At 37.0% G+C, this 288,358-nt stretch overlaps 1 long non-coding RNA gene across 3 annotated transcripts; it reads right to left on the reverse strand.

The window, feature by feature from the left end:
- Positions 5,138-185,591, reverse strand: LOC110257824. Of its 3 annotated transcripts, none has more exons than XR_002340831.1 (4): positions 184,626-185,591; positions 77,717-77,809; positions 35,106-35,175; positions 5,138-5,905 (listed from the first exon to the last, which is right to left on the reverse strand). It is a non-coding gene; the product is annotated as an uncharacterized LOC110257824 (long non-coding RNA). The 3 variants fall into 3 exon arrangements; XR_002340832.1 differs by lacking the exon at positions 5,138-5,905 and adding an exon at positions 15,006-16,461; XR_002340833.1 differs by lacking the exon at positions 5,138-5,905 and adding an exon at positions 18,306-18,864.

Below are 288,358 nucleotides of genomic sequence, written 5' to 3' on the forward strand. Positions count from 1 at the left end.
TGACCAGAGGTGATGCAAATTTATGCTGCATAATTTAGAAGTCCTTTCTATAATATTTCAAAGCATTTCTGCTACAGTTTTGAAAAATTTCTTTCCATAGAATACATTTTAATGTATTTGAAAAGTAGGTTGGGGTCCTTTCCTATACCTTAATTCTGGGTCCACTGAATATCATTAACTGAGGAAAGTGTTTTAACAAAAGTGTTGTTTGTAAGCCAGGGAGAGAAAGGACAAGTGAATGCAAATGTGAAGACACTGGCCCTGGTAGAACTTCAGTGGCTCTCTCTAGCTGCCCTGAGCATCTTGGGTCAGGAGTCTCCTGGAGGCTCTCATGAAAGCCATCCAGGCAACCACTAGTTCATGGACTAAAATTTTCATATGATTTCAGAGATCACAGAACATTGATATGCAAACGTTGTTGTGAAAAAGTCGGGCAGAGAGATTTTGGCATTGATAAGGAAGCCAAGCTCCAGGACCAGAATCCATCAGAGGACTCTCTCTGCTAACTTGTAATCAATGGAAGAAGCCCACAGGGCATTTGCCTACAGGTGAGAGTGTATGAGCTGAACACAGGTTCTTTTTTTTTTTTTTTTTTTTTTTTTTTTTTGTGTGTGAATATCTTTTTCTTTTTTTTTTTTTTTTTTTTTTTTTTCTTTTCCCACTGTACAGCAAGGGGGTCAGGTTATCCTTACATGTATACATTACAATTACAGTTTTTCCCCCACCATTTCTTCTGTTGCAACATGAGTATCTAGACATAGTTCTCAATGCTATTCAGCAGGATCTCCTTGTAAATCTATTCTAGGTTGTGTCTGATAAGCCCAAGCTCCCGATCCCTCCCACTCCCTCCCCCTCCCATCAGGCAACCACAAGTCTCTTCTCCAAGTCCATGATTTTCTCTTCTGAGGAGATGTTCATTTGTGCTGGATATTAGATTCCAGTTATAAGTGATATCATATGGTATTTGTCTTTGTCTTTCTGGCTCATTTCACTCAGGATGAGATTCTCTAGTTCCATCCATGTTGCTGCAAATGGCATTATGTCATCCTTTTTTATGGCTGAGGAGTATTCCATTGTGTCTATATACCACCTCTTCCGAATCCAATCCTCTGTCGATGGACATTTGGGTTGTTTCCATGTCCTGGCTATTGTGAATAGTGCTGCAATGAACATGCGGGTGCATGTGTCTCTTTTAAGTAGAGCTTTGTCCGGATAGATGCCCAAGAGTGGGATTGCAGGGTCATATGGAAGTTCTATGTATAGATTTCTGAGGTATCTCCAAACTGTTTTCCATAGTGGCTGTACCAGTTGACATTCCCACCAGCAGTGCAGGAGGGTTCCCTTTTCTCCACAGCCCCTCCAGCACTTGTTATTTGTGGATTTATTAATGATGGCCATTCTGACTGGTGTGAGGTGGTATCTCATGGTGGTTTTGATTTGCATTTCTCTTATAATCAGCGATGTTGAGCATTTTCTCATGTGTTTGCTGGCCATCTGTATATCTTCTTTGGAGAAATGTCTCTTCAGGTCTTTTGCCCATTTTTCCATTGATTGATTGGTTTTTTTGCTGTTGAGTTGTATAAGTTGCTTATATTTCTAGAGACTAAGCCCTTGTCAGTTGCATCATTTGAAACTATTTTCTCCCATTCTGTAAGTTGTCTCTTTGTTTTCTTTTTGGTTTCCTTTGCTGTGCAAAAGCTTTTCAGTTTGATGAGGCCCCATGGGTTTATTTTTGCTCTAATTTCTATTGCTTTGGGAGACTGACCTGAGAAAATATTCATGATGTTGATGTCCGAGAGTGTTTTGCCTATGTTTTCTTCTAGGAGTTTGATGGTGTCCTGTCTTATATTTAAGTCTTTCAGCCATTTGGAGTTTATTTTTGTGCATGGTGTGAGGGTGTGTTCTAGTTTCATTGCTTTGCATGCAGCTGTCCAGGTTTCCCAGCAATGCTTGCTGAATAGACTGTTTTTTTCCCATTTTATGTTTTTGTCTCCCTTGTCAAAGATTAATTGACCATAGGTGTCAGGGTTTATTTCTGGATTCTCTGTTCTGTTCCATTGGTCTGTCTGTCTGTTTTGGTACCAATACCACACTGTTTTGATGACTGTGGCTTTGTAGTATTTCTTGAAGTCTGGGAGAATTATGCCTCCTGCTTGGTTTTTGTTTCTCAGGATTGCTTTGGTGATTCTGGGTCTTTTATAGTTCCATATAAATGTTTGGATTGTTTGTTCTAGTTCTGTGAAACATGTCATGGGTAATTTGATAGGGATTGCATTGAATCTGTAGATTGCTTTGGGTAGTATGGCCATTTTTACAATATTGATTTTCCCAATCCAGGAACATGGAATAGCTTTCCATTTCTTTACATCTTCTTTGATTTCTTTGATTAAAGTTTTATAGTTCTCGGCATATAGGTCCTTTACCTCTTTGGTCAGGTGTATTCCGAGGTATTTGATTTTGTGAGGTACAATTTTAAAGGGTATCGTATTTTTGTATTCCTTTTCTAATGTTTCATTGCTGGTATACAGAAATGCAACTGACTTCTGAATGTTAATCTTATATCCTGCTACTTTGCTGAATTTGTTGATCAGTTCAAGTAGTTTTGGGGTTGAGTCCTTAGGGTTTTCTAGGTATAATATCATGTCATCTGCATACAGTGACAGTTTGATCTCTTCTCTTCCTATATGGATGCCTTTGATTTCTTTTGTTTGTCTAATTGCTGTGGCTAAGACTTCCAAAACTATGTTGAAGAGCAGTGGTGAGAGTGGGCATCCCTGTCTTGTTCCAGATTTGAGTGAGAAGGCTTTCAGTTTTTCCCCATTGAGGATTATATTTGCTGTGGGTTTATCATAAATGGCTTTGATTATATTCAGGAATGTTCCCTCTATACCCACTTTGGCGAGGGTCTTGATCATGAATGGATGTTGGATTTTGTCAAATGCTTTTTCTGCATCTATTGAGATGATCATATGATTTTTGACTTTTTTTTTGTTAATGTGGTGTATGATGCTGATTGATTTGCGTATGTTGAACCATCCTTGTGAACCTGGGATGAACCCAACCTGGTCATGGTGTATAATTTTTTTGGTATGTTGTTGGATTCGGTTGGCTAAGATTTTGTTGAGAATTTTTGCATCTATATTCATCAATGATATTGGGTGATAGTTTTCTTTTTGGTGGTATCTCTGTCTGGTTTTGGAATGAGGGTGATGGTGGCCTCATAGAATGTCTTTGGGAGTATTCCTTCTTCTTCAACCTTTTGAAAGAGTTTAAGGAGGATGGGCACCAATTCCTCTTTATATGTTTGATAAAATTCACCTGTGAAGCCATCTGGTCCTGGACTTTTATTTGTAGGGAGTGATTTTATGACCTCTTCAATTTCATTTCTAGTGATCGGTCTGTTCAGTTGGTCTGTTTCTGCTTGATTCAGTTTTGGCAGGCTGTAAGATTCTAGAAAATTGTCCATTTCTTCCAGATTGTCAAACTTGTTGCCATACAGTTGTTCATAGTATGCTCTTATGGTTTTTTGTATTTCTGCTGTATCCGTTGTGATTTCTCCTTTTTCATTTATAATTTTGGTGATTTGGGTTCTTTCTCTCCTCTTTTTAGTGAGTCTGGCCAGGGGTTTGTCAATTTTGTTCACCTTTTCAAAGAACCAGCTCTTGGTTTTATTAATTTTCTCTATTGTTTTTTGAGTCTCTATTTTATTGATTTCTTCTTTGATCTTTATAATTTCCTTCCTTCTGCTGACTTTAGGACTTTTTTGTTCTTCTTTTTCTAATTCGTTTAGGTGGAGAGTTAAGTTGTCAATTTGGGATCTTTCTTCTTTTTTGAGAAAGGCCTCTATTGCTATAAATTTCCCTCTGAGCACTGCTTTCGCAGCATCCCATAGATTTGGAGAGGTTGTGTCTTCATTATCATTTGTTTCAAGGTAGTTTTTAATTTCCTTCTTGATTTCCTCATTGACCCATTGGTTTTTTAGTAGCATGTTGTTTAGTCTCCATGTAGTAGGTTTTTTCTCTTTCCTTTTCCCATGGTTGATTTTTAATTTCATGGCATTGTGGTCAGAGAAGATACTTGAGATAATTTCTACGCTCCTAAATTTATTGAGATTCGCTTTGTGTCCCAATATGTGGTTGATTCTTGAGAATGTTCCATGAGCATTTGAGAAGAATGTGTATTCTGATTTTTTTGGATGTAGTGTCCTGAAGATATCAATGAAGTCTAACTTTTCTATTGTTTCCTTTAGGATCTCTGTTGCTTTATTGGTTTTCTGTCTAGAGGATCTGTCCATTGATGTGAGGGGGTATTTAGGTCTCCTACTATGATTGTATTCTCATCCATATCTCCCTTTATGTCTGTTAATATCTGTTGTATGTATCTGGGTGCTCCTATGTTTGGGGCATATATGTTGATGATAGTAACATCCTCTCCTTGGTTGGATCCCGTAATCATTAAATAGTGTCCTTCCTTGTCTTTCTTTATGTCTTTTGTTTTAAAGTCTATTTTGTCTGATATGAGCATTGCGACTCCTGCTTTTCTGTCATGTCTGTTGGCGTGAAATATTTTTCCCCACCCTTTCACTTTCAATCTATATGTATCTTTTGTCCTAAGGTGAGTTTCTTGTAGGCAGCATATTGAAGGTTTTTGCCTTTTTATCCACTCAGCCACTCTGTGTCTTTTGATTGGGGCATTCAGCCCATTGACATTTAAGGTGATAATTGATAGATGATTATTTATTGCCATTTGAACCTCGTGTTCCAGTTGATTCTATGGTTCTCCAGTCTTCCTTTTTTTTTTGGTTGGATGGTCTCCTGTTATTATCTGCTTGAGTGTACTTTTTTTTTCATTTTTTGCAAATGCAATATTTGGTTTTGGCTTGTGGTTGCCCTGTTTTTTAAGTATGCTAACCCCTTCCCATAATTGTGTGTTTTAGCCTGATGGTCCTGTAAGTTCAAACACTTCATTACTATATTAAAATTAAGAAGAGAGACATACAAACAAACAAAAAGGGTTATTTACTTCCTAACATCCCTTGCCCACATTTTATGGTTTTGATGACTCTTTTATTTTTTTCTTTTTAATTTTAGATGTGCTTTTTTTGTTGTGTTTGTGGGAGAGGGCGAGCGTGTCCCCCTACTCCTCCGCCATCTTGTCCTCTCTCCAGGTTTTTTTTATTGTAGATTATCTTTAGAGTTCCATCCCAGGTTCCAGAAGAATTGGGCCATTCCAACTCTCCACACATCTATCCAGCTTCCACATAGCCACCTCTGCTTCCCATTACCATCTACTTGTCTCCCTTCATGGCCTATATTAGGGGCTCAGTATATATTTAGAACTCCAAGGAAAAGCAGTTCGCATTCCCAAGAGTAGCTCTTTGGACATGAAAAATGGGTCCACAGTCCCAGTGATAATGCTTACCATTCTACCTGAAAGAGAGACAATCTAGTCACCCTCATGGCTTTAAGTATGCATAAGTAATTACATTAAAATCATATTCCAATTCAGGAATTCAAGGCCAGAGAAGAAGCTGTATGTTAAATGCACACCCCCCTTACATCTGAGCCAGTGGTGATCAGTGGAGCTGTTACCAAACTCAGGTTCGGCTGCTCACTGTTCAAAAGCCAATAGTTAAAAGGCAAGTGTTGGTAGAAAGGAAAGTTGCTTTAATCAGAAAAGCTGGCAACCTGGGGAGAAGACTCAGGTCCCAAAACCAACTCTCAAGATTCTGCTCAGCCATGAGTTTTTAAAGGGAAAGGGGAAAGTAATCTCAGTTAATCATTGAGGCAGGAGGTCACACTTGTAACAATCTTTCACCATCTGCAGGCTTGTCAATGCCTTGTAATCTTTTCCTTCAATGCTGTCTTTTTCACACAGTTTGTTCACAAGATGACTGAAGGTGAAGCTAGGGAAGAGATATGGTCATCTGTTAATGACTTATTCTGCATTTCGACTTCTTTGACCTATGTAAAGAACCAACAGATTAGGCAAAGTCTTGTGTGATCAAAAGATCTGAAAGATATTCTTGGGCCGAAGATGAATAGAGCACGGGGTTGCCTGGCTTAAGGTTAGTGACAATATAACTTTGCTAAAGGGACAAGACAAGAAGGGCCTCCTGCATGCAGAGAGCTCTTTCCTGCCAACAGCTGCTTACAGAGCAACATTTGAGAACCACTGCTCTGGCCTAAGTAATAATGAAATTAATAGAACCAAGACTTAAGCATAATCCGCTAAACAAATATAATAGGTAGGTACTTTAATGACAGTGCCATCTGTTAAACACTGAAGGAAAATGAGGTAAAGAGAGGTTAAATTGAAGTCAAGATAAGTTGTCCAACTTCACACAGGGAGAGGAAGAGCCAGGACTGCCAGCCAGGTCTGTCTGAATAGAGAGTTCCGGGCTTCTCACTCTTTTCTACTTCATGTAGTATAGAAATACTTGTTGGGGGGTCTCTTAAAGCCTCTGGACTCCTCCTTAGGATAAGTACTTAAAAAGGAAACTGAGGATGCTGAAGTTTGTTATCAATCTATTAAAAGTGAATACAGAGTATAGTAACGTACCATTTTTGCGATGCTTTAGGTAGCAATATATAGGGACAAGTCTAACAACTACTACAGTTACAAAGTAATGATGAATGTAAAGGGTATTTTGAGATAACTTATATCTCAAAAGGTGATGTGAAAATATCTATGATATCTACTGATAACAAAGTCACATGTACTGCTAATACAACTGTGCTTTGTTGCCTACATTCATTATGAAAGGAAATTCTGGCTTTCAGCTTACTGAAAAATATCTATATCTGTTCTATCATCTATCTGTCTATCTAGTTAAATAGATATATCTTTTCCTTCATCCAAGTTTATGGACTCTTAGAATCCCATCCACAGACCCCAGGATAAGGAGTTCTGTAGAATTCGTTCTCTTTACTAGCATGATACACAGGCTTTCGTTAAAATGATTAAAGATAAGTATCTGTTTCCTTATAGCTCCGATAGTCAGTGACTCTAATACATGGTGAAAATAACGTGACTTAGTCAAAACATAATTTAAAAACCAGACTATAAAGTCAATGATACATTTCCAGTGCATTGTTCTTGAAACAGTGTACATTCACTCAAATGAGGCTTCTTTATTTGGTTGGTTTTTGTGTTGAAAACTTTTTAGACCTCCTAATATCAAGTATGAATTGACTCTGTACTGTCACTTGGGTGGTCTTTAGTTTGATCTCTTTGCTATTTCTCCTCTGTCCTCAGCTGTGGTTGAAGACACACATTCTTCTGAAAGTCCCTCTCAGATTCTAGTCATCAGGTCCCCACTCCCTTTCTTCTCCTCTAATTCCTCTTGTCTCACTTTCGAAGTTTAAGTCCTGTATATGATTTTGTCCCATTCTTTTTTTAAAAAAAATTTTGGCCATGCCCATGGCATGCAGAAGTTCCTGGGCCAGGGATTGAACTCACACCACAGCTGTAACCAATCCCACAGCAGTGACAATGCAGGATCCTTAACCAGCTGAGCCACCTGGGAGCTCCTGATTTTGTCCCATTCCTTTCTCATTGTTCCCTCTCCCTGTACTCCCATTCTTCTTCTCTTCAGTTTTTCTCATGTCACTAGCTTTTTCCTCCCTTCCAAAGATAGTGTTCACCTATCTCTTTTTCAAAATAATACAAAATATCCTCTAACTCATCCACACTCCCAGGGTCAAACTCATGACAAGTAAATTGTGCTTTCTTTTCTCTAGTTTCTCAGTACAGACATCCTCAGTATCCTTAGGAAATCTGACTAATATCCACATCTCTCTACTTAAATGTCCCTATTGACATCAACAAAGATGTTCAAGTTGCCAAATCCAGCATCCTTACTCTCTTTTCATTTGCTTGGAATTTTCTGGGGTATTTTGCATTGTTTTCCTCAGCTATTTACAGTCCTCTCTCTCTGTCCTTTCTCTACTCTTTAATGACCCCTTTTCTTTCTCCCTTTCCTATTTATGAATCTTATAATGCAAACCTATATATATGTAAATTATATCATATTATATATGTATATATATAGTCTGTGAATACTACATATCTTATAAAATATATGACTCAGAGGTTTTATATGAGGATAAAATGTTTTTGCATAATTAATATGTGGCATTTGTTATATACAAAGTTAATATTTAATGGATTGCATATACTGTGTATCTTATAGATATGATTTATACATATGTATGCATATTGTGTGGATACATTTAACCCTCACAATAACTACTGAGATATATACAATTATTTTCTCAATTTTACAGAGACAGAAATGAAGGCACAGAGAGGCTGGTTCACTTGTCCAACATCATAGAGCTGGTAAGTGCCTGAACTAGTATTCAAACTGGTATCTTTTAGGTAAAGGGCCAGGGCTCATTGCTATTTTACTATGCACTTCGGGTTCAGTTTCCAAAGAGAGAACACAGCAAATATGTTCTTCAATTTTATTAGAGACATTGAACCCCAAACTGCAACCTTCTTCTCCTTGAATAACATACGCCTTCACTACAGCCCTGTTCATGCTGAGACTTCCATGATTATACAGGTTGAAATCTCATTTGACTCCAGCTTTGAGAGTTTCCTTCCCTTCCTTCTGATTTGATTGTCAGTGGCTATGATACCTTTTGCCACTTCTGCATCCCTCCCTTTCCAGCTCACGCCACACTAGTTCAGGCCCATGCTTCCTCTTGCCTCAACTATAACATCAGCTTCCTAGGGCTCTCCTTGCTTTAAGCAATTTTATGCCACTGCCATGTGTATCTTTCCAAGCAGCATTCCAATTATTCCATCCTCTTACTCAAAAGCATTCCATGATTTCTTATTGCCTAAGAAACTATAAACAGACTATTTGACATAATATTGAAGGTTCTTCAAGTATGTCACACAACTATCTTATCAACTGCATTTCTTTTCTCTATCATTATAATTTGGCCACTGAAACTATTCTTTATCCTTTATGCCAATCTTTGTGCACTTCCCACTTTTCTCTTCCAAAGTTCTGCCTTCCCTTAAAGACTTGTTTCATCAAAGAACCTTTCCTGATCCCCCCTCTACTCGAAAAGTCCTGATTTCTTTCCCTTCAGAAAATTTCTAGCTGCTGATACCTCCCTTACAGGACTTGGGTTCTGATCCATACTTTTGTGCCTTATGTATCTTCTTTACCATAATGTATAATAGCACACTGTCTGTCACTTAGACAAATCTAGTTACTATTTGTCAAAGTGACTTTAGTTGGACATTTCTGCTAGAGTTGCCTACAACAGTCACACTAAAAACTCTTCCCCTTGTTTTAATGCAAAACACATTTATCCACCAAATGATACTATCTAAGGGGTTAGCCAACTTTATTCAGCAATCTTAATCAGAAAATGAAATTCACCCTCAAAGTACACATTTTTGTTTTTTTACCATTGGAAATACTATTATGAGTGTGATGCAAGATCTGAAAGCAATCCCAAATGAGGAATTCAAAATAGAATTCTGGTTCATTTCCCCTTCCAAGGGTCTCTGGTGGCCTCTTGTCAAATGAGAATATAATGCAAACCCCTTCTCTGCCTCCCAAGCCCCTGCTAGTTCTGGCTCTTGCTCACCTCCTGAATCCTTTCCTCCCACTCCCTCTCTCCTGCTTGCTCTTCTAGTCATACAAGACTTTTTGCAGCTCCTTGAACTTGTCAAGCCTGTTCCTGCCTCAGATCTTGTGTCCTTGCTGTTGTCTCTGCCCCAAATGCTCTTCTTCCACACTTGCAATAGCTCTTTCCCTACTCATTCAAGTCTCTGCTCAGAGTCACTCTACCTAAAAGAGTCCTCAGCCTCACTCCATCACCCTCTACCTACTTACCTTGGTTTTCGTCATAATACTTACAACTCTCTGAAATTATCTGGCTTGTACATTAATTGTATCACTCCCCTTTATAATATATAGCCCAAGGGCTAAGTTGTTTTTTTTTTTTTTTCCCACTGCTTTGTCCTGGGCACCCAGAACAGAACCTGGCACATAGTAGGTTCTTAACACATAACTCCTAAAAAAAAAAGTATGACTAATAAATGAATACATGCTTAGTAGCTACTATAACAGGGGATGTATTAATTTAAAAGAATTCACTCTAGTGAGAGAATTATCCATGTGGAGTGACAGTTACACTTCATGTATCCAAATATTTGAGCTTTCTCAGGGAAGCTTATCTGCTAGTCTGGATATGTCTTGGTAATATTATGTAAGAGAAAAAGGAACAAAAGCAGTAAAGTCTGTTGTTGTCAGAAAATGTAAAAATGCATGCAGCTTCTTTTCTTCTTAGAGAACCCATATTCACAGCTGAGGTGGAGTCTCTGATGCTCTTCCAGCAAAGGAAGGTTCAGGCTTGTCTTAGGCTGAAAAACATTATTTTATGTAACTCCAGCAATCAATTGTTTGCTTAGATCCACACGGGACTATCAGTAAAGGTCACAGGAAAGCTCTTTTTTTTTTCTTGCTCATTTTTTTGACTTCCGATTGAAATGAGGGAAATCTCTTATGTAAGTTACTTTCTCATATAATCAACAATCATTAAAACCCCATTTATACAAGCAATCCATTTTATGTTTTAATAAATGTATTTTTATTTACATATATAATTTTCATAAATGCATTATCTGCAGGCATATGCACATGCACTGTGTGCAAACATTTTTGTTCTTTGTCATTTGACTTCCTTCTCCCAATTCAGTTATTCCCTGCCAGGTAACGTACGTTAGCAAATGTGTATGTATTTATTTGTAAGATATATGCACATATGCTGTGGAAGCCCTTGTTAAAAATATAACATATATTCTTGCATATTTTATTCATGTTCACACACACATACACAGAGATAGATCTACATATCTATGACTATGTATATATATTTATATCTACACACAAACCTATATACATTCACACATAAATTTGGAGTGGTAGAGTTTTTTGGGGGGTTACTTTAAAAATCTAAACAGTATTCTATACATTTTCTTGTATTCATAGTTTCTCAAGTTAGAATACACTGTGGAAATTCTTTCCAGTCACTTGTACAGCTCTACTTCATTATTTTTGATGCCTGCATAATATTTCATGGTGTAGTTTCATGCAGCTCTTATGACCACTTCAAAATGGATGAGCATTCACTTTGTGTTTTTAAACACTTTTTTTTTTTTGCAAAATAAACATTAAAGGGCAACCTAGCAAATCCTAAATGTTTACATCTATAAGTTTGATTCCAAGGAACTAGTTTGCTAAATGAAGGATGTTTTATTTTTTTTTTTAATTTTATTTTTTTGTCTTTTTGCCTTTTCTTGAGCAGCTCCTGTGGCACATGGAGGTTCCCAGGCTAGGGGTCGAATTGGAGCTGTAGCCACCAGCCTACACCACAGCTACAGCAACGCAGGATCCGAGCCGCGTCTGCAACCTACACCACAGCTCACGGCAACGCCAGATCCTTAACCCACTGAGCAAGGCCAGGGATCGAACCTGCAACCTCATGGTTCCCAGTCGGATTCGTTCACCACTGCCCCACACAGGAACTCCAGGATGTATTTTTTTATATTAATAAGTATGATCAGATAGCTTTGCAAAAAAATACTTTATTGTATTACATTTCCTCTATATTAAGAGAGCATCCTTTTTAATCTGTATTTCCAGAAAGGACAGGCATTACTGATTATTTAATTTTTGGCAGTTTGATGAGTGTAAAGTGAGATTTGTTTTGCTTTAATTTGCATTTCCCTGACTACTAATGAATGTGAACATGTTTGCAGACTATTTACATTTGATATTGTGTAAATAGCCTGTACACACCCATTGATTACATTTCTTTCTATTAGATTGTTTTTAATCTTAACAGGAGGAAGTCCTGTTAAGTAGGAAGTCATGGACATTATAGATATTAATCCTTTTGTCATCTATATTAAAAATATATCCCAGAACACTTCTGACCCCAACAAAATGGAATAGCCCCATTTTTTCTTAGATCTTCCACCTTATGTTTTAAAAACCCTAAACATAACTCACCAAACAAGCATAGGAAGACTCTGAAAGGTGGAAAGAAGATGGCACAATGTTGTAAATCAGTATGCTTTACATCCCCTTTCTGGGAGAAGCAGGCAATAATTACCCTGCAGAGTGGTGTAGGTGGTCCCAGCAGAGAGCAGATCTTCCATCCCTTAGCCTGCAGAAGTAAGAAGTGCTCTGATTCCCCTCCCAGGGTAGTGTCAGCAGGGTCCAGTGGCAAGGTGAACCTCTTCCACCATAGCAATGACACTGTTCTAAGTGATCAAAGCAAGACTAGCTGTTACTCTGCTTCCCCGCACAAAATAAATGGGAAAATATCCTATGCTCATGAATGTAAAATGGGGTAGCCCCTACGGAATACAGTATGATGTTTCCCCAGAAAGTTAAACATAGAATTACCATATCATCCAATAATTCCACTTTGGGTATATACTCATTTATTGTGTCTAACTGGTGGATGTTGTCAAATTTTTATCTATTTATTTTTAACTTTATTTTATTAGGGCCACACCTGTGGCATATGGAAGTTCCCAGGCTAGGGATCGAGTTGGAGCTGCAGCTGCCAGCCTATACCACAGCCACGGGAACACCATATCTGAGCTGCATCTGTGACCTACACCACAGCTCACAGGAATGCAGTTCCTTAACCTACCGAACAAGGCCAGTGATCTAACCTGCATCCTCATGGATCCTAATTGGGTTCATTACTGCCAAGCCACAGTGGGAACTCCCACTGTCAAATTATTAGAATTGAGACTTCTGATTCCAGTGGAAGACTTCGCAAGAAATTTGATCCATGAACATGAGGAAGGCAAAGCAGTCCAACTGAAGTGGGGACTGTAAGCCCAGAGTCCTACAACTCAGCACCTTTCTTCCCCTTACTCCCAGGGCAGTGGGCACTCACACTCAACTGCACAACTCTAGGCTTCCCCTGAACACAGCTGCTAGAAAAATCCTCCCTCAGACATGGATTTCATCAAGCTCCGGCACAGGCATCTCTTTTGCTGCCTGGTATTCTGGCACTGCCAAGAAATTGAGTATATTATGTGTTATCATCTTTACACTTCTGAAAGCTCTTGCTTAGTATGTCCCTTCCTCTCTATATAGAATTTCTTATACTTTTAACTATGTCCTAACCCTTGCTTCTTTTTTTATCTTTATTTTTAAATTAATTTTTTAATTATAGTTGATTTACAACGTTGTGCCAATCCCCACTGAACAGCAAAGTCACCCAGGGAAAAAAAATACATACACACACACACACACACATATTCTTTTTCTCATATCATCCCCCATCATGTTCTATACAGTAGAACCTCACTGCTTATCCATTCTATTTTTTTAATAATGATTTTTATTTTTCCTGGATAGCTGGTTTATAGTGTTCTCTCAATTTTCTACTGTACAGCAAGGTGACCCAGTCACACATACCCATATACATTCTTTTTTCTCCCATTATCATGCTCCGTCATAAGTGAGTAGACATAGTTCCCAGTGCTACACAGCAGGATCTCATTGGTTATCCATTCCAAAGGCAATAATCTGCATCTATTAACCCCAAATTTCCAGTCCATCCCACTCCCTCCCCCTTCCCCTCTAACCCTTACTTCTTAACAACCTCTTTTTGTTTTAATTTCTCAGAATGACAGTAGCTATTTTAGCTTCTTGATCTTTTAGAAGAACCCACTATATTTCCATTGATGCCATTGGTTTTCTAAATTCAGTTTCATTTATTTCTGTTCTTATCAATATTATTTCCATCCTTCTGCATGATTTGGGCTGAATTAATTTTTCTTTTATACTTTCTTAGGTGAAAGATTAGAATACTGATTTGAGTCTTTTTATTGATTTTCTCTATCTTTTTTTCCTGGCCGGTCTAACTAAAGGTTTGCATATTTTGTTATTCTTTTCAAATAACCAGTGTCTACTGTCACTGATGCTTTCTTTGTTCTTGAAAAATATAATTTATCTGTTAGACGTTTTGTAAATGCCAATTGGATCAATTTGGTTGATACTTGTTTTTTTCAGGTTTTATTTTCTAATTTTCTATTTGTTCAGAGAGGAACCTTGATGTGTTCAAATGTAATTGTAGCTTTGACTATTTCTCCTTTCCCATTCTCTCAGTTTTTGCTTAATGAGTTTTGAAGCTCTGCATTTAGGTACATACATATTAAGGACTGTTACATTGTCTTGGTTAAATTGAGTTTTTTTTTATCATTATGTAATTAATATCCCCTATTTATTCTTGGCAACTTTCCTTCTACTGGAGTCAATTTTTCTGACATTATTATGATTATCCAGTTACCCGTTTTCCCATTTTCATTTTTTCTAAATAGCATATAATTACACTTTTTTGGTTTGTTTTTGGTATACTGTACTATGATGTTAATCCATGTATACTTTTGTGTAATCACCAGTTAGGATACTGAACAGTTCCATAACTGCCTCTCTAAAACAAACAAAAATCCCTTCCCATGTGCTTTTTATACTCATATTCTCCTCCACATTGAACCCTGACAACTACTCATTTTTCCTCCACATCCATAGTTATATGTTTCAAAGAATGTCAGAAAATTCAAGTAATAACTTGTGAACACTGAATTCTTTCACTCAGCAGTCTTTGAGATTTTTCTGGCACTCAGTGTCTGTCAATAGTTTATCCCTTTTTGTTGCTAAGTAGTATTCCCTTGAATATACATAAGTTGGTTTATCCATTCACACATGCAAGATTAGACTGTTTACAGCTTTTGTCAAATATGATTAAATATATAACAATCACGTATAGATTTTTGAGTGAACCGGTTTTTATTCCTCCCAGTCATGAGATTGTTGAGTCAAAAGATAACTGTATATGTATATAAAAAATTATGGGAGTTTCTTGGGGGCTCAGTGGGTTAAGGATCTGGCACTGTCACTGCTGTGGTGTGGGTTCCATCCCTAGACCAGGAACATCTGCATGCTGCGGGCACTGCCCAAAAAAAAAGAAAAAAATTTATGAAGTCATTTCCCACAGGGGCAATTCATGAGAGTTCAAGTTGTTCTTCATCCTTTCTAGCAATTGGTAATGTCAGTGTTATTTTTTAATCTGGTCACAAAAGTAAGTTGCATGTTATGGTGCTTTTAATTGGCTTGTCTCTAATGTTTAACGAAGTAGAAAATTTTTTCATGAGTTTATGTAACATACGTATGCTAATTTTAGTGAGGTATATTCATCCCACTTTTAAAAACTGAGTTTTTCCCTTTCTTTTTAAATCTTGAGATTCCTTTATATATCCTTAGTTGATTTGTAAAGATTTTTTCCAGTCTGTAGCTTGCCTTTTTCTGCTCTTAAGCATGTCTTTTTCAGATAAATACTTCTTGTTTTTAAACATTGGAGATGTTCAATTTATTTTTCTTTTTCCAGAATTTTGGGTGTCCTTTTTTCAGACCTCTTTGCCTAATTCCAGGTCATTAAATTTTGCCCTATGTTTTTGTATTTGAGATTTATACTTTTCAATTTGCAAGTCATCAAGGGGAGGACATTGAGGAAGGAGTGAAGGAGCAACCCCCTGCCCCTGATGTTAGCACACAGAAGCTTTGGGCAAGGTCCCTGATGAAGTTTCCTGACTCCATCAGAGTCTGAGGGAATCTTGGGATCATCTGAGAAGACTTGACTCAGGTCAGGAAAGAGAGGTTTCCATATGGGGCCTCTGAGGAAGAACAGAAGGACCCTCTCCCTACATATACAGAGAACCTCAGTCCCACCCGACCCTTGAGGCCAAACTCCAGAAGCTCCAAGCATCCCCAAATGTGTTGTTTCTAGACTTCCATCCTGGAGAGCTTTAGGAATTGGATGTGAGGCTTCCTCTGTGGGCTGTGGCTTCAGGTCAGAAGATGTGAGATCTCACCCAGTCAGACTTCAAGCTGAGGACCCTAAAGAAGGACTGAGGAGACCTCTCACCACTAATAGAGGAGGCTCCAGGCCTGCCCTGCCCCTGCTGTCTTCCATGAGAAGTTTGAAGCACTTTGCCCCAGATGTGCTGTATCTGAACTTCCATCTTGGGAGCTAGGGGAAGGCTTTTTCTGAGGGATTCAGCCTCAGATGAGATGAGGGAAGAGTCTCAGAGCCTGCCACATACTGATGTGAGGACCTAGAGGGAGAACAGAGGGGACCTCTCACTGCGTACAGACAGAGCCTCACAGAAGCCCTCCTCTAGTATTAGTCCTGAGAGGTCCCATGCATGGATGTCATGTAAAGACAAACCTCTGCATCCCCTTGACTTTTTAATTTGGCTTGGCAAGGAGATGGTGGCTTTGACCCAAGGCACCAACCTCAGGTAAATAAATGAGAGGGGTGCAGGCCCTGCAAGTGTAAACATGAGGATCTTGAGGAGGACTGAGGGGACGTCACAGAATCCAGACTTTCTCTGCTGTCAGCCCTAGGAAAGAAATACTTCTTAATTTTGATGAAGTCCAACATATCACTTCTTTTTCTGTTTGAATCATTAATTTAATTTGTATTCCTCTCATGGTTAATGATGTAAAGGAAATTTTTATGTGCTTATTTAACATCCATATGTCAACTCTCCTAAAGTTTATGTGATGTATTTTGCAGATTTAAAAATTAAGTTGTTTATTCTCAAAATTTTCAATTTTGAGGCTTCTTTACATTCTATATAGATCCTTTGTTAACTATTTGATTTGCAAATATTTTCTCCCAGATTGTAGCTTTGACACACATTTGTGAAGACATTCAGCATCATATGTCATTTAGGGAATTGCAATTTAAAAAAATATTGTTTTATAAAATACACCTATTCAAGTGGCTAAAATCCAAAACAGCAAATGTTGACAATGATGTAGAGCAAAGAGAACTCTCAGTAATTGCTGGTGGGAAAGCAAATTAGTACAGGTACTTTGAAAGACAGTTCAGTTCCTTACAAAGCTAGGCATAATCAAAAACTGGTTTGTGATTTTAACAAATACAAAAAATAGAATAAGTGTAATCTTAACACTGAGATGAGAATCTTTAACCTGAACAGTAGCTTATGTATGAAAATGTCCATTATCTGTGTGTTATATTTTAATTTGGGGATAAAAGTGAGTTTAAGGCTATTTTAAAGGGTATGTAGAAGGAAGATTTCACCTAAGTTTTATGGCTCCCAAGTCACTCTCAGAATATTAAGAATGTTGTTGCTTATCTGACTTTCATATGATAGAGGAAAAACAGAGCTAGTGATTTACACCGGTTTTTCTAAGCCAATAACGCCATAACAAGAACCTCAAAGCCCCTGGCAATCATTCTTATGAACAACACCTCCTTGAATAAACAAAACATACATCACACTAGGCCTACAGGTGCCTTTTAGGTGAATACAACATTCAAAAAAATAAAGAACCTCCTGAGTTTCAGCATTGAGGATGCAAGAAAGAAAATAACTGAGATTTTCAATAAACTGTAGGTTCAGCAAAAATAAACTTGATAAAATGATGCATTGCTGTTTCTGTAGCAGAAATAACTAATAGAGTTGAGACTGCACAGAAGTACACTGTTCATCTTACATTAAACATTTTTTTCAAATAAAATATATGCAAATCAGTTCTGTGCAGTTTAAAACTATGATTAAATGTATAATTTAGATGCTTAATTGAACTTTTTATTGGATTTTTAACAACAATTCTCTCTGATATATATGTGTAATTAACTTATTGAAACCATCTTTCCAAAATAGATTTATACATTTTATAAAGATTGTTTATGTTGCTAACAGTGTATTTCATATAGTGATAATAAAATTATATTTACTTAGGCTTTTTAAATGGAAGTTTCAGAAGAGTTGAGTTTTCCAGTATTTTCATATATATACGAAAAAATATATATAGCTTTAGTTCCTGTTCTGGTAATGACAGAGTAGTTTGCTTCAGAATAATCCTCCCACAGGTAATATTTATAAACTAGCCCACATTTTTAAAAATATAACTAGGAGTTCCCGTCGTGGCGCAGTGGTTAACGAATCCGACTAGGAACCATGAGGTTGCGGGTTCGATCCCTGCCCTTGCTCAGTGGGTTAACGATCCGGCGTTGCCGTGAGCTGTGGTGTAGGTTGCAGACGCGGCTCGGATCCCGCGTTGCTGTGGCTCTGGCGTAGGCCGGTGGCTACAGCTCCGATTCAACCCCTAGCCTGGGAACCTCCATATGCCGCGAGAGCGGCCCAAGAAATAGCAACAATAACAACAACAACAACAACAAAAGACAAAAGACAAAAAAAAAAAATATATAACTATTTGAAAGCACTAGAGTGAGACTGAGAGTAGACAGAAACTTGAAGGGATTGAACCTTTGAAAGAAGGAGCCTGCACTGGGTGAGAGTCATGATTATAGGACGTTTCCCCTATGGCATGCCTCTGTCTTCATAGAAGAGGGATCCACGCAGTTAGGCAGAAAATCGGCATCCTATTGGCTTAAAGTGTCAGAAAAGGGAGCATGTAATAGCCAAATTTTGTAGAACATGAGGAGGAATATCCCAGAAAGGAGGAAGTCAAAGTAAGGGTTGCCCCAAAATATGCATATGAACTCCCTTCAAATGTTTAGTTGAACTATGAACTATGTTTACATAGGAAAAAAGTCCCAAAAGCCCAAGTGCAAAACTAAAGTTGGAAGGCTGAAAGACACAAGCAGAAATTTCAGTGGTTGCTTGCTTCAGGGGTGACCAAGTTAGCAGTGCGAGTCCAAAAAGGTTAAAATGGCTTGGTAAAAACCTTGAGGTTCCACCATCCAACCCAAAGAACGTATAAAACGAAGCTTCCAGAAGGTGAAGGTGATCAATCAGTAACTTATCTGCCTGAAAGAACAAAGAGCAATGATCTTCAAAGGACAACAGAATTGAGTGTCTGTATTGTGTAAACCAAAATGCCTAGTATACAGTAACAATTAAGCATGCAGTGAAGCAGGAATATGTGACCCATGGCAATATTGCAGATTTGGGAATTAGTGGACACATTGTTTTCAGGTGTTAATACAGACAAAATGTTAACACAGTTATATAAGAATCCATAAATTAAGTAAAAAAAAATGCCAAAAGATATAATTCCTATAGACTATGTCCTCTAAGCAAAATATAATTATATTGAAAAATAATAATAAAAACAAATTATGAAAGAAATTCTAGAATTTTGAATTGTGTGAAATGAAAACATAGCATATCAACTTGGGGGGATGCAGTGTGAAGTAGTTTGCAGAGAAAAAAATCTTGTTTTAAATTCCTATATTACAAAAGAGGAAAGTTCTCAAATCAATAATTGATATTTTTACCTCAAGAAACTAGAAAAAAGAGCAAAATAAACCCTAGAAGAAGTAATAAGTATAAGAACAAAAATCAATGATGTAACAAAAATAGTGGAGTAAATTAACAAAACTATAAAGTTGGTTCTTTAAAAACATTAACACACTTGATTAACATCTTGATGCTAGATAATAAAAGTGATAGAAATACAGATGATAGCGCCAGAGAGTGACAGAGACAGACAGACAGTGAGAGAGTGGGAAGAGAGAACAAACAAATGTCAGTATCAGAAATGAAAGCAGGATATCATGACAGATCCTGCAGATGTTAAAAACATAGTAAGGAAACATTATGAAAAATACGTCAGTAAATTTGACATCTTATAACAAATTGAAAATAACTTGAAGAAAATTTACAACTGTCTCAAAAAAATAAAATAGCAGAGTTCTCTTGTGACACAATGGTTTAAGGATCCAGCATTTTCACTCTAGTGGCTCAGGTCACTGCTTTGGCACAGGAACTTCCACATCCCATGGATGTGGCCAAAAAGAAAAAAATAAAATAAAATAGAAAATATATAGTACCCTGTATTTATTAAGGAAGTTAAGTTCATTATCAAAAACTTTTGCCACACTATCACAAAAAAAATTCCAGATGCAGACAATTGAACTGGTGGTGATTTTTATCAAACATTTAATGAAGTAGGGATAATGATATGTAACACAATATTTCAGAAAATTGTGGAGCGAGCACTTCCCAACTAATTTTATAAAGCATGTACAAACATGCCAAAAGTTGACCCTTAATAAAACTGAAACTCACAACTTTTATGTTGTATGTTTTTTCTTTACCAGCAAGTACAAACTTATGCCATAAATTTAGAAATATTTTATAAGAAACTATTGCCCAATATCCCTGTTAAATGTAGAGATATAAAACCTTAATAAAATATTACCAAATTAAAGTTAGTGATATGTTAAATAGGTTCAATATAATCAAGTGGGAATGTGAGGACACAATTTGTTTTAAAATTTTAAAACCTCTTACTATAATTAGCCATATTAATTGAAAAATGGAAAAAAATCATCTCAATAATTAAAATATTTTGACACATCATTATGCATTTATGGCTTTAAAAAGTACTCTCAATTAACTAGAACTAAAGGGACATTTCCTCAGTCTGGAAAATGGGCCTCTATTAAAACACTTGCATCTAACACTGTCAACTATGTCCACTTTGCTCCTAAGTTCAGAAACAAAGAGAGTATGCCCACTTTCACATTTATTCAATAGCCAATGGGCCAAAGGAGAAATTACAAGAGCAATTAGAAAATAACTTGAGGTGAAAGAAAATAAAACACAACATAGCAAATTTATAGATACAGCAAAAACCACACTCAAGGAAACTTTATTTAATGTGGTAAACACCTACATTAAAGAAGAAAGATCTCAAAAAGTAACCAAGCTGTACATTCTAAGGAACTAAGAAATGAAGAACAAGGTAATCCCAAAGATAATAAATGAAATAATAAAAATTAGAGTGGAGATAACGACATAGAGAATAGAAGAACAAAGAAAGCATCAGTGACAGTAGACACTGGTTATTTGAAAAGAACAAAATATGCAAACCTTTAGTTAGACTGGCCAGGAAAAAAAGATAGAAAAAATCAATAAAATCAGAAATAAAAGTGAGGAACTCACTAGCAATCCTGCAGAAATAAGAATTCTAAGAATGTACACAAAGAAATTAAGTAATGTAGATAACAATGGAAAAAAAAAACATGCTTAAGAGCAGAAAAAGGTTCATCAACAAATTAGATAATGTAGATGAAGTAGAAAATACCTAGAAATACAAAAACGTCCAAAACTAACCAAAGAAGAAATGGAAAATATTTACAAACTTAAATCAAGAGATAGAAGTAATCTAAAAACTCCCAACACAAGTAAGCCCAATATCGGATAGTTTGAATGATGATTTCCATCAAATATTTAAGGAAGAATGAACACAAACCCTTCTCAAACTCTTATAAAACACAGAAGAGTGAACTCTCATGGCAACACTGCCCTGACACCAAAACCAAAGACATCACAAGGAAACAAAGTTACATACCAGTTACCTCTAATGAATATAATGCAAAAATCCTCAATAAAATCTTGGGAAACACAATCTGGGGGCATATTTAAAGGATTATACACTGTGACCAAGCAGAAATTAGCCCAGATGTAAGAGTGGTTCAACATAAAAAATGAATGAATGTAATACATGACATTTATAAAATGAATGCTCCACATAACCAACTCAATTGATTCATCATTAAAAATAAACTTAACACACAAAACTCTCAGAATAGAAGGGACAGTCTTAAACCTTATAAAGGCTATGTCTTAGTTTGACTACTAAAAAAAAAAATCATAGGCTGGCTTTAACAACAAATTTTACTTGTCACAGTTCTGGAGGCTGTGAAATCTAAGATCAAGGGGCTGGCAGATTTGGTTTCTGGTAAAAGCCAACTTCCTCGTTTATATACAGACACGGATAGGCATCTCGTGTCTTCACAAGGTGCAAAACAAGGCTAGAGAGCTTTCTAGGTTCTTTTTAATAATGGCACTAATCCCACCATTATGACCAATTTCTCTCAAATGCCCCGTTTCCCACACCATAACATTGGAAATTAGGACTCTTTCACAATTGAGTATGTTACCTATGGGTTTTGCATAAATACCTTATCATGAACTGGATACTTGTGGACTGAATTCATATGTTGAGGGCACAAACATTCAGTGCATTAATAAGATATTTGTGGAAAAATCCATAGATAATATCATACACTGTTGTAAAAAACTAAGAGTTTTCCTTCTAAAATCAGGAACAAGACAAGAATGCCTGCTATTGCCATTTCTATTCAACACTGTACTGGAAATTCCAGGCAGAGCAATTGGGAAAGAAAAAGAAATAGTAGACATCCAAACTGGAAAGCAAGAAGTAAAATTATGTCCACTCACAGATGGCATTGTCTTATATGGAGAAAACCCTGAAGAATCTACCAAAATAGAGCTAATAAACAAATCAGCAAACTTGAATGATGTAGGTTAACACATAAAAATCAGTTGTCTATCTATACTCTAACAATGAGAAATCCCAGAAAGTTTTTTTTTTTTTTTCTCTCTCTCCTGGTAATACTATTTTTTTTAATTTATAATGATTTTTATTTTTTTCCATTATAGCTGGTTTACAGTGTTCTGTCACTTTTCTACTGTACAGCATGGTGACCCAGTTACACACACATGTATACATTCTTTTTCCTCACATCATCATGCTCCATCATAAGTGACTAGACATAGAATTTTTTAAATGTCATTTAAAATAGCATCAAAAAATAAAATATCGAGGAATAAATTTAACCAAAGAAATAAAGACTCGCATACTGAAAACTACTAACATTGCTTAAAGACATTAAAGAAGGCATGTTCATGGATTAGAATACTTAATGTTTAGTATGGAAATACTCCTCAAAGTGACCCACAGAATCAATGCAATCCTTATCAAAATTGCAACTGCCAAAGTTTGCAGAAATTGAAAAATTCATGCGGAATTGCAAGGAATCTCAAGTAGCCAAGATAATCTTGAGAACAAAAGTGGAGGACACACAATTTCGTATTTCAGAACTGCCTATGGCACTACAGTAATCAAAACAGTGTGGCAACGACGTAAGGATAGGCATATAAATCAATGGAATAGAGTTGAAGGTCAGAAGTAAATCCATAGACCTAGAGTCATTTAAATTTTTTAGTGTTTTATTTACTTAATGTCTCACTAGAAGCTGACAGAAAAACAGAACTTATCATCTTTCTTTTTCTTCCAGTTTGATTGAGATAATTGACATACAGCACTGTATAAGTTTAAGGTGTACAACATAATAATTTGACTTGCATACATCAAGTGGTTATCACAATATGTTTAGTGAACATCCATCATTTCATATATATACAAAATTAAAGAAATAGAAAAAAATGTTGTGAAGAGAACTCTTAGGATTTACTCTCTTAACAGCTTTCATGTATAACATACAGCAGTATTAATTATATTGATCATGTTGTATATTACATCCATAGTACTTATTATCTTATAACTGGAAGTTTGTACCTTTTGACTGCCTTCATCCAATTTTCCTTCCCCCCAATCCCTGCCTCTGGTAACCACAAGACTAATCTCCTTTTCTATAAATTTGTTCATTTGTTTGTTTATGAAGTATAATTGACCTACGATTCTATGTTAGTTCCTGTTACACAGTATAGTATTTTGGTATTCCTATACAGTTTTAAATGATTACAATGATATGTCTAGTTGTGATATACAAATATATTATGTAATTATTGACTATACTAACCAAGCTGTACATTTCTTACACATGACTCACTTATTTTGTAACTGAAGTTTATACCTCTTAATCTCACTCACCTCTTTCCTTCCCCACACCCTCCCATCTGGCAACCACCTGTTTGTTCTCTGTATCTATAATTCTTTGTTTTGTTAAGTTTATTCATTTGTTTTCTTTTTTAGATTTCACATATAAATGAAATCATACAGTCTTTCTCTGAGTTATTTCATTTAGCACAGTTCCCTCTAGGTCTACCCATGCAGTCACAAATGGCAAGATCACATTCTTTGTAATATATATATAAAATGTATAATATATATAAAATGCATCATGATAAACTGTATCATTTTATCACTTAACATGATAAATAGTAAATGTATCATTTTATATATATTTACATATATGATGGAATATATGCCATATTTTCTTCATCCATTCATCTATTGATGAGCACTTGGATTGCTTCCATATCTTGGCTTTATAAATAATGCTGCAATGAACATAAGGGTGCCTATGTCTTTTCTAATCAGTGTTTTCATTTTCCTTGGATAATATCCAGGAGTCAAACTGCTGAATCATATGGTACTTCTATTTTTAATTTTTTGAGGAATCTCCATATTGTTTTCCATAGTGGCTGCACCAATTTACTTTCCCCTCAACAGTGCATGAGAGTTATCTTTTCTCCATATCATCACCAACACTTGTTATTTGTTGTCTTTTTTTCTTTTTTTTAGGGCCACACCTGGGGCATATGGAAGTTCCCAGGCTAGGGGTTGAATTGGAGCTTCAGCTGCCAGCCTAAGCTACAGTTACAGCATTGCAGGATCCACACCATGTCTATGACCTATACCACAGCTCACAGCAATGCAGGATTATTAACCCACTGAACAGGGACAGGGATGGAACCTGCATCCTCATGGATGCTAGTTGGGCACATAATCCAATGAGCCACAATGGGAACTCTTATTTGTTGTATTTTTGATAATAGCCATTATGACAGGTGTGAAGTGATATCTTACGGTATGGTCATTTAATTTTTATCAAGGAGGAAATAGCAGGTTTTCAACAGATGGTTCTGAAAAAATGTATATCTGCATGCAAAGGAATAAAATTAGATTTTTACATCATACCACACACAAAAAAATTTAAATATAGCAAAGACCTAAATATAAGAGGTAAAACTCTAAGACTCTTAGAACAAACATAGTAATATATCTTCATAACTTTGGGTTTGGCAATAGATTTTTAGATATGACACAAAAAGTAAGAACAACAAAAAGAATAGATAAATTGGACTTCGGGAAAATTAAAACTTGTGCATCAAGCAAAATGGGAAATGAGAGAAAATATTTGAAAATTACATATGAAATAAGGTTCTAGTGTCCAGAATATATAATGAGCTCTTACAACTCAACAACAAAAGACAAACAGCCCAATTAAAAAGTGGGCAGAAGGTTTAAATAGACATTTTACCAAAGAATGTATACAGATGGACAACAAGCACATGAAAAGATGCTCAACATCATTAGGCATTAGGGAAATGCAAATCAAAACCACAATGAGATACCACTTCACAATAGACCATAACAAGTGTTAGCAATGATGTAGCATAATTAGAAGTTTCATGTGATGTTGGTGGAGATACAAAATGGTACAGCTGCTTTGGAAAATGTTCTCCATGATTAAATACAGCATTGTCATATAACTTAGCAATTTTACTTTTAGGTACATACCCAAGAGAAATAAACCATATGCCCACACTAAAACTTGGACACAAATCTTCACTGCATCATTATTCATAATGGCCAAATAATGAAAACAACCCACAGGTCCATGAACTGATGAATAGATAAAATGTGTCACAGACACATTATGGAATATTTTTCAGCCGTAAAAAGGAATAAAAAACTAATAAATTATACCATATGAATGAATCTTGAAAACGCTGTTCTAAATAAGCAAAGACACACAAAGGATTATCATATTGAGACATAAAGACAAATATCATATGATGATTTATATATGGAATCTAAAAAATTATACAAAAGAATTTACTTACAAATCAGAAATAGACTCACAAACATAGAAAACAAATTTATGGTTACCAAAGTGTATAGCGATGGGGGTGGGGAAGATAAATTGGGAGTTTGGGTTAACATACACACTACTATGTATAAAATAGGTAAACAACAAGGCCCTACTGTTTAGCACAAGAAAGTATATTTAATATCTTGTAATAACCTACGATTGAAAAGAATCTGAAAAAGAATACATATATGTGTATATGTAAAACTAACTCACTTTGCTATACACTTGAAACTAACACAACATTATAAATTAACTATACTTCAATTTAAAAACTTGAAAGGAATAAAACACTGACACTTTCTACCATATGGGTGAACCTTGAAAAGATTGTGCTAAATAAGCAAAGGCACACCACAAAGGACACACATTGTATGATTCAAACGAAAAATAATATGCAGAACTGGCAAAGCCGTAGAGACCAAAAATAGATTATTTGTTGCCGAGGTGGGGTTGGAGGGCAGGGGGAGTGGGAATGACAATGGACAGATAATGTTTCAGTATTTCTTTTTAGTGTGTTGAAAATGTTAAAAAAAAATAGATTGTGGTAGTAGTTGCACAATTCTATGAATATACTATATACTACTGAACTGTACTCTTAAATTGGGTGGGTGAATGTAATGGCATATAAAATATATCTCAATAAAGCCATAAAAGATTGGAAATCTCTTAAAATTTAATAGAGTATTAAATCATAACTAAGAGAAAAAGGAAAAATAAGCAACTCCATTAGTCATATATGTATATAAACTTTGTAATTAAAAATCTTCCAAGAAGGGGAGTTCCCATTGTGGCTCAGTGGTAATGAACCTGACTAGTATCCTTGAGGATGCAGGTTCAATCTCTGGCCTTGCTCAGTGGGTTAAGGATCTGGCATTGCCATGAGCTGTGGTGTAGGTCATACACATGGCTTGGATCCAGTGTTGCTGTGGCTGTGATATATGCTGGCATGTGCAGCCCCAACTCAACCCCTAGCCTGGGAACTTCCATATGATGTAGGTATGGCCATAAAAAAAAAAAAAAAAAAAAAACTCCCAAGAAGGAAAATTCCTATTCCAAAAAAATTTGTTGGCAAATTACATTAAATATTTAAAGGATAATTACTGTTATATAGAAACCCATTCAAAAAGCAGAAGAGGAGGGAACACTTCCCAAGTTATTTATGATATTAATTCCAATTTTTAAAAGGCAGAAAAATAGATAAGAACAACAACAAAAGACAAAGAATTCATAAATATCAATATAGTTAACAAGATATTAGCAAATAATTAATAATGTATAAAATGTATACTACATCATGACCTATTGGTGTTGACCAAACTGGGAATAGATGAGAACTACTGCCAATTAGTAAAAGAGCATATATGAGCAACACAGCTAATAAACAGTGAGCCATATGTTCCTCCTAAAATCAAAAAAGCAAGGTTGAGATGGCTACTAGAACCACTTCTATTATTTTTTAATTTTTATTGAATTGAAAGTCTCCTTCTAAAATTCATATTGAAATTCAATGTACTTAAAAGTACCCAAAGTATACTTTTTAAAAACATTAATGTGTTCACTTCAGCAGCACATATACTGAAAAAAAATTAACAAAGCAGAAGGATTACACTATTCATATGTAAGTCTTATTCTAAATCTACAGTGATCAAAACAATGTGGAATAACATAAATGCAATACAACCAAATGAAGAGCCTAGAAATAGACTCATACAAATGTGGCCAATTCCACTCAAATCTGGAACAAGACAGGGATGCCCACTCTCACCACTGCTCTTCAACATAGTTTTGGAAGTCTTAGCCACAGCAATTAGACAAACAAAAGAAATAAAAGGCATCCATATAGGAAGAGAAGAGATCAAACTGTCACTGTATGCAGATGACATGATACTATACCTAGAAAACCCGAAGGACTCAACCCCAAAACTCCTTGAACTGATTAATAAATTCAGCAAAGTAGCGGGATATAAGATTAACATTCAGAAGTCAGTTGCATTTCTGTATACCAGCAATGAAACATTAGAAAAGGAATACAAAAATATGATACCTTTTAAAATTGCACCTCACAAAATCAAATACCTCGGAATAAACCTGACCAAGGAGGTAAAGGACCTATATGCCGAGAACTATAAAACTTTAATCAAAGAAATCAAAGAAGATGTAAAGAAATGGAAAGCTATTCCATGTTCCTGGATTGGGAAAATCAATATTGTAAAAATGGCCATACTACCCAAAGCAATCTACAGATTCAATGCAATCCCTATCAAATTACCCATGACATTTTTCACAGAACTAGAACAAACAATCCAAACACTTATATGGAACTACAAAAGACCCAGAATCGCCAAAGCAATCCTGAGAAACAAAAACCAAGCAGGAGGCATAATTCTCCCAGACTTCAAGAAATACTACAAAGCCACAGTCATCAAAACAGTGTGGTATTGGTACCAAAACAGACAGACAGACCAATGGAACAGAACAGAGAATCCAGAAATAAACCCTGACACCTATGGTCAATTAATCTTTGACAAGGGAGACAAAAACATAAAATGGGAAAAAAACAGTCTATTCAGCAAGCATTGCTGGGAAACCTGGACAGCTGCATGCAAAGCAATGAAACTAGAACACACCCTCACACCATGCACAAAAATAAACTCCAAATGGCTGAAAGACTTAAATATAAGACAGGACACCATCAAACTCCTAGAAGAAAACATAGGCAAAACACTCTCGGACATCAACATCATGAATATTTTCTCAGGTCAGTCTCCCAAAGCAATAGAAATTAGAGCAAAAATAAACCCATGGGACCTCATCAAACTGAAAAGCTTTTGCACAGCAAAGGAAACCAAAAAGAAAACAAAGAGACAACTTACAGAATGGGAGAAAATAGTTTCAAATGATGCAACTGACAAGGGCTTAGTCTCTAGAATATATAAGCAACTTATACAACTCAACAGCAAAAAAACCAATCAATCAATGGAAAAATGGGCAAAAGACCTGAAGAGACATTTCTCCAAAGAAGATATACAGATGGCCAGCAAACACATGAGAAAATGCTCAACATCGCTGATTATAAGAGAAATGCAAATCAAAACCACCATGAGATACCACCTCACACCAGTCAGAATGGCCATCATTAATAAATCCACAAATAACAAGTGCTGGAGGGGCTGTGGAGAAAAGGGAACCCTCCTGCACTGCTGGTGGGAATGTCAACTGGTACAGCCACTATGGAAAACAGTTTGGAGATACCTCAGAAATCTATACATAGAACTTCCATATGACCCTGCAATCCCACTCTTGGGCATCTATCCGGACAAAACTCTACTTAAAAGAGACACATGCACCCGCATGTTCATTGCAGCACTATTCACAATAGCCAGGACATGGAAACAACCCAAATGTCCATCGACAGAGGATTGGATTCGGAAGAGGTGGTATATAGACACAATGGAATACTCCTCAGCCATAAAAAAGGATGACATAATGCCATTTGCAGCAACATGGATGGAACTAGAGAATCTCATCCTGAGTGAAATGAGCCAGAAAGACAAAGACTAATACCATATGATATCACTTATAACTGGAATCTAATATCCAGCACAAATGAACATCTCCTCAGAAGAGAAAATCATGGACTTGGAGAAGAGACTTGTGGCTGCCTGATGGGAAGGGGAGGGAGTGGGAGGGATCGGGAGCTTGGGCTTATCAGACACAACCTAGAATAGATTTACAAGGAGATCCTGCTGAATAGCATTGAGAACTATGTCTAGGTACTCATGTTGCAACAGAAGAAAGGATGGGAGAAAAACTGTAATTGTAATGTATACATGTAAGGATAACCTGACCCCCTTGCTGTACAGTGGGAAAATAAAAAAAAAAATGTGGCCAATTGATTTTTGGCAGTGGCACCAAGGCAATTTGATATAGAAAAGAAAATCATGGACTTGGAGAATAGACTTGTGGTTGCCGAGGGGGAGGGGGAGGTAGTGAGTTGGATTGGGAGCTTGGGCTTAATAGATGGAAACTATTGCCTTTGGAATGGATTAGCAATGAGATCCTGCTGTGTAGCCCTGGGAACTATATCTAGTCACTTATGATGGAGCATGATAATGAGAGAAAAAAGAATGTATACATGTATGTGTGACTGGGTCACCATGCTCTACAGAAGAAAAAAAATTGTATTGGGGAAATAATTAAATAAATAAGTAAATAAAATTTAAAAAAGAAAGTATTTTTAGCAAATGCCTCTGAAATAACTGTATATATCCATATAAAAAATTGAACCTTGATCCCCATCTCCTACCACACACAAAAATTAGTTCTAAATGGTTCCTATCTAAATGTAATAGCTAAAATTACAAGGCATTTAGGACAAAAGATAGAAAAAAATATTTATGACCTAGGGTTGACAAAGACTTATTAGACAGGATAAAGAAATCAATTAGCATAGGAAACAAAAAGATCAATTAGCCTTTTCAAACTCAGAAACTTTTGTTCATCAAAATATACTGTTTAAAAAATGAAAAGTCAGGGCACAGACTACGAGAAAATAATTACAAGTCATGTTTGACCAAGGGTTTGTTTTCAGAATATATAAACAAATCTTACAACTCAATAATAAAAGCCAATAAATTATAAAATCGATAAAATATTTGAAGTGGTATTTCACAAAGTATGATATATGAATGTCTAATAAGCACATGAAAAATGCCCAACTTCATTATCATCATAGAAGTGCAAATTGAAACTACAATGAACTGCAATTATATACTCAATAAAATGGCATGACTCCAAAAGATGACAACAGCAATGTGAAATTATCTTACATTGTTAGTGAGAATGTAAAATCATAAACAGGTTTTGGAAGAGTTTTGGCAATTTCTTATAATTGCAAAGTTACATGTATCCTTCAACCCAGAAATTTCACTTTATCAAGGAGGAATTAGAATAATCAAGAAAAATTCAGTAAAAAAAAAAAGTATATGAGCTTTATTAACAATAGCCTAAAACTAGAAACAGTTTAAATGTGTATCAACAGAAAATGGATAAACAATGTAATATATTTATACAATAGTTTCATACTTAGCAATAAAGAGAAATAGACTACTCTTTCAGTCAACACCATGGACAAACATCACATTCATAACCCTCAGTGGGAAAAGCTAAATTCAAAAGCATAATATTATCAATGGATTTATGCAAAATTTTAGAACATGCTACACTAGTCTAAGGTGAAAACTTTCAGAACTGTTTTTTCTTGTGGCTGGAAGGATTGACTGGAAAAGAACAGGAGATATTTTGGGGAAGGTGGACATTATCTATAAACTGAGAGAGGTGTGTTGTATGCATGTAACCACTTGAAACAAATTTTCACTTAAATTTTATAAAATTCAATATATGTAAATTTCACATATACAATTACTGTTAAAAATAAGCAAATGGAGGAGTTCCCTTGTGGTGCAGCATGTTAAGGATCCAGCATTATCACTGCAGCAGCTTGGGTCGCTGTTGTGGCATGGGTTTGCTCCCTGGCCTGGAAACTTCCATATGCTGCAGATGCAGCCAAAAAAAAAACAAAAAAAAAAGGAAATGGAGGTGTGGAGTGGAGTCCATGGGGTTATAGACCAAATGAGAAAAGGCAGTAGAGGTATTATGTAATTATTGAAGTGGAGTAATGAATTTATGGAGTTATGTTCTTTATGATGGTTGACTCTCTATACTTTGTATAGGTTTGAAAATTTACATAATCAACAGTTTAAAATATTTTAAAACAGTAGAATAGACATTATTTTTAAGTGCATATGGAACATTCACCAAGATACACTTTATCTTGTGTCACCAAAAACTCAACTAATCTAAAAGAGTTAACTTTACGCAAAATCTATTATCTGACCAGAATAGGATAAGACTAGAGATCAATAACAGAAAAATAACAGGAAAAACGTCAAACAACTTGAAAGTAACATATTTCTAAATAGTACATGGGAAAAAGTCTTAAGATTTTAGAAAATATTAAGTGCTAAATGAAAGTTAAAATATAACATATAAATATTAGTGAGGTAAGGCTAAGAAAAGCTTTAAAAAAGATCTAAAGCATTATATCCTGTATTAGAAAATAAGGAAGGGCTCAAACCAACAGTTTAAATTTCTACCTTAAGAAACTAGAAAAAGAGCAAAATAATCTCAAGCAAGCAAAGAAAGAAAATTATATAGATCAAAGCAGATGTGTCAATAAAACTGAATACAAAAATAAGGAAAATCAATAAAACCAAAGGCTAGTTCTATGAAAAGATTAAGAAAAATTGATAAACCTCTAGGAAGAATGACAAAGGAAAAAAAATACAAGACTTACCAATATGAAGAATAAATGTGGAAGTACAACTACAGACACTGCAGACACTAGTAAGACTAAAAGAAAATACTCGATACAATGCCACACAGACAAATCCAACAAATTTGATGAGATGAATGAAATCCTTGGAAAACCACTAGTGACCCAAAATCACTCAATTCGAATGTAATATATAAAACCATAAAACTTTTAGAGAAAAAACAGGTTTTTATGACCTGGGTTTTGGAAAAATTCATTAGATATTACACCAAACGGACAATCCAATAAAAATTATGATAAAATAGACCTAATCCAAATTTTAAATTTCATTATTTGAATGACACTAGTGAAAGAGAGGATGAGATGCAGACTAGGAGAAAATATTTGAAAGTCATGTATCCAACAACAACAACAGAAAACTTGTATCTAGAAATTATAAAGAATTCTCAATTGTAGGAGCCAGGGAAGGCAAAAAAGCCTTCTGTGGTCAGGTCTATACCCTGCCTACACATGGAAGTGTGGTCCAGTTCTGTTTCTTGTGGAGTTTTATGCCCTCCATCAGCTTTGTGGCTTTCGACATTCAGGCACTTAGTAGCATCTGTTTTTTTTCTTTCATGATAATTGAGATTCTCTATCTGTGCTTGAGATCTCAAGCCAAGGGACTGAGTCAAAAAGGAGCCCACCAGCCTTGATTGCTGCACTCTATTCACTGGGTTCACTCTCTGTGTATGTGCAGGGGCTAGAGACATAGCCCCAAACTTTGGACAGAGAATTGGTATCCCAGGGCACTAGTTCATCAGCAGGACTTCTGTGTAAAGCTGAATCGTTGTTTCAATAGGAAGAGTTCTCATTTACCTGTACAATGTGTGTGGCTCTCTAATACACATCAGATGTTAGAACTGAAGGACAGCCCTATTCTATTTATACAGTAGTTAAACAAGTGATTGTACTTAGAATTTTCTCATCATGGTGACTAATGAAATAGCTTCATCCCCAATCCCAATGTCTATGTGTTTATAATGCAAATATATATATGGTCTATATAATATATATGTGTATATGTGTGTATACATATATATATACACACACATATATATGATTCAAAGCTCAGAGTCCCACATTCACTAGCTGTGTAAAACTATGCGCAACAAACATTGCTCCCTTGCTATGTAGCCAACACGCTAATCTAGGAAAGCTAGGTATGAGTTCTGGTTCTGGCAATATTTAGCACCATAAACCCTTTCAGACAGAGTTTACCCATTATTCATTCGAGTTTGGCTTGTTTCCTTGACCTCCCAAATATTTTTTTGACTGTGCCCACAGCATATGAAAATCCGTGGGCCAGGAATTGAACCTGTGCCACAGCAGTAACCAGAGCCACAGCAGTGACAAGGCTGGATCCTTAACCCATTCAGCCACCAGAGAACACTTTAAATATATATATTTTTAAATCTTCTCCTATTTATCATGCACTGAGGTGAGTGCTGATCGCCAAAACCTCTCTTGGCACCAATCCCACTCTCAGTATAATTGAATATCCACTCTTACACTCATATCATGCAATTCTCATCCTAACTCCGTAAAGTGACTTTCAGTGTTTTTTGTTTTTTGTTTTTTTGTTTTTTTGTTTTTTTGTCTTTTCTAGGGCCGTTCCCGCAGCATATGGAGGTACCCAGGCTAGGGGTGTAATCGGAGCTGTAGCCACCGGCCTACGCCAGAGCCACAGCAACTTGGGATCCGAGCCTCATCTGCGACCTACACCACAGCTCATGGCAACGCTGGATCCTTAACCCTCTGTGCAAGGCCAGGGATCAAACCCGCAAACTCATGGTTCCTAGTCAGATTCATTAACTACTGAGCCACGACAGGAACTTCGACTTTTGCTATTCTTTATGGATGTGGGCGAAAGATGTTAAGTGACCTTCCCAAGATAGTAGCCGGTATTCAAAAGCAGGGCTGAAACTACAGCTGTGTTGTTCTCCATGCCGAGTTGGGGGCATATTTTCCATTTTGAATGTTATGAGAGTTTATCTGGCTTTGCTTTTATGCCATATATTCTCTTTACTATCATGACTTATTTTGCTCTGCATCCTTGGTGAGGCATTTCTTTTTCCCACCATCTCTAGGAAATTGCAGTATTAAAATGGCTGCCTATATTCAAGCATTATATCTTAGTAGCAATTCAAAAACAAAACAAAACTTATGAACCTCAAATCCACTACAGGATTCCAAAGTACCTTGGGGATAGGAAACATACTCCCAAACTATGATTTGTCAAGTGCTGTGTATCTTTTCCTAATTTTGTTCTTTTCAGTTACATGCTGAGTATTATGAACACAAGCTCTGTGATTCTTTAAGACTCAGAGTAGTAAGTTAAAAAATAAGCGGTTTTAATAAAACAATGTCTTTGGGATTATATTTCATAATATTCCCAGTAGTGCTGTATCAAGCACTAGTCCATCAGTTTTATGAAAACCATGATTAAACAAGATGTTTTCCAATTCCCACAGTGTTCATGATGTTATAAAATGGCTCAATATAGGTTAGCGTATTGTTTGGTAACATATTTTCCGACTGCATGAAAATGAAAATTGAACCACAATTTAAAATATTTTTAACACATGATGTTATGTATAAATTTTTTGTCTCTTTCTCAAGTTGCATTTTTCTCCTATTCTCTCTGTACACACCATTGCTTTGTTTTCTAATAATGGTGCTTAAGTAATAATGATATAGATTGAACCTGATTTTCTATATTAGCTCTACCATATAGTTACATACCTGATCAAGGATCTAATACCCACAATTATTTTTAAAGAATCACAAAATTGTATTTAATAATCTGTTACACAATTTTTGTGCTAGAAGAATGAAATAGGGAAAAATTAACTGAAGGATATGAAATAAATTACTGTAGTATTGAACACATTTATTAATTATAATTTTCTCTGATAGCTTCCTATTTTATACCTTTTTTAAACATGAAAATGAAGAAATACCTTTGCTGAAATCATAAGATCCAGAAGGTTTTCTTTAGAATAGTCTTTGACAGATATTTTCGAGGTAGTTCTAGAAAGAAAAAAAAAAAGCATGAGCAATGATGTTTTGAGAACCAAGTCAGAAATATCTGCCCTAGGGGTCTTTTTCTATTGTTGCAATTTTTGTCTAGAAGCAGGTCATTCTCTTACTTTTAAGTGATATGGCTTTCTTGGGATTTTTTTCTTTAGAACTAGTTGTGCAAAACTTAGCTTGGTGTAGTTGATGGTATAATATTTGGTACAGAGGTAAGAGGATGTCTACAAATAAGATTTCAGTAATAGGCAAAGTCTAGACTAAGAAGATTTCCGTGTTAGACAACTGTTCCCAGACAACTGGGAACAGGTGAAAGCTCTTAAACCATGGCTTAAACTAGAAAAACAATAGTTCCTATGAAGACTGATAATTCATGATTCATGAGATATTGAGAAATTAAAATCTAAAGGCGGTAAAAGAAAATGGAGAAATAAGAGTCAGGTTGTTATCTCATCTGACCCAAGCATCTTTGGACATGATAGTGACATTCACTAAGATAAAGCATAAACAGAAGAGGGGTTTTATAGCGTGATAATGGCTTGATTTTGGAAGTTTTTTCATAATGATCTGCCTATGGGACATACACAAACAATTGTCTAGTAGACACTCAAATTTCTGGGTTTCGGGTTGTTTCTTCCCGAACTGAGAAGCAACATAGAATAAGGAAAAAATAAAAAGGAGATAAAGGAAAATGCATCTGAACTTAGAAGAAGCAGGTCAGAACCCTGTATTCACATAGTCCTTTCTTGCTTGGAAGACCTATTTATCTTTATTATATAAATAATTGACCTTTTTGAAAGAGCTCAAGCCCTAACCACAACTTTCCATCTAGATTGTTCTGTGCAGCACATTCAGCAAAACTCCAACTTGGCACTAAAGCTAATTTTTTTTTTTTTTAAGGCCAGATCACTGCCAGATACAGAACAGAACATGCAGAATTTCTGGCTCCAGATGCAGAAGTTTGCAAACTCACTCTCCTGCCTGCCTCATATTCACTCTTCCATCACTAAAGAAACTTAAAATTGTGTAAACACAAATTACAAATTACAAATGTGCATCTAGAATTACAAATGTGCATCTTAGTGCCTAAAGGAAACAGAGACTGCTGCAGTACCAGGAACCAGGGAAAACCTCTGCCCCACAAACTAAGGGACTGAAATTGTGCCATCATCCTCCTTAGTGATGGAAGAGTGATTACAGGAATCACAGGTCTAGAAACAGGTGTGATATTTGCAGTTCAAGGGTCCCATCCTGCATGAAGCGACCACAACGCTATAAGACACAGGGGAAGAGGTGAAGAAAGGATGCATTTCAACCAGATGAAAGGCGTATGATATGAGAGACACAATGCACAAATAAAATAGCTAAATACATAGTTAACAATTACTACTGATTATGGAATATAATAGCTGATTTTTGTGCAGAAACAAAACGAACTGAAACCCAGACAAAAATAATAAGGAAGATGACTAAGAAGGGCATGCAGGAATGGAATTCAATGAATGGTTTAAGTGTGTTATTTGCCTTATTCTTTATTCTTTTTTCTTTATAATGTGTCTTATAAAGTCATAACTGACTTTAGTAGATAAGTTGCAATCACATGTATTTAATATGATATATATATCATATTTTTTAGTAAAAGTATTTACAAAAAGATCTTCATGGCAGTGTTTGCTTCTGGAAAATGAGGACAAGAAATGATAATACTAAGGGGAACATTTAGTTTTATCTACACTGTTTTATTTCTCTAAGAACAAAGATTTGAAGCTGATATAAAAACAAAGAAATGAAAGAAAAAACAAAATAAAAGATAGGCCTTGAAAGTAAAAGAAAAGAACCAGGAAAAGAAAAAAAGGAGTTCCCATCCTGGCTCAGTGGTAACAAATATGACTAGCATCCATGACTAGCAGTTTTGATCCCTGGCCTCGCTCAGTGGGTTAAGGATCCAGTGTTGCAGGGAGCTGTGGTGTAGGTTGCAGACGCTGCTCAGATCTGGCATTGCTGTGGCTATGGTGTAGGCTGGTGGCTACAGCTCTGATTCAACCCCTAGCCTGGGAACTTCCACATGCCATGGGTGCGGCCCTAAAAAGACAAATAAATAAATAATTTTTTTTAAAAAGTCGCCAACCACCATAATGCCAACAAAATTCCTTTAAGTAATCAGAATTGCATGTGAAACATGGAATCCATCATTTTCTTCCAGTATAAGAGCAGCCTCGCCCTACAGCACAAAGGTAATGCAGTGTCATCAGTTCTGATTAAGAGTGAGAGCTCTGGGAAATACAGTCATGACCTAACCAACTTAAACCATGCAGAAGATAATAGGCCACAAACCAATGTCTGGAGAAAAGCACCAGCAGATTCCTGTGATTAACCAAAAGTGAGGAAAATCCAAGAAGGACTTTGAAAATTTAAGGAGAGCATTAGATTTGACCATGAGCAGTATATAATCTAAAATTTGAACTATTAAACAACAGGAAAAAATTGCATCTCTTGGATCCCACTAGGTTTGAAAACTTCAATACTATTAAAATGCCAAGAAGTCAAATATAATAACAGTATTGAAGTAACACAAGGTCTTTTCTTCTCTCCACAATCCCTGTGCTACTATTATTTACAAGCTATTATTTAAACCTAAGAATATGTAGTACCACAAGAGTTGGAAATAGGAACTATATCTGAAAGAGCTTGAACCATCCTGAGCTGTTATTAGTCACAACCCCTGGATATAAGGTTTGGGGGTAAAAGAACCACTTTAAATGCCCTAGGTAAAAAAAAAAAAGTGATTTCTTGATTGATATAACAGCTACTTTCTCTCTAACTCTTTCCCTCCTTCCTTCCTCCAACTGTTAGCTCAGCTTTCATCTCCATTGCCAACATACTCTGCTCATCTTGGGGCTTCCCAGTAGAACCAGTCTTGCAAATTTATAGCTCCACATATATTTGAAAATGTAAGTTTATCCAGTTTCCTTCATCAGTTGCCCTATTAGCACTGATTAGATAACTGGACCACATTTGAATTAGTCATTATAGTTGGGTTATATAATGATCTTATTGTCTAGGCTTCGTAGCCACCTCATCCCTGGGATTTCCAATCCAAACCAAATGGACTAAGCATGAGGGATTAATTCTATGAAGGAAATTGGGATCATTTACCAGAAGAATGGTGAGCAGTTGATGGGCTGATAAATCATGGCCCAATGTGCTAATACTGGACTAGTGCAGATGGACTGTGACATATTTTACCTTTGAATAATCATTTACATAATTTGGCAGAGACTGGCATAAAGCCCATGATTGACACTATTTCATGGTTTTCATTAAATGAGAAATAGAGGTCAAGTTTAGAGGGATCATGTAGTAAAGTCATGAACATAAATTAAAATTGACCAAGATCAATTGCTTCAGCTTCTGTGGGCTCCAGGTAACGTAGTTAAAAATATTTGTCTTAAAGCATTTGGCACAAATCAAGATGGTTAACATCATAGTGTGGTCAGAACATTGATTTGATCAGAATTAGGGTCCCTAGACACTACCATCAGATTGTTATAAACCTTAATAAATAGCAGAGAGTTTTGGTAAATTCCTCTGAATCTTTAAGTATTTTATCTGATTTTGAGAGTTTTTCAAGCTTGTTTAAATGTTGATTTTAAAAATTTTAATCCATAGTCATTAAATTATCCTTATTTGTCTAAGTTGTAAGCTTGCAAAGCTAAAACATCTAAATATCTAATAACAAGGGATTAGTTGGGACTAATTAAATTCCCCTCACCAAAATGTATACATACATAAATATCTTTAAAAATATATGCCAAGGCCAGTGAGATTGCAAAATTTTTATGATATTTTGCTTTTTATATTTTCTATACTGAGCATGGATTTTTTTGGTGATAAAAAAGAAATGAAACATGAAAAAATGTAATGCTTGGATATAAATCTTAAAAAATATGTACAAGATCTATATGAGGGAAACTAAAAAACTGATGAAAGAAATCAAAGATCTAAATAAATGGAAAAATACATCATGCACATGAACAGGAAGACTCAATACTGTCAAGATACCAGTTCTTCTCAACTTGATCTATAGATTCAATGCAATCTAACCAAAATCCAAAAATTATTTAGTTGATAGAAAAACTGATTTTAAGGGTATATGGAAGGGTAAAAGTCTCAGAATAGCCAACAGAATGTTGAAGTTAGAATAACATCAAAGGACTGATATTACCCAACTTTGAGACTTATTATAAAGCTACAGCGTTTAAGATGGTGTTATACTGGTAGAAATAATAGGCAAATAGATTAATGGACTAGACAAGTGAGCTCAGAAATCGACCCACAAAAAAAAAAGAAAGAAAGAAAAAATTGTCAACTGATCTTTGACAAAAGAGCAAAGGCAATTTAATTGATAAGAGATAGTCTTTTTAACAAATGGTGCTGGAAGTACTAGAGATCCACATCTAAAAATATATGAGCTAAGATACAGGCTATACAAAAAACAACTTACAATGAATCATAGGCCTGAATGTAAAACAAAAGAAAAACTACAACACTCCTAGAAGATAACATAAGAGAAAATCTAGATGACTTTCAGTTAGGTAATGACACTAAAAGCACAATCCAGAAAACAAAATATTTGACAAAGTGAACTTACTTAAAACTTTCATTCTGTGAAAGATACTATTAAGAAAATGTAAAGAGAAGTCACAGAATGGGAGAAAAATCTTTGCTAAAACAAATATCTGATAAGGACTGATATCTAAAATATACCAAGAACACTTAAAATTCAACACTAAGAAAATAGGCAAAAGATCTAGACACTTCACCACAGATATGCAGATGGTAAAATATCATATAAACTATTCAACATCATACGCCATTAGAGAAATGCAAATTAAAACAATGAGACCACTACACATCTATTTGAATGGCCAAAATCCCAAACACAGACAACACTATATGCTGGTGAGGATGTGGAGCAACAGGAACTCTCATTCATTACTGGTGGAGATGCAAATGGTACGGCCACTTTGGAAGGCAGTTGGTAATTTCTTGTAAAACCAAACATATTCCAGACATATGGCCCAGCAATTGCACTCCTACTTAAATGAATTAAAAACTTATATCCATGTAAAGATTTGCACATGAATCTTTATGGCATCTTTCTTCATAATTGCCTAAACTTGGAAACAACCAAGTTGTCTTTCAATAGATAGATGGATAAACAAACTGGTGTATTCATGCAATGGCACATTATTCATCACTAAAATAAATAAATGCTCAAGGGCACCAAAAGACATGCAACAACTTTAAAGTGCATTGCTAAGTGAAGGAAACCAATCTGATAAGGCTATATGCTTTATGATTCTAGCTATATGACATCCTGTAAAAGGTGAAACTTTGGAGACAGGGAAAAGATAAGTAGTTCTTAGTGCTTCAGGCAGATAGGGTCGGGGGAAATGGACCACTATGTAGAACACAAAGGATTTTTTAAGGCAGTGGAACTGTTCTCTATAATACTGTAATTGTGAATTCATGTAATTACACATTCGTCAAAACCCACTGAATGTACTGTGGACTTTTGCTAAAAGTATATAAGGCTGGGTCACTGCGTGATACAGAAGAAATTGACAGAACATTGTAAATCATCAATTATAATAAAAAGAATTTTTAATTAAAAATAAAGACCTATCACAAACCAAAAATAAATAAATAAATAAAAGTAGTGTACCAATATCAGTCATTTGAAGCAAAAGTAGCATATTAAAACACAGTGTTTATAATAGGGGAAACAGTGGGGAGGGCTGTGAGGGGATGTATAGGAACTCTGTACTTTCCACTCAATCATTATATAAACCTAAACCTGCTCAAAAAAATAGCCAATTAAATTTTAAAAATAAATTACATCACTAACTTATATGTTAATTCACCTAATAAATATTTTTGAGCAAGTACTATGTTCCAGACACTATACCTGGCCTTGGGAACTATACAGGGAAAAAATATGGTTCCTTATTGACGTATCAGATATTGTCAAGTAAGCCGGCACTCACACTACAATATGGTAAGTACTACATAGGAATGAGTACAGAGCACTATGAGACCGCATAGAAGAGGCAGCTGATTGATTGTTTGAGAATAAGGAAAGGCTTCCTGGAAGGAGTAACTTCGGGAACCAACCATTTCTAAAATAAATCAATATATTTCTTTCTCCATCTGCATCCCCTAAAGAGCTAACCTGTTTCTTTGCAGTTCATGGACTTAGTCTAATCTAATGTAGGAGGTGCATGTGAATGTCTTGCCTCTTATCTGAAGCTGCAAGAGAGTAGGTCCAGTGCCTGTACTTTCCACTGTATCTAACAGTGCCTAAAACCAAAGCTCATTCAAACAGAGCCTCAAAACAGGTACTGGGAGAGCTACTGGAAGTCAAATACAAAGACAGAGATCAGAGGTCAAGGGAAAACAAAAGTGAGAAAGGGCAGTGGGCAATTGGGGCAAATACTACGGACATAACATTACTGGTTCCTACGGCTGATCTTTATGGATTTCCTAATGAGGGACTTGTGCTGGGGGGTGGCAGATACCTTTAAAGAGCCTCATAGAGAATAGACAGCATTATAAACATATCAAAACTAGCCCTGAACTTCACCCCAAATCTGTGTCATTTCCACAGCAGTAATACCTTACTGTGCAAGATCCAGTGCAAAATGAAAATGTGAGGCTCCTTGTTCAAAAGTGATAACAAATTTCAAGATGGGGACAGAAGAACATTAAACAGAGTGCACGTCTTTCTAATTTGGGGGCCCAGTACAACTGTACCAGTTACACACACGTGAAGCTGACCCTGTCCTACCTCTCTTTGCACAAACACCTTGAAAATGCTTCAACTCTGCAAAGGAACACCTTGAAATCTGTAATGAGTGAGTTTCAAAACCAAGATTCAAACCCAGGTCGAAAGTTTACATTGCATGGTGGTGAGCAGAGCATAAGATACAGAGTATAAAACTTTGGAGCATATATTGGTTCCACTACTCCCATCTGTGTGACCTTGTTTCCAATCTGTAAAATGGGGATAGCAGCTCCCCCATAAAATGAAAATGTAAAAATAAAATGTGATCATATTCTGAATATACCTGGTGCACACTAAATAGTTAAATCACATTGCTTCTTCCATTTCCCAGATGTTCTGATTCAATGCCCCGACCTAATGGGGTTTCAGTACTTCTCAAAGCAAGATTGTGAGCAGTCAACTGGAGACCTTGATGAAATCTCCCTGCTCCTATTTCAGTCTTCCTGAATGAGAACTTCTAGGGGCGAGGGCCTGGAATCTGAATTTTATTATGCTTCTTAAATGGTTCATAGGCAGAGTAAAGCTTGAGAACTATTGCAATTCCTCGTAATAATTAATGATAAAGCATACAGCTAGGTTTTGGAAGATTTACCTCACTGAGAAATAACTTTTGTCAAATTCATCTCTTGTGACTCTCTTTCTTGCTATATGGAGACATTTATATACTAGAGCTTATCTTTGGTAAATACTCATTTATACTTATTAAATATTCAGAAAAAAATTTTAGCAGATGAAATCTCTAACCAAACACTGAAATCCAAGTCTATTACATGAGTGCAAGGGAGAATTGTCCTCCATTGGTTTCTCTTTTAAGGTTGAGAGGAGACTGAAATATGACACGTGTATTTTGTTGGGCACCCCAACATCCAAAGCTCACTTCCTGGGTCCATAGCTTCATCCAGGCAAGTAGAATAATTTTGGATTTTAACTTTCTTTCAAAGTGAATTGAACAAGGTGAGATCAACCCCAAGCACAGTGCTCAAAAAGCTCACAGATATTCAAATAAGTCCTTAGAGCAGTAAGAAGAAATATGCATACAGCATTAATCATTTTGTAGAGAATCTTAATGACATGAAGTCTTTCTTTCTGTAAAAGTGTTTCTCAAGTTTTAATGTGCAGAGAATTGACCTAGGGATCCAGTAAAATGTAGATTCTGATTCAGAGGATCTGGGGTGGGCCCCAGGATGCTGTATAATCTCCTAAGAGATACCAATGCTGGTCCATAGATCACACTTTGAGCAGAGGCCCTACGTACCCTACTTCTTCATTTTCCCACTATTCTTCAATGTACTTTCTTAATTTTTGCTCCCTAACCATGTTACTTGCATGGTTATTTTAGTTCATTTTGGCTTAATAAGAATAATTGTTCATATGTATAATTCTACAGTCCTTGGTACCCTTGGGGACAAAACCCATGACTGTATGGTTTAAATCAATGTTTACTAAAAATTTATTATGTACTAGGAACTGTAATAGATGTTTTCACTTAAATTCTCTCATGTAATTATTATACCCTGTTTTAAATAGGTACTATTATCTCTATTTTGCAGCTAAGGAAACTGAGGCTCAGAGACATTAAATAATTTGGCCAAGATCACATAGCTGTTGAATGGAAGACACTGACTAAAAATAAATCATTTGACTCCAAATCCAGATACTTTAATCATAGCAAGGCTTAATTATCATTGTATAACCAGTGGCTCTCATCTCCTCTAGCACAGGTATAGAGATGAAAAAAAAGTAGGCATTTACTGAGTTTATTAAATAGATGTCGAATAAAAGGAAGACCCTATCATTTTGTTGTTTGGTTGAATTTTGTGTTAAAGACCTGTCTGTGGCACAGATGGTAAAATTCTGACAAAAACATGTTATTGGGGCTTTTTCATTTTTTGCCAAGCTTATCTCATTGAGTATATTTACATTGATTGCAGCATTCATACAAACAGGATTTATTGAAAACCTAGTCTACACAGGGAACAAGATGGAGTTACCAGCATCACTAAAGCAGAGTTTCTGTCTTCAAAAAGCTCATAACCTTGTGGGGAAAAGAGAGAATGAAGTGGAAAAAGACTATTGCGATAGGAGAAGACCAGTGATGGAAATGTACAGAATGCACTAAGAAGCACACAGGATGAAGGCTCTAAGTGGGAGGAGTTTAAAGAAGGCTTTTAGAAGGAATTGGCATTGGTATTACATCTCAAAGGATGATGAGATTGGTGATGATATTAACAAATGTGAATTTTTGATGTTTAATGAAATGTGCTAACATTTGAAAGATCTGCATGTTAGTGAACCAAAACTTAAAATGATCAGTGCTCAATGTGACAAAATTATGCATGGATAAAATATCTATTCAAAGTGCAAGATAGACCTGGTAATTTTAATGAAACAGAGTACAAAAAGTATAATGAAACAGATGTACATTGAGAGTCCATCTTGCAACTAGCCTTTAAGAAATGACCACTTTTTGTGTAGTATCAAAGACTAACCAAAAATATCTGAGGAAGCTAGTAAAATAATCCTCCCTTCTCCAACTACATATCTGTGGGAGGCTGGATTTTTTTTTTCTCTTATATACTTCACCCTAAACAATATATTACAACAGAATGAACACAAGAGTAGATATGAAAGAAAACCCAACTGCCTTCTATTAAGTCAGACATTACAGAAAATTGTAAAAAGTATAAAACATCACTCTTCCTGCTATTTTTCTGCTTGCTATGAAAAAGTTATTTTTAATAAAATATTTAACTTCTAATGGAGTTATTATAATTACTTTAATTTCTAATATGATAAATATCAATAGATACAAGCCACATAAACAAAAACTCTTCCTTGTCCTCAGTAATTGTTAACAAGAATGTAAAAGGACCCTAAAATGAAAAGGTTTGAAAGCTGTTGCACAGATGATAGACAGCTACTGAAGGATTTAAAGCAAAGGAAGGCCATGGTCAAATTTGAAGTTTAGATATATTACTCTGGCTGTGTTCTTCATTACCATTCACAAAGATTGAGTGTGCAGCTTATCTTACTGTTACAGTCTTAAACTTGGAAGAACACTCTTTTATATATTACAAACATTAAACATGTCTAGGTCACAGCAAGATTTGTCGGCAGGTCACCTTCCCAGTAGGAAACAATGGGACTCTGACTTACAAAGGCTAAGTAACTTACCTTTGGTCACTCAAACTATTCATACAAGGATTTGAACTCAGATGTGTCTGACTCCAAAATTTGTAATTTTTCTAGTACACTGTGCCATTTTTATCATCGAATTCATTACAAAATATAAGCGCCTATTTCACTTTGAGTATGAAAGAAGTCACTTTTAATGAAAAGAGCTTCAAAAATTCTTCCCTTGTCCTTATTTCACATTTGCATTCTGGGTGCTGTAGAGGCCAAAAGAACACCTTGCTTGCAAGGGGACCACACAATCAGTCATTGAAAAAAAAATTACTTGGAAAAGTGACATTTTCCTACAGCACAGGCCTTTTTCTCATTTTGAGAAAAAGAAGGTAAAGAGGCCCCCACATGTTCCCCCCAACACATATTTCCATGGGCAGGCATAGACCACACATAGCTACAAAGGGGCAATTGTATTCGTTTCCTATTGTGTTATTAGAAAATAACCACAAACATAGTGAGTTAAAACAGCAAAAATTAATTATCTTACAGTTCTGTAGGTTAGAAATGCAGGACAGTTCTCACAGAACTAAAATTAGTGTCAGTAGTCTGTGTTTCTTCTAGAAGCTCTAGGAGATGATGTTTCCTTGCCTTTTCCAGATTCTGGAGGTTGCCCCCATTCCTTTGCTAATGACCCCCTTACATCTGAGTAATCCAGGACAATCTCCCCATTTTAAGATCAACTGATTAGCAGCCATAATTCTACCTACAAACTTAAATCTTCCTTGCCATGTAATCTAGCATATTTCAGGGTCCAACTATTAGTATGAGGACATGATTAAGGCCATATCATGCCTACCACCATATTTTTTGTACTGCTTATGTTCAACTTAAGAGCACAGAAAAGCATAATACCACAATCACTTTACCAAATGTGCATGTCTGCGCATGCACGCCTGCACACACACACTCCATACTAAACAGTTTTCATTTACAGCATCTTTATTTTCAAGTACTATAATCAAATAATTCCAAATCATGTTGCTCTTTTTTTTTCTTCCTGATTTAGTACTACTCAGAAGTGCAGACGTGGATGACAAGAAATTGACCGTTTTAAATCCTACTGAGGATGAGTTACTGTTAATTGGTTATTTGAACAGAATAAATGAGATGAGATTCTTTCAGTTTGCAAATGATGGGAATAAATTTTTCCTCTTTTTTTTGCTATTTATTATGTCACCATTTATTTTTTATATAATTATTTTTTTCCATTATAGCTGGTTCACAGTGTCCCATCAATTTTATACTCTACAGCATGGTGACCCAGTTACACATACATGTACACATTCATTTTACTCACATTATCATGTTCCATCATAAGTGACCATACATAGTTCCCAGTGCTACACATCAGGATCTCATTGCTAATCCCCTATTCCAAAGGCAATAGTTTGTATCTATTAACTCCAAGCTCCCAATCCACCCCACTCCCTCCCCCTCCCCCACCACCTTGGCAACCACAAGTCTATTCTGTAAGTCCATGATTTTCTTTTATGTGGAAAGGTTCATTTGTGCCATATATTAGCTTCCAGATATAAGTGATATCATATGGTATTTGTCATTCTATTTCTGACTTACTTCACTCAGTATGAGAGTCTCTAATTCCATCCATGGTGCTGCAAATGGTATTATTTTGTTCTCTTTTATGGCTGAGGAGTACTCCATTGTGTATATATACCACATCTTCCTAATCCAATCATCTGTCAATGGACATTTGGGTTGTTTCCATGGCTTGGCTATTGTGAATAGTGCTGCAATGAACATGCAGGTGCATGTGTCTTTTTCAAGGAAAGTTTTGTCCAGATATATGCCCAAGAGTGGGATTGCTGGGTCACATGGTAGTTCTATGGATAGATTTCTAAGGTACCTCCATACTGTTCTACATAGTGGTTGTGCCAGCTTATATTCCCACCAACAGTGCAGGAGGGTTCCCTTTTCTCCATACCCCCTCCAGCACTTGTTCTTTGTGGACTTATGAATGATGGACATTCTGACTGGTGTGAGGTGGTATCTCGTGGTAGTTTTGACTTGCATTTCTCTAATAATCAGGGATGTTGTGCATTTTTTCATGTGCTCGTTGGCCATCTGTATATCTTCCTTGGAGAAATGTCTCTTCAGGTCTTTTGGCCATTTTTCAATTGTGTTGTTGGCTATTTTTCTGTTGAGTTGTATAAGTTGCTTGTATATTTTAGAGATTAAGCCCTTGTCAGTTGCATCATTGGAAAGTACTTTCTCCCATTCTGTAAGTTGTCTTTTTGGTTTCTTCTTGGCTTCTTTTGCTGTGCAAAAGCTTGTCAGTTTGATTAGGTCCCACTGGTTTATTTTTGCTTTTATTTCTGTTGCATTGGGAGACTGACCTAAGAAAACATTTGTAAGGTTGATGTCAGAGAATGTTTTGCCTATGTCTCTTCCTGTAGTTTGATGGTATCTTGTTTATGTTAAGCCTTTAAGCCATTTAGAGTTTATTTTTGTGCATGGTGTGAGGGTATATTCCAGTTTCATTGATGTGCATGCAGCTGTCCAGGTTTCCCAGCAGTACTTACTGAAAAGACTGTCTTTTTCCCATTTTATTGTCTTGCCTCTTTGTCAAAGAATAATTGACCATAGGTGTATGGGTTTATTTCTGGGTTCTCTAATATGTCTGTTTTGGTAGCAGTACCACACCGTCTTGATGCCTGTGGCTTTGTAATAGTGCCTGAAGTCTGGGAAAGTTATGCCTCCTGCTTGGTTTTTGTTCCTCAGGATTGCTTTGGCAATTCTAGGTCTTTTGTGGTTCCATATAAATTTTTGGATTGTTGTTCTAGTTCTGTGAAAAATGTCATGGGCAATTTGATAGGGATTGCATTGAATCTGTAGATCGCTTTGGGTAGTATGGCCATTTTTACAATATTAATTTTTCCAACATAGGAGCATGAAGTATTTCTCCATTTTTTATGTCTTTTTTAATTTCCTTGATTAATGTATAGTTCTTGGCACATAAGTCCTTTACCTCCTTGTTCAGGTGTATTCCCAGGTATTTGATTTTTTGGGGTGCAATTTTAAAAGGTATTGTATTTTTGTATTCCTTTTCTAATATTTCATTCTTAGTATATACAGAAATGTGACTGATTTCTGAATGTTAATCTTATATCCTGCTACTATGCTGAATTTGTTGATCAGTTCAAGTAGTTTTGGGTTGAGTCCTTAGGGTTTTCTGTGTATAGTATCATGTCATCTGCATACAGTGACAGTTTTACCTCTTTTCTTCCTATTTGGATGCCTTTTATTTCTTTCTTTTTTTTTTTTTTTTTGTCTGATTCCTGTGGTTAGGACTTCCAATACTCTGTTGAATAACAGTGCTAAGAGTGGGCATCCTTGTCTTGTTCCAGATTTTAGTGAGAAGGCTTTCAGCTGTTCTCCATTGAGTATTATATTTGTTGTGGGTTTATCATAAATGGCTTTTATTATGTTAAGGTATGTTCCCTCTATACCCACTTTGGTAAGAGTTTTGATCATGAATGGATGTTGGACTTTGTCAAATGCATTTTCTGCATCTATTGAGATAGTCATGTAGTTTTTGACTTTTTTTTTTGTTAATGTAGTATATGACATTGATTGATTTGCATATGTTGAACCATCCTTGTGAACCTGGGATGAATCCCACCTGGTCGTGGTGTACAATCTTTTTGATATGTTGTTGGATTCAGTTGACTAAAATTTTGTTAAGAATTTTTGCATCTATATTCATCAAAGATACTGGCCAATAGTTTTCTTTTTTGGTGGTATCTTTGTCTGGTTTTGGGATGAGGGTGATGGTGGCATCATAGAATGTCTTTGGGAGTGTTCCTTCTTCAACCTTTTGAAAAAGTTTAAGGAGAATGGGAATAATTTCCTCTTTGAATGTTTGGTAGAATTAGCCTGTGAAGCCATCTGGCCCTGGACTTTTATTTGTATGGATTGTTTTTATGACACATTCAATTTCATTTCTAGTGAGCGGTCTGTTCAGTTGATCTGTTTCTTGATAAGTTTTGGCAGGCTATAAGTTTCTAGAAAGTTGTACATTTCTTCTAAGTTGTCAAATTTGTTAGCATACAGTTGTTCATAATATTCTGCCATGGTTTTTTATATTTCTTTAGTATCCATTGTGACTTCTCCTTTTTCATTTCTTATTTTGTTTGTCTATTTTATTGATTTCCTCTCTGATCTTTATGATTTCCTTCCTTCTGCTCACTTTAGGTTTGTTTGTTCTTCTTTTTCTAATTCATTTAAGTAGTGGGTTAAGTTTTCAATTTGAGATTTTTCTTCTTTTTTGAGGAAGGCCTGTATTGCTATGAATTTCCTTCTGAGCACTGCTTTTGCGGCACCCATAAATTTTGAGTGGTTGTGTCTTCATTATCTTTTGTCTCAAGGTATTCTTTAGTTTAGTTCTTGATTTCCTCATTGATCCATTGGTTTTTTAGTAGCATGTTGTTTAGTCTCCATGTAGTGAGTTCTTTCTCATTTCTTTTCCTATGGTTGATTTCTAGTTTCATGCCATTGTGGTCAGAGAAGATACTTGAAATAATTTCTATACTCTTAAATTTGTTGAGGTTAGCTTTGTGCCCCAGTGTGTGACCAATTCTTGAGAATGTTCCATGTGCACTTGAAGAATGTATACTCTGATTTTTTTGGATGGAATGTCATTTGGGGGAATAAATTTCATGTCAGCAAAATCCATAAAGATTTTGGGGGTGTTTTCCTTGATTTGATGTGTTGCTTTTTTCCCTTAATCAGCAAGTTTTTTAGATAAGATATCATGAGAGAAAAGATGATCTTGATGTATTTGCCCTGAATAGGCAAGTCTCACCCCCTTGGGAGAGTTTATGATGTTATGCAAAAAGGAGACAATTATTTTCCTTTTTTTTTTATTTCTGGCTGCTCCTGTGACATGCAGTTCTTGGGCTAGGGATCAAACCCATGCCATAGCTGTAACCAGAGCCACAGCAGCGATGATGCCAGATCCTTAACCCACTGAGCCATTAGAGAACTCAAGACTGAAGTTTTTATTAAAGTATAATTGATATAGAACATTATATTAATTTAAAGCCTATAACATAATGATTCAACATGTGTGTACATTGTGAAATTATCACCACGATAAGTCTAGTTAGCATCTCTCATCATACAAATTCACAAATTTTTTTTCTTTTATGATTTAAGATTTACTTTTTTAGCAATGTGGTATTATTTACTATAGTCACCATGCTATACATTACATCATCATGACTTATTTATTTTATACCTGGAAGTTTGTACTTGATTCCCTTCATCTGTTTTTCCCAGGCTCCCAAAGCCTTTCCTTTCAACAATCATCAATCTGTTCTCAGTATCTATAATTTTGGTTTTGTTTTACTTTGTTTCTTCATTTGTTTGTCTTAGATTCCACAAATAAGTGAAATAATCTATTATTTGTTTTTCTCTAACTTACTTTACTTAAAATAATACCCTCAAAGTCCATATACATTGTTGCAAATGGCAAAATTTCATTCTTTTTATAGCTGAGTAGTATTCCATTGAATATATAGATGTGTGTGTATGTGTATGTATGTGTGCATGTGTATAAATGTGTATGTGTATATATATATAAATGTATATGTATATATGCCACATCTTCTTTATATAGTCATCTGTTGGTGGACACTTGGGTTGCTTCCATACCTTGGCTGTTGTAAATAATGCTTTGCTATTTTTTCTTAAGATTTCTTTGACTGCTAGGGGTCTTTTGCAATTACATACACATTTTGGGATTATTTGTTCTGTTTTCTTGAAAAATGCCACTGGTATTTTGATAGGGATTGCATTGAATCTGTACATTGCTTGGGGTAGTATTGACATAGCTACAATATTGTCTTCTAATCCATGAGTGTGGTATATCTTGCCATTTATATTGTATCTTATAATGCCACTTTCTACTTGCCTGCAAGGTTTCTGCTGATAGTTTTATAGGGATTTCCTTGTGCTAGTATGTTTTCTCTCTCTCTCTCTTAATGGCTGCATTGGCAGCATATTGAAATACCTGGGTGAGGGGGTCGAATTGGAGCTGCAGCTGCTGGCCTATGGCACAGCTGTGGCAACACCAGGCCCAAGCCACATCTGCAACCTACACCAAAGCTTGTGGCAATGCCAGATCCTTAACCCACTGAGCGAGGTCAGGGATAGAACCTGCATCCTCATGGGGCCTACGTCAGGTCCTTAACCTGCTGAGCCATGATGGGAACTCCTGTTATTTTTCTCAGATTCTCGCTTTAACTTTGAAATTTTAATTATGTGTCTTGGTGTGGATCTTTAAGGCTTTTCTTGTTTAGAATTCTCTGGGCTCCCTATATCTGGATGTCTGTTTCCTTCCCCAGTTTAGGGAAGTTTTCACTTTTTCTCTTTTCTTCTTTGGGGGCCCCTATAATGGGGATGTTAGTCCACCTGATGTTGTCCCATAGGTCCCTTATGTCATCTTCATTTTTTAAACTTCTTTTTTTATTTTTGTTTCTCTGGGTTAGTTCCACTGCCCTGTCTTGCAGATCACTTATTCTTTCTCCTGATTCATCTAGTCTATTGCTCTCCTATCCTTTTATCTTTTGTTGGGGAGGACCTCTTCAGCTAGTTTTCAGGTCTTCTCTTTTTATAGGGAATTATTATGTATGTAGCTGTAAATTTGTTATGTTTATGGGAAGAGGTGATTTTAGGATTTTCCTATGTTGACGTCTTGAACCACATCCCAAGAGACTGACATTTGTTCAACAATAACATTCGACAATGAACTCCTGTTAGTGACTAAATAATCCTCTCGTATTCCTCCTGATTGCCCTACATGTTTTGGTTCTGCTTTTGTTGCATTAATTTTTTTTTATTTAAAACATCCTAACATTTAAAATCTCTTCATAACACTGTATCAAGTGGATGGATGCACCTTGATATCCTAAACTTCTGTGTCTTTGTGGGGGGAGGGGAATCTAAGTTGTTTCCAGTATGTCACAAATTATACATAATTCTGAAATGAACACCTTAGAGCAAGGTTTCCAACTTTGGCACTAGTGATAATAATTTTCTGTAAGAGGCCATCCTGTGTACTGTAGGATTTCAAAAAAACATTCCTGGCCTCTATTAACTAGTTGCCAATAGTATTCTCACAGTTGTGACAATAAAACTAGCTCCAGACATCATCAGATGTCTCCTGGGGTGGGGGGCAAAATTGCCTTTGGTTGAGAATCACTGTCTTAGAATATATATTTTTCTTCAGTTAGATTATTTCTTTGTGATGGATCTCCAGAATCAGAATTTATGGATCAAATAAAGGTGTTTGTATGGTTCTTGATGTATTGCTAAATTACTTTCCAAACTGTGTACCCTTGTTCCCTGCCCACCAGTAAAATCAATCTGAGTGAGCCAATTCTGTGTTAACTGTTGGAGGCTCAGTTAATATTATTTGTTTTTGTTAATATGCTGATGAAAACTGTATTTTACTATTGTTGTTATTATTTATATTATATTTCAGTTTGTTTTTTCTTGAATACCAGTAAGAATAAAATGCTGCACATGTTTACTATTTGTTTGGTGTGTGAAATATTATTTTGAATCCTTATCCCATTTATGTTACAGGGTTTCTGGGAATAACAAAAGTAGTTAAAAAAAAAAACTGTGGCAGAAGAGAGCTTTAACAAAACTGAGGCAATGTTTTTTAAAATTAGGGCTAGTTCAATAATTTTTAAAAATTTTTTTGACTGTTTTTTCCAAGATTTTTCTTTTATTTAGAAAAATGAATCATTTGTTGTGATATTTAAGCCTTATTTTTACTATTTCTCAGTTAGTGGTGGTCTTCCTTTTGGGGGAAGGTACATCTAAATTTTTAGAAATTTCATATCTAGAATGCATCACAAGTCTGGTTGATAATGCTGCATGTTTAAATCTGCATGCACATTTTTGTAATTTAAAACCTTTTTGAACTCTGAGGTTCCTATAGTTGCTCCTTGAATGACTTTGTAAGCTACTCGCATACAAAATATTTCTTTTTAACAATGCCCATTAATACTGTATTCTTTAAAATAAGATATTTGCGTAGTTCCCTGGTGGGTTTTAAGGATCTGGTATTGTCACTGCTGTGATGTGGGTTCGATCCCTGGCCTGGAAACTTCTGCATGACATGGGCATGGCCAAAAAAATAATTTCAAATAAAAATAAGATATTTGTCCATTGTACATATGTGAGTCAGCTTTGTCCATTGTACACAGGATAATCAGAAATGTCTTTAGGACAAGAAATGTACTACCTTGCCCACTCACTTTGGAAAAATGCTCCTCTTCTCATCCTTGCCTTACCCTGTCACATCACCATGAGCTTTTTGCTTCCTGAAACAAGCTGGACATTAGTCAAAAACACCTGCTAGGAGAATATTATTGACTATTAGACTTGACCAAGAAAGATGGATGTATTCAATCTACACTGAGTTGCAAGTAAGAAAAGAGAGGTGCACTGAAATAATCTCTCTCTGGGCCTCAATTTCTTTATCTATAATTTGAATAAAGAAGGAAATAGGTATCAGATTCCAGACTTAATTACTTCAGTGGGGCAGTCATAGGCTTTGGAGTTACTTTCTGCTCTAGTCTGTTTATATTTGTTGAGCTAGAAAATTACTGTGAAGAAGCCAAGCCAAATGTTAACAATGCTATAAATGCCATGTATCCTTAAGAACAAACACACTTGCATAATTCAGAAATTCCTCCACACGTTAGATATCCACCACTCCAGAAGGCATTTATAAGGTTCTATAGGATGTAATTATTTTCCTCAATAACAATGAGAATTATAGTATACAGAATGGCTACATATTCAATCTATTTCATAATTTTCCTTTAGTAAGCTTTTTTCATTAGCTAATACTTTTGATGCTGTATTATACCGCATTTTTCAGTCTTTTAATTAAAAATCGGTCTCTGAAGACTGATTTAACTTAATATGAAATGTTTCCTTAACACAACTCCAAATTGCTGTTAAATAGTCTTTTAGAGTACAGTATTTCATTTTTAGAAAAAAAAGGACAATGTAATAACTAGGCAATCTTGTTGAATCTTCTGCTGTGATGTTATTTTTGCCCTGAAATGATCACTTGCCTTCATTTTACCACATTTATTGCCCCAAAAGGATACCAAAAAAGCACAAATTGCTACCTGCAACAAATGTTCTGGTAGATTTCATATCTCCACTAGACAGCTTCTAACACTAGTTTTGTGGTTGTTACTTTAAGGACAAGTATTATTTCATTTTGCTTGTCTATTATTTTTTAAAGCTGAGTCAAGCAATTGAATCACACAACTGTAGTCTTCCACTAACAAATACGAAGCTGAAACCCTGGGGCCAATGACCCAAGCTCTGTCCATTAACAATCAATGGAATGCTCTTGGCTATGTCTTGAGTCACACCACTGTACAGCAGAACATAAAGTCATTACAGGGCACAGATATTTATGCAAGTGCAAATGTGCATGAGAGGCAAGGGGCCCTATTACCCAGGGGAGTCTCTGCCTCTGGATGATATTAGGACAAAGGGAATACAGATTGTTCTCTGGGCTGGTTTGAATGCTGGCCTGGAGATAGAGGGAAATATGAGGTCATTTCCTAAGAGCTTTCATAGTCTCCTGATTTTATGTAGCACCAGGCTCTAGTAGATATGAACAGCATTTCCCTCTGTCTGCTGGAAGCTGCAAAAATATGGTAAAGGAAAATAAGGTATATGATACATGCCAGACAATCTCTTTGGAGGAATGGTTGGGCAACTTCAAAGTGCTAAACCTCAGCTTATTTTCTGTGAATAAATATCAACTGGGCTGATTGAACACTTCCACACTTTTAATCTCTCTTAAATTCCTCATCAAAGTCTATACCAAGGGAAACCTCTGTCTTGAAAAAGATGTAATCCACATGTTCAGCATCATTCGACTTTTTTTTTCTTGGTCTCACATTTTAAAAATTCATTTTCTTAATATTTGTACTATCTTGACAAGGCAATTGGCAGCAGGTGCATTGGGTTAGTTCATTTTAGGCATTCTGCATTTGCAAGTTAAACTGCTAGTGGGATTCCCATCTGCTTAATAACATTCAGTTTAAAATTAAACTGGGAACAAATTTTTAAATGTTTACAACCCTGGGCAAACTTTAACCAAATGCTTTTCTCCTATTCCATCTCCTAGAAGGAGCTCCAGGGGATTAGAAGAGCACTCTGGGCTTGTTGCTTTCTATAAAGTTTGAGAGTTTTATTTCCTATTCAGATTCCCAATTACAGCATTGTGGGTCCTTAAGATAGAGTCATGTCTCCAAGGTTCAGTCGACCATCACATTTCTGGGTAGCACTAACCAGAAATAAAGGCATGAGCTTTGAAGCAAACAGCAATGGATTTAAGTCCTGCATCTGCCATTTATTTGCCATGTGGTAGTAAACATTCCCAATTTGATAAGCATCAGTTTCCTTGTGTGTAGAATGGAAATAATATCTTTCTGTTTGTTTGTTTTGCTTTTTTAGGGCCATACCTGCTACATATGGAGGTTCCCAGGCTAGGGGTCTAATCAAAGCTGCAGCAGCTGGCGTACGCCACAGCCACAGCAACACCAGATCCGAGCCACATCTGCAACCTGCACCATAGCTCACGAAAATGCCAGATCCTTAAACCATTTAGTGAGGCCAGGGATCGAACCCGCAACCTCACGGTTCCTAGTCAGATTCATCTCTGCTGCGCCACGATGGGAACTCCTGGAAATAACATCTTTTAAATAAACTTCTAGAAACCTTGTAACAACTTAATATACAAAAATGTAAAGTAAAATCAAAATGCCTGAGATGTAACAGTCCTTTAACTGATATTAGTTAAGTATAAAATTCAGGAATGGCTATGGGATGTAGCTGCAATAATCCTCACTTTACAGATAAAGAAACAGATTCAGAGATATTAAGTTCCTTGTTCATATTCACAAATTTTCTCAGGTCATTAACCAAAGAGTTAACCTTGAATTATCCTTTCCCTCAATTCTACACCCTCCCAATATCTAATACATTAGTAAGTTTTACCTTACAATTTGATATCCAATTCTGCTATTTTTCATCCATCTTAGTCTAAGTCTCTCACTTTGTCTCTTACCTGGCTTATTTCAACAGCCTCTTAACTGGTCCCTCTACTTCAACTCTTACCTTTCCTACTATCAGTTCTCAACAAACTGGCAAGGCTAAACCACACATGAGACCACGACACTTTTCTGTTTAAAACTCAACGATGGCTCCCACCATACTTAGAATCAACTTCCAAACCCTTAGCAGAGCCTTCAGGACTCTGGGTTCCCTGATTTAGTCTCTCACCACTGGTCCCCAAGTTCACTGTTTCAGTCACACAAGCCTAATTGTAGCTCCTCACGCAGCCAAACTTCTTTTATGCTTTGGAGCTTTTACACATGTCAAACCTCTGCTTACCCAATGCTCCCACTAGATCCTCACAAAATTTCTCCTTATCACTCAGGTCTCCAATCAAATGTCATCTCAAGAGGACTTTCCAACTATCTTCTCTAGGATAACTTCGGGTTTCCATTCAGTCATTGACTCTTCATTTGCCCTTATTTTATTCCTAGCCCTTACCACTATCTAAAATTACTGTATGTATTTACTGAATTTTTACTTATTTTCAGCCCCACCTTACTCTCAAAGGCCATGCCTTTTATACCAAAAATGAAACAAAATAAAAATAAAACCAGGTTTAAAAAAAAAGTCATCCAAGTGGTAGGGAGAATCAGGTAACTGTGTTATCTTTTAAACTTATCTAGCAAATCTCTTTGATCCCAGCCAACTGATTAGTTTCCCATTGTAGACTTAGACTAATGCAGCCATTTTTACAAAGCATTGGAATCTTCAGGACACTATTTAGCAAAGAGGAAATCAGCCAGCCTTCTGCTCACTTGGGAATCAGGAGTTGGAATAGCATAGTCTTTTGCTAGAGCTGCTAATAAGAAGCCAGGCTGACTAATTTGATCTTCACCTTCTCTCTCTGTCCCTGAGCAGTGCATATTGGAAGTGCTAATGAGCAACAAAGTGACTCAATGCACAATCACAGGAGGCCAGAGGAGGAGCAGAGCAGAGATTCTTCAACTTGTTGGCTAATAAGATTTGTGTTTCTTATCTACTTCTTGGCCAGGACTGTGAAGATGTAAGGCCTGATAGATTTCCTCTGGAATATGTGCTGATACGGGGAGGTGACCAGCCCAATGGAAATCAGCAAAAAATGAAAAAGTGGCTCAGAGCCAGCCCAGCCACTTAGAAAAAGAAAGAAAGCAAAGTGTGGAAGTTTAGCATTAGCACATTTCACACGCAAGCCACTCAGGGCTTCGTCAGTGCATTAATGAGGGCACATGGAAGTTCACATCAATTTTATACTGCAGTAAGGTCTGTACACAATTGTCATATAATATGAACTGCTTAGTATATGCTACAATTTATTTTATAATGATTTTGTTTGCTTAAATCATTCTGAATATTTATATCCAGCCAGTGGGCCACCCCCCAGAGTACATATATGGTATTGGCAGAAGAGTCACTGAGAAGAAGCTTTTTGGAGGGACCACCTTCACTTCCTACAAGACATACCCTCAAGATTAAAGCCCTACCAAAGCTCACAGTAGCTTGAAAAATCTGGCTTTGGCTTATGGGACTGGAATTGGAATTTGTGCAGTAGCCAAGATTTTGAAATACTGTTTGACATAAACCCAAACATGCTAAAACACTGTCAAAGGGAACTTTCTCACTGATAAGGGTGCCCTCCCAGATATAAGGAAAAAAATATAATGCAGCTTCTTAATTTATGAATTGCATGGTACTTGACTCTACCTGGGCGGCAGTTCTGAAAAGTGGAATGAAAAGTTGGTGATCATCTAATTCATCTGGGGCTCTGAGTTTTCCAATTTAGTCACATACAATGAGCAAAGAAATTAATAGTAGGTCAGACTCAGTGCTGTGTTGGCAAGACAGCCTCCAAGCCCCAGATTTCTACCAATGTAAGATTTACACTGCTCAGCAGACACTGCAATACACCTCTTTTTGCATTTCTATTTAAACAAGTGTTTGGATAAATGCTCTGATGTCACTGCTCAAAATAAAGACTGCCGCAAGACTCAACTGCAAGGATTTGTTTATAATATTCTGTGCACAGATCCCTGCAAAGCCAGCACATTTCCAAAGTTATTTCACAGCACAAACCTTCATCACAAGAGAAAAGTTAGGTCCCCACACAAATTGGTTCTTTCTGGAGCATTTCCCCTTGGCCGCCAATTTGGCATGTTACAGAGTTAAAGCTTCATGTCTACGTTTTCTATCAGCCTGCTCAGCTCTTTCAAGTATGTCTGTCTTTCTAGTAATCATGGCTTTTGCTTTGTGAGAGAATACCCTTAGCCTTTCCCAAAGACGCCATGCCTCCTTAACCAAAAATGAAGTTTAGCTTTACAATAACTACACATTACAACACACAGTAATAAAAATAGCTATTCTTTTTGGACACCTAGTCTGTGCTAGGAGCCAGAACTGGCTATGTAATTCACCAGGCCCGTTGCAAAATGAAAATATGGAACCTATATAAAATTATTAAGAATCTCAAGATGGTGACAACAGAGCATTAAACTAAATCTAGGTCCCTTCTAATTGTAGGGCCCTGGGCGATGGCACAGATCACATGGCCATGAAACAATCCTGCTAAGAGCCAATTTATTCTTCTAATAGTCTTGAGTAAAACATACTTATTTCTAGTTTGCGAGAACAGAAATCAAAACTCAGAGAAATAAAGTAACATCAAAAATTAGACAGCTAAGAAGGGGTTGAGTTAGCTCTAACTGACCCAAAAACCTATCTTCTTTCCCCTACACTAGGGGTTGGCCAACTATGGCCCACAGGCCAATTCTGGCTCATAAGCTAGAAATTATTATTTTTTTTTTACATTTTAAGTGGTTGAATAAAAGCAAAACAAGAATAATACTTCATGGGAGTTGAAAATTACACAAAATTCAAGTTTGGTTGGAGCACAGCCACAACCACTTACTTACTGTGTGTCACCACTTCTGCACTCTAAGGGCAGAGTTGAGTAATTGTACCTGAGGCCTAGTGGCTCACAAATCTTGAAATATTAACTCTTTACAGAAAAACTTTCTCAACCCCTCTCCTATATCACACAGTGGATGAACACAGAATTGTTTGAAAGAAAAATAAATGTATATGGGTAGATTGAATTGGATATTTCCTCATTCTTAGAGTATTACTTTCCTAGAGCTGTCATAACAAAGTACCACTAACTGGGTGGCTTAAAACATCAGAAATGTATTTTTTTGGAGGGTAGAGGCCTGAAATCAAGGTGTTGTCAGAAGTTGGTTCCTTCTGAGAATTCTGAGGCAGAATCTGTTCCATGCCTTTCTCTTAGCCTCTACTAACAGCCAGCAATCCTTGGCATTCTTTGGCTTATAGATGTATCACTGCAACTCTGCTTCCATCTTCACCTGGAATACTTCCTGTCCCTCTGTATCTTCATGTGGCCATCCCCTTATAAGGACAAGCATCATATTGGATTAAGAGCCCACCCTATTCTGGTATGACCTCTTCATTTTTTTCTTTTTTTTCTTTTTGCCTTTTCTAGGGCCGCTCCCGCGGCATATGGAGGTTCCCAGGCTAGAGGTCTAATTGGAGCTGTAGCCACCAGCCTATGCCAGAGCCACAGCAATGCGGGATCTGAGCCACGTCTGGAACCCACACCACAGCTCACGGCAATGCCAGATCCTTAACCCACTGAGCAAGGGCAGAGATCGAACCCGCAACCTCATGGTTCCTAGTTGGATTCGTTAACCACTGCACCACTATAGGAACTCCCTTTTTTTTCTTTTTAGGGCTGCAGCTGAGGCATATGGAAGTTCCCACGCTAGGGGAACATGGGATCTAAGCCACGTCCTATACCATAGCTTATGGCAACAACAGGTCCTTAACTCACTGAGCAAGGCCAGGCATCAAACCTGCATCTTCGTGGGTACTAGCTGGGTTCATAACCTTCCGAGCCACAATAGGAATTCCCAGTAGCACCTCTTCTTAACTAACTACATCAGCAAAGGCTGTATTTCCAAATAAAGTCACATTCACAGGTACTGGGGTTAAGGACTTCAAAGTGTCTTTTGGGGAGAGGACACAATTTAACCCATAACAGTACCATAAATAAATAAACAATAAGCATGCAAATAAAGAGGAAATTAGTTCCAATCTCAGATCATCCCTCAGTCTGATTTCCCCATCCCTGACAGGACTAAACCCTGTAGCAAATATTTATAATCCCTTTGCTTTAGTAACTCAAGATCAAGTAATGTAGTGGAGGATTTTTACCTCACACACATTCTAAACATTAGAATGTGCACCATGATGCGGTTCCTTACCTCATTCATTCTGTCCAGTTAAATCCCTTTTTTGTTGTGAATTCTGTTTTTTTTTTTTTTTAGATGTCATATACTTGAAAATAGAATAATACTTTATTGGAACTCCAAGGCTATCAAGCACTTCATTGTATCACTTGAATTTTCAACAATGGCCTTTTGGAATTATAAAGCATTATGGTGTGACTCCAGCTCATGGCATGGTGTTACAGACTGCATGGGCCCCACAACTGCTGGATATTTCTTTAGCACTTTAATACTCAGCAAATACTTTCATCTTCAAAGCACTGCCTTCTGATTTAATTAGTCTTTCTAATTTTTTATGAAGTGTGCATTATTCCTACTTAACATTAAAGGAAAGTGAGGGAACAAGAGGAAATCACTTATAAAGCATTGCAGATCTTTCTTTTTTTTATTTACTTATTTATTTTTTTATTTTCCCACTGTACAGCAAGGGGGTCAGGTTATCCTTACATGTATACATTACAATTACAGTTTTTCCCCCACCCTTTCTTCTGTTGCAACATGAGTATCTAGACATAGTTCTCAATGCTTGATAAGTTGGGAGCTAGTTAAGGCAGCTTGAGTTTTGAGATCGAGAGTAGGGTATTTGTGTTAGGGGCAACCTCAGAGATGTCCTAATTTTTGTATATGGGTCCTTTACTCATCATATACCACAATCCAGCAGAGAGGGACTGCTTAGTAATATTGGGTGAATGAATGAATGAAAGGAAATAAAACACACTTTAATATCTGAGAAACATCAAGCACTAAGTCAGTTTGTTTTTTTTTTGTTTTGTTTTGTTTTATTGAAATGACAGTACACTTGTGCTAGTAATGTGTAAAATGACTTCCTCCTCTGCTGTTTCACTACTTCGGTCTCTGACACAACTATGCAGACATTTCAGCAAATGTATCCTATGTCCAAAGTGCTTTCAATGCTTTAGCTTGTAAGAGAAACCGCTCAACCCAATTTCTGCTGAAGTTACAATCCTAGGTAGTCACAATTCTTTATCCCTGGCCTGTCATCCCTTGTATGCCCTCTGGCTACAGTTGATCAGATCAGAAGCAGAAATATGACTAAAGGGTAAACTATGATGTGGCCTGCCACACACACACACACACACACACACACACACACACACACACACACACTCAATGACTACCCTAACAGGAATAGGCTGAACCAATCTGCTTCTTGTTCTTAGGAAGTTGAACTGAAAAGCAATGCAGGGGATGAGGCCGTTAACAAGAGCTAAATGTGGATGGTTATATGGAGAACCCATGAACAGGTCAGAGTTATGAGATTTATGAAAAAGCAGAAACTATAAGTAGATAAGAGTTACAAAGTAAGAGAAAATGCATGGGACCAAAGATTCCTCCTCTAATTCATTTAATGTTTTAAATTTTAGCAGCTGAATCCCTACATTGCTTTCTAGCCACATGCTTTTTATCAGCTTAACAATTGCAAAGTTGACATAGATGATATTTCTATACCCTGGCCTCTTAGTTCTTTTACCTTCTCATTTCCAATGGTCTTGGTCTCCATTTTACCTTGACCACTCATTACATAATGCTACCATTGATACCCCATAACTGTTCCACTGCAAAGACTGAACTAACACAAATTGCCCAGTTTGGGCTGTTACAATAGTTATGGCAAAATGCGATGATTATTCCAACACTAGAACTGCTTATAGGAGGGATAAATTTTGGATTAGTCTGTAATCTTGGGTAACATTATATGATTTGGGGTAAGTTTTATGGTAAAGCCAACAGGATTTGCTGATGCACTGGATGGAGGTAGAGGTAAGGAGAGGAATCAAGGATGACAACCTAATTCATTCTGCTCACTGAACTACAAGCCAAGAAATTGGGAGATGTGTTATTGGGGCAAAGAATAATGACTTTATTTGGAAGGACATCAGTTGGAGAAGATGGCAGACTAGTGTCCCAAAGAACCACCTTACCCGAGTTAGAATTCAAGCTTTTTTAATACTAAAAGGTGAGGTGGTGTGGTTGATTGTTGAAAATTTCTTAGTGTTAGAATCCTTTTGTTCTTATAACTGTCCATGTAGATCAGGTCATGATGTTCCTGTAAACCTCCAACAAGACAAATGTCATTCTCTGTTCTGCAACTTTTTGTCTCTATATGAATGGACTCTCAGAGCCCTAAGACTAAGTTATCCTGTGTATTTCAGATTATAGGCAACATTCTTTGACAGAAGTTGCAGAGCCAACATGACTAAGCACAGGCAACAGAGCACAAAGTTTAAAGTAAAAGAAACAGATCTAATATAGAGTCTGATCTGTCCTTTCCTATTACAAATTGTCCTGAGCAACTGGATGAATACCATTTACTGAGGTGAAGAAGTAATTCTTAGGGAGAAAATCAGAGTTCATTTTTGGAGAAGAGAAAATGTCATGGAGGCAGTTGCATACTGAGTGTTAAGTTCAAAAGGGATGTCAAACCCACAGATGCATATTTGAGAAACTGTGACATATAAAGGATAGTTAAATCTATAAATGTGAATTCATCAAGGTTGTTAGTGTAAAGAGCAAAAAGAAGAGAACAAAGCACTAAGCTCTCTAGCACTCTAACTTCTATCATGTAGGAAGAGGAGGAGGAACCAGGAAAGGATATTTAGGAGTATCTAATGAGTTAGGCTGAATATAAGGAAATGGGTCAAAATATATGGTCATAAAAACACAAGAAATAAAAGGGAAAAGTGTTTCTGTGAAAAGCATGTTTCCCTATGTTTTCTGACCTGAAGGTTATATGGGTCAGCTCACCAATCATTATATTAATCAAGATATATTAGTATATTAATATTATCATCATGATTAGGTGATTGAATGAGTTTCAGTCAACAGTGCCCCCCAAAACAAAAAATACACATATACTAAGCAATAACAGCAGCAATAAGACTCACTTGTCATCCTTGTTTGGCTTCATAAAGATAATATTTAACTAAGAGCAGCAGTAATAAAACTCATCTCCTCAGTTTCATTTTATAATGATTTTAAATCTTTACCAAAAGGAAGATTATTTATAACTAGATACTTTTCAAGAAAATGTAAACTTGTAATATACTTTAATGACCCCAAATACTTTAATTTTCCTAGCAACCCCTTTTCTCCCAAATCAAGATTCAAGTGCTCCTCCTCCTTGCTGCTGAAACATCCTCTCTATGTCTCTAACAAAGCATCATAGAATTTCATTACAAATATCAGCTTATGCGTCTCTCTCCCCACCATAATGCAAAGCTGTAAAAAAATAGTAATTTTGCTGTGTATACCTTTATAGTTACAGTTTTGAACCCAGTACCTAGACTAGAGCATTCATGTATCAAACAAACCCTTACTAAATCCATGTTTAAGAAACACCATTGCTCACAGGTTTTCCTTTATAATATGTTTGGGGTGGGGGTAGCCAATTATTTCTCGATGGAATGCTATACTAGCCCTTCCAGATAAGATAAATGTAAATTTAAAAGACAGCAGCACCATATAGTAAAAAGGAGGCTAGGCGTCCTTACTTCTATTTGTCCATGTCTCTAAAAATTGTTAAGACTCGAGGCCAAAAAACTCCTCTAAATTGAAGAGTTTTGACTCAAATGCTATGCTTACTTTAACAGTTAACTTATCCTGCATGCAGTTGTGACTTGCAATACTTCATGATTCTATTAAGGAAAAAAAAAATGAAAAGGATTTTCATTCTCAACCAACATGAAAATCTGAAGAAATGGTTATGGAGCAGCTGAGTTGCAACAATATGCAGGACACACATTCAGCCACTGCTTCTCTTTGGCGGACTGTGGGAGGCAGTGTTTGGCAGCCCACCTTCTGATGTCACAACTCCTCATTGATGGGTTAGCTTTTCAGAGTGTCAGACTCTTTCATCTTAACTTCTCCGGTTGCAATTTATTCTGTCACCATAGTAATATAAAAAGCAGGAGCAACAAGCCATTAATATTAGGGAAACCTCTTGATATTTCCTGCTTTAATGTTCAAATGGAAATTTTGCATATCAATCAGCTTCCCTCCACACATTTTGCTTTATTTCACACAATTAATTAGATTAAAATATTTCATACTAGGGCACATATTAATAAATTATTTAATCATTTTAATTTTTAAAAAAGTAGTTCTTAGATATAGGAGGTAGCAGGTTATCTAGCAGAGAAATTATTTTTTTCTTTAAATGAAATAAGACAATAGTTAACTAAAATCCACATACTGGACTTCAGTCAATTATTTTCAACGTCTTCTTCTGTCTGGGCTGATAAACACATCAACACTGACTGTTTCAGATTTTTCTCTACTTTTGGTTCAAGTGTTAGAGGGATGAAAAGAGGTGAAGGAGAGTATTTAGTGCGGTATTGCCCATTCCAAAAACACTGCAAAGAAAAAGTGAAGGGCGAGGTAGAAAACATGCCCTTTTCATCGTTTACAAAAAATAAAAATAATTTACTTACCATAAATAATTAAATAATATAAATTATTTATAAATAAATAATTAAATTATAAATTATTTATAAGTAAATAATTTACTTACTATGGTTCTTTTCCCCATAGACTACTTCTCTGATTTTATAATAGGGACCAATAAGAAAATCAGATTTGTTTTATACTCACTCTGAAAGTGTATTTCTTTATGGCTGAGTAATATTTCAATATATACACCACATTTTCTTTATCCATATCTCTGTCGATAGACATTTAGGTTGCTTCCAAGTCTTGGCTATTATAAATAGTACTGCTGTGAACATAGGAGTTCATGTATCTTTTTGAATTTGAGTTTTCTCCAGACATATGCCCGGGAGTAGGATTGCTATGTCATATGGTAGTTCTGTTTTTAGTTTTTTAAGGAAACTTCATACTGTTTTCCACAGTGGCTGCACCAATTTACATTTGCACCAACAGTGTAGGAGGGTTCCCTTTTCTCCACACCCTCTCCAGCATTTATTGTTTATAGACTTTTTGATGATGGCCATTCTGACTGCTGTGAGGTGATATCTCATTTTAGTTGAAATAATGCCATTTGCAACAACATGGATGGACCTAGAGATTATCATACTAAGTGAAGTCAGAGAAAAACAAATATTATATCATTTATAGGTGGACTCTAAAAAAATATAGTACAAATCAACTTATTTACAAAACAGAAAAGGATTCACAGACACAGAAAGCAAATTTCTGGTTACCAAAGGGGAAGAGAGGAAGGGATAAATTGGAGTTACAGGATTAACAGATATAAAATGGATGAAAAGGATTTACTGTATAGCAGAACTGTATTTAGTATCTTATAATAAACTACAATGGAAAATAATCAAAAAAGAATATATATATACATATTTATAACCAAATCATTTTGTTGTAAGCCTGAAACTAAGACAATATTGTAAATCAACTATACTTCAATAAAAAAGAAAACATATCTCTTAATATGCAGGTATTGCATGTCAAATATCTTGGTTACAGTTACTAGCTTCTTCTACCAGTTCTTTTTTTTTTTTTTCCAGCCAGAGAAAAAAGGCATTTATTCATCTAATGTCTACTGGACTTTTTTTTTTTTTAGCTATTAAATTCACCATTTTTTTTCTACCAGTTCTCAATGTCAAATATGTATCTTCCCTGTGTCTGTACATAGGTACAAAATTAGATCATTAAAACATAGTTTTGGACTTGAGATCTTATACGTCTTAAACCATGTAATAAAGATGGAACAGGAGGCCCAGATGTTTTCTCTGGAAATAAAGTTTATGTTCAATTTCTACATATATATTTATTCACCTACAGGAACTGCTAACAACTATGTTTTTCTGTATCCTCTGAAGTCACACATTGCTAGTGATTGTCATGCTACTTGTGTAACCAAGTAAATACATGAATTACATGTGCACTAACTTCTTCTGAGTTTGCTCTTAATTGAGTTCTTGTAAAAGTCACTTTAAATTTATAATGATGACTGACCTCCAGGGAATGCAACTGTCAAGACACAAAGAAGGCTGTCTAGGGACTGAGAGAAAGACAAGCCTTCATTATGCAAATATTGTGTTTTCTAGATATGGATGTTCAGTTATTCCTTTATTGCCCTAAAAATACATAAATATTCTAATTGCAGCTTTTATGCAGAAGACACCCAAGAGCTTGCATCCTGGCTGGTAAAAGGACCCTGAAGAATATTAAATAGAGAGATACGTGCAAAGAATAATACATAATTTTAAAACCTACTGTAATAGGCAAGGGCTTTCCAGACTTCTGTCCTCTGCTTCAATATTTTAATGAGAGTCTTAGGGTAGTTTTAAAGACCCAGAAAGCTGAGAATCTTATTTAAGGGCTTGAGGAAACTCAGAGCCAAAGCCCATTTCCTGTTTTTTGTTTTTGTTTTTGTTTTCCTTAGGCCTCTTACAGTTTTGTGCAGTTGGCAGCCTATTCCAAATCCCCTAAACAGACACAGGTCTTTTGCTTGCAATTGGGAATGTTCCACCAGAACCAATCTGAGCTCACCCAAGTCCTTGAAGTCATGCTAGAATGGAATTCACATTAAGCTATAATGGTAAAGTACATGGAAATACACACATCTGTTGAAAAACTCTCAGTAGTGACAAGGAGAATCAGGAACAGTAGAAGAATGAGAATAGCAGGGCAGGATTACGGTTCCCTCACTATACTCCCACCTCCTACTCATTAAGTTGCCATCTTCAGACTGCAAGCAATTATGCAAATATACAATGAGCAATGGCTCTGTGAGAAATACAGCACTGTCTTCCTTAGGTGAGCCTCATAGGTGAGTGATACTTAAGAAGAAGGCCCATAGAGCCAGACTGCGTTTGAATCCTAGCTTCAAAAATACTAATTTGGGCAAATTACTATGTTTCTTTGAGCCCCAGCCAATGAATATGTTACTTTACATGGCAGAAGGGGGGTTTCATATGTGATTAAGATAAAGATTTTAAGAAATGAGATTGTCCTGGATTATCTAGGTGGGCTTTCATGTAATGCTGTAGGTCCCTCATTGTTAAGTGTAACTGACACACAATATCATGTTAGTTTCAGATGCACATCATAGTTTACGTATATATATTTTATATACTTATATATGCATAATTTATATATATTTAAATATATAGTTTTATATATATATTTAATGGTCACCATGATAGGTCTCATTACCATCCATCACCATATAAAGTGATTACAATAGATTACATTCTATATCACCATGACTTATTTATTTTATAACTGGAAGTTTGTACTGCTTAATCCCTTTCACCTATTTCACCCACCCTCTACCCTCTGGCAACCACCAGTTTGCTCTCTATATCTATGAGTCTGTTTCAGGTTTGTTGTGTTTATTCCTTTGTTTTAATTTTTAAATATACATATGAGAACATTTGGTACTTGTCTTTATCTAACTTATTTCACTTTGCGTAATACCATCTAGGACCATCCATGTTGTCACAAATAGCAAGATTTCATTCTTTTTTATGGAAGAGAAATATTCCTTTCTATGTACATACATATCACATCTTCTTTATCCACTCATCTTTTAAAGGACCCTTGGTTGCTTCCATCTTGGCTACTGTAAAAAATGCTGCAATGAACCTAGAGGTGAAGGTATCTTTTTGAATTAGTGTTTTCATTTTCTTTGGGTAAAAAGAAGTGAAATTGCTGGATCATATGGTAGTTCTATTTTTAACTTTTTGTAGAACTCCCATACTGTTTTCCCTAGTAGCTATACCAATTTACATTTCCACCAACAGTGTAGGAGGGTTCCCTTTTTTCTACATCCTACATACTTGTTATTTATTATCTTTTTCATTCATTCTAACAAGTGTGAGGTGATATCCCACTGCAGTTTTAATTTGCATTTCCCTGACGATTATTGTTGCTGAACATTTTTTCATGTGTCTGTTGCCTATCCGTATGTCTCCATTGAAAAATTGTCTACTCAGGTCCTCAGCTCATTTTTTAATCAGATGGTTTCTTTTTTGTATTGATCATATGAGTTCATTATACATTTTTATATCAACTCCTTATTGGACTATCATTTGGAAGTTTATTATCTCATCCAGTAGGTTGCTTTTCACTTTATTGATGGTTTCCTTTACTATGCACAAGGTTTTTAAATTGAGTTAGTCACATTTGTTATTTTTGCTTTTGTTGCCCTTGCTAAAGGCGATAGGTCCAGGAAAATATTGATAAGGCTGATGTCAAAGAGTGTAATGTGTTTTCTTTTATGAATTTTATGTTTTCAGGTCTTACGTTCAAGTCTTTAATAAATTTTGAGTTTATTTTTGTTTATGGTGTGAAAAAGTCATCCAGTTTCATTCTTTTGCATATAGTTGTTCAGTTTTCCTAACACCATTTTTGAACAGCCTGTCTTTTCCCCACTGTATATTCTTGCCTCCTTTATCATAAATTAATTGAGCAATATAATTGTGGATTCATTTCTGGGTTCTCTGTTGTGTTCCATTGATCTATTTGTCTGTTTTTGTGCCAATACCGTACTGTTTTGATGACAGTAACTTTGTAATATAGTTGGAAGTCAGAGAACATGATTCCTCCAGCTCTGTTCTTCTTTCTCAAGATTCTTTTGGCTATTCAAGGTGTTTTTTGCATTTCATACAAATTTCAAAATAATTTGTTCCAGTTCTGTGAAAAATGCCATTGGTATTTTGATAGGCATTGCCTTGAACCTGTAGATTGTCTTGGGTGACTTTCTTGGCCATGACTGCTGCAGGTATGCTGGTGGGCAAGGCTGGTCCCATACATGACTGGCTGTGAGTCCCAGCTGCAACTGTTGTGAGGTGTCAGTGCAGGCCAAGGCCTCCCTCCAGGTGGAGTGTGATAGGAGCCACCTTGGAGGGGCTGGTAGGGGTTGGGAGGTTGGGGAGGGTGGATTCTCAGGTGAATGCTAGGGTGGGGCACATGGTCTTAGCTAGGTTGAGGAGAGTGACAGAAATGGCACTTGCCAGTGTCAGGCCAGCTAGTAGGAAGGCGAGTAAAAAAAGCAAACAGAGCTCAACAGTGCTTTTATCCCTGGAGAAAGTGCCAATAGATTTCTGCCCCTTCTAGCACATGCCCTAAAACGTGTCAATGAATATCTTCCTCCTATGATCTAGGTGCTTTTCAAGCTGTTGCATCTGCATTGAGACTCAGAGAAAATCAGTATGAACATGAGCCCTCCAAGAGCAGAGGTCCAGTTACCCACAGCCCTCTAGCTCTCTCTAAAGTAAGCCCCACTGTTTTTTATTTTATTTTGTTTGTCTTTTTAGGGCCACACCCTTGGCATATGGAGGTTCCCAGGCTAGGGGTCCAATTGGAGCAGTAGCTGCCAGCATACACCACAGCCACGGCAATGCCAGATCCGAGCTGTGTCTGTGACCTACACCACAGTTCATGGCAATGCTGGGTCCTTAACCTACTGAGCGAGGCCAGGGATCAAACCCACAACCTCATGGTTCCTAGTCGGATTTGTTTCCACTGTGCCATGACAGGAACTCTCCCGCTGTTTTTTAAATTCAGATGTTATGGGGGATTATCTTCCAGCTACAGGTCCCTTTGGATGGGGAGCCCAACTTGGGGCTCAGACTGCTCACTTCTCAGGGGCACCTCTGTAGTTGCTGCTGCACCATGGTTGTTGCTGTGCGTTATGACTAGACCTTGTCTCTGCCCTACTAACTGTCTCTATGTGGCCTTTACTTTACACCCTTGGTTGAAAAAAAATCTGTTCTGCTGGACTTTAGGTCATTCTCAGAGATAGTTGTTCTAAATGTAGTTATAGTTTGGGTGTTTACATTGGAGGAAGTGAGCCCAAGGGCTTCCTACTCTACCATCTTGATCTGGACCTCCCATAGGTCTCTGAAAAAGGGGACTCTTTCCCAGCTTTGCTCAGGAAAAGAACCAGAGATGGTATCATAAGAAGGACTTGGACCCACCTTTGCTGGCTTTGAAGATGAAGGAAGGTGCCTACAACCCAAGGGATGTGTGTGATCTCTAGAAAGTAGAAAAGGCAGAGATGAATTTTCTCTTAGAGCCTCTAGAAAGAAACATAGCCTTGATTTAAGCCCAGTGAGACCCATTTCAGACTCTGACCTCCAGAACTGTAAGCTAATAAATTTGTTTTTTAACTTGTGGTAACCTGTTACAGCAGCAATACGAAAAGGTACTTCATGAGTTCATTACGAGGGTTAAGTAAGTTATTACATGTGAAATACTTAGAACGGTACTTGGCACAGAGTATGTATCATTTAAGCATCAATTACATTATTATTATCCTAAAAAGAAAAAGGCAGTAATTACTAGGGAAAGTATGAGAAATGGATATGAGAACAACTAATGACAACATATCAAACAGAATTAAGACTTGCATCAAAATTCTGTGAAAGATCAGATTTAGGAATCACTAAGTTACAGAGATGTCATTGGAAGAAAACTTAAGACAAGGGAGGGAATTCACACTGAGGGAGCAGCAGAGTCAACACATGAATGTATAAATCATCCGGAGTGCCCTCTCATACCCCACAACTCCTTTCTCTAATTTTATCTCATCCTGTGCAGAATTAATGTGGAAAAGACAAATATACTCCACGGGCAAACTCATACTGCTGAAATTCAGTGCTATACCAGGGACAACTGAAAGCTTGTATTGAGTTTCTCCTGGACTCAGCCCCTGACACATTTTCCCTTTGCTAACCTGTGTCTTTTCACCGTAATAAACAGTAACTGTTAATATAACAACTTCTGACTTTTATGAGTCATTCTAGTAAGCTTCCTACTTAAACTTATAAGTGGGAAAGAAAAAAAGTTGGCCTGGTTATCAAGGTACATGTTGGAGTAAACTTTATACACTGAAATACACATGGGCTTCTTCAAGGCTAATCTGAGAACATTTCACAAAATCTGTTGCCCATTGACAAAAAGCCTAGATTCAGCAGATTGGGCTCAGGGGCTGTATTCCTTATCTTCCTTGCCATATACATTTCTGTATTCACAGCATAACTTTCTAGAGAGTGGGAGTTCATTCTTTAGTCCCTGGGATACAAGGAGCTGATCATTTTCCTGATGTTTTAATGGGGAACAGATGTGTAGAAGTAGACTAACTCCATAGAGGCTGGGACTGTGAAATATGTACTGACAACCACTTCACTTTTATTATATTTTTATTATATTTAGTCATACATATTATATGCCTCAATTTCTGCCAGTCTTCATGGCTATGCACTTGGCTCCTCAGGTTTGAGCACAGAGATGAATTGCCATGGCAAGTAGTGCTACATGGGCTAAAGTAAACCTCTAACCTCTAGCTTTTATACTATGCTTCGGTCATTATTCTGTGCGTTACTTAAATGCACATAAATGATTTCAACTATGGCCTTATTCCTTTTAAACTAAACTACAACCTAAAGATACTTAAAAGTGTCACATTAAAGAAACAAAAGAAAACAATAAATATATGTCTGTCACTACTGAGACTGTCGATGGAAATGATTCCATGAAACCTTTGAGAATACATTTAGATCTTGGACAAGTAATTATTATAGTCCACACTAACCTGAGACTGACTCTTCACTCTCCAAGCCAGTCAGTTTTTATCATGTTCCCCTGACTTGAAATCATTAATGGATCCTATTTCCCATCCTGTCATACTCAATTACCCATCCACAAATTCCAAGATACTCCCTTGTTAGACCTCATCCTATCCATGCCATAGTGTCTCTCTTCTCACTCTCTATGCTCCACATTTTTCACGCTAATTAGCTCAGGTTTCTTCCTGTCTTTTCAGGAAGTCATATCTATTTTGGCTTCTAGACCTTTCCTTGAGCTCCTTTTCAGTCAACTTGTACCACTTCTGTATACACACACTTCAGTGTTCTAAATCAAACCTGCCCTTCAAAGTTTAGCTCATGGTTTATACCATCCATGAAAACTCTCAATTTTCCATTCTGCGATGCTTTCCCTCTGCCTAGAACTAATCTCAACCCAATCTGTTCATTTCCACCTATTGGCTTTTGCTTTGCACATTCTATTTCCTCTATATTCCACTAATCCTCACACCTTCACCTTCTACTGTTGAAATCAGCAAACTCCTAAATAATCCCACCAATTTTATGAAGTCCTTTACTGCAAAGACCTACTGGCAACTTTAGTTAAGAATTTGGCCTCTATTATTGGGTTTCTGCAACTATAGACTCATGATCTTCCTGCCTTGCAAAGAGATAGTGCTACAATTTTGCTGCTTGTGCCTCCAGGATCTCAGAAAAGCTTTGATTCTTGCCAGTTCTGAGTCCCTCCCCAGAACATGCTGCATGCAAGGCTACATGTCCTCAGGTGGTCTTTATTCAGGTAGTTCAGGAGAAGCTTGACATTACTGCCCTTACCACCTCCACTATCTCCTCCTAAATTATGTATAACTGTGTCTTAAACTTTTTACGAGGTACTGTCAACCCTGTGTTTTTACTCTTCCGTAACACAGGACATGTTAATAAAGATATGACACCTTAAATGTAAATGCCCTGTGCTGAGCTTCCTATTCTGCCCTACAACATTCTGAGCCACCCATAACCCCATCCTCCTTAAATGGGTTCAACTGACAAACCACAACATAAAGGATCAAGCTCCTTGGATTGAGGACCTCGCTCTATAACTATTGGGGGTAGGGGGAAAAATACATAAACAAAGTCCCTTAGTTCCTTCCAGCTCAGTAATAGCCACCCGAGGGATTGCTTTCAAAACTACCTGGACCAGGCTTTTTGCTTGCTTCCAAGGGCAAGGTAGCTCACCACCTATGCAGAAAGGTCACCCAGCACTGCTCCTTGGTCACCTGACTGGCAATGGCACAGGCAGGAGGACCTCAACTTGGCCCTGGGAAGGAGGTGAAGGAAGTGTTCTTGGTTCCTGAAGAATCAAGGGAGAGGAAGGAGTGACATCAGAAACTCTGGAATGCAGCCCTCAGTGGAGTCACACAGGCTGATAAGAGCAATCTCAGGTCCCTGACACCAGACATCCACCACCTGTGGCTGTCAATTCTAAAGCATCAGGCCCATTTCAGCTGTCTGAGAAGAAGGGTCAGGGAACTCCAGGGACTATCCCAAGGCTGCACAGCTTGTGAGGCTTGGAGCTGGGATTTTCATGGGACTCCTGGGGCCATGCACATAACCCCTGCACTGTGCTCACTGAAGCCCCAAGTCATCTGTGGGTAAAATGAGGCAATGAGACTGCACATATTATAGGGTCCATCCACTTCTAAAGTGTCATAATTCTGATCAAAAGACAAAGTCTATGGGAATAGCCATTCTGCCATTCTTTTCTAACCTGCTTCAGATTACTTGAAAATGGTGTAAAGTGGAAAGGGTATTTCTTGGTATGTAGCGTTTCAAACCTGCCATCCAAAAGGCAGAAAGACGTCAGCTATGTTTATTTGTGCACCCCTCGCTACATGCTATCTAAAACCTCCTAGGCATACATTGAACTTTCCAACACAAATGCTTATACTTCCCAAGGCTGCTTACTGTCACTGGCTATCACTCCTTCCTGGGCTGTGCATGTCTGTACCCAGAAGCTGGAAGTCCAGCTTCCAAAAAGAAGTCTGAAATTGTCTGCTTTGTAATTAATCTATCTGATCTACAGTCCTCACAGGAGCAGCTCCTACAAAGAACATAATTGGAATACTCCTTCCAAGTTAATAGATCTGTCTACCACCAAAGGAAGCATGAGTCGCTCTTAAAATAACAAGCATTGGCTGTCAGGCATCCTCTCCAAGCCCTATGCATACCAGATATTTCAGATGCAAGCCTTTGTACAAGGCAGAAGCCTAGTGTTGGCTACTTTGTTTTTGGTTTACCCTATAAGCAACACACCTAGTGGTAACCTCATAGTAAGTACACATTTGAAAGGACTCGTTCCAATGTCTCCAAAATTTAACTCACAGGATGCTTTACATACTACAGAAGCTTCCATCAACTGCTTTTTTTCATATATGTATGTGCTCATCTGTCTGCCCCACCCTTGCTTACTCATCCTATGGATATTAGTTTTATTCCTCTTCTGCACTCTGTACATATACAGTGATTCAGCTAAGGCCCTGGCTTTCAACATTTTCTTGGTCCTGACATTGGTGTTAATCACCCTTCCCTATTTACTAAGCATTCGGAAGTTGCTTTTCTAAAGGAATTAGTGGCCTTTTCTAAAGGAACTAGTGCCCACTATGACAATGATTTACCTAGTCTTCATAGACATCTAAATGGAGATGCTCAAACCCAGAAACAAAGCCTCAGAGCCAGGCTTAGTCTTCTCTCACTTACTACCTCTGCCTTCCAGTGGCTCCAGTCAGCCTTTAACCTCTAAGACTAAGGATGCTCCAGATTCTTTCCTATAATTCTAAAATATCTCATATCGCAAACATATCTCAGACTAGCGGCATGCATAGCATGTATCTGCTAAATAAGATATTTGATCCATTCGACAACACAATCTGATACACAGCCCCCCCCACCTTACTTTCCATCTCCCTATTCAATACTTAGGCCATTAATCTCCTAACATTAGGTAATAATGGTAATTTCTCCATAAATGTTAGCTGTCATCATTATCATTGTCATTCATTGAGTTCAATAAGTTAACCTTCCTTGACTATAATATGGGGTAAGTAGATTCTTTAAAGATTCTATTTAATGAAGCACAGAGAATTTAAGTAACCTTCCTATGGACATTCCAGCTGTGGAGCTGAAATTTGAATCCAGGTCTTAGTGACTGCAAAATTCATATTCTCTATCACTATGCTAGTTTCTCTTCATAAATATCTGAATACAGAGCAAATGATCAAGTTTCAACCTGAGATGTGATCACATGGTTATGAGATTACACAACTAGTCAATATAAGACAACATTGGCTGTGTGTTGTATGAACACAACTGAGTTTGAAACAGCCACTTTTAGATGGAGTCATTCACTATTTTACCAAATACTCCTAGAAAGAAAAATAAGTATACTTCAGTTATGAAAAAAATTAAAAAGAAATACCAGTGCATGAAACAAAAATCTTAGTTTGTATTATAGAACTAAAGACTTTTGCACTTGCCTCCAGAAAAATCTACCATTGGAAAATGAAGGGATATATAGTTATAGCTCCTGAAGCCACTCTTCTCTGTCATGGGGACTGCTTTGGTTATTGGAAGAAAATCTCTAATAGAATAATCAAGAACAAATGTATCTTAAATTTGTACTAGCCATGAGGGGGGATGGGAAACTGATGTATGGGAGTAAATGAATATCAACACAACCTCTTTGGCTTATTGATATTCCATTAGAATATATCAAATTAAAATTTTGTAGTTTCCTTCTATTAGACTTCCTGAGAATTGTACTATTATGACCTTTGTCACTATATTTTTGTGTGTGAGTTGTACATAATGAGTACTCACTAAAAGTTTGTGGAGAGGATATAGCCATGGAGTTCCTGCTGTGGCACAATGGGATCAGCAGCATCTCTGCAGTGCCAGGATGCAGGTTTGATCCCCAGCCTGACACAATGGGTTAAAGGATCCAGCATTGCCACAGCTGTGGTGTAGGTTGCAACTGAGGCTTAGGTCTGATTCCTGGCCAGGGAATCCCATATGCCCTGGAGTGCTCCCCGCCCCCCAAAAAAGGTTGTAGCCATAACTGAGGGAATGAATGCATCTTGGGAAATATAAGAAAAAAAATCTTATACAAAAAAAAATGTATGACAAGCAGAAAGAGAATGGCTAGGTAGAAAGGATTCAGGAATGATGAGTCTCTCACAAACAATATAAATTAAAATATCTCCTCTGCAAAAAGAAAACATAAACAATTTTCTTCCTACTCAATCAAGAATCATTTTGTGTTTAGTATTAAGGCAGAGGAGCTAATGAATCAAACCTTATAGTCAAATTGTTTTTGAAGAGTCTCATTACATCCCATGTTGATGCAATTTGTCCAAGGTCATACCGTTAGCAATCAGCAACCTCTGAATGCATGGCCTACAACTGTGATTCCAAAGCCTACTCTCTTTTGATTATTTTCTGCAAGAAAAACTAGGCAGGTATTGTGCAAACACAGGAGAGGAAGAGTTTTATTTTGCCTGAAGAGGTTAGGGCAACCTCTGAAGAGAAGCTATCATTTGAGTTCACTCTTGAAGAATGAAGAGACATTTCCCAAGAGGACAGTGCAGGGAAGAATATTTAAATACATAAGTGCATGCCTTCTTGTGTATGAAAGCAAGGAGGACTGGCAGTCTGGTGTCTGTATTCAAAGAAATGCAAGTAACTGATATGGCTGAAGTTCATGTTGCAAATGGGGCTAGACATTGGTAGCAGTAACACCACAAAGAGTTTTTATTATGTGCTAGGCTAAGGAGTTTAAATTCCCTAGGCAATGGGATCCATTGAAGGGTTCTAGGCAGGGCAATGAAAAGATAATATTTGTATTTTGGCAATAGCTGTCTTCAGTCTAAAGAATGACAAGGAAAGGAACAAAAGCAGCTAGAAAGCTGTTGGAAAAGTTCAGAGAAGAGTAGAGAAAGGGTTCATTCCACTTAGCAGTAGAAGTAATAAGACTAATGGAGAGAATAAACAGACTAGGAATTTGGAAAATCTCAGTAGAATTAACAAGATCTGGTGACTGATTGAATTTGGGGCCAGGATGGAGGGGGTGGAGAAAATGAGGAGAATTAATATTTATACTCACTTGGTTGTTAAGCTGAATGTTGGCATCAGTTGTCCAAGTGAGTGTAAATATTACTTGTCCTCATTTTTTCCACCCTTCTACAGAGGTGGTGGGGTGCAATTTTGAGAGCAGAATGGAATCAGACTGAAAACCTGATTGAGTTTGAACCCCCATGTTGGCACTTAAACCTTAGTCAAGTTATTTAACCAACTTGAGCTCCTTTTGGTATGTATTTTTCATCTGTAACATGTCTCATTAGAGTACTCACTCCACAGCATTGCTCACCATTGCTGAAAAGTTTAAGTGACAAAATGTCTATGAAGTGTTTTGCAAAATGGCTGACTTATTTATTAGTAGCTAAAAAGAAATACATTGGACTTACCGAGAGTTAGAGGTTCCAATAATACACTCAGACAGAGAAATCTGTTAAAATCAGGATCACTCTGCTCCTGCATATGTGGCCTTCCTTGGGCCCCTGGAATAGCGTAAAAATAAAGTTACTTTGATCTGTTCCTAAATATTTTTTATTGGAGGTAAAATAAGTTTTCCTCACTAAACATAATATGAAATATTCACAGAAAATTGAAAACAAAGAAAAATACAAAAGAAAACCATCTAAATTACACAAATCCTTACCATATACATTTTGGTGTATTTCTTCCATTTTTTTTCTATTCTCTGATATTCTAGTCTATTGATATGTGTCTGTATTCTTGTGAAAACATATTTTTACAATAAACTTGAAGTATTAATATAGTAGAAGTTTCATTTATTATTTCTCAATTTCAAACATTTCCTGGTTAGCCTATTTTTCTTTTAGATGAACCGTGAAATTTTTGTCATGTTATAGAAATTCTACTTAGCTATTTCTCTGGAATAAGGTGAAATTTGTAAATTAACTTTTGGAGAATGGTCATTTTTACAATACTGGGTCCAGGGGTATGATATATCTTTATGTTAATGAAGACATTATGTATCTATATGACCCTAGTATGTTATTTATGTACTATGGCTATTGTTTGAAAGATAAATATGTCATTTCAAAGAATGATGAATTTTTAACTCTCCTTATTGTGTTTAATAAAAGCTTAATATCTTTTATTACTTATTGGTACAGTTATATTTCCTCCCTTGCCCTGGTTATTCATGATATTATATAAAATAATTTCTAATATTAAGCCAACTTTGTATTTCTAGATTATATAACTAGAACCATGGCACATAATTATGTTAATATACTCCTGAAATTTATTTCCTCATATTTTAATTAGGGCATTATTATCCCATATTTGAATTTTAAAAAATCATGGTTATTAGAATATAACTCTGGGCAAGCTACTCCATTTCTCAAAGGTTCAGTTTCAGTGTCTATCAGATGGGAAAAATAATAGCAGCTTCCTGAGAGAGTTACTGTCTTATTAATTTTTAAGGAAACATTTATACATGCTTACTATGAGCCAGACAGTTATAATCGTTTCATGGGATTAACTCCATTTTGTCATTTTAGTTCTTAGCCACGTTCATAACACAACAGCTATTAAATTATTTGAACTCAATAAAAAGAGTTAATATTATCATCAACATCATTGAGAAAAAGCGGCAGTTTGGGGACTGGGTTTACTGTCTATTAAAAGAAGCAAGTGTGAATCAAATAATCACACACCACCACCACCACACAAGTTACAGCTGACACAATTGCAGTAGTGCCAGGAGGGGCCCCTAAAGGGTGGTCAGAGCATCTGAACTCAGTGGAAGAATGAATACAATTAAATATGGGAGAGGTGTAGAATTCCAGGCAGAAGGAAGAGCAGGTACGAAGGTGCTGTGATTATGAATGAGTGCAAGAAGTTTAGGGTAATTCTAAGAGTAGGAAGGGTGCAAATCACCCGGAACCTTGTGGATTGTAGGAAAGACTGTTATGATTAGCTCTGTATTCCAAAAAGCCCCTTCTAGCTACGGCAGTGAACACAGCTTGACTTTGTAATATCAGTCATTTTAGTTCCAGCACTTCTTAGCTGTATCACTGTGACTACCTAATTTCTACAGGCTTCAGTTTTCTCATCTATAAACTTGGAATAATATTGACGGCATTCATTCAGCAAATACATGTTGAGCACCCACTATTTTCCAGACACTGACATTTCATAAATTTTTATAAGAATGACATGTCAATTCTCAGTGCCCTGCAAAGAGCAAGTGCTCAACAAACGTTCATCATTGCTGTTATTTCTTAGCTGCATCAAAATGAAATGGGAAACATTTTCTCTTTCCTCATACCCTGGAGGAATTTGCATATTAAAGAGCAGAATAGTATAATGGTTAAGGGTGTAACTCTTCCACCATACAATATAAGTTCTGTTTCTCCCTTTGCTACCTACGGGCTATGAGGCCTCAGTGTCTTCATCAGTAAAATGGGGATGAAACCGAAAGTACTTATCTCATATGATCATTATGAAAATTAAATAAATAACTGCACATAATTCATTTAGAAAAGTGTCTGGTATAAGGCCATATTCCTTTAAAATTATGCTTATAAATTGCCTATTGACTTATGTAAATGACATATTTTACTTTTGTTTTTACTTTAAAATGCCTTATTCCACAGAGAAACTAAGAAAAATTTAATGCCAGGTAAATATATATATTTCAAAGGTATGTATATATTTTAACTATTAGTTGATAAACATAAAAATTCAAAGTTACTAAAACCTATTTATATATAAATATATACTCAGTAATATATACTTATATAGAATTCTTTCCTTGCAAATGAAGCTTCCTATAATTGCCAGAGACAGGCACAAAGACTGCAATTATTTGAGCATATGTGTTAATTCTGTACATTCTGCAGATGAAGCAGTGGGCCTCCTCCCATTGCTTAATTCCTGCATTTAGTTTCTGCATAGTTTGTGCTGTTGCTATCTTCAGAAATTCCTTTGGCCTTCTTCTTATCCTTCCAGATGTCTTTGACTTTGGAATCAGACATCCTTGGTTAATCCCAAAGCCTCTCCCCCTCTTTTTTTTGCCTGCGTAAGATCAAATTGCTGACCATCCCTGTGGGCTGATGGAAATGAGAAGGATTCTGGAGGCAGCCTGTATGAGCTTTGGTTGATGTTGCAGAATCGGATATGGGCCAAAAGAGTAGAAGCAGACATGGGGGATGGGGGGAGAGAGAACAAGGGAGAACTTCCACATTTACATTTCTGATAGAAGAAGTGGGAAAAAACATTAAAATATTTTTCAAGGCAATCAGCAGAATGGAGTAGGGCTTAGTGAAGCTGGAAGACAGGGCTGTTATTGTTAGGGGTTTTTTTGGTTGTTGTTGTTTTGCTTTGTTTTGCTTTTACTCTTATACATGGGCTTTTTATTTCCACCTAAAACCCAAACCAATCTGAAAATTTTACTAGAGAAGAGTTTACCTTTGGATGAGTCAAATAAAAGAATAAGAATTATTTTTAAAAAGTATGAGCTATTTTTCTGTGACAGAAGGCTTACATCCCAATATATCTTACAACAATATCCTTGTGACTGAATTTACTCAGAGATACATCATAATTACAATGTTTTTCTGTTGCAGACACAGATAGCAGGTGTTAGTAAGGAATCTTCACCATATGAAAAAAACCCAATAAAACTAGCTTAATTTTTGTTGACAGCTCATAGTTAAAGCAACTGTGATACTTAGTGGACATAAATTATCTATCATCAGAATGTCTAATGAATCTTGTCTTCTTACACCAATGATTATCTTTTGTGACTGACTGCCTCATTGAATTTAAGTTTAAAAATATTACGTGTTCAGAAAGAATTAGATAATAATCTATAAGGATGTGCTGATATGAACCCACCTAAGAAAGATGCAAAAGATGGGAGAAAAGCTGAATTGCAAAGTGAACTTATTTCTGATAAGTCAGGGCTTTTGGTCTTTTTGTTATCATCTCCAAGGCTATCGATATGTTTCGTCATTTTATTTTTTATGATGCAGACATAATTTGATGAAATTGAAAAGAAAATCCTCCTCTACTCTGAGGGGGTCATTCAAAAATTTCTCCTTAAATACACATGCATTTTTTTAGTCCTGTTGTCAGTGAAGAAAAAAATGCATATTAATAATAAAAACACATGAGATTTCCATGATGGCTTAGAAAAGAACAAGTACATCCCAGAGGGTTTTATTAAAGGACAATGCACCTAGTTTGCCAGAGAAGCACAATTTACCTAACAGAAGGCCAACCAAGATCACATTTTGCCTATTTAAAAAAGGTTCCTCTATCACCTTACATTTCTGCCTACTCAGGAAGTCCAGTTAGCTTCACTTTGGATTACCTCCACCTTTTCCTCTCTATTTGACAACTCTCATTTTAATTACCCAGAGAAACTGCATTTTTCTCCTAGGAGACTTTTGAATAGTAATAATATAGCATTAGCCCTCTTTGGAGAAAAAGCAAGCACTGATTGAAAATCAGTCTTATTTCTGGTCCTCTGAGTTGCTGCTTTCTTCCTCAGTTTCCACTTAGGAGTTCAAGATACAGTTTTAAGATGCATAATAAGGTTTTTTTTGGAAACAAAACAGCCCAGAGGCTGGTAGTAAGAAGCAAAGTGTTCTCAAAACATTCTTAGAGAACATCAATAAACACCTCTACAACAATCACACATCACACTTTACAGGTGCATAATTCTTTGTAATTCATATGGTGGATCCATACAATAAAATTTTCAGGAAGTGAAGGTGGGTGTTGAGATGTCTATTTTTCATTAGAAGAACCCTAATTGCATGAGGAGGAGTCATTTTAGATTAGGAGAAAGGAGGAATTGCATATGCACCTTGTGCATGACAGATTCAGGACTGGAATCTAGGATTTGCTGTCCCCACCATGTCCTCTCCCTCCCTAAATCTGAAACTGCTTCCCCCGCCCCTTATTCCTTAAATGATGATGATTACCCAAATTAAGCTGGGTGTTTTATGACCTCTTTTTACAACTTAGCCTGTGTGTATATTCAAAACACATCCTTTCTGGGAGTTCCCATTATGGGAACATACCCGACTAGGATCCATGAGACGCAGGTTCAATCCCTAGCCTTGCTTAGTGGGTTAAGTATCCCAACTTTCTCCTGAGCTGTGACGTAGGTCTCAGACACTGCTCGGATCTCGCATTGCTGAGGCTGTGGTGTAGGCTGGCAGCTACAGCTCCGATTTGATCCCTAGCCTGGGAACTTCCATAGCCTACAGGTTTAGCCCTAAAGGGCAAAAACTGAAACAAAACATATGCACACAACCTTTCTGTAGCTGTGGGTACTGTCATGAAGAGACAAGAGAGTCTGAATACCGAAACAGATGGCATTTGAACATGAGAAAAGAGAAGTGTCAATTGGACAATGCTTTGGTTTAGCTGCTGCCACTAGAGAGACAATAGCATCACTTATGACACTGATGGCAGTAGTAAGAAGGATACAGTCAGATCCATAGGTAATTCAACACCTCAGGGAGGGAAGACACGTCTGGGAGGGGGCCATCCCAGGACTAAAGAAGGACAGCTAACAGCCACAAGGAGACTAGGGCAGACATTCCAAAAATGTTAGCAATCAGATGGCTGGGAGCAGGAAACAGTAAAACGACAGGAAAAATCTGAACACACACTTCCACTGATCTTCAGCTTACTTCTCTTATCTCTGGATAGCACCCTTTGGTGTTGTTAACATCAGGAAAAAGAATGATTTTAAGAACCATCAACCTCCTGTGAACTGAGAGGACAAGAGAGACAGAAAACACAGTGGAGTGTGTGGATCTTGAGTTTGGGTGTCAGATACAGTTTCAGAACCTACCTCTGCTATTTTCAAGCTGTGTGACTATGGGTAAATTAGTTACATCTCTGAGCTTTTCTTTGGCTGTCAAATGGATATAATTACTGAGCCACAATTTTATCTGTTCAGGTCACTTTTGTCACTTTTCCTAACCTACAATAATTATTAACATTTTAGAACAAGATACGCCAGAGACTAGGCGTGGGGTGGGGGGCAATATTGTGTGTATGTGTGTGTGTGGGGGGGATTATCTCCAGATTATTTGCCACATTCCAGGCACTATTCTAAGTGCTTTCTACGTATTAACTCATTTATTCCTGTAATAACTCTGCATAACCAAATTTCAGATGAGAAATTTGAGATAAGGAGAAGTTAAATGATTTGTCCCAGGTCACAGAGCTATTAAATGGCAGAAACAGACTTTGAACTCAGAAGTCCCATAGCCTAACCTCAATGCTAACTATATTGCTTTCCCCCAAATGTTACATTTGAAGAAATTTGTCACCTGTCTGCATGCAATAAACTACTAGCTCCTTTTCAGTTTAACCATTAAGGTCAGGCATCAGCACATCGTTCTCACACTCTACCTTATTCATTTTATTATCAGTCAAGCTTATTAGTGCCTAGAGGAAAACATCCCATCCTTGAAATTTAAAACTCACTCTGATCAATGGGTGTTTGATTCTTATTGTTTATTGTTTCTTTGAGAGAATATTGCTTAACATTGTTTTAATTTCCACATTATTATTATTTTGTATTAATCCAGATACTGAAGTCTCCATTGGCTCTCATTAAGTTCTCTCCTTAGGCATCTGACCTGGCTAAGTTTTTACAACAAACTCAAAAATCTCATTTCCTAAAAAGGATCTATTTCTCTAATCCACTTTCTCCACCCCCTTGCCTTTCCTGTCCTACCATTACAAGAAGAAAAGCACAATACCCTCTTTAACTCTCACTTTTGTTCTCCCATACTGGCAACTTCAAACAACAATCCTATGTCTTGTTTTATCTGGTTTCAAAACAAAAAATATAGACAAGTACATTTCTGTGTGTGAAATAAGTATTTAGAAAATATCATTTAAAGCTAATATTGTTTAGAATATATGATGCTAAAGGAGTAGCAACTCCGTATTTAGCACACTCAGTTGGGCTGTTTAAGTAACCTTAGGGGTCCAAGTGATATTTAGAGTGGTTTTAGCTTGTGATTTTTATAAAATAATATAGAATCTTCAAAACAGTAATGATATTCCTTGCTCATGTTTGTGAACCCATTTTAAATCCAAATTCCCTCATATATAGAATTGTATTACCTCCTATTTTAAGGTGCCTCTGAACTATTTTTTTTGTGAGCAAAAGTATACATATCCATTCAAACATAAGTATTTGAATGATATCCAAATATCTATTGAGCATATTCCAGATGCCATGAAATGGGCAAGGCACAATGTGCTGGACTTCTTAGTGTATAATCCAGCGATAATTATAATTCATATATTTTAAGGGATGTTGTTTTCATACTTGGGTAAATCTAATTCAAAAATGAAAAGTACATAACTTTTATCACACACACACACACACACTCGCACACACCTCTGACTGACATTGTTAATCAATTATGACTACCTTTTCCAATGAGACTTGACAATATTTCAGACTCCCTATCAATGCTCTGCAGTAAGCAAGTAATATTGATTTGTTGGAGTTTACAAAATAGGTGATACTTGTTTGCCACCCCTACTATTACTAAAAATGATCTTCTGTACTTTTTTAAAAACATCCATCTTTCTGGTCTATTATGAAAGACCACAATGAGAGGAATCTTAGAATTACAAAATCTCCTACCTGGTGACAATGGTTTACTCTACTTAAATATTTACAAGGTCCAGTAGATAATATTTTTAAGCCATAAAGCAACATAAAGGAATTCAGGATGGCAGGGTCACTGTGATTACATAAACCCTCTATAAGTTTTTCAAAAGCTCAATGAAGAATTATATCCAAATATCAGTGACCCACAAAGTTCAAGCAGTAATGGAATTCTGTGCAGCCCCCCCGCCAAAGTGTATACCTGGAAAGAACAAGTATACCTGAAAAGACAATTTTCACCAAGTCTTTGAAATTCAGGCAAGTTTCTGATGGAAGCATTAAAAATTGAAAGACTGTAAATCTGTAAATTTGAAAGACTTGTCAAATCAAACAAGGATATTAACTCTCTTTAGAAATATATTAATGCACAGGAAAATAAAGGAAAGAAAAATGATCAACTATAGCATAAATCATGGCATTTTTCAGTGACCTTTGAAATATGAGGATGTCCAGGAACCTACCCCAAGAAAAAACCAGAGGTGTAGACCCAGATCTAATAATTATAAAAAAAGTATACTCCATTTATAATAAAGGAATTCAAGTGAAAACAACAGTACGATGTGATTTTTCAGTAATAAAATTAAGAAGGATCACTTTGAGAATGATAGTAATTCTGATGAACATACAGGCTTAATTAACAGGTGAGACCATAAATTGGGAAAATATTTATGGGACATAGTATGACACTACATATCAAGAATATTGAAAATATTCTTACCATTTAATGTAATCTTGCTATACTTTAGGAGTATATTTAAGAGAAATAGAAATGAAGAGATTTACAAAGTTGGTTATTACACCATTACTTATTGAGCAAAAACATCAGGAAAACACTGAAATATAAAACATAGGAAACATAGTTTAATCTACATCATACAGTAGAATACTATTAAGTTTTAATATTATATTTCCGAAAAGATGGTAACAGCATGAAAAATGCTTATTATATTTTTAAAAATACATGACATGGAATTCCAGTTGTGGCTTACCAGGTTAAGAATTTGACTAGCATCCATCAGGCTGCACATTCGATCCCTGGCCTCACTCAGTGGGCTAAGGATCCAGTGTTGCTGCAAGCTGTGGTGTGTAGGTCACAGATGCAGCTCGGATCTAGCATTGCTGTGGCTGTGGTATAGGCCAGCAGCTGCAGCTTGGATTCTACCCCTAGCCTAGGAACTTCCATATGCCACACATGCGGCCCTAAAAAGAAAAAAAAAAAAATGCAAGGCACAATGGTATGTACAATATGATCTTGATTATGATATGATATAAAAAGTATGAAAATACTGCCAACATATTAAAAGAAGTTACCTCTGGGTGATGATTTTGTGTGTATTAGTGTTTTTATACTCGTTAATAACTTTCAGTATATAAAAAATTTAGAATGTTTTTTCAAGATGACAGAATAAGTGTACATGGAAAAAATATTAAAAGCTGGTAGAATCTTAAGAGGTTAAAAATAGATTGGTGCCAAAGAAATATTATTTAGACTGATAGCAGATTTTTCATTGGCAACAATAAATGTTAGAAGACAATCATATATTGTCTTCAAAGTGCTGAGGTAAAATAGCTCACAAAGTAGACTTCTATGTTCAACTAAACTCTCATTCAAGGGTAAGGGAGTCATGAAGGAAATTTCAGCAATATACAAAGAGCAAGAGAATTTCACCAGAAAAAAAATACAAAAACAAAAGAAATTGATGATAACATTTTTACTGCAAAATAAAGAAAAATTAGCTCCTTAAGAAGAAATGAGACATTAAAAACAGAAATGAAGAAATAAATTATAAACAACAAAAAAAACACCACTAATTAAAAATTGAGGGAGTTCCTGTGTGGCACAGTGGAAACGAATCCGACTAGGAACCATGAAGTTGCGGGTTAGATCCCTGGCCTCGCTCAGTGGGTTAAGAATCTGGCATTGCCATGAGCTGTGGTGTAGGTTGCAGACGTGGTTCAGGTCCTGCTTTGCTGTGGCTGAGGTGTAAGCTGGCAGCTGTAGCTTCAATTGGACCCCTAGCCTGGGAATCTCTGTATGCCACAGGTGCAGCCCTAAAAAAAAAAAAAAATTGACAATAAAATATAACAATTAAAACAATATAAATGTTCTCTTTTACTTATTCATGTCCTTATTTTAACTAATATTCTTCATCTCTGCCACAAAATCCTTCAGTTCTTGGTCGATGCCCACAGCTCGTATACACTTGTACATCTAGTGTTCTCATCTCTACCTTGCCCATATGCTTTAGCTCCTTACTATGCAGGTGCAAACTGCCAAGGTCAGTTGTGTTGATCCTACATCTGTGTAAATTGTTTTATTATTGTAATTACATAAATTAATAGATTATTGTATTTTTTATGAAAAGAAATGGGTTGTTTCTGGAGAAACTGAATAGAATGATTCAGAAAAACCTAATAAAAGGGAGTTATTTGAGGAAACTGTCAAATCAGATCTGTTTTATTTAGATAAGAGTAAAATCTCAGTGAAGGTGATGTCAACATCCAGAAGAATTGTACCTTCACATTGCTTAAATTCTCACTCCACCCAAAAAGAACAGACACAAACTCAAGGCAGTACACAATTAGTATGTTTTGTACAGATAAGAGAGGGTAAACCACACTCGAAGTAATTGTACAAAGAAAATGTTGGATTTTTCAATTTTTTTTTCTTACATATATTGCAATGATTTTCAATTTGTTAATATGATGAGTTTTATTGATTAGCTTTTAAATGGTAAACCAACTTTGTATTTTGGGGATAAACTCACTCAGTGATTTATTATCTTTCTCAAAGGATTATTTAATCATTTGAATAATTGCATTGGTATGTGGTTTGCTTTTTTTGTAACATCTTTGACTGGTTTTACATTAGGGTAATCATGGCTTCATAGAATGAACTGGGAAGTGTTTCCTCACTTCATTTTTCTGAAACACAATCACGTCTGAGTGTTGAATTTCTTTTTGGAAAGGTCTCTAACCATATACTTAATTTATTAGGGAGTTATACCATTTATCTGATTCTTGCGATGTAAGTTTTTTTTTTTTTTTTTTTTTGTCTTTTTGCTATTTCTTTGGGCCGCTCCCGCGGCATATGGAGGTTCCCAGGCTAGGGGTTGATTCGGAGCTGTAGCCACCGGCCTACGCCAGAGCCACAGCAATGCGGGATCCGAGCCGCATCTGCAACCTACACCGCAGCTCACGGCAATGCCGGATCCTTAACCCACTGAGCAAGGGCAGGGACCGAACCCGCAACCTCATGGCTCCTAGTCGGATTCGTTAACCACTGTGCCACGATGGGAACTCCTGATGTAAGTTTTGATAGTTGGTGTCTTTCAAAGAATTTCCCCTTTCCAGTCTAAGTTGTTGATTTTATAGGCATACAGTTCTTAAAAGTTCCTTTATTATTCTATTAATGTCTTTCGAATTTGTAGTTGTGCCACTTATTTCTTACATAGGTAATTTGTGTCTACTGCTTTTTTTTTTCTAATAAGTCTGGCTGTTGGTTAATCAATTTTATTGATCTTTAATATTCAGCTTCCAGATTGTTCATTTTATGTATTACTATTTCTATTTCATTATTATTTGCTCTGATCTTTATTAATTACACTCTGTTGCATAGGCATTTAGTGCTATCTATTTCCCTTTATGTACTGCTTTAGTGGTATCCTTCAAATTTTGGTACATTGTGTTTTAATTTTCAATCATTCAAAATAGTTTCTAATTTTCTTTAGAATTATTTTTGAAATATTATGTGTTTTATTGTCCAAATATTTGTGGATGTTATAGATATATTTCCATTACTCATTTTTAATTTAATTCCATTGTTTCAGGAAACATGCACTGCAAGACTTTTATCCTTTAATGTTTTTTTTTTTAAAAAACCATTTGCTGTAGCGTAGAATATGGCCTATCTTGATAATTTTTCTGTGTACTTTTGAAGAGTGTGTTTTCTGCTGTTGTTGGGTGTACTGTTCTATAAATGTCAATGAAGCAAATCTGGTTTTGCTTTTCCATCCAATCTGAGAATCTCTGTTCTATTTGGGTTGTTTAGGCCATTTATATTTAATGTGATTATTTATGTTTAGGTGTTTCTTTTCTCTATTCCCTTCCCACAGATATAAAGAGTTTTTAACAATGCCCTAATGAAAGTGGTGCTTGCTTCCCTTCCCCACAGATTAAGACTTTTATTCCATAATGGAGATGGGACAGAAGTGTTTGGGGGCAGTTTTTTTCTCCCTCTTGTACAACAGTTTCCTTGCCATCCTTTAGGTCTGTACCACAATAGCCATTTCATAGGTCTCTTTCCAATATTTTCTGTATGTTCTAGGTGTGGTTGGTGGTGAAAGAGGATGTAAGAAGATTTGAACTCCACCAATTTCTCTGCCTCCCTTAAGGATTTCATATTATCTCATGAGCCTGCTATTTGATCTTCATTAATTTGACAAATGTTCTAGCTGAATTCTTATCTTTGTCTGGTTGGAACTACTCTAGCTGTGAAGGAGTTCATGACTCTAGGCTCTGAAGTACCTTCTCTCCATAGATTTTTTGGGTCAGATGGTTGCTATGCAACCTAAGCTTTCTGGTGTGTTTGAAATTGATCATGAATTTGAAGTTAGCTTATCTTTCCTTGTAAAGTCAGGGGTTACGCTCCTTTTAGCTCTCAATGTTTCATGGCAGAAGTTGGAAATCATTTGCTGTACATGTTTAACTTATCACAAACTCCTCTCAAGTGATATACCATTTCACATGTCGTTTAATAACATTATGCTAATATACTATAATTTCTCCCCTCATATTTTCATTATATTATTGCCATTTATTTTACTTCTTCATATATTATAAACCCCATAAAAATTACCTTAAAGTTTAATACATGCTATGTTTAGGAAATATAAACAGCTATTGGAATAAGCATAAAGGGCATTTCTCCAAGATATAAGAGGGGGGTTATCAAAAAAGTATTCTTAAGAAGTGATATCAAAGTTGAGAAATGAAATATGAGTAAGTTTTATCTGGGTAAAGTGGTGTGGTCAGGGCAGAGGTAGTGCCAAGACAGTGGCTTGGGATGAGGCTGAAGAGATAGGCAGGAATCAGAATATGCTCTACCTGGTAGGTCACAAGGAGGATTTTAAACAATTCTAAGCACAGCATGAAGTCACAGAAAGATTTTAAATAGGGGAGACATACAATAAAGTTTTATTTTTAATAGATTATAGTGGCTACTGGGTGGGAAACAGGTTTTTGCATAGGTAGGGGTGGGGTAGAAATAGATAGAGGCAACCATTAGAAAGACATGAGTGAGAACAGCTTAATAAGAGGAAACAGCAAAAACAAAGACTCCAAGGCAAGGAGGAGGTTGGTTCTTTGAGGAACAGGAAAGTGCCAATGTGACTCAAGGGTAGTGAGTAAGAGGGAGTGTTATGTATGATAGATAAGGTTGGACAGAGAGTCAGCAATCAGATAATATAGGCCCTAGTAGAATAATTTTGTGTCTTGTTTTTATTTTAAAATCAATGAATTACTGAAAAGTATTACTCCAATAGTATAAATAAACTTTTAACTTTCATATATATTTCAACTTTTCAAAGAGTTGCAAATTAGAACAGAGTTTGCATATGTATTTTACCCAGCTTCCTCTAAAGTTAGCATTACATATAATCATAGTACATCCATAGTTTTTACCAAGAAACTAACTTTGGTAATAATACTACTACACTGAAATTATTTGAATTTCACCATTTGCACCACTAATGCCATTTTTTTATGTTCCAGAATCTCACACTGCACCTAGTTTGGATGTCTGCTTTAGTCTGCCTTCTGTGAGAGTTCCTCAGTGATTCTCTCTTTTGTGACCCTGACACTTTTCAAGAACACTGGTCAATTATTTTGTAGACCATTTCTCATTTTGTACTTGTCTGTTGTTTTCTTATGATTAGATTTGGTTATATATATTTTATTTATTTTTTATTTTTTATTTATTTATTGTCTTTTTAGGGCCACACCCGTGGCATGTGGAGGTTCCTAGGCTAGGGGTCTAATCGGAGCTGTAGCTGCCTGCCACAGCCACAGCCACAACAGTGCCAGATCCGAGCCGTGTCTGCGATCTACACCACAGCTCACAGCAACGCCAGATTCTTAACCCACTGAGCAAAGTCAGGGATCAAACCTGCAACCTCATGGTTCCTAGTCGGATTCATTTCTGCTGGGCCATGACAGGAACTACCAGTTATATATATTTTAAACAGACTATCACAGAATGATATTTTGTCCATCTCAGTGCATGATATCAGCAGGTTCATGATGTTGATCTGTCTTAGCACTGAGATAGTAACCTGGATCAGCTGGTTAAAGTGGTGAATGCTAGGTTTCTCCGTTGTAGAGTTCCTATTTTTCTCTTTGTAATTTGATTTACATTTTAAAAAGAGTATTCTGGACACTGGCTAGAGAAGAGCCAGACAGGAGTTAGGCAGAACAGAGAGGAGACTATTGTACTAGACCATGCAAGAGCTTATGTGGCTCAGACTAGGGACATAGTGATAGAAAAGAAAATAATACAAAAATTGCTATATATTTTAGAATAAAAATTCCTAATATCTGGTGATGAATTGACTATGGAAGGATGAGGAAGCATGAGGTATAAAGAGAGATCCCAGGGTTTCTGGCTTGTACAAATTGGTGAAAGTAGTGACATGCTTTCAGATTAGAAACACTGGATGAATTACATCTGTTATTTTTAAAATGAAATATGGATAATGAGTTGGAGAAGCGCAAGAGTGGAGGAAAGAGACTACTTCAGAGTCTCTTGCATTAGTCTGGATGAACAATGACGGTTGCTTCAACTAGAGAAGATGATGAAATTAGAGAGAAGCATCCTACTTGGAAGATAGTTTAGGAATTGCAGTCAGTAGATGTTATCTCTTAATTGATTAAGGAGAAGTGAGGGAGAGGGAGATGAAGAGGCTATCTTCTAGATTTCTTGCTTGCGCAATTGGACGAATGGTGGTTCTATTTATTGGGACAGAAAACAGTGGGGCAGAGAACTAGGTTTAGGAAAAATCTACTTTCCTTTTTGCTAAGAACACCACAGAGGGCAGGGGGCTGGGGGAGCGAGAGGAGAAGGGACTTCCCCTGACAGAGCCAGGTTACACATGTCCCCTTACAATATGACTTTCCAGCAATACGTTGTACAGTCTGGTAGGAGAACATTTTCTATCCGGATTTTAAAAGCAAGAGTCAAAGAATCATGCCAAGAGATATTGTTCCTGCTCAAATATGTCATTGATTCTTTTAACTTTCAATTGGATTTGTGATGTTGCTCTGGCTACAACTACTGAATCCCTGCTGTCTCTCTTTCCTTTGGAATGAGAAGCTCTCAAAAGAAAGCCACATCCCCATATGGCAAAATTTTAAAAATCAATCAACCTAACAAGTATCACGCCATCTGTATACCATCCAGAGGCAAAATCAGGCAAAGACAAAACTCCCTAGTGGATAGAACGCACTGTGCAACCACTGCAACCAACACAATCAGGAAAAGAATGCTAAAACTATAGCAATGTATTGCTACTAGAAATGGAGCAATGTTTACCTCTTTCTGAATATTCAGTGATCAACAAAATATACATCTTAATAAGTTAAAGATGGTAATCACATTCCAGAAGATAAATCCAGGGAGAAAGGACTTAGAAACTTAGAGCTCTGGAAAGACATGTTATAAAAGGCATCAAACTATATGAAGAACAAGCTAATAACTTTTACTTCTTGATAATGAAGATTACTATTCATTTTTTCTTGTCTCCGTCCGTCCCTCCTTGTTTTTTTTTCCTGTTGCTGTTATTGTTGTTCATTCAGTAAATGTATATAGGGCTCCTAATACATGTACTATGTTTTCTCAAATTTCTGTGGTTTGACAGATGGCAAATTGCATGATTGTCTATCTAAAATTATAGCATATGAATCAGTGAAAAGCTCTAGGACTCTCTTGTTGTCAATGTGAGATAATGTAAAAGGCACTGACAAAAAAAGAATAGAATGTACATTTTAGTTATCTCCTTTTTTAGCTTTTTAGAATACAGAGTACATTTTGTATTAAATCATTATGAAAAAATGACATAAGGCAATAATTATTAGTGGCATATCACAGAATTCTAAGTGGGGAAATGTTATGTTTCTATCCCAACATGCAGAGAGTACAACACCTTTTAGGATTCCTAGAATCTTCACTTAAAGCTATTTAAGCCAAAATGACTAGTTAGTTCCATAGGATTTACCAATCCTTTCATCAAATATCTGGTACAATGGACTGTTTATTTAGTCACAATTATTTTTAGCATTTGTTGAAATGTATAGTTTGAATGGGAGCTAAATTCCAACTCCAGCTAAGCCATCACCTTTGTTTTCAAAAGCCAGGATATCTCAAATATGTATGCCTTGAATTATCTAGATCAATATTTCTTTAACTTCTCATATGTAAATGCAAATTATTTAACTAATCCAAATAGTCTTGATAAACATCCCTAATGTTAACAACTCAGATATATAAATTATAAAATTAAAATCTTTTTTCCCAGATTTAACTAATGAAGTCTTAAGTTTTCTATTTATTTTCTTTTCCAGACACCTAGCATTTTGCTGAGATAAAATAGAGCTATTTCCCAGATGAAGCTAATCTCTATCTGCCTCATGGTACCAAAGAAATATCAAATATGAAAGACAAGAATGTGCTGGAAATGACAAGAGAAGTGGGTTTCTGCCTACCTGCCATACTAATAAAACCCAAATAGTCAAGATTATTTCCCCAGGTAGAGTCACTTGGTCTTTTGTGGCCAAGAGGAGAAGATTGACAAAGTAGCTAATTCCCTACTCGATTCTCAAATTCCATGAGCACTGCAAAGTCTTACAGTAGGATATTTCTCAAATAAAAGATGTCATTTGCAAAATCTAAGGTTAAATCCTCAGGAAACCCTACAAGATCTAGAAAAATGATCAATATAAAATACATGCACACTGATTTATAAATAGTATATATTGACAGATTGGATGATATTAAAGATATCATTAAAGATTGGCTGATATTTTCTTTTTTTTTTTTTGCATTTTTTTTTCCACTGTACAGCAAGGGGGTCAGGTTATCCTTAGATGTATACATTACAATTACAGTTTTTCCCCCATCCTTTCTTCTGTTGCAACATGAGTACCTAGACATAGTTCTCAATGCTATTCAGCAGGATCTCCTTGTAAATCTATTCTAGGTTGTGTCTGATAAGCCCAAGCTCTGTTTCACTAAAAAAAAAAGAGCATTGTAAAATGGTAAATAGTCACCCTTAGAAATAGCAAACATTTTTCTTTTTGTGACTAATTGTGCATTTTTCCTATCTTCTCCACAGGAGACCAGTTGCAGGAAAATTACTCTAGGCTATGTTGGTGTTAAAATGACCTGCTTCAAATGTGTACTGCTCTCAGTGCGTTTGAACTACTCAAAAAATAAAAGAAAGGCGTGACCCTTTCGTGAACAGTCCTTAAGAAGTAGACAAGTTATTAGCAGATCTGCCTAAGTACTTTGGCACATGCCAAAGTCGGAGAAAAGGAGCACGCGCAGCCTCAAAGGCGGCACAGCTGTGAAAAAGGTCTGATTTCTGATTGAGAGTCTGTGGACTCATGAAATGGGGCCCTCCACCTCCATTGTTTTTCTCTGTGAAGTTTCATTTTCGCTAAATGCAATCCCAAGAAGGGATAATGGTAAGATTTTCTGCTCCCTAGATGGAGCATAAGTATAGCTGCACTTGAGCAGAAAATGTAGAGGTAGGAATGGAAAATTAAGAGACAATTCACAGAAGAAGAAATGCAGATTGTTATTATGGATGGAAAAATGTCCAGGCTTCAGTGATAACCAAACAGGTGAAAATTGTAATTGCAATAATACATCACTTTTAATATAAAAGTTAGTAAAAAGTTAAAAATAAGAGGACTCTTTTGGCAAGAGAGAGCTGAGAAGGGCACTTTCATAGGTTGCTTTACAGGAATGTCAACTGATAGTTTCTGGGGAAAACATGATAGAATGCATCGGAAGCCTTTACAAGGCTCATGCTATTTGATTTCAGCACTTAGGATTAATAAAACTGTGAGACGAGGTAATTATTAGATATGCTATTTGCCTTACACATGTGCCTACCCCTAGCCAACCCACAGAGTAAAGCCCTTATTCTTGGGGGATGGCTGGATCACATTGCTACTGGGTGTTTGAAAGAGTTCAGTGCTATTTGTGATTGCACTTGGATCCTAAGGCATTTTTAGCTTTGAAAGATCATTTTAAAATCTAAAAACAAAAATAGATAAAGCCATGCACAGATGAACGGTCCCTTAAGTCAAAGTCCATGGAAAATGCTTAGATCTGCTGTTTATCTCACGGAAAGCAAATTCACTTAATTGAAGAAAATCTCCAAAGATCAGATCAGTAAGGGGTGCTTGATAACCAGTCAAAAAACCCATTTTCCCCACAAATAGCATAGGACATATTAGGATGAATTGAGTTCTTTTAATCAAGTAAGCAGCGTTGAAAGAATAGATTATTGGAGGCAGCGTTAGAAATATCAAATAACGTAAGAGCTTAGCATCCACACTTTTCCTGGCCTGGCACTTGGGGTTGTTGCGAAGGCTGTTCCCCTTGCTTCACTGAACACCTACAGTTGAGTTACACTTTTGAGGCCCGTATAGGTTATCACCTGGCTTTCTATGGGAACTGGATTTGAAAGGAATGGACCATAAATACACCTAGAATGGTCATGGTAGAGATGACAATAATCTTTTTAAAAATACACAAAATATATCATAGGTCTTAAGAAAGCAACAGATCACATACGTTTGGCTGATTGAAAAAAAAGAGAGAGAGAGCGAGCTGTGAAGCCACAATGTAAAAACTCTTAACCAGAGTCCTGCATCCTCATTTCTGCCTGAACACTAAATAATGGCATGGGAAGAATGACATGAGGATAAAAATGTCACACTGAATTGCTACAAGAAAAGATCAAGTAGCCCTGGTAATTAAGAGTCTGTCATTTTGACATGAGGAGAAAAAATCACAAGAGGTGCCAAGTATCTGGGAAAGACATGTGCTTGTCATTTCAATACAGAGGCAAGGGAAAATCAGCCTGATTAGAAGAGGGCACTTTGGGAAATAAGAGCACTTTGTGTTTTTTTGATACCCTGTACTCCTGCAAATGTTTTTTAACAGGAAAAAAGCAAAAGCTGCCCATGAACAATTCCTTTAAGTGTATTTTTAGACAGCAAACAACACTTAATAAGAGTCCTAGCTTAGGTCAGTCCATACATGTGTGGTGTGGGGCAGTGTCATTTTTGTCTATTATGTCTGACAGATGCAGCGTCTCACTTTGACTTAAATGTAACATGGCTCCTAAGACATGCAGTTACTTTTGATGCCACATTGTTGTATTTGGAGACTTCCTAGGATAAGGTGACCACAACAATGTGGACTGAGAACTACATGACAACCTTATCCTGCATTTCCTTTAAAGTTTTTAAAGCCCTTTTATATCCAGGCACTTTAGATATAGTGTCTAATTTCAGAGCACCCACTTTTGGGATATGAAAATTAACCACCAGAGAGGTCAAGCAATTTACCCAAGGTCACACAGCATAGAACAGGAGAATAGGAATTTGCCCTAAGGTTTGTCAGGTATTTACAAAGCCTATATCATTTTCCCTATAGTATGGTAACTCTGTAAGATCCCTATAGTATGATAACTCTGGAAGAATACTGGTGTAAAGGGAGGCCTGGGGTCTGGTGTGTTTTGTTACTGACTCAACATACGATCATGGGCAAATCAGCCTTTAACGTTTGCCTCCTTGTCTTCTTGTCCATTTGTTATTTTATAGGCCACTTTCTTTTTACCATGTCCCACAACGTTCATTGGTTTGTGTTTCTCTCATTTCACCAGCATGACCTTTTCATAAAGACTCTTGGAATCAGGATGAATGGGAAGTTGAGTTTGCCCCCTAGGCTACTAGGATAATGACACAAGGGTAGTCCCTCAGAGAGTTATGTCAAGCAAGGCTGGAGGAAAAGATGAGAATTTACCACCTCAGTCCCTCCTTATCACCCGGTGGCTGGATTCCCTGAGTCTGTCATCCTTACTGAGGTCTCTGGAACTTAGGCAATACAGTACAAATGCAGAAAGTCTTAAACAGACTATTAATTTAATCAATGGTGTTATCTCTGCTAATAGTCTCTCACATTAGTTGGAATGATTGCTGGCAGACTCCAATAACAATAAGGTTACTGCTAGAAATTGGTGGCTTCTGTCTCATAGAGCAAAAAGGGCAACATTACCAAAGACAGTGAATCCCTCTTCATCTGTTTCTTCCCATGGAAAAGGAGAAAGAATATAAGCTAGCTTGCTGAATACTAAGAAGAAAATTTTTTCTCTTTAAAAAGAGTTTGGATAATGTTAAGTGATACTTAATCTCTATTAATATTCATATAACTGAGAGGTGGTACTACCAACCACATCAATAATCATGAGGATGAAAAACCTGAGGTGCATTCTTAGGAGACTGGCAGGTAATATTAAGTGCAGAATAGAGGAGAAAAATAAATTTGTCAAGCATCCTCAGATGCCAGAGGAAACACCACAAGTTTCTTCAATACTTCACCTCATTATTATTCAGAAACAATCCAAGCATGGTGGGTATTTTTGTTTTCATTTGGCAGAGGAAATAGATGAGGACCATAGACGATAGTAACGCCCAGAATCCCACGGCTAATCAGGACAGAGCTGTCATGACTTCAGAAGGCTTTACTCTTTACACTACATGATGCTAAAGCATCTGGGCTGTCTCGGCTGGTCCTCCTTAGCCTTTGTGATTGAAGGGTCACATTTACCAGATGGGGAATGGTGCACTTGTAGCTTTATAGCAGAGTGCAGCATTCCCCTCTGTGCAGACAACTTGCCATGTCCCTCATTATCCCTAGGATCCAACCAACTGAACAAACTAGCCCAGATTTAGAATCAGAAAAAAATAAAACCTCTGCCTAGATCCTGGCACATGCTGGTTCAACATCTAATTAACTTTCTTAATGGCCCTTTGAAGAAGAGAGGTGACAATATCAGCCTCTTCACAGATGAAGAAACTGAGCCAAAGAAAGTTGAAGTGAGTTATCTACCATCACTTAGAAAGTAGTTACAGAGCTGGGAAGAGACCCCTGGCCTTTTCACCTTTTTTTCCACCTTACTGACAAGAATATTCCACATCAAACACAAGGTACTGTATTATAGAGCACCAGCTGCATAGGCCAATTATTCTTTGAAAATAAAATATTATAGAGACATATTTTTAACAAAATTAAAAATGATAGCGTAATTTCTTTTTTCTTTTTTCCCTTTTTTATTACTCAATGCATTTGTTACATTTATAGTTGTACAATGATTATCACAATCCAATTTTATAGGATTTCCATCCCACACCCCCACCGCATCCCCCCACCCCTCAACCTATCTCCTTTGGAAACCATAAGTTTTTCAAAGTCTGTGAGTCAGTATCTCTTCTGTAAAGAAGTTCATTTTGTCCTTTTTTCAGATTCCACATGTAGGTGATAGCATTTGATGTTGGTGTCTCATTGTCTGACTGACTTCACTTAGATAGCTTAATTTCTGATAGCCATCTAGGTTTGGAGAAAGAACTAACAGGTGGATATGAGCCTGAACTTCAAATTAACAAATTAATTCTCTTTTTCTACAAATGATTTTATTGAGCTGTTCTAAACTGGTGAGTTCTGCAGTTTGGAAGAGGCATGTCCCTAATAAATATTCTGTGTCTATTAGGGTCCCAAATGTGAACAGTAAGTAAAGTATCATTGTAGAAATCCAACCGTGAGACCAAATCCCATCGACTCCATTCCATTCAAAATAAGAGATTAAAAACCAATTAAATTTCATTTTATGCAGTCCAATTTTGTCCCTTCTCTCATCAGCTTAATTTTTCTGGTTTTCTATAAACACAGAAAGAATTCTAGTGCTGTCCATTTGGACAACACTCACTCAAAACTACTAATTGACTCAAGGAAGGAAGAGTAGTTTTGATCTAAGATACAATAATAATAATAATATAGCTATGTTTGTAAGCTCTTATTATGCTTTGGGTACTGTGGTACATTATGCTTGACACGCATTGTTTCCTTTAATCCTGACAGGAAACCTGAGAGATAGCTTTTGTTAATGTATTACCATTCATATTTTAAAGATATGGAAACTGAGGCACAGTATGTTGACATACTTCACACAGCTATAAGCAGTCAGCACAGGCATTCAAAGTCAACACTCTGATTCCAGTCCCTAAGATCTTAACTAATGTTCGGTGTAAATTCTTCTGCCAAGAAGTCTATACAGAGTCACAGAGCCAGCGTGTCTGCTGAATAAAACAGTCTGAATTCCCAAGGGAAGAGCATACTGGGCTGTTAGCCAGTGCACTGTATTATCCCTCATACTCTGCAATAAAGACCATGAGTCATTGATGATCAGTCACCAGTCGTGGATGCAGTATATACTATGTGTAGAGCTTGAGACAAAGGACTGCAAGGGTAGTAAGGAAAGCTGACAGAGGAAGCAAACATAACACAAACTCACAGAGATCTACAATTTGACTTGCAGAAAAGAAGAATTCGCTGCAGAAAGTATTGCTAATGTGATTTGAGACTACCTACACCAAGGATGGTTTGGAAAATATACATTCAGCCATTCACTTATTCTAAGGATGAACTGAATTCAAACACAGCAACTGTATAGCAGGTGTTTATGATAAGAAGTGAGTGGTTGGCCAAATTAATCATTTTACCCTGTACCCATGTTCATATGTGTGTGTTTGCATGTCTTTGAGTCAACACTATCAAAACCACAAAAACTGGTTGATCACTAATTAGTGTTTATATCTGTTGCTTAATGTCTTATATGTTATCATCGGAATGTATCCACACATTTGGATTAAAATCAAGTATGCAAATTTATTGAGACAGATGAAACATTTAGTGCATGAAGAGTTCAGCTTCCGTTTATGTCTCTTGGTTCTCAGGCCTTCGTTCTCAGACCAGGACTTATACCACTGGCCTCCAATCTCCTGATTCATGGGCCTTTGGTCTGACTTATAGCATCACTTTCCCCAGTTCTCAGGCCTTTGAACTCAGATTGAATTATACCACTGGCTTTCCTGGTTTTCCATCTTGCAGAAAGCAGACCCTGAGACTTGTCAGCCTCCGTAGTCACATTAGCCAATTCCTGCAATAAATCTCCTCTTATCTATATCTATACACATCAATACCTGTATCTATGTCTATCTATCCTATTGATTCTGTTTCTCTGGAGAAGTGTAATATTTTATGTAACAAAGCACTCCAAATTCAGTAATTTATACCTACATTCATTTCCTATTGCTCAGACAGCAGGTCTGTGCTTGGCTAGGACAGCTAGTGTCCATGCTGCAGCATATTAGTGCCTCCACAAGTTTTTCGTTCTTTCTTTGAGATCTGCAGGATAACTGGGGCATTTTCATCTGGAAATAGCAGAGGAGCCAAAGGGTGAGCACACAAAGACACTTAAGGTTGAGTGTTCAGATCGGCATGCTAGCACTTCCACATGTATTATCCACATGCCATGGGATAATACAAGTCACACATTCAAGCTTGAAATCGAGAAATGGAGAGATGAACTCCTCCCACAATGAGACCATGGCAAGGAAGCAGATGGAGAGGTGAAGAGTATATTCAATCTACCATGGCATGGTAAAGAATTAGGAGTTTACCCTGTTACAGTGGTATTGGAAGATTTTTTTTCAGAGGAGTGACATGATCTGACTTACATTTTAGAAAGAACTCACATGTTGCTGTGTAGAGACTATATAGTAAAGGTATATAGTAAAGGGCAGGAAGATCAGTCAGGAGTTCATTGCAATAGACCAGGTAAGATATGGGGTTAAAATATAGTAGTGATAAAAAAAATAAAAATTAAAAAAATATATAATAGTGATGCCTCATACACTGTTGGTGGGAATGTAAATTGGTGCGACCACTATGGAAAACAGTATGGAGGTAGCTTAGGAAACTAAATAGAGAACTACCATATGACCCAGCAATCCAACTCTTGAGCATATATCCGGACAAAACTTTCATTCATAAAGATACATGCACCCCTATGTTCACTGAAGCACTATTCACAATAGCCAAGACATGGGAACAATCTAAATGTCCACTGACAGATGAATTGATTAAGATGTGGTATATATACACAATGGAATACTACTCAACCATAAAAGATAACAAAATAATACCATTTGAGGCAACATGGATGGAACTAGAGACTCTCATACTAAGTGAGGTAAGTCAGAAAAAGAAAGACAAATACCATATGGTATCACTTACATCTGGAATCTAATATACAGCACAAATGAACCTCTCCACAGAAAAGAAAATCATGGACTTTGGAGAATAGACTTTTGGTTGCCGAGGGGGAGGGGGAGGGGGAGGGGGAGGGAGTCGGGTGGATTGGGAGCTTGGGGGTAATGGATGTAAACCATTGCCTTTGGAATGGATAAGCAATGAGATCCTGCTGTGTAGCACTGGGAACTATGTCTAGTCACTTATGATGGAGCATGATGGAGGATAATGTGAGAAAAAGAATGTGTATATGTATGTGTGACTGGGTCACTTTGCTGTACAGTAGAAAATTGACAGAACACGGTAAATCAGCTATAATGGAAAAAAATAAAAATCATTTAAAAAATATAATAGTGATGAATATGTTGGCCCATGATATAATATGAAAATTAATTTAGCAGAATTGCTGATGAATTACATGTGGGACATTAAAGCAAAAAGAGTGAAATCAACAACATCTAGGCGAATGTTGGTGCCATGGGAAGAGCTGGAAGAGGAGGATGTTTTAGGAGGCTGTTAAATCAGAATTCAGCTTTGGAACTGATCAATTTAAAATGTTTATTAGACATCCAAGAAGGGATATCAAGTAGGCAGCTGAATATAGGAGTATGGATTATAGCAAGGAAGTCTGGACCAGACATTTTTGGAAATGTATCAATTAGGGTGACTTTAGCTTCAATTAATGGAAGAACCAACTGAAAATATTTCCAAAAAGCAGTATAACTTATTCTCTCATATAAAAAGAAGTTCAGAGATAAATAAGATTTCATAAATATAACACTCAGTTACATCATAAAGGCTTGGGTTCGTTTTACTTTTCTCCTCTGTCAGATTCAGTGTGGTGATTAATAGTGTCATGGTTAAAAGATGGGTGCTATAGTTTAAAGTATTACATGTGGAATGAAAATATCAAAAGCAAAGAAAAAGAATATTTCAAGGAGGAGGGAGTGATAGACTGAAGTAAATATTAGTCATCGTTAGAGTATGATGGGGTCTGAGAATTAACTATCAGATTTAAATACATAGAAATCATTAGTGACCATGAAAAGAATAATTCTTGCGTATTGTGAGGAATAAGAACCTAATAGGAGTGGGCTGAAGAAAGAAGTGGTGAAAAGGAAGAACACAACTCTTTAGAGGTGTTTTGGGGAGGTGTAAAGTAGTCTGAAACTTAGAGGAAAAGGTTAGGCAATCATAGAAACCCTGAAAGTCGACATGAGAGCAGTTGTCTCAAAAATCAGAGTATTGGACAAAAAAGTGAACTCTATATCCTCACCTGGAAAATAAGTGGACTTCATGAAATGATCTCTAAGCCTCCCTCCAGTAGTAGTATTGATAAATCCTATACTCTAGCATGCATGACCTTGTGAGCTTTTGGAATCTTTTCCAACCATGTCATGATCCAGTAATTCTTGGTAGGGCATTAAGGGCTTAGTAGAAAATGTAGACGGATATATAGTAGAGGCTACCCACCTTTTTAATTGATTTCTTAATTTCAAATTAATATTTTTTCACCCTACCAAGTTAAACTATTCCTAGATAAAGAAAAAAACCTAATCCCACTCCCTGTCACTATCAATCAAAACTTATTTTATGATTATATACAGATATAGACAGATAAATATCTCTATGTTTTCTATCTTTCTGTCTGTCAATCCACCTATCTTCAATCTATCATTTATCTGTGTATAGGATATACAAAGGATATCCATATCTATCTGTGTATAGGAACTTCTCCCTTTTTCCTTACATGAAGTTTGCACTTTAAGTTATACCTCAAGGGCATTTCTTCCAATTAATAGCTACATATTTAACCATTTTTAAATACTTGCATGATACATAAAATTCCCCTACTTTTAAGTTTTTAGAAGTTGTTTCTATTTGTCTTCTTGTGTTGTGTGCACTTTTTTGTTTGTTTGTTTGGCCACTACAAAGGACACACCTAGATATGTGATGTTTTCTCATTTCTGCATGATAGATACCCAACAGAGGAAGTGTTAAGTCAAAACTTATGTACATTTTTGCATATTGATAGATCCTTATTATTTCTAAAAATGTTTATAGAAATTTACATTCTCTTTGGCAATGTAAGAGAGGCCTGCTTCCTTGGGATTTCCTAATAACTATACCACCTTCCATTCAAATGTATTACCTTGGGGGAAGCTATAGTCATTATTGACTTCTCAGCACTGTCATTACAAATTACTGTCCTAATGAATCATCTTTTGGGACAAGTATGTACCATATAGCTTGGATGATCTGAGACTCTCTAAAAATGGAGAATCATTGCTTTATTAGCTCTTCTTTCTCTAAAGGGGCCCAGGCTTCAAGTACTGGTTCAAAGGAAAGTCTTAAAGCGGGTCTTAGTGGTCAAATTTAACAAGAGTTCCCAGGATTTCCTGTCATGGTTCAGTGGAAACAAATCTTACTGGTATCCATGAGGACATAGGTTCAATCCCTGGCCTCGCTCAGTGGGTTAAGGATCTGGAGTTGGCCGGATCTGTGGTGTAGGTCGCAGACATGGCTCAGATCTGGCATTGCTATGGCTGGGGTGTAGGCCAGCAGCTATAGCTCTGATTCAACCCCTAGCCTGGGAACCTCCATATGCTGCAGGTACGGCACTAAAAAGAAAAAAAAAAAAAAAAAGAAGAAGAAGAAGAAGAAGACAATAACAAAAACAGAAAACCAAGAGTTCCCAGATTTGTACTTTGGGGATTAAATAATTTATTTGAAGAGAGCTAAGGAGCCACATAATACTACTACATCTAAATGAGAATGCAAGAGCTAAATTAGAGCATTTACAGCTTCAGAAAATAACATCCGGTAGAAAAGAAACAGAGTGATTTTACTCACTGAGCAATTTCAGGAAAAGGCATTTACTTGCTATTGTGTAGACACAATCCAACATAGAACTTTAAACTTTCCCCAGATTGCCTGCATTTGGAGATGAAGACATTGAGTAAATGTCTCCCCTCCCCCATGTTTTGTCAATGTCCTAATAACAATGTTGCCAATAAGACATGTAAAAAGAAATTTTATAGATGGACAATGACAATGCTTATTGAGGTGATATTTCCATTATTTATGTGTATCACAAATAGAAACTTAAATGCAACGGGAAATCAATGGAATCAAAAGGAATCATTGCTCAGTTCCTTCTTAAAGCTACCAAACTAAAGACTAATTTCAAAATATAGTTGTTCAATATGATTAGGAGAATTAAAAATTCTGAACATCTTGTATTCACACACCCACTGCAAATGCAACAGTTTTTTAAAAAAAGGCTTTAAGTTTGTGTGTGTGTGCATGTGTATATCTCCATACCATAAAAATCAAAAATAATTTTATCTCATTGCCAAGTCTGTGTTCTAGGTTTGAGTCAGCTACAATCTCTCTGTTGGTACACAACTTCTAAAGAGCAACTTCTAAATAATCTTTTATTATAATTGGTTTACAATGTTCTGTCAATTTCTGCTGTACAGCAAAATGACCCAGTTTTGTGTATATATATATATATATATACACACACACACACACACACACACACAATCTTTTTCTCATATTATCCTCCATCACATTTTTCTAATGGCTAGTGATGTTGACCATTTTTTCATGTGCTTACAAGCCACTTGTATATCTTCTTTGGAGAATAGTCTGTTTAATATTTTTCCCATTTTAAATTAGATTGTATTTTTCTTCTTAATACTAGGTCCTTACTAGACATATATTTTGCAAATATTTGCTCCCATTTCGTGACTTATCTTTTCACATTTTTGATGGTGTACTTCACAGAAATAAAGTAAATGAAATGAAGAATATAAATATAGTAGAGATAATCTACAAGCCAAAACCTGTTTTTTTTTTTAAAAAGATCAACACAATTGAGAAAACTGAACCAAGAGAAAAACAGAGTCAAGTTACTAAGATAGGAAATAAGGGAGGGACATCACTACTGACCTTATAGGAATAAATTTAAGGAAAGAAGTACAAGACAAGTACACTAAAAACTACAAAATATCATTGAAAGAAATTATGCAACATCAATATAAAGCCACTCCATCTTCATAGGTTGGAAGACATAGTATTATTAAGAAGGCAATCCTCCTCAATTTGATCATCAGATTCAATGCTGTCCAAATCGGCATCCTAGCTTCTTTTTTTCCCCCAAAATTGGCTAGTTCATTTTTATGATTTATATGGAAATTCAAGGGACCCAAATAGCAAAGTATATGTCTATTTAAAAAAACAAAATGAAACAAAACAAAACAGGAGTTCCCTTTGTGGCTCAGTGGTTAACGAACCTGACTAGGATCCATGAGCATGCAAGTTCTATCCCTGGCCTCACACAGTGGGTCAATGATCCAGTGTTGCCATGAGCTATGGTATAGGCTGGCAGCTGTAGCTCCGATTGGACACCTAGCCTGGGAACTTCCATGTGCAGCGGTGTGGCCCTAAAAAATTAAAACAAAACAAAACAAAGTTACCACTTCACACCCACTAGGATAGCTATAATAAACACCAGCAGAAAATAACAAGTGTTGGGGAGAAATTGGAAACCTCTTATATTGCTTATGAGAATAGAAAATAGTGTAGCCACTGTGAAAACAATTTGGCAATTCCTACAAAATTTAACATTGCGTTACCATATGACTCAGCAATTCCACTTCAAGGTATATACGCAAAAGAATTGAAAACATATGTCCACATGAAAACTTGTACACAAAAATTCATAGCAGCATTTTTCATATTTGACTCAAATGGAAGCAACCTAAATGTTCATCAACTGATGAATGGATAAAACCAAAAATGCACCATAGAAATACAAAGTGATATCAATCGGCCATAAAAAAAAGTACTCATTCATGGTACAACATGGATAAAGATGGAAAACATTATGCTAAGGAAAAGAAAGTAAAGAAGGCCACGTATTGTAGGGTTCCATTTATATGAGATTTCCTGAGTAGATAATTCCATAAAAACAGAGAGTAAAATAATCATTTCCTCATGTGTAGGGGGCAACTGGAAAATGAAGCTAGACTGCAATTGATAAAGAATTTGCTTTTGAAGGTAATGGAAATATCCCAAGATTATACAATGCTGATGCTTGTATAATTCTGTGACTATAATAAAAAACACTGAATTGTATATTTTAAAAGGGTAAATTTTATGGTAAATGGATCACATCTTACTAAAGGTGTTATCTTAAAGAATGTTTAAAGTTGCATGGAGTTCTTTGGGGAACATTGATTAAAATTATCTATTTCTACTTATTTGTCTTGTTATGTCTTTTTTAAAATTTTTGTTCTATAACATTTACATATATAAGATTTAGTATGACAGTGGAAAGAAGACAGGATTTGTAAACATAGACAAATGATTCAACCCCTAGATTAGGAAACTTCATATGCCTAAAAAGACTAAAAAATGAAAAAGTGAAGAAAAAGGTGGAGCAGGCAGTACCAAGTGCCCTTCCCTCTACAGAAATACTGAAAAATTGAGTAAAAACTCTAAGAATTACTTTGTTGCGACTCTGGAAAAGAGCCAAAGTTTCAAGCAACCAAGCACATGCTAAATGAAGAAACAAAGGCAATTTTCAAACAGTAGAAAAGACGTGTGGCATTTTTATTTGCCCCTACCCTACCCCTTTCTCCAGCTCATTGACAGCCTTGAGTTAGGAACCAGCACTCCCAGAATGGGACTCTAGTCTCTGCTTCCAGTGGAACAGAGGAGATGATGTTAAGAAATATTTTGTCTGTCTGTTGTAACCAGTCAAGGGGCTACCTGGAGGACAGGTGCAAGGTGTTTGACTTTGTCTCACCTAATTCGAAACTCCCTCAGGGCAGCAAAGCAGTAATCATTCTTCAAAACATTGTAAGGCAAATAAAAAACCTGCAGCTGCCTGAGGCAAAAATTGTGTTTGAGCACTAGAAGTCTGGGAGGAAAAGATGGGGAGACAGTTTCTTTGAAATATCGGGGACTTAAAAAATGCCCATTTAGAAGAGAGGATTTAGAAAGCCATACACATATCCAGGGCACAGTGTGTGCTCAGAATAGACCTGGGCAGACTCTGTGCTTGCATCTCCTGATGACCTTTAGGCTCGATGCCAAGGTTATTTTTCTTCTGTTTTTATTTTCTCTCTCATCTATGGCATCTCTCTCTGTCATTCTCATCTCTCTGTCTTTCTTCTCCCTCTTTTTCTCCTTTCTCTCTCTGCCTCTGTTTTTTTTTTCTCTGTCTCACACACACACACAAACACACACACTCCCTTATGACTGCCATTTTTCCAGAATCTTCCCTTTTCTCAAATTTCCCCTTGACATGGTCCATATAGGTTTTTTCTAGCTAAAGAAGATAGATTAGGCAACCAATTAAGGTACAACCTCAGTTTCTAGGGGCACTACTTTCTAAAGGAAAGTAATTCATCATCCATGCACATCTGCTAGAAACGAAGGCATTTGGAACTGTAAACTAGATCTTTCATTATTGGATATGCATCCCTTAAACAGTCACTTCTACTTTTTCCCTCCCTTAGTTTGGTGTAAATTTGCATAAATAGCTTTAAAGCAATGGCTAAACTTGGGAATGATATTGAAATCTCAGTTAGGCATACATTTGCAATTCGCTGAGATATCCCATTGGTAGCTTAATTCATGCCCCAATAGTTTATTTAACATTTTTTTGTTCTTGAAACACAGTGTCATCTGTTTGAAACTATTGTTTTAGTTGTTCACTGACTTTTTGCCTGAATAATTTGACATACTCAGCAGCTCTGTTTAAAGAAAGGACTCTGTTTAAGGTCTTTTCTTCTTTAGAGGCATAATGTGTGTCAGAGGGGAATTAGGAAGGAATTAACTTTGTTTAATGAATACCAAAGTTAAAAAAAAAGGATTAAACATCTCTACAAATAGCCAGATCCCATGGGCCTCTTGACTTTAAAGATTGTGGAAGGTAATTATACATTGTAATTAAATTATTTTAATTCAATTTCAAACTTTGTTTCATGAATAGAAAATATTTCCTGTTCTGAATAGGGAATTCTTTTCTTTCAGTTAAATCCTCCTTTAGGATAGAAGGGAATTTGTCATTTAAATGTAAGTGACAAGGGACAAAGTAAATTTCAAAAAAAAAAACCAAACCAAAGACATTCACTGTTTTGATCTCTTCTATTCTGTACATTTTTGGACTGAATTTAGCATTTGTAAGTAATGTTATTGGCATAAAACCTGAATTAAGCCTTTTAAAACTTGGCTCAGTATAAACATTCAGCCATTGGAGACTGAAGAATACAGACTTGCTGCTTTGTGATTTTCTTACCAGTTATCAAGAGGCACTTCTATATCAATTTTAAGATATGAGTTTATAAAATAACTGAGCCCATTTCCCATTGCCATTTGAATTGTTAGTAGAGTATGGAAAGTGACTGAAATATCATGGAATAATTGAAGAAATGCGTGGCTGAGTCTTGACCTCATAAGCTGTATCCCCAGGATACATTTATTTAACCTCTCTGAATCTCAGCTCCCCCATTTGCAGAATGAAAAGTAGAACTAGATGATTCCTGAGGTCCTTATCTAACATTCCATGGGCCCCCAATAGCAGTAAACAGCAATGAAAGTAATAGGGTACATATTCTGTTTCTAATTTATAGATGAGAAAATTGTGCCACAAAGTTTTAGTGACGTGATTTATAGATGAGAAAATTGTGTCATGTAGGAAGTAGAGAAGCCTTTGATGCTTAGTCCAGTATTCTTTGGACTGTTATACTTTTGTGATTAACTTTCTATAGTCATGTATAGAAAAAATAATTACTCTTTCACTCGGTGACTGACTTTCCCCCAATAGGTGTCTGCGTGCAAGTCCAAAGCCAAAGGTAGAGGAAAGAACACTGTGAACACTTGTAAGACTAGAAACACTGAAGGCCGGGCTGCAGAGAGCCTGCCATTGAGTAGACTTAGAATTTATAAATCCAATTTGTGGGATAGTTCAAAACAAAATAAATAGAGGATGATTTCATAAGCGTGTGAAGAGGACCACTTCCTTTGGAAAGAGCCTCAAGGGTTCTGCCTTGGACAGATTCTTTTCTTGGAAAAGAAATTTCTTTGGAATATTGGTTTGCTTACATATCTGTCTCCTTCTACTAGATATGTCTTTTGTGAAGAAAGACTGCATCTTATTTATTTCTCTATCCCTGGCATTCCGCTCAGTGTCTGGCACTAAGAAGACTTAATGAATATATGCAAATAAATAATTTAGGGATGTTGTTGTGAGAGGCAATTCACCATTTATCAATGACAGCAGCAGTAGTGGTCACATAATGAATATTTGTTAAATACCTACTACTTGCCAGGCTTTCTTCTAGGTTATGCAAGGAAGGAAACATGTGTCTAGACACATACCTTTGCCCTCACGGAGCTTATATTCTAGTGGAGGAAACAAGACAATAAAAAACAAGTAAAACTGATTGTACTTAGATATTGATAAATGAAATGAAGAAAAACTAAAAGGGGAAAAAGAGGCCAGGAAGTATGTCTCTAAACAGAGAGGACAGGAAAGGCTTCACTGAAAAAAAGTGCTCACTTACACCAATTGAACACATTTGCCAATAGTGGGACAGAAGCTTCACATACATGTGTTAGCTTGCTAGGGCTGTCATATGAAGTACCATCAACTGGGTGGTTTGAACAATAGAAATGTATTGTCTCACAATCTGGAGGCTGGAAGTCCCAGATCAAGGTGTGGGCAGGGTTGATTCCTTCTGAGTACTGTGAGGGAAGAATTTATTCCAGACCTTTGTCCTTGGCTTGTAGATGGCCATCTTCTTCCTGTGTCTCTTCACATCATCTTCTGTGTTCAAATCTCACTTTTTTTTTTTTGTCTTTTTAGGGCCGCACCTGCAGCAAATGGAAGTTCCTAGGGTAGGGGTCCAATCAGAGCTACAGCTGCCAGCCTATACCACAGCTCATGGCAATGCCAGATCCTTAACCCACTGAGTGAAGCCAGGGATCAAATCTGCATCCTCATGGATACTAGTCGGGTTCATTTCTGCTGAGCCACGATAGGAAATCCCAAATCTCACCTTTTTATAAGGACACCAGTCACCCTAGATTAGGGCCCACCCTAATGACTCATTTAAACTCAATTCTCTCTGTAAAGACTCTGTCTCTAAATAAAGTCACATTCTGAGATACTGGGAGTTAAGACTTCCACATATGAATTTGAAGGGGATGATATTCAACCCAGGGAGTAAATTATGTTATTTTATTCTCCCAATAACTCCATGAGGTTAGTATTGCTACATATGCCAGAGACAAGGATGAATAATACTTCATGCTTTTCATTCTTCCATGGATGGAGAAAAAATTTTTTTAAATTACAGAAAAATCTAATATTAATGACACAAATAGAAACACATGAAGGAACACTTAACCACTGGTTAGGTAGAATCAAAAGTCTGTTGAAAGTTAACTGGGAGAGGGAATATCTCACCTTAGCCTTGAGAAGCAGGAGAATTTAACTATGTGAAATGTGGAGGGGTGGTGGTAGGAAGGACAGGAGCGATTCAAGCCTGGGGAGCAACTTGTCAAAATGCTAGTGCAAGACAGAGTATGAAATATTCTGGGAACCATGAATAGGAATAAAATCATTTTTTCTGGGTTTTAAGTATACCATTTAAATTAAAAAAAATGGAATATTGCATTGTGCCAAGATGATTTGCAGCTTGCCTTTAAGTTTTGCAAATGTGACTGCATTCAAGAAGGACCATGAAAGGGACACAACCTGCCAGCTTAATTAAGTTTCTTAAATGCTTCTGGGCAAATTAATATGTGTGGATACCAGCCCAAATCATTTGGACTCAGCAGACGTCAGCTTACACACAAAATTACAAGAAGTGCAGGGTTATTTTAAAAAAATGACTATAGAAATATTGATGATGGTGGTTACCTAGGTTAACATAGCATAACCTAGTGCTATGTTAGCATACATTTAATAGCATGTGTTAAACATGATTTTGCTCACTTTATAAAGGCTCTATACATGATGCAGTTTGTAGAATGACTCAATTATTCCACTGCTTTCTGTATTAGAATTATTTATGCTTTCCCTGGATACCTTCTCTCACTGGTTATTTCAAAATCAATATGGTTATCAGAACCTTTCAGAGCAAAATTAAAACTTTGGGGTTAGGTGGCCATTTGGCAAAGCCTCCTACGTGTATCCTAGTAAACCCAAGTGGATAGAAACAAAATAAACTTTATTCCAGTGTAAAGTTTACTTATCCTTTGAAGAAGGTGATGCTAAATATTAGTACTAAGTAAATTCAAATTCTCTTGCTGATCATCTCAGGTGGTGGCCAACTGGCAAAATCAAAACTGAAAATTCTCCTGTTTCTGTCTCCAGGATGTATTTTATCAATCAGGTAAAGGGTATAAGAAGTAATGAGGTCCACATGTACACACTCTTTTATGACTTGCAAAGCCTTTTCACATCTGTCATTTCAATGGCCTCTATATCTATTCTGTGAGGATAGCAGGAGAGAGATTATGATCCTTATTTTATAGAAAAGAAAAACTGAGGCACTGAGAGTTGATGTTTTCAATATCATAATCAAGGATGCGGACAGCACTAACACTCAAAAATTTGGACTATTATTCCAGTACTTGAACATACCAAAGAATGGATGAGTCTTACAATGCTATGTCGTTAAGCAAATCTACTATAACACTATGATTTCCTAAAAAACTCAGGCTTCCAGACTTGAGAGTCTATGAAATCCTACAAGGCTGAAATGCAAAAACTTTATGCTTTATACACACAATTGCCAACTAGTATAATATCAGTATTTATAAAATTGTTCTCTCAAGCTACGTTTTCAGGGGACCTGAAATTTCCTTGAAATAAGATTGTGTGTGTGTTTGTGTACATTCATTATGATGGTTATCTATAAAATGAATAACAGAAGTAAGCTATGTAAGTCTCTCTCTTGTCACCTGCCTGATCACCTTAAACATAGGTATTGCAGGTGATTTCAGGGCCCCTGTGCAGTTGTGATCATGATGACATCAGCACCATGGGTAATGCGAAGAGCAGAAGTACAAGGCACAATTAGCCTTTGTTGATGTCATCCTGACAAATGAAAGACAAAGTCATTACATGTCATCTGAACAAAGGTTTCATAGTATAAACATGGAAAGCAGTGGAGTAATTGAGTTATCACCCAACATGCCTTAACTTAGACGTATAGAACTCCCCAGGGCCTGTGCCATAGCAATCAGCATTATATTCACATGGCAAGCTGCAGTTTAGTTTTAATGAGATGTCTTCCATCACATTAAATTAATGTAGCTACTTTAATATTCTTTTAGTCTTGCCTCATGTTTAATTTCTCAGTATGTTTTCATGTTATAGCCATATAAAACTATAATCAGATTTCCTGCTGTGGCACAACAGGATTGGCAGCATTTCTGGAGTGCCAGAATGCAGGTTCAATCTCTGGCCCTGCACAGTGGATTAAAGGATCCAGAGTTACCACAGCTGAGGCACAGGTCGCAACTGTGGTCTTGGATCTGATCCCTGGCTCAGAAACTCCATACCCTGTGGGGTGACCAAGAAAACCCAAAAAACCAAAAGTATAATCATAGAAGTTTAAACCTAGTGCTATGTTAGTATACATTTAATAGCATGTGTTAAAAATGATTTCGCCCACTTTATAATGGCTCTATACATGATGGAGTTTGTAGAAACATTGGACTATGTGGCTTCTGACCGTCAGGAATTCTAAAATTTGAAAGAGGAGCCTGTTCTGCCTATCCTTATCTTATGGTCATGAGTGTTCTTAGAGCAGCCAATAAACCAATCTAACATGCATTTCTGCACAGCTACTATGTGTCTCGTTATGGGTGTATGCTGAAAGCAAAGAAAAGCAAACACAGTCTTGGTTCTCAAAAAGTTAAGTGTCTAGAGGAGTTCCCATTGTGGCTCAGTGGTTAAGGAATCCAACTAGGAACCATGAGGTTGCGGGTTCGATTCCTAGCCTTGCTCAGTGGGTTGGGGATCTGGCGTTGCTGTGGCTGTGGCGTAGGCCAGTGGCTACAGCTCCAATTAGACCCCTAGCCTGGGAACCTCCATGTGCCACAGGAGTGGCCCTAGAAAAGACAAAAAGACAAAAAAAAAAAAAAGTTAAGTGTCTAGAAAATAATTAACTTAGCCTACCACTGCCTGACTCTTTGAGGGTTGACTCTGATTCACAGCTGTAGAATCTATAAGAGCCCTGGTCCTGTAGCTCCATTCCTTGAGGTGTGGTGTATAGCAGTCACGAAAGTCCAGCTTGCTGTGATACTAAGACTTGAGCATGGTCTGTGTGGAACCATTTTCAAAGGAGAACACAACTTCTGAAATGAGTAAACTTGACAGAAAGTTACAAGATATTCATAGAAAGATTAAAGTGAAGCAAACAAGCAAAAGTCAAAAAAAGTATGTCCCTAAATTGCCTTTGAATACAAAATAAGGATAATCCATGATGAGGTAGCAAAGGATTGGGGCAGGGAGTAGTCAGCTGCTTGGAGTTGGGTTTACACTGGCACAGATTTCTTTCTGGCTCTTTTTTCCATTTTACCTTCCCTAATCTCAACTGGGTATTGATATGATGGTTGAAACTAGGATGCAAGGATGAAACTGGCCTAAGAAACAGCTTCCTAGAGGGCTTCAGGTCTCAAAAGCATAATGATATTCACAATAATTCCAGGGATATGGAATGAGTAACTCCTGTCCTATTGTAAGTAGGATCACTGCATCATTCAGCCTGTAGGACGTAAGTATACAGGGAGTGAGGGTGGCCATATCATCACCTGACTGCTTGGACTACAGCAGTAGCCCCATCACTGGTCTCCCTGCTTCTATTCTTGTCCACTACACCTACTTTCATACAGTCTATTCTCCAATATAGCAAAGTGAGCTTTTTAAAATATAATTTGGAGTTCCCATCATGGCTCAGCAGAAATGAATCTGAGGATGCAGGTTCAATCCCTGGCCTCGATTAAGGATCCAGCATTGCTGTGAGTTGTGCAGAGAGTTGTCTATGTCGCAGACATGGCTTGGACCTGACATTGCTGTGGCCGTGGCACAGGCCAGTGCCTACAGCTCCAATTCAATCCCTAGCCTGGGAATCTCCATATGCTGCAGGTGCAGCCCTAAAAAAGACAAAAAATTAAAAATTAAAAAATTAAAATAAAAGTATAATTAGTTCATGACATCCCCGTGTCCAAAAACCTCCAATAGCTTATAGATACAATTAGAATAAAATTAAAAGGCTTTAAAGTAGACTGTAAGACACTATGAGATCTTGTTTTCTCTTTAAAAAATAGTCCTTAGCTGCTATGATTTTTTCTGTTATGTTTTATTCTCTATTTATTTATGCTCTTATATTTATTATTTCCTTCTTTCTTCTAACTTTGGGCTTAGTTTCTTTTTTTTAGTTCCTTGAGGTATAAAGTTAGTTATCTGAAAGATTTCTTTTTTCTTAATGTAGATGCTTCTAAACTTCCCTTTTAAAACTGCTTTTGCAGCATCCCATAAGTTTTATGTTGTGTTTGCATTTTCATTTGTCTCAAGATTTTTAAAATTTATTTGTTGGTTTCTTCTTTGACCCATTGATTGTTCAGGAGGGCTTTGTTAATTTTCATATATTTGTGAATTTTCTAATCTTCCTTCTGTTAATGATTTCTAATTTCATACCACTGTGGTCAGAAATGATACTTGGTATGATTTTAATCGTAAATCTGCTAAGACCTGTTTTCTGACCTAACATATTTTGAGAATGTTTTATCTGTGCTTGAGAAGAATGTTAATTCTGCTGCTATCAAGTGGAATGTTCATAAATGTTAGGTCCAGGTGGTCTAAAATGTAGTTTAAATCTAATATTTTCTTAATGGTTTTCTATCTGGACAATCTATTCATTGTTCAAAATGAAGCAATGAGATCTGCTTCTGCTTTTCTGTTAACATTTGCTTAATATATTTAGGTGTTACAATGTTGGGTCCATATGCATTAACAATTGTTACATCTTCCTGGTGAATTGACACATTTATCATTATATAGTGATCTTCTTTGTCTCTTGTTACACTTTTTGACTTAAAAGTATTTTAAGTGTTTTGTTTGATAGAAATATAGCTACTCCTGCTCTCTTTTGGTTTCTATTTTAATTTCTTCACTTTGAGTAAAGACAAATACTGTACAGTATCAATTATAAGTGAAATCTGAAAAAAGAAAAGTCACAGAAATCAAGAGTATAAAAAATAGAAAGGTGATTGCCAGGGCCCGAGATGTACAGAAAAGGTGGAGATGTTGGTCAAATGGCACCAACTTGTAATTATAAGACAAATAACTTCTGAAGATCTAGTGCACAACATGATGATAATAGTTAATACCATGTTGTAGATATGATATATGATAAGAGAATAAATCTTAAACAGTCTCACTCAAGTTTAAAAGGTAACTATGAGAGTTGATGGACGTGTTAAAAAAACCTGATTCTGGTAATCATTTCACAGTGTATACATATATTAAATTACCACATTGTACACTTTATATTTCCACCTTTTGATGTGTCAAACAAACCTCAATAGAACTGGGGAAGGTCCGGCCTGTTGTCACCTTGCTGTTCTCATTTTGTTCCCTTCTCTGTGTTGCTCACTGGTCTACTTGCTCTTCCTGAAACATGCCATGCTACTCCCATCCTAGGACCTGGGTGCAAATGTTCACACCTCTGCTTGGAAAGTTCTTCCCTGAGAAATCCAGTGAGTAGACGCCTAGTTATTTAGATCTTATCTCAGAGATTACCTCCTTCTCTGACTGCCTAATCTAAAGTGTACTAGTCAACTTAGTCCCTGTCCAGAGTACTTGATGGGAGGATCTGGGGACTACAAAAAATTTCAAAAATTCAAAGAATTAATAAAAGGCTAGAACCTTTGCACTATATTTTTCTTATGCCTTCGTTTATCTAAAATAAAAGCAGAATTCACTTTCTTCTCTTGAAATGGATTGTTGCACTTCCTGAGTTTCTTTTCTCTCATCTTCCTTTTATTCCAAGGAGTCTTGGAAACTGCTACAAAACAGCAGCAACCACCATAAAATGATAATAATTATCATAAGTTGAGTGTTTAGTAGGGGCCATAAATAATTTTAAAGACTATGTACCTTAGCCCACTTATTCTTCACAATAATCCTATAATGTTATTACCTTTATTATTCCTATGTTATAAATGAGAAAATTGAGGACTGGGATTTATGTAAATAACTATAGTCGATATAGTTCTTAGATCTATAGCCTGGTTGTTGTCTCAGAATGCAGTGTCTGTATGTCAATTAAAGTACCAATTTGTCAGAAATAGCTATGTGATAATAATAAAAATAATAAAACTGGAAGTTCCATTTAAACCTTTTCCTGTGTCATACACTATCCTTGATATTTTGCATGAATGACATCTTATTGTAATCAAAGTCTTGAGACATCTGTTTTAATTATATCAGTTTTGCAGAGGAGGAAACTGAGGATAACTTTGCATAAGGTCACACAGCTAGAAAGTAATGTTTGTAGCAATGGCTACATATAAGTGGTTCCCTCTGGAAATGAATGCAAACTTGCTAGATCCAAGTAGAACTTTCAAGTCTAATGTCACATACAACTTCTGTGCACATTCTGTTGAATTAGAAATCTTATTTCTTCCTTCTTAAATACCATGGTGACACTCTGCAAAAACTTGGTAGATAAATAGTTTTGTTATCCTGCATCTCATCCCTTCATGTGTTAAGCCTACCAGGGTTACTATAAGTCCACCTTTTCCTCTAAAAAAGCCAACCAGAGCCCTAGGGCTCTTCTTCTGGTGCAAACCCTGGGACAGATTCCTCTGATGCTGTGCTGATATTTAATGAGTAATGGCTCTTCCTCTGAAATAATTATAACTGCTGATGAAAAAAAAAAGGTTGAAATGACATAGATTTTATAATTCATATAGTTTACCAACCAATGCTCCATTCCATTTACCAGATAATTTTATTTACCTTGTCAAAAAGATGTATTGGATAGTTCTCTTGTGGTGCAGCAGGTTAAGGACTTGACATTGTCACTGCATTGGTTCAGGTCACTGCTGTGAGGCAGATTCGATCCCTGGTCTGGGAACTTCCACATGCTGCAGGCATGGCCAGGAAAAAAAAAAAATATGTACTGATGTACAGATTTATTCCATCCTAGATTAGTGATTGCCTATTTACAATATTTAATTTTTAAAAGCTTAAGAATATACTGGAAGTATAAAGAATACTATAAAAATACCACACAAGACTAGAGATATTAAGAACATGGAATCTGGAATTAGTTGTTTGGGTTGGGATCCCATTTGCATTATTTCCTAGACTAAATACTTTTGGCATGTTTTTAATTTTCAGTACCTTATCAACCTATTCCAAAGACATACAAAGCATTTAGAACAGTAGTGTCACATAGTAAGTGTTCAATGAATATTAGCCTTTGATTATTCTTATTCATAATCAAAGTACCTTTTTTAGAAATAAAGAAGAAATAGTTCACAGATATATCTTTTGTTACTTCAAAGAAGTAAATATTCATTCAGTATTCTATAAATCTCTCATACCAAATGCAAGGTGTAACTAAAACTTTAAAATTTCTATATGACCCATGAAGGCTATGCAGTGCCAGCCATTGAGGTCCTTTTGGTATAGAAGCAGAAAGAGAAAGACCAAAAAGATGAGATGCAATACAGTGTGAAATAAATGTCTAAGTGACCAAAACGGGATCTTGTGTGTAAAGGAATTACAAAGGAAGGATGAATGAATACAATACAGCTTGGTTTAGAGAGTGTGCTCACTGAAAGGTTTCATGTGAAGGGGTTATGCACTATTTGTGTTGATCCTTGAACAACCTGTAGAGTTTTAAGAGATAGCATGGGCTCAGAGTATGATGAGGGAAAATAAAACAACTTGTGAAAAGGCAAGGAGGCAGGCTGTTATGAATTGTGAGAAATGTCAATAATAGTGAACTTTCTATTCTGGCAAAATTCTGAGAAACATCAAGATGAGTAGTGAGATAAAAAAACTGAGAGAACCAGTTAGGGCCCTGTGGTTGAAGGCCTGAGATCCCAGGAGCGCTTCATTCAATGAAATGCAAAGGTCAGAACCAGGTTTTGGGTAAAATCTCCGATGGAAACTAAGTTTCTTTACAGCGCAAACTTTGTTCAGTTTACCCTTGTTTTCTCAGAACATACAATAATGTCTGACTCACAGTAGGTCAATATTTGCTCAGTAAGCATTTGGCAAGTGGATAATCAAATGTCAGTCCGTAAATTATTAATATTGTTAATGTTGTTATTTTGTAAATTTCAAGAGTTTCACTGAGTAACCTCAGGGACTCCAATTTTAGCTATTTACAATGTACAAATTCATTGTTTAAGAGGCCCCACTATCAAATAATGATTTTTAAACCATCCATTTAATTAGTGTTCTTTTCCAGATGGGAAGACTGAGGCCAAGGAAAGTAAAGGAATTTGCCTTAAGTCACCTAGTTGAAGAAAAATATGTCTTTCTAATCTTGAGTTCTTTCCACTACTCTTGCTGCAGTGTGTCCCAAAGAATCTGTTGTATCCAACTTCCACTAGCTACAACTATGAAGACATTGTGGCTCATGTACAATATTTGTAAAATGTAAGCTAGTGCAGCCTCTTTGGAGGACAGTATGGGGGTTTATCAAAAAACTGAAAGGAGGAGTTCCTGTTTGTGGCTCACTGGATTAAGGACATCACGTAGTGTCTGTGAGGATGTAAGTTCCATCCCTGGCCTCTCTCAGTGGGTTATGGATCCAGTGTTGCCACAAGCTGAGGCGTAGGTCACAGATATGGCTGGGATCCAGCCTTGCTGTGGCTGTGGTGCAGGCCGGCAGCTGCAGCTCTGAGTCAATCCCTAGCCTGGGAACTTCCATATGCCACATGTGCAGCCATAAAAGGAAAAAAAAGTAAAAATAGAGCTACTGCATGATTTAGCAATCCCACTCCTGGGCATATACCTGGTGAAGACCGTGATTCAAAAAGATACATGTACCCCCAATGTTCATTGCAGCACTATTTACAATAGCCAAGACATGGAAATAACCTACTTGTTCATCAACAGATAAAGATGATGTCTTACATGTATATAATGGAATACTACTCAGCCATAAAAAAGAATAAAATTTTGCCATCTGCAGCAACATGGATGGACTTGGAGGGCATTATGCTAACTGAAATATGTCAGAAAGAGAAAGATAAGTACTGTATGATATCACTTATATGTGAAATCTTAAAAAGAGGAAAAAACAAAACATAGAAACAGAAAATAGAATGGTGGTTGCCAGATGCTGGAGTGTAGGGAAAATGAGATGTTGTCAAAGGATACAAACTTTCAGTTATAAGAGGAATAAGTTCTGGGCATATAATAAACTGTATGGTAACTATAGTTTATAACACTGTCTTGTGTACTTGAAATTTGCTAGAGAATAGATCCTAAGTTTTCACCACCATCACCACCACCACAAAAAAAAAATGTAACTATGTGAGGTGATAGATGTGATAACTTGATGATGATAATCATTTTATAATGTATATATATATATCAAGCCATCATGTTGTATACCTTACATATACATATATGTAATTTTGTTAATTATATCTGAATAAATCTAGGGAAAAATGAAGATATTGCCAAGTCCTCAGTGAAGTAGTTATGGTTTTGTTCAGAAAATGAAAAGACAATGACATATTTATAATACATGGGTTAGAAAAGTTTCAGTGTGGTATCTACATTTGACCTGAATTAGCCAATATTTTCAAGGGCATGAAAGAATATATATTTAGTGTATGTTAAATATAGTTCCTTCCTCAATAAATCTTTGAATACACATTCACTTTCTTCTAATTTTCCATGACCTCATTAGTACGGCAGTAGAATATTTAGAGAAAGAAAGTACATAACTGGCAACTTTTTTGGGATTCTTTATTATGAGCTGTTCCTCAATAGTGGTATACATATAAAACCTGGTAAAACTGTTTTGAGGATTTTTTTGTTTGGAAAAATATACTGTAAATATTTCAAAATATATACATTTACCTTGTCAAAATATTATTAGCATAGGAAAGAATACTCTCCTTTCCCTGGGACAAGCTAAACATAGAGCATAAATTACAACATTAGTGAAATAATCCTAATCTCATAAAGCAGAGCACAACAAACTCCAGAAGAAACAATATGAGAAATTAAAAATATGAAACAATCAAAACAAGGACAAGCTATCACTCTTTCTGAAAACTTCCAACAGCATTCAGTGGAAAAGAATTTCCTATTGTTTCTGGAGACCTTTAGATGGTTACTGTCAAGTGTATAAATAGAGTTGAAAATCTGAAATCCATAGTAAGTAAGCAAAGAACTCTCAGTGGAAAGTGTAAAAAGGAACAGAAGCAATGAGAAGGCTACCTTTTATGTGATAAGACAAGGAATCACTGCCCACAGGGTCTGGGATCTCAGCCCAAGCTTGTGTTAATGGACAGCCCTTTCAGGAAGAGAGCGCTTATGGGGCTGAAGGCACAAAGGTGATTCTCAAAGACAAGCAGTACAGTGATGGACAAGCTGGACGCCCTAATCACAACACCTCTCACCTTTGAATATTTACCCATTATTGTTCTGATACTCGCAGCTTGATGCTAATGATGACATCACTACCAACAAGCACTCCAGTGTAAGGATAAGATACCATGTGAGAGCTAAATCATGGTCTTCAATAGTGCTAGCCTGACGAAATTGGACAAGGGGATTCAGCCTCTCATTGCCTGAGTTTCTTTATCTCTTATCTGATAAAGGGGGGTGGTGACATCCTCAAAGAGTTGTTAAAGTGCTGAATCTAATTTTTACATGTAAGCTGCTTAGAATTGTGGTTAGCACATGATTAAATTGGCAGATATTACAATTTTTACAGTTATTACTTACCCAGACATTGCCTCAAGAGTTTGTTTGTTTGTTTGTTTGTTTCTTTCTTTCTTTCTTTCTCTTTCTCTCTCTTTCTTTCTCTTTCCTTCCTTCTTTCTTTCCCTTCCTTCCTTCCCTTTTAATTTTATGGCTGCACTTACAACATACGAAAATTCCCAAGTCAGGGATCAAATCTGAGTCATAGCTTCAACCTACACCATAGCTGTGGCAATGCTGAATCCTTTAAGCCACTGTGCCAGGCCGGAGGTCAAACCCAAGCCTCCGCAGGGACCTGGGATGCTTCAGCAACAACACCTTAATCGACTTAATCGACTTAATAGACCTTAATCGACTGCACCACAGCTGGAATTCTGCCTTAAGAGTTTCATAACAGTGCATACATTTTTTATTGTGTCCATATATATATATATGCACACAATTGATAACCTATCATGTGCCAGGCACTATGATAAGTATATGACAATTTTATTACTTATTCATAACTCTATAATAAAGAGTGTACTGGTAACACCAGTGACTGCTAGTAAAATATGTATCACTATTTTTTGAGTGCTTCATGTATACCTAGGCTATGCTGAGTGCACAACTCTGTGAATTATGTAATTAATCTTTGCAACCACACAGTTTGTTATATATTATTTATGTCTACTTGCTCCATGAGGAAAATGAAGTAGACAGGGTTTAGTGACCCACTCAACAGAAGACATCTCATAAGCAGTAGAACCTGTATTCAAATCCAAATCTCTCTAACTTCAGAGTCTAGAGTCTCTTTTTCCAACAATAACCTCTCCCTATCCTCCTCTTCCCCCATCTTGGGAGCCTAGAGCCTCTCTCAAGGCACTCACAGTCAAACTCTAGAGTGAAATATTTGATTCCCAAGCTTTTTGTGATACCCACTTACCTGGCTCTCCTCCTACCTGACCAGTCCCTCCTTCTCAATCTCCTTTGTTGGTTTTCCTCATCTCTCTACACAATAAATGTTGGAGATGCCCAGAGCTCAGTCCCTGAGTTTCTTCCCTTTTCTACCTACATTCCTCCCTTGGTGATCTTGTCCAGTTGCTTAGTTTTAAATACTACCTATAGGTGGAAGCTTCCTACAATTGTAATCTAGCCTGTTGCTCTCCTTCTAAACATCAGGCTTGTATATCTAACTGCATACTTGACATCGTTCCTTGGATGCTTGATAAACATCTCAAATTTAACATATCCAAACCAAGTTCTCAACTGTCTCCCGCATATGTGTACTTCCCCCAAACTTCCCCATATAAGAATATAGCCATTTTATTCTTTCCATAGCTCAGTACAAAAGCCTTAAAATTATCCTGACTTCTCTCTCTCTTTCACCACTTTTTTGAACATCAACCCATAAGTCAGTCTTCTTGAATCTACATGAGATATTTCTTGAATCCATACACCTTTCCCTAAATTTCATGACTATGCTGTGAGTCCAAATGACTATCATCTCTCATGTGATTAACTTTACAACTGATTCCTTAGCTTCTGTTCTGGCCTCCTAAACAGCATTGTCTGCAGAAGTGTTTTCTAAGCACCAGATACTGTCTTATAAGCTTTACCTACATGAACTCTCTTAATTTTGACAACATACCAATGACATGGGTCCTATTATTCTTCCCATTTTATAGGTAAGGAAATCAATGCTTTAAAAAGTCAGGTAACTTCTGTATGTTGATTTTGTATTCTGGACTATGCTGAACTTACTTATTGGTTTTAGTAGTTTTTTGGTAGATTCTATCAGATTTTCTATGTAGGCAATCATATTTCTGAGAATGAAAACTGTTTTACTTTTTCCTTTGAAAAAAAGTGAGGTAACTCAAGCAAGGAGAGATTGTAAAATAATCTTAGTCATGCTCTTTCCATGGTGCCTTAATGCTTCAGCAATCCAGTAATTAATTCTTAAGGCTTTATGGAAGAAAACAAAGCAACAGAAAATAGATGTCTAAAGGCATTAATTAAAATGTTAAATATAATTGGGAAATGTCAATAACAATGTAAAGGTCTCCAAACTGATGAACTGTTAAATAAATCAGACTATATTAATATAATAAAATATTAAGCTCTAACTAAACACACGTATTAAGATTTCAGAGCATTCTAGACAAGTACTTGATATGTGTATGTGGAATAGAAATGATCTGAAGCCACAATTTGCCCACTGGAAGAATTAAGACTTGTCTAAGGAGGTCACAGGACAGGTACTGTTTGAAATCTATTTGAATGAGCCAGTTGAGTTGCATAGACTCAAAAAGTCTTTTTCTTGAGTTGGCATGGGAACTGAGGTGTGTTTTCACGGGCATTTGGGAAAGGAACCATTTTTCTTTTTTCTTTTTTTTTTTTTTTTTTGTCTTTTTGCTATTTCTTTGGGCCGCTCCCGCAGCATATGGATGTTCCCAGGCTAGGGGTCGAATCAGAGCTGTAGCCACCGGCCTACGCCAGAGCCACAGCAACGCGGGATCCGAGCCGCGTCTGCAACCTACATCACAGCTCACGGCAATGCCAGATCCTTAACCCACTGAGCAAGGGCAGGGACCGACCCTGCAACCTCATGGTTCCTAGTCGGATTCGTTAACCACTGCGCCACGACGGGAACTCCGGAACCATTTTTCAAGGAGGGCAGTATGATAACCTACGTTGGCCCCTTAGCCTGGCTCCATGAACCCAGGTCTAAGCTCTTGTGAAGAGCCTGTGGAAAGAAACTAAAACAACTGTTTCGATAAGATCTCCCATCTATCAGGCACAAACCTTTCCACTTCAGTGGTCTAATCTGGCCCCCTCACTTTTTTTTTCGATATAGCTCTTACACACATTTTTGGTTCTAGCTTACCTGTCATTCTGTCTTAGAAATCTTGTCTGCCTGCCCATCTGGGTTAAGAGACCTTCCTCTATGGTTCCTTAGTATCTTCTTCTTCCCTTATCATAACACATATCACACATTACTATGATTTTTTAATTTCTGTATTTCACCCTACACTGTAATCTCCTAGAGGGTAAGGAGAAGTCTATTCTTTTTCTGTAAACAAGAATGATATCTCTCTTGTTCAGTTTTGAATCTGTAGCTTCTAGCACAGTATCTGGATCAAAGTGGGTCATCAACAAAATACTTAGTGTAACAAAATTCTTCACTGATTCAAAAGCCATATTATTTCACCATCCAAAGGAGCACTGGAAAACAATGAAAATATTTACTGAAGGGCTCTAAAAGAAGTAACACAGGGACTAGGTTCTAAATATCTTCTTCAACCATCACTTCCACTACATCACTGCTTCCACTGTATCACTCACCACTACATTTATTATTCACTTTTAGTTTTACACAAAAGAAACAAATAATTCTGAATAAACAGAAACCAAATAATGCCCAACCTATTTTTTTTCACCGGTTTTCTCTATCCTCCTTCTTATCTGAGATTTTTTGCTCTTAAGAGAACAATGGATGTGACCATGTTAGCTTCTATTTCTAGGCACAATTTAGCAGCTCGAACACATTACCCCAATTGGTTACAACAAGGTTTAGACCATATTAATGTTAAAGCAACAAAAGGTCCTTCTTCATTACATGATCGGAGTTGGTGTAAGGGTTGGGGGGGTGTTAATCAAGATAGGATGAGAAATGCTCTGTAACAAATATGACCTGCTCTTGAACCAGTCGATTTACAAGCTAGAAGATTTGTGATAAGCAGGGCCTCAGGGGCTGAGGCTGCTTCCAATGGGAGGCTTGTTGTTGCCCTGGTATCAAATAGCCAGTAGGAAGTTAAGGGAAGTGTGTGGGGAAGGCATATCAGATTTTGAACCTTGCTCTGTATGTGACATTCACGACTTACACACTTTTCCATGGTCAAAGCTAGGCACATGGACAACCTATATGCAAAGAAGGGGGGAAGGAATAAAAGTGAAGACACTTATCAGTGTGCATTTAACAGTCTCTTTTATATGGGAAAAGGAGAGGCCCAGTGTATAATTAATGAGTAAGTTTGCCCTTGCCTTGGTAATAAGATAAAGAAGAGTTGTGTTTTTTGTTTCCATCCATATTATTTTACTATTATTTTCTTGTTAAAATAAAAACACATTAACAGTCATGAAAGACTCTTGAGTATTACTGGTTCTCTTCAATAACCAAACCTGAGTATAAACCAGTGGGACCCACTCTCTCTATCTCTGATGCAAGGAAAATGGCAGTTTGAGAAAATGAACAGTAAAATACCATTTACAATCTCTGGCTAGAGGTCAGAGTATTGGTTATCTACTGTGGTCTAAAGATTAATTGAAAACATCATAGTCAATTAATGACTTGAGAAAACAAATATCTGTAAGTGTCTCTGGTCCAAGAATCTGGGCACAATTTATCTTCTGCCTCTGGCTCAAGGTCTTTCATGAGGTTACAGTCTAGAGTTACTGTTAGGGTTGCAAATGAAAGTTTAATTGGAGAGGGAAGAAATTCATTTCCAAGTTCACTCTCATGGTTCTTGACAGACCTTGTTTGGAACAATGGGCCCCTCGGTGGACTATATTGCACAACATGGCAGCTATCTTCCTCCAGAGTGACTGATCCAATAGAGAGTAAGATAAATCTCCTAAGTCGGAAGTCCCAATCTTTTAACAACTTAATCTTAGAAGTGACATACTGTATCTTCTGTCATATTTTCTTTATTAGAAGTGAATCAATATATCCAGGCCACATTTCAGGGGAAAATATTGCACAAGAAAGTGAATGCTAGGACTATTTGGGAACCCATTTTATTTTTTTTATTTTTTACTTTATTATTATTATTATTTTACCTTTTCTAGGGCCGCTCCCATGGCATATGGAGGTTCCCAGGCCAGGGGTCTAATTGGAGCTGCAGCGGCCAGCCTATACCACAGCCACAACAACGTGGGATCCGAGCCACGTCTGCAACCTACAGCACAGCTCATGGCAACACTGGATCCTTGACCCACTAAGCTAGGCCAGGGATTGAACCCGCAAGCTTATGGTTCCTGGTCGGATTCGTTAACCACTGAGCCACGACCGGAACTTCTGGGAAGCCATTTTAAAGTCTGTATAGCACATTGATTTTCAAAAACAAAATGTTTAATAAATTATTTTCTTCAAATTTATATTTGAAATTCAAGTCTTAATGCTGTTTCTTTGGGGACTAGAAGAATCAAATAATTTAGCTCTATATTGCAACCTTGAAATTAAAATAAGCATTGTTGAAGTGGCAATAAAGTCATATATTACAAACTTTATCTGAAATAAAACTCATTTTTGAGAGTTTCTCAATATGTAATTTATAGCTCCTATCTTAACTTATAATTGTGCTCCTTGCTTTCTAGATAGAGACCTTGAAAAGCAAATCTTTCCAATATTGCTACCTTGGGAATATGAAGATAAGAAACCATTTTTTGACTTGACATTTATCCATGAAAAAGCATTCCCCTTTTGAGAGGCATTTCCTGTTCAAACAGGTTTCCTTTAGAGCACAATTGGGGTGAAAGCCCACCATTCTACAAAAATCCCATAAGGAATTCCCTGACAGTTTGTTTGATTCCTGGATCAGACAACAGAACAAAAGGCACCACTGGCCAAAAAAAGATAGTATGTTCTTCCATGCGAAAGAACCTTACTTTTAAGAGTTATTAGCTTAGCTCACATTAAAAAAATATTTTTCTAAAGTCACAAAAATCTCCATTCTCAGAAGAGATATCTATAATTCCATGGACAAAGACAGAAGCCCAAAGTCACTTGACAAGTAGATAAACAAAAGATTTCAGTTTCTTAGTAAGAGTTTGTTGGAAACAAAAATCTACACATATAATTTTTAATCTAAAATCTTACTATTCAACTGATCTCAATCCTCCACTCTGTCACTGGAATAAACTTCCCCAGAGTTCTGACTGTGTCACTCCCTATCTTTAAATTTGCCAAAGTTTTCCTACCATCAACAAAATGAAGTGCAAAGTCCTTAGTTTATATAAGTGCCTTCATGAGCTGTCCTCAGGTTTTTTTTTTTATTATAGAAAAAAGTTTATTCAACAGGAAGATATAACTATTTTAAATATGTATTTACCCATTCCACTCCTGGATATATATCTGAACAAAACAAAAACATTGATAAGATACATATAATCCAATATGCATGCCAGCATTATTTACAGTAGCCAATATATGGAAGCAATCCAAGTGTCCATCAACAGATAAGCGGATGAAGATATAGATTCTATATACAATAGAATACTATTAAGCCATAAAAAGAATGAAGTTTTGTCATTTGCAACAACGTGGACTCGGAGGGCATTGTGCTAGGTGAAATATGTCAGACAAACACTATCTTATATCACTTATATGTGGAATCTAAAAAAATACCACAAGCTAATGAATAAAACAGTATTCATTAGCTTGTCCTCAGTTTTTATCTCTTTCTCACCCATCTCAACTCTCAGCTACTCTTTATCCAGCAGCTATTAAAACATAGGCTTTCTGACTCTTGTCAATGATGGATTTTAGGCAAAGTCCAATAATAGCAGCCCTGTTTTCAATACCTCTGTGGTGGGGCTAGATGTTTTGGCTTACTACATAACTGAACCAATCTCTTTTTGTTCATACTCCATCTACATATCCCAGGAAGCTATCTAAATTTTTAAATCATGAATCCGCACATGAGAATAGATAGATGAATGGAACAGAATAAATCATCCAGACATATATGTAACTATACTAAGTATACATATAGGAATTTAGATTATGACAAAAGAGGCTTTTCAAACCAGTGAGGAAAAATAGTTTCTTAGTAAGTGGTATTTATAGAAGAGAGTATTCATTTGGGGAAAAAACCCAAAACTAATTTCTATCTCAGAACTTATGCTAAAATATAACAAATAAAATGCTAAAAAACAATGTGTATGTGTTTTAAAATAATCTTGCTGGGCTTTCAAACAGGACACAGAACAAGAAGAAGCCATGAAAGAAAGTATAGGTAGATGTAGCTACATAGACTCAAGATAATACAACTCACCATAAACATGTAGATTTTGCTTCCTAATACTATCCCACTTATCTGTCCTCCATAAAAATATCTCTATTATATTTCTGAATCTTAATTCATGTAATTGATAACATCAGTAACTAGGACCAGGGTAAGGTCTGTGTCCTTACCCTACATCATGCCACTAGGACCTTGCCCTGTGATGCCACTGTCTCTTTAATCACAACCATCTGGGCACAATTATTCACCAGTAATGAATCTACTCAATTGTACAAGTGCCTAGTTTGCTTATCTCCATCTTAGCTCTAAGACTATGAAAGACATATGTAAATGACATGATGAAGTACAGATAAAGTTTTCTGTATTTCTTTCAATTGCCAAGATTTTTGCATAACCGATAATTTCTAATCATTCAGATCCACTCAAATATCATCTTCTCATTGATTTTCTGAGATCATTCTATTGAAAATCATAGCTCTATATTGGAAACAGTAACTCTATATTGGAAAGTCCATTTATTTATTTAATTTATTGGCTGTGTCCATGTAATTTGGAAGTTTCTGGGCAGGGATGGAGCCCATGCCACAGCAGCCACCTGAGCTGCTGCAGTGACAATGCTGGATCCTTTATCCACTGAGCCGCCAGGAAATGCCAAAAGTAACTATATTTTCTTACTCTGATTTATTGTTCATAGGACTTACCATCTACTGAGTAGATCTTAATAGCTTACTTGGTTGTCTTTATTCTCCCTCCTATAAAGTAATACTAATGATGACAGAAATCATATCTCTGTATGGTTTTATTCAACACCATAGCCCCAATTCTTATTATGGAACCTAACTCATAGCTGATGCTCAATAAATATTTGTTAAGTAAACAAATAAGTAAAATAAGCCAATGACTGGATTGGCCAATTCACACAACAGAAGTAAAGCAGTGTATAAATTAATTTATTAAATAATGATGTATTTCATTTCATCCTCTTCCTTACATTTTGAAAATGAACTTTATCTTTTGTCCCCCCACTCTGGGCAACATCTTTTAATATCTGAAAACATCGTCCAGACATAAAAGAACATGGCTTATTGTGTTTCCAAGACCATGATTTTTCTTCCCTTTTACATCTCTATTAGATTTGCCTGGAAGGCCCCGAGTAGCCAGATGAGAAAATGACTATAGTTACCACCCTTAAGAAGCTCATTTAGCTCATTATATAAATGAAATATAGTATAATATTCAGAGTGTGTCAACATCACCTTCTAGAGTCATAAATAGCCATATGATGCATTTAAATAATAGTACTGAAATGACATGAATAACCAGAGGAAAATATATGAAAAAAAAAGAAAGAAAAGATGCTTAGTAATTAATTACTAGTTAATTTGATATAAGTAGCACTCATCAGAACCACTAAATATTATATGATTTTGGCTACAAGTCATATATGTAATATATATGCATAATACAAATCACGCATATCAGAATTATTTGGCCATCCAATTCCAAAATTTATAGCATCCTTTCAAAGGGGGATGCATTTTAATATTAATTGTAATTGGAATATATTCAGTAGTGTAGTAAAATTTAAATGCAAATATATTAATATTTTAATAAAGAATTATAGTCAATTTGTGTTCAATCAAGTTAAAAATCATTATAATCTCTTTAAAATTAATAATGTTATCTCCAATTTTTTTCAAACATTCTGGCTTATTAATTCATTGCTTATTCCTTTGGGAAAATGCTAATCATCATACAAATAAAATTATTGCGGCCACATCTCGTCTTCTGAGAGATCACAGGGTGTGTTGAGAAAAAAGAAAATTGAGATAAGAGTCAAAATACTTGGTTTCAATTTCCAGGTATGCTATTGATTTGACATCCGACATTTAGCAAATTTTTCTAGCTCTTGGATTCTGTTTCCTCCTCATTTCTAAAATTCAGTTACTAATACTGCCTTCTATTTGTATAAAAATTAGTAGTAGTAAATATTTTTCATTATTTTTGATTCAGGGGCAAATGCATGTGGCTGAAAGTTCGTGTGTAGTAAGAGCTTACAGTTAAACTGCACATAATGTTTCCCTAATACCATGCCTATTTTTAATATCTCAGTCAATCATCTACTGTTTAAAGACTAAAAACTTCAACGCATGAAGTTCATCCTGAACCCTGATCAGCAAACAGCTGTACGTCTCCATAATATTTAATCATTCCACCATTCCAAAACCCAAATCTTGGTTTTCTATGCATTAATTCATGAAATATTTAATGAGTAACTTTTAAAAATCATAGCAGACAACTCTTGTTTATTTCTACTCTTTAAAATTTCACTAAAATTGTGGCACACAGGAGTGGCAATGGTATAAACCCACAAGGACAAAGAGATGGCAGAATACACAACAGATAAAGATGTCAATACATTTTTCAAAGATGGATAACAAAGTGCTAAGTGACATAGCAAAAACCGAGAAGCTGAACTTGAAATGTCTATAGACTAGAAGAGTAGCAAGAAGTGAATCAATTTGCCTTGAAGATCTCAGAAAAGCTCAGATTTGGAGGCATTAGCTACAGAAAATCATAAGGAACAGGACTGAAATTCGAATAGTCTGAAATTCTGTACAGAGAGGAGTTAGACTTGCACTCACATATCTTGTTCCTTCTTCATTGAGGCTGTGGTCATCTTCTGGGAGGCATCATTTAGCCTACCATACTACCATAATGAAAAATTATTTTTAAAAGCTTCCAGAAATGGAATAAATGGTCATGCAATGTGATAAGGACCAGGAATCTAAATATGATCAGAACTTGTACCTGCCATACCAAAAGATAGCAAAGGGGAAAAAAGGCTGAACTAGAATTTGATGCCCAAAGTCTGAAGACATTCACCTCCCCCACCTTTTTTTTTTTAGGGCTGTACACATGGCATATGGCAGTTCCCAGGCTAGGGGTCAAATCGGAGCTACAGCTGTTGGCCTACACCACAGCCACGGCAACGTGGCATCTGAGCCACACCACAGCTCACAGCAGCAACGGATCCTTGACCCACTGAGCAAAGCCAGGGAGGGAACCCGCAACCTCATGGATACTAGTTGGATTCGTTTCCTCTGTACCACGATGGGAACTTCACCTTCCCCCACTTTCAACAGCATCTGGCTTTACCCAAACAGGAGAGGAAACCAAGAAAGAAGAAGAGACGCCTTCTTGGAGCGAGAGGATCCAAGGCAATCGTGAGATAAGGGAAGTCCCGAGAGAAGCCCAGGTGAAGGGAGAGTCTCAGCATGGCTGTTGTGGGGCAGATCTAGAGAGCGACAATACAGATTGAAGCACAAGGGACAGGAGAGCTTTAGGATGGGAGGGAGAATTCCTAAAAAGTACAAGAACTGATAGAGTGCCTGAAACTCTATTCCAGAATTCAGGGAAAAATATTAAGAGGAATGGTATAGAAATGTTTGGGGATTTAGAAAATCAGTTAAAGTTATGTGGAAAGTAAGCTAGTGGAAAAAGTCAAGCATATTCCATGCCAGGCAACACAAAATAGTAGAAGAAAAGGAATTACATGTAATTCAGCAAAGAATAATATTTACATGGTGATAATGTAAATATTAATGACTATTTTAACAAAAAAATTCTTCTATATCACAAAGAGAAACATAAGCAAGTGGAAGTTTTAACATAAAGAGAAATGCACAGATTATGTTAAGAATTGATCATTCAGAGTTCCTGTAGTGGCATAGTGGAAACAAATCTGACTACTATCCATGAAGATGCAGGTTCTGTCCCTGGTCTCGCTTGGTGGATTAAGGATCCAGAGTTGCAGTGAGCTGTGGTATATGTCGCAAATGTGACTCGGATCTGGCATTGCTGTGGCTGTGGTGTAGGCCTGCAGCTGTAGTTCTGATTTGACCCCTAGCCTAGAAACTTACATATGCCACAGGTATGGCCCTAAAAAAAAAAAAAAAAATCATTCAATAAGTAGCAATACAAGCTTATTCTTTAGAAAAGTGGAAGTAAATATTAGAAAGAAGAATCAAAAGGTTTTCAAATTATTGACTCTGAAGTGTAGGACTGGGATTGGAAGCAGTGTGGCAAGGGGCTGCTCTATTTTGTTGTAAGCCTTTAGTGCTATTTCATGATTTTTAACAATGTGCATGGATTCCTTTAGAAAATAAAAGTAAAAAAACTCTATAAGCAAACATCAATGGAGTAAGTACTAAGTCAGACACAATGCAATGGTCTGGAACCATTGTCAACACAGCAGGTGGTCCTGTCCTCAGTGCTGTCTCTAGCTCCGAAGAGCTCACAGCTTCATAAGATAGCATATGAGTATGTATATAATGGACTCATACTCAGAAGGTTATTTCCTATTCCAAAAAACAGCTTGCAACTTATGTTATAGTAGTCCACAAGATTATACAAAAATTATTTAACTCCAAAAATCATCTACAGATTGTACTGAAAGCAAAGATTTGCTTCTACTCTCTCTACTAAAGCACATTTACCAAAGCTTCCGAGAATCAATAAGCTTAACTGATTTAACATTTATAAGATTTTATTGTACATGGAACCAGTTTGGATTGCTACACTAATCTTAGAAGCAATTTTGCATCCTCTGGTTACACTGCCCTGAAATTCTTGGTCTAACTTTCAGCCTCATGTTATTAATAATAACAGCTTAGTGATTATTGAGCATTTATTCCACGCCAGGCAGCATGCTAAGAGATATAGATGCTTTATCGATGTTGATCCTCACACAGTCCAATGAAGTAAAGAATGATTATATCCCATTCTAAAGACAACACTGAAGTTTTTAGAAGAATTAAACAATGTGCAGACTCACAAAAGCTAGTGAAATGCAGAGTCGTACCCAGGTTGTATGACTCAGGAGGAGGCACTGTGACCCATACTGTCATAATCTCTCCAAATTTGAACTCTTCATGACCCTAATGGTTTGAGAGCTTCCTGGGTAAAATCAGAAACTGGCCCTTGTACATGGAGGACAAGGAGAGACAGAAGAACAAGGCAGACCTCCCCAGATTGATAGGTGGCAGGCTTAATAAGCAAGGGGACTTACATATAAGGCTTGACGTGGGCAGCCTCAAGATGAGTTGATCTCTGCCTCAGCCAGCTAGCATCTTAAAATTTTTATACACAGGCCTTAACTAGGTTCAGTCACTTATCCAGCCCAGATGGTCTCACCCACACCTTGCTCTCTCACAGCTGCATCCTTGGCACAGCTCTCATCATGGGAACCATGGGCAGAATACACATTCTAAGGAAGAGGAGGAATGAGGAACCCCTGATTGCCTCAGGGCAGTCACATCTTCTCAGTGACCTCTTTCAACAGGCCCAGCTGCTCTGGTCTGACGTAAATGCTCATCTACTTTTCAGTGAACCCCCGTTCATCCAGTTTCCCCCCATACACCACGCTCATACTCATCTGCACATGGTTTTAAAAAAAAATTCTCAATAAGAAGCCACTTTCTTTGTCCATTCAGGTATTACCCTTCCTACAAACTTCACCTGTTACCTCAGTATTTACTGAGTTATCCTGTTCTGCCACGATGCCTTCACCTTTTTAAACATGGGTGTCAGCACTCAGCTACTGTCTTATATGGTATTTGAGAATTTGTATTAAATATTAACTAAAAGGTAGGCTCTCGAAGGTGTTCATATTGTATATGCCCATATAATATGGATTATAATATGTATCCAATGAACACTCATTCGCTTGAATTGGTCAAAGTATAAAATAATAACTTAGCAAAGCATTTGAATTCCATTGCTAAAATCAATAGGTCCAAAATCAGTGAAGAGAATATTTTACACGTTTTCTCTGTTTACTTAATATTATATTGTTTAGTTAATATTATACATATATGTTTTTATTATTATTAAATAAAACATATTTGAAATTTAGATCTGCCGATAGCTCGTTTTTCCAGCTAGGTTTCAAATATGTAGAATTCACCAAGCATTTTTTTTTTTAATATGGCCACACCCATGGCACATGGAAGTTTCCAGGTCAGGGACTGTATCTGAGCTGCAGTTGTGACCTACAGTGCAGCTATGGCAACGTCAAATACTTTACTACACTGGGCTAGGGACGGAATCCACACCTCTGCAGTTACAAGAGTCTCTGCAGTTGGATACTTAAGCCACTGCACCACAGTGGGAACTTCATTCTAGCATTTTCAAAATTAAAAAACCACATACCTGTGAATGGAAAGAGGCCTTAGAGTTCACCCAGTCCACTTTCCTACCCTGAGCTGGAATCCCATTTCCAACACCCTGGCATCCTGCTTCTGCTTGAGTATCAAGATCATTGCTACTTGCCTGGTCTATTGTCAGTCACATGGCTCTAATTTCTGGTTTTAATTATTAGAAAATGGTCATTGCTCTTTGTTGTTAGTGATCCTGATGCCACTGCTCTCACATAGAGCATTTCTTGAAAGTCAAGTGTTCTTCAGCTCTCACCCCACTTGCTGCAAAGCATTGGCAGCCTTGGCTGCATCCTAATTTTGCAGGAGACACTGAACATCACTGGCGTTTATTTTGCTCCTTGGTTGACATATTTATTTTAAGAAATGCTTCAGACAATATGATAAAGGTTCCAGACAGAAGGCCCAATGGCTTCCCTTATTGGAAAACAAAGCATATGTGAGGTCAAAAAAGCAGTCGAGATTTCTCTGCAACTGTACTAATGAGAAATGGCAAGGGCTGAAATAAACGATGGAAAATAAATAGCACTGGGGGATTGGTTCAACATCTGATTAAACAGAGTATTTGCTTTTCTTTTGGCTGTATATTTCTAGACTACAGACAAAAATATAGTAATTTTATGTAATTGTGAAAAGGTCATCTGGCTAATTTTATTTCGAGCATAAGAAAGTGGGAAGGATACTTAATGTTCATTTGTTGTTAATCATATTGCTTCATAATATTGCTGGAAGGAAAATTTTATCAACCAAGGGAATACTGGAAAAAAGAAAAAACACCAAATCCTGTGCCCCAAAAATGTCTGGATATTTTTTGTCCTTCATCTGTTTTATGTCCCCAGTATATACCTTTATATTAATGCAAAGGTCATGTTATGGTAATTAGCAGTAACATTTATTTAAGGCATATATTAATGTTCTATAAAATTTATACAACTTTTGATAAGTACTGCAGTGAACATTTTTAATTGTGCTATAAATACCATATGAAGCAGTAGATTGCCCAAATGATCAGTTTTGTCTTTCAGCCAGAATTTGCACAATGCTACAAAATCTAAAAACTAAAATTGGCATCATAATTGTTAGAGTTATTTAGTCACCTTAATTATACTCACCATGCAACTGGCAAACTATATAATTACTATGATTTGTGAGATTGTTTTGCCAAATAGTCTGTTTAAAAGGTTACTTCCCTTTTCTATCATATTTTATCACAAAGCGTAATTGTCTGTGGCTTCTCTTTGAATGTGAAGGATTCAAAATGTCCAGTTTAAGAATGAAAAGATGGGCCATCAGAGGGTCTTTTAGCACTTACTGGAAAATCTCTTTGTGCTATTTGAGTTGCAGATGAGCTGTATGAGTATCTGCCTGGACTGCACACAACTCTTTTCCAGTGAGACAATGTGTGATACAGCTTATCAGAAATCATCTAAGACCAAATTGTGTCACAACAGCTCTCTACTACTTCATTGTGTCATTTTTTTTTTTTCTCAAATAAGATAGTGCAATACCATTTTCCAATAAAAGGAACCAGAGATTCTGGGTGACATAGCTGTCTCTAAGACTGGTCCAGGAAATATATGAGATGATGCTGGAACATCTTATAGTGCCAGAAAGTAAGAAAGTACTAAAATGAAAAAACACACGCAGTGAGGGAGGTATGTCACAGAGACTCTGAGGTCAACTGAAAAGGCCCCCAGTGGCCAAATCTGGAACACTTTGAGCAACAACATAAAGTAGTATTAGAATATAACCAAAAATAAAAAAGTAATACCCATGAATCCGTACTGGTATAAATGATCAAATAAGTAAATGAAGGAGAACAGACATATCTCATTTGTAGAAGAATTCCAAAATATTTATGCAGATGCTACACCCTTGGGGGCGGGATTTCTGACAAAATCTTTACATTTGAGCTGCTCATAGTGACTTCCTTCCAAAGATTATAATATGCAAAGGGGAAATATAAAAGTGACTTTACAGTAGAGAAACCCACCAAGCATTGCCTCAGCCAGGGGCTGAAGGTCAACACTAACAGTGATGAGTCAATGTTGATATGATGTAATAAAAATGGCACTTTACCTCTGTGGCCTTCCTCTCCAAAACCCAAACCCTAATTTAACTGTGGGGAAAACACCAGACAAAACCCCATTTACAGACAGAATTTTTCAAAACTGTCAAAGTTATCAAAAACAAGGCATGTCTGGGAAACTGTCACAGGCAGATGAGCCTAAGGAAGCATGATGGTAAAATACAATGTGGTGTCCCGGATGGGATTCTTTATAGGCTATTTTTAAAAAAGAGAGAACTCATATGAAAGTTTCTCTAAGCATAAGATTAGACCTTCACTCATCTGGCAGAAATTCTGAGAAGTTGTCCTTTTCTTGCCTATGAAAAGTAAAATCAACCCAGGACTTTTGAAAAATGTAAACTCCCTATCATTTTTCATAGGATTAATAATAAATCCTTTGGGGGGGGTTATAATTTTAGGCTCTTGCTTTTAGGAGGATGTTGATAGATACTGGCAATTACCACTCAAAGAAAATGTATTGAGGACTGGGCTGGCTACCAAATATTCAATGCAGAGTAAGAATCCCTACTCTCAGTTCTTGTCATCTGACATGGGAGGCATATACATAACTATATATATAATAGTTGCTTTAATTGGAACACACTCACATTTATACATGAATGTAAACAAAAGGAGAAATTTTACTGGTACCAAAGGGAGGGAAAGCTTTATATTAGACGTGAAATTGGAATTGTAACTTAATGAATGAGTATGAACTATCCAGGGAGATAAGGGATATTACACATAAATCTATTTGCTGTTGATAATGAGAGGAGGAAAGGATATTGAAAGTTTCACATAAGAAAAAGTAAAATGTTAAGATGCTTTGATAATGCAGCCTTGATAAAGAAAGGATGTGAATTTCTGAACTTAGGTGGTAAAGCTGAGCTGTGAAGAAAGATGGAACCTCACATTTTGCTTCTGTATTTTAAAAGAGTTTTTAATAAGGCAGCATGCTGACACAATGGAGAAGTGATCTAGAAGGGTTTTTTTTAGAATATATAATCCATTTCTTTTAAAAATTGTCAGACAAAATCATTTAAAATGTTGCTTTAATCAAGATATTTAATACATATTTTGACAGTCCTGTTCCTTGGTGGATAATTCTATCTAAGCAAGTCTTATTGTTAGGATATTATTTATTCTTCATTAATTTTTAATATGTATGCACTTATTATAAACATTACAGTATAAATTATTGAAAAGCCATCTATATCATATAATATAAAAGCTGAGACTCCATGCAACCTCCAGGGTAGCTACTGAAATATTATTAAGAATCAAAAGTAGAGGAAAAGAAAACTCTAGAGTAAGATAATGGAAATCCAAATAGATCAATCCAATTTTACGAAAATGAATGTCTCTCCCAGGGTTTGGGACTACACACAAAAGAAGAGTGAGTTGACTTGGTCATTTCTTGCAGCAGCATGTTGTGTGTAACTCAAGTAGCATTTTACTACCCAAAGCAGCAAAACACCACAGAAAACACCTGGAACTGAGAACTCAGAGTGATGATCTGAACGCCTAGTTTTAAGGACTGATTGTGTCTCTGCCCCTGTCGGTGAGCCTTCAATTTCTTTAACTATCAGGGAAAGAAGATGGAATTGAACAGTAGTTCCAACTTGTTTTTGCAGGTTAACTTTACTTTTTTCTAATAAACTCTTATAGGGCCCCTGACGTTTAAAAAAAAAAAATGCAGAGAAGCATTTTTGGCACTAATTTATTTTATAAGTTGAAATGTATGGTACTTTTACACCACATCATGGGCCAAAGAGGGCAGTAAGGATCTTTTATTCACACGAAAATTTGAAACCATAGATTACAGATTAGTGAAAAAAAAGAAATGCGAAATTATGTAACATTTATAGATGTTAATCTTCCATGAGCACTAACAGCACTGGAGGTTACATGTGTTTCCTCTCATTTCTATCAAAGAATACCAAAAAGTCTCCAGCTCTGGGGAGCAAGGCTATTGTTTGGGAAAGAACTAGTCTGGAACCATGGCTTCTCAAATATAAATAAAACCAGAACAGAGCTCACGTTCCAAGCTCAATGACATCTCACGGATGCTTCAAACTTTCCTGCTTCCAAATGTTTCATGCCCTCCTTCACCTAAGTGAAGAGAAGTGGTTGGAAAAAAGGGGGGGTAGTTTTCACTTTCTTCTCTATCAAGGATTAACAATTTTTTTTTTCTGTAAAAGGCCATATAGTAAATATTTGAGACTTTTCAGGTCTTACCATCTCCGTATGTACACTGCAACACTGCCATCCTAGCGTGACATGGACAATATATAAAAGAATGGGGATGGCTGTATTTTACTAAAACTTCATTGATGAGTAATGACATTTGAAGTTCATATAATTTTCAAAAGATTAAGTTTTTTCAACCATTTAAACTATTAAAAAAATGCTTTCCTCATAGACCACACAAAAACAGGTAGTTCTACTTGACCCTTGGGCTACAGTTTGCTGACTACTGCCCTAAGGCAAACACAGACTGTGTAGTGTCAGGTGGAGAATTAACTTGATTACTTGTCAACTTGACTGGGGTGTTTCTGTTGAAAGATCACAATGCTTCTTATCTTTGCTAATCTCAAAACAGAATTATGCAAGCTTTACCCATCTTTAGCTCTCTCAAGTCTTGACATTTAGTAAGAAATTTGTATTGGATTAGAGTCCTCTTTCCATTTCTCAATGGTATAAATGAAATTTTAATGAGATTTCCTTCTTTTCCCAAGAAGACACAATCGGGCTAGAGCTATACAAGAAGCTGTTCTTTGTTCCCGGGATGTTACTGCAGGAAGTCATAAAATCTCTTCCTCTTGATGTCTCTACAAACAATATGGATTTGCATCTGTGAGGAATTATTCCTAGCTTGTTCCTCTTGGAGGTGAAGGATGGACCTGATGACTTCCCTAATCCTGTGATTATGTGATGGCAGAGTAAATTTAGTGTCATTACAGTAAAAGCATGCCAATTGACTGGCTACTTTTTAAAGGTGTTGGTTTGGCCTACAGAAAAGAACTCTAGACATGCAGTCAGGACACCTGAGGTCAGGGTGTGGCTCCGTCACTGCCTAACTTGGGCAAATACCTCCAAGTTCCCTCCAAAGTTTGGCTAATGGGAGCTGCCCCATAGGGATGTCATGAGTTTAGTGTGCTTAGAATAGTACCTGCTTCATTTAAACACTCAAGAATATTTAATTCTAATATTGTATTATTCTCACTTTCAATGGAGGATGATCATTCAGTGACTAAAAGGGTGAACTTATTCTGTAAATTACACTTGACACACCAAATATTATCATTAAAAGGACATCAAGCAAAGACTGTAAAAAGCATTGATGGTTCTCCCAATTAGTTCCTCATTTTCATTTTCATATCACTGTTCTCCATCCCATTCATTTTCTCTTAGAGTTTAATGAGTATTCAATTAGAAATTTAACTCTTCACCTCTCAAAATTCTTTTGGGAATAGCAATCTAAGATGTCACCAGTTGTTTTTAAAGTTCCCCAGTATCTTAAATTTTGGAATGTTAGCCATTTAAATAGGCATTTTAAGTGGAGCATTTCCTAGTGAAAGAATGTAACACTTTGTTGATTTCCTTAGAAAGTATGACCTGAACCAAGAGTAGATTTCTCTGACTTAGGGGAAGTTGAACACTGAAAAACACATTCTCCTTAATGCTGCCTCTCCCTCCAACACACAGCACTAGAGTTTTCCAAGACCTCAGTGGGTGATATGTGCTTTCACTTTTGGAGATCCTATCCTACATCCTATCAGATATATTAAAAGATACTGATGTTCTGCATTAAAGGTATTTTTGTTTTATTGCCTTTAAATTATTTTGATAAAAATGACTATTTACTTAAAACTGGCTATGATAATTCTACACTCATCATCCATAATCAATTATTCTTATAAACTCATAAAAATAACTTTGAAAATTATTTTCAAATTATGAAAATTTAATATAGAACTAGCAGATAACATTTATTGAGGAAACACTTTGTGCCATGCATACTTCTCAGCACTTTATATTAACGCATTTTATTTTCACAACAATTTTATGAGCTAGCTATGGCTATTATCCCCATTTTACAGATGAAGAAAATCAGATCGTTTTTTAAATTGAATTATAACTGACATACAATATTATATTAGCCTTAGGTATACAATATAGTGATTTGATATTGTTACGCATTACAAGATTAATCTAGTTACCATCTGTCACCAATTATTACAATATTATTGATTGCATTCCCAATGCTCTGCATTACATCCCCATGACTTATTTATTTTATAAATGATATGTGTACCTCTTAATCTCTATCACCTATTTAGCCTGCTCTTCCCCACCCTCTCTGGCAACTACCAGTTTGTTCTTTGTATCTACGAGTCTGTTTTGTTTTGTTTTTCAGATTCTACATATAAGTGAAAACATACAGTATTTGTCTGTCTGATTTGTTTCACTTAGCATAACAACTTCAAGATCCATCCATGTTTTCGCAAATGACAAGATTTCATTCTTTTGTATGATAGAGTAAATTCTACATCTTTGTCTATTCCTCTATCAATAGGCACTTAGGTTGTTTCCATATCTTGGGCTATTGTAAATAATGCTGCAATGAACATAAGGGTGTATATATCTTTTCAAAACAGTGTTTTCATTTTCTTTGGATAAATGCTAGGAAGTGGAATTGCTGGATCATATGGTAGTTCTCTTTTTAGCTTTTTGAGGAAGTTCCATGTTGTTTTCCATAGTGGCTGCACCAATTTACATTGCCACCAACAGTAGGATGCAATAATGCATGAGGGTTCTGTTTTTTCCACATCCTTGCCAACACTTGTTGTTTCTTGTCTTTTTGATGCTACACATTCTTATAGGCGTGAGGTGCTATCTTATTGTGGGTTTGCTTTGCCTTTCCCTGATGATTAGTGATGTTGAGAACTTTTCCATGTGTCTCTCAGCTATTTGTATGTTTTCTTTGGAACAATGTCTATTCAGTACCGCTCCCCATTTTTTAATCAGGTTGTTTGGGGGTTTTTTTGATACTGAGTTTATGTGTTATTCATATGCTTTGCATATCAACCCAGTATCAGGTATACCATCTGCAAATACTTTCTTCAGTAAATATTTTATTCAGTAGGCTGCCTTTTCATTTTATTGATGGCTTCTGCACTATGTGAAAATGGGCTCTTAATGTAATAGCACAGACAGTCTGACTCCAGAATCCATGGTCTTATAAGGTTACATTTTCTAGATGTTAATTTTGATTTTTCAGTAGGCTTTTTTATATTTCAGGAATTTCTTTAAAGCTTCATATCACAAACATTTCTGCAGGCCCCTGCAAAGCTGGAGGCCTAGGTGTCATACCTGTGGTACCTTTTGAAAAACAGTGGTCTTACCAGCACCATGAACTCCTGCCTGATGCCTGAGGAGACTCAGACACAAGCTCAAGAAGCTGTTTCAGCAAAGGATTCAGGCACATGAGCACAGAACGCCTCTGTATGAAACCTCACATCTGAGAGTGTGACCCAATTTCGGAAAGGAAGAGGGACAATCTTTCCATTTCTCACTGAAGACAGCATCACCCCAGTGTGGTAGAAACTGCGGGAATTCAGCAGTGCCTGGCAATTCAGGGTTTACAGCTCTGGAAGCAACTAGGGATCTATTCTAGACACAAATAACCACATTCTTATGGATGTGCTGGTAGCAGAAGCGAGGTTGAGGGACTGTTCTCATATCTGAATAGCAAATATCAATGAAAACAAATATCAAGTTGCTGTTATCAAGTTATCAAGATTCTTAGAGGATCATTTATAAGGCCACATAAGGTATCATTTGGGGATGTGCAAGACATATTTTGGAGGGACTTGGAAGCCAGCATTACTCAGGCAAAGAGGAGTCCATTAACAATATGTGATTGTTGCAAATGTGAATTTGTTTATATTCAAGCAGTGATGAGACTTGGAGAAAATTTTTTGGTGGTGGAGGGGGAATTTTTGAGAAATTCATCAGAAGCTATTCACAATTCAAAAAGTTATTGTACTTTAAAGTGATTTGGGGGGTAAATCCTCCTGTAAATAATAAGTATTCTCTGTACATTTATCTTTTGTATAAAGCAAGATACACATATTTGCATCCAACCAAGATAGTAGGCAGACAAATTGCTGACTTGAGCAGTGTTATATCTGGAGACTGTCTGGCAAAGGAAAGCTGCTAACATCCATCAGAAAGAACACCATCCTTAGAAAGAAACAGTTTTTTTCCCCCAAATATTCACTGGTGTCTAGATCTGACAACTGCTTTCTTTTAGATCAGATTGTTTGCAAAATGTATTCCCCCCACCCCCATAATGGTTGTTCAGTAAGCTTTATTTAATGAATATATTGTTCTTTACATGTTATCAGCACTCTTTAAGCACTACTTTAAGTCTAAGTGAATCTTGCCAATTCATTAGATGAATATGTATTACACATCCCCAATGTGCAGAGTAGTAGGAAAAAAGAAAACAACAACACAAAAAGGGTGCTGCATCTTCAGGAACTTATAGTCCTGTGCATTGATTCTCAAAAGCACAGGGTATTTGTGCCAGTCCAGGTTCAGGGTTCTTTAACCCCGAATCCCACCAAGGATACATATCACAGATCAAGGGGGGAGGGGTCAGCTATATCCTTCTGCAAAGATAACTGCATTAGAATCACTTCTATAGTAAGTCAGAATTATTTACTAGAATGACATACATTTTGGTTATGTTGGGAATGGATAAATGGTTGTCCACTCCATGAAGTCTTTCTTCTCCCCTCGGGTTTAGTGGGAGAGATAAAATGCATGCACTGAATAAAATCTGTTTTGAAGTGCGGCTAACACACACACACACACACACACACACACACACACACGTAATTGAACCAAACATTTTGTGGGATGATACTAGCCCTTTTTGTGATGCATTCTGCTATTTTCTATTCTACTTTCAACTGAAAAATAATACAGGTCATACCCACAAAATTGATTTCTCAAAGCACTAATGAATTTCCACTTAGAATCAGAAAAGTAATTTTTTTAGGGCTTGGTAATGGTTGGAATACAGAGATGAGGAAGAGAAGGTGATATGATGTATTCTTGTAGTATTATCATAAAAATGATATACTCATATACTACTTATCAGGTTGCAGGCAATTCTAAGTACTTTCTTTTTGTGTGTGGTCTTTTTAGTGTCAGGCCCACAGTATATGAAAGTTCCCAGGCTGGGGACTGAATCGGAGCTGTAGCTGCCTACCTACACCACAGCCACATCAGCGCCAGATCCGAACCACATCTGTCACCTACATCACAGCTCTTGACAATGCCAGATCCTTAACCCACTGAGCAAGGCCATGAATCAAACCCACATCCTCCTGGATACTAGTCGGGTTCTTTTCCACTGCACCTTGAGGGGGACTCCAATTCTAAGTACTTTTTATGTACCTGGTCATTTAATCCTTACTGCCACTCTATGAGAGAGGGACAGTTATCTGTAGCTGTCTAACAGATGAGGAAATGGATGCACAGAGAGGACCACAGTTACTCAGAGTTTATTTCCAGGATGCCTGATTCCAGAGATAGTGCTCTCAAGCTCCCTCTATCAAGTTCCCAGCCAATTATCTTACATAGGATGTCCCACCAAGAACTGAAAAAACATTAAGAAACAGGTCTGCTCCACAACTAGGAAAAGATAACCAGAATACATACTTCACCAGCAGGAATGAGCAATGCCTTCTTAGTGAGTGGAAGGCAGCAATACAGGTCAATTCCAGACCCCAAGAGTAACTTTCTCCTAGAGACCTAGAAGGGAAGAAATGACAGAACAGAGCAGACAAGACTAGGGCCAACCATTTCCTTCCCTTGTTTTTCTTTAGGTCAAGTAAATAAAATAAAATAAAATAAAAAAATGTAAAGTAATAGTTTGCATCTACTCACCCCCAACTCCCAGATCATCCCATTCCCTTTCCCCTCCCCCTTGGTATCCACAAGTCTAGAATGGTTAAACAATGGGGTCCTACCATATAGCACAGGGAACTATATCCAATCTCTTGGGATAGACCATCATGGAAGATAGTATAAGAAAGGGAATGTATATGTATGTATGAGAAAGTCACCTTGCTGTACAGAAGAAATTGGCACAACATTGTAAATCAACTATAATAAAAAATTAATTTAAAAATTAAAAAAAGAACTGAAGTAAACACAAACTAATTCACATCCCCTTTCCTGAATCTCATTTCAAATTCTAAGAAAAAGTCAAGACACAGAACAAAGTAAGTCTCAGGAACTAAGGTGAAAATGAAACACACTCAGACCCACTAATAATTAAGTCAGGACATTTTATTAACACCTATGAATAGTGTCCCTAAATACTTCTCCTTTTTTGTTGTTGTTCTTCACTGATTTTAATTTAGATTGCCTCTGGTTCATAAGCCGGGTAAATATGCAACCTTTAACAAATCACACTGTAAGACTTAGGCATCGTCCTGGGTTCCTCTGCACATCCATTCCTAATGAGCAGGTTAAATGGTGTGCAGGAAAATAACACCAATTGCCTAGTACTTTTAAAGACATACAGGATACAGAAACAAAGGAAGAAACAAGGGAACCACTAAATGTTTTTTGTAGAATAAATCTTAGTTCTCAATAGAGTAGTTTTCACCGCAGTTTCTGAAAAGTTGTGTTGATGATGATCTTATTGATATTGTATAAACATTACCTAAATAAACTCCAAAAATTTAACAATGTACAGCCTTATATTCATTATATCCAATTGCCTTCTTTCATTCAATATGTAAATTTGACACAGGAAATGATGCTATATCTAATCTTGTAGTGTCTTGAAATTTCAAAGAGGTTTATTATATTAAGAATGTGTTCTCTACCAAGAACACAATACACATAAAGAAGATACTTATTTGTAGTATATTCAGGTAACTGAACACTGTTTAAAGTATAGGATATAAAGGATTGTTTGGCAATACAAAAAAAAAAAAAAAAAACCTGCTTTAATGTAGAGTATAAATTGAAAATCTTTCTCCTGGACTTATAGGCATTGACTGCTGATATTCCCTATAGTTATCATAACTTCTGAGGAAGAACAACCAACTGTCAACGTGTATTTATTAAGCATCTACTATATGCTCTGCACTATGGGGATTATAAAAATATGAGACTCAATTCTTTCCCTCATTTAATATATGATATGAAATGCTTTGACATTATAGGGAAAGCTTCCAATTTAAAGAGTGCTTATATGAGAACAGCTAGGTAGACTCAAACTCCAGAAGAAGCATAAAGTCCATGCAAAATTATCAGACTTTATTAGTTCTGACTTAACTAATCAGAACAAATAAATCCTCCCTTCCAGCAGGAAACTTTGCATTTTATAATCAAACCAAAATTACTATTGTAGTGAATACATTCTAACTGATTCACTGTCAGTATATTCTGTTTGTAAAATGCTTCAAAACCTTTCCTGGATTTCACTTATGGAAGTCATAAAACCTATATGAGTCATGTATTTCCCTAGTGGCCATTTAAGGTACTGCAGTTTCAAAATAGTACATCTCTCACCATACTTCTACATTGGTTATGTAATATAGAATATGAGCTAAAAATATAGAAATATGAGCTATAAATATAGGAGATTTAATTCAAGATCTGTCCTCGTAGCACATTGCAAGTATACAATCCTGTATACTTTGAAGATTACTCAAGAGTAATACACTGATATTAGAGGCTTTTGATCTAGAATTTATGTCGTATAATAACAAGGCTTATGCAAAGCTAGGAAGTGATATGACTTTTCTTTTAAAGAAAGTCATTCAACATTCATGCAACATAGAGTTCTTGAAGCTATTGAATTAATAATACTACATTTTAGTGTCTTGATGGAGATATACTGGATTGATAGCCATCATCCTACATACTGCATTGCTTTCACAATGAATTCAAAAGACCTCATTGTTATCCTCAGAGCACTAGATTCTCTCTACCTCCAAGGCAGTGACTTCATTAGACATGACCTCATTAATTCATCTGTGGAAAAAACTCTCTCACCCTGGTTTTGTTGGCAAACTGTGAGCACACACTAATACAAGGGTCATAGAAAGGTCAAAGTAAAGCAATAAGTTTAGAGCACACATTAAGTTTCACATTTCATGTCTCAGTTGGAAACAACTGACAGACTGTGATCATTTCATAGCCAAAAATTCAAACTCCTTGAGTAAATTTTGCCAATAAAAACATATTAGTTCAGGAATTTTAGTTGTATAAACCTAACTTTAAAGACTGTCTGGGAGTTCCCTGGTGGCCTACTGGGTTAAGGATGTGGCCTTGTCACTGCTGTGGTTCAGGTTTGGTCCCTGGCCTAGGAATTTCTGCATGCCATGGACGCAGTCAATAAATAAATAAATAAATAAATAAATAAATAAATAAATAAAGGCTGTCTATGATAATTACTAGCTTTGTGACCATAGTCAGTTATTTAACTTCCCTCATTTTCATTGTGTCACGTAAAGAAATGCAATGATAATAGTAATGATCACAGCATTGTTATGAGACTTAAATGGGATTATGTAGGCAACAAGCTTATCACAGTGGCTGACACATAATACGTATACAAAAATAGTATTGTTGGTATTCTATAATCATGACCATTATTTGGATTCTATAAAGAAGAATATGATATGGTCCCTGTTCTTAAGAAGTTTTGAATCTACCTTGGGAGAAAAACATATTTAAGTGAAATAGTAGTTTTAAGGTGACATTGAAAATAGCTAAATAATGAACTTGAGGCAGTACTATTGTCATGAAAATTATATGGAAAATGAATCCCCTGGCAGGTAAGAAGGAGAGGGCTGGGAACAGTTAAGATGATACACTCTTGAAAACTTTGTTCTATTCTCTCTTGCATCTGTTACTAGTTATCTGTTTTTAAGCTAATCACACTGTTTCTCCAGACTTCATTGTTCCTATCTGTAAAATGAATTGGTTAGATTTTTCTAGAAAGAAACTTCTAGAAGCCTTTGTTGGAGTTAGAGAAGGATTTAGATTTAAATAAACAATTATCAGAAAGGAAAACTACTAAGCATGGAAAGTACCAGATATATCAAGGCACGTGTGAGTAGCTGTTCAAAGAGGGGGAAGGCAGACTGAATGCAGTTTATGGAGGAATTTGAATGCCTTTCTAAGAAATTGGACTTTATTTTATCTGCCAGAGGCAGAGTTTTAAGTAGATTAATATGTTCTGGTAAATATGAAGGATTTGGGGCAAGGAATAGGCAGAGAGACCGGTTATCAAGCAGTTATAGTCTAAACCTTCAGTGGAAAAAAAGCAGTAACAGAGAAACATAAACAGAAGTGAGCAAGGTATTGTGAAGTGATTTGCCAGTGACTGTCAATTGGATAGGAAAGGCAAAGCTGAGATGGCCGCAGATGATTAAAGATTAGAGGCCAGGAGACTGCTGGTGAGTTAGGAAGGAGAGCTTGTTTGGAATAAGGGGGAGGGATTGAGGAATTAAGCCTTAGAAATGTTTTATTTGTGTCAGCAAAACCATAATTTAGGTAGGCATATTCCAAGGACAAACAGAGAATGGGAAAAAGGGGAAGGTATGATAGAACCATAAATTTGGGAGTTATCTGCATAGGAGTGATAGCTGAAATAAATTAATAGGTGAAATCTCAAAAAGAGATGAGCAGTTATATACAAACAACAATGCCATGAGCCTTAGTGTTTAATATTTCAAATAAAGGGAACATAGTATAGCTAACACTGATGAATGCAATCAAATGAAAATATTTGACTTTGGGGATATAGTATAAGAATGTTTCTTTTAGTGTTTGCATTTTTATTTACTGAAGTCAATGTCTTAATTTGGGTTCCTCCAAAAGTCTAGTCCTAGGCAAGGATTTGCCTGCAAGTAGTTGATTTTTGAGGTCATTAGAGGAAATACTGTGAATCAGTGGGGAAGAAAGAAAGGTAAGAGAATCAATAAAAAGTTCATTGATGGAATTCCTGCTGTGGCGCAGTGGGTTAAGAATCTGACTGTAGCAGCTCAGGTCACTTTAGAAGCATAAGTTTTGATACCTGGCCTTGCACAATGGGTTAAAGGATCCAGTGTCACTGCAGTTGCAGGGTGGGTCACAGCTGCAGTTCAGATTCAATCCCTGGCTGGGGAAATTTCATATGCCACACCATGGCCATTTAAAAAAACAAAACAAAAAACCAAAACCCAGTGCCTTGACAAGGAGGTTACCCTGTGGGCAACTGGAACTCAATTCTGCTGTTGATCCTTTCAGACACATCTCAGAATTCTTCTATGGAGTGAGGAAGCTGAGATATTTATTCAACAACTCAGGTGTGTCATTTGTTGAGAGTAGCTCCTGGATGTTAATTCCCCAGCACTTACAGCCTTTCCCTGTCAGGGGTGGTCAGAGAATACTCTCAGAGAAGTGTAAGAAATCACTGTCATGCACTGGGACAGTCTGCAGGAGACTTCGCATAAGTCAAGATGATATGGATGATGTGCCCAAAGCATCTGCTAGAGGCAATCATTTTGGTTTGTTTGTATGTCCTGCCCTCATAAAAATGGTACTGGAATGAGATGGAATGACATTTTCTAGACAATAAGAAATCTCATGGTTAGGTCATATTCACAAAAGGTAATGTCATTTTAGCTTCTTAGGTTTCCATGCTCTTACATATAACCTCTGTGCAAGGAATCAAAGGATTAAATTTACATTGTTTAAAATGAAAATTTGTGGCAGGAGTCCATTTTTTCCTTTGAAAATAAACAAAAAAGAGTGTGTGAATGTGTATGTGTTAATGTGTGTGCAAATAAAAAGCATCACAGCACTATGTAGCCACATGTTTGTATATTTTCCAGAGGATTTTCTGTTCAAATCAAAAGAAGTTGTACTTACATGATATATAGATGTGTGGAGAATAATAATCTTGATTTTTGTCTTGACATGACCTTATTGCATGTGTGGATAGAGGACAATTTTCCCAGCAAAAGGAATATAATAGTTTCTTTCTTAGAGCCTGGCCATGGTATTCTGATTCTAGCATGCACATAAATATTAGTCCCAAGGCAGAAAATGACCCAGAGATGATGATTCTGACAAACCATCTATTTCTATTAGCGTGGGTATAGACGTAAAGAACGTATCATTTCTTCAGTTGTTAAGTTGGCAATCTGCTAGGCATTCCTGACAAAGTCAAAATTGTTTTCCACTATGTGTGCAGAAAATGCTTTCATGGGAAACTATAGCTTCAAACAGACTGATCACTGTGCATATAAGTGTGATATCACTCAGCTGAGAATGAACCAGAACCATAGATCACAAGCAGTTTGGTTTTTCTCATTAATGTGGACCAGCTGGCAAGATACCCTGCCAAGCCCCTTCCAAGACTGGATGTGGAAATAATTATTTACCCAGGTAGAAACTGACAAGATTGCTATAGTGATGAATTGGTACATGTGGAGCTCATAGATGATGAATTGAAATAAGTCTTATTCAACTCAGAGATGCCTAATAACTACATAATTTGATTTATGAATTTTTCTGCATTATGGTTGATCTGATAGCATACATTTTGCAGAACTACATTCAAGGAAAATAAAGTCAAAACAAGGGTGAAAATAATATGGCATAATGCAATCCAGAAGAATCTTCAAAATAGTACATGGAAATCACGCTGCTCTGAGTGTTCAAAATGTGTCTCTTCATGAGACAACAATGACCACTGGTCTACCAAATTATTATTGAGAACTTAGCATAAAAGGCAGATAAAAACAGACTTTGCCGGACTATACTGTAGATTCTAAAGCTTTTTTTCCTATAAATCCTACTGTTACAATGGACATTTCTGGACAGGCTGCTGTCAAAAACTTCATTCTCAGAAGGCAGAATCAACATTCATATGTGAAAACACACCCACAGCAGAGCAATCTTTTCTTATTGTGGATAAGTTATCTGTGGATGTAAAATATGGTATGCTAAGAAACATATATACTCAGGTTACCCATGATATCCTTTTCCATTTATGGAACCTCTGTGATTCATACGACTGGGTAAAAACACCACATTTATCTTGATGGTAACCATGCAGGAATTTGGGGATTTTCATTTAACGCAAACCAGTCCACATATCCATCTCTTTGAGATGGTCTGTAAGCATGGTGCTGCCAAGTGGGGCTGGCTTGGCCTTCTACTGTTGACAATACCTTGGAGAATTGCAGAAATGTCGCTGCTCTTTTAGTTTCTGGCAGTCAATCAACCCTGATTATAATGGAATAGAGACAAAGAAGGCCTCCTGAAAGAAGTTTTTAAGGCTTAGGTTGTTTGGATGGCATTGTAAGGAAACTGAATAGCTGAGCAATTTAATTTAATTTCTCCAAAACGGGCTCATGTTTTCTGGGAGCCAGAGTTCACAGAAGCCTGAAAAATCTCAAATATTGATTATAGTGCATTTACTTCTGAGTAAAATAGGCTCAGGAGATGGCTTTTCATATTCAAGAAGTATAGTAATCAAAAACATTAAAAAACAGAACGTTTTAGAGAAAAATTTGGAAAACTTTTTGAAGGAATCATCAAAGCACCAGTCCTTCCTGTCGGCTATGAAGCTTTCATTTCCAATTTTATTACCTCAAAGTATAGCCACAGAGAGAATCTGTACCTGTTTTTAAGTGTATATCTAGAAGGAATTTTCCAAAATCCCATTGTCAAACAAATATGATTTATAAAAGTATGTGATGCAGCATTGGGAGAAATCCACAAATAATAACTATACAAATGTAAGATAAAAAACTAGAAGAACAGGAACTCAACAAGGCTTCTAATGGTAGAGCAAAGAGGACAGAAGAGAGAGGGAGGATGATTTAGTAAAGCAATGATGGATCACAAAATTGGGATGCCCTGGGAATTAGTGGAATCGGGTTCTAATTTATGCCATGCATCTAAGCAAACTTAGCCATTTGTATGACCTATTGATAAAATGAGGGAACACATATGATTAGATTTCCTTTCCAACTCAAACATATAAACTCTAATAAACCATCTGAACATGCAGTATTCTTCAAATTTTCAAATTCAGGAACAATTGTGCTCAGCCTATGGGACTGCAAATTAGGGGGAAAATTTGAACGAAAATGTGTACATCTACCATTCTCTTAGTCTATATTTCAAATGCAAACTATTTTGAGTGAATTACGTTTTAAACATTTAATTTAAACATCTAGAGGATTTTTGCTTATGTGATGACAAAGGAAAATTTTTTCTACTTTTTGATGAACACTTCCTATGACATATAGACATCACTTTTATCAGTTTTGAGGAGAAAGCCTGCTGTGTGCCCTGTAGAGGCAAGATTACAACCAGGAGATATCACAGCCCCAGGACCTGAAGCACCATTACATAGTGCTGAGGTCTCCTATTCATATCTTTTGCCAATTTTCCAATGGGATTTTTTAAAAATTTTCTTTTTATAGCTGCACCCATGGCATATGGAAGTTTCTGGGCTAGGGGTTAAATCTGAGGTGCAGCTGGGACCTACACACAGCTACAGCAAGTCAGATCCAAGCCACAAGTGAAACCTACACTACAGCTGGTGGCAACATTGGATCCTTAAACCCACTGAGTGAGGCCAGGGATCACACCCACATCCTCATGGACACTATGTTGGGTTCTTAACATGCTGAGCCACAAGAGGAATTTCAGATTTTGTTTTTTTAATGGTTGAATTTATTTGTTTTTGTTGTGGCAAGGCTATTGAGTTTTGAGAGTTCTTTATACATTTTAGATACTAGTTCTTTGTCATATTTGTGGTTTACAAATATGTTCTTCCAGTCTGTGTTTTGTCTCTTCAGCATCTTAACAGGGTCATTTGAAGAGCAAAGGTTTTAATTTTAATTTTTTTCATTTTTATAAAGTCCATTGTATCAATTTTTCCTTGTAAATACAATGCCCTTGGTTTCAAGCCTATGAAATTTGCCTAGATTTGCAACAACTTTGCAATGACAATATTAGTTCTTCTACACCATTAACATGGAATATCTCTTTATTTATTTAAATTGTTTCTCATTTCTTTTATCAGTGTTTTGTAGTTTTGTAGTTTTCCACATACTGATCCTATAGCTATATTTCACTTTTTGGTGCTGTTTTGGTTTGATTTGTTTTTAGCTTAAGTTCTAAATGTTTATTGCTGGTATATAAGAGAGCAATTGAATTTGTAGATTGTTTCTGCCAGGAATTTCATTTGTCTGAGAACAATTTTATTTCTGCTTCATATTTAAAAGAGAATTTTGCTGGATATGGAATTCTAGAATGGTAGGTTTCTTTTTTCCTTTCACCACTTTAAATATTTCATTTTACTCTTTTCTTGCATGGTTACTGACAAGAAGTTTACTATAAATTTTATCCCTGTTTCTTCACTGATAAAGTTCTTTTTCTTTAGCCTTCTTCTAAGGTTTTTCTTTTTTCATCTTTTTATAGGGCCACACCCACCACATATGGAGGTTCCCAGGCTAGGGGTTGAATAGGAGCTATAGTTGCCAGCCTATGCCAGAGTCACAACAACGCAGGATCTGAGCCACGTCTGCAACCTACACCACAACTCACAGCAACACTGGATCCTTAACCCACTGAGCGAGGCCAGGGATCAAATCCTCAACCTCATGGTTCCTAGTCGGATTCATTAACCACTGAGCCATGACAGGAACTCCTAAGTTTTTTCACTTTGTTTTTGTTTTCATTTTCCTATCTGAATATGACACACATAGGTATGTGTCAATGTATGCATGTATGTGTATACATATGTGTATAACATAAATGCATACAAATCTACATTTGTTAATATGAGTTACAAAGCAGGGGCTGTTTGAAACCAAACAATATAAAGAGGAAAATAACTGTACACAGTACATGTAAGAATGACCTGAGATAATGCATTTATGTAAAATATGCTCCCTTATACTTATCATGAAAGGTATAATCATGCATTAACAATTCTTTTTTTTCAAGATATATATGCTAAGAACCTACTATGTGCCAGATTCTGTTCTGGGTGCGCAGGACAAAGCAACGAAAACCCTCTAACCCTTTTGGACTATATGTTGTAATAGCAAGTGATGCTGTTGACACAAGCCAGATAATTTCAGAGAGTTATAAGTATTATGACGAAAACCAAGGTAAGTAAGTAGAGGGTGATGGAATGAGGCTGAGGCCTCTTTTAGGTAGAGTGACTTTGAGCAGAGACTTGAATGAGTAGGGAAAGAGCTATTGCAAGTGTGGAAGAAGAGCATTTGGGGCAAGGACACAAGATCTGAGGCAGGAACAGGCTTGACAAATTCAAGGAGCTGCAAAAAGTCCTGTATGACTAGAGGAGCAAGCAGGAGGGAGGGAGTGAGAGGAGAGGATTCAGGAGGTGAGCAAGAGCCAGAACTAGCAGGGGCTTGGAGAGCAGAGAAGGAATTTGCATTATATTCTCATTGTGACAGGAGGCCACCAGAGACCCTTGGAGGAGAAATGCACTAAAGAGATTTATATTATGAAACAATCTCCTATTACAATGATGGGATTTAGAATTTTATTTTGAATTCTGCATTTGGGATTCCACTCAAATCTTGTATAAATTCACAATATATTTCTAAAGAATAAAATATTTGTACTTTGAGTATTAATTTCATTCAAAAATTCTATGTTTAACTGAATAGAGTCCCAGGCAAACAGAAGATATATTAGATGCCCAAGCTTCTTTGTTTTAAAGGTACCTACTGGCTTAGAATTCTTTCCTCCTGACTCCTTATCTTGAGTGGGGATTACTTGTTAACCTTATGCGTTTGGAGATTTTTTTTTTCCTGGTTCTGTCTTAAGTGAGGTTTCACTTACCAAATTCTGAGTTGGAAATTTTTTCCTGGCTCTTTGTGAGAGTTCTATTTTCTCTAGTTGATTCCTGATATTGCCATGAGAATGTCCCAGTCAACTGAAACCCCTTTCTTGAACTTATGTTGACTAACTGTTCACCTCCTTCTTCCCCACATGATTTTACTAAGAATAATACATGGAAATTCAATGGCCTCTTTAGGAAACTTAAGATCTTTGCAGTCTGGCTTTTCTGTTCTCTCTCTTCCCATCACCTCTGTTCTTTCATTCTTTTGGCATCCTCAAGCTTCTCTTCCATTAAAAATATCAAAGACAGAAGTGTACTAGGTTTTAGAATAGAAAGCTAACATTCCCAGTTTTTTCCCACTCTCATCTTGTCATCACTGTGAACTAATATTGCCCTTTTCCTGAAGCACTGAAAGCTAGAGCTGAATTTAATATAAACTTCAAAGAAATCACAACAGACCATATATGGGTGACCTTCATGGCTACTGCTATGTCAGCTTCTCAGACAGTTCATTGGAACACCTGATGCCATCAACAAAGACATTCAAACTATAAAAACTGGGTTTCCAGCTACAAATCTTTGTTTTTCTTCTATCTTTATAGAAAACCACTCATTAAACTTCTGACTGATAGCACCTTGCAACCAAAATCCTCTACTACCATGTATCAACAGATGGTTTGGTTGGTCTGTAATGAGAAATGGACTTCCCTTGGAACCAGAGAAAGGAGTGCCAAAAATTCTCTCCTAGACCAAACTTTAGTCAGTTTCCTCTGAGCTCTTTTTCAACTAAGCCCCATTCTTAGACAGGTTATCAAGAGTCCAGTTTTATCAAGAAACCTACTAAATCATTTTAGCTGCAATCTGATCAAATTCCTCATCCTCCACTATTCTTCAGGTGGTATCTGGTCTGCCTTCAGCAAGAATCCTGTTAAGTCTGTTTAGCCAGAATTCAACCTTACCCCTGATGTTTCTTAATTTTACATCCACAAATATCTCCCTTACCCAGGCTGCTTGGCTATAATATCCACTTTTCTATGTTGTATCGTCCCTACTGTAAACTGCCAATGGAGTAGTTACTACATCTATCATGACAGTCCTTAATAAAGTGTACCTAACCATTTTAACAGGCATTATGAATTTTTTTTTTTTTACTTCAACAACATTCAGTCTCAATCCCCACTTCAGAGTTTCTCTGGCATTGAATTTTCTCTCAGGGAGGGTTTTCATCATTGGAAAAAAATGAAATTTCATCTCAACTGATTTTTAGGCATAGCAAACAATTAGAGTCAGAAATTCAACCAATAACTAAAACTCAATGTAAATTACCTCTTACAGCCTGTATAAAGAGAAAAGCAGCAAAGCCATGTTTTAAATGGATAGAAAGTAAGATAGAGGAGGAAAGGGAAGGATGAGTGTAACTTTTGGACTTCTTAGCAGCCACAAAGAGTATGAGGAAGACCCAGCTAAGCAGTATTTGAAGCCTTGGCTTTCACAGATCCTCTATCGCTTTCCTTTGAAATGGTAATTAGCAGATTAACCACCTTTCACAGCTCTTTAAGAACTTTTTCTCCTTAATTTGAAGGTCTTTGTTCTGTGAGATCTAAGACTAAGCTTCTGACAGACTCAAAATATTCATACTTCCCTTAGTTGCTTTAGTGATACTTTTGTTTATATGAGAATTGGGGGCAGATGTGCTCCTAGAGTTTAAAGGAGTTGTACTTATATCCTCTGAGACCCTCTCTTAATCTTCCAAGGCTTGACTCACTGTCACCTCCCCAACTCAGTCTTGCTTTGTACCTGGTGTTACTCTGTACCTTTTACTACTATTTAAAAATTATGTTTACTTTTCAGTGTCCCCTGTTGCATGCTAAAAGGGCATGCAGGGCTATAATTATGCTTGTTTGTGTTTACCTATGGCAATATCTCTCAAATAGTATGAGCTTGGTAAATGACTATTAAATTACTTCTTTATTGATTGCCCATTTTGAAGAATGGATTTATGAAAGATATGACTCTGCCTTTGACATTCTATTGACAAAATATGCTTCATCTGGCTCTTAGATATGAGGATCAATTAAAATCTAATTGGTAATTCCTGTTCCTCCTTGCCATTATTATTATTTTTAATTGCAAAACTCTGTTGAAATTTGATGCAAAGCAATGAATAAATCACATAGAAAAAACATAATAGTCTAATTTGAGAACAAAACTAAATTGATTTTATGTGGATGGGAAAGAAAAGGGGAGAAAGAGGAGATTCCAAATTTAGAAGGATCACAAATGGAAGGAGAACCAAAGTAGCTATAATCCCTTTATTTTAATTTTAATAGTTATTGAATTATTCATCATTTTAAATTTGTTGATATCTTTCAAAATATCTTTATTAAGAGTTGAAATTTAAGTGTGTCAGAATTAGTTAAAACTTCAATGGTTTACCACTGGAGAAGTGTCTTAAAAATATGGGAGAGGTGATGAATAGGAGGTAATATTAAGACACCTGAGTACAGGAAATCTGTTCCCATCTCTCTTAGCTGTGTCACATTGAATGGTGTGTAATTTTAAACATCTCATTATCTATTACCACTAATTCATTCATTCTATAACCTAAAATGGCAATCTTTGACTCTAAAGCAACAGAGGAAAAGCTAGCCTGATATTTTTTTTCTTGACAAATTCTTCCCCAAATCCCACCTTAATTGTATTGTTTCTGTGGGTTTGTAGTCTACATGGATGGTTCTGGAAGTTGTATCCCCACAGAAATTTATAAGAAAGCTTTTGCATTCCAAGAAATTGGTTAGGAAAGGAGAAACAAATAATTGTAGATACTGACTGACAAAATAAGTGCTATGAAACATATTTGCCAGACTGAAATGGTATGAGTTTAACCAAGCTAATAATTACTGAGATCCAAGGCACTTGTGATATGTACCCATGGGTTTGCAATTTTGTAGGTATTTGTAGGGTGGTGGAGCAGGGTCACTAATCCAGGCACCAATGGGAACAGAAACAAACATAATTTAGACACCATGCCTGCCTTTACATCTCTTACCTTCTTGTGCAGATGTTGAGATGAATACAAAAATGAAAATACTAGAAGTGAAAGAATATAATGCATGGATTATTATAAAAGTGTAGGTACAAGGTGTGATCCAAATAGATAAGAGTACAACATCACCATGGGAACAGAGGGAAACCTTTCTGAAAGACAAGACATTGCACTTGGAGTTAGGCAACATGAGGTGACTCCACCTTAGCATTTGACGACTTTGTCTAGCAAAGCCCATCAGCCCGAGCTGCTCTGCTACAGTAACAAACATTTTTCTCTTTGGAATCGTTATTTTTTCCAACAAGTTGATGTCAGAAACTGCCCTTTAATCCTCTCATAGATTTCTATAAAAATATTGAGTAGGCTTAGATAGGAATAGCTTTGAGACTACTGTTTGCCATCTGCAATACAAGGATCTGAGGTCACTTATACATAAAACCCCAAGCACATCCTTTGTTTTCTGTTGTAGCACTGTTCTTGCAGTTTTGCTGGGTTGAAATCCTCTCTTCAGAGTTCTTGCGAACTTCTGAATTAATAGATAGGTACACAAAACAGAGTTAGAACAGTTTATTTTATACTTGGGCAGGACAATGAGAGAGAGCTTCTAGGAAACTGGTAATATTCTGTGTTCTGATCTGTGTTCATTGCATGGATATATTTATTTTATGAAAAATCATTGAACTCTCCACTTTTACGTGCACTTTTCTGTATAAAAATTGTATTGCAATAAAAGAAATTCAAAGAAAGTAAATTAGCAAGAGTAAAAAGAAAAGTATGAGTAACTTAAATCAGCCTTACCCCAGTGGTTGCTATGTATGAAATAATCAACCCCTTGTTTCTATTCTGTCAAACTGAGTGTCAGTTAATCAATAAATGATGTCTGAGTCTTTGAGGAATCTATATGTTGGGGTTTATTTGATTCCTTGGTACGCTCTTGAGAAGGTCAGATGAATTATATATCTATATGGAGTTTGACAACCTTCACACAAACTTTTCTATTCTAGCCAACTCTTCCAAGGAGTTGGGGAAATTCTTCCTTTTCCAAGTTATCAACACCTTTCTCTGACCACCATCTTGGCCATGCCCCTTTCTAGATGACTTCTACTTGACCCTTTATTGAGAGCAAGATCTTTATTTTCAGTTCTTCTAAATGTTCTGACTCTCCACCAAAACACAGCCATTTTCCAGTGACTCATCTCTTAATGGAGAGTTGTAATTCTTTGTTGATCCTCCATTGTAGCATTAAGTTCAGAAACAGATTTGATAAGGATTTATGGTATTTTGCTCTCAATTTACATTGGTCTAAGCTCTTTGAAATGCTCCCTGCAATTCTATTTTCTTATTTTTGAGACCAGGAACTTCAGAAGGGAGGGTTGATTATTCACAGGTAGCTGAATATTTCATGATCCAATGGTCTTATGAATATTTTCTTTTATTATTATTTTCATAAATAATTCTAAGTTTATATTAAACTTTGGGATCAAATCATCCTTAAATCAGCTAAACAAACAAAAGCACAATCTAGGTTCACCTGGCATTTTCCAAAACTTGCATGATCTGCTTTCTCTTATGTGTACTTTGCATTGAGGCGGTTGGCCTCCTCATTCCAAAGAATAGTGACTGGCACATGGTAAGCCCTCAATAATTTGCCTTCTAAGAGAATGAGTGCTGTTTCTATCATGTTTCTATACCTCTTCTTCTCTTTTTTTAAAGGATCCTGCATGTTAAGAAAACAATCTTATCAATATGTTGAGAGGTGGTCTGAGTGGCAGTATTCTGACAATATCACAGTATTATTGTTGTAGATACTTAGGGAATGAGCTGAAGCTAAGGGAAGGTGTTAGTTGCCAGTCTCAGCCTATCGATAGTAATGACATTGGCTAGAGATGCCTGGGGGTAGCCACTGGGGCCCTGGTGAGCTTGCCATAGACATCTCCCCTTTCCAAACCAGGGTTGCTAGGCCAGCCCTTGTGGTTTTTATTAAGATTGCACGACCTCTTTCAGCAATAACCATCAGAAAACTTTGGAAGAAAAAAATGTTTATTATCTGCAAGCCCTGGAGCATAGAAGGCACGCAGGGGGGCACACAGTGAGGTTATGGGAAGAGGGAAAGCTAGTGATGACCTGGGGTTCTGCTTTTATTTGAGTTGAAAGTGAGGGTCTAGGATTTTACCATCTCATTCTTTATTGGTGAATTTAAAACATAAGTGCCAGAATTTAAAGCATGGAAAGATAGGAAACAAAAAACAAACAAAAAAAACACACAAGAGGAGGCACAGAAGCTCAGTTATTTACATAAAATGCTTCAGTCCAACCAGTTCTATTCTATATTACCGTTACTGCTTTGCCTAAAAGTTTTGATAACAAGGCTTCCAAAGATACGCCATATTGCTTGGCATTCACATTTTTGCCTTTGCTTCATGTTATTAGTACTTTATCATAAAATATATGTATTTAAATATGTGATTTCAGAACCACTGCTAGATTTTAAATTGCAATGTTACTATTCTTAGGAATATATAGCCCCTGAAAAAAGGTTTTGCACAATCTAATGAATCTTGTGATTGACAAGTGTCATTTGAGAAGGAAGATATAAGCTGAGATTGTTGTATTCAGGCAGCATTTCTTCCACTGTTATGTGACACATACACAACTTTGCTTCTGTAGGGGAGCAAAATTTGCCACCCTAAAACATCTCTTGGGCATGCAGATTATTTCTATTTAGTCAAGGCCCAAAAGACTCAGGAAGAAGCTTTGATCTTCCCTTTAACTGCCTAAAGAATGTATACAAAGGACCTGTTCCAGGAAGGGAGACATCACCATGGAAAATTATAGAATGAACAAGATGTGTAGACAGGGAGGATCCTGGAAAAATTTGTTTGTTAAAAATCTGCTCTGTGTCCCATAGTCTCTTCATGGACCAGCAAACATTTGTTTACCAAGCATTTGCTTTTCCATCTCCATGTGAATTGCCTTCCTCCCCTTTATGGTCCCAAATCACTACCCCAACACCCTGAGTCTTTAGCTGAGATGGTATTTAATGTGAGGGCTTTGGCCATTTTGAGTTAGTTTTCCTGTGTCTCTCTCATATATACACATTATAAAACTTTGATTTTCTCCTATGAAGCCATCTCATGTGAATTTAATTCTTAGACCAGCCAGAAAAATCTAAAAGGGTAGAGGAAGATTTCCTCCTGACACTTCAATCTTGGTACATTTTGACTTCTCTGCAGGATTTGCATTATTATTATTGTCTTTTGAGGGCCACACATGCAGCATATGGAGGTTCCCTGGCTAGGGGTTGAATTGGAGTTATAGCCACTGGCGTACACCACAGCCACAGCAATGTGAGATCTGAGCCACGTCTGCAACCTACACCACAGGTCACAGCAATGCTGGATCCTTAACCCACTGAATGAGGCCAGGGATCATACCTGCGTCCTCATGGATGCTAGTCAGATTCGTTTCTGCTGAGCCACAATGGGAACTCCAGATTTGACATTGATAGTCTTTTCCTTGCAGCTACCTTCTCATGGATTCTCCAATACTGCATTCTCCCAGCCCCTCTCTCACCTCTGATAGTTCCTTATCAGAATCCATCCATGGTCTCTCTAGTTCTCAAAATTTGAATATTCCCCAAAGTTCCGTCTGTGGTTTCCTCTTTAGTCCCTATTGGCATGTACTTCTTTATCACATACAGACAACATAGGGTTTTTTTTTTGTGGAAATCCCTCATATTTTCCTCTCTAGCATTTTCCACAACAAAGAAAAGCAAGTGTAGTTGTGGACAGAGTAGGATATTTAAGATTAAATAAATGAAGCAGTTTCAGGTTTTGACAAGATCTGGAGGGTGATCATGGGAGAAAGTCCCCCAGGAGAGTTGAGATGACTGACTTTGACAAGGCAGCAGTCAAGGAACTGAGAAATGCTGTTTGGATCATTCTAAAGCCATGAAAGAGGATGGCAGGGCTTGAGAAGGGGCAAATTGTGAGAATGTGCCAAATACTTCAATGTCAGGAAACTTACCAGATAGTAAATATTTTAGGATTTGAAGGTATATGACTTCCTTTGCAATTGCTTAACCCTGTTGTTGTAGTGCAAAAGCTGTTATAGACCCCACATAAAGTGAGCAAGCATGACTATATTCCAATAAATCTTTATCTCCAAAATAAAGGAGAATACATTTGGCATATGAGCTATAGTTTGCTGACCCTTGAATTAAGGGATTAACCAGTAAGTAGGTAGGTAGAATAACAAAAAGATTTAGAAGATGGTATAGTTGAATGCCATAAGCCTACAAAAAGCAAAGGATTTTGCATGAGCATGGTGAAATAATGATTTAGAAGTAGGATGACGTTATTACTTCTTGCCCTTGAAGCAGCTGGGGAATGGAAAGCATGAGCATCTATTTTCAGAGGGTTTTAAGGAAAGTGATGAATATCTAGTATCAGTAAAGACAAGGGAGAATGTCTAAACAAAGAGGCTGAGGATGTAGAGTAATTTTCAACCACAGAATGAAGGTATGTGTGGCAAGGTCAAGATTCTACTGAGGTCTTCTGTAGACAAGAGCAATGTGTTTTAGAGCTCTTTAGAGCTAAAACACAATTTCTCATTAAATAAATGCTTTCAGTACTTTGAAAGACATGTATTTTTCTCATTGATTCCTGAATGTAGTTTTCTCATTGATTCCTGAATATAATCAAAGAGAGGTAAATTCTGTTTTCTATTTTATGTATATATAAACTTTGCAAAGCTCTTTATATTAAGACACACAAGGGGAGTTTGTCATTTTTTACTTATGTAGATATATATATGCATTAACACACCACATTCCTTGGATATTGGTAAAAACTCAAAATGTTATGTATAGAAATAATTATACAATTTATAACATAGCTTTATTTTTAAATGGATTGCAATTAATCTTCAAGTCCTTTGCTATTCACTATGGTAACCATAGAAAAATCTGGCTTTGAACTTTTGGTAAGTTCCACAATGATTTGTTATTCAAAATTATTGCAGAGTAAATTTTAGCTGTAAAACATGACCTTTTTAGTGTCCTATTTCCTGAAACCTAGCCCAAAGTTATTTGACTTCACACAGTGATTCAATATCATAAATTGTTACCATTCTCTTCAAATCAAAATGTATTGAGCACTGTTATTTTGGAGCAGTACAAAACAAAACTGAATACAAAGTGCATGCACATACACAAACACACACAAAGGTGTATTTGCACAACACATGTTCTGGGGACATATTCCCAAGAAGAAAGTCTCTGTCAGAACTGACATTCTACTTCAATGTTTTGGGGAATAATTTTGTTGGAAACATGGTCTAAGACAGCACCTCTATCCCTCTGACAGGAACCTTCTCCTATGCTGTATTGCCATTTCCATTCTGTGAGACCCATTGTCGTTCACTCGTGCCCTCTGCCTGATGGATTCTGCAGTATGATTTGAGTACTGCATGTTATTAATAACAATAACTACCATGTCTCACTATTTTTTAATATGCCAGGCACTGTGCTGATATATATACACTATTTAATATGTTCCTATATTCATCTTGGGTGTAAGCCACCCAAGATGGCCGTCCTCCTGCTGTCTGTACATCCTCTGCTCAACCACTGCCTGCTTTACCCACATTCCCCTCACAGGACTGACCTTCCTACATGCTTGCCCCAGGCCCCAGCTAGTGCTGGTTCTCATCAAAGGGGCAATGAGGGCCTGCCCCTCTGCTGGGTTCCCTGGTAACTGATGTAGTCAATTCCACCTGAAATCAGTTTCCCCTATAACTGGCAGTTTCCCCTCCCCCTGAGTGAAGCCTGCAGCCGTGTCCTGGTTGCTGTCTGCTGCACTCCATGGGGTGTCACTCCAGGACCTGGCTTCAGAAGGGTAAATTAAATCACTAATGTCCATTAAATCACTAATGTCTCTGGCACTAACTCCAAGATCTTTCTTGAGTCTTGAAGCTGTGCAAATACAGGCAGGGTGCAGCCTAACAATCCCACGCAATTTCATGGATTATTCCAATTTTAAAGTTGCAGAAGTTAAGGTTCAAAGACAGCCTATGAACACATGACCTGAAGATACCGAGAACAAAAGTTGAACTAGAGTCTGCGTGGCCTCAGAGCAAATGTTCTTTCTACTATGTGGTCTCTCCCCTGGTGGAGTTTGTTAACTGTTAAATAATATATCCACCCTTTAGGTTATTAAAAGGAAATGGAGATTAATGGAATTATTTAAAGATTGTTTAGGAAAATATTTTGAATAATGAGAAAATATAAATAAGGAAAAAAAGAAAAATATCCCATTTCAGTGAAATAGCCATCTTTTACCAATGTAATGTTTGTCATTTAAAATGTTTTTCTCTGCATATGTTATGACTTTTTTGAATAAAATGTCATCTAATTGTTGTAACCTGACTTCTTTCCCCTCCCTATTCCTAAGTTGTGAATATATCACCAGTTCAGTAAGTTTACGTTTGTCAGGCTAGGTTTCAAAAAGGGCACATTATTTCATGGTCTAAATATGGTTTCCTTTTTTTCTTTTTCTTTGTACAGCCACACTGCAGCATATGGAAGTTCCCAGGCAGGGGTCGAATTGGAGCTACAGCGGCTGGCCTATGCCATAGTCACTGCAATGTCAGATTCAAGCTGCATCTGCAACCTACGCCAAGTTTGCAGCATTGCCAGATCTTCAACCCCCTGAATGAGGACAGGGATCCAACCTGCTTCCTCATGGATACTATGTCAGTGTCTTAAGCTGCTGAGCCACAATGGAACTCCTGGTTTCCATTTTTTAATCAGTCTTTCAATGTTGGGTACATTCGTCATGTAAAAGCTTTATTTTTCCATTATTAAAAATGGTGTGACAAACATCCTCATACATATATCTCTTCATGCAACTCTGAATATTTTTTAGGATTAAAATAATAATCCTTTATTATTTGTTTTTCACAATTATGAATTATGGAAATCTGTGCTACCTGGTGTGATGCTAGGTATTGAGAAGGCAGAACAGAGGACCCAGGAAAAAAAGGCCATTTATTATTTTTTTCCACTTTTTTCTTCTTTTTAGGGCCACACCTGTGATATATGGAAGTTCCCAGGCTAGAGATCGAATTGAAACCACATCTGCAACCTATGCTGCAGATCATGGTGACAGAGGATCCTTAACCCACTGAGCGAGGCCAGGCATCCAACTGCATCCTCAGGGACACTATGTCGGGTTCCTAACCTGCTGAGCCACAATGGGAACACTAAAGACCATTTATTTATATGTAGAAACTTGATATATTGTAGAAATGACACTACAAATCAATGGTGATGGAAGTGATCATTCAAACATAATATTGAAATTGGAGTTCCTGTTGTGGCTCAGTGGTTAATAAATCTGATTAGCAACCATGAGATTGCAGGTTTGATCCCTGGCTTCACTCAGTGGGTTAAGGATCCGGTGTTGCCATGAGCTGTGCTGTAGGTTGCAGACATGGCTTGGATCCCGCATTGCTCTGGCTGTCACTGTGGCGTAGGCCGGAGGCTACAGCTCCGATTAGACCCCTAGCCTGGGAACCTCCATATGCCACAGGAATGGTCCCAGAAAAGACAAAACAAAAAACAAAAAAACAAAAAATAATACTGAAATATTTATTTATGCACATAAAAGGATATATAATTCAAGCCTTAATTTATACATCCTAAAATGCGAAATGCAGAAGTTAAAAAAATTGCATGAAATATAAGCAAGTACCTCAAAATTGGAGAGTAAGGAAGAATTCCTTAAATATAATCCGAAAAGCACAAATCATAGTATACAATATTGATAATTTCAACTGTAGTAACATTTAAAACTTCTGTGTAACAAAAGCTCACAAGTGAGAAACATGGAAAAGATGTTTGAAATACAATAACTGGTATTTGTATATGGAATATTTAAATAGCCCTATACTAGAATATAAGCTCCATGAGGGCAGAGAGTTTTGTCTGTTTTGTTTACTGCTAGATCCCTGGTACCCAATACAGAGCTTGGCAAACAGTAGACTAGACACTCAATAAATTTGGTTGAATGAATAAATTCCTCTACAAGAACAAAAAGAGCAAACTACATCAAGAGTTGATTCATAAAGAAATTTTAATCAATTATCATATGCAAAGATGCGTGAACTTATTGCTTATCAAGAGAATGCTCATTAAAACAAAAATAAATAGTGCAGTTTCACTCTATTAGATTAGCAAAAATCAAAATATCTGATTATACTAATTTTTGGTAAGGGACTGATAAAACATAATTCCTCATCTACCGTTAAGTTGGCATCTAGATTGTCATAAGCATGTTGGAGGGAGACTTGGCCATATCTTGTCAAGTCGAAGATACCTATACCCAGATACCTTATGATCTGCTATTTCACCTCTACATATAAATTAATATGGGACTATATAAACAAATGATGGTCAATTCAAATATTGAAATTCTAAGAGCAGGAAAAAAAAACCCTGTCAAATGAAAACATTTAGATTAACATAATACTAAGTGGAAAAAGTAAAGTAGAAATGGACACACAGTGTAGTTCCATTTACATAAACTTTTAAACACAAAAACAATATTATGTATGGATCATAGCTTATGATATAAAAGTACAAAAAAATAATTAATATAAACAATGACTTTAAGAGAAGAAACCCGTTGGGAAATGAAAAGGATGGAAAAAGAGTTTACTTATATCACTATTTGCTAATTCTAGATCAGCAGTAGTTCTTTTAGTAATAATAATCAATCCACTACACTTTTACATAAATAACATTTCATGAGAAATAACTTTTGCAAAACAAAAATATTTGAGAAAAGTGAAATTCTCATTGAAACAACTGAACACACTCATTTGCAATATGTTGTTTTGGTTGAGGAACATGAAAGATAATCTGGTCTCATATAGGTATGAATTTATAAAAGTGAAGAGTATTTTAATAGCCTTTAATAATAATTGGTAAAAATGTGTTTTGGGTATACCAAGTATATCATCCTGTAGAAAGTATACCATCCTACAGATGGTAAAATGTATCCCTGACTAGAAATCAGAAGGCCTGAGTTCTTATTTCCACATTCCCACTGCCCTGTCAATTCACTATATTATTTTAGGCAGGTTAGTTAACATCCCTGGGATGTATTTTGTTATTCATTTAAGGATATCTCTGGAGTTCCTGCTGTGTTGCAGCAGGTTAAAGATCTGGCATATCACAGCTGCAGCTTGGATTTGATCCTTGGTCCAGGAATTTCCATATGCCATCGGTGTTTTCAAAAAACAATTAAAAAAAAAAAAAAAAGAGAATGACTCTGTATATACTATTTTTTTTTGTTGTTTTGTTTTGTCTTTTTTTTTTGCTATTTCTTGGGCCGCCCCTGCGGCATATGGAGGTTCCCAGGCTAGGGGTCCAATCGGAGCCATAGCCACCGGCCTACGCCAGAGCCACAGCAACGTGGGATCCGAACCGCGTCTGCAACCTACACCACAGCTCACGGCAACACCGGGTCGTTAACCCACTGAGCAAGGGCAGGGACCGAACCCACAACCTCATGGTTCCTAGTCGGATTCGTTAACCACTGCGCCACGACGGGAACTCCTGTATATACTATTTTTTAATTAAATGTTCTCTGCAGTTTCTTACTACATACTTCCAATGTAGGTATAAATGTGCTTACTAACAACAAATAAAATAAGATAAAATAAAATAAAAATGAAAAATAATCAGGGTCATTGATGAAAAGTCAAAGTAATTTTCCCACCAAGCTAACAGTATAGACAGGTCTTGATGAATTGGATGAGTGCTGATATTTTTTCCTTAATGGTTGACTTAGTACCCCTCCATTTAAAAACATTTGTAATATTAGCCAAAACTTTTTTTTTAAAAAAGAATAGCCTTTTCTAGTTAATCCATTATTTCTATCTTCTATTTCTTTTTATCCTTCTGACTGGGATACCTACTTATCTATCATTAGTCCTTTCCAACATGGTGAAGGACATACTCTTTGCCACCAGAAGCTAACAATGTAATAGATGAGATGGGCATGAACATACATATATGTGATACAGTGTGATGAATGCAATCATTGAGGTAATGGCTAGGTGCAGTGTTAGAAATAAGGAGGACGTTGGCAGGCCCAGGATATAGGTCACTGCTGAAGTGAAGGATTCCTGGGGTGTGTTTGGCTAGTGTCTGCATATATGTGAAAACGTCCATTTTAAACATTGTTTTTAAATTTGTTAAAAAAAAAAAATAGAATAAGGAGGAAGTGATAACGTTGACTTGAGCAAGTCAAAAACATTTTTACCAAATAGGAGACTTTTAAGCCATCATTTGAAGGAAAAGATTTTCCTAGGAAGGTGAGTAGAGGCAGGCCATTTAAAGCAGACACAGAGCAGAAATGTAAAGCAAGTTGGCAGCAACTAGCATGGCACATTTAGAGAACAGCGGAAAGCTGACTACATCTGAGGCAGGGGTTCACAATACGAGATTAGACAAGAACAGATGCCAGACCACAGAAACACTTGTATGGCTTGTTAGAGCAACAGTGAATGTTTGTAGTCAGGGAAACTACATGGTCAGACTCATGTTTTAGAAAGACTGTGCTGGGAGAAGTGTTGAGAATCATCTGGAAGGTGAAAGACTTCTTCCTGTTCTTCTCACTTTCAGGCACAGAGTGATGAAACTGGGTAAACCTAAGTGGTTTGTTTTCTTTCATATAGTTACTAGGCTGTTCAGACACGAAGGATAGCTACAAAAGGGCTTTGGGCCCAACCCCTCAGACTGGCCTGATAGATCTTGCTTTTCTGCTGCTAACTCTCCAGTATCTGCTTAGCCTGTGGGCAACCTACTTCTGCAACCTACTTCTTCAAATCCCTGGTGCCATTTGTTATTTCATTGACATTACTAGAACTTTGTGGTCAGTCTGTTTAGTGACAGTTGCCAGCTCCATCTAAAGCATTTTATTTGGGGGAATAAAGCTTTACAGTGATTCTGGGAAATTTGTGAATAAAATGATACTCCTCCTGCTTAGCCCTAGGTACTGCTTTCAAATGGTCCTTGTTTTTCCCAAGCTGCCTTACCTGCATTTGGCACCACTCAACATTAAACATTCTGTTACTCCCACAGATCTTGTATCTTTTGCAATTAAAGAAAAACAAGTTTTCAAAGGTTGTGTTGTTGGAAGCTGCACACAGAACTGTTGGTATTTGGGCTTGACAAGATGACATTTAGATTTATTTATCTAAACCCAAGGCATACAATATTTCTGGTATGATAATTATTCTTGGCTTAATAAGCACTTTTAAGCTTGCACTAGAGCAAAATTAATCACACTTCTAAATGCCTTAAAACTGATTATGATTCTCTTTGCACTAATGATAACACAAAAATTATGGGTAGGCTGATGGTCATGAGAGAATAGCAAAGTTAAGATCAAAGCTTTTAGTTTAAGACAGGTCTGAATTAAGTCTTAGGTCAACTTCTGCTTCTTGGGTATGTGACTGACCAAGCTAACTTGATCTCATTGAACTTCAGTTACCATATCTGAACAGTGAGAAAGAAAATCATGCCTGCTATGTGGAGTAGGTATGAAGATTGAGTGAGATCATGTATGTGGAATTCTAGAAGATGCAAACTAATCTGTGGTGCCTAAAACAGATTAATGGTTGCCTTGGAGCAGAGGGTTTGGGAAGGCTGGGTGGGGAGGGATTTCAAAGAGGCATGATAAAAATTTAGTCATGATGGATATCTTCACTATCCTGATTGTAGTGATGTTTTCACAGGTGTATGTATATATAAAAACTTATCGAATTGCACATTTTAAGTATGTTCATTTTATGTCAAATACTCAATAAAGCTGTTATAAAAAGTCAATAAGGAATATAATTAACACCCCCTTACACAAAATGATTCAGGAACATTTTAAAATATCATTCTAATCACTATGTTGGTGAAGATTAATAAACAAAAATTTAAGAAAATATAGCAATTTTCTCTAAACTTTTAAAATGCCTTCTTCTAAATTCTCCTTAATTTGGTTGTTCAGATTTTTAAAAATTACTGTTGTTGTTTTCGCCTCTCTGACTTGATTTCCTTGAAAAGGAGAAATTATTCCATGGCAAAAAAAAGCAGTTTTTCTTTCAGGTCAAATACATGCTGCCTTGGATTTAAATTTCTATTAATTGTATATCCTTTGGTCAGACATTGAATATCATTGCTTGAATGCAGGAAAGAGAAATTATGTCAACATATTAAAAAGCTGAATGATAATTAAATATAAAATAATCATCCTCATTCTGAAACCAATCACTGTGTTACATTCACCTTAACCCTATTGTGCCTCTAGGATTCCTAGGACTACTTTTCCTTAATTTACTTATTACATTTATTTATTATTAAATGTCTCCTGTGACAATAGTACTCTGCTGAGCATCAAACATCCCAAGTTCTAATTTTATCTTTACCACTGTGATAGATAGGAATACTAAAATGTTCCCACATTGCCTATATATCCCAATCCCCAGGACATGGGTATATATTATCTTACATCGGGAAAAAGATTTGCGGAGATGGAATTAAAGTTAAGGAACTTGTGATGGGGAAGAGTATCCTGAGCTATCCAGGTGGATCCAATTGAATCATATGACTGCTTAAAAGTAGAGAACCTTTTCAGTTTGTGGTCAGAGGAAGATGTGACTACAGAAAAATGGTGAGAGAAGTGAAAAGTTGCTGCTTTTGATGATGGAGAAAGTCTTCTTTGAGCTAAAGAATGTAGACAACCCATGTTGGACCTCTGACCTGCAGAATGGTAAGATAATACATTTATACTGTTAAAACCAGTGTTTGTGGTAATTTATTATAGCAGCAATAGAAAACAAATACAATCACATGTCCACTTACGGATGCTATCGCCATGGACAATTCAAGGGAATAACCATGTCTGTGCTACCTTTTTCAAATATCTGTTGAATGGATTTTTATACTAAACTCAACTAAAACATTGCCAGCAAAATGATCTCCAAAATTTGCTGTAAAACATCTTCCAAGATGGGAAACAGTAGCTACTAATCATAATTTGATAATGAAAAAGAATAGACTGACAAGAGTGGATTGTGTCTTTTTTTTTTTCCAATGAAGTATTGTGTAACTGGGTCACCATGCTGTACAGTAGAAAATTGACAGAACACTGTAAACCAGCTATAATGAAAAAAAATAAAAATACGAAGTATTGTGTTTTTGAACGTTGTCTTGGGATTTTGGTATGCAGCTCAGAGATGGATTATAAATCTCTGGAGACGAAACTCAAAAAATCAAATTCAAGAACAACCTTAGTAATAGCAATATGAGAGCACTTTCATTATTGTTTACATTTTCATATTAATAGTGTAGGGAATCTATTGCCATTTATCTACTAATTTCCTATGTCAAAGTGTAGCAATTGTGTTAAATAAAAGTGACAAGTTGGGCAAAATGCAATTCAAATAGTGAATCAACATTTCAAAGTTTAATTTTGTGACCAGGAACCTGAAGGAAGGTGTCTTCTCCTAGATTTTCTTTTTCCTCATCAATGAGCACTCTTCTGGTGGTTTCTCTTAAGCTTCTGGTTTTACCTTTCAAATTTCTCTTATTTAGCTAAAATTCTGCTGAGAGGGTGTTTTTTTTTTTTTCCCCATCTTGTCCCAGCACCAGCCAAAGATGAATAGGATTCAGTTGCAATGAATGAGATTTAGAGTAAATGTTGCAAAGAACTTTTCAATTTTGGAAAGGATTACAGTAAAAAAAAAAATGGATGACTCGGTAGACGTGGAAGATATTAGTGCTTCGTTGAAGTTTGAAGAAAGGTGCTACCAAAGACTCAAGCAAGTCTTTTAGATCTATGGTCAGGTCGTTTCTAGGTATGTCTGAATTTAACTCAGTTATGTCATTTGCCTGGTACTAATCACAATTTTTTATTAAAATGATGATGTCATGTAATAGGATCACAGATATCTGAGATCACATCGGTATTGCCTTAAGTCCTTGTTCCAATAGGCGTCATAGTATAGTGAAAAAAACACTGGCTTCACGGACAGAATTTTGGTTTGTGTATCAAAAACATTCATTTAGTGTATCTATAAATCATTTAAACTTTTTGAGCTTCAGTGTCTTCTATAAATGACTGTAATTCTAGTTCTCTACCAAACTCACATGTTATTGTGTAGCTCAAAATAGAGTAATAAATGTAACAATGTGAAAATGGTAATGTCTTTGGTTTATTTGCTGAAATCTGGTTTTAGGAATGAAACTAAATATGCAAACTAAATTAAGAGGACTTATTACTAGGGTTTCTCTCTCTCTTTTTTTTTAAGACGTTTCCATATTTTATTTGTTTATTTTTCTTTGGCCACACCTGTGGCATGTGGAAGTTTCCTAGATCAGGAATGGAACCCACACTGCAGCAGTGACAATGCCAGATCTTTAATCCACTGAACCACCAGGGAACTCTTTAATTTCTTTCTCTTGAAATGCAACAGACTGAAAAATATAAGGGGTCAGTCATATTCTAGAGATTAAGCCCTTGTCAGTCATATCATTTGAAAGTATTTTCTCCCATTCTGTAAGTTGTCTTTTTGCTTTCTTTTTGGTTTCCTTTGCTGTGCAAAAGCTTGTCCGTTTGATTAGGTCCCATTGGTTTATTTTTGCTTTGATTTCAGGTGCTTTGGGAGACTGACCTGAGAAAATATGCATAAGGTTGATGTCAGAGAATGTTTTGCCTATGTTCTCTTCCAGAAGTTTGGTGGTGTCTTGTCTTACATTTTAAGTCTTTAAGCCATTTTGAGTTTATTTTCGTGCATGGTGTGGGGTATATTCCAGTTTCATTGATTTGCATGCAGCTGTCCAGGTTTCCCAGCAATACTTGCTGAAAAGATTGTCTTTTTCCCATTTGATGTTCTTGCCTCCTTTGTCAAAGATTAATTGACCATAGGTGTCTGGATTTATTTCTGGGTTCTCTATTCTGTTCCATTGGTCTGTATATCTGTTTTGGTACCAGTACCACACTGTTTTGATGACTGTGGCTTTGTAATATTGCTTGAAGTCTGGGAGAATTATGCCTCCTGCTTGGTTTTTGTTTCTCAGGATTGCTTTGGTGATTCTGGGTCTTTTGTGGTTCCATATAAATTTTTGGATTGTTTGTTCTAGTTCTGTGAAAAATGTCATGGGCAATTTGATAGGGATTGCATTGAATCTGTAGATTGGTTGGGGTAGGATGGCCATTTTCACAATATTGATTTTTCCAATCCAGGAACATGGAATATCTTTCCATTTCTTTACATCTTCTTTGATTTCTTTGATTAAAGTTTTATAGTTCTCGGCATATAGGTCCTTTACCTCTTTGGTCAGGTGTATTCCCAGGTGTTTGATTTTGTGAGGTGCAATTTTAAAAGGTATTGTATTTTTGTATTCCTTTTCTAATATTTCATCGTTAGTATAGAGAAATGTGACTGATTTCTGAATATTAATCTTATATCCTGCTACTTTGCTGAATTTATTGATCAGTTCAAGTAGTTTTTGGGCTGAGTACTTATACAACTCAACAGCAAAAAAGCCAACAACCCAATTGAAAAATGGCCAAAAGACCTGAAGACACATTTCTCCAAGGAAGATGTACAGATAGCCAACAAGCACATGAAAAAATGCTCAACATCCCTGATTATTAGAGAGATACACATCAAAGCTGCTATGAGGTACTACCTCACACCAGTCAGAATGGCCATCATTAGTTAAGTCCACAAATAACATGCTGGAGGGGGTGTTGAGAAAAGGGAACCCTCCTGCACTTTGGTGGGAATGTAAGCTGGTACAACCAATGGAGAACGGCATCAAGGTACCTTAGAAAAGTATACATAGAACTACCATATGACCCAGCAGTCCCACTCTTGGGCATATATCCAGACAAAACTTTCCTTGAAAAAGACACATGCACCTGCATGTTCATTGCATCACTATTCACAATAGCCAAGACATGGAAACAACCTAAATGTCCATTGACAGCTGAATGGATTAATATAATGTGGTATATATATACAATGAAATACTACTTAGCCATAAAAAATAAAATAATGCCATTTGCAACAACATGGATGGAACTAGAGACTCTCATACTAACTGAAGACTCTCATACTAAGTCAGAAAGAGAAAGGTAAAAACCATATGATATCACTTCTATCTGGAATCTAATATATGGCACAAATGAACCTTTCCACAGAAAAGAAAATCATGGACTTGGAGAACAGCCTTGTGGTTGCCAAGGGGGAGGGGGAGGGAGTGGGGTGGTTGGGGAGCTTGGGGTTAATAGAAACTACTGAATTTAGAATGGATTAGCAATGAGATCCTGTTGTGTAGCATTGGGAACTATGCCTAGTCACTTATGATGGAGCATGATGGTGTGCGAAAATAGAATGTGTACACGTATGTGTAACTGGGTCACCATGCTGTACAGTAGAAAAAAATTGTATTGGGGAAATAACTATTAAAAAAATAATAGAATGAATTAAAAAAAAGAAGTAGTAGTTTAGAACTCAAAAATCCCAGACACTTCCATTTTCTGGCAGAATATCCCAGACATTTCCAGTTTCTGGTCCAGCATTATCACTCTATCCTAACAATAAAGAGCTGAACAAATTGAAAAATCAAAAAAAAGAATATATCAGAATGAATATATATATATGTACATGTATAACTGGTTCACCATGCTATACAGCAGAAATTGACAGAACATTATAAATCAACCATAATAAAAAAATTGTTTAAAAAAGAAAAAAAAAAAGGCCAGTCTTAGGAACTTTGACCATTTCCAAATTCAACTAGAATTAATGTCTACAGATGAAGTTAACTTTTTAAAAACTCATGTTCCTATGACTTGCAACTAACTTTACTTGAAGTCAACTTGGAGACATTCATCTAAATGAAGCAGTTTGATTTCATATGTTTACCCTGTGAAAATATTTTTCAAGGAAGCCCTTGAGGTATGATGGAGTCCTTTTAAGAATGTGTTTTAATGTCACCATTTGATCACATATACATATTAAGGACATTTATGATAACACAGTGTTGTCACATTTTAGAGTCATGGTCTAACCTCCAATTAGAACTGTGACAAATAACCTTGGTTTTCAATGAATTAAATTATCTTTTTCATTTCAATTACAGAAAACACATTTTTAAAAAAACTTGGTACATGACATTTGCATTGTTGGTTTTCAGAAGAACCTTAAGCAATTTGACCTTCTCAGTCTAGAAAATGTAGAGATGAAAAATGATCTGTATATAAATCTGGGGCATTCAAAATTTGAACAAACCTCCATTGTTTTCACAACAGTAAAATTAGATTAAGTGAATGGAAAATTGGACTGGTCATGCTTCAAGCCAGATGATTTAGAAGCCTATAAGTAGCAGATTTAGCTATAGATCTATAGTTTTCCCCACATTAAGTAAATCATAACCATTGTTATAACCATTTCCAGTTGACTTTACCCTAATGAAAGGAATTAGTGCATCAATGCTTTTATGACTCAACTCAGTTACCTAGGAGACTTTATTCTAGAGAGAGCCCAGATGAGAAGGTTGTAATTTTACACTACTATTCAAATTTGAAACATTTCCAAGTAAAGTTGCTTTCTTTTTATTTCAGAAGAAATACCATTAAGCAATGTAGCATTTTTCTTTTGGACAAAGAATTGGTAGTTGAGCACTTAAAAGAGGAGAAAATGTGCAGGTGCCACAGTGTGTTATTATCTGCATAAGGGTTTGTGCATTAGAGTCACAAGGAAGGGATTTTCTTAAAAAAGCAAATCATTCTAACAATTAAAATGAAGGCTGATAATAATGAAAATTAGGAGTTCTCTTTCATACCCTCTGCCAAGTTGCCACCCTAACAGGTTTATGTTATACATATATCTATGATGGTGGATTAAGTTTCAATGAAATGTGATGGTGTTCAGATTTTCTAAGGACCTTGTAAACTTCCTATTAAATATTATTTATGTTATTTATCTTAAAGATAACATCAAGATGTCCTGGAAGGAAATACAGCATATATAATGCAGTCTGTTGTTGTTTTTTTTTCTATATTGCCTATAGAAAATATGTTGGTATCTTGTAAAGCTGGATTACAAAACTTTCCCAAGCAATTTCCTTCCATGACTGAAATTTAATGCTTATCACACATCCACACACAAAATTCAGAGATGAATTGTGGTATTTATTCCCCCATGCCAAGAGCTCAGAAACTATTCTTGTTGGCTTTCAGTTTTGTCTTCCCAGCAAAATAGAGTTTGTTCTCCTTTCTTCTCTTTCTCTCTGCCTCTGTCTCTCTCTCTCTCTCTCTGTTATGAAACGCACATTAGAAATTCATTTTATGTTTGCATAAGTAAAATCACATGTCGCTATAGGGAATCTAAACATTTTGTGAATAAAGCTCATAAAATACCGCAGATTAAGCAGTTGATTCTGAGTACTAAGACAGTACTTATACCTGGTTTTATCTGAAGATGAGATTGTGACATACAGAATTTCCTATACACAAATTATATATTTTACCAACATAAAAGGCTTTTTCAAGAAGACTGCTTGCTACAGCAGGCATGTGTTTTTCACAGCATGGATCTTTTCCTGAGCCCAAGCCTAATAGCTGTTTATCACCAAGTGTCCACTTTAAAGGTGCTTGTATAGTTAAACTTCAGCGGTGCTTGCCATTCCATAAATGAAGCTGATGGATGTATCTGCAATTACTTTTCTTACTGTTGGCAGCAGAAATATCTGTGACTGCCTGGGTTATCAGAAAGCTCTCCTGCTGCTACAGAAAGGGACAAATGGGGGGTAAATGGGCTCTTCTCGTAGAAACTAATTGTCATGAGATGCTTGGTACAGGGCCCTTCAAATTTCAGGTGACAAAGACTGGAGTTATCAGTAGGGAGCTTAATTAACTGGAGCTTACCAAGATTTTACCTTTTCAGTTTTGGTAGCAGCTAACTGAATTTAAAGTCCCAGAATCAGAGTTTAGGATTATGCCAGGAGCTACCAAGCTCAGGACAGAAAGTCGTAGTCATTTGTAGAAAAGCAAACTGGAAATAGAGATTATAGGGCAATTGATTATAAGTAAATAAACTGTGTTAATAACCCTAAAGAAGGAATTATGTTATTTTATGAATCACACTTTGACCCATAGATTTATCTGCCACATGTATAGATAGCTAATTTTTGTTTTTATTATATGGGGACTTTTTATGCTGTTTCTTTTTTCCTTAAGGGATAAATTTTTGAAATGATAGTGAGGTTATGTAAATATTATACAGTGTACAAAATACTAATCCATAAAATTGAAAGCTTGAGCTACTGGAGCTTCATACCGAGAACATGCTTATTTACAAAGGACTATGGTCCAGATCAGGCTTCATACCCTATAAACAGAAAATCGGGCTCCAAGGAAACACATTTGCCCTGGGAGGAACATGACTTCCAAGCCTTAAGTGTCAGAATTCAAATTAGCAATTCGTGCAAGCTAGAAAAAAATAACTGCAATCCGTAAGTCAGCACATCAAAGGCAGGATGCAAAGGTGTGTATTTTTAAGGTGATTTTCAATCAATTTTAATCAGCACTCCCAGAATATTCCCAAAGTACATCATTATTAAATGCATACATATGGGCAGGAACTTAATTTATATATCCCTGTAGTCACCTTCTTATTGTGCTGCATCAATCTTATATAAGCATTTGGGAGGTGAGAAAGCAGAGGGTTAGAGTTTGAGTGACCTTGAATGTTGCCCTGAAATAGTTTTCTGTTGGGGTTAGAACAGGAACTTAATGGATGTACATATACATGAGTTTGATGGGGTTTGGTTCATCATTTCAAATAGAACAAGTGAGATGTGTGATCCCAAGAGTCCTAAATGTTATGAGTGTTTTAAAACAATTTTAAACTATGCAGTGATGCTATTGATGGATTTGAAATCAAAGAATAAATTCATGCATCATTCCACCTCCCCAATAAGCCATAATTTTCCATTGGTCAAAATCCCCTTTTAGTTCTTGTGAGCATGTATATTCAACATTATACATATAGTACTAAGAACTGACATTTATTGGGCCTTTACCATATAAACCTTCCATGTTTTGACTCATTTAATCTTCACAACACCCCTATGAGATAGGTAATTACTACTATGATCCCATTTTTACAAATGAGGTAACAGAGTTCAGAAACATGTTAAATCGACTTCCTTCCACGAGGCCATTAAGTATCCTGCCCAAGGTCATAACACTAGGAAGTAAGAGTTTAATCAGGCAATTTGACTCCTCCGTCTGCATGCTTAATCATTATGCTATATCATCATTATAGTACAGATATGATTTAACATGACATTACATTTAATAAAGAGTTTTCTTGGAAAAAAATGTAGTCACCATGCTTTTTTTTTTGCTTCTTCAAATGTCCACTATATTTAGCATGTCCCTGGGACAGACAGAGAGAGAAAAGTACCAACCTTCATGGAACTTTGCATTTAGGATAGTGCATCAAGGCAAACTACTTTCAGGCCATGTCTCTTTGAGCTTAACGATCTTGGAAACAGTGTTTTTTTTTTCTTTTTTCTTTTTGTCTTTTTGTCGTTTTTAGGGCTGCACTTGCGGCATATGGAGGTTCCCAGGCTAAGGGTCTAATTGGAGCTGTTGCTGCTGGCCTACACCACAGCCATAGCAATGCCAGATCTGTCTGCAATCTACACCACAGCTCATGGCAACGCTGGATCCTTAACCTGCTGAGCAAGGCCAGGGATCGAACCCACAACCTCATGATTCCTAGTCGGATTCGTTTCTGCTGTGGCACAACAGGAACTCCCTGGAAACAGTGTTTAATGAATTAATTTTTAGTTTACTGATGATGTTATATAATGGTTACCTTTCAAAAAAGTATTTGCTTCCCTCACTGGTCCACTGATAACTGAGGGCAGGGACCAGGATGTTTTCATCTCTGAATCCTCAATCACAGTTCTCTCCAAACATGAGGGGCACAATAAAGGTTGCTTATGAAAAATAAAGGATGTTTATAAGACGTTTGTCTCTCTGCCTCTGGTGTGGTCCACACATGGTTTCCAGTCAAACAATAGACTCTGAATCAAATGGGATTAGAATATTTTGAAAATCTGCAAATTTTTATTCATCCAGACATTCAATACAGTTTAATTCCACAGGTAATTTTTAACATCTACATTGTGTTTATCACTCAGGTCACAGTATGAAGACACCTTATAAAGAGTAAGGCAATATGTGGGAGTTCCCTATTGGCTCAGTGGGTTAAGGATCCAGCATTGTCCCTGTAGCAGCTTGGGTTGCTGCTCTGGTGTGGGTTCGATCCCTGGCCCGGGAACTTCTGCATGCCATAGGCACAGTCAAGAAACAATAACAAATCACCACCACCAACAACAAAAAGCAACCGGTAAGGCAATATGCAAATAGAAAGGGACATCACTAGGCATTGTACCAGCGGCCAAATCCCTGCCTTCATTAGCTCTTCACAGTTGGATAAACAATGACCCTCCCACTCATCAGCTTAGTATAAACTCAGTCTCTCAATCAATATGACTGAACTGGGATATACAGTGGCAGCCTTGCCACTACAGCTTGTTGGAATAAGGCTGAGCATAAATCCTCTTTAAATGTGGGACCAGGGCCTCCAGAAGTAGACCTCTGATACCTTTGTGCCCTTAGGTCCCAGTGTAGCTTCATTGACACCCCCTCCCCAGTACCTAACACTATGGCACGATGGTCCAGGAAAGAGGGCTGAGCTTGAATCCAGGGCTCAGACTCTTGGACTGTCTTGCTCAGCAACACTGCTGGCCTAATTGCTTCAGTCTCCTCAAATTCCAGCCCTCCTTAGTGGATGGATTTCAGGGGATGCCTTGGCTTCCCCTCCTTCTCTACCATACTTCTGAGAATGGACTGAAGCTTCGCACTGATTTTCAAATTATTTCACTCTGAAGTATTAAAGTTATGACTGAAACACTATTCCACTCATAGGAAATACACAGTCTAGTGAGTAATTAAAATAGTTTGTTTCTATAAAGTGATCTTCTTTCACTGATCAGTTCCAAAAACACATACTGAGAACTTGGCAAGGAAGTACTATGGAGGCCCACATAGAAGTAGACATTTACCAAGAGTGTTGGGGAATCATTTCTTTTGAAGGTCAGGTTGCCATGAGGGTAAAAGGAAGAGAGAAGTTACATCTGTCCTAAAATGCCATCACAGAGATTTACACACAGGCACCAAAGCCTTCAAGGTAAAAAGTATCTATGTTAAAGCACATGCAGAAATCAGTCCTTTTCCGGTGTAACAAAACTGCAAATAGCCAGATCATTCCAAATTGGCTGTAAAACATTCATTATCAGCTCAAGGGTCAACAGAGTTTGCATTATTGATTGCCACCTGCCCAAGTTTGCATTGCATCTAACTTGTGCAAAATTAGCATGACTAACTGCAAATGGAAACACCAATTCATGAGCACTGTACAGTTTTTCTTTGTTGAAAATAGGGTACCCATATGCATTCTTCCTGATATATCTTACTGGCACATTGAACATCTTAGAAAATTGTTGCTGTACATTGCCTCAATTCATGAGCAACTTCATTGACACAAAATGTAATTAAACATCAATTCATGTTTACCGTGTTTCTTATGAATAAGTCTGATGCCTTATTTGTATTCAAATGTCTGCTGATAGCAATAAAACAATGGGCCTAGAAACTGGCTGTTTTTTTGAAGGTTTAACATGTGAGTTCAGAAATATGTTAAATTCACTTCCTTACACAGTATGTCAAGATTTCTTGATTTTGACACATGGTATTTTATATTTCAGCTATCATCCCCCCTGGGTGTATAACAAAGATTGCAACGAAATGTAGGAGAACAGACCAGGTTGCCAGATATTATAACATCTCTAGTTCTGGGTTACCAGTGAGTCTTTGCTACAACACAGTTGTACCATAAAGCTGTGGGGCAAGAGTAGAGCTAAAAATTTTTGCCATCACCATATAATTCTCACTTTACTAAGGAGGACACTGAGGCCAAAAGATGCCAAGTGCATTGCTCAAGGTCACAAAGCTAGGTAGCAGCAGAATTGAAAGTGGAACTCAGGCTTTCATTTCCAAAGCTATTTCTCTTTTCACTTTAGTATAGAGTAGACTTGTATTAGAGCTCATTGGGAATTTACTCAGAAGGAACTCATTATTATGTGGCTCTTCATAATGTGTATCTGGAAAATGATTTATGAAGTCTGGTAAATTTGGAAGGGGTGTGTGTGTGTGTGATGGGACTGTATTCTTGAATAATTGTATGTGTAATGATAGAACCAACTTATAATCAGTCTTCCACATAGAGCCACCTGCAGATCTTTTTTGGATTTTTTATATATTTAGACCTTAGAGCTAAAAGAGCCTTCGGTCAGTGGTTCCTAAAAGGGTTAAGGATCTGAGTGTGTCAGAGAAAAGCTTTCTCCCCGTGAAAGTGCATATGCCCACAAAATTGTGTGTGTTTGTGTGTGTATGGGAATCCTAGAGCCACAATTAACTCAGGATGAACTCCTTTCACTCTTCCTCATTTGCAAAATGAGGGATTGTGGGGGTGAGGTTAGATTCTACCTTAGAAACTACCTACTCCAACTCCTGCACTTTGTACTGAGGAGGATACATCTAAACAGAGAAGGGAGACACTTTTAAAGGTCACACAATCTGCCCCAAATTTGTGTTTAGGCCCCTGCTCTTCCCACTGAACTAATTCATTGCCACACACATATATGCTTTTAGGCCCATACTGGCAACATATGGAAGTTCCCAGGCTAGGGGTCATAGCCACAGCAATGCTAGGTCCGAGCCACATCTGCAACCTACACCATAGCTCATGGAAATGCTAGATCCTTAACCCACTGAGCAGAGTCAAGGATTGAACCTGCAACCTAACAGGTACTAGTCAGTTTTGTCACTGCTGAGCCACAACAGGAACTCCCACAATATATTTTTTTGCTCTTTTTCCTCAGAAGATGATATATGAGTGAAGTACTATAATATTTGCCTGTATATACTAGGCCAAGCTTTCACTGCAAAACATTGAGACACTAATTTTTATTCATAACTGCTTAGGCATATATTTGAGAAAAGTTCCACAAAGAAGATGTAGTATGTATATACAATGGAGTATTACTCGGCCACTAAAAAGAATAATGCCATTTGCAGTAGCATGGATGGACCTAGACATTATCATACTATGTGAAGTAAATTATACAGAGAAAGACAAATACCGTACATCACTTATATGTGGAATCCAATAAAAGTGATACAAAAGAACAAATTTAAGAAACAAAAAAAGACTCACAGACATATGGTTATCAAAAGGGATGAAGAGGAGGGATAAATTGGGAGTTTGAGATTAATATATGTACACTACTATATGTAAAATAGATAACAAGGACATATGGTATAGCACAGGTAACCACACTCAATATGTTGTAATAACTTAGAAAAATCTGAAAAGAACATATACATATATATGTATAACTGAAGCACTGTGCTGTATACCTCAAATTAAAAAACATTGCAAATCAACTATACATACATATATATATATTCTAATAATTATCAAAGATAATACAAAAAAGTTTATTCTTTCAAAAAAAAAGTATCCATAACTGAAGCGTGTTATTAAGAAAACTGAGTTTAAGGCTTCACATAGATCCTAATTGCAAGATGTAATTGTTTATACACTCCTTGTCGCTAGGTAAGGAACCAGCCACTGAGACTGACACTATGAGATAGCTTTCTTTCACAGAATATCATTCCTGCCATTATTGTATAAAGGTAATTAGAAGTGGTTTAGTCTTTATGTCTCCAGTGGTTAGCTTGACAATTATAAAATTAGTGTACTTTTTAGATGACATACTTAGTTACATAATTGTCACAATTATCCAAATTACTTCCCATAAAGGCAGCAAAGTACACGTGTTCTGAAATTCATCATTTGGTTTATTGATGTCGTGCACACAGTTGCCTCTCACATCCTCTTGTAGAGCAGCTCTGTAAAGGCTTTGCCTTGACATAGAAATCAACAAAGCACCATTACCACCTGATTGACTGGGTCACAGGTGGAACTGTTTCATATGGCACTGTAGAGTTAACCCCTCACAATGCACTCTCCTTGAACAGGACCTCTGGGTTTAATAGGCTCCTTGCCAATCCACAGAGAAAACAAAGGCAGAGGGGGCTGAGAACGCTTAGTGCAGTTGCAGCGCTGCTGGGAGGCACCTCAGAAGATGAGAATATACTCCGCAAAACACTGAAAGCCAATTAGCAGTCCTGCAAAGGTAAGAAACTTGGTATGCCTGCCTTTCCCATCATTGGTTTTTACTTTTGTGATGAACGCGTAAAGTACAGATGTTACTGATTTAAATATTTATATTCACATTCTTTCCCCATCACAGGCAGAAAAACCTTTTGATTTTGCCCTAAGCAGGAAATAGCTATTGCAGTAGAGACCTGTGTAGGCTGAGGCTTCCTCTCTCATATCTTACAGAGTTCCTCGGAAGTGATCTTCCTAATGGAATCTCATCAGTTTACCCTCTAGCTTACAAACTTCTGTTTGCATTCTCTTGCCAATCCATCGTTTACAAGATTAGGTGCATCTTCCTTAGCTTGGCAAACAAGACCTTTCACAATCTGACTTCCTTTCCAAATGTACCCTCACCTGCTCCCCTACATATATACCCTACACTGAAGCTCACTGAGCTATCTAAAGTCTCACCTGTCACACCAGGCTCTTGATTCCTTGCTTTTCAATTTTCTGTCTTGTGTGCTAGAATGGCCATGTAAAACTCATTCTGCAAGACTCTGAATATCATTGAAGACTTCCCTAGCATGTCCCTTTCCCATGACAGTTAATCAACCTGCTTTGTGTTCACCAATACTTCAGAAGGTTTTGGTACAGCAAACGCGAAGTGGTAGTGAAATTTATGTGTATTTCTTTCTCTACTAGACCCAAGATCAGGAAATGTGTTTAATTTTGTTTTCATTATCTATGTTACCAGATTCATAGCAAAAAACAAGTTGGCAAATTCTCATTCCTGCCTTTCCCCCTTTCTAAATGGAACATAAGCAAATTGGTGACTTTGTGCTCATTAAGACATCTAAAATTTGCACTTTTAGCCATGACAACAACTATATATTTAGCCCTTTATTTCTCTACCATTAAAAAAGTGATAGTGGAATACTGCAATAAGTCAGCCAAAATGGTGTGATTTTTTATAATTGCACTGTTCCTTGATTGTTTTATTGCTTGCTACAACAGAAAAATACGTAGTTTTTTGAAATGCATGTGCCTCAGACTCAGCCCCCAGAGTCTAGATTTCAATTAGCCTGTGTTGGGGCCCAGCCATCAGTATTTTTTAAAAGCTCCTCAAGATACTGAAAAATGCAGCCAGGGCCAAGAATCAGTGGTGTAGAAACTGGATATGACGTCTGAATCAATGTCAACAGCCTCCACTTGTCCTTCATTGGAAAGGACAGCAACCATTGTTTCTTGAGAATATTTACTTACATTTAGCACTTTCCATACACATTATATACTCTCACATACATATTGTATATAATACATTACATATTTTAACATTCTATATATTTACTAGGTGCCATTTTGTAGATGAGCTAGCCATGGCAGCAGGCATCTGTAGCAGTAATTAGAGTTGAGTTGGAATGCATAGTAATGTTTTGGGCTACACCCCACAGGCCTACAAGCCCCGCACTTGCCCAGCTTCAGGACGAGCCCGGAGTTGTATCAAGGACAGAGACATCAGTGGTTTAATGGATGGGGGAGCTTACCTGTCTGAAGCCACGTCCTGGAGAGACACCCCACCGCGGAGCAGACTTGGCAGCAGGCTTCGGTCTGGGGGAGGGGAGACTGCTAGTTATAGGGGAATTGACTTCTGGTGGGCTCATTAGTTACCAGGGAAACCAGCAGAGGGGCGTGCCCCTCGTGGGCCCTTTTGATGAGAACCAGCACTAGCTGCCTCCTGGGGCAAGTATGTTGGAAGGTCAGTCCTGTGAGTGGGGTGTGGCTGAAGCAGGCACTGGTTGAGCAGAGGACGGCCATCTTGGGTGGCCTGACCATACACAGTGGTTTGTAGTGACCCATCTGGTTTGGACATGGCTACAAAAAATAGGGTCTATCCCGGGGATTCTAAATAAGTTTCACCTCAGCAGCTGCTTGGAGATCTGAGCTGTGAAGGCTGATCAGAACGCAAGAGGGCTCAACAAGAAAGAGTGCTCTGCTATTGGGGTCAAGTAGGCCTAGTGCTCTAGTCCTGGGTTGAGGGAGTAAATGGGTACACGTGTTTGGGTACTTGAAATATTTCTCCAGAAGTTTGTGTTTTCAGAATTCTTTTCACCATCCAGCAAGTGGAAACATGTATTCATCAGTGACGTGGCACAGAGCTGACTCGAGAACCTAGGCTGACATATTGAATATTGCTCACAAATTAATGCCATGTAGCTCATGGTTGTAAGAGATTTGGCTCCTATTCCCCAGAAAGGCTGAGAATGGAAGGTGCTAACACATCTCTTCATGACTCCCACTGAATGTTGGTTTGGTGGTCCTAAAGAAGCAGATGAAAACACCAGAGCTTGGAGATGTCTTAGATAAGAATTTGCCAGCCAGTGAAAAGATTATAAGAGCTCTTTATCTCTAACAGAAAGCACATTTCACCCCTTCTTTCACTGCCTATGAAAACGGAAAACTGATCTATAAAACGAAATTGGATCTGTGCACCTCTGAGATCCATTCCTATCTGATTTATGCATTCTGTGCACTCTGGAATATGGGAGTAAGATATAAATTGCTCAGGTATTCTAATAAATTTCCCTTCTCATCATTTGACTAGTCCTACCTCTCGGATAATACATTCTCTTAAAGGGCGTCTAACTCTAATCTTTCATTGCATACTGAAGAGTATAATCCTAGGGTTTGTTAGCATTTTTACAACCTCTGTGATGCCTCTCTGAAGGGCAGTATAAGAGATTATATTTATATTTTGATTGCAAAACATTAGGAGTTGTAAGGAATATCACTAATTTAGTCAAAGATTTGGGGGCGAAAAAAACAATGACACATTCCATATACATTAAGTTATATACACATTAAGTTTATAGCATAACTCAATCCAGAAACATTAAAGCATAAAAAGATATTTATGTATACATATATATGTATACTTATATATACACTTACAATCAAAGAAATATAGAAGTATCATCTTCTTGGCTTTATATAGACATTAGAGTTTGCCAGGTATTTTTGCAGTTCCCATTTCATAAGCTCTTTAAGTAGAAATCTGAGGAGGTGGCCTCAGGGAGTAAAAAAAACCACCCCTACCAAATGAGAGTGCAGAGAAAGGATCAAGAAGAGGGGCCTGGGACACATGACTGCTGAGGTCCTTGCTCACCTGGGCTTCTCTCCCTGGATCTCTCCCTGCCATCCTTTCTAAAGCTGGATGCTGATGAAGGAAGCCAGAAACACCTGGAAAATGCTCCTGAGAATCCTTCCAGAAGAACTTATTGGCACAGATGAATGCCAGAGCCACTTGTTCTAGTGAAAGTCAGGATGATTAAATGTGGAGCTAAAAAATGGCATTTTGGTTTTTTGAAGGTTTATTACACTGTGTTTTTTGCTGTTTTCTTTTTAACTAAATGAAAAAGGCAATCATGATTAGCCAAGTAGCGGTATTATGAGCATATGATGGATATTCTCTACAGAGTACAGTAAATGTTCTTTAAAATGGTAGATTGCTTTTACCATCAATTCAATAATGTTGGGCAGTAAATTAAATAGAGAAAATCATTTAATATCTTATTTTAGACAAAATAATAATAGATGTATTTTTCAGTGCAGACAGATGATTTCTAATTTTTTGAATCCTTCCTGCTGAGTAAAAATATAAGAAACATGTTCATTATAACTTGTTTTTTATATTTAAATATTGAATTAATTTATTTAGGTTTATCAGAGGGAATACTTATATGACTATTTCCTCCATTTTTTTCATTTTTTTAAATTTTATTGAAGTATAGTTGATTTACAATGTTGTGATAATTTCTGCTATACGGCAAAGTAATTCAGTCATATGTATACAGACGTCATTCTTTTTCCAGATTCTTTTCCCATATAGATCAACACAGAATATTGGAGATATATATGTGTGTGTGTGTGTGTGTGTGTGTGTGTAAGAACACATGAGATCTGTCCTCTTGATTTTGAAACGTGCAGTACAGTATTCTTATCTATAGACACTATGTTGTACAGCGGGTCTCTAGAATTCATTCATCTTGCATACCTAAAACTTCACACACATTGAGCAATAACTCTCTATTTTCCCCTCCCTCCAGCTCCTAAAGATGACCAGTCTATTTTCTGATTCTATAAGTTTGACTACTTTATATGTCTCATATAAGTGAAATCATGCAGTATTTTCCCTTCTGTGACTTCTTTATGTCACTTTTTGCCTCCCCGCTTCCCTCTCCCCACTGGTAACCACTAGCTTGTTCTCTATATTCGAGAGAGTGTTTCTTTTTTGTTGTATTCACTAATCTGTTGTATTTTTGAGATTCCACATATAAGTGATGTCATACAGTGTTTGTCTCTAACTTATTTCATTAAGCATAGTGCCCTCTAGGTCCATCCATGTTGTAGCAAATGACAAAATTTCACTCTTTTTTATGACTGAATAGTATTCCATTATATGTGTGTGCATTGTGTGTGTGTGTGTGTGTGTGTGTGTGTGTGTATAACACATCTTCTTTATCCTTCCATCTATCGATATACATTTAGGTTGCTTAAGTTGATTCCATACCTTGGCTATTGTAAATAATGCTACTATGAACATTGGGGTACGTGTATCTTTTTAAATTAATGTTTTTGTTTTCTTCAGATATATACCTAGGAGTGGAATTGCTGGATAATGTGATGGTTCTACTTTTAGTTTTTGAAGGAACCTCCATACTGTTTTCCACAGTAACTGCACCAACTTATGTTCCCACCAACAGTGTACAAGTTTTCCCTTTTCTCTACAACTTTGTCTGCCTTTGATATTTGTGATCTTTTTTCTTGGCCATGCCCACAGCATGCCACTTGGGCCAAGGTTCAAACCAAAGCCACGACAGTGACAATGCTGATTCCTTAACTTCTAGGCCACCAGGGAACTCCCTATTTGTGATCTTTTTGATGATAACCATTCTGACAGGTGTGAGATGATATCTCATTGTGGCTTTGATTTGCATTTATTTGATGATAAGCGATTTTGAACATCTTTTCGGGTACCTGTTGGCTATCTGTATGTCTTCTTTGAAAAAGTACTTATTCAAGTTTGGGCCCATTTTTGAACCTTTTTTAAAAAATTTTGAAGTATATGAGCCTCATTTATAAATATGAGGTATATTTTAGATATTAATCTCTCATTGGTCATATAATTTGCAAATATTTTCTTCCAGTCCATAGGTTGTCTTTTCATTTTGTTTATGGTTTCCTTCACTCTGCAAAAGCTTTTAAGTTTAGTTAGGTTATATTTGTTTATTTTTTAATTTTTTAAATTACTCAATGAATTTTATTACATTTGTAGTTGTCAATAATCATCACAACCCAATTTTATAGCATTTCCATCCCAAACCCCCAGCACATCCCCCTAACCCCCAACCTGTCTCATTTTGAAATCAGAGGTTTTTCAAAGTCTGTGAGTCAGTATCTGTTCTGCAAAGAAATCCATTGTGTCCTGTTTTTAGATTCCACATGTAGGTGATAGCATATGAAGTTGGTGTCTCACTGTCTGACTAACTTCACTTAGCATGATAATTTCTAGGTCCATTCATGTTGCTGCATATGCCATTCTTTCTTTCCTTTTAATGGCTGAGTAATATTCCATTGTGTGTATGTACGACATCTTCTTTATCCACTCCGCTGTTGATGGACAGTTAGGTTGTTTCCATGTCTTGGCTATTGTGTATAGTGCTGCAATGCACACTGGAGTACATGTATCTTTTCAAGTCATGTTTGTCTCTAGATAGATGCCCAGGAGTGGGATTACTGGATCAAATAGTAGTTCTGTTTTTAGTTTTCTGAGGAATCCCCACACTGTTTTCCACAGTGGTTGCACCAATTTACATACCCACCAACAGTGCAGTAGGGTTCCCTTTTCTCCACACCCGTTTGTAGATTTTTTGATGATGACCATTCTGTCTGGTGTAAGGTGGTAGGTACCTCATAGTGGTTTTGATTTACATTTCTCTAATAATGAGTGATATTGAACATCTTTTCATGTGTTCTATGGCCATCTGTATATCTTCTTCAGAGAATTGTCTGTTTAGATCTTCTGCCCATTTTTTGATGGGGTTGTTTGTTTTTTTTGGTATTGAGCAGTAGGAGGTGTTCATAAATTTTGGAGATTAATCCCTTGTCAGTTGCTTCATTTGCAAATGCAAATATTTTTCCTTTTTTTTTTTCCAGGGTTTCCTTTGCTGTGCAAAAACTTTTAAGTTTAATTAAATCCCATCAGCTTATTTTTGTTTTTATCATCTTTAGGAGGTGGATCTGAGAAGATATTGCTGTGGTTTATGTCAGAGAGTGTTCGGCCTATGTTTTGCCCTAAGAGTTTTATAGTATCTGGTCTTATATTTAGGGCTTTAACCCATTTTGAGTTTATTTTTATGTATGGTATTAGGAAGTATTCTACTTTCATTCTTTTCCATGTGGGCTGTCCAGTTTTCCCAGCACCACTTATTGAAGGGGCTATTTTTTCTCCACTCTGTATTCTTGCCTCCTGTGTTATAGATTAGTTGACTGTAGGTGCGTGGGTTGAATTCTGGGCTTTCTATCCTGTTCCACTGATCTATATTTCTGTCACTGTGCCAGTACCATATGGTTTTGATGACTGTAGCTTTGTAGTATAGTCTGAAGTCAGGGAGCCTGATTCTTCCAGCTCCCATTTGTTTATTTTTGCTTTTATTTCCTTTGCTTTAGGAGATGGATCAAAAAATATTGCTGTGGTTTATATCAAAGAGTGTTCTGCCTATGTTTTCCACTAGGATATTGTAGTATCTGGTCTTACATTTAGATATTTAAACCATTTTGAGTTTATTTTTCCATATAGTGTTAGAGAATGTTCTAATTTCATTCCTTTATATGTAGCTGTCCAGTTTACTCAGTATCACTTATTGAAAAGACTGTCTTTTTCTCCATTGTATATTCTTGCTTCCTCTGTTGTGGACTAACCAACCACAGCTGCATGGGCTTATTTCTGGGCTTTCTGTCTTGTTCCATTGATCAATGTGTCTGGTTTTTTGTGCCAGTACTATACTGTTTTAATGACTGTATCTTTGTAAGTATAAGCTGAAGTCAGGGAGCCTGATTCCTCTAGCTCCATTTTTCTCTCTCAAGATTGTTTTGGCTCTTCAGGGTCTTTTAGTTTCAACAATAATTTTTTAAAAATGTGTTCTGGTTTTGTGAAAAATGCCATTGGTTGTTATATAGGGATTGCATTAAATGTATAGATTGCCTTGGATAGTATTATCATTTTATCAAGATTCTTTCAATCCAAGAATACTGCATGCATTTCCATCTATTTGTGTCATTTTCAGTCTCTTTCATCAGTATCTTAGTTTTCTGAGTACACATCTTTCACATCCTTGGGTAGGTATATCCCTGGATATTTTATCCTTTTTAATGCAATTGTAAATAGGATTGTTTCCTTAATTTCTCTTTCTGGTGACTGCCCACTGGTAGGTGGAATTGGGTTTTAGGATCTCTGGCTACAGAGCCCTGACGGTCCCAGGTCTAGTGCCTGTTGCACTGGTGTGTGGAGCAGTGTCCTGGCTCTCTTGTAAGCAGGGCTATGTCCAGGGTGTCTTAAGGCAGCCCGTCTGTTGGTGGGTGGGGCTGTGTCCCTACCCAGTTAGTCGTTTGCACTGAGGTGTTCCAATGTCTACAGGCTGGTGGACAGGGGCCTGGCTAAGTTGTGAAGATAACAAGGTAGAGGGAGGATTCCAAAATGGCACCTGCCAGCACTACTGTTCACATGGCTGTATGGGCTTTCCAAAATGGCTGCCACCAGTGTCTATGTCCTTAGGGTGAGCTCCAGTTGTCTCTCATCTCTAGTAGATTCTCCAAGATCAGCAGGTAAGTCTGATACAGGTTCCTTTCAAATTACTGCTTCTGCCCTGGTCCCAGAGTATGGGGGCCTTTGCGTGCATTGTTTAAATGTGGAATGTCTATTCCCCACAGCCCTCCAGCTCTCTGGAAAGTAAGCTCCACTTCAAAGCCAAATGTTCCAGGGACTCCTCCTCCCAGTGTAGGACTCTCCCCCCACCCAGGGCTGAGGATCCCACTGTGGGGCTCAGACCCCTTGCTTCTTGGGGAGAACTTTTGCAGTTATAATTATTCTCCCATTTGTGGCTTGCCCACCTGGGAGCATGGGTCTTGGCTATACCACATCTCTACCCCTCCTACCCATGTTGTTGTGGTTCCTTCTTTATATATTTAATTGTAGAAGCTTTTTACTGGTAAGTTCTGATCTTTTCCATTGATAGTTGTTCTGTAAATAGTTGTAATTTTGGTGTAACCATGCAAGGAGATGAGCTCGGTTTCTTTCTACTCCACAATCCTTTGATTAACTTCCAAGAGATGAATTTTTTGTTCTTAATTTCTCTTCGGTAAAACTGGTGGATAAAATTAATGGTAACCAGCTCTCCATGTTCTGGTTGCTACTTGTTGGGAGGACGCATTATTTCTTCTTCTTTAACATACTGGTGACTGATTAAGATGCTGATCTAGAAGTAGCAAAGGCTCCCAATTCTTAAACTTGGATTAAGTTTCTAAGGTCATTGCTGGTTCTTCTCTGGAATTGTTTTCTCTCATCAAAATCAACAAGCCAACACAAGTCTATTGGTTGTCCAATGCTGGACATCACCATCAGTTGCATGCTTTGCAAACATTACTCTGAGCCCTTAAGTTCTCTTCTCTGGCAGATTGGTATACTATAGCATTATGGTTTCTATTCATTTACTCACTGTTCACTGCTTTTGTCTAACTCACCTTAGTTGTATCAAAAATCTTACCATTAAGCAGAGCTCTAGTGAGAGTGAATGCTGTTTTTATGTCATGCAGATACAGTGTAGGAGAATATAAAGGGCATCTGTGTTTCTCTTTCAGAGGGTCTGTGATCCAACCTGCCAAAATTTCATTTAATTGATATAAACCCAAGAGTCAGTCAGGTATGTTCAGTATAAACCTTTTCTGGCGTTTAAGAAAATTTCCAGCTGAATAGAATTTGACATTTTAATAAAAGGAAGTGTGGCATTATGCTGCAGTCAGCATGCCTGACTAGAAACAGCCAACTTGCCGAGAAGATTATAAAGCTTTTCCTCATGCCCTTTAACTTGAATCCAGTAATCAAAAGATTGATTTAGTTCTCAAACTTAATTTGCAGCTCTAATTTTATTATTTTTAAAAACCAGCTAGATCTCCTTAATCTATTGGATCAGCCACAGCTGTGTCTCTGCTTGCACTGTGGGATATACCTTATTCTCACTTATCCCCCACCATAATGAAAGAAAGAAAAAAAAAAAGGTTCAGAGTCATTGCCCTCCTTAGAGTCAAATCACGTCCCTGACTCCAGGAATTGGAATAATCTTTCTCCTTCAGATAGAAGGATGGAGGGTTTAAGGATTAGGGAAATTTCAGTAAATAAGAAAGTTCTTTTCATCAGTTTGGTGGGGGGGAATAGGTAGGGCCGTTTGCCTAACGCACACCAGAGTCCAAAGGCAAAACAAGAATATGCAGAATCATAAAAAAGATCATTGACCTGGAGCAAACATCCCTTTTAAAAGCACGGCTCACCAATTCACTCTGCTGTACACGTGAAACTAATACAATGTTGTAAGTCAACTATACGCCAATAAAAAAAAAAAAAAAAAAAAAAAAAAAAAAAAGCACAACTCTTACATTTTCTTCCAAAGACATCGGTGCATCCATTTGCTGTGTATGTCAAGGTACACTGAAAAGCCCTGTTGTTAAGACTGCATTGCTAAGCTAAGAGCCATTTCTTATAAAGCCAAGCTGCCTAATTTTTTCTCAGATGATACAGAAGACTTATTTTAAAATAAGCTAGCTGTTGGGAACAGAGTTTAACTGTGCTTGGAGCACCCCGTCTTCCAGTACTTATGTCCTTTCTTCCTCTTAAGCTCTGAGATCAGGGCCAGGCTGCACCAGCCGTGTTTGTCGGAAGTAAGAAGGGCGAGAGGAGCACTCAAATTTCTGTGATGTATTTTCAGGGGACATGGACAGAGAAAGCTGCCAGGTGACCTAGTCTCTGCCTCTCTCTTATTTTTCTCTGTTTCTCATATCACCTGCCTCGCTGCTCACTCAGATTTCTTTTTCTTTCCTTTTATACTGGGTATTTTTCTATTTCTGGTGTGCATCAGAGAATCTGGAGATTTGAGAAAAGGAAAAAATATATATTTTTTTATATATGTATATATACATATATATATACATACCTTAGGATTTTTATATATGTATTTTTTATTTTTATATATGTATAAATAAATAAATATATATATACACATATACATATCTACCTTAGGATTTTACCTCAAACACTGTGAGCATTTTTTTTGTATTCCCTTTACTTATGCAGCCTCTCCTCATATATATCGTGTAGTGATAATTATGTGCTTTTACATCCTGTCTTTTCTAGTTAACACATCATAACCACCCCCATCCACCAAGACTCCTCGACTGTTCAAAAGGTCTAAAAGTTTTGCTCTGCTCCATCTGGCCTAGATGATAAATTTCATGGGGGGAGAGGCTTGGTGGCATGCTTGGCCCAGGTTTTATATTTCCCTCTTTTCTCAGTTCCGAGTAAATATTCTCTATGCTTTATGTCATCTAATTTCTCTACTTCTCTACAATGATTTAGTATTCAATATAGAATAAAGGTACTTACTGCCGCTCTTGAAAAACTTTCTGCAGGTTCAGAAGATTTTTTTAGAAAGGTCAGTTCAACCTGTCTCTCACTCAGACACACACACACACATACACGCACCCCCCCACACACAGAAAAACAAAAACCAGATCTTACCTGCCCAGACTGGAACACCTTATAAGAAATGGTTTTGTGTTGTATAATTGGAATCCAGCTAGTTATACATCATGAGGCATTGTTCCCACAGCAAAATGTTAGCCAGAGGAGTGAATACAACATGTTACTGTTCCCTGACCCATATTCTGTTCCCAAGTCCCACCAAAGCATATATTGCAAAGAGCATGATTTGTTAAATGTCTCAAAAAAAAATTAGGGATGGAGATTTTTGTTTTCATTGACATCCCATCACTTTCTCACACCATGAATGTCTTAGCCTTATTCAGGACTGAACTAGCATTCTTTGCTTTGGGAGTTTGGGGATATTGATAAAATTCGGGTGTGTTCCTGTGGGAGGATCCTCCTTCCCCCCCAGGCTACTTTGTCTCCAATGGGGCTCTTGCACCCAAGCAGAAGTGGAAGGTGAATTCTTGGGAAAGTGTCTTCTGGCGTTCTAATCCTCCCTCTTGAGCACAGCTGAACACCGAGCAGCTGCTTTGAATGGCAAATCTCCTGGAGAGCTGCCGGAGCCTATTCCCAGGTGGGCTGGCCAGAGATCTGGCTTCTGCGGAAGGAAGCCACGAGCGAGCTTAGGAATTCATGCATCATACTAGACTGACTCACCAGCACAGGCTTCAGCCAAGGCACCAGAAGGAGAATGCAAGACTATCACATTTCGTGGTTAGAAAAAGGACATACTTAGCAAAGCATTCGTTGCTTAGCCTGATCCTAGGTAAAATAAAATGAGGGGGTTTCTCTATGGCAGAGGTGGCACCTAAATTTCACCCAGTAATTTTACCAGGAAACTACAAAGACTTTCTTACCTAGCTCCACTTGCCCTGACCCCCTTCCCTGATGCAGCCTTTGCTGCCCTGCAGGACCAGCAGTGACTCAGGGTTTGAATGAAACAGAAGTGGGCGGGTATGAGATACATGGCCATACTCATAACCTTTTGTCAAAATATGCATTTTTCTGGGTATCTTTTACTAGCACAGTTAGTTGCTATAATTATTTATTGGCACCTTGGAGGGCACAGAGAGCCAGAGGGAAAATACTAGTTTATCAGAGTCATTTTAGGGGATGGGAAAAGCATGATATAAGCAAGTCTGGGTAATAACCACGTAGTGGGGTGACACCAGAGGAGAAAGTCCTGGCCCTGGTTGGTGGAACCTCTGGAGTCCACACATGAGGAAAGAGATGTAGGGGTGTGATTGAACTGCCTAATAATGTATAGGATTATGTCAGAATGACAGAAAAGTGAGTCAGATGTTGAATTGTTAATGGCAAATATGTTGTGTGTTACCAGATGACTTTCAAAGCTGGAAGTGGGGACAAGAGGTAATACAACAACCAGAGGAGAAAAGAGAGGCCGACTCTAAGTTGGTGAGATGGAATTTAGTTTGCTGAGCATGTGATGATACATTTATATCTACATTTGCTGAGTCATGGCTGCATGGGACAGTGTGGATGTGGCGAAGAGCTAGCCCTCAAGGAGCTAAGACAAGTTGAGTAGACAGAAAGAGTAGGGCGGGGAGAGAGAGAGAAAGAGAGGGAGAGCATGCTCCTGACCCTAACCATTTTCTGATTGGCCCAAAAATAATGGAGGTTTTAGGAGTTCCCTGGTGGTCTAGTGGTTAGGATTCTGTGCTTTCACCCCACTACACCCCAAGGCCAAGAAAAAAAAATGTGTTGGCTAACAAATTGGCCTCAACCTCAGCAGATTGAGGTTCTAGTATTCATTCAGTTGTGGTGGCTAGAAAGGCAAATTCCTTTTCCCTAACTAGGTCTCGATCTGTGTCACCATAGAAAAAGTTGGTGGAAAGGCATCATTTAAATGTTAATCACGTCATGATGAATGAAAAATGTTTCTTCAAAATGCAGATGTATTTCAGCTGAAATTATACTTGAAAATTTGCCACATTGAAAACAATCTAAATGACTTAGTCTCAAGTAAATTCCTTTATTCTTTCTTTGAATTATTCTAGGAACATTGTTATATGGCAAAGATTTCCTTGGAGCTTTAAAAATAGTTGGTCATTAAATGCTAGCAAGCTGGTTCCTCCTTGCATGATTTCATTACTGTTCACACCTTTGGAAGAAGTGAGTTGATATACTGCTCAGCCTTAATTATCTGATGATTGTTGACCTTCAAGGCCAGAAGTGTACAGCTCCAGAATCCTGATAGGAGTGTTTCTTTCCATGCCAGGAGAGGGTAGAAGTGCTGCAGAAGTGCTGCTTGCAATGTCCTAAAGGATAATAGCTGGCTGATTTGCTAGTAGAAGCTTGATTTGCCATGTGCATGGTAAATGTGATAGAAGAACTAGTGTGCATTGAATGATTAAAAAGAAGAACAGGAGTTCCTGTTGTGGTACAGTGGGTTAAGGACCGACTTTATCTCTGTGAATATGTAGGTCTGATCCTTGGCCTTGCTCAGTGGATTAAGGATCTAACATTTCTGTGAACTGCAGCATAGGTCACAGATACGGCTAGGATCTGGGGTTGCTGGGGCTGTGGCATAGGCAGCAGCAGCAGCTCTGATTCAACCACTTGCCAGGGAACTACCATATCCTGCAGGTGCAGCTGTAAAAAGAAAGGGGGAAAAAAGAATAATAGCCATAGTTTGTTGATTTTGTGGTTGGCCTGTCTGTACTACCGAACTCTGATTGATTTATAGACCAAATTTCTTAGGAACTTGGAAGAATCCCCCTCAGCCCTTGTTTATATTTGGCAAGAGACAGAGATACCACAGTGTGGTAGCATGCGTCAAGTCTCTTACACATAGGAGAAAATAAAAGAATGAACAAACCTACAGAAAAATGTCAGCTTTGCAAATAAAATAGGAAGGGGGATGTTCCCAACGTGGCTCAGTGGTTAATGAATCTGACCAGCATCCATGAGGATGCAGATTCCATCCCTGGCCTTGCTCAGTGGGTTAAGGATCCGGCAATGCTGTGAGCTGTGGTGTAGGTCAAAGACATGGTTCAGATCCTGCATTGTGTGGCTGTGGGGTAGGCCGGCAGCTACAGCTCTGACTAGACCCCTAGCCTGGAAACCTCCATATGCTGTGAGTGCGACCTTAAAAAGCAAAAAAAGGGGGGGGGAGCAGAGAAGGGAGATGAGAACAACCACAGAACATCATTTGCATCCATCAAATTAGCAAATTAGCAACAACAAATAAAAAGAAAGCTAAGATCCATGAACAGTGAAGTTGCTTTGAGAATGATACACTGATATACTGTTAGAGGTAGAAATTGTTCCTGTTTGTGGGAAAAGCGGTACAGTAATACATGGGTCATCAAGCTGAGTATTTTCTTCCTGACAGGTATATCAAAGGCCCAATGTTTAATAGATAAATGTATCCTTTGTGGCATCAACCTCAGAAAAAACTTTGTGTCCCCTAAGCAATCCTCAAAGCCTGTCACTTGCCATCATGAATTTGTTTTCTGTATGACATTTTGCAAACCTAGATTCTCCAAAGACAGTCTCAGACTTTCCTGTACCTGCAAAAGAGCTAGTACATGATTTTAAGTAGTAAATGTGAAATGCTTATTTTATAATTAGATTTATACTCCCAATTCATATCACCTCAGTGTAAAGAAGTGTGTGTTTGTGTATTTTAGGCCATTGGTCAATAGCTGGCACATAATAAATATTTGTTCACTCATTCATTCATTCAAAGAAAATATAATAAGTGCCAGATACAGTTCTAGGCACTGGTGATACAACAGCAGAGCTTTGATTATAATGAAAGCGAAATGGACAATAAACTTGAAAAGTGGCTTATGTAATATTGTTACAATTAATAAGAGATGTGGACAAAACACAGAGCAGAATAAGAGAGACTGGAATTGCTGGCAGTAGTTTGCAATCTTAAATAGAGTAATCAAGGCACGGGTCTCTGGAAAGGTATCATTTGAATAAAGATTTAAATGAGATGAAGGAGTGAACTATGTGGACAACTGGGAGAAGAGTGTTCCAGGTAGAGGGAGAAAGGGCAAAACTCTGAGGACAGCATGTGTCTAGATGCTTTGAATAACTGCAAGGAGGTTAGGGTGGCTGTTGTACAGGAAGGGAAGAATAAATTTACGTAGTAAGACATAAGATGAAAGAGGAAATAGGAAAGATTAATAAGATATTGTTGACCTTGTTGTTGGTGTACCATGAGAAAAAGCGGGACACCATTGGAGAGGTTTGAACAGATAAATGCCATGATCTGACTTATACTGTAATACAGTCGCTTTGGCTGCTCTGTTGAGAAGATACTCCAGAGGGCAAGGGTGGAAGTAAGGAGATGAGTGGGAAGCAACTGCAGTAATCCACGGGACAGGTGATATGGCTTAGACCAAAATGGTGGCAGTGAAATTGATGAAAAGAGACCAGACTCTGGATGCCTTTGTTGAAGGACTGAATAAATTACTGACATCATGGTACAGAACTAATAGTAAATAATAAATTTCATGAATCTGCTACATGCTCATATCAGATGAATACTAGCTAAGTCAAAGTTACAAGTTTTTAGATATTTATAGGACATTCTATCCAAAAGCAAGAGAATACACATTCTTCTCAAGTGCACATGGAACATTCTCTAAGATTGATCACATCCTGGGCTAAGTCCAACCTTGGTAACTTTAAGAAAATTGAAATCATATCAAGCATCTTTTCAGACAACGATGCTCTATGACTAGAAATCAACAGCAAGAAAAAGACTGCAAAAAACACAAACACATGGAGACTAAACAACATGCTGCTAAACAACCAATGGATCACTGAAGAAATCAAAGAGGAAATTAAAAAATACCTAGCTGCAAATGACAACGAAGATATGACACTCCAAAACCTATGGGATGCAGCAAAAGCTGTTCTAAAAGGAAAGTTTATAGCCATACAAACTGACCTCAGGAAACAAGAAAAAAGCTCAAATAAACAAGCTAACTTTACATCTAAAGCAGCTCGAGAGAGAAGAACAGACAAGACCTAAGTAGAAGGAAAAAAATCATAAAGATCAGAGTAGAAATCAATGAAATAGAAACAAGGAAAACCATAGAAAAGATCAATGAAACGAAAAGCTGGTTCTTTGAAAAGATCAACAAAACTGATAAACCCTTAGCCAGACTTATCAAGCAAAAAAGAGAAGACTCAAATCAATAAAATTAGAAATGAAAAAGGAGAAGTAACAACGGACATCACAGAAATACAGAGACTACTATAAGCATCTATGCAACTCTATGCCAATAAAGTAAAAAACCTAGAAGAAAAGGACAAATTCTTAGAAAAGTACAATCTTCCAAGACTAAACCAAGACAAAATAAAAAAGATGAATAGACCCATCACAAGAAGTGAAATTGAAACTGTGATTAAAAAACTTCCAACAAACAAAAGTCCAGGACCAGATGGCTTCACAGGTGAATTCTATCAAACATTTAGAGAAGAGCTAACACCTATCATTCTGAAACTATTTCAAAAAATTGCAGAGAAAGGGATACTCCCAAACTCATTCTATGAGGCCACCATCACCCTGGTACCAAAACCAGACAAAGATACCACAGAAAAAAAGAAAACTATAGGCCAATTTCACTGATGAACATCAATGCAAAAATCCTCAACAAATACAAGCAAACCACATCCAACAATACATTAAAAGGATTATACATCATGATCAAGTGGAATTTATCCCAGGGATGCAAGGGTTCTTCAATATCCACAAATCCATCAGTGTGATACACCACATTAACAAACTGAAAAATAAAAACCATAGGATCCTCTCAATAGATGCAGAAAAAGCCTTTGACAAAATCCAACACCCATTCCTGATAAAAACCCTTCAGAAAGTGGGCATAGAGGGAACCTACCTCAACATCATAAAGGCCATATATGACACACCCACAGCGAACATCATTCTCAATGGTGAAAAGCTGAACGAATTCCTGCTGAGATCAGGAACAAGACAAGGATGTCCACTCTCGCCACTACTCTTCAACATAGTTCTGGAAGTCCTAGCCACAGCAATCAGAGAAGTAAAAGAAATAAAAGGAATCCAAATTGGAAAGGAAGAAGTAAAACGATCTCTATTTGCAGATGACATGATACTATATCTAGAGAATCCCAAAGACTCTACCAGAAAACTGTTAGAGCTCATCCATGAATTTGGCAAAGTCACGGGATACAAAATTAATACCCAGAAATCAATGGCATTTCGATACACTAACAATGAAAGAGCAGAAAAAGAAATTAGGGAAGCAGTCCCGTTTACCATCTCATCCAAAAGAATAAAATACCTAGGAGTAAACCTACCTAAAGAGACAAAAGACCTGTACTCTGAAAACTACAAGCCACTGATGAAAGAAATCAAAGATGACACAAATAGATGGAAAGATATACCATGCTCGTGGATTGGAAGAGTTAATATTATCAAAATGACTATTCTACCTAAGGCAATCTATAGATTCAATGCAATCCCTATCAAATTACCAAGGACATTTTTCACAGAACTCGAACAAAATATTTTAAAGTTTGTTTGGAAGCACAAAAGACCCAGAATAGCCAAAGACATCCTGAAAAAGAAAAATGGAGCTGGAGGAATCAGGCTCCCGGACTTCAGACTATACTACAAAGCAACAGTCGTCAAAACCGCATGGTACTGGCACAAAGACAGAAATATAGATCAATGGAACAGGATAGAAAGCCCAGAATTCAACCCATGCACCCACAGCCAACTAATCTATGACAAAGGAGGCAAGAATATACAATGGAGGCAAGACAGCCTGTTCAATAAGGGGTACTGGGAAAACTGGACAGCCACATGGAAAAGAATGAAATTAGAACACTCCCTGACACCATACACAAAAATCAACTCCAAATGGATTAAAGACCTAGATATAAGACCAGACACTATCAAACTCCTAGAGGAAAACATAGGCCAAACACTCTCTGACATAAACGACAGCAACATCTTCTCAGATCCACCTATCAGAGTATTGACAACAAAAACAAAACTAAACAAATGGGACCTACTCAAACTTCAAAGTTTCTGCACAGCAAAGGAAACCCTAAACAACACAAAAAGACAACCCACAGAATGGGAGAAAACCTTTGCAAGTGAATCGACTGACAAGGGATTAATCTCCAAAATTTATAAACACCTTCTGTAGCTCCATACCAAAAAAACAAACAACCCCATCCAAAAATGGGCAGAAGATCTAAACAGACAATTCTCCAAAGAAGACATACAGATGGCTGAGAAACACATGAAAAGATGTTCAGCGTCACTCATGATTAGAGAGATGCACATCAAAACCACGATGAGGTACCACCTTCCACCAGCCAGAATGGCCATCATCCAAAAGTCTACAAACAATAAGTGCTGGAGAGGGGGTGGAGAAAAAGGAACCCTAGTACACTGTTGGTGGGATTGTCAATTGGTGCAACCACTGTGGAAAGCAGTATGGAGATTCCTCACAAAACTAAACATAGAACTCCCATTTGATCCAGCAATCCCACTCCTGGGCATCTATCCAGAGAAAACCACATCTCACAAAGACACATGTACTCTGATGTTCATTGCAGCACTACTTACAATAGCCAAGACATGGAAACAACTTAAATGTCCATTGACACAGGAGTGGATCAAGAAGAAGTGGTACATATACACAATGGAATATTACTCAGCCATTAAAAGGAACAAAATACCAGCATTTTTAGCAACATGAATGGACCTAGAAACTATCATGCTAAATGAAGTCAGCCATACAATGAGACACCAACATCCAATGCTTTCACTGACATGCGGAATCTGAAAAAAGGACAGATGGAATTTCTTTGCAGAACAGATGCTGACTCACAGACATTGAAAAACTTATGGTCTCCGGAGGAGACAGTTTGGGGGTTGGGGGGATGTGCTTGGGCTGTGGGATGGAAATCCTGTGAAATCAGATTGTTATGATCATTATACAACTACAGATGTGATAAATTCATTTGAGTAATAAAAATATAAAAAAATAAAAAGCAAAAAAAAGTTACAATGTTTTTAGATCATGAATTTTATTAATATTGCTACAGCATACATTTTTAATGGATGTTGTCTACCATTTTTTTTTTGACACTGCACAGCAGTTACTAAATATACACAAATAAATAAAGCAAAATCTAGCCTTCCTGAGCTGTGGATGCTATGGAGTCACATAGATTCATTCACTGCCTGGGACCCTATGCACAAGGAAATTTGCAAGTCCAGTGGTCTTAACATCGACTCTTTGCAATAGTAAAATACTCAGGGCTGCTGGAGAATGGCTAAATATTGGGAAATCCTTGAGTGACAAGTATCTATATGACCCAAGGTTTTGAAAGAGCTCTGTCCTGACATTTAAAATTTTCTTGATCGTTTGTAAAATGTATCCACTTTGGAGCTCCACAGACATAAAGATTTGGGGAACATGGAGAGGGCTCAGAAAACTGCCACTAAGATGATTAAATCATTGGAAAATAAGGGCTATGAAGAAAGGTTAATGGAACTGGGATTGTTCAGCTTTGAAAATAGAAGCCCAAGAGGGGATTTAATAATGGTATTTAAGTATATAAAGAGCTATTACACAGAGAATGCTCACCAGCTGGTATCTATCTTCTCTTAGGACAGAACAAGGAGAATGGAGTATAAATTGCCCCATAAGAGATTTAGGCAAAATACTAGGAAGAATTTTTCTGATAAAAACTATTGTTAAACATTGAGGTAGGCTACCAGGCCAGAGTTCACCTGACTTTGCATCCTGACAGCATGCCTACAATTCCAATTACTCAATGCATTAATATCAACTCAATATACATTTCCTGAGAGCTTACTGTGTACAAGGTACTATAGGTTATTTTCTGTGAAAGGCCATGTTTACAATTCACCTACTGACTTAGAAGGAAAAGCAGTCTAATTGGATTATGTAATTCGTGAGTTATAAATTCAGAAAAGAGAAAGTACCTACCTAAGGTGGTTTGACATAAGACCAGTTAACTTTGATAAGCAAGTATTTGTGTAATATAATAGAGGTAAAAAGGAAGGTGTAGAGTGGGAGTGTGGGCCTGAAAGTAGGGGTGCAGTTAGGCTTTGGGAGGTGGCTGAATGCAATTGAGTCATGAGGACTCATCTTGCTCAAGGGCAAAGGCAATGTGACTGTTTTTCTTGCCTCCTTGCTCTTTGGACTAGGGTGGAAGCAGTGGTGGGGAGTCTTGCAGGGCACCAGCCAATCCCATAGATGAGAGGAAAACAAAAAATTAGGAAAGGAGAAAGGAATACAATAAACCTTTTGTTCTAGTTCAATTTAAATTCTAACCATGTGGAGTTCCTGTCATGGCTCAGTGGTAATGAACCCGACTAGGATCCATGAAGATGCAGGTTTGATCGCTGGTCTCGCTCAGTGAGTTAAGGATCTGGTGTTGCCATGACTTGTGGTGTAGGTTGCTGACTCAGCTTGGATCCTGCGTTGCTGTGGCTGTGGTGTGGGCTGGCAGCTGTAGCTCAGATTCAACCCCTAGCCTGGGAACCTCCATATGCTGTGGGCACAACCCTAAAAAAAAATAATAATAATAAAACAAACAAAGAAATTGATTAATTAATTCTAACTGTGATCTTTACTTCTCCTGCTATAAATTTCTTCCCCTTGGGGTGGGGTGAGTTTTGGTCCAATTGTCTTCTCTGACACTTTATTACTGCACTTGGACTGAAAAAGCAAAAGTCCTGAGTTTCTGTTTGATACCAACTCAACCCATCTCCACTCATTCCCTGTAAATTTAATTTCTCTTTCATCTGTTTAATCTCTATGGTGCTATGGTAGAAGAAATAGGCATCCATTTGAGCTTCTATCTAGTGTCCTTAACAGCTGTGAAGTATTCAATAAGTTTATCACCCTGAGCTTAAATGTCCTCATCTGAAAAGCAGAGATAGTTGTTACCTCAAGGATTTTCTGTGAGAATTAAAATGTTTGGCAAAGTATTTAGTGTCAAGTAGGTACTTGTCATAAGCTAATTCCCTATACTTTTTTCCATGTAACAAACCATCAATTATGGAATGACATCATTTCATGTCCTTTGTCTGCTGAGCACCTGAAATCTTTGCTTCAGTCCAGATCCCTCTATTTGGTTACCCTATCTCTTGTTCATATGGTAAGGCACCTGGGTTGTGCTCCTTAGATAAGATACTTTCAAAAGTATTAATGTCTTCCTTAAGAAATGCACTGCTCAGAATGGACATACAATTATAAATATTATCCCGTCTTTACAGAGTATAAGTGTGTCCTTATTATGACCTCCCATGATGTGTAAGGTATACTTCTATTAGTACATCCTGAAACTTTCTTTACAGGCATGATCTACTTTTGACACACATTCTGAGGAATTGTTAGAACTTGGGTTTTCTTTGGTGATGCTCTTAAGTCTGGTTCTGTCTGAAGGTAATGCACTAGAGCAAATGGTCACACAAGTCTGTCTTGAGGCCACTGTATCTGTGATTCTCAGAGACTGGGCACTACTGAGTGAGTAATTTAATGTCTCTGATATCTCGAATATCTAACTGTCTGTCTTTCTTTTTTGTCTTTTTGTCTCTTTTGGGCCACACCTGCGGCATATGGAGGTTCCCAGGCTAGGGGTCTAATCGGAGCTGTAGCTGCTGGTCTACATCGCAGATCCAAGCTGCGTCTGTGACCTACACTACAGCTCATGGCAATGCTGGATCCTTAACCCACTGAGCGAGTCCAGGGTTTGAACCCGCAACCTCATGGTTCCTAGTTAGATCCGTTTCCACTGCTCCATGACAGAATCTCCTTACTGACTTTCTAAATAACATAAAACAAAACACAACTTAGCCCAACACAATATAAAAAATTCCTGTGAGTCTTCTGACCTGTGAGGTTACTATAATAACTTTTTCTTACTGTTATACTTCTTGGAAAAGCTGCTTGTAATTTCCACTTTCAGCTCCTCATGTATTAATTATTTATCTCAAAGCAATCTGGTTTTCCCCTCAAACTGCTTTCCCTAAGGTCACCTAAGACCTAATTGTAAAACCCATTGGTTTTTCCCAATTATTTTCCTCTCTAATCACTCTGCAGCATTTGACACTGACCACTTGTATCAGTACAAATCTAACCCAGAAAAACAAAACACACATGAATATTTAAAACAAACAAAGGCTTGGATGCAAAGAATTGCTGATGTGGGCAATGGAAGAACTGAGAAGTCAGAGTGGATGGTGAGGCCATTACAAATTAGCAATATTAGGAATGACGACAGCCCTAAGCTGGAGGACAAAGGGAAGAGGCAGGCCTACCAAAGCCCAAAAGATGAAGTAACTTCACTAAGACTAGAATAAAGCCACAGAGGAGAGGTGATTGCTACTTAAGATACTACTGGCGGCAAAGTGAGAAGAATACATACATACTCTGTTTTCTCCCCTCTTCCCAGCCTCCAAAGTTCTGTCATTGCCTTGAATTGGCTGAACCCAAGTGGAAGTCAGCCATCCATGGAGACTGGGATACCGACTGCAGAGGCCACCCTGCCTCCACTGTGCCATAGACAATGGAGCAGGGGAAAGATAAGGAATGGATATGAAGTAAAAGAGACCCCGGGTTGTCACAGAACCTTTGCCATATTTTCCATTAATTCTCCATTTCTACCTATGCACAATGTCTCTACTCTTTTACCCGATACCAACCAAATATCTTTCATACACACACCACTCAAACCTCTATTCAACTAGGGAAGACAAAAAAAGGATCATCAGTCATTGTGTTCATCCTAATTCCAGAATCTGTTTTGTTTGTTTGTTTGTTTTTGATCTTTCTATGGCATATGGAGGTTCCCAGGCTAGGGATCAAATCGGAGCTACAGCTGCTGGTCTGTGCCACAGCCACAGCGTCGTGGGATCCAAGCCATGCCTGTGATCTACCCCACAGCTCACAGCAAAGCCGGATCCTTAACCCACTGAGCGAGGCCAGGGATCAAACCTGCAACCTCATGGTTCCTAGTCGGATTCGTTAACCACTGAGCCATGACAGGAACTCCCCACATTGGGTTTTTAGCCCATGATGTTCTGTCATCATGGATACTAGTTGGGTTCGTTGCTGCTGATCCACCAGAATCTTTAGATGATACTCTAGGGGAGTAAAAATTTGTCACCCTAAAATGACTCTTGGGCATGCAGGTTATTTGAGTTGAAAACAATCAAGGACTTTTCTTCCAAAGACTCAGGTAGAAGCCTTGACCTTCCTCCTAAGTGCCTGAAGCATGTAGACAGAGGGCCCGTTCCAGGAAGAGAGATATCACTATGGATAACTATAGTGTGGACTAGGTGTGCAGACAGGGAGGAACCCAGCAAAGTCTGTTTGTAAAATTCCTCTCTGTGTCCCACTGTGTCAGCCTGGCCCAGCAATCATTTGTTTACCAAGCGTTTGCTTTTCCATCTCCATGTCAACTGCCTTTCTCCCCTTTGAGGTCCCAAACCACTACCCCAACATCCTCTCTTGTCTTTAGCTGAAGATGGTATTTAGAGGGAGGGCTTTGGCCATTTGGCAAAGGTACTCAGTTCTCCTGGGTCTCTCCCATGGATACAGTTACTAAGCTTTGTGTGATTTTCTCCTGTTAATCTGCCTTATGGCAATTTAGTTCTTAAACCAGCCAGAAAAAACTACAAGGATAGAGGCACATTTCTTTCTCCCCAATAATACAGATTTCCTTCATCTGATTCAGATGTGATTCCTCATGGTCAGGTGACTAACTTGCAAAATTTCACACCTCTAACTCTCAAGGATATCCTAATTTCTTAGCTGATATTTATTACTTCATTGAATAGAACTCAATCTGCCCAGTCACAAAACTAGAAAACTACAAGTCACCCTGGAATACTGTTTCATTGTACTTAATAAGTCTATCATTATTACTACTGATTTCACTGTTTGTAGAATTTCTCAAATATTCCACTGACATCTTGACAATTGAGGCTTTCATTTTCTCCCATTTGGATATCAGAAATAGTCTGCTAATTGGTTTCCTTGCCTCTATAGATAAACCATGGATTTTTAAATAGATTTATGTCTTTGATAATCCTATTTCCTTTACCTGTAAAGCATGTCTTTCCTCTTTATCTTTGGAATTCAATTCATTCTTTAAAGTTTAACTCATACATCACCTAATTTGTGAAACCTTCTTTGATTCTCTCCATTCCTATCCTTCATAACATGTAACACTACTTCCTTCTTTTACCCCTGATGCCCTTTGTATATACTTTTATTATATCTCAGATTGTATCCTGTTACTTTCTGCTTTTTTTCTTGGTCTCTACAACTAGAAGAACTTTGCTCCAGTCCCTACCAGAACACTGGGGGCAAAGTTGGTGATCGGAACATATATACTGAATAGAAGTCTATCTGAATGAATATATGAATCAACCAGACACTTGCTGGAAGAGGGCAAAATGCTTTAACGTTAGCTTTTGATTAATTATGTCTGAAGAGTACGTTGTGAAGACAGTGTGTGTCCTTAACCCTGAACTCTGGGAGCTCAATTCTGTTGATTTTTACCAGGGAAAGCATGTTAGAATGAACTGTGGTAGAAGTTTATGGGTAAGAATAAAAGGCCTAGAGTGATTCATGTTAGGGAGACAATGTGAATTCCTGGGAAGAGCACTTGACCTACCATTTGATAAGTCCGAGTTGATTTTCTGACTCTATTTCAAGCCTCAGAAATTTGATATGAAAATCAAAAGAAAACATAAGGCAAAATGTGCAAAAATCTTACATAAATGCCTAAATACTAATATATAAAAAATAAGAGAGAGAGTATAATGAAATTGTTAAAAGTACAGTATTTGGAGTCAGGGAGTCCTAGGTAACTGTTTTGTATCTGTTCCTAAATCTTGTGTGAATTTTGTCAAGTCCTATAACCTCTTTGAGCCTCAGTTTCTTCATATGTTGTATGGGGATTGTTTGGCACATAATTTCCTAGATAGTAGCTGTGATTAAAGGATAAAATGAATGTGAATAACATAACAAAATATGCAATGATTAGATTAGCTCTCAATGACCATTCTAAAATTACTATTTTACTCATAAACGGAGCATCAAATCATGAGTGTGCATCACTATGCCAACATAGAAACTCATCAAGATGCAATCATTTTTGAGTGTCTAAAAAAATTTTCCAAGTTCTATACTTCCACTTAGCTTCATATCATTTGGTTGTATCATGCTCTGAAAATACCATGGCAAATGCACAGTGTGTTTCTAATCTAATGCATTGCAACACGGTGAACACTACTATGCCACATGCTATAAAAACACTTTCTTGAGGCTGGTATGGTGGGATGAAGGCAAAGCTTTTTCTAATGTAATAATGAAGAGGTGATTTTTCTGATCAATGTTTGTAAAACTCAGTTGTGACACAGCATATGATTCTTAATGCTACATCCAAATTTTGTTCTCCAATTATTCCCAATTTTATATATTATAAGATCAACTTGAACTGTTGTTATTGAAATCCAATATCTGACACAGGAAGACATGAGGTTAACAAGGCATTTTTCATTCTTTGTGTGCTTTTTAGAAGTTAGGCTGTACTGATCAACATTTGAATTTCTAGTTGCTCTCTATGTTAAGTATCATATGGTTGACTTATAGAACTGCCTAGTAGAGACATGCATTACAGAATTTTATGGTTTGATATAAGGTGAGAATGAATTCATTTTTAAGTATCTCTAAGCCCAGAAACTAATACATCTCTAATATGAACAGGAGAGCTTGGTAAAAATGTAATATATATATATATTCTTTTTTTTTTTTTTTTGTCTTTTTGCCATTTCTTGGGCCGCTTCCGCGGCATATGGAGGTTCCCAGGCTAGGGGTCTAATCGGAGCCGTAGCCACCAGCCTACACCAGAGCCACAGCAACGCGGGATCCGAGCCGCATCTGCAACCTACACCACAGCTCACGGCAATGCCTGATCATTAACCCACTGAGCAAGGGCAGGGATCGAACCAGCAACCTCATGTTTCCTAGTTGGATTCGTTAACCACTGCACTATGATGGGAACTCCATATATACATATATATATATATTCTTTATATTATTTCTCTGAGAACAACTTTAGAGGTTATTTTGGTTCATCTTAAAGATTTCCAGGAAGCGATCTCAGTTTTTATAACTATTTCCCAGAAAAAGTATAGAAAAATCTGAGTATCAGACAAGGTGAGGAGGAAGCTTTCTTAACTATGAAAGAGCCTAAATATATTTTACTCTTTAAAAAAGAAATAGTAAATACTAAGGACTAGAAAATAAAATTCTATTCCCCCTTTGCTACTGAAATTTAGAATCTTTTATTTTTGTCAGGTTTCTTGCAGAAAGAAGGTAGACAAATAATATTTATCTAAAAAAAAAGGTCTTCAAAACTCTTTGGCAAAAATAAACTACCCTTTCCGGCTATGATGGTATAACTTGTACCAGACTAACTCTCCTAAAATAAACAACCAGGTAACTGAACAAATTATATAAAGAAGTATTTTTCAGGCACTGGCAGCTAGAGAGCTATAACTGTTAGAGGAGAAAAAAAAGAAAAACCATAACAGCACTACAGTGTCTTAGTTCCTTGATTGGGGCAATTTCAAAAATACAATTCATTGAGCTAGATAGAATATAAGAAAGCCTGAGAATCCTCAGCTGTTTAACAAAACAGGAGAAGTATGAAGTAGAAAATGTAAAAAGTAAAGTGTGATATTATGCTATTGATCAGATTTTGTTAACGTATCAGTGGCCCTAATACGACCGCTAAAAAATAATTAAAAGAAGCGTATTTTAAGAAGTCAATATAAGGACATAAAATTGGAAGAAAGCAGAACCCTGCACTACCCTCAATTGCAAAAGCCCTTCTATGTCCCCTGTCTCTTGGTAGAAAAGCTAAAGTCTCCTAGGCCTCCCTGAGTCACAAAAGAGCATGTTCAATTAGTTAATGATGAGGACAATAGAGTCACAGACTCACTGTCTGGTGAACGTTCCCGAGTTGTTTTATAAATACTGTAACGGCCATCAGAGGGAAAAAGCTAACTGCACAAGGACCAGACTGCAGCCATGACATAAACTGCTCCAATCTGTGCTGTACTGACTCTGTGGCTAGCACAGTTCTAAGAAGTGGCCTCAAGAGGATGGAATTAGCATTATTGCTCCTAATAATCTATATCTTTGTGGGCATCAAATATTTGTAGCTTGTTCTGCCGGTATATGCAAGCAGACAACTAAAACTGTCAACAAAGAAAGGCTACAGAGCCATGTTGACATACTCCACTCTGAGAATAGGGCACCCTATGTCAACATGAAGAAGTTATAGAAGATGGCCCTTTGCCCCTAATCCCATAGAAGTAGAATGATGTTTGACAGTGGGGAATTGAAATCAGCTCTTTTACCCGCTTCCTGTTTGCTTATTTTTGTTCCCCTCTAGGCTTGAAAGAACCTAATTATAGGAATGAGAGCGCTAGGCAGTTTAGCCTAACTAACTCTTGACTTATGCTCTCCTGAATGTACACCATGCCTTGCCTAACTTGATGCTTTTCCTAGATTAACAGAAGTAAGAATGAAGAATTAAGAATGACTAGCTCTCTGCCCCCAACAGCCCCCTTAGTAATCCTGCAGGCAGATAATATGGTCGAGATAACATGTAAAGAGAATCAGCCAGCCTGCAGGCAACAGAGAAGGATGTAGAACCCAACCTCCTTTGTCTTTTGTAGAACAGGTAGCTAACTCTAGTGATTACTATATCTGACAGTATAATGTCAACTAAAACTATAGTCCTGATCCTAAAGCCCACCTTCAGAAAGTGAGTCCAAGTTGCCTCTCCCTTGGCACCTACATTTGCATCATCTCTGTCCATTTGGCTGATGTAGTAAACACTTTAACCACCTCTGATGAGAATGAAATAATTAAATGCCACAAAAATAGAGTCATCTGCATTGGTGTCTGTCTTAGATAATTGTGGAAGCACCATCCTCAATGTTTTATTTGAAACTTACCTGCATCTGAGTCATTTCAGGATTGCTTTGTATGAATGCATCATAATTTCAAATATTTCCATAAATTTGCATTGCCGATGTTACTTCCATTTGTGTTAATGGTGCTAGTCTGGATGTCTTCTGTAGGAATGCTGGTATGCATGTATACTAATAGGAGGTGCAATAGCTCATCCAAGGCAATGCCAGCTTTCTCGATGAATAGGTAATGATGAAAAAATACTTATGTCAAGTTCCTCAGCTTTGAAGCATAAAAACGTCATTACAAAACCATCAAGAAAGAAATTTTGCTTAAATGTCAACTGTAGATGAAATTTTGCAGTCGTTTCTGAGGAATGGCTAACATCTAAAAGCACTTCATGGAAAGAAGGTGGCTGTCAAAGTTTTTAATCCTTGTTATTTCGAAGTTGCCAAAGAACTCTAAAACATATAAACTCAAGCACCAGCAAGGACTGTAATGTCACTTGGATTTAATTTGCCCCAGGGAGCATTTGCTTTAGGGTAGACAGTGGGAGGCATTGACACAAAGTTTGGCTTGTGAGCTCTGAGTTCCAAAGAAGTGTGATAAGATGGAGGAGAGATAGAAGCAGTCCATCTTCATGACCTCACTGAGCAAAGGAGAGATTATCCAGAGGACTTGCTGGAAAAATGCTTTCCTGTCAAACTAAATGGAATTCAGACCAGATTTTCAGAGATACAATATGTTGTATTAATGTGTATGGCTACTGGGTTCAATTCACTCAGAAGGATTTATTGAGTTACCTGAAGATGTATGTATGCACACATACACATACGTGTATACACACCCTGAGGTTATGTTGTACTCTGTAAACACATAAATACAAGTGTTATTAATCCATATCGACAGTATGAAATGGCATTTTCACAGAAATTGGTAAGGAGCACCATAGGGATTATCAACAGAGGAGTTTTTTGATAGGCACGAGGTAATTGAATATATCTCTGCTTTTGATTCTGTTTCTGAAAAATAACCTTGAAACAACAGCATGATGTTGGGGAGACAGTAGCACAGTGAGACCTCTAAGCTATAGCCTGGATAGTTGAATATGTAGGTAGAGGGATTTAATTATCTGATTTCTTGTGTGAACTTACAGTTTCCTTTTAAGTGAAAATCTATGCATGTTCAAGTGCAGTTTGTATTAAGCATACAGTTGTGACTTAATCTCTGTTTGCTACATGTTATAGCCGAATATAGAGACAGTTTCTTATTCTCTACTCCTATTTATCGAAGAGTATCGACACATCATTTCACCAAATCCTAAGACCTTTCCCATTTTTTTAGTTGATGAAACTAAGGCCCAAAGAAGTAACTTGCCCACATTCACACAGCTAGTAAAAGCCAGCAATAGGACTCAATACAAATCTGCTGACCCCCCAACGATGATTCTTTTTATAGTATTCTTTTGTATCATGGCTATCAATGCAAAAAATGACAGAATTTCCTTTTTTATTTTATTTTTTTATGGCCACACCTACGTCATATGGAAGTTTCCAGGCTAGGGGTCATATTGGAGCTACAGCTGCCGGCCTACACCAGAGCCACAGCAACTCGGGATCCGAGCTGCGTCTGCGACCTACACCACAGCTCACAGCAACGCCGGGGGCCAGACCCACTGAGCGAGGCCAGGGATCCAACCAGCATCCTCATGGATACTAGGCAGATTCGTTTTGGAGCCATGATGGGAACTCCAGAATTTCCATGTTAGAAGGCCCTCAAAAGTTGTCCAGTTCAAGAGCTCCCCTTGTGGCTCAGTGGAAATGAACCCTACTAGTATCTATGAGAATGTGGGTTAGATCCCTGGCCTCAATCAGTGGATCGGAGATCTGGCATTGCACGGCTCAGATCCAGCATTGCTGTGGCTGTGGTGTAGGCCGGCAGCTGTAGCTCCAATTCGACCCCTGGCCTGGGAACTTCCATATGCCGCGGGTATGGCCCTATGGGAAAAAAAAAATGTTGTCTAGTTCAATGCCATCCCCCTCTGTCAGTCATGTGATTTTTTTTTTTTTGCATTTTATTGGATTTTAAATTTTGTTTATTTTATTGGGATTGAGGGGGAGAAAATAGGTTTTTTTTTTCCCCTGAAATTCCTATATAATTGCATCAACCCTCTGTTACATTTTTTTCATCTGTTTCATGTATATAGTTGATTTACAGTGTTGTGTCAGTTTTTGCTGTACAGCATTGTGACCCAGCCATACATATATACATATTTTTTTCTCATATTATCTTCCATCATGGTCTATTCCGAGACTGGATATAGTTCCCTGTGCTATACAGAAGGACCTCACTGCTTATCCATTCTAAATGAAATAGTTTGCATCTACCAACCCCAAACTCCCAGTCCATCACACTTCTCCCCTTCCCCTTGGCTGCAGAATCTCAATTTGTTTACCTAGAATTTGTGTCTTTGGATGATAGGGTAGGAGACATAGAATTCAGCCTTTCATGTCTGAGTTGAGCATATCTTTAGGGGCCCAGTCCTTCTGCTGTCACCGAGCAGTTAGGGCTCTCTCTTGACACGTGGGCTCCAGCTCCCCATCTATCCCCACCCCCAAGGCTCAATATGAATTAAATCCAAACTAATAGGAAGGTGTGAATAACAGCCTTTAAGGCACTGCAGAGAGAGGATTGGGAAGCTGGCTTGAAGCTAGGTGGATGGTGGCTGAGTTTTTATTTAAAGTTATGAGGGAACCAAGGTTAAGGATTTTAGTTATTTGAAGCAGGACCGCACGGGTCCTTGTCTAGCTCATGCTCTGGCCTTGATAATGCCCCATATCCTCTAGTCAGATCTCATTGTAAGGATTTCCTATGAATATACTTGCAAAAGGACAGGATTCCTGTAACCTCTATAATATTGTAGTAGTCTCTCTCTCAAATAAGTTATTGTTAGATTAATAGAATTGTTTGATATGTTATAAAGGAAAAGGACTTTCATATATTTTACCAGACAGATTCTGTGTTTCAATTGATACATTAGGTTTTATTTTGGTGTGTGTTTGGCAGGGGTTGGGGGTGGTTGCCCTATTACATTTTGGGGGTTTCTCTGAGCTCTCTGTTAACATAATTCCTAAGAGTCTTTTCAGTAGATGTTGCTGCTTCTTATTTTCTCCTATATCCTTCAGGTCTGAAGTTGAGGTTTTTGGTTCCAAGTTCCAGTCCTCCTTATATCTAATATACCAGGCCCTAGGATGTTAGACTCATAGATTTCATCATATTAGATTCAGTCCTTTGTTCCATTCTGTTATTGTTTAAATTAGTCTATCAGTCAATATTTTTTTCTATTTTTCAATTAGCCACATATTTGTTAAGTATGTCTCCTAGGTTTTCATCCAACTAATTAAGAAAACAAAAACAGGGGGTTCCCGATGTGGCTCAGTGGTTAACAAATCTGACTAGGAACCATGAGGTTGCAGGTTCGATCCCTGGCGTTGCTCAGTGGGTTAAGGATCCAGCGTTGCCATGAGCTGTGGTGTAGGTCGAAGACGCAGCTCAGATCCTGCATTGCAGTGGCTCTGGCATAGGCCGGGGGCTATGGCTCTGATTAGACCCCTAGCCTGGGAACCTCCATATGCTGCGGGAGCGGCCTTAGAAAATGGCAAAAAGACATAAATAAATAAATAAATAAATAAATAAATAAATAAATAAAAAAAAAACAAAAACATTGAGTAAGCAAAGTCTTACAACAGAACTTTGTACCATGGCATTGTAGATTTTTCTCCAGATTGATACCTGTGGTTAAATCGCATATCTTAAGTATACTTGTTCATACAGGTACCAATCTACTTAAGATCCTAGCTCTCAGTTTATATGTTTTCATCTTGCCCTCAAGGGTCTTATGACAAGCCTTGTCAGATGCTTCACTGAATCTAGGATCATGTTGACCTCTATCTTTGCATCACTGGACCCAAGAATTACTATGTCCTGTGAATCTCAAAACCTGAGTCTATTCTTAGGATGTGGGGAGGCCATGGTCATGAATTAGTTTTAGGCATTTCAAAGGGAATTTGATTTGGTCTGGGACTAACTAGGACAGACTTACTAATCTGGAATAGGTATATATAAGAAGTTAAATGACCTCTAGAAGATGGTGTTGGTGCTTCTTATTTTTAGCTTCATCATTTATCCTAAAATCTCTTACACTAATTTGTGCCATGTTATAACCTTTAGATCACATTTCATTTCATGCTGTGATAGATAAATTACATGGTGGGGATGACACCTGGAATGAACTAAATAATACAATAGAATTTGCTAGCTTTGTGAAACCAATATCTGAATGATTCTTCCAGAATTGAAGGAATAGATTATTATTTAAGAGTTGAAGTCATTTATTTAACTTATTCTGAAGGTTCTACAGTTTGCTCTAGGAAGAAGCTAAGTATGCTGACGCCACATTTTATGAGTTCTGATGTTAGCATGAGAGAAGTGATGACTTGAAATGACTGATTATCAGGATTCATGTGGAGAACATGAGTTCACATTTTAAACATCTTTCTCTTCCTAATAGCCCAGTCACATAAATATGTCAGAAAAGGTTTACACTCATCAATAAACAATTGCAGTTCCCTGGACCTGAGAATACATGACAACAGGTATATAAATGTAATTAAAAAAATTTTTTTAACCAGCTGACCACATGTGTCGGTCTTTTCTAGAAACTTCTGGTCCATGGAACTTCTGCTGTTTCAAAAGAAGTGAGAGACCCTAGAGAGACAGCGAATTAACTCATAGTCTTGATATGAATTCAATTTTAGTTGTTAAAGAAAATGATGGATGTTTCTAGTGCCAATACTTGATATCATGCTACTGTATGGAAAAAATATTAAATACCTATGTCGTCACATTTCAAATAAATAGAAATTTGTGGCGTAAAAAACACCGCATTTTATAGTTTACTGTTTCTAGTTTTTTTAAATTTAGTTAATTATATACTTTACCTGATTGCCTGGAATTCATTGTAGTAGTCAATTTCAGTACATCCTATAGATTCCAGGAATATCTAGTATAGCTTTGTAAGTTGCTTGCTATCACATTAAGTTACAGTGGTAAATTATTTGAGTCAGCTTTGACTTCTCACTCACTTTGGCTTGCATGCAGATTGTTGAAAATTCTCTTTCCATCCACAGGACCTAACATCATCCTTGCAATTCCCTTTTAATTATTAATATCCTTCACTGAAATTCTAGTGAGTTTGATACCTCTAGTCAAGAAAGCCTGTCTCTTCTGTGTCTCCATATGTGTGTCTCTGTCTATTTATTGTTTTTTTGGATCCTACATGCCTGTGCTCATTTTTCTTCATTAAAATGATAAATGCTTTTGTAGTTTTCAGAGCCCTGTGGGTGATTCTTGTGCTTAGACAACATTTATAACCCTTAGACTAACCAGTTAACCAGGATTATGGCTAACGAAACTTATGGAAGAGATATTTCATTAAGTATAGCAAGACACGTATGGCATCCCAATCACATATTTAATGATTTACATCTCTGAGTCAACCTTGTGGAAGTCTTATCAGCTGTAAAATCGGTACTCTCTCACATATTTATCCATGCCTGTAGTTTATTGTACAACAGATGTTTATTGAACACTATGATGACATATGCCATGTCTCTTTTGAATGTGTTAGCTATACTGTTCTTAATTTTGATTCAACAATTTAGTTTACTCTTCTATGGAAATATGACTCTAAGCTCCTGTGTTCCTGTCCCTTTCTTCCAGCTCTTTCTGATTCCAGTGTGTTAATTTGAACCTGGTCCTTAATTCCTCCCTTGGCTTGGCAGTCTGGTTCTCTTTCCCATGCCATACAAATTGACTTCCATTAGGTCTGCCATCATGGTGTGAATTTAGAAGTTGAGCTTGATAAAGAAGTTCGGATCAGGAAAAAGGTTTTGGAAATCATCCACATGATTTTAAAAATTATATAAGAATTTACAATCCACTAACATGTATTTTATCTCATTTGACATTATGTAAAAATCTTTTGTAGGTGATGAAACTGAGATTCATAGAGTTTAAGAGACACTCTGGACATCACGGAGCCAATAAGTGATAGGGCCTTGCCTTGAGCCAACTTGAATTGCTTTTCAACACTGTAGTAACTCTGCAGTAAGACTCACAATCATTACCATCTTACCAATCTGTCTCACAGTGCAGGTTTAAAGACTCCTAGGTAGGTAGTAAAGCTCTGAAAACTTAATCCTCTACTTTAAGAACCTTCTTCCAGACTATGAAATACATTTTGGAGACCCTGGCTTTTCTAGAGTTGTGCTCCTCAACTTTAATGAACATATAAATCCCCTGGGGATATTGCCAAAATTTAAGTTCTGATTCTGGAGGTCCAAAGCAGGGCCCAAGATGCCACATTTCTAACAAGTTCCCAAGTGATGTTCATGCTACTGTACTTTGAATAGTGAGGCTAGAGTTTTCTGGATGGCAGTGTCACTAGAGAACAGGAATTATGATAAGTATCATCCCTCCATTCCTTCACTGGTAACTTCTGCTTTGGTGACTATGGAAGCACTGATAATGGCATAACTGAGATCTCTTTTCTCTGGGCTTTCAGAGTGCTGCTAGCTTCTCAGGAGCAGCTAAGTCCAATATCTGAACTGTGTGTCCTTGCCTTCTCCCTGTAAAGAGGAGAGGTCAATCTCTTGCTCTTACTCTCTCTTGCTTTTCTGATTTTGTTTTGTACAACCAATGCATAATTAAATCCCCCCAATTTTGTTTTACTTTTGTTCCCCTAAAGCTGTTTGATTTGAAATAAATACACCACTGAGATTTTATGCTCTGCTGCATCAGCAAGCAGGGTTTCCATTAAACCACGGAATGAAGCCTCAACCATGAGTTGCTTAGGTAATTACTCAAGGTCGGTGCAAGGTGTCTTGATACTTTGTCACCTGAATATGTAATGAGAGCTCTTTAAATGCTCCAAGACTAAAAATAAGATTCGTTCCAGGGCCAGAGAGAGAACCAAACATAGATATGGGGTCAAATGACTTCAGTTGTGTGGAGAGAGACAATAGGACCAGCAATCTGGGCAGCATTAGGGAGTCTAGAGGGGTTATCATCCTTTACTGCACATTGATATCAAAGCTTATTTAAATTGCAGATTTTTGGATGTCACCCCCCTAAAAAAATAAGAATGTATAGATACAGAGTGGGACCCAGGAATATGTATTTCTAAAGAACACAAATGATACTCAGATATATTCTGTAGAGCCCATATTATGAGAAATACTGGGTTTTATGCAATATCCAAAGGCGACTTTTTTGATCATTTGAAAGGAATGTTTGGTCATTATAGAATAGACATGTATAAGAATTGGCTTAACTATAAAACATCCCCTCCAAAAGCAAAAAGTATTCCATATAGAGTGTCAATGGAAACATTAATTCAATCACTAATGGATAAATTTTCAAGGAAAGGTTACTATAATAGTGTCACAAAAATTATTGGATTTATTTTCTTGAAACCTGTCCTCTTCCACTCTAACAAATATCAAAACATTCTAAAGGATGAGCTTATTAGAAGTCTTAGGAGTTCCCGTTGTGTCTCAGTGGATTAAGAATCCAACATAGGAGTTCCTGTTGTGGCTCAGCCTTAAAGACCCTGACTAGTATCCATGAGGATGCAGGTTTGATCCTTGACCTTGCTCAGTGGGTTAAAGGATGTGGCATTCATGTCAGCTATGGTATAGGTCGCAGACATGGCTAGTATCTGGAGTTGCTGTGGCTGTACTATAGGCCAGCAGCTGTAGCTTTGATTTGACCCCTAGCCTGGGAACCTCCACATGCCATGGGTACAGCCCTTTAAAAAAAATAAGACAGCATAGAAAGCCTAGAATTAAATGCACACACCTACAGTCAACTAACCTATGACAAAGGAGGCAAGAATATACAGTGGAGAAAAAATAGCTCCTTCAATAAGTGGTGCTGGGTGCTGGGAAAAGAATGTAACTAGAACACTTCCTAACACCATACATAAAAATAAACTTAGAATGGCTTAAAGACCTAAATATAAGACCAGGTACTATAAAACCCTCAGGGGAAAACACAGGCCAAACACTCTCTGACATAAACCACAGCAATATCTTCTCAGATCCACCTCCTAGAGTAATGACAATAAAAATAAAACTAAACAAGTGGGACTTAATTAAACTTAAACATTCTGCACAGCAAAGGAAACCCTAAACAAAACAAAAAGACAACCCATAGAATGGAAGAAAATATTTGCAAATGAAGTGATTGACAAGGGATTAATCTCCAAAATTTATGAACACCTCCTACTGCTCAATACCAAAAAAAAAACAAACAACCCCATCAAAAAATGGGCAGAAGATCTAAACAGACAATTCTCTGAAGAAGATATACAGATGGCCATAGAACACATGAAAAGATGTTCAATATCACTCATTATTAGAGAAATGTAAATCAAAACCACTATGAGGTACCTACCACCTTACACCAGACAAAATGGTCATCATCAAAAAATATACAAACAATAAATGCTAGAGAGGGTGTGGAGGAAAGGGAACCCTACTGCACTGTTGGTGGGTATGTAAATTGGTGCAACCACTGTGGAAAACAGTGTGGGGATTCCTCAGAAAACTAAAAACAGAACTACTATTTGATCCAGTAATCCCACTCCTGGGCATCTATCTAGAGACAAACATGACTTGAAAAGATACATGTACTCCAGTGTGCATTGCAGCACTATACACAATAGCCGAGACATGGAAACAATCTAACTGTCCATCAACAGAGGAGTGGATAAAGAAGATGTGGTACATATACACAATGGAAATAATTAAAAGGATTACTCAGCCATTAAAAGGAAAGAAAGAATGGCATATGCAGCAACATGAATGGATCTAGAAATTTCATGATAAGTGAATTTAGTCAGACAGTGAGACACCAACTTCATGCTATCACCTACATGTGGAATCTAAAAACAGGACACAATGGACTTCTTTGCAGAACAGATACTGACTCACAGACTTTGAAAAACCTCTGGTTTCAACATGAGACAGGTTGGGGGGTTAGGGGGATGTGCTGGGGGTTCGGGATGGAAATGCTATAAAATTGGGTTGTGATGATTGTTGTACAACTATAAAATGTAATGAAAATTCATTGAGTAATAAAAAAAAAAGATGCAACATAGCCTTCATGAGGATTCAGGTTCAATCCCTGGCCTTGCACAGTGGGTTAAGGATTCCTCGTTGCCACACAAAAGCTACGGCATAAGTCACAGACTCAGCTCAGATCTGGCATTACTATGGCTATGGCATAGGCCTGCAGCTGAAAGCTCCCATTTGTTCCTAGCCGAGGTACTTCCATATGTTCCAGGTGTGGCTGTAAAAAGAAAAATAAAGTCTTATGTACTAGTAAAACTTAGTGCTTTCTGGAGATCCCGTCCTGGCGCAGCAGAAATGAATCCAACTAGGAACCACGAGGTTGTGAGTTTGATCCCTGGCTTCACTCAGTGGTTAAGGATCCGGAGTAGCCATGAGCTGTGGTGTAGGTCGCAGAGGTGGCTCGGATCTATCTGATGTTGCTGTGGCTCTGGCGTAGGCCAGCAACAACAGCTCCAATTTGACCCCTAGCCTGGGAACCTCCATATACCGTGGGCGTGGCCCTAAAAAAAAAGAGAACAACAACAACTTAGTGCTTTCCAGTGACAACCGAATGCCCTTCAGTAGCATAAGAAGGGAAGGATAAAAGTAGAGAATAAAATCTATGACAGCAAAATAAAACTTGAGTAACCTCTCCTAAATATTATGGACAAAGTACAAAAAGAAAAGGAAATAAAAAGAGATGTATAATAGCTCTAGAGGACAAAGAAATGAGATTCAATGCAATGGTTATAAGTGGGTATCGCCTAAGTGGAAAAGGAAAGAAAGAATATAAAAGAAAACTGGGATGCAGGAGTGATGTCAACAAGGTGGAAGAGTAGGAGATCCCAGCCTTCATCCCATTAGAAGAAAACAATTGGACAGCTACCCATGAACGAAAATAGACAAGGGCTCTGGAGTCCAGTTAAGAAGCTGTAGCAACACAATGGAGCAATGAAACCTAAGAATTACCACGCGCAAAGGGTAGGAAGAACAGTTTCCTTTTGTCCACATCATCCCACTCCTCTGGTCAGCACACCCCAGTGCCAAGAGGGATCTCCTCCATCGGCAAGTTCTTCTCATTAGGGAAAAGGAGATCAGGGTGAATGTTCAACTTCTTCATACTTCCCGGCTGAGACATTGGCCACTAGCTATGAACAAAAAAGAAGGTCGAAGCTATCAGTACCAACCATGCAGCAGGTACCACTCTGGTCCCCAGTGGCCTTCTTTGCAGGGCCCCCCCACCACCACTTCCAGCAGCCTACACCACTGCAGACCTCAACAGGCCTCACAGCCACTGCAACCCCCCTGCAAATAGCACCTCCTGGGATCCTGCAGTATTAGACATTGCCTGCCCCTCAGAAGATCCTAGAGGCTCTCACCGCTGGGGAACCCAACAGCCATCGCACTGCTGCAGTTGCTCCAAAGCTTTCACTGCCTAGGGCACCACTGTTTTCCCTTTCATGGACTGCCACCACCCCGTCACTCCTTTTCTTCACATTTTGTCATTCATTCTCTCACATGCTGTCACCTGTCATGTCACTTAACACTTAATATAGTGCCATATTAATGGCATTAACTTTTCTTTAAGAAATTTCTCTTGTTATGAACTATTGTTACAACATCTTTATTTAAAAAAAATTTTAAAGTGTAGTTGATTTACAATATCATGTTGGTTTCAGGCATACAGCACAACAATTCTTATATAAAATATTCTTTTTTGAATTCTTTTCCATTACAGGTTATTACGAGATATTGAATATGGTTCCTTGTTACTTACCCATTTTATATATAGCAGTTTGTGTATGTTAATCCCAAACTCCTAATTTATCCCTCCTCTCAACTGCCATGACATCTTGATTTTTTGAAGAGACTTTATTTTCTCAATAGTTTCTGGGTAGCTGACCCCTAGTTAAGGGAGTTATTACTGTAGATAATTCAAATGGATTTCATGGTAAAAGTACCAGATGACTCTCACAGCTATGCCATTTACAACTATAATGGCATAACTATGTAGTGTCTCAAATTGTATATAATGGGAAAATGTGTTTTTCCATGAGAGAATGAGAAAGATATATTAATGAGCTACTAAGGGCTAGTAAAAAAAATCGATTTTGAAGAAAGACTGCTAATGTTCAGTTGAATAATGCTCAAGTATGGAAATATTCTGTGGTCCGAGATATCATTTATTTGAAAACTTAAACTTAGCAAATTGGAAGCAGGCCAACCATCCAATATATCATTCATGTTATACCAATATATTAGCAATTCTGTGAAATTGAAAGAACAATGTTAATTTTCTCTCAAAGTGAATGCCGTATCAGTGAATTAAATGAGTAATTAGGTGCTGTCAAATTAAATTCATTTTGATTTCTGAAATGCCCTCCATGTTATACTGTATTTTCCCCATTAGAAGCACATGTCTTTAAACAATTTAAATTGTACAGTTCAGGACTTACAGACAATATCTCCAAACATTTTCATTCAGTACTGTTCATATCAGGAGGTGTGAATCCAAATGTGATATTTTATATATTCTGAAAACTGCATGTATTACTTACTTTTCTTATTCTTATTCCATTTCTTCTTATTTAGCTGGCTCCAACTCCATCTCCTTTGTCTCCCCTCCCCCCGATTTTGGGGGGCCATGCCTGTGGCACGTGGAAGTTCCTGGGCCAGGGACTGAACCCACACCATGACATTGACAATGCCAGATCCTCAACCTGCTGAGCCGCCAGGGAACTCCATTGCCCCTCTTTTATATACCATCTTGCGATAGCTGCCATCTATTACCTGTCTGACTTGGTCCTTTCTGCTCTATGCCCCTGATTGTCACTATGTAAAGATTTTAAAACTTTTATAGGTTTCATGAGACTGTGTATGTATATGGGATTTCTGTAGGTTTTAAAACACATAAATTTAAGGAAGAGAATATGTTGGTATATGAAACCAATATATTTTCATTCTTGGTAATTTCTGGTTTTGGTTTACCACTACCCTTACCCACCTTGACAAGTACAAAGCTTGGCTGATTTGAACATCAAGGTGTCTATTGTAAGCCAAGAATTGTGAAAACACAAGTCATCCTTTTCCTTCTGGCTCTTGTAGAGGGTTAGGAAATAGCATAAAAACTCAGATTGTGTAAAGATGTTGAAAACATGTGTTCTTGTGTCCTCAATATGGAAACTCAAAGTGGAGTGGATTGGGCATCACTCTAGAAATACCCAGACAGGAATAATAGAACCTGATTAACATCCAAGTTATTAGCATTGCTGGAGGAAACTTAAATCCAGGTGTGTTTCTGTGCCCTGTCCAACAGGAATAATAATGTAGCTTTAGTAGGGAGAGGTGGTTGGGCAGATGAGCATGACTTAGCACTCCTGTGTCACCAAGGCCTCCTCGTGGTCTACAGGGGAACTACATGGTTCCACACGCCTCAGTGAGGGAGCATGCAATTTCTTTCCCTTTTACCTAGATACCATAGGCAGGAAGAGAAATAAGAGAGTCTCTTAAGGGGTTGAATTTTAAATTAACTATTTCTCAAAGAGACAGTTCAAACCCCTGGATATTGAGACACTTTTGATTTTGTTTTTTGTTTTTATGGCCGCACCTGCAGCACATGGAAGTTCCCAGGCTAGGGGTCAAATTGGAGCTGTGGCTGCTGGCCTGCACCACAGCCACAGCAACGTGGGATCCGAGCTGCATCTGTGACCTATGCCACAGCTCATGGCAATGCCGGATCCTTAACCCTCTGAGCGAGGCCAGGGATCGAACCCTCATCCTCATGGAGGCAATGTCAGATGCTTAACCAGCTGTGCCACAATGGGAATTCTGAGACACCAAAATTTGACAAATTTACCATCACCACTAGGAGCAGTGCTGTGAAAACTTATGATCAGGACTGATTAGTCATAGACTTTGTAGAATATAGTAAGACGTGTTGTTCCCTGTGTGTGTGTGTGTGTGTGTGTGTGTGTCATAGATAGCTCTTTGAAAGAGTACATGAGATGATCACCAAGTGAAATAATTTGAACAAAGAGAATAAGCAACAGTTGTGAATGGAAACACTTGTTTCAGAAATGCATTTGTGTTCAGAAATCTGTTACAGCAAAAATATGTGAAAGAAAATGAATGCCACTCGTTTTTCCTGAAATTGTTATTGAAATATCCTGATCAGAATTACATTTATAATTTCTTCTCTAGTTAAAGAATCAAGATAATTGGATAATCTCACACTAAAGAATACCAGTTTCATACAAGAATGAGAAAGAGAAACTGATTATCGTTAAGTGAAACCTCACTGCATCCCCAAGAATAAATTTAAAGGTTTTTTGTTTTTATATTTCAGAAATATACAGCCGCTAAAGCCCCAGCCATCACCTCTGTGTTCCAAGCAGGGAGCAGAATTCAGGCAAAAGCATAAGTCTTAACCAACAGTTTCCCCCCCTTTAAAAATTTATTTTATTTTATTTTATTTTTTTGCTTTTTAGGCCTGCACCTGCAGCATATTGAAGTTCCAGGGTAGGGGTTGAATTGGAATGGCAACTGAGGCCTACACCATAGCTACAGCAACGCCAGATCTAAGCCACATCTCCAACCTCTACCACAGCTTGTGGCAGTGCTGGATCCTTAACCCACTGAACTAGGTCAGGGATTGGATTTACATTTTCACAGACACTGTGTTGGGTTCTTAACCCACCAAGCCACAATGGGAACTCCCAACAGTTCCCCTTTTAAGGATTCTTCCTGGATGTTTCCCCCAACAACCTTTGCTTGTATTTCCTTAGAAAAATCTTGGTCATGTGGTCACTGGAGCTATAAGAGAAGCTGAAAATATGGTAGCTGGCGCCTTGAATAAAATTGAAATTCTACCACAAGAAAGAAGTTTTTTGTTTTTTTGTTTTTTGTTTTTGTTTTGGTTTGGTTTGGTTTTTTACAGGATATTGGCTAGGTAAATAGCAGTTTCTGGCATCCCATCCTACTTATTACATGGAATTTTTGTTAAAAAAAAATCACAAAACTTGGCTTGGGGCTTTAGTTTCTGAGTGTAGAACAAGTGGCTAAGCAGATAAATATACATGAAAGTGCTACATAAACTATAGGAAGTTAGATGCATGAAAGCTATCATTACTACCATGTTTCATGGGAATTTTTTAAAGCCAAGAGTAGACATAATCTGTGCCCCCGGGGGGTTTGTAATCTTAAAGAATAATTATATTCCTGCTGCATTAATTAGAGCATGGAATAAAAGCAAAACTAAACAAACAAAATAGGAAGAATAATCCTAGATTCTAATCCTTTGTTTTTAAAAAACATTTGTAGAGATAATTGCTCAAAATACCACTTAAGGACCAGATCTCACCCAGGCTTCAGACCAAAATTGTTAATTATGTCAGTCAAGACCTTTTCTGGCCTTTGAATAATCCTCAGAGGGCAAGCTTCCTTTCAGCATTTTTAGGGAGGCACTTGCTGCCTCCCCAGGAATAACTTACAGTCAATTTATTTATAGTATTTCTGGGGCATTATTAATAGATTTTATTTTTAGAACAGTTTTAGGTTTACAGATAGAAATTGAGCTGAAAGTACTGAGAGTTCTCATGTATCCAGTCTCCTGTCCATGGTTTCCCCTTTTAATAATAACTTGCATTAATGTGGTACATTTGTTAAACTTGATGCATCAATATTGATACATTATTGTTAACAGAAATCCATAGTTCATATTAATTATGGTTCACTTTTTGTGTTGTAGAGTACTATGTATTTTGACAAAATGTCATGTATCCACCATTTCAGTATCAAGCAGAATAGTTTCACTGTCCTAAAAAATCCCCTGTGTTCTACCTATTCATCCCTCACCAGCTTTGTGTCTGGTTTTGACATAAATTTTACCATTTGGCATTGGAGATCAGGTAAAAAGGCTAAGAGGATGCTGACATTGAACTTGATGATTCCTTTAAAGTTCTTTAATATTGTTCCCAATGTAATTTGGATGTGACCTCCTTATAAAGGCTTTCCAGTAATGTCTATAACAGAGAAAATCCAATAAGCATTCAGTAAATATTATCATCATCACTATTGTTATTATGCAGCAAACACTGTGTCAAGTATAGTAACTCTTTATTATTATTATTATTATTGGCTGAGCCCAGGACATGAAGAAGTTCTTGGGCCAGGGATCAAACCTGAACCTGCACTGCAGTAGTGTCAATGCTGGATCCTTAATTGCTAGACCACTTGGGAACTTCAAGTATACTAACTCTTCATCTTCACAAGAAGACTAGGAGGTAGAATAAATCATCTTTGTATTCAAAATTAGAAACTGAGGCCAGTCTAACAAAGCTATCTTCCCCAAATCATATGGTTATCTCAGGGAAGAGCCTGGTTGGCTTCCTGGGCATGTGATCAGAACATTCACAGAGCCCAGCACTCAGAAGCACCTGACAGTTGGTTTAATGACCTGGTCTCAATATACAGAAATTCTTAATAGATTTTTCCTTGACCTTGTGTTTTATAAGTAAGCCTTAGCTATATACACTGCAGCATGAATGTGAGTGAGCAGAGGAAATATGAAGGATGTGGTCCTGCTTCTGGGCCTTGCTTTTACATTTAACATTTGTGATGCCCACCATGCATCGTCTCTAATAGCTAACCTAGTACCCTAGTACTTAGAATCCATACTTGGTTTAATGCTTTGCTGTCGCCATCTTGAAATTCTTAATAATTTTATCGGTGAACTTGTGTTTTGTAAATGGAGTCCAAAGGGAAGATGGAGCATATAAATGACCAGAAGAGACAGACATGATATATTTATCCAGGGCTACTATTCCTTGCCTCCCCACTTGCATATAGTGTTTGTGATGCCTCGTGAGTTCAGAATTCTGGTTGATCCTTGATGCATGGTTGTTGAATAAAACTCAAGTGAGTATATGATAAGCATGTTATATCTATGAGTAAGCCATGTGCTGACATCATTGAGAGGCTGCACTTTCCATTCTTGTTCCCAATGCAGAAAAAAAGGTAATGGTATTATAAGAAATGTAAACAAATATTTAACACTATCATATTTTTTCTTACTCTTACTCCTCAGTATTATTTCTTTTTTTCATTTGTTTTATTACTCAAATGAATTTATCACATCTGTAGTTGTATAATGATCATAACAATCTGATTTCACAGGATTTCCATCCCACAGCCCAAGCACATCCCCCCAACCCCCAAACTGTCTCCTCCGGAGACCATAAGTTTTTCAATGTCTGTGAGTCAACATCTGTTCTACAAAGAAGTTCCGTCCGTCCTTTTTTCAGATTCCACGTGTCAGTGAAAGCATTGGATGTTGGTGTCTCATTGTACGGCTGACTTCACTTAGCATGATAGTGTCTAGGTCCATCCATGTTGCAAAAAATGCTGGTATTTTATTCTTTTTGATGGCTGAGTAGTATTCCATTGTGTATATGTACCACTTCTTCTTGATCCACTCCTGTGTCGATGGACATTTAGGTTGTTTCCATGTCTTAACTATTGTAAGTAGTGCTGCAATGAACACCAGAGTACATGTACATGTGTCTTTGCGAGTCATGGTTTTCTCTGGATAAATGCCCAGGAGTGGGATTGCTGGATCAAATGGTATTTCTATGTTTAGTTTTGTGAGGAATCTCCATATTGCTTTCCACAGTGGTTGCACCAATTGACAATCCCACCAACAGTGTGTTAGGGTTCCTTTTTCTCCACCCCCTCTCCAGCACTTATTGTTTGTAGACTTTTGGATGATGGCCATTCTGGCTGGTGGAAGGTGGTACCTCATCGTGGTTTTGATTTGCATCTCTCTAATCATGAGTGACGCTGAACATCTTTTCATGTGTTCCTCGGCCATCTGTATGTCTTCTTTGGAGAATTGTCTGTTTAGATCTTCTGCCCATTTTTGGATGGGGTTGTTTGTTTTTTTGGTATGGAGCTACAGAAGGTGTTTATAAATTTTGGAGATGAATCCCTTGTCAGTCGATTCACTTGCAAAGATTTTCTCCCATTCTGTGGGTTGTCTTTTTGTGTTGTTTAGGGTTTCCTTTGCTGTGAAGAAACTTTGAAGTTTGAGTAGGTCCCATTTGTTTAGTTTTGTTTTTGTTGTCAATACTCTGGTATGTGGATCTGAGAAGATGTTGCTGTCGTTTATGTCAGAGAGTGTTTGGCCTATGTTTTCCTCTAGGAGTTTGATAGTGTCTGGTCTTATATCTAGGTCTTTAATCCAATTGGAGTTTATTTTTGTGTATGGTGTCAGGGAGTGTTCTAATTTCATTCTTTTCCATGTGGCTGTCCAGTTTTCCCAGCACCACTTATTGAACAAGCTGTCCTTTCTTCCTTGTCTAGTCTTGCTTCCTTTGTCATAGATTAGTTGGCTGTAGGTGCATGGGTTGAATTCTGGGCTTTCTATCCTGTTCCACTGATCTATATTTCTGTCTTTGTGCCAGTACCATGCGGTTTTGACGACTGTTGCTTTGTAGTATAGTCTGAAGTCCGGGAGCCTGATTTCCTCAGTATTATCTAACAATTTATATTGAAAATGATGACATGGAAGGAAAGGGAAAGATAAGGCAACCCATAGTTCCTTTTCCTTTCAATCTTTCTTTACTCTTCAGTCAGCCAAAGCTAATGTGTGTGCATTAAGAACTTAAAGAAATGTTGATAAGTTAGCTTTCTGAACTGTCTCCACTATTCTGGTAAGAACAAATTACATACGTGTATGTGAGCTATGAAATACAAATTGTGTGTTTTTGATTACTCCACATACAAGTTAAATGCTTATGTTTTTATTTAAAATGGGCATTGCACAATATAAAGATGAATAGTAAGATTCATGCTAATGATTACAATTTTCATTTTTCTTATAATGATATTAAGTAGCACATAAAAAATTCATGGCAAGTCAAATGAGATTACAGAGGAAAGAAAAAAGCTTCATATTTTAGCCCCTTTAAAGACACTTTTTTTCCTGGATGGCCCTCATTTCATTTTGCATTGGGTTTCACAGATGGTATATCCTGCCCAGGCAGACAGCTGATGCACAACCACATCTGCCAGACTCCAAGGCTGGCGCTCCAAACTAGAAGTTTCTAACCCTTTCGCCTTACGGCCACATAGAGAAAGTTATGTTTATAAGGAATGCTAACACCATGGTAAATTGAGGAAATTGATCCTGGTCGGAGTTAGCCAACTTGGGGCCCAGGGCTTCTCAGACCAGACCTGGCAGCCTTGGGGGCTGAGGAGATCAATATCTCTGCATGGGAACTATGACACAGGAACTCCTAGGTAGCACATGGAGCTGTCTACCCATATTTTTTCTTTCTTTTTTTTTTTTTTTGGATGTAGTACTTAAAATTGTTACTCATTTTTTTTGCTAAACAATAATGACAGCAAAAATATAAAATGCATATTTTTTTTCTATAGACCAGGTATGTTTCTCAGTACTTCATATATATTAACTCTTTTAATCTCCAGAACTTTATGAGGAAATCCTATTATTATCCCCATTTTGTATTCATTGAATCACATGAAATAGCTTATATTTGACTATTTTGGACTGACAAAAAGAGGAAGTTAGTATATTTAACCTCAAGAGATGAGGATGGAGTTCCCTGGTGACTCAGCTGGTTAAGAATCTGGCATTGTCATTTCTGTGGCTGGGGCTGCTGCTGTGGTGTGGGTTCGGTCCCTGGCTTGGGACCTTCTACATGTGGTAGGTGCAGCCTAAAAAAAAAAAGAAAACACACGCAAAAAAACCAATTATTAAAAATTAAAACAAAAATTAAAAAAAACCCTCAAGAGATGAGGAGACTGAGGATTAGAGTGATTAAGTATATTACTCAAGGTCACTCAGCTACTAAATGCCAGAGCCTAGAGAGAGATAAAATTCTTGGCTGGTGGAGAAACTAAGAGTCCAGTGCTGATGACTGAGGCCTAACCCAACTGGGCAATGTTATTGTTCAAAGAGAATTAAATTAAGTATCAGATTGGAAGTAGTTATTGAAAGCATGGTGGCATGTAGTTAAGATAGGAAGATTTAACAATCTCAGTCACTCAATTTGTATTTATCAAATTCCTGTGCTATGTTGTGATATTGTAGTGAACCCAACACAGCTTTACCTTCATATAACTTGTAGATGATCCTATCTAAATATCTTTCTTTTAAGCCTAATAGGAACAGCAGGTCCCACTTATGGTGTCTTGGCTGCATTTGGACTGGGCCTGTTGCTAATTTCATTTCATGCATTACTTTATTCAATACTCAACAATCCTTTGCGATAAATACCATTGTTCTTATCACCTTGCAGATGAGAGAACTGGAGCTCAAAAAGGTAATAACTTACACAAGGTGACCCAGAGAGTTAGTGGCAAATCCAGGCCTCAATACCAGGGCTGTTTGATGCCAGAGGCATACTTTTCTACTTCACTGCCTCTGCATAACAATTTCCTCTTCCCTGCTCCTAGATTGAGGGATAGTCATTAGCTGACCCTATGGTGTTCCACCAAATAATCTCTTTCCACTCCTCAGGCTCAGTTCTGTGGCTGAAATGATTATTTTACTTACCATAAAGAGTGAGCGGTACAGCTGGAGAAATTTCCATCCAGATGCTGGTGTGTCACTTTGAATTGTTATTACAATAAAAAGTTCCTGTTCATATTTGTTCCTATTTGCATATGTACAGAAGCCACAGTTGTTCAGCCAAACCAAGCCATTTAGCAAAAATGCAGCCCAAGATTCACAAAGCAGTTCTGAAAATAGCCCATTTGTGGCCTCTTGCTGGGAAGACTGCATAAAATATGCAGACTCTGATTTATCTCCAAAGGGTCTCACACCTCTTATCTGCAATCAACCTTCCCTGCCTTTTCCTCTTTCTTACCCCTTTCTTGAAGTGGGCCCTGAGAATCTACTCTGTGCCTGGCAGTGGGGAGACAAAGAGCAAAAAGTAGCAGTCTTTACCCAAAAGGAGCTCAAATTCTGGGATCAAAAGGGTTCTCTCGAGAAACGACATTATTCCCAGAAATAGAAATGTTGAAAAAAGGAACCTACTTGAGATTGCTGCTTGGGTTCTCCAGCCCCCTTCTTTGTTCATCTCCTTATTATCACACTGATTGTACTGAATTCCAGGTTTATTTTTTTTCAATCAATTTTACCCAGTAGTTTGTATTCTAGAACCTCAAATGGGCCTGACACAGAATAGATAGCCAACTGAGTATCTATATCTAATTGAATTGTCAGCATGGCTAGCTTAAAATTTTTCTTGTAAGGGAAAGGGGTTTGTATGATATTTATTAATCAACCACAACATACTCTTTTAAAGTCTGGGCAGAGAGTGGGCAATGGAGTTCCTTCCTCAGCTAGAATTTCTTAACCTAGTCCCTTTCCCCACCTTCCTTTCACAAATTGATTATGTTTATATATTTCATTATTCTGGGGTATTGTACATGAGTCTTAATGTTGACACAGTCTACTCTTATGCCTTGTTATAATTTAGATAGTACTCATTACATGCTATTTGGTTGGGTCTTGTGTTTCACTATATTATCTCGATGGGTTCTAAAAGTTACAATAAAGGGCAGGCAATATGGATAATATTGTCCTATCGCAAAAGTTAATTGATTTGCCCAAGCTCAGGGAGTAAATTAGATGGAGTCAAATTTTGTGCTTCCTATTCCATATTTTTCCTTTCCTCTCTCTAGACCGTCTTTGCTAGAGATGCATCTCATAGTTCTAATCATAGAGGGAGATTTCCAGTAATGCTGATGCAGGTACTATGCTATGCTCTGTATATGTGTTATCTCATTATCTCCATCAGGTAAAAATTGTTATTATTCCTATTTTATAGATGAATAAAATAAGGCCAAGAGAAATTAGGCAATCGACTCAATGGAATTTGATCCAAGCCTCTCTGATTCCAGAAATTATGCTATTAAAAATCAATCATTAACATTTAGAGAGTGTTTTCTGTGAGCCAGGCAGTGTACTAAGTATTTTACAGGCAGCAGTTTATTTATTTAGTCATAACACAAATTTTAGCATGAATTCCCTTCATTTTACAGAAGAAAATTTGATTGAGAGAGTATATTAGGGTTCTGTAGAAAAATAGAAGAGAGAGAGAGAGAATTTCTTGTAGGAATTGGCTCACACAGTCATGGAGGCTTAGTAGTCCCTCAATCTGTTGTCTGCAAGCTGGAGAATCAGAAAAGTTTCTGGGGAGTTCCTGTCATGGCTCAATGGGATCCGCAGACACCTGCCCAGCACAGTGGGTTAAGGATCCATTGTTGCCGCAGCTGAAGCTGTTGCCTAGGTCACAACTGTGGTTCAGATCTGATCCCTGGCCAGGGAATTCCATATGTGGTGGGGTGGCCAAAGGAGAAAAAAAGAAAAGGAAACAAAAGCTGGTGGTGTCATTCCTTCTGGGTCTGAAAACCTGAGGATCAGAGGACTGATGGTCTAAGTCCAGAGCTGAGTCAAAAAAAGCCTGAGAACCAAAAGCACAGATGTCTGAGGGGAGGAGAATATGGCTGTCTCAGCTCAAGCCAAGGGAGTGAATTCTCCATGCCTCTCTGCCTTTTTGTTCTTTTCAAGCCTTTGATGGACTGAATGGTGCCCTTCTATGTGGATGAGGGTGATCTTTTTATCCAGATTATCTTTTCAAATAATGGTGCTTTCAACAAACACTCACAGACACAGTCAGAGTGTGTGTTTTACCAACTATCTGAGCATCACTTAGCCCAGCCAAGTGAACACATAAAATGAACCACCACAGAGAAGGTACATGACTTAAGTTCCAGCTGCAAGCCCATATTTCCTCCTCCCCGTCCTTTCATCCACATCCTCTTCTTCTGTCCCTATTGCATATAATCCCTGTGCTTAACTGACTGTACTCCTGAGGTCAGCCTCTCCACTTTTGAGAGATCCCATCCCCTGTCCCCTCGTCAAGTATACTAGCTTTGAAATTTTTCACCCTTTCCCTGCATTATATTTCTGCTCTCTACTGGGTCATTCTCAATAGCAGAAAACATACTGTCATTTCTCTCGTCCTCAAAGTAGCCACACAAATAAACAAAAACCTTTTCTCCTCCTTCTTCTTTTAGCAGGTGTCCCAGTTGCCTGATACTAATTACAGCAAAACTCTTTCTGAAGACCTGTTAGTAATCACTGACTGACTCCAATACCTCTGTCCTCATTCTCTCCTAAATCCAATATAGTGATTAGGTAAAACCTACACTTCACTGACATTGGTATAGTCAAGGTCACCAATGAGCTCTACATTGCTAAATCCAATGGTCCATTCTCAGTCCTCATTTAACATTGGTATCTGACACAATTGACAGTATAATTGGTATCTAATAATATTTTTTTCACTCAACTTCCACAAGAGCACCATCTCCTGGTTTTACTCCTACTTGACCACCTGTGCATCTTAGTCTCCTTTGCTAGATTCTTCTTCATCGCTCAAACTTTTAATGATGAAATACCCCAGGACTCAGTTCTTAGACCCCTTCTCATCTGCACTTGCTCTTTAGATGACTTCATACAATTTCAGAGCTTTAAATACCATCTATAAAGTCTTGCTTCCCAAACGCATCCCTTTAAGCCATACCTCTTCCTTCAACTCCATACACGTTTCCAACTGCCTACCTGCCTCTCCACTTGGATGATTAATAAGTATCTCAGACCTGATCTTCCAGAATAGGGTTCTTGGTGTTATTTTCAAAACCTTCTCCACCCACAGACGTCTCCAATTTAATTAATGGCAACTTCATTTTATTTGCTTGGACCTAATCCTCAAAGTTCACCATTTATCCCTCTATTCATATCCCACATTTAATCTGTCAGAAAAATATTGTTAGTTCTATCTTCAAAACTTATGTAGAATTATATCACTTCTTGCCACTTTCATAGCTACCTCTCTAGTCCAAGCCAGCATTGTCTTTTTTTTTTTTTTTTTCTGGATGACTGCAGTAGCCTCCTAACTAATATCCTTGTTTCTACCATGTATTCCCCTTTTGTTTACCCAACAGAAAGCCAGAGTGATTTTGTAAAAATGTAAGTCAGACCCTGTTATTCCTTTGTTCAAAATCCTCCAACAACTCACCATCTTGTCAGAGTGAAATCCAATTTCCTTACAGTGCCCTCCAATCATCTCCAATCTGCACACCATTACTTCTTTAAGCTCATCACTTTCTACTCTCCCCTTCTTTGCTCCAGGAAAATTGTTCTTTTCACTGTTTCTCAAATATGCCAGCCACTATCTAACCGCATAGCCTTTCCAAATGGGCTTTGCTTTGTCTGGAATAGACTTCCTTCTAGTTTATGCCTGGGTTACTACCTCATTGCTTTCAAGTTTTGGTTCAAATGCCAACTTCTCGATGAAGCATACCTGATGATCTTGTTTAAAATTATACCCTTTTCTTTAAACCCATGACAATACTTAACCTGCTCTATGTTTCTCTCCATAGCATTTATTATCTTATGGTGAGCTATACTTATGTGATGTGTTTATTGTTTACTTATCTGTCTTCTCTACTGGAATTTAAGCTCTACACAGGCAGGGATTTTGATCTGTTTTAGTTACAAATATTTCTAGAGTATCTAGATTATTTCCTAACACATACTTGAAATTCCATAGTTCTTGAATGAATGGCTGAGTGAATAAATAAATATATAAAATAATTAAATAATATTACAATAATAAATTTATAAATAATAAATGAAGCTAATGAATAAATAGTGAAACTGGAATTTAAAACTGATCAATGTGTCTCAGAGACTCAGAAGTCATTTTCTCCAGCATTTCAGTTAAACCCTGCTCTGTTGTTCTGGGTTCACTCATCTTAGGATTCAACCCCAGAGCTACTTTTACAGTTCTATTGCCAAACTGCTGCTTTTGGCAGTTATTCATCACATCTTCAAAGTCTAATGAGCACCAGTAATTGCCAAAGCTTTGATTAAGAATATATTCCAGTATATACAAGAATATATACTGTATTCTTCTGGTATGAAGCGGCTACTTACTTTTCATGTGACCTAGAGAAAATCATTTTTGTCTTGAGACTTCAGTTTGCACACCTACAAAATGAAAGCTCTGATTAGATACTCTCTAAGGAAGCTTTTCTCTCTGTAAGTTTGGGTCTAACCTATTACAATATCATCCCTATAATCCACATAGTAGAAAGAGTACAGTTTTGGAATCAGAGAGATGTGAATTCAAATCTAAGATTCAACATGATTGAACAAGTCTGTCCAATTTTCTGTGTAGATAACTTATGGATAAAATGTGAATTATTATCTTCTCTATGTTATAACTTTTAAGGCTATTCTGAGGATAAAATTAGAGCATATATGTGGAAATGACTAGCACGGTGTGATACATTGTAATAATTCAATATGTGGTATTTTGTATGTAAAATATGTAAATCATATTCACATCTAGATGAGTTGTACAATGGTGGGTTTGGGGAAGAATACAATATGAGACCATACAGTACAGCACAGTGGTCGGTGACAGAATAGGGCCTATCGTTACATTGGCATAGGACCTAATCAGGTGCTGGAAGGGACAAACTATGCCAAAATGTCACTCACACTTTTTATATTCAACTACTGCACCGCTTTCACAGTTACGTTTCAAATAAGATACCATCTTACATGTTGTGAATGTTTAGAAGGAAACGATTCATAGGCACAAATATATATCTGGCCTATAGTTCTGGGTTTCATGCACTTATCCCTCATTCATAAAATGAGAATACTTTCCAGAGGCAGGGGATAAATACCATGCTTTCTTTGCATTACCTACAACTTATTGTCCAATGCTGTGAACATAGCAATAGGGAAGATATGCTTAACTATTTATACTTATGATCCTAGTTTGTATAATGCTTTAGGCAACAGAAACTTTTATATCTATGTCATCTTTACAATAGTCCCATGAAGCTGGTGTTGTGATAATCCCTGAATCACAGATGAGTAAGTTAAGGAAATTGACATAGAGTCATGTCTTCAATGAAACTCAGCTAGTGAGGGCACAAGTGTGATCTACTTCTCCATCTCCTGTCCTTTAAGCCATCACTGAGAGTTGGAGTTAATTTGCCTCCAGAAGGCAGAAGTCTAATCACAGCTCTCTTTCTAAACCCTGCTGTTGTTAGTTCTTAGCACAATATCTATCACAAATGTTAGTAAACATTGGTAAGTACTTTGGAAATCCCTCCATTAGCTCTGAAATCTGCTGGGCTGTCTGCAGTCACTCACTGAGTGTGCTCTTTAGCCAAGGGCTTCCCAGTAAGCAAACTGTAGCTGGGAGCCATTGGCTTGGATCCACACCATGTGTCCACAAACCAGGTTGTGCTTCAGTAAATGAGACCTTCATTAGAACTCACATGTATTAACATATGTATGAGCACTGTTTTAGAGTTAGCAAGCAGCTTAAAGCTAGAGAAAGTAGAAAGAGAAATAAAGGACAAAATTAAGAAAGACATGCAGGAGTACTCATTGTGGCTCAGGGGGTTAAGGACCCTACTAGTATCCATGAGGATGCAGGTTTGGTCCCTGGCCTTGCTCAGTAGGTTAAGGATCTGGCTTTGCTGTGGCTGTGGTGTAGGCTGGCAGCTGCAACTCTGATTTGACCTCTGACCTGGGAACTTCTATTTGCTGTGGATGTGGCCCTAAAGAACAAGAAAAGAAAAAAAAAAAAAAAGATGTGCAGAGGGCAGAATTTAAGAGTAAGAAGATATGCATTCCTTTCTGGGCCTTCACATTAATAGGTCATGCAGTCTTGGACATTACCTAATATCTGAAGCTGTTTTCTCACTTTTAGGATGGAGATTGTCTTAAGAGTTCTTCAGAGAAACAGAAAGAGTAAGACACACACACACACACACACACACACACACACACACACACACGTGTTCTAAGAGATTTATTTCAAGGAATTGGCTTATGCAGTTGTGGGGGAATGGTAAGTGTGAAATCCATGGAGCAGGCCATCACTTTGAAAACTCTTGAGTAGGAGCTGGTGCTACAGTCTGGATGCAGAATTTCTCTTCCACAGGAACTTCAGTTTTTAAGACATTTCAACTGATTGGACAAGGCCCACCCACATGGTAGATCTAATCTCCTTTACTTAAAGTCAAATGATCATACATAATAATCATATCTAAAAAATATCTTCATAGGAGTTCCCGTTGTGGTGCAGCAGAAACAAATCCAACTAGGAACCACGAGTTTACAGATTCTATCCCTGGCCTTGCTCAGTGTGTTAGGGATCCAGCATTGCCATAAGCTGTGGTGTAGGTTGCAGACACAGCTCAGATCCCACGTTGTTGTAGCTGTGGAGTAAGCCAGCAGCTGTAGCTCCAATTCAACCCCTAGCCTGGGAACCTCCACATGCCACTAGCACAGCCCTAAAAAGCAAAAAAAAAAAATTTTTTTTTCATAGCAACATCCAGATTAGTGTTTGAATAACTGGGTCCTGCAACCTAGTTAAGTTGACACCTAAAACTAACAATCACAGGGATGATGATGATGATGATGATGATGATGATACCTTCCAAAATTAGGAAAAACAGACCTAAACACCCATTTTAAGTACCTAGGATGAATTCTAACATATAGTAGCATCTCAATATTACTTCACTGTAAATAGGAGCAAACTATGGGGGTGAGGACAACTTATTTATCATGGGCCTCTTTTTTTTTTTTTTTTTAATCCCAGTTACCTCTCTAACTCCATTTGATTCTGGCATAATCCCAACTATATTTTCTTATGGCTTTAAAGCTGAGCTGACTTAGGATAAAAGTATAGTGTCTCAGAATGATTTTCAGATAGATATATTATGCTTAAAAGAGAGTGCTGTACTTCTCCTATAGAGATAACAATTCTCATTACTCCCAAACTAGCACTTAAATTCTAACTAGTTATTATATTCCCATTATGCTATTTTTGTTTTCAACTCTGCTGTAGGCTATAGCAATTTATTACTGTTGAAGGAAGAAATCCTTTCAAATTTTTGTGGCCAAATGTGGCTAACTTCATAACTCTGTCAATTAAAGATAAAGACAATTACATATGCAGAAATTACACATTTTATTTTCACTTACTTCTCACAGACTACTTATATAGACTGTTGTAGTAAAGTGAAAATAGCATTGGCCTTGGGACCTGGAAAAGAGAGCTTTCAGAGTGGTTCTGCTATAAACAACAATACGACCTTGACCATCTTAACTAACCTCTGAATGCCCACTTATTTATCCATTATATCATAAAACTAGTCTTGTCCATCCTGCGGGTTTATCGGTTTTTTAAAAAGAGATAATGCATGAAAAACTATCTTGAACACTGCCTGGCTCACTGAAAATGCCTGATAAATGTTGATTAAATCAGAATCTAAACACAACATGGATAAGAATCTAAAAAAGAGTGTATATATATGTATATGTATAATATAATCACTTTGATGCACACCTGAAACTAACACAACATTGTAAATCAACCATACTTCACTATAACATTAAAATTAAATTTAAAAAGACTTCATCTAGATAATAAGAACCTTTAAAGGAAAGAAGAGCTAGTTCTGCAACAAACTAAACACAGCTTTTTCCATGCTAGAAAACCTTCAATTTTTCATTGGCATTCATGCTAGAATTTTCAAGTTCCGCTTTGAGCATAGGTCTCTTGTACACATGATAACATATTCCTGATTATTCATTTTTGTCAGATGAAAGTATTTGGGCACTTTTTTTTAGCAGAGCCAGTATGATAAAAGTTAATCAGACTTGCATAGAGATCAGGGTATAGAATATTGGATGGACGCTATTAAGACAAAGGAGCAACAAGAAATCAAGATCAATTTGCCAGCGAAAGACCAGTCACTGGCAACAGGAAGCAGGTTAGAAGCACTGGAGGTTAGAGTCAATTGCTAGGCAAGACCAATTCCTTTCCAAGGGATTGGGATCTGGCTGCAAGAGCACAATGAAAAACATTAAACAAATGAAAGATCAAGTTGCCAAATTTAAGAGTTTAAAAAAAAACATCCAAGATAAGGAGCATAGTTCCCACAGTGACACCTGCCTCCCCCAGCCCCAGTGCTGGGCCCCATTTTAACCCCATATTTTCCCAGTTTATGTTTTTCTTCATGTGTCTTCATAAATATCTTGGCTCTGAGCATAAAGTGTTCCATTTTCTTATGTGGTAAAAATTTGTAAATGCCTAGGGTAGGAAGAATGGATCATTTTAATTTTTTGCAAGATTTTTAAAAATCTTGTAAATGGGTCATTTTAATTTTTTTTCAATGAGTATAAACTCAAGGAGAAGCTCACTTCACATCTTTTCCTAATTAATACTTATTAAAGAAAATACTCACTGAAAAAAATTAAAATGACCCAGTTGCAAGATTTTTCCTACTATCTACATTTTATGTTGCTCATTCATGCTGTAATGAGTAAATTTTTACCATCTCAACATTCATACAGCTCCTTTCAGATTTTATTCCGTTATTTTTCCTCTCAATTTTCGTTTGCAATAGTATTTTTTCACTCCTTTCCTTTTCATGCGGAATTTTTTGGGATATTCCTCTTGAGAAGCAAAGCTTGATAGATGTAAATGTAAAAGGCAATTATATAGAGAGTAGAGACAAGTGGGCAAAGAGGTAACACACAATAATCCGGGCACCATTATTTCTTATTGACGACTTGAATCCTTCCCGACAATGATGACATATTGTGACTTAATCCACATTCAGTGAGCAGCAAAGCAGAATGACTAATAATCAAACTGTGAACCAAGACTTCATGAAATAATAGACCAGAGAAAAGCACAGGTTTACTTAGAGGGATTTTTTCCATCGCTATTCATAGCACATCATCCCAAGATAACAGGTGATGAGATGTCAAATCTCCAAACTATCTTTCAGGACAAAATAAAACCATCAGATGTTAGACATTGTACAAAATGACGTAACAATTGAACTCCAATTAAGCTACATATATATTCATTTATATAATAACTGTGCAGTATTTGCAACAAAGATTATATCATCCTACACACACACACACACACACACACACACACACACACCCTAAACATAAAATCCTCTGTGATACATCCTTTAAATATAATTCTTAGGCAGGATCCTTAAAGCAATTGATTTGTTGTGAGGTAACCTGTTTAAATCCATATCTAGGTTAATCACTTAGTATCTTTAAGCCTCAGTGTTGATGTCTGTAAAATGGTAATAATAATACATTCTTATTTTTTATCTAGGTTCCAATAAGAGAATATATGTGAAAGATAATTGTAAGTGATAGGTGCTATACAAATATATTATTACATATAGTAATTAATAATTAATTTATTCATTACAATTCCATCAGTAATTTCTAAAAAATTCTATGGATAAAACACAAATGTAATATCCACGACTTGACCATCAATTTTTATCCACATCTAGATTATAACTATAATATTCTTAAAAATATACTGGAAATTAGGTGTTTAAGTATAAGCTACTCCTTCAAATTGGTTATCTTTGGAGTTTGTATTTAAATGGATATTTGTCAAGCAATTTATACTAGGTATTTTATATTACTTCAATTAATCCTTTCACAATTCTGATACGTAGGTATAATTAGTCCTATTTTAGGAAGAAATAATTGAACGATAAGAGAGACTCCAAGTTCATGGCATGATTTGTTAGTAGAGCTGCTGTCATTACTCAAATCTGGGAGAAATGGGAACATACACAAAACCTAAGAAAAGAATTGTTTGTACTATGGCCTGTGTGTCAAGACCCAAGAAAGGAAGCAGTCTTCTATGTCAGGGAGATAAGAAAGAAAATGGATTGCCAAAATAAGAGGTTATATTGTGACTCAAATTTGGAAGACAAATTGGCCAACAAAGATTCAGCAAGGTACTAAGATTGATGGCCTTTAAAGTCAAGCACAAGAACTTGACCTTGTTTGTGAATACTGTAAGTTATTGAATAAGGTAATGCCTCGATGTAACCAGTAATTTAGGAAAACGAGCCTGACAATGGTTTCTAGGACTCTGAAGGATTTAAAAATTTAAACATAGAACCTGAGAATTGATATAATGTTGCAAATATGCACATAAAATTCAAGATTCTTTAAAAATATCAGTGCATATAGCTTTTAATAGAGATTTATTTTAATATATTTGAGGCATATACTATTACTTTATGTGAACATTGATATGTTTTGATAAATTGAACTTGTCAGATGCCAACAAACCTTTAGGGCTATTTATTTATTTATTCATGAGCAATTATGTATTTTCCACTTTGGGCCTCTTTCTTGTTTTATATTTCATGCCTTTATTTATAGTTACATTTTTCATGTTTGTATTATTCTTCCTGTTTTGATGTACCACAATACAAATAGTGAAAAATTAGGCATGTGAATGGTAGAAGAATGTTTTGTCTTCAGGGAAAATGTATGGAGCCTTCTTTGAATTGAATATACCAAGTAAATTAGGACAAAGGAAACCATGTGTTAGATAAGTAAGGGAAATATTTATGGCTTTGTTTGTGTTGTGGGTGTGTGTATGGAGGGACCCAGAGACAGAGAAAGAGAGAGAGAGAGATTGATTTCATTCCAAATCCAAGGCTTTATAATTTCTCTCTTAAAATTTGAAAAATCCAGATGGGGTAACAGTGCAATGGCACACTTTACATTAACATTGATAATACAGTATTTTGAGAATTTAAAAAACCCATTAAAGGTAGTTTTAGATGGAGACTCACTTAGGCTTTGATAGAATAATGTATTTAATATGAGGGTAAACAAAAAGTATATAGCTTTAAAAACAAGTCAAGAAGAGAATAATAATTGAATAAAAGTAAAAATAAATTTAATAAAAAATAGGAAGGGAGAGATTAAAAACTAAGAAAGTAGGATTGTGTTTGCCAGGGTGCTGCAGGGAGGAGAAAATGGGAAGTTGCTATTCACTCTGTATGAAAATTCAATAATGTAAGATGAAAAATTTCTAGAAATATATTGACAACATTATGCTTATAGTTAACGGTACTGTCCTGAACACTTAAAAATGTGTCAAGGTTGTAGTTCCCTTGTGGAGCAGCAGGTTAAGGACCTGGCATTGTCACTGCAGTGGCCTGAGCTGCTACTGTGGTGCAGATTCAATCCCTGGCCCAGGAACTTCCACATGCCCCAAGTACAGTCAAAAACAAAACAACAACAACAACAACAAAAAAAAACCAGTGCATTAAGGTAGATCTCATCCTATGTGCTCGTTTTTTTGTTTGTTTGTTTGTTTGTTTGTTTGTTTGTTTTGGGTTTTTTGCCACAATAAAAAAGAAAGAAAGAGCATTGGACTTCAAATGAAAAAAAAGATAGTTTCAACATAACAGAAATCAAAACAAATATGAATGGATTAAATTCCATTACAAATAAAAGGGTATGTAATCATATAGGAAGATTTTTAACATGCCACACTAGAAATCAATTATTTGTGTGGAAAAAAGTAAGTAAAGATTATAGGAGTTCCCATTGTGGCTCAGCGGTAATGAACCTGACTAGCATCCATGAGACTGCAAATTTGATCCCTGGCCTCACTCAGTGGGTTAAGGATCTGGCGTTGCTGTGGCTGAGGCATAGGCCAGCAGCTACAGCTCCAATTCAACCCGAGCCTGGGACTTCTATATGCCACATCTGTGGCCCTAAAAAAAAAAAAAATACAAAACTTTCCCCAAAAGATATCATTAATCCTCATTATTCACAGTACTTGCAAATTCACTTACTGAAATGTATTGGTAATCCCGAGATCGAACTTGCAGTGCCTTTGCAGTTATTCACAGACATGAATAGGCTGGCAAAACATTTGAGTTGTCTGATATGCACTTTTCTTGCTGAGGTCAAACAAGTCTTTCTTGTTTCAATGCTCATACTATAAACAAATATCCTTTTTGTAGTAGTGCCAGTTTTTTTGCTTTTTGGGGTCTTTTTTTGGTGGTTTCACTATTTAAAATGCACATGATAGAGATATGGGTTTCTTAGGTGAATATATTTTTTTAAATTGTGCAGCTAAGAGCTGTGCATTTTTATGTTTGTAAGTATCACCAAATAAGAACTTTTAGAATGATTCTATAAATGACCGGGGAATAAAGAGAAAGTGGGGGGGTTCCTGTTGTGGCTCAGAGGTAACGAACCCAACTAGTATCCAGGAGGATGCAGGTTCCATCCCTGGCCATGTTCAGTGGGTTAAGGATCCAGCATTGCTGCAAGCTGAGGTTCAGATTCAGCATTGCTTTGGCTGTGGTGTAGGCCAGCAGCTGCAGCTCCGATTCAACCCCTAGCCTGGGAACTTGCAAATGCCGTGGGTGCAGCCCTAAAAAGACAAAAAAAAAAAAAAAAAAATGTGGAAGTTAAAAAAAAGGAGAGAGAGAAAATGGAAGTTTTTATTTTACAGTTTGTTTTTCTTTGGTTGTTTGAAATTTTCCATAAAAATCTGAAAATTACTTCTCAATAATGTTCGGCTTAGAAGATATCAAACTTGAAACTACAGAGCAACTACGAATGAACTACTCTCACCTCAAAATCCTGCAAGGTATTCTGTTCTCTACATCTCATTTCATAACATCCAAATTGGTCAACGAGTTTAGTCAGTTACATTTCCTTAATAATTCTCAAGTTGATCATCTCCCTTCTATGCCAACTGTTATTTACATAGGACAAAACTCTTATCTCTTCTCACCTGTGTTATTTTGATAACTTTCTAACCTAACTCTTGTCTTTACCCTTGCTCCATTTATTCCAGCGTGATCTTTCTAAAGTATGGATCTGAACATGTTATTTCCCTTTTTAAAACCTTTCAACTATGTCCATTTTTCTGCATGATAAAGACCCATCTCCTTATCCTTTGTAATTGTCCCTATTTCAGTGATACCAAAGGGCAATCTGCATTGGAGAAATGTCATTTGTCCAGCAGATAAATGAAGCAGAAGACATGTAATAATGGCTGCAGCATTTTCCATGTACCAAAAATTCCCTAAATTCTGAAAAATACTTATTAAAGACACTTAAATGTAATACTGTAAGACACCAAAATCTTAGGATCTGCCAACTTGTTAATACTTTCTGCTACAATTGGAAAAATAGTCGTCTATAGATTTTTTATTTCCTTTAGCACACATTTAAAATGCAATGTGTATCAATGAAAAACACTTGGCTTTATAATCTTCATTGCTACAATAGGAAAATATATACCAAATGCCATTACCAGAATCACAACTACCACTGCAGTGAATTCTATGTTGTTTTTGCTTCTTGTATCATTTACTTAGAGTTGAAGTTCTGGGTTTCAGCATTCTCTTGGCTAAGCTCAGCTCATGTGCTATACCAGGGATAAGAGATAGTACTTGACCTTATACACTTCTCCCAGTGACTGATTTTCCACTGGATCACTTTGCTGTATAGCAGAAATTGACAGAACATCATAAATCAACTATAATATTTTTTTTTTAAAAAAGAAGTTTCAAATGATGGGTAACCAAAGTAAAACAAAGAAAAACATCCATTCATGCCTTAGCTCTTTTGATAATCACTTCAACCATAACAGAAAGATACTATGGTTATTTCCATTTTCAGATGAAGAAACTGAGGTTTAGAAAGGTTAAGCAATGCCTTAAGTATGCATCTCTTTTGTCTGTCACTATATTTGAACCTAGATAATCTTGCTCCAGAGAGCAGCCATTGACTATCTTAACAGCAAAATTATATCACTATCTTGATATGTATGATATTTTTAGTTTTTCTTTTCTTTTTTTACTATATAATGATTTTTATTTTTTTCCATTATAGCTGGTTTACAGTGTTCTTTCCATTTTCTACTGTACAGCATGGTGACCCAGTTACACATACATGTATACATTCTTTTTTCTCACGTTATCATGCTCCATCTTAAGTGACTAGACATAGTTCCCAGTGGGATCTCACTGCTAATCCATTCCAAAGGCAATAGTCTCTCATAGTAAGTGAAGTAAGTCAGAATTTTTCTTGATATTCAGATTTACTATGTTCATCTGTTGGAATTAGTGCTTATTTTAAGAATGCTTAATTTATCTGTGTATAAAGGAAGTACTTGGCATTTTTATAAATCTACATGAAAGTTATATGAGTAAAAAAAAAATTCCCTTGGGAGCTCAGACAGAAGTCGATTCAAGGATATGTGTACAAAGTCAAAATTCAATCATTGGAATAATAAAAACCGAAATTTTGTAGGGCATTTTGAGTGAAATCAATGTTTTCTCACCTTATTCAATAATACATGACAAGAAAAGTGATGGTAAAGTGCAAGAAGAGATGTCAATTTGGACAAATAGTGTCAAGGGCTGTCTTAATTAAAGAGAGTGTCTTGAGTTTCATCAGCGTTGAAAAGACAACTAGGAACTATTCATCCAAGGTTATAAAAATTGAGCCCTAGAAAATCAGAAGTGATTTGAATAAAATGTAGTCAGGCCTATGATAGCACAGTTAATCTGAGTGGAAAATGTATCCAAATTGTAACAGAACGAGGAAGAACCAAAAGCATTATAAACACGTTGTCATGCACATTCTCTTTGGATTTAATTGAGGCAAGGTTTTTATAAGGAAAGAACTCTGAATCTCTCTCAATTCTGTCATTTATCTCTATGGTGCAGTATATCCATCTGTGAAAATATTAGCTATGCTTCAAACACTTCTAAGCAAAGTAAAGCTGTAACACTAGGAAATGATATAATTCGTTAATAACCTAATGAACTTCGCATTATTGTGTATTATGTTCTGTGATGGGGTTCCTGAAGATTATTTGAACATTTGGATCTTGAATCAACAAATGCTTTCAGTGTGCAGGTGGCCTGTGAATGGAGTGGTTTCCTGACACTGGTTCTCAAATCTGAAATTCTGTTTTTTCAAATTATGTTACATGTTTCAGGAATTCTTTATACAGAGCCTCATAGTAGAATTTGTAGATAGTGTTTCTTTGCCTCTAAAAATAGAAGCAACACTTCATTTTTTATCATCTGAAGAACAAGATGAATATATCAAAGCCATTTGTGATACTGGGGAGGATTATGCCAATTAATATTCTTTAAATCAGAATTGTCCAGTAGAACTTTTCCAATAATGGAAATTTGCTTGCTTGCTTGCTTGCTTGCTTTCTTGTTTTGCTTTTTAGGGCCACACCCATGGCATATTGAAGTTCCCAGGCTAGGGGTTGAATCGGAGCTACACAGCCACAGCAACACAGGATCTGAGCTGCATCTGCAACCTACACCACAGCTCAGGGCAACACCAGATCCTAACCCACTGAGCAAGGCCAGGGATTGAACCCACATCCTCATGGTCACTAGTTGGATTTGTTTCTGCTGTGCCACAATGGGAACTCCCTCCAATAATGGAAATTTTAAATATCTACATTGTCCAATACATTAGCCACTAGGCATAAATAGCTACTAAGTACTTGAAATGTGGCTGATATTACTAAGGGACTAAATTTTTAATGCTATTTAGCATGAACTAATTTGAATATAAATTTAAATAATCACATGTGGCTAATGGTTATGTATTAATCAAAGCTGCTTTCATATTTTAAATTAAGAAAACTTGGAGTTTCCTTGTGACACAGTGAGTTAAGGATCTAGCACTGCCACTGCAGTAGCTCAGATTGCTGCTGTGGCACGGGTTTGATCTCTGGCCGGGGAACTTTCACATGCTGAAGGTGAGGACAAAAAATAAAATAAAATAAAAAAGTAAACTTCACAGAGGACAAGAAACCTTCCCTATTCATCAAAAAGAGGTCATGGCATTTAAGAAGCTATCTAGACAATATTTAATATGAAAGATTGGATGCGATATTCCTAAATGAATATAGATACTTTTAAAAGGAAATCTTCTAGACTGACAGGGCCTTTAAAAATGCCTTTTTTTTCTCACTGCAGTATCCTCAGCATTTTAAACAATGCTTATTAGACAGAGTGGACAGAGTAGGCACTTGATAAATATTCATTCAATGGATGAATGATAAAACAAAATTAAATGAATATCAGAAACACTATTTAAATGGAGCAAACCATTAAACTGTGGCCAGAAAATGTCCAATGATAGCACAGACTTAAATGCAAATGTTATTCCAGAACTTCAATTTTACTGGAACTATCCAAAGCTCAATCCTGTCCATGAATGTTTCAACTAAATCAATTTTGCCTGTTTGTTTGTTCTTCAATAATGCTCATCTCATCTCAGAGCTACTGCATATTGCTTTGGCAAGTGTACAATACTCATTTTCATTCAACAAATATTTGTTGGATATGTACAATCTTCCAGGCACTGTGTTAGAAAGGCATTGTGTTGGCTAAGACTGTGAGCTCTGAGTCTCTTCACCTCGGTTGGAATCCTGCATTTCGGCTTACTCTGTGGGCTTGGGCAAGTTACTTATCTTTGTCATGCCTCAGTTTCTGTTCCTGTAAATTATAGGACATATTCATGGGGTTATTTTGAGGTTTACGTGATTTAATGTACATAGAAAATTTAGAATACTCCCTAGTACATAGTTGGCATGTAATAGGTGTTAGCTGTTAGATGCCGAGTAGTCAGCAATAAAAAGCAAATAAGGTCTATGTCCTTATAGGGCTTAATTTGGCCCTCAGAGTAACAGGGAAACTAGTCACATTTGTCAACTGTGTCCAATGGACCATTTATATTTGATATTTTTTTACATTTTCTAGGCATTTTACAAATAATTTACAGAAGTAAGAATAAAGGGATATTGAAAAACAAGTTCATTTGAAATTTTAATAAGAACTTAAACATAGCAAACTTCTTTGTACCAAATAAATAAATCTTGGTACACAAACATGTTGAAATATGAAAGAATTTTTAGGAAAATTTTATGGGTCAGGTACTTGTCTAAAAATATTGAGTGATGACGTTCTTACCATTGAAGGGCTGGAAGGCAATTTCATACTTTCTTTTGGTCTTTAGAAATATATTATTTACTTATGAATTCTTGAATTTGAGAAAAGACCGCTTGAATAATGCGATATGGGGATTCCTGTAGTCTGAGCTTTCTCATTTTTTATGACTAATTTCACCATCACCTTTAGAGGCTAGAGTCCTGTTTTCCATTTCTATGCATTCATCTTCTGATTTGTCTAATAACTATGAGATGTTGTCTTCTGCCAGTTTTCTTCTCTTTGCCTTTACAAGTGGAAAACATAAATTCCTGGTTATGATCAATGGATGGCAAAAACAAACTACAAAGATATTGTACCCAATCTTCTTGTATAGTTTTTTGCAAGACAATTAAAGTACTTTGGACAATGCATTAAAAAAACTGAAAAAATCAACAATTTATTTTACTATCATACTATTTTCTTGGCAATTTTATTTTCATATTTTATTCTATTTTTATGTTTTCTTAGTCTATTTTCATATTTTCTTAGTCTTTTTTTTTACATGGTTCAGAATTATTGTTGTGTCATCATGAGTAATGATGAATTAATTTCTGGGATGATGAGGAGTTCCTGTGGTGGCACAGTGGTTAATGAATCTGACTAGGAACCATGAGGTTGCAGGTTCGATCCCTGGCCTTGTTCAGTGGGTTAAGGATCTGGTGTTGCTGTGAGTTGTGGTGTAGGTCGCAGACGCGGCTCAGATCCTGCATTGCTGTGGCTCTGGTGTAGGCCCGTCGCTACAGCTCCAATTAGACCCCTAGCCTGAGAACCTTCACATGCCGTGGGAGCTGCCCAAGAAAAGGCAAAGAGACAAAAAAAAAAAAAAAAATTCTGGGATGATGAAATGTAAAACTCTTTTAAGATACTGGAAAAATAACTAAGATTCCATAATGCTATCTTATATTTATTAAAATGTCCAATGGATCCATAAGGTAATTTCAAGATAGGATGAGTTTTATTTTTTTTTAAAGTGAAATTTCTGTTTAATCTTTAGAAGACCTCTAAATGAGTGGAGGAAATATCAACCCTTACAAATAATTAAGACTGCTCAAAAAATAAATTAAAAAACAAAAATCAGGCCCGATAGATCATAATGGTATCTAATGGGTAAGATCCAGAGATGTTAAACAATTATATAAATTAGATGATAGAAACAGTTATAAATGCACTAAAGAAAACTTTTACTGACTGTGAAAAAAGCTTTCTTAATTTCCCTGAAGATGTGAGAATGGAATTAACCTGGTGAAAAGTAGATATAGGAAGATACCAGCATGAGCACAGACTCTGAGGCAAGAGAGAATTTGAGGAACTGAAATAAAGATTGTGTAGTTGTGAGCTGGGAGAAAGTGTTCCGGTGACATGAGATGAAGCTGGAGAGGAGGCCTCAGCCTGGTCAAAAGAGGCCCTGGAAGGTCATACTAAAGAGGTCGAATTTTACCCTAAGTGCTTTAAAAAGTCACTAAAGTATTATATGCCCATTAAAAAAATTAGACAATGTAGAAATATAGGGAAACAAATAAGGAAAGTTCTCTTAAGTCCATGTTCCAAGTTCTTATTTGATGTGTGTTGTCCCAGATTCTTTTAATCGATTTGCAAAGGCAGCTACAGATAAACACATTACTTATATTAACTATGATCATACTCATAATAATCCTCTGAAATTTGCATTCAACATTGAATTTTGGACATATTTGCACAAAAGTGTCCATATTGACCTACCTTATTCTGCCAAAGGCTCTGTGGCATTTCATTGTAGGAATATACCAGGGATTGCTAAAATTTTGCTAAAAAGAGTCAGGTAGTAAATATTTTGGGCTTTGCAGTTCAAGAAACCACATATTCTGCTATTGTAGTATGAAAACAACCATGTACAATGGGTAAACAGATGACTCTGGCTATGTTCACAGGTTGCCTATAAGCAGATATAAGCAGGATTTGGCCTATGGATTGCAGTTTGTCAACTCTGGAATACATTACAATTTATTGATTGAGGAGGGTGCCATTTATTTTTTAAAAATCAAAGCTTGTTAAAATTAAACACCCACACATGTTTAAAAAATTTGAGGGAGTTCCCGTCGTGGCTCAGTGGTTAATGAATCCGACTAGAATCCATGAGGACGTGGGTTCTATCCCTGGCCTCAGTGGGTTAAGGATCCCGCGTTGCCGTGAGCTGTGGTGTAGGTCACAGACATGGCTTGGATCCCACATTGCTGTGGCAGTGGTGTAGGCTGGCAGCTACAGCTCCGATTGGACCCCTAGCCTGGGAACCTTCATATGCTGCCGGTGCGGCCCTAAAAAGACAAAAGACCAAAAAAAAAAAAAAAAAAAAAAAAAGACTCAACAGAAGAGTCTGCAACAAAAAGGAATAATTTTTTTCTCCCTCTTCATTCCTTAGACCCATTCAACGAATGTAAGCATTTTGCCAGTTTCTATCTTTTAATTCCTTAGGTAGTTATCATTACATTTTAAGTAATATCCTTATACTGTTATTTCTTGATTTAGATGCATGTTGATTACAATCATGCTAAAAGTTAAAAAAAATAATGTTGACTTTGTAACATTAAAAAGGGTTTTGAAGTTCCCTTGTGGCTCAGTGGATTAAAACCCGGCATTGTCTCTCCTGTGTCTCAGGTCATTGGTATACATGGGTTTGATCCCTGGCCCTAAAACTTCTGCGTGCCACAGATGCAGCCAAAGAAAAAAAGGGCGGGGGGAGGTTTTAGTTCATTGTTACTGCCTATCTCTTCTCTTCCTCTCAACAGTTTTATATTATTTTTTTATTTTTACTAAAGTTTGTATTATCAACATTTTATTCAGTGAATTTAATGAAGTATTCTGTGCTTTGTTTCTAGATTCTTTAAAAATTAAAATAATAAAATTGCATTAATATTATTGTGATTATGTATATTTACTGCAGAACTAAGTGCTGACAGATCATACTGGCCATATTCCAAATCTGTCTTCTTACATGTCTTCAATATTTTGGGCTAACTCCCAAATTAACACATGCATATGCTCATATATGCCCAGAGTATATAAATGATAAACATATTAAAAGAACATTTGTCTTTGCTCAGACATTTAATTTAAATCTTTTCCCTTATTTTGGAAGCCAAAGTTTAAAACAATTTACTTTTGCAATCTCAAAGACATTATTTCATTACTTTCAAGCATTCGGTGCCATAACTGAGATGTCTGGGGCAAGTCTGATATTCATTCTTTTATGCATAACCTATGGATATTTTTTAAAATTTAATTTTGGATGCTTTTTATCCTTAGCATTTTGAAAGTTTTCAGAATGTTTTATGGTGTTGGATCATGTTTTTAAAGTTACTGTTATTCATTTATCTCTAGTTAAATATATGTTAGGGCTTATCAATCTGAGCACTTATGTCTTTATTCTGTGAATGTTAATTTTAAGATAGACTGAAAATCCATAAAATATAAATGTACATTTTAATGAATTGTTAACAAGGAAACACTCAGGAGTTCCTATTATAGCTCAGCGGGCTACAAACCTGACTAGTATCCATGAGGATGTGGGTTTGATCGATCCCTGGCCTCACTCAGTGGGTTAAGCATCCAGCATTGCTGTGAACTGTGGTGTAGGTCACAGACGTGGCTTGGGTCCCAAGTTGCTGTGGCTGTGGTATAGGCCAGCAGCTGCAGCTCCAAATCATCCCCTAGCCCCAAGAACCTCCATATGCTGGAGGTACGGCTGTAAAAAGCAAAAAAAAAAAAAAAAAAGGAAAAAAAAAAGAAATCAAAGAAAAAAGAAAACACAGAGTTCCCTGGTGGCCCAGAAGGTTAAGGATCCGGCATTGTCACTGCTGTGCCTAGGGTCCCTGCTATAGCAAGGGTGTTATCCCTGGCCCAAGAACTTCCACAAGCCACAGGCACAGCAAAACCAAAAACTAAACAAAGCAAAACAAAAGACAACAATGCTCACTTAACTACTACTTGGTTTAAGAAATACATTGACAGCTACGCAGAAGCATATGTTCCTTCACAATCACAACCCCCCTCCCAATCCATTGAAGTTGGTAAATTGGTATTTTATGTTTTATCACAAATTATAATTTTAAAAATGTTTTTCCATATACAGCCATACCACCCTGAATGCACCCGATCTCATCTGATCTCAAAAGGTAGATAGGGTTGGGCCTGGGTTAGTACTTGGAAGGGAAAAGTATTTTCCCCACCCAAGTATGTGTGAAACTACAAATTTTTTTCTCTATTTTTGAACTTGATTTAGATCGAATCACATAATATGTGTTTTGTGTCTGAAATTGATTGCTTAATTTTATTTTAGAGAAATTATTCTTTTAATTCTTACATAATCTTCTATTACATGAATGTACCACAATTTACTAATTGATTCTATGGTCGATGGACATTAGGGTATTTCTAGTTGGGGACTCTTATGAATGATGCTGTTATAAGTATTATCTCACATATCTTCTGGTGAACAGCTGTTCACATGTCGAGTGTCACTTTGCTAGATCATAGAATATGCAAATGTTCAACTTCTGTAGGCAAAGTCAAAATATTTTTCAAAGTTTACACTCCCATTGGAAATATATACCATTACTATCGCTCTACATCCTTACCAGCATTTTTTATTATTGCTTTTCTCTTTTTTTTGTTTTCTTTCCTTTCCTTTCTTTTCCTTTTTCTGTCATTCCCTTTCTTTCTTTCTTTTTGGGGGATATTCTGATGGCTATATAGCGTATGTGAGGGGAACAACTGTGTTGGACTTGGTGGGACCAGTCTGCAGGTTATCTGTGGTGGAAAGAAATAAGAACAGTTTAACAGGATTGCAAAGTGGAAAGAAAGAAGTTACTCTGAGATGCGCAGGTATGAATGGCACCTTGGAGAAGGTCATGTGAGCAGGAATTGGAGGAAGAGGATCAGGATAATCATGAGTATTAAGTAAATTACACCTTTTGTGCAGTGTGGAGTGCTTCAAAAGAATAATTCACTGAAGCACACCAATGACAAGTACTGCTACTTTTCTGTTTTACAGAGAAAATTGAGACTCAGGGAGGTGCCTCTCCCAAAGGCAAATAACAGAGTTTGGAGACTAGAAAAAGAAGCTACTGCATAAACTCCATGGAAAAGATAAAAGGGAGATAGTGGAAAGGAAAATAGAGGTCAAGGGTTATAGAGTAGGTCTGTTGTAGAAATAGGAGATTCATATCTTCACTTCCTAGTCTGAGTCATAGTCTATATTTTCTTTTCTTGAATCAAACTAAATTTTCAATAAAAATATTGAACAAGGGGAAAGCTATATCAAGTTCCTGGTATCCCTATGGAAAATTACTTTTTTTTTTGCAACCTATGTCTGAATGGTTCATTTCCCTTGTAATGTGAAGTACGTATGGTAGGAGAAAAGCATGCCATCAATCTAAAAAAATTCTGAAAAATATATATATATACATGTAGGTTCCTTAACACAAGCACAAGATTTGGCTATAAAGTCAGATACTTAAATAACATCTAAAGGACCAGGAATTAGGGGGTTAGGGAAAAGATATGTAAATCATGAGGAAATAGCTTAGAAGAGAATCTTAAAACTGCAATGGTCACTCACATAAATAATACGGGACAATTTCCCATCTGTCAAATTCTATGAAGATTTGCAGTACCCTTTGCTCAGATGGGTCGTCCTTGAAATACAGTTAGCATTGTGGTGTGAAATATTAACTGTCTTACCATGACAGAATGAGGCTAGGCAGCAAGCATCTGATACTGTGAGAGCGTTATGGTTGGTGAAGATCAAGCGTGGCTACAGCTATATCCAGGAGGCAGAATCACCACTTATAGCTGCCGAAACAGGATGTTGAGAACATCCGATTAAAAGTTCTGTCAATTTTAATGACGACACTATAGCAACTAATTAATTAAGTGGCTCCCTCTGATAAAGTAATAAATCTGTTTTGGACAGCTATCGGATTTTCCCTTGAAGATAAACACACACACATAGATAGACCCACACATATATGCTACAAATATAAATGTGTATACACATACATATATACTCATGCATAAATATATTTCTTTATGAACCGTGGCCCATTTAATTACATAATAAAATTTATTTCCAGCTTCAGGACAAGAGATGCAGTTTCCGTTTCTTGGGAATAAATTTTAATCTAATTTTTGTGGGATTATTGCTTTGTTTGTTTTATTGGCCATGCCTGTGGCATGCAGAAGTTCCCAGGCCAAGGATCGAACCAGAGCCACAGTAGTAACAATATTGATCCTTAACCCACTGAGCCACCAGGGGACTCCTTTGTGAGATTATTAGAATGATAGAATGAATCAACCTATTTGGTTTCCTCAAATACATATATACATATGTATATATAATTGTTAGCCATAACATATATATGGCTAACACTTATGTATATAAGTATAGGTAACATTTTCAGAGTGTCTACACTGTTCCAGATATTGTGTTAGGCAGTGGAGCCCAGTGAATGCACACAAGCCTTTGTAAAGGTATATCACTCTGTTCTTGGACTCTATGGACTTCCCAACAGCCCCTTAGGATTGGCAAACTTGTGTCCAGACTGAGATTAAGAGATAAACTATCCTGGAACCTTGATGGTTAGAGGGGGTGGAGGAAGTTGGGGCTATCATTTTAAATATGAAGATGGTTTTACATTATCTGTAGGAAAGAGGGTTACATTTTTATTGGAAGACAGATACTATTGTTTCCAGGTTTATCGAGTTATAATTGCCATAAAGTGTTGTGTAAGCCTGTGTACGTGTTGATCATCACCTTATATATGATGACTAGCGATATTAAGCAACTTTTTATGCACCTGCTGTCCATTTGTATGTCTTCTTTGGATAAATGTCTATTCAGTTCTCTATCCATTTTAAATCAGGCTGCTTTTCTTTTTTTTTTTTTTTGGTATTGAGCTATGTGAGTTTTTTAATATATTTTGGATATTTACCCTTCATCAGATGTGTGAATTGCAAATATTTTCTCTCATTCCATGGGTTGTCTTTTTATTTTGTTGATGGTTCCCTTTGGTGTACAGAAGTTTGTTTTGTCTGTTTGTTTGTTTTTAGGCTGTATGGATTCTGCAGAGAACTATGTAATATCCAAGTTTCTAGTTCTATATTATTAATTCCCTGAAAATTCTTAGCCTCTTCTCAGTTTTCACTATGAGGAACTGGGGAAAATATTTGTGACAGAATTATTGTTTTTATTATCTGTTTCTCCCTGACCAGAATGAGTTAAATGAGGGAAGTGATTTCTTTTTATTTCGTGCTGAATTCCCAACTCCTTGAAAAGTGCCTAGCAGACAATAAGTATGTGATACATATGTATTGGATTGTATGAAGAAAGAGGAACATGGCAAATTGTGCCAGGGGGATAGTGAGTCAATCAGTTTAGCTAAAATACTAGATAATGGAAAGAAGTAGTGGAGGGGTTGTATGTGCTGAGATAGTTGCATTATTTCCAACAGAGAAATAAGTTAATGAATGTCAGTGGTTGAGCTCTCCAAAATGGCTGCCACCAGTGTCTCTGTCCCCAGAGGGAGTCTCAGCTGCCTCTTGTTTTGCTGAGAGGCTTTCCAAGTGTGCCTGACCCAGGATCCTTTCAAACTACTGACTCTGTGTTGGGACTTGAAATGTGTGAGATTTGGGGCATAACTTTTAGGAATGGAGTCTCTGTTTCCTACAGCCCTCTGGCTCTCCTGAAAGTAAGCCCTGCTGATTTTCAAAGACAGACATTTTGGGGATTTATCTTCCCAATTCAGGTCCCTTGGGCTGGGGATCCTGGTGTGGGAGGCCCCCTATGATTGTGATATTACTCCCACTGGTGGGTTGCTGACCCTGGGGTATGTCAACTTGACTATACACATCTCTGCCCCTCCTACCTGTCTTATAATTTCTTCTTTAGCCTTCAGCTGTAAAAAGTCTCTTCTGCTAGTCTTCAGGTGGTTCTCATAGATCGTTGTTCCATAAGCAGTCATAATGTTGTGTGTTCATGGGAGGTGAGTTCGGGGTCTTCCTACTCCACCTTCTTGTCTACTTCTCTCTAGATAAGTTATTTAAAGTAAGGCAGTAAGTATCCTCTTCTACTTTACAGTTCATGACATACCAAGCATGTTATGTTCATTTCTGTATAAGAAAAATAGTTTTTCAACATAGGAGTACTCTCTGATACACAGTTCCCTCTTCAGATGGAGTGGGGTGCTTCTGAGTTTATTAAGTTCTCTATCATTTAAAGTGGGACAATGGTGTTTTAGAATTTTAATTTCTTAAGAAGGGTATTTTTTGATACAGGAAACATTCCACTCCAACCCCTTCCCCCAAAAAAAACCCCATAAACATGTGCAATTATTAATAGAATTTCCATTTATAATTTATATTTCTATGAGTAAAAACAGCACCCCCATCTCCACCTCCAGCAGGTATTTAGGCTCTAGAACATCAGAGGCACACTGAGTGAAAAAAAGAAAGAAAAAGTAAGGAAACTTTTTAATTTTTTAATTTTTTTTTTTTTTTTTGGCCATGCCCATGGCATACAGAAATTCCTGGGCCAAGGATCGAATCTGTGCCACAGCAGTGACCCAAGCCACAGCAGTGACAACGCTGGATCCTTAACCTCTTAGGCCATCAGGGAAAGCCTGGAAGGAGTTGGTTTTTTAATTTTTTTTTTTTTGAAAAATGTTTTAAGCTCTGGGGGAATTAGCTTCTCTTCCTTGGGTACTATTCATACTGAGTAATAATGCTAAGAAAAGAAAATGAAAAGTGTTCTTACAACTGAACAAAATTTTCTTTTTGGTTTCTATTGTGCAGCTCTTTTTGATTAAATTCATAGGATGAGAAAGAACAATATGGCTAAACTTTTTCAGACTGGTCTCTGTGCTACCAATGCTCAATATGAGGGCATGTCCATGAGATGCAAGCTGTGCTAGGGGCATTAGTTAGGTTCCAGAGCCTAGGAAAATGACTGCCATAAATTTCTGATAGCATGAAGCAACAGCTTCTGGCATGAAATTTAAATTTTGTCACACACTTATCATTTAGAGTATAGATGATCTGTTGCATGAAGAACTCCACCACATCATAAGAATCATTGTCCAGTCGTTGTTCTAGTAAGGCATCCTTACAGTGAAGATCTAGAAAAGGCCAGGCAGTAAAGGTGGGAGAATTTTAGCACAGATAACTTTCTTTTGAAATAGTCTTCATGGTCATTTCTTAAATGCATGAGCATCTTTAACCTTTCTAAAGGTACTTATATATTCTGTAATAGATGCAATTTTTGATGAGTTATGATTTTAAAATATTCTTGAAGATCAGAATGTGACTTTACCATGAGCTCCTTCAGAAACAGAAATTCAAAAGACACATTTTAATTTATACTGATTTTCAAGTCTTTAACTGTGAATCTGTGAATCTGTTTCCTTTATCAAAGGTCCAAATAGCATTCTTTTAAAACCATGCCAAAAGACTCTATGAAGAGTCATAAAAGAGATATGCATTGGTTTCTGCCAGTATTGACATCTCTTCAGATAGTTTCTGAGATGTTTTGAAAGCTGACATTATAATCTGTTTTTCACACAGGATTTCTATTGGTAATCACTGCCTTTGTCACCTTTATATACAGGAAATCACTTCTTACCTATTTAGAATGTATAATTATTTTATAATGTGTGGGCAGAGTGTCCAAGGCTTGATTGTGTTTTATTTTCTCACACCTGGGCTAACTTTCATTAAACACTGCAGCTAGAGAATGCTAATCAGCCTGGCTGCTAGGGCTGATGGGCTGCTACTATTTTAGAGTCACTCGAGTGTTTCTTCAAGTGACAATGATGTTCAAATATGCTTTAGGTCAACTTATATAAGGTTCATTACTACTCTAACATTTTACCATTTGGCTTTTTTATTAGAAACAGGCATATTTGTCTATGTCTGCACCACACCAAACATCTATACATAGGAAATATGGATATTCAGTATATAGAAATTTTGTCAAATGATACCAAACAGCTGGATATTTGGATATTTCCAATTATGTAAGTGCTTCCCATCTTGTAGACAAAAATCTCTCTCTTGCTCTCTCTTTTTCTTCTCTTTTTTGGCCAGGGTTCTGATCCGAGCTGCAGTTGCAACCTAGCCCACAGCTACAGCAATGCCAGATCCTTATTACACTGTGCTGGGATCCATCTTATGTTCCAGCACTGCAGAGATGCTGCCAATCCCATTGCATCACAACAGGAACTCGGACAAAAGTCTCTCTAAAAAAAATTACTGGTGAGTTCCCTGGTGGCTCAGCAGGTTAATGATCTGGCATCATCAATGCTGTGGCTCTGGTTGCTACTGTGGTGTGGGTTTGATCCCTGGCTCAGAAACTTATTCATGCTGTGGGCACAGCCAAAAGCAATTTTCTGGAAGTGTAGTTAGCTTATAATATTGTGTTAGTTTCTGGTGTACAGCAAAGTGATTCAGTTATATATCCTTTTCTAATTCTTTTCCATTATGGATTATTATAATATATAGAACAAAAGTCTCTTTTCTGTTTGGTTTCATGGGTTTATCTTTTAAATTAGAGCAAGTATTAATAGAAGCTGTTTTCATTAGCCCATACTAGAGTAATGAGGGTTGAAAGCAATTTCTTTATGTTTTGTATTTTGATTTGATGCAAGCTGTTATTCAAGGCTTTGCAAAATCCAGGATCCTCTTTGTATCAGTGAATATGGTGGTTACACACTGGGGAGTCAAGTGTAGCATATTTAAGTAGGTTTTCTTTCCCATGGCCACATTAATGGCACTGGTTGCTTAAGAAAAATCAAAAGGAAAATTTTGCGTGTTGATTAAGCTTTGGAACTGGCAGTGTCCAGAACATTAAAGCAAGCAGTGGGAGCATCAATAAAAGAAACTCATATTGAAGGTCTTCTGTACACAGCAGAAAGTACAGCTTTGAAAAATTTGACCCAGGAGGGGACATTACCTAGATATATGAAGAGTTTTAATGTATCTAAAACAAGTTAATGGAATCCATGGACCTTTCTACACAGTGTCCCTGTTGTCTCTGTCAAGGGCCATCAAAGATGTGGCTGGTCCATGTGCCTGACCTAAGGAATAGTATGTAAAGTAATAGGAGTATACTTTTAGAGTATATGTGAAAGATACATCTAAGGATGAAGGCATATACTTTCTTCTATTCAATAGATATTTATTGGGTACCTAATACGTACTGTGTTGAGCACTGTGAGAAGTGAAACACAGAGAAAGGAATGAATATTAAGTGGTTGAGTGCATGAAAGTTATGAAAAGGGGTTAGAATGAAGAGAATAAAATGTCTGATTATAAAGTATAGAGATGCTCCAGTGTTGAACACTGGTATAACCAGATTGTTCATCAGTCTTTTCTCAGTCTCATTCTCTTTTTCAAACACTTTCCCATTTCTTTATTATTTAGCTTGAGAATCACTTCATTAACCCACTGGTCCATGGTTTAACTAAGATGCATTCATCATAGCTTTATCATCTCAGATAACAGGCTCATGGATGTTATCCCTGGCAGCAGTTAGTAGGAGCATTATGAACTTCAAAAGGCATTAATAAGTGTGGAAAAGTTGATGTTACCATAGATTTTCAGGCATTGGTCATAAAAAATATAGGAGCCAAGCAACACAAGCTGTTGATCTCTGAAGATCAGGCTGAATTTCAAAACGTCAAAGTGAGGTATTGTGTATTTTTTTCACAGATAAGATGATTTTGTAATGGATTAGGCAGAATAGCCACTGGTATAGAGTGGTTCTAAATAATTTAGCCTCACTACCTATAGCCTGTCAACTGGGAGAAAAAGGAGACAAGAGAATAGAAACATATAAAATTAGACAGAAGAATACAGCTACACATGTATCGGATTCTTTTCTATAGAGTTATTTTTCAAAACATAAAGTGTTCTATGATAAAATTTTACCATGAAATATATATTTAGGTTTATTCATTACAGGAAATATTGAGGGAACCAAAGTATAAATAATTTTCCTTTCCATTCTCCACTGCCCATGGATAATTCAAACAAATTTGAAGAGAATAAAGCAAACATAAATGTTGTATTCTGTCTAATCAAAATTTAAATCTGGGCTTGGTGATTCTGAGATTCCGATCTTTAAACCTTTATTTTTCCAGGCTGGAGATATGGCAAGTTAGGAATGAGGGTATCTGCAGTCTACAAGGGACAGTTAAACAATATTCTCTTTGACAGATTCTCAAATGGTGCAGGAGCTGCTTACTGATCCTCTGCATGCTTTGAAGACCATGGATTCCATCAAGGGCTTGTAAAATTTCTGAAACCTCACAGGTAGAATCTAGGCCAAAGGCAACCAAAGGGCCAGAGGGGTGATTGATGTTTCATTTATTTCTTTCTAGGATAGTAACATTTTATGGACATCTATCTTAACATTACTAGAAGAGCAATAACTAAAATGCTGTTAAAATGTAATCTAGCAAGAATGAACTGAAATAGACCAAAAGTTGATATAGTTGTCAATTTCCGCAATATTTTGAAGGACAATATCTGTGCTTATATTAGATTAATGTATTTTCTCTATACTGCTCCAAGACTACTCCACATAGACATTTCTCACTGTTGCTATGAAACATGATTTCATTATATGTATACATCCTCCTTATTGATAATTACGCATTCAGTCAATCCATTTTCCTAGATTCTCAGTGCTGATAATTTTTATTTCACTGAATTATCACATACAAGATCATTATTAATATGTGCTCCATTTTCTACCTGCGGAAACTGAGATTTCAGAATAAATGGTTGGTGCAAGGTCACAGAGCAAGGAGAGGATGAGATTTTGGTGTAGGATTTTTTGAGTCTACTACTCATATATTCCTCTGATCTCCATTTCAGTACTATAGTCGTTTCTCTTGTTCATCCTACCTATTCATTCTTCACACAGCTAATAAGTTGACTTAACACACTACTTTGACCAAATCCTTTTCATTCCTTAAAAGTCCTTGAATGGTTTCCTTTTTTTTTTTTTTTTTTCGTCTTTTTAGGGCCATATGCTTGTCCCAGGCTAGGGGTTGAATTGGAGCCGTAGCTGCTGGCCTACACCACAGCCACAGCAACATGGGATCCAAGGCATATCTGCAGCCTACACCACAGCTCATGGCAATGCCAGATCCCCAACCCACTGAACAAGGCCAAGGATCAAACCTGCATCCTCATGGATGCTAGTTAGATTTGTTTCCTCTGAGCCACGATGGGAACTCCCTTGAATGGTTTCCTTTGGCCTACAAATGAATTTTTTTTAATTCAATGAATTTTTTAATATTTGTAGTTATACAACCATCATCACAACCTAATTTTAGAACATTTCCATCCCAAACCCCCATTCCATCCCTCCCCCACCCCAACCTGTCTCCTTTGGTAACCATAAGTTTTTCAAAATTTGTGTCTGCTTCTGTCCTGCAAATAAGTTTATTGTGTCCTTTTTTAAAAGATTTAACATGTAAGTGATAGCATATGTGTTTGTGTCTGTCTGACTAATTTCATTTAGCATGACAATTTCTTAAGTCCATCCATGTTGCTACAAATGCCGTTATTTCATTATTTTTACGGCTGAGTCATATTCCATTGTATACATGTAACACACCTTCTTTAGCCATTCATCTGTTGATGGACATTTAGGTTGCTTCCATGTATTGGCTATTGCATATAGTGCTAAAATGAACATTGTGGTACATGTATCTTTTTGAGTCATGATTTTCTTCAGATAGATGCCCAGGAGTGGGATTGCATTTGAAGTTGTCCCAGAGTTCTCTTAGACTGTCTTCATTTGCTTTCAATCTTTTTTCTCTTTTCTGTTCTGTATCAGTGATTTACCAGTCTGTCTTCCACCTTGCTTATTTGTTTTTCTGCCTCCTGTATCCTGCTATTGGTTCCTTCTCATGAAATTTTTTATTTCAGTTATTGTATTTTGCATTTCTGCTTGGTTAATCTTTAAATCCTCTATTTCTTTCTTCAGTGTTTCTTGTAATTTATCAATCTTTGCCTCCAGTTTATTTCCAAGATCTTGAATCATCTTTACTATCATTAGTCTAAAGTCTTTTTCATGGAGGTTGGTAATCTCCAGATGACTTAGCTGTTTTTCTGCTTTGTTTTTTTTCTCATTCCTTCATCTGAGTCATAATTCTCTGACTTTTCATTTTATGTAGATTTTTAGTGTAGTCTCCTTTTTGCAGACAATAGGGTGGTAGCCTCTCTTGCTGCTGATGTTTGCCCCTCTTGTGGCTGAAGTTGGTATGGGGGCTTGCTGCAGGCTTCCTGATAGAAGGGACTAGTGCCTGCCCATTGGTAGGTGGAGCTGATTCTTATCCCTCCGGTGGGTAGGGCTTTGTCTCTGGGTGGGATTAGAGACAGCTGTGTTTCTGGGGGCTCTTTAGCCAGTCTGTTTGCTGATTGGGCTTCTCAGCCCTGATGGGTGGGGCCAGATTTTGCCAGAATGGCCACCTCCAGGGCAGTTCATGTTAATAATTACTCCTGAGACTTTTGCCTCCAATGTCCTTCCCCCACAATGAATCACAGTTGCCCCCTGTTTTCCCAGGAAAACTACCAAGATCCACAGGCAGCTCTGAATCAGATTCTTATGGAACCTCTACTTTGTTCTGGGACCCAGTGCACATTAAAACCTATGTGTGCCCTTCAAGAATGGATTCTTTGTTTCCCCCAATCCTGTGGAGCTCCTGTGCACAAGCCCTACTAGCCTTCAATGCCAAATGCTCCTCCCAATACCAGACCCCCAGGCATGGGAACCTGATGTGGGGCTGGGAACTCTCACTCCTTTGGATGAAACTTTCCAGTCTGTGGGTTGAGCACCCAGTGGCTATGGGATTGCTTATATCATGTAGGTGTCCCTCCTATCATCTCAATGTGGCTTCTTCTTTGTCTTTTGATGTGGGATATCTTTTTTGGTAGTTTCCAGTCTATTTTGCTGATGGTAGTTCACCAGTTCATTGCAATTTTGTTGTTTTCATGAGAGAAGGTGAGCTCCAGTCCTTCTACTCCACCATCTTAATCCCCACAGATGAATTTTAAATCATAGTTCTTATCCTTCCTCCTCTCACTGCACCTTTGAAGACTGAGAGACTAGTATGTCACACCTCACACAGGTAACACTAGAGCCAAACAAATTTCTTGCCACTTTCTGATATGTGGGGTTTTCTCTAAACATGCTACTTTTGTGCTATTCCTTTTTCCTGGAACTTCACCATTCACATCTCTAGGGACATCCGCAAACACCTGACTTTCCATTCAGCACATGTGGCATGTTCTTTTACACATGCACGTCTTTCAACTAGGTATAGTCTTTTCCAGGAACACCCTTTCTCTAATTCTCTGTGTGACACATTTCTACTATCCCTTCAAGGATCAAGGGATAGATGCCACCTCCTCATGAAAGTCTTTCTAGGTATTTCCTTCAAATATTGCCACTTTCTAGTACTCCATAACATATAGTCTACGATATAAATTGTGCCTCTGGGAATAAGACAGAGAGGTAGCCTTGCTGACCTTCTCTACTGATATAAGAATACTCCATTCTCTGGGTTCTCATAGCAATTTAGACATATTTTACTTAGATTTGTTCATCTAAGTAAGTAATAAATGATTACTTATTTACAAATTGGTCTGCTTCCCACAATACATTGAGCTTTTTGAGGTAGGCACTAAGACCTAAGACTCTGTAATTTTTTTTTCCACATCAGCAACATGCAGAAATTCCTGGGCCAGGGATTGAACCTGTACCACAGCAGTGACATGAGCTTCAGCAGTGACAGTGCCGGATCTTTAACCCGCTGAGCCACAAGAGAACCCCACACTTTGTATTCTTTAAACTGCCTAGCACAAGGCTTGGCATATTGTTGTGGCATGAATAAATGTACAGAAAGAATCTTTAACTTCAAATTTAGACAGTAAAGAAAGCTCAGCTTCTAATGGACTAATTCTAATTCATAAAAAGAAGTTTCCAAAATATAAAATGCATTTATGGGCTTCCTGAAAATAAAATTACAGAACGTTTTCACAGATTGTCTGATAGATATACTATACAAACAGTTGAAGGGATAAGCCAAAATTAAGGTGAATTGGTGGATTAATGAATGAACAAACAAATAAAACAAATCTCCCCTAAATATCTTGCACCATTGAAAGATTAGTATCACCTCTTTTTCCATGTATCCATTCAGCCATTCAAAACCATTCAGTTTTTTTTTTTATGTTATCTGAGTCCTAGTATTAACAAATCATCTGGTAAAATGACAGAGCCAGGCTCTTCCCACAGTCTCCATGGGCCACTTTTCCATTTAATGGCTACAAATGAATTTCTAGTGAGTGGGAGGTGAATACGGGTTTTCACTCGACCAATTGGAGTACAAGGAAAAGACAAAATCCAATTTAGCAGCCCCTTGAGTTCTTTAGGGTGGGTCTGGGTCTGGAACTGCCAACCTATGAAAAAAGAATAAGAATTGAGGCGACTTACCTGGTTCTGAGTGCTGTTGTCAGATTTAATGAGAATCTTGTGTAGTCTTCAAAATCCTTTCAAGTAATACTTCTGCAAAATGCTCAGAGAAATGTGGCTCTCTAGTCTTTTAGAAAAAGGTTACACATTTACATTTAAGAGTTAATATGAAGCTATATAATTGGAAAGAAAAACTCCACAGATTATAATCAAAACCCAAGTGAGTTCATTTTAATTATATTTAATTCTTCAAATGACAAGAAATTTAATAAAGACTAGGACCTGGCACCTCTCCTGAATAGAGAAAGATTCTGATCAGTCTAGGTTTTGCATTTTTCCCCCTCATTTTAACTTTCAAATAGAAAAACTGAAAATTAATAGATCTGACCTGAGATTCACCATGAAGACAGAGGTTGTGGGATTTTGTGTGTCTTACTTTAAGGAGTCCACAGTTCACTTAAAGCTAATGCTAAAAGTCTATTCAGAGTCACATTCCAATGTTGTCATGTTGGTTGTTGTTGAGGAAACGAAATTTAGGTATTTTGCAAAGAGATTTTATTATAGTCAAATAAAAAAATCTAAAATATGTTTTCACAATGAGGAAAAAATACTGATTCCATATTTGTGAATTTGATTTAATTAAACCTTGTGGTGCCTCTGTCCTCATCTTGGCTTGGACACTTTCCCTTCCAGGGAATAGTCTCATGCTGCCTCTTGTCTGGTCAAGTCACATTCAACAAGACCCAACTTAGCTACCTTGTCATCTTCCTTTATTAAGGTTTTCATAGCCATGATCAGAACATAGCCTTTTAGATATGGAACAAACTATATATATCATCCATGCTAGCCATAGCTTTCATTTAATAAATGAATTTAAAATTCATTTTGGATTTGTGTAGGTCATATATCTTGCTGGTAACAAAACTAGAAATGGTCAACTCCTTCTGACTACTTGACTAGTGCTCTATTCAGTATACCACACATTCCTCCCAATGACTTTTCCCTCATCTGAAATCCTGCAGTCATTATCTGGAAATCATTTGAACATCAGTTATGAAGTGCCTTGTAACCTCTCTTCTATTTGTAATTTTAAATCATCTTCACATTGATAATTTCCATTTCTTTGTTGATGATGACTTAACTTGATTGCTAACTACTTAAGAACCAGGACTATATCCTCCTTGTTTGTGCCCTTTCTTCAGGATGTAGTAGCAAATGGGGCACATATTACATAGAAATTCAGTGTCAACCTAATTTTGATTTAATATTTTCCAACAGATAGTCACTAGCTTTTTAGAATGGTGGATGTGTAGAAGTACTTACATTTAAGGTTGCAAAAATTATTATTTTTTTTGTAGAAAAAGAAACATTTTAAAATAATGTTATCTGCACTTATTTAGACAAGGGAAATTGATCTTTTTTAAAGTAAATAGGTAGGTGTACTTTTTATTTTATAAGCTTCCTTTCTCTGAATAGGTATACAAATCAGTAGGTTCCATTACTTTGATATTTACAACTTATCTTCCTATTTTCCCTAATAGTACTGCAATTTCATATAAGAAGCACTTTTTATTAATTGCTTCAGACTTACAGGTTACTTTCAAGTGGAACTTTCAAATATAAAGAACTCTGTCTTTTGAGGAAGTATGCTAAAATAGCCATTTTACATTATTTAGGTTTCATATTCATTCTCTATTGAAGGGTTGTTGCTTTCCTCAAAGTAAAATCAATGTGCTTGCAATCAGTTACGGCATCTTTTATTTAGCTAAATTAGTAAAAAGAAATGCTTCATTTAGAAAAACCAATAAAATGTGTTTCTGCAAAACAGCTGCTCATTTTTATTTTAGATTCTGAAACCATTTAATTTTTCGCAGTAACTTCTTATTTGCTCAAGCATTCCCCCTCTATTTTATAGGTCAGGAATCAAGGTAAGGCGATACATTGATGATTCTCAGAGCTTTAAATTCAACCTATTAAGTAGCAATGCAGTAGCTAAGACCTGATTTAGAAAGGCAAAATTGGAATTCCCTGGAGGCTTAATGGGTTAAGGATCCTGCATTGTCACTGCAAGTTCAATCCCTGGCTCAGGTACTTCCACATGGCGAGGGTACAGCCAAAAACAAAAAAACAAAAATCAATAAATCTTGGTTAATTAAACACAGCACTTACCTCTTCAGCTAGTTTAACCAATCTTCTCAGGTTCAGACCTGCAGTTATTGCCAACTAGCATTCTACTAGAAGAGAAATTGTATTCATGAAAAAAAGTTTTCTTATATTCTGTCAAAGATGGGTAGATACTGACAGTAAATTAAAAAGGGAGACTGTATGAGTGTCATTGTATTCATTCATTAAAGTCCTGTCATTCACAAAGAACATGAAGTAACATGTTCCATAGCACATTGATTGCATGTAGTAGGGACTCACTGTGGTGGACATAGCCTAAATTGACCCTCAGTGAATTATATTCTTTAATAATCCCTCCTCTAGAGAGCAGCAAGACCTGTGACTTGCTATTAACCAATATAGTATGGCAAAGACAATGGGATGCCTCCCATTATATCATCCTCCATTTTAGTAGACTAGAGCAAGAAATTTTCTTGTTGATCTTAAAGAATCAGATATCCATGTTATGAGTTTCTTATGGAGTAGACCATGTGGAAGAGAAATGTGAGGTCTCTAGGAGCTCAAAATAATCTCTGGCCTATAGCCAGAAAAAATAAGTATGTCATAGAAACCAAACTTATGGTTACCAAAGGGGAAATTTGGGGGAGGAGGAATAAATTAGGAGTTTGGGATTAACATATATACACTACTATATATAAAATAGATAATCAAAAGGACCTACTGTATAGCACAGGGAACTCTACTCAATGTTCTATAATAACCTATATGGGAAAATAATTTGAAAAAGATTGGATATTTGCATATGGATATATGTATATGTATGATTGAATCACTTTACATATGCCTGAAGCTAACACAACACTAAATGAATTATGCTTCAATTAAAAAATAAGAACGTTAGTTCTATAGATATAAGGAACTGAATTGTTTCATTAACCTGGATGGGAAGAGAAGTCCTAGCTACAAAATGGAATGCAGCCTGACACCTTAACTGTTACCTTTGAGATGCTGAGGAAAGGTTGCCGTTAAGCTATACTCAGATTCCCGACTACAGAAAGTATAAAAGTATGTGTGTATTTTTAAGCTGCTAAGTTTGTGGCAATATGTTATTCAGTAATAGAAAACTAACTCATTTATTTAATTTACTATAACAATATGGTCATTCTTTATGGACCATGACAGGAATTCAAAAGTTGGCAAGGACTGAAGTTTCTGTGGGAACTTGTAACTCTTACTCATGGGTCTCCTGCTTCTATTTGGGCTTATCCAGTGTGCTGTGATCTATTGAATAGTTTCCATAACAACTTTAGCTTGCAACAGGTCAGTTCTGGCCTATCCGATCTCAGATTTCAGATTTCTCATGTGCTTTAAGCTGGGGCTTTCACCAGAAACTGTTTCAATTAACTTGTCCTTTTTTTTCTTTTAAATTTCAAGTTTTAATTCCCAAGCAAGAAATTCCCATGAGCTACCTCATTTTTTCATCATCAGGTTGCACCTTAATTCGCCACCTAGTCTATGAATTGGCAGCCATGGTGTCAAGGGTCTCTCTGTGATCTAATTTGCCAGTAGATAATGGGTAATTGGGTAAAAATCATGTCTACCAATGGTTTTGTCTTGAGGGCCTATGTATTAGGTAGTTGCTTTTAGAAGGAGCTGAGAGTAGACCATTGGTAAATTGGAACGCTCTAGTGTAATATGATTGAAAGGATCATAAAATATTTATGGAGAATGGATAATGTCAAGTTGGGAGGCTGACCTCACTTGTCTATACTCAATTTCATATAAGAAAACAATATAAAAAACCAATAATGACTCCATACAACAGTGTTGGTAGACAAGAGAACCATTAGGAGATCACATACTTAAAAAAAGTCAAAGAGAAAGAGAGAGAGAGAGCAAATAAGATGACATGTATTAGAATCTGTGCATAGATTCTGTGTCTGAACAGCTGAATCGATGCTTCCTCTTCCCACTTGTGCTCCACAGTGGACAAGAGCAGAATTTTCCTTCTCCTTTGAATTGTCTGCTAATGTTTTATGCTCATTTTTCTATTGGGCCATTTCTATTTTTTATTGAGTTATAACAGTTCTTTATATATTAGATCAGTAACTTTTCATCTTATATGTTTTATTTTCTTTTTTTTAAATTTTTTATTACTCAAATGAATTTATCACATCTGTAGTTGTATAATGATCATAACAATCTGATTTCACAGGATTTCCATCTCACAGCCCAGGCCCATCCCCCCACCCCCGAAACTGTCTCCTCTGGAGCCCATAAGTTTTTCAATGTCTGTGAGTCAGCATCTGTTCTGCAAAGAAGTTCCGTCCGTCCTTTTTTCAGATTCCGCATGTCAGTGAAAGCACTGGATGTTGGTGTCTCATTGTACGGCTGACTTCACTTAGCATGATAGTGTCTAGGTCCATCCATGTTGCAAAAAATGCTGGTATTTTGTTCTTTTTAATGGCTGAGTAATATTCCATTGTGTATATGTACCACTTCTTCTTGATCCACTCCTGTGTCAATGGACATTTAGGTTGTTTCCATGTCTTGGCTATTGTAAGTAGTGCTGCAATGAACATTGAAGTACATGTACATGTGTCTTTGCGAGTCATGGTTTTCTCTGGATAGATGCCCAGGAGTGGGATTGGTGGATCAAATGGTATTTCTATGTTTAGTTTTGTGAGGAATCTCCATATTGCTTTCCACAGTGGTTGCACCAATTGACAATCCCACCAACAGTGTACTAGGGTTCCTTTTTCTCCACCCCCTCTCTAGCACTTATTGTTTGTAGACATTTGGATGATTGCCATTCTGGCTGGTGTAAGGTGATACTTCAGAGTGGTTTTGATTTGCATCTCTCTAATAATGAGTGATGTTGAACATCTTTTCATGTGTTTCTTGGCCATCTATATGTCTTCTTTGAAGAACTGTCCGTTTAGATCTTCTGCCCATTTTTTGATAGGCTTGTTTGTTTGAACTGAAATGGCAACTGTGATTAAAAAATTTCCAACAAACAAAAGTCCAGGACCAGATGGCTTCACAGGCGAATTCTATCAAACATTTAGAGAAGAGCTAACACCTCTCCTTCTGAAACTATTTCAAAAAATTGCAGAGGAAGGGATACTCCCAAACTCATTCTATGAGGCCACCATCACCCTGGTACCAAAACCAGACAGAGACTCCACAAAAAAAGAAAACTATAGGCCAATTTCACTGATGAACATTGATGCAAAAATCCTCAAAAAAATACTAGCAAACCACATCCAACAACACATTAAAAGGATTGTACATCATGATCAAGTGGGATTTATCCCAGGGATGCAAGGGTTCTTCAATGTCTATAAATCAATCAGTGTGATACACCATATTAACAAACTGAAGAATAACCATAGGATCCTCTCAATAGATGCGGAAAAAGCCTTTGACAAAATCCAACATCCATTCCTGATAAAAACCCTTCAGAAAGTGAGCATAGAGGGAAGCTACCTCAACATCATAAAGGCCATATATGACAAACCCACAGCGAACATCATTCTCAATGGTGAAAAGCTGAAGGAATTCCTGCTGAGATCAGGAACAAGACAAGGATGTCCACTCTCGCCACTACTCTTCAACATAGTTCTGGAAGTCCTAGCCACAGCAATCAGAGAAGTAAAAGAAATAAAAGGAATCCAAATTGGAAAGGAAGAAGTAAAACTATCCCTATTTGCAGATGACATGATACTATACCTAGAGAATCCTAAAGACACTACCAGAAAACTGTTAGAGCTCATCCACAAATTTGGCAAAGTCGCAGGATACAAAATCAATACACAGAAATCGACAGCGTTTCTATATACTAACAATGAAAAAGCAGAAAAGGAAATTAGGAAAGCAGTCCCGTTTACCATCGCATCCAAAAGAATAAAATATCTAGGAATAAACCTGACTAAAGAGACAAAAGACCTGTACTCTGAAAACTACAAGCCACTGATGAAAGAAATCAAAGATGACACAAATAGATGGAAAGATATACCATGCTCGTGGATTGGAAGAGTTAATGTTACCAAAATGATTATACTGCCTAAGGCAATCACAGATTCAATGCAATCCCTATCAAATTACCAAGGACATTTTTCACAGAACTCGAACAAAATATTTTAAAGTTTGTTTGGAAGCACAAAAGACCCAGAATAGCCAAAGACATCCTGAAAAAGAAAAATGGAGCTGGAGGAATCAGGCTCCCGGACTTCAGACTATACTACAAAGCAACAGTCGTCAAAACCGCATGGTACTGGCACAAAGACAGAAATATAGATCAATGGAACAGGATAGAAAGCCCAGAATTCAACCCATGCACCTACAGCCAACTAATCTATGACAAAGGAGGCAAAGATATACAATGGAGAAAGGACAGCTTGTTCAATAAGGGGTGCTGGGAAAACTGGACAGCCACATGGAAAAGAATGAAATTAGAACACTCCCTGACACCATACACAAAAATCAACTCCAAATGGATTAAAGACCTAGATATAAGACCAGACACTATCAAACTCCTAGAGGAAAACATAGGCCAAACACTCTCTGACATAAACGACAGCAACATCTTCTCAGATCCACCTATCAGAGTATTGACAACAAAAACAAAACTAAACAAATGGGACCTACTCAAACTTCAAAGTTTCTGCACAGCAAAGGAAACCCTAAACAACACAAAAAGACAACCCACAGAATGGGAGAAAATCTTTGCAATTGAATTGACTGACAAGGGATTAATCTCCAAAATTTATGAATACCTTCCTCAGCTCCATATCATCTTATATGTTTTAAATATTTATCACATTTATTACTTGCCTTCAATTAGTTCTATATGTTTTCAACTAAAATCATTAATAAGAGCCACTACTTCTGAGAATAAGTAAATAAGATATATAGGTTGATATTTTTGGCTTTATGTAGCTGAACTTATCAGTCTTTTTTCTTTGTGGTTTCTTTTTTTGATTGTAGGCTTACAAATATTTTTTACAACTTGGTGATCATATAAACAGCAACCTATTTTTTCTATTTAGTCATTTTAGTTTTTGGTTTGATTTTATATATATATTTAATGAAGATAGTATTTATTTTGGAATGTGATACATATATCAAGTTTATGTTATATAATAATATTTAAACATATATTTATGTGTAACATATAATGATTCTTAAAAACAGTCAGCTTCATGACACCTTAAAAACCCCATCTTTTTCTTGTGATTTTAAGTCATTTTTATTATATACATATTTCTTTTAAAAAATGTGTATGTCATTTCTTATTGTCTTCTTTCATTGGTCTATGACTTCGTATGTTGCAGAATATCCTGGGGAGGTATTATGACCTCCATTTTACAGGTGGTCAGTGTATACATTTTCCAGTCTACACAGCTAAGGTATTATAAATTGGGGATTTGAACATAGATCTTTTTGACTCCAATATCTGGGTTCTCTTTTTTACTCTATTACTATCTTTAGATGTTGAATCTGAGGTCCTTTCATTTGTCAGAAGGACTTGCTTGAGCAAAAAAATGCCATTAGGATTTTGTTTCCCTCTATCACATTGTCATTCATCATTTACTGATCAAATTTTTTAAGGTATCATTACTGATTAGGTGGTGTGCCATGTGCTGGGTATAGAAAGGGATGAAAAGATGTAATCTCTGTCCTTCAGGCATTTAGAGACTGGCGAGGAGACAGATGTGCTAACAGGTGATCCCGCTATCATGTGGTCAGTGCTGGGACAGAGGCAAGTGTCCAGACTCATAGGAGCCCAGTAAAGGAACGGAGCATCAACTTTGCAGGAAGTTGCATCCTCATTCCCTTCCTGATACCACAAATGGGAGGACTGATGAAAAAGCAAACCATCCAACAAAAACAACATAAAAGAAAAAAATAAAAGAAGCTGTTTTCAATTGCTTCAAACCTGAATGCAGTAGAAGCCCTTCTCACTGATACAACATTCCTTGGCCCTCTTCAACTTTGGATGTAAGAAAATTGGAAGTTTGTTCCTTCCTATTTATACTCTGAATAGATATCACCTAAGAACTTTGTCTTTACTTCTAGTACTTCATCAGGACTCATCTGTTTCCTAAGCTCTAATTCTCTAGTTCTACCTGTCTAGAATACAACTGTTATTTTATAATATTCTGTACTCTTCCAATTGAAATGGCTGTACACATTTACTGTAGAATATTGGGGAAAATTAAAAAGTGGAATGAATAAATTAACTGTGTCCATTTACCCAGCAATGGTGACTATTAAGTTCAGGACACTTCCTTTCATTCTTGCTGTTATGCATATCGTGGTATCCCATTTTTACAGTTAACATTGTCAACTTTAAACTTATTATGTTTTTTGTTTTATTTTATTTATAATTAAAACAGTTTTCCAATCCAAAGATCAAATTATTTTTTTATTTTTTCCCTAGGTTTTTAAAACTGTACAACTCTTTAATACACCTAGACTCTCCCATCTTTGGTGTATGATGGGTGAGATGAAAATCGAAATCAGCTTTATTCAAACTTGCAACTGTTCCATATAAATTATGTTGTATAATCTGGTCCTGTCCCACTGATTTAAAACCACTCACTTGTGCAAATGCTAAATTCAAGATATTGGGCATGCTGCCACTCTTTACTGCAGTCATGGTGGACATGCCGAAATATTCACCACACTCTTCCCTATTGAACCTGTATATGGTCTCCTAATACTTTCAAGTCCAGCTCCAGATGGTCATTACCATATGGTCAAATGGATACATAGGATGGAATCTATTTGCAGAAACTTGATTAAGGTCAGATACATTTCAGTGGTCTCTTTCAGGAATATTTTTGTCCATCAATTTGTCTCCTGGTTCTTATTTCAATTTTGCAAGCCAGCTGTGATAGTTTAACAATACCTCTTGGAATGTTTTAGATCCAGGCATTCCTATCACTATTTAAAAATAACATTTATCCTTTTTTTCTGATTAAAAAATGCCCTGTGTTTCTATGAGTTCAGTATTTTAGATTCCATAGATAGATGAGACCATTCAGGATTTATCTCTGATTTATTTTACTTCACATACTGCCCTCAGGGTCCATTCATGGTGTTGCAGATGGAAAGGATTTCTTTCCCATTTTGTAGCTGAATAATATTCCTTGGTGTATATACACTACATTTTAAAAATCCATTCTTTTGTCAATACTTAGGGTTTTTTCCATGCCTTAGCTATTGTAGATAATGCTGAAATGAACATAGGGGTGCAGATATCTCTTTGAAATACTGATTTCCTTTCCTTTGCTTATTGGTGCAGAAGTGGGATTTCTGGAGCATATGGCAGTTCTATTTTTAGTTTCTTTTATTTTTTTTTTTGTGGTGGGTAGGGGGGCAAACCCATGGCATATGGAAGTTACCAGGCTAGGGGTGGAATTGGACCTGCAGCTGCCTGCCTACACCACAGTCACACGAACACCAGATCCAAGCCACATCTGCAACCTACACCACAGCTCACAGCAACACCAGATCTTTAACCTGCTTAGTGAGGCCAGGGATCAAACCTGAATGCTCATGGATACTAGCTGGGTTCCGTACTACTGAACCATGATGGGAACTCCTATTTTTAGTTTCTTAAGGAAACTCTATACTGTTTTCCACAGTGCCTACACCAATTTACATCCCCACCAATAGTGCACAAGGGTTCCCTTTTCTCCACATCCTCACCAGCATTTCTTATCACTTGTCTTTTTGACAATAGACTACATTACGGGTATGCAGTTATATCTCATTCTGCTTTAGATTTGCATTTCCCTGATTAGTGATGTTGAGCACTTTTTCATGTACCTGTTGTCCATTTTTTGTCTTCCATGGAAAAATATCTATTTGGATCCTTTGTCTGTTTTCACTGGTTTATTATTATTTCTATTATCACTAATATTTTGGTATTGAGTTGTATGAGTTTCTTATATATTTTCAGATATTAACCACTTAACAGATATATACCCTATACATATTTCTTCTCATTTAGTGGGCTGCACTGTGCCTGCCTGGGATGGGAGAGGTGCTGTGATGAGTGTAGCTGCACCTCTTTCCCTTCAAAAATGGTCATTCTCCATCTCTATGATCTGGGGGTGGGGGGTCTTTTGATCTAACACCGGGTTCTGGGATTTTCACAAAGGTGTCTTGTCTATAGGTAGTTGCTAGTTGCTAGTTGATCCTGTGAGGAGAACTGAAGTTGAGAACAACCCATGACACCATCATGATGACCTATACTTATTTATTTATAACTTCCCATGATCTGTCATAGTCTGATAGTGGTATGCACAATCTCCACTGTGCTTCACTTGTGTTTGGTCATGTTTTTTTCTTTCTTTCTTTTGTTCATTCATTCTTCCTTCCTTCTTATGCTTCCTTTTTAAAATTCAATTTAGACAACTTCGGCTTTTGTATATTTAGAGCCCCATAACTGTTTATTTGTCATTAGAGATAACACAATTTATTGATATAAATTAATCTTTTTATTCCAATTAGCACTGTGCCTTATTTTTTTTCTTTTTTTATCGCTGCACCTGTGGCATATGGAAGTTCCCAGGCTAAGACTCAAATCAGAGCTACAGCTTCAGGCCTATAACACAGACACCAAAACACTGGATCTGAGCTGCATCTGTGACCTATGCTGCAGCTTGTGACAATACCAGATCCTTAACCCACTGAGCAAGGCCAGGGATCAAATCTGCATCCTCAGGGACACTATGTCATGTTCTTAACCTGCTGAGCCACAACAGGAACTCATGGATTTTTTTTTTTTTTTTGGCTTGTTTAGATTTCCTGATATATCATTGCTGCCCATTGTTGTGTGATTGTGTGTGTGTGTGTGTGTGTGTGTGGCCTTTCTATAGTTTATTGTCACTATTATCTCTTGTAAGTAGCTCATCAGTGTACAAAACAATTGAGAGCCTGAGAATATTTTTCTTTTAATAAGAAATTTAATTAATTTTCATTTATCATAGCTAATATTATGTTTGATTTTACTTCCTCCATCATCTTATAAAGCTCTCCTTTTTTTAGTCTTTCTTATTGTTTTATTCTACTTAGACTTTTTATAGACTTTTGTTTATTATTATTATTCTGCAGTGATTTAAAGGAAAGACATTCTGCTTTTAATTCCAGAAATGATGTATACATTACAATTACAGTTTTTCCCCCACCCTTTCTTCTGTTGCAACATGAGTATCTAGACATAGGTCTCAATGCTGTTCAGGAGGATCCCCTTCAAGGAGATGATTATCACTAAGCTTTTCAAAGCATTCTTACATTTATATTGAACTTGCCACAAAGCAAAAACTAAAACAATTTTTTATTGTTCATTGTAGAAAAGCAGTTAATCACTTTTACTCACCCCTTTCTCCATTTCCCCAGTTTTTTATTTATTCCGTGATTATCTCTTTTTTTATAGAGAGCATCTCTTTGAAAGATAAAATATCATCAGATTTATAACCATATTTAGAAAAAATATTTATACTCAGTCCCATATATTTAATTGGATTCTATTTTAATACTCAGTTCCTTCTAGAGACAATTTTCTCAGTTGTTAGCTCTTGAATGATTCTTTTTTTATTCTTTTGGCAAAGTATTCAAGTTATTTTTTTTAAGAAACATAATTTCCAAAAGTTTGTATGTCCAATTCATCACTCTTCTGCTCATTTCCCTCCAGATGTTTCTCATCTCAGAGTAAAACACAGTCCTTACACTGATTTACAAGTCCCTCTATGATCTACCCCATCCCCACCTCTGGCCTCATCCCCTCTGTCCCTTCCTTACACCATTTCAGCCACACTGTCTCCCTTGCGATTCCTTACACACGCCAGGCATGTTCCTGTGCTGGCTTTTTCTCTCACTATTCCCTACAACTGGAATGATCTTCCCCCAGAGAATTCATAGCTTTCTCCCTCACTTAATTCTAATCTCTACTTATATGTGAGTCTATCAGAGAAATCTCATTTCCATTCTGTATGAAGTAGCCATTCCGCATTCTTCACCCTGGTATGCTCTAATGTTCTTAAACTGCTTTACTTTTCTCTATAGCACTTACACTACTTGACATCATCGGATTGTTTATTGCCTCCCTTCCTCCACTGCAAGTAGAGTCCATGAGAGAAGGGACATTGTCAATTTCATTAGGGTATTGTTAGAACCTGATGTCATACTTAACATATGGTAAGGTCTCAATAAATATTTGTTGAATGAAATAAGAAATATACTGCTTTCCATGGCCTTCCCTCAAGAGTGGCAAACTGACTTAGATGTAGAGTTCAGGGGCAATCTCAAACAATCCTTGACAGGATGCTTTGATGCTAAACCCATTTAAGTTTTATCATGGTGAGACAGAGGGTTTGGAAGGGGGCTGCTCTTTCCAACTTATATAATTTCTCTGATTAAAAAAAAAGAATCAAACATTTACTCAGTAAACAACTAATGAACTTACACTGGGGGCCAGGTGGTATTGTCACTGAAGACACAGAAATTAATCTGATACATGGAGTTCCCGTCGTGGCGCAGTGGTTAACGAATCCGACTAGGAATCATGAGGTTTTGAATTCAATCCCTGGCCTTGCTCAGTAGGTTAAGGATCCAGTTTTGCCGTGAGCTATGGTGTAGGTTGCAGACGCGGCTCGGATCCCATGTTGCTGTGGCTCTGGCGTAGGCCTGTGGCTGCAGCTCTGATTAGACTCCTAGCCTGGTAACCTCCATATGCCGTGGGAGCGGCCCAAAAAATGGCAAAAAGACAAAAAAAAAAAAAAAAAAAAAAAAAAAGAAAGAAATTAATCTGATACAATCTCTGTACTCAGGCAATTCATATTTTAGCAGGAAAGATAAACCCTTTACATAAATAGTGTTAAAAAATAATAAAGTGCAATGTCGAGAGCAGTGAAAATACACAAGTAAAAGTGGAATTTCAGGAGTTCCCATCGCGGCGCAAAGGAAATGGATCCGACTAGGAACCATGAGGTTGCGGGTTCAATCCCTGGCCTTGATCAGTGGGTTAAGGATCTGGTTTTGCCATGAGCTGTGGTGTAGGTCAAAGACACAGCTCAGATCTGGCATTGCTGTGGCTCTGGCATAGGCCGGCAGCAACATCTCCAATTGGACCGCTGGCCTGGGAACCTCCATATGCCATGGGTGCAGCCCTAAAATGACAAAAGACAAAAAAAAAAAAAAGTGAAATTTCAATATGAGAATTTAGAGGAAAATGAATTCCCAGATATGATTAAGGAGCTACAGTGGGGAACATGCTGTAAAAAAAACCCAGAAATTTTTTTGAATCCTAGTTGAGAGGCCTCATGCAAGCCACTGAATAGTCTGGTATATTACTTAACTCATTTGTAAAACTGCCATAGAAATACTTATGTATTCAATTCCCCCAACATATTTCTCTAAAAGTAGTGCACTGTTTTTCATTCACTTTTAAATATATTGTAGTTCTTATTAAGGAATTGCATGAGCAAATTAATTTTTTTTTCAGTTATACTTTACTTAATTTCATGGCAGTGGTGATGGTGATAGGATAATCCAGTTATCTTTTATTTTAACACTAGTTATTATTAAGTAAGCACAAGCTTCTTTTTCACAGACCAAAATATGGATCCCACTGGTTAAATGGCTACATTTGAGCCCCTCTCATGGAATTTCCGAAGGACTACCTCGTATATATGCACAAACCAATCTGTCACCTATAACCAGTATGTGGCTGTGAAATATACCTAGTTATTTTTCTCCTGCTTTGATACCCATTTGTCCACATCAGCTACATATGGGTCCTCTTGGATAAATCTTACACATGCCCTAACCAGTTGTGAGCAAAATTGATTTTACTAAAGATGCTGAATGTAGATGTTTCCCAGCCTTGGTGGGGCAGAACAGATCTGAATTCCTTGCCTAGCTTCTCCATTTCCATTCACATTTGTATCTACTCTTTTCCTTGACTCTTGCCCAAATCATTAGTAGTTTTCTCATTTGAAAATATGTACCATAAATATCTGGTTCTCCTACCTTGGAGAGCTCAAAGCAGCTCATGAATCTGGACAATGATTGAATACCTTACCGACCTTACTTACTGACGAATTTCCTCGTCATTTTTCCTCTACACTTTTCCCCATCCAACCCTTCCTCCTTTATACTCACCACAATCAAATGGTCCCACTTTGTTGAGATGCCAAGTGATTGAGTGTAAAAATAAACTCTCTAGTTAACAAGTTCCCAGCTCAGGGGGGAAAAAAATCACAAGGAATAATATTATAAAAATGTCAAGACATATCCTTCATGGCTATCAAGGGTGTATTTTTGGTTGTTGTTGTTGTTCTAAATAGTTTCATCACCAGAGTCAATTCAATATTAATTCAAATCTCAGAGACTAATTGATACTGCTCTATAATCACTGATAATCTCATTTGTCAAAGTGAAACTCAAATTTGCTGGAGATATTAAGCAAGGGGTATTTAAGGTAACACAAGATACTGAAGAGAAAGAAAAAAAATCATAGTGGATTAACACAACAGGAATTCCTTGCTCGTGTAAAGTGCAAAACAAGTATTCCTGATGGGCAGGGAGCTCTTTCTATAAGCAGTTGTTTTAAGCTCCTGACATCAACGATCTTTAATCCTTCAATCTAGGGTATGTTCTGACTACATTGCAAAGTGTCAGGATTCTGAACTTCTTCTTAGGTCATGAGGACATGTCCAAAGACACTGTTTCCCATTTAAACACTGTCCCTTCCTTCTTTATTTCTTGTTGTGGAAAATATTTATTGGGTTCTGCACTGTGCCAGGCACTGTGCTAGGTGCTAAGGATAAAAGCTTTAAACAGACAAAAAAAAAAAAAAAAAAATCACTGTCTTTGTTGAGTTTTATAGTTGGAAAAAGACTGACATTAAAAGAAATAATTTCGGAGTTCCCGTCGTGGCGCAGTGGTTAACGAATCCGACTAGGAACCATGAGGTTGTGGGTTCGGTCCCTGGCCTTGCTCAGTGGGTTAACGATCCGGCATTGCCGTGAGCTGTGGTGTAGGTTGCAGACGCGGCTCGGATCCCGCCTTGCTGTGGCTCTGGTGTAGGCCGGTGGCTACAGCTCCGATTCAACCCTTAGCCTGGGAACCTCCATATGCCGCGGGAGCGGCCCAAGAAATAGCAACAACAACAACAACAACAAAAAGACAAAAAAAAAAAAAGAAATAATTTCAAAATTACTCAATAGGCCTCATTATTTAACTACTGGTAGTGATTGATATAAAAAATAAATACATGTGAATGTATAAAAGAAGGACATATGTCCTTCCTTGGATAAATGATATTTGCATAGAAATGGCAGCCAGAGTGTCCCAGACAGAAAAAATACATATATGTGGTGTGGAGTGTCTGGAAGATAGTAAACAAAAATGGAATCAGTTACAAAATGAGACTAGAAATAAAGGAAAGAAGGTGATGGAGATTTTATCCTTTGCCTTGAATTCAATGAAAAACCACTAAAGAGTTTTCAACAAGATGATGATTTAATGAGCTTTAGAGACATCATTCTGACTGCTGTTTGTAAGAGGAAACTGATGTGTGGGTGGGGGGGAGAATGAAACTTGGAAGCACAATTAGGAAACAGATGCCGTGATGCTGGTGAAACCCACTGGTTGGCTAGACTTGGGCTGTATGACTCAAGGTACTTTTAGAATGTGGTGTAGAGTTTTTGTGGTCATTTGGTAGTAAGGATATGTCAGAGAAGAAGGATTCAAGGTTGAGTGACAGGTTTATGGCTTCCATAACTAGATATATAGTAGGGACAACAAATTAAATTCAGTTTTTACCATGCTGAGCTTGGGAGAAATCAAATTAGAGTTACTGAGCCCACAGTTCAACATACAGGTCAGTAGCTCAGAAAAAACAAGTTAGAGAAAGATTGGAGAGTCGTTGGCATATACATGTGCTATTTAATGCTTCAACACTGAATGAGGTCACCTAGAGAAAGGGTGATCATATCATTTATGGTCCAAACCCAGACTCTTTTGAGAGTTAAAGGGGACATTATTAAGAATTATACCAGGATGGCAAGCATAAACCAGAATTGTCCTATGTCAGCCATGACTGTCCTTGGCAAATATTTAAAGGTCAGAGAAAATAACAGAAAGTGCAGTAGGTAAGAAAGGAGGAAAGTCAGGGAAGTACAATATCACAGAGGCCAAATACTGCTGAGAAGTCAAGTGATTCTTCATAATTAAATGAAGTTCTTTGTTATATGCTTCTATAGTACTCTGTACATTTTGTTCATTACACTTATCATGGAAATTATGTGATTTAATTGATAGCTATATTTCTATCCAGAAAGGGAGTGCATGGCATATGGTTGTCAATCAATAAATATTTTTTGAATAAGTGAAGGAAGAATGATGAAAGTGAACATTATCCACTGAATTTAGACAGAGATCATTGGTGCCCTTGCCATAAGCAGTTTTGATGAAGTAATGATGAACTAAGTCAATTTGCATTGAAAAGGGAAGGGAGTGGGAGGCGAGAAAGGAAAGACAGTAAAAATTGGCAACTCTTTCAGGAAGTTTGGCCCCGCGCCATTGGCTTAATAGACACCTGTTCTAAGTGGGTTGATTGTTCCTTTGGGTCCTGGGAAAATGTCAGCTTATGATAGTTTTTTTTTCCTGAAAGTGATTTCACTAGATAAGGGCAGACATGCCTCATTTATGAGTTTTTAGATGGCTATGAGTTGGCTCCATACATATTATATATTTTGCCTTGAGTTTGCACAGGTCCCTTAAGAATGTAATATTTAATTTAAAGATACAATAAAGAATTTATCCTGTGTCAAAAAGCCCTACTTACGGAAAGTATTGTAAGGCACATGCATTTTATGTCTATTCTACCTGGTACTTCACATCCTATACTGAAAATAAGTGAATCACCGGAAAGTAACATGATTTGGCCACTCCCTTTTCAGACCCGCAAGGGACTTCATCCCTCTATGTTTACTAATGAGAGTTTGGAGAAATAGCTGTGCGGATTCCAACTCTTCTTCCCCCACCCCACACTATCATTGTTGTAGATTATTTTATATTAGTCAGTGTCTCCTATATTGAACAGTTCATAAGCAATTTCTTTTTGAATTTCGTGCTGGAAAAATTGTATCTCTAGAGGAATATTAGCATTTCTTTTTTCCTGTAACAGGATATTTTGGATCTAACTGTGTCTCCTTTCTTCCATATCTGCCAAGAAACGCAACTGAACTTGTGGTCAGCACACTTTTATTTTCCTTTTTTTTTCATATTCCTATTTTATTGGAGATTTTATTTCTGTGACATCTGCCTAAATCTTCTGTAGAACACATGAGATGGAATTCTGTTTCTGTCTTATTCAATTAGCTATTTCTCTCCCTCACCTCAAATAAAATCACAAGTTCATCATTACCCGCAAAAAAAAGATGGTAAGCAAGAAGACTATTTAACCATAATAGATGATATTCATCACTAAGAATTAAAAGTGAATCACACACAGACACATGAATGTATATGTATATGCATGTGTGTATATCATGCAAAGATAATTTCACTTTGTCAAGTAATTTCCAATCAGATATTACTGCCCTTGAAGCTAACTACCTGCAAATTGCTGAAAAAGTCACATACTGATCACCTAATTGCCTATCATTTCTGCTAGTACATTCTCCAGCTTGTACATTTTACAAATGTGTCTGAAAAAATAACCAAACAAAAAATTAACAAATACATACTGCTTCTTAATGGGTATACATCTGAGAATATAATTATGTTCATGTAAAATGTAAATTGATTCCCCCAAAATGAGTCAAGCCAATATCTGAAAAAAGAGACTCCAGTAGAATATGACAGCGTATAGCTATGTAAACAGAGCACTTTCTCTTTGTTGGGGATATATCAGGATCTTAATATAAGTCCGTATAACTTACTGCCTTACCCATCTATCATTTATTTCAATTCCAAGGACAAGGTGATATTATATATCATTACTTCTTTTACTTTTGTGTGTGTGTGTTGAAAGTCAGGTCAACATCAAAAATTGCTTCTCAATCTTTGTCTGCTGTATCCTTTATAACAAAGAGATCTTTATTTTGTTTTTATTTTTAAATCAACTTGTACTCAACTAATAGAATATTAATAGAAACTCTCAATTTCTTAGTTCTTTATACCACTGTCTATAGTCATTCACCAAAGCTCTGCACTTAGATATTGTCCTGCAAGATTACCGCCATTAAGTACTTTAGTATTTTGCAAACAACTCATTAACCTTTTGAACCTCATTAAGGAATAGTAAGGAGGAAAACAATTACTGAGTCTGGAATTTGGTCAGACTGCTGAGGCTAATACATTATTATTAGGAAAGAAAAGGAACAACCTTTAATCTTTTTTAATGACTACAGATGATCAGAGCATATTGTGTTAAGTATTTGTTTAAGAGAACCCATATCTGGAAGAGAGGGCTTCAACAAAGGGCCGGGTCACAGACTCTACATTAACCGCCCCCAGAGGAAAATGGCCACCTCAAATTCACCAACTCCAATCCTTACTGCAGAAGGAGTGGCTACAAATTAGACTTTCTTGCACTGATATAACATTTCACAGTTTGCAGAAGGCTGTCACTCACATTACTTCAGTTGATCCTTGAAAAAATTTCATGAGGTAGATGGCTCCATATTACCATCTATGTTTCAGACACAAATAAGGTGTCAGAAGAATACATGATGTCTCAAGGATCACCAAGCTATTTAGTGTTGGAACCCAGATTCAAACGGTGATTCCCCCACTGCAGTTCTTCCAGTGACACAACTTGATGCCTGAGTGTTATTGACCAAGGATCCTCTCTGAACTCAGTCCAGTCACTTTTTCTTTATAAGCCTTGGTCGAGTTTTGTCTGAAATTAATAAGATGCTGCAATTAGGACAGCTCTGAGGACCCCTTTGAGCTCTGATAGTCTGCAAATGTAGGCAAAGTACACACTCTGGGCCAAAGTTCATCGGGCTCTAGAAAATAAGATGTGGCTTGCTCATCTTTCTCTTTCAGAAAGTTCCTGATGATTGCCACTGTGAGTGACCTGCTAAAGTGCTTTGAGAGAAATGTGTTGCCTAAGCATATCCCCACACAGAACATTATGAGCACATATATAAATTTGGCAACCAAATCTTTACTAAGTATCAACTACCTAAAGAGCCATGTGCTCAGAATTGAGGCAGGAAAAAAAGAGTAGAAATTAAGAAGCTTGTTTTCATCTAGAGAACATCTAGGGGAACCAATTAAACTGAGAAGTTGCCAGTTTTCTTTTAATCCTCGTAAATTATAACTTGTTGAGAGCCAAGAGAGTGGAATGGGCTGAGATTAAGAGAAGAAATTGTGCTGTGTTATGTAAAAGGAGGTAGAAGGCCTGCTTAGAAGGGCCTAGCAAAGCAGAAACAGGAGACAAAAATAGCTACCCAGAGCTTACTGAGATAAGAAATGAGGAATTGACAGTCAGGCCTGTGACAAAGGAGAGGGGAAACCATCTCCTTACTATAAACTTTGGGAACTGGTGGACTTGGGTTTTGTTTAGTTGAGTTGCCAGATTTAGAAAATCAAATATCAGGATGCTCAGGTAAATTGGAATTTTGTATAAAAACCAAATACATTTTTAGTCTGCAATATTGGAGACATATTTACATTCAAAAATTATTTGCTGCTTATCTGAAATTCCAGTTAAGTGGTTGCCTGGTATGCATTATCTGCCAATCCTGTTAACAGGGGAAATAGTACCTAAGTACTGTTGGGAGGCGGCAAAGCAGCCCCCCAGTATGGTAGCAGTGGTGCAGGGAGGGCTGTGAGGGCCACCCTCTCCAGTCTCCAGTTTTAAGTTCCACCACATGGAGACCTTGGAGACATTACTTAATTTCTCAGGATTTAATGTCCTTTTGGTAACATATTGTGACACTAAATCAGACTCATGGGACATTGCAAGGATTAAATGAGTATACACAAATATAGATACACGCACAAGTATATATCAGGATAGATAGATCTTTCATACATTTACATATAGAAGATATATGTAAACAGACCCTGGAACATGACAATTGCTCCATAAATTTTAACCCCTGTTATCCAAACATCTCATGATAAGAGCTTTCTCCTGGGTAACACCCAGGAATGGTTTATGGAACACATTAGAATTTCCTGAGGATCCCATATATTTGAAGGATAAGCTAGAACTTCCAGCAGTCATATAGACAGATACTATTTTAATTTAAGAATTTAAAGGAAATGTGAACTTAAAACATCATGACATCTGAGTCATTCATTATTTCTTGGCTAACAATGTTGATTAACTTATCCCTTCATTCATCCATCCATTCAACAAATGTGCATTAAGCATTTGCTATATAGTACCTGGGGAACAATGTATTTATTAGTCTTTACCATGGGATCATTTAATTATTGCAAACTGTGTTAAGTATTATGAAGGCCATTTTGCTAAGAGAGTAGATGACAAGGTTTATATCTGACCTAGTCAGGAGTATCAAGAAAGTGATATTTTAGCTAACTTGGAAGGATGAATAAGAATAAGCCAATAAAAATTTAGTAGGAAGTATAGTCTGAGCAGAAAGAAAGGGTATGTAAAAACCCAGATAGGGCAATAAAGTATATGTCCAAGTCTGGGGGAAGAAGAGAAAACAGATTGGAAATTTCATAGAATAAAGGTAACACTCAGGTCATGCAAGGTCTTGCAGGTGTGTAAACATTTGGGGACTTTTGCCAAAGATCAGAGGGAAAAAAATAATGAGTGACAAGACCAGGTCTTTGTTTCTGAAAGATCCTAGCTACAGGGAGCGTGACCTGGAGTATGTCTGTGATATACTATATATCTATGGTGTTAAAGATATTAAATATTTGTAATTCTGATTTCCTTAGCCTGACCTTGGAGAACTTAAGCAATGCACATCCAACTAAAGTTACCTCCCCTCCATTCAAACAAACCTCCTGACAGCAACCTCTATCTGGAACACCTGTCCCCAGGCTTGGTATGTGGCTGCCTGAGCCCATTCTTGAGCCTCTCAACTACAAGTAGTAGCTCACTCTGAATTCTCAGAAAACAAGTTCTGTAACTCTATTTAGGTCTTTTCTTAAATAGTATATTCTGGTTTCAAAATCCATTCTTAGCTAACTGGTCTGTCGGTTCCTTGAAGGCAATCACTGATGTCCTCTATCAAACTCAACGGATGAGCTCTATACAGCACAATACATGTTAAAAAATGAGTAACAAAAAAGAAAAAGGCGTTCCCGTCGTAACATAGGGGAAACAAATCCGACTAGGAGCCATGAGGTTCAGGATTTGATCCCTGGCCTTGCTCAGTGGGTTAAGGATCCAGCACTGCCGTGAGCTGTGGTGTAGGTCTCAGACGTGGCTCGGATCTGGCATTGCTATGGCTCTGATGTAGGCCAGCAGCAACAGCTCCGATTTGACCCCTAGCCTGGGAACCTCCATAGGCAGTGGGTGCAGCCCTAAAAAAGACAAAAGACAAAAAAAATATATATGAGTAACAGACCTGGAGAACAGACTTGTGGTTGCCAAGGGGAGGGGTGGAGGAGGGATGGAGTTGGAGGTTGGGGTTAGCAGATGTAAGCTATTATACATGGAGGGCATCATCAAGGTCCCACTGTATAGCATAGAGAACTATATTCAATGTCTTATGATAAACCATAATGGAAAAGAATTTTTTTTTCTTTTTAGGGCTGCACTTGTAGGATATGGAAGTTCCCAGGCTAGGAGCTGAATCAGAACTGTAGCTGCCAGCCTACACAATGGCCGCAAAACACTGGATCTGAGCTGCATCCGTGACCTACACCGCAGCTTGCAGCAGTGCTGATCCTTAACCCACTGAGTGAAGCCAGGGATTGAACCTGCATCCTCACATCCTCACTGACAGTATGTCAGGTTCAAAACCAGCTGAGTCACAATGGGAACCCCCAAAAAGAATATTTTTTTTTAAAAAAGCACATGTATATGTATAACCAAATCGCTTTGCTGTAGAGCAGAAATTAACATAAATTGTAAATCAACAATACTTCAGTAAATTTTTCATATTTAAAGTGAGTAAATAATTATTCTCTAAGCAAATGAATGCAAAGTAAAAGCAAAATAAAAAGCTAAATGGGCATGATTTATTTCAAATCTCAGTGTCCTCCATTACTGATTATTTTATATTAGCAAGGATAAGTGTTATTGCTTTCAGTGTAAAAGAATTTATAGTACTCTGAGGCTTTGAGAATAAAGGAACATTTTTTCCTTTAAAAAAATTTAAAATATTTTATACAATTTTAAAGAGTACTTTCCACTTACAGTTATTACAAAACATTGGCTATATTCCCCATGTTGTACAATACATCCTTGAGCCTATCTTAACATTTTTTTTTTCTTTTAAAGAGCCTTTTGGTTTTGCCTGAAAGGTACCACATCCTGTTCAGTGGTTTTATCTATTTGCTGACTGGATAGAGCAAGATAGGTTGCTGAAACCTTCCCACAATTGCTCAGGTATAATCTTTCAAGTTACTTAAATAATGCAATCTATCCTAGATTCAATTTCCAGAGAGGTAATTATCATATATAAACTAACTTTTGTCAAAGTGCTAGTAAACCAGATCTATAATTCTATAGGAGAGAGAAAAATTTGATATTCCTGAGGTTATGTGCTACATGTCCTTTCACTATCAACCTCATCCTCCTATTACACACACACACACACACACACACACACGCACATCATTCTTTTCCATCATCCACAGCTGAGTGAGAGCTATTTCCATATTCACCATATTTTGATCCTTTCTGAGTTCACTATTATCTTGGGAGAAAATATATATAGGGGATGAGGGAAAGAACATCAGGCTGCCCCTCTGAAACTCAGCACTTCTGGTATGACATTTCCACCTTTAAGTGTAAGATGCTACAATTATTGAACACCTACTATTTTCCCTTTAAGAGGAGCTGATGGAGAGGGGAGATAAAAATGACTATCTGTTGGGGTTCCCGTTGTGGCTCAGCAGGTTAAGAACCCAACATAGTGTCTGTGAGGATGCAGGTGCCATTCCTGGCCTCACTCAGTTAAGGATCCGGCATTGCTGTGAGCTGTGGCATAGGTTGCAGATGCACCTTGGATCCCGCATTGCTACGGCTGTGGTGTAGGCTGGCAGCTGCAGCTTCAATTCCACCCCTAGCCTGGAAACTTCCATATGCCACAGGTGTGGCCCTAAAAAGAAAAATAAATAAAATAAAATGTTTATGTGTAACACCTATTATCCAAACGCTTATTATCTAGACTTGTTGAGATAAATGAACACCTGTAATTTTAATCTGTAGTTTATGAAAGACAACTGAGACTTAGGCTGTTTGAATTCTTCTCCTCTCCCCACACCCTTTGGGGATGATAGTGCATAACTCTCACTCCTAAGTTTGGTCCAGCAGATGAAAGTTTTGAGGTAATTTCTCCATAGGATTACCATACCAAGACAGGCACTGAGTTCTCTAAACCAATTTGTCAACGATTTCAAAAAATGAGTTAATCATCTAAAGTTTTCTCTAAAAATCAAGGTCAAAAATAGCACGTCATTT

This window comes from Sus scrofa, chromosome X, assembly GCF_000003025.6.
Source record: "Sus scrofa isolate TJ Tabasco breed Duroc chromosome X, Sscrofa11.1, whole genome shotgun sequence".
Taxonomy (NCBI): domain Eukaryota; kingdom Metazoa; phylum Chordata; class Mammalia; order Artiodactyla; family Suidae; genus Sus; species Sus scrofa.